The sequence below is a fragment of the Macaca fascicularis genome, chromosome 10 (assembly GCF_037993035.2).
Source record: "Macaca fascicularis isolate 582-1 chromosome 10, T2T-MFA8v1.1".
Classification (NCBI taxonomy): Eukaryota; Metazoa; Chordata; class Mammalia; order Primates; family Cercopithecidae; genus Macaca; species Macaca fascicularis.
The window spans coordinates 114,207,411-114,451,203 of NC_088384.1; the positions used below are offsets into that span (position 1 = coordinate 114,207,411).

At 44.4% G+C, this 243,793-nt stretch overlaps 4 protein-coding genes across 30 annotated transcripts; 2 read left to right on the forward strand and 2 right to left on the reverse strand.

The window, feature by feature from the left end:
• Nucleotides 1-2,526: 2,526 nt before the first annotated feature.
• CIMIP1 (ciliary microtubule inner protein 1) lies at nt 2,527-12,661 on the forward strand. The gene is made up of 4 exons (XM_005569433.5): nt 2,527-2,657; nt 5,198-5,279; nt 7,058-7,159; nt 12,191-12,661. The coding sequence occupies exons 1-4, from the start codon at nt 2,590-2,592 to the stop codon at nt 12,350-12,352; spliced, it is 414 nt and encodes a 137-aa protein (XP_005569490.2). The 5' UTR covers nt 2,527-2,589; the 3' UTR covers nt 12,353-12,661.
• Nucleotides 12,662-71,532: 58,871 nt separating this feature from the next.
• On the reverse strand, nt 71,533-81,166 carry ANKRD60 (ankyrin repeat domain 60). The gene is made up of 4 exons (XM_005569684.4): nt 80,737-81,166; nt 76,036-76,166; nt 74,322-74,487; nt 71,533-71,843 (listed from the first exon to the last, which is right to left on the reverse strand). The coding sequence occupies exons 1-4, from the start codon at nt 81,164-81,166 to the stop codon at nt 71,533-71,535; spliced, it is 1,038 nt and encodes a 345-aa protein (XP_005569741.2).
• A 270-nt stretch (nt 81,167-81,436) lies between these two features.
• Nucleotides 81,437-167,975, reverse strand: LOC102139221 (serine/threonine-protein phosphatase 4 regulatory subunit 1-like). 25 transcript variants are annotated; one of them, XR_012419575.1, is made up of 21 exons: nt 167,003-167,034; nt 166,810-166,854; nt 136,906-137,038; nt 122,601-122,707; nt 121,198-121,340; nt 115,475-115,621; nt 104,170-104,277; nt 103,295-103,360; nt 100,600-100,758; nt 99,746-99,930; nt 98,209-98,678; nt 96,632-96,721; nt 95,947-96,140; nt 92,935-93,130; nt 92,074-92,259; nt 91,654-91,815; nt 90,622-90,722; nt 88,553-88,673; nt 87,641-87,775; nt 85,194-85,335; nt 81,437-84,391 (listed from the first exon to the last, which is right to left on the reverse strand). XR_012419575.1 is itself a non-coding variant. In XM_045363183.2 (21 exons), exons 3-21 carry the CDS (start codon nt 137,001-137,003, stop codon nt 84,234-84,236), a joined length of 2,868 nt encoding a protein of 955 aa, XP_045219118.2. In that variant the 5' UTR covers nt 137,004-137,038; nt 166,810-166,854; nt 167,787-167,975; the 3' UTR covers nt 81,437-84,233. The 25 variants fall into 25 exon arrangements, 18 of the variants coding, with proteins under 18 accessions (XP_045219118.2, XP_045219117.2, XP_045219121.2 ...); XM_045363183.2 differs by lacking the exon at nt 167,003-167,034 and adding an exon at nt 167,787-167,975 and having other exon boundaries at nt 92,935-93,030; XM_045363182.2 differs by having other exon boundaries at nt 92,935-93,030.
• On the forward strand, nt 167,161-227,632 carry RAB22A (RAB22A, member RAS oncogene family). Of its 3 annotated transcripts, XM_005569434.4 has the most exons (7): nt 167,161-167,458; nt 168,500-168,579; nt 202,342-202,423; nt 213,393-213,464; nt 213,554-213,660; nt 214,279-214,388; nt 219,726-227,632. In XM_005569434.4, exons 1-7 carry the CDS (start codon nt 167,423-167,425, stop codon nt 219,821-219,823), a joined length of 585 nt encoding a protein of 194 aa, XP_005569491.2. In that variant the 5' UTR covers nt 167,161-167,422; the 3' UTR covers nt 219,824-227,632. The 3 variants fall into 3 exon arrangements, with proteins under 3 accessions (XP_005569491.2, XP_045219123.2, XP_073861706.1); XM_045363188.3 differs by lacking the exon at nt 213,393-213,464 and having other exon boundaries at nt 219,726-226,741; XM_074005605.1 differs by lacking the exon at nt 202,342-202,423 and having other exon boundaries at nt 219,726-226,741.
• The last annotated feature ends 16,161 nt before the right edge of the window (nt 227,633-243,793 follow it).

A 243,793-nucleotide genomic window follows, 5' to 3' on the forward strand; every position in this document is an offset into this window, starting at 1 on the left:
TACTGTCAGGCTCCTGCAGAGCTCTCTGCCTTTGCTCCTCTCAGCCTCCGCAGATCCCTACAAGTGGGAGGTGTAGTCAGGATCCCCTTTTCCAGATGAGGAAATGGGGGTTCAGAGTTGTTAAGCAATGTGTACAAGGTCATTGAGATGGCACACGGCAAACCCGAGACCTGAGCTATGTTGGATCCCAAAACCTGGCCATTTATCCAGTACTCTACCCATTTCTAGTCCTGGACTCAGGCTACCCTGTGCAGATATTGCCAAGGAGAATGGAGAAGACCAGCAAACTCTTACTCATCCTTGAAAACCCAACTCATTCATCACCTCCTCTGTCCTCTTCTGTCTCATCTGGGGCTGGCTCTGAATCACATATACCCTACTACATTTCATATATAAGGCTGCGTTATCATTTAGTTGCATTCACATCTGCTTACCTGCTAGATCACACTCCTGGATCGCAGAGTGCTTGCTTCTCCATTTCTGCACCCATTTCATTTCTGTGGAACCCTCCAGCTGCACTGGCCTCGTTTGCATTCTTCAAACACCCCATGCTGGTTCTGCCTGGAGAACTATGCCCTGCACCACCCGCTCTGTGGGAAATTCTTCTGATCTTCCACACCAGATGTGTACCCACATGTCTCCTCCTCAGAGAAACCTTCCCTGACCGCCTGTTTAACACAGCCCCGCAGCCCCTGGCCTGTCCCTGCCCCCACTGGCCTCATGCCCTGGTGCGACTCTCTTCCTAGCGCATCATGCCTCTCTCCCTGGCACCAGGTCACACGTGCATTTGTTTCCTGGCTTCATTATCTGTCTTCCCACTCGATGTGCCAGCTCCAGGGAAGCAGAGACCTTGCAGGTCTGACTCCCTCCTGGCACCAGACACATCAAAAGCTCTCAACACACATCCATAGGATGAAGGAACCCTCAGTGTCTGGCGCTGTTAATGAATTTAGTCTTAATTAATCATCTTAACAGAAATGTCTCAAAACCTCCCAAGGAGGAAAGCAGAATTTGTTCTTACTACATAATGGATCATTCTTCCTAGCCATCCACTTATTTCCTCCCAGAATATCTTCCCCTCTGTTGTAAGAATGGTGACCTTGGAGAATAGTCCAGGAAGAAAACCCCAGCTTCCTGCCTAGAGATCTGTCCACCCTCTTGCTAGCCCACTAGCTTGCAGTTGGCTCAGCCGTGGGTCTGGGATGTTATATATTCATTAATTAATCAATTCAGCTCCAATGCCAGCCTCTGCTTGCCCACTCACTAATCCAGCTGAGGGACAGTTGGGACCACCCCAATACTGGGCGTAGGCCAGGCATTTCCAACAACCAAGAAAAGCAACATGTGCTATGAGGGAAAACACACCAGCTGAGCCCCCCTCTAAACACCGCACAAAAGTACAAATCTGTTGATAAGGGAAGAGGCCATGGAGATGAACCAGGGAGAGTCTCAGATACCTAAGTGGTGGATACACACACTGGCGTCCTCCCAGACCAGTGCCCTGGTAATTATCTAGGAGGTAACATGTAGCTCAACTGAATCATGCTTCCTCCTCTCTCAGTTCCCCAAGGCAGGCTCTGGATATCTGCTCATCTCATGGCTGCTAAGCCAGAAAAATGTCCCCCTACCTCGTGTAGATGATTCCCCTTGCTGTTGTCTCAGAGCCATTTTCCAGCTCTAGGTCCACAACAATGGGGTATGGCGGAAACCTAGGGGGTCAATGAGTCAATCAACAAACACTGGCTGAGCACCCCAACGATAGAGTGATTACTGCTTATAGGCAGAGAAAAAGAGTGTGGGGTGGTGGAGTCCGGAGGTAACATTATCCGTGAATCTCATTTAGGGATTGTTACAAAGAGTGGACGCCAACTAAAATGCATATTTTCTCCAAACACATGTGCTGTAATATTTATAGCAGCACTTTTGTGGTGGCCAAAAACTCAATGCAACGTCCATTAGCAAATACTGTTCAGGAGCAGAAATGAACGCTAGGGCCACTCACAGCAATGGGGATGCTCTGTCAATCATGACATTGGGCAAAGGCAGCCAGGCACAAAGGAGAACATCTGGATGTTTCCACGCACACAAAGTTCAAATCATGGTAAAGCTAATCTTTGCAGAGGGAAATCAATGAGAGCCAGGGAGGACGATGACTCTGGGGGCCGCTGGGTGAGGCTGGCAATGATTTGTTTTCTAATCTCCAGGTGGTGTTTACAGGCGAGCCTTCTCTTTGACATACTTAATTAAGCTCTGTACACTTGAAAGTTTGTCCACTTCTAGGTGTGCATACTTCCACTGCAGATTTAAATTTTCAAAGAAGGTTAGGGTGTTAGGTCTGAAGGTTTCCCCGAGGTTTTCCGCAGAGGAGCAAACGGGCTGAGAGGTGGACGAAGGGCCCAAACGTGAGCAAAGGATGGCAGCAAGCCCGCACCCAAGCGAGGCAGCGAAAGCACAGCGACCCCACCCTCGCCAGGTGCTGCGCCATCTCCGCCTCCGAGTCCTGCGTTGCCTGGCAACCGGTCTTCCAGGAGACGCGAGACGCTGAGCCCAGGGCCAGAGCTAGCGGGGCTCACGGAGCCCCCAGGCCTCATGGCGCAGAAACCGCTCAGCACAGCGGCGGCTGAACGCATGAACCTTGTGGCTCAGGATGAGATCTGGTAACGCCTGGGATCCGGTAACGCGGTGGGCTCTTGTTCCCACCTGAAGTGTCCACACCTGGGGTCTCAGTTTCCCCACCAAGTCCAGGAGGTGGTCAACCACTAAACTCGAGGGGTGCGCGCTGAGGATGGTCAGGGGCCTTGAGGAAAGGGGTCAGTGTTAGGGACATGAGAGCGACAGGAGTACCTTTCTCCCTTTCCTTCTCCCTCTCCTGCTGGGCCCACCAGGAAGACGTGAGAGATTGGCTTTCAACAATCAGCACAGATTTGCTTGTTGAAATCCAACTAAAGTGTTCATGTTTTTTGTTTTCTTTTTTTTTTTTTTCTTCAAACCTCAGCATCCAACCAGAATGTGTTCATGTTTTTAGAACTGATTTTTTTTTTTTTTTTGAGATGGAGTCTTGCTCTGCGGCCCAGGCTGGAGTGCAGTGGCACCATCTCGTCTCGCTGCAAACTCTGCCTTCTGGGTTGAAGCAGTTCTCTGCCTTTGCTTCCGGAGTAGCTGGGATTATAGGCGCCCGCCACCACGCCCTGATAATTTTTTTGTATTTTTATTAGAGACGGGCTTTCACCATCTTGGCCAGGCATGTCTTGAACTCCTGATGTCGTGATCCACCCGCGTTAGCCTCCCAAAGTGCTGGGATTATAGACGGGAGTCACCGTGCCTGGCCAAATTTAAAAAAAAAAAAAAAGAAAAAAAGAAAGCAAAAATCCTAATATTTGTTCAATTTGAATGAAATACATGAAAATTCCCTGATTTTCCTGGGTTTTTAAGTAATATATTTTAACTTTAAAGTACATCCATTTTCTAAAAGATGTATGTCTAGCAGACATTTGTCATGGATATTTTAATTGGCATGTTTTCTGCTACGTATCATTGCATCTCTTTGAAGATTTAACTCATATGGGAAGTTACTGATTTAGATGCAAGTAAGTTGTAGTAACAACAATATATACGTGTTTACCTTCTAAACTTCAGTTATCCTATTTACCCTCTCTATAATTTTTACCATTTCCTTGTAAAACCTATATTAGTCACTTCATATGTGTCTTTCAATTGCTTTCACTTCATAAATTTATTTTATGGAAAACTTTATATCATTCTCATAAATAGAAAAACTTTATCATTTGGCATAAAATGCACACCTATTTTTTACAAAATCTTTATCCAAGCGTCCCAATAGAAGATGCTACCACAGCGAATCTGTTTCCTCTGTCTGAAATGCCCCTTCCTCTCTTCTTCACCAGACAAACTTCCACTCATCCTCCAAGACCCAAATCTAAATGGCCCTTCCCCTTTCAACAGGGCCCGTGGTTATTGAACACTTAAATTGTAACTGGTCCAAATGGGATTAAACTGTAAGTGTAAAATGCACAACAAATTACAAAGATTTATTTTTAAGAAAAAGATTATTTGAATGACTGTCAGTCGGGTGCCGTGGCTCACACCTATAATCCCAGCACTTTGGGAGGCCAAGGCAGGGGGATCACCTGAGGTCAGGAGTTGAAGACCAGCCTGGCCAACATGGCAAAAGCCCATCTCTACTAAAAATACAAAATTATGCAGGCATGGTGGTACACGCCTGTAATCCCAGCTACTCAGGAGGCTGAGGCAGGAGAATTGCTTGAACCTGGGAGGCGGAGGGTGCAGTGAGCTGATCATGCCATTGCACTCCAGCCTGGGCAAAAAAAGGCGAAACTCCATCAAAAAAAACAAAGACTGTCACCTGTTTATTCTTATGTTCTTTTTAATGTAGTTAATAGAACATTTAAAATTGTTTATGCAGCTCATATTTGTGGCTTATGTTACATCTTGATTGAAATAGACTCTGCCTTAGATGCTCATGCCCAGGGCAAAGAGTTGACCAGGGCCTCCAAAACTGGGGGGTGGGGATATGCTGATATTGAATAGAAGAATATCGAATATTCTATTTCTTCCAGAATAGAAGAAACTAGAAAACTCAAAATGACTCAGTGTTTAATTCAATGTTCACAAAATGTGGCACGTAAGCTCGTCAACTGCAATGCCACTCAGCTCGTGGGTAGTTAGATATAAACGACATTAGCATGGAGCAAAAGCAAGGCCAGATCAGGATGGGAAAGTGAGGCACTTGGGCTGCAATATTTAGGGAATGCTCCACGTCAAGGTTATGCAGATGCTGTCTCTGCACTTGCAGGAAGCAGGGAGTGAGCGCCTCCTTTACTTTTGCACCTCCTTAAATTTCAGGTCATAAGGGCCTCCAAGATAAGAGGTCTGGTACCTAGAAACCTCCTCAGGCAGAATCGGCCCCAGACCGGCCCTTACCCGGCATACCCTCCCAGCCGTAACAGCCAACCAGCATCTCTCTCTCGTCAGCCGCGTGTCTCCCTTGCTGGCGGGAGGTGCTCAGTGTCAGAGGTTCTCACACTCTCTGGTTCCTCACTCCATTCCTGGTGCAGAACCACTGTCCAGTCAATGTCCGTAGAGAGTGGAAATGTCCCCCACAGAACCCTTGAACCTTTTTCCATGTTGCCCAGCACTCAGAAACTTTCTTTTTCAGGAAATACCGTCTGAAGGCTGAATCGGAAGCACGGCAGAACTGGCCCCAGAAATGGGGGTTTTTAACAACCCCTTTTGAGGAGGTAAACATTTTATGAGCCCCGAGGTTATAGAATCAATCATTTAAAAGAATGAATGATTACAAAGTCTATAATTTGCAAGAATAAAATTAAAGAGCATGTTGTAGGCAAAGATCACTAACTCCGAAACCAGAAGGTTCCTGCCTTTCACAGATTCCTGGGCACTGACCACAGGCCAGGCATGTTCTAGGTGCTTCGGCAGAACCAGCTGATCAAATCTGGACAAGAACCTCGGTGCAGAGACAGGTGCTGTCTTATGCCCATTTACAAATTAGGAAATTGAGCTCCAAGACCTGCAAAGTCACACAACCGATAAGGACCACACTCAGGTGAGAAGCGGCTGGGTCTGACGCCACGGCCACCTGACCTCAGACTTCCCATCTGTAAAGTGGGATGAGAGTCCTCACCTGCCTAACTGAGCGACTGCGAGGTGCAGATACAAGAAGGCCATGGACACCTTGCCCGGCCTCGAAGCCAAGTGACATACGAAGGATTCTTGGGAAAATGCTGTCAGTATTCCCTAAAAATCACAAGTCCAGAAGTCTACAGGGACCAGCTAGGTGACAGAAACAGGAGACAAGGCCAAGCATAATTAATCAGAAGGGGGGGAGACTCAGGCAAAGAGGCCACTGGTCCTGTCCAAAGAGGCAGCCAGCATGAGCCCAGACAAGTGCAACCATATGGGAAGGTCAACTGCATATTCCCATCACTCAAGAGAGTCCAGAAAGCCAGATGTTTACATGAAATCTTCTGAGTCTAGAAATGAAATGCTGCTGTGGGTTCTGGTGGGGTGGTGGCCACCAATCTGCAACCTCTCAAACTTCAGGACAGAACATAAGAGATGCAGAATTAATTAAAATACCGCATCATTCAAAGCATCCATGATTCACAGCAGTGTTAACCCCATTTGTAATTCATCCCACCCGACTAGCTTTGCAATTATGCTGTTCTTAATGAGGTTGTTTTTAATCTTGGAAGGTACCACAATTTGAAATTTTATGCATAGAGTGAGTTCTTATTAATATAATATGCATAAAGAGTCTATATTAATATTCTTTATATGTAATTAAATTGGGTTTTCAAAAACTTGACCTTGCTTTAAAAATTAAAAGGGGGAGTGGAGGCTGTCCTCTAATATGTTAAAATTTGGTCCTGAAAACTTTTTGGCATTTTTTGTTTGTTTGTTGTTGTTTGAGACAGTCTGGATCTGTCACCCAGGCTGGAGTGCAGTGGTGTGATCTCAGCTCACTGCAGCATCCACCTCCAGGCTCAAGCCAATCTGCCACCTTGGTCTCCCAAATAGCTGGGACCACAGGCACATGCCACCATGCCCAGCTAATTTTTGTATTTTTTGTAGAGATGGGGTCTTGCTAAGTTGATCAGGCTGGTCTTGAACTCCTGACCTCAAGCAATCCTCCCACCTCTGCCTCCCAAAGTGTTGGGATTACAGGCATTAGCCACTACACTCAACCCTTTTCGGCATTTAAAAATTTGAGTCCATAAATGGTAACATTTTCTCAAATTCCCCCACAGGGGATGTAAATCAGGAGGCTGCAGTGAGCAGCAGGAGGGGACGGAGATGGGTCTCGGCTTTGGGTGCAGCAGGCCTGCATTGAGGTTCCCACCCTACTTTCCTAACGGTGTAACTAAGACAAGCCTCTGCCTCCTGTTTCCATGCCTCCCTTCTGTGTCTGTAACATGTGCTTTCTAGGGGAAGCAATGGGGAGGACACTTCCCCCAGCTTCATCTGAGGCTTCCTGTCTCTGGGGATTCTGTTTCAGTTGATCAAGTGTGAAGAAGATCTCCCCACCCCAAAGCCCAAAATCGAGCTTCCTGAGCGTTTCCGCATCCGGCCGGTGACCCCAGTGGAGAAGTACATCAAGGTTCGAAACGTTGTTTTTAAATACTCATTTTCCTAAGTAAGAAATAAGCCCCAAGGGAAACCGATGGCTCCAGATGTGCAAAGCCAGTGCTGAAGGTAAGAGCACAGCGGTGCCAGGTGCAGAGTCCAGGTCCACGCCCTTCCCAAACCCAGCCATGGGAAATATTCCAGGCTAAAGTCTACACGTGCGAGTGCCATGACCTCCTGCTCTGCAGAAGCAGAGAGAGGGCAGGAAAACACGGGGTCTTCATGCATCATTTCAGCAAACATTTCCGGGGGGTGGGCAGGAAGGCAGGGCAGGTCCAGGTGGGGGCTCTGGAATCAGACCACCCGATCCCTGTGCTGTTAGGCTGCTCACCTCCTGTGTGGTCTTGGGCAAGTGACTTGACCTCTCTGTGTCTCCCTTGCCTCTCTTATACAATGGAGGTTAATGAAGTACCTACTTCAGGGAGTGCCGCCAGAGTTCAGCGGGGTGCCCAGCATGTTTAGAGAGTGCCGATGACAGTCAGCTATTACTAAGGTGCAATAGCTTGGCTGAGAAAACAGTAATGAACAAGAAGAGAAGACCCCAGCCCACAGGTCTGGTCTAGAGAACCAACATTAACCAAGAAAATCAACACCATTTGGACATGCTGTGCTAGCACCATGGAGGAAACAGGTCGGTGGTACGTCACAGGATAAGAGAGGGCGAGGTTGTCAGGGAAGGTACCCTTTGAGCTGAGGACTGACGGATGACCAGGCACCCGCCCTAGGAAAAGTATTCTAGGCACAGGGAACAGCATGTATGAAAGCCCTGAGGCAGAACACAGGCTGCTATGTTTCAGAAACAGCAAGGCAAGGTGATGTGGTGGGAGCTTGGGTGGAGGGTGGGGGCAGGAGGAGAAGGTGCGGGCAGAGAAAGGATATGAAGGGATAGGAAGAAATATGAAGGGAGAAGTGGGCAGGCTAGAAGAAGGATTGCAATTGGAGTCCAATTTAGAGCAGAAGCCACTGGAGGGTTGTAAGCAGGACCGTGGAAGGGTGAGACCTGCCTATTGGAAAGATGGCTCCGGTTGCTAAGTGGAGAAAAGATTGTGGGGAGAGGGACAGGAGTGACGGGGCAAACCCAGAGAAGAGAGGTCTTAGACGATGCTCTCACCTGAAGCCTGCACCGTGGCGGACATGGCTCAGATCCCTCTAGAACTGTTGAGCTCCATATGTCTCATGGGTCTGTCATTTTGGTCGGGGGTTCTACCCTCTGCCTAGCTACGGAGAAGGTGGTTCTGCGTGCTGACGGGGAGAGCAAATGAAAACCCAAGATGAAGGCCGCAAGGCAAGGGGAGCTCAGCTGCAGCCCTTTGCCTGGCGTGCTCGTGGTCTGATGGGGTAGCTGGCAAGCAGTGAGCATTTGGTGGGCACGCATCTGTGAGCGCCAACGAATGAATGAATGAATGAATGAACGAATGAATGAATGAACGAATGAATGTGCTCCACTGAGTCATGCTGACAGTTTTTCCCCCAAATATAAAGCAATATAGAGCCACTGCTAAAAACTATTTAGAAATACAGCAAAATATAAGATAATTAAAACTCCCATATAGATTCTTACCCATGATTAACGTTTTGGGGGTGTTCCTTCCAGAGGTTTTCCTACACGTCCCTCGACCTGTAAGAGTAACCACCTCACCAGCTCAAACTCTTGTTATTATCTCTTAGCCGCTCACCGTGCTGACCGCTTCACATGGGCTGTCTCATCTTATTTCCGCTGCAGCTCCTGATACTATCATCCTCAAACCCATTGTGCAGATGGGAAAACTGAAGCTAAAAAAAAGCTGAATTCCTTTCCCCGGCCACACAGCAAGTGTGTCTGATTCCAGAGCCCTGCTTTTAAATGTTACCCTCAAATATTCCTCAAATGTATGTCCATGTATATGTATGTACACACACTTGTGCACACACACACATATACAAATCAAACTACACAGGCTGCTTTGTAATCTCATTTTTCCACTTAACAACATACCCTGGGCATCTTTCCATGCAGTTAAAAAAAGCACTCTAAATCACTATTATATTAATGGCTGTGTTTTTCTCCACTGTGTGGATCTGTCATCATTGATTTAACCATCCCCCTGTCCCTGGCCATCGAGGTTGTATCCGGCGTGAGATTTAGGAGAATAATCCTGCAAGGAACACCCTTGTAGACACAGCAATTTGCTCTGGGTCTGTCATTTGCTTGGAATTAGTGCCTACAAAGGTGACTGTTCAGATGAAATGCACCCATTTAGGGAGCTCGCTCTCCTGTGGCCTAGAGCACTGGGCTGGCCAGAGAACAGAGGAAGACAGACTGGGATGTAGGTCGGACATTTTTCCAGAGCTAGGCTTTAATTCTGCCAACTCCCTGCCTCCACCTCCATCCCAAGAATACGGTGGGATCTGCTTAGTGTCTATAGTGTCCCTCAGCCACACGCTGTCCCCACAGATCCCTTGCCTGCCCATGAGGCTGGACTTTCCCTGGGCCTGCTCTGCACAACCACAGTTATTCTCTTTCCAAAGAAAGTGCCCCCACCTAGATACCAGAGAGGTGCCCCTCCTGGAGAATGGGAAGCAGGGAGGAACCATTCAGGCACCAAAACAAACCGAAACATGGTTTTTTCCTGTGAGAGACTCCTGTCTAGGAGCAAGGGCCAGCTGTTAAAGCCACACTCACCAGACAGAGCCTGTGGGGTGGCAGGGGTAAGGAAAAGAACTTTGATTCAGGTGAGAAAGGTCCCCAGACTCTGCTTCCCTCCAAACTTCCTTTCTTGCCCAAGAAATGGTAATGGTGGCCGGACGCAGTGGCTCACGCCTGTAATCCCAGCACTTTGGGAGGCCGAGGCGGGTGGATCACGAGGTCAGGAGATCGAGACCATCCTGGCTAACACGGTGAAACTCCGTCTCTACTAAAAATACAAAAAATTAGCCGGGCGTGGTGGTGGGTGCCTGTTGTCCCAGCTACTTGGGAGGCTGAGGCAGGAGAATGGCATGAACCCAGGAGGCGGAGCTTGCAGTGAGCTGAGATCACGCCACTGCACTCCAGCCTGGGCGACAGAGCAAGACTCCATCTCAAAAAAAAAAAAAAAAGGTAACTGGTTTCTTTCTTCCACCTTCCCATCCTCTCATTGGTGACCAGAGTCTTTAAAAACATATTTATTTTTAATAGGTAACCTTGATACCTAAAAGGCCATTCGATGAGATGCCTCCTTCCCTCTGGACCCCTGGAGCCACTGTCACCCATTTGGCATGCACTCTTGCATAGACAAGGACATCCATGGGCCTCTGGCCTCATTTTCTTATTATATAGCTTGTCCCATACTTTGAATAGTTTCGTGCACCTCTTTTCTCTTAGAAGTTTATCTCATCCTTCTAAACCATTGCATGACACACCACGGTGTGGATGGGCCATAGTGAATGAGCCTCCATGGGTGGATATGCAGCTTATGTCCAATCGTTTGCTATTACAAACAGCTCCACAAGGCATCCCTTGCGCCACCATGGGTGTGTACGTGTGTAGCCATCAGGATATTTTAGAATGAATGCCTCAGGATAGATTTTGGGTCAAAGGGTGTTTGCATCTGCACTTTCAAAAGATAATTGCCAGGCTGGGCGTGGTGGCTCACACCTATAATCCCAACACTTTGGGAGGCCGATGCAGGTGGATCACCTGAGGTCAGGAGCTCGAGACCAACCTGGCCAACATGGTGAAACCCCGTCTCTACTAAAAATATAAAAATTACCTGGGCACGATGACACATGCCTGTAATCACAGCTACTCAGGAGGCTGAGGCAGGAGAATCACTTGAACCCAGGAGGCAGAGGTTGCAGTGAACTGAGATCGTGCCATTGCACTCTAGCCTGGGTGACAGAGCCAGACTCCGGCCTCAAAAAAGGAAAAAAAAGATAATTGCCGTATCGCCCTTACTCCTATAATGCCCTTGTTAACAGTGGCGTTTTCATCTTTTTGCCCCTCTGCTGGGTGAAACATGATGTCTCACAGTGAATTTCAACTGCATTTCTTTTACAAGTTAGATAAAGACTTGGAAGTTAGTCTGTGTGCTCCCAAAGGCCTGGCTGGACAAACAGAATTGAGAGCTGCTTCCCTTCTGAACAATTCTGCTCGTAGCTGGTTCAAAGAAGCTTCTGGCATTCATTGATGACCCACCCTACATGTAGCCTTGCAGGAGACTAATTTTAGGAGTTCATCAAGAGCATATGTTAAGGGTCTTCATCCACAGCAGCAGCCAGCCCACTTGGGACCATCCCTTCCTGCCACCGCCTCACCGGCAGGTTCCATTAGTAAAAGTGAACTCATAACCCCAAGCATAGTAAACCTCTTTATCTCAGTTCTTCTCCTAGAACAAATGTCCCGTACGGTTGCCTTTGTTCAAATCCCCTTATAAGAGCAGAACAGATTATTTCAAAAGAAGGGGAAAACCTGCCTAAACATTTACCTTCATTTTCCAAAAATGTCAAATCTGTCCAAGGAATTGATAAATGAAGTTGTGTGTTTTCATTCCAGATAGAAGCCCATTTTACTTTTGGTTTTTAAAATTAAATTCAATTGCTTTTCATTCCTGTGATCTCTACGGTTTGGAGTGTGTGTGTTTATACAGACGCATATCGTAGAGCCTTCTCATCGAAACAGAGTGATGTACGCCTGCCACAATGCCATCTGACAATAGTGCCATATATTTTATAAAAGGCAGTGAGAACTGTTGTACTTGATATTTCTGCATTTTTTTTTTGCTTTCTTACCAAATAAAAATTATTTTGCTGGAGGTCATGAATTAAATATGTTAGACATTACATGATAAAGAAACGTGTTTGATGTTCATCACTTCCAGGAAAGATGGGAGCCTCTGAGTCCAGCCGATTGGAATGTGCTTGTTTTCAGTACACATCAGGGAGGCTGGCTTTTCTTTTTGTCTTTTCCACCCCTGCCTCACATGCCGATGCTGGATGCCTCGTGTCTCTGTGGCCCAAAGTCACTAAATCCCCTGCATTTCCATTCCAGGTCCTTCCATCCCCGCCAGTCCCACAGACCACCCAGGGCTTCATCGGCTGGAGATCTGCAGTGCCAGGCCTGAACAAGTGCCTAGAGCTGGACGATGAAATCAGAAGCTGCAAAGGTGCTTTTGCGCGAGAGCTGTGCTGGCCCAAGCAGGGCGTGCACTGAATCCAGGCGGAGCTTCTGCCCAGGGGTGGTGCATGTCGGTCGCCAGGCACCCAGGGCCATGCCAGGCAAAGGAAGAGCTCCCCTGAATCCCGAGGACACAGTCCCCTGCGTACTTGCCCATGGGATGTTGCAAAGAACACAAAGTGTGCCTTAGACATTCTTAACTCATCAGCGTCTCCCTTCCAGAATGTTCACGTCCACACCCATTCTTGGCTGATATAAGAATAAGGCTTCTCTCATTTGTTTTTGATACCTTGGGAATTTCTGCGCAGGGCTTTTAAAAAAAAAAAAGTGATTCAACTTTAAAAATATTTGTTTAGGTCCTTCAATGTAGCTTTCCATTGCACCTATCACCATCCTTATTTGTGACAAACTTGTTGATCAGGTGTTTCTCTATCCAGATATCCCTGGGCTTGTTTTTCAGGAAGAATAAAACACTTAGAGAATCTCTTGGCTCTCCTTGCTCAAGAGATCTGCAGTTATTTAACAGCTTTAAAGGCAGGAATGAGCCCAAGGTTTGCCACTGGGCCTAGATTCACAGGAGAAAATGGGCTTCCCAATCCCTCTAAGAAAACCGCTCCTGCTGACCTGTCCCGGCCGCCCCGAGTCCAGCACAGAAAGCTCTGGGCTGCCCAATTGGGCCATTTTCCTGCCCCAAGTACATCAACCCCACAGTTACCATTTTCTTTCTAAACACTGCCTAGCTGTCTCTCTTCTCCTCCTCCTACAAATGGGGGCTGGGGACATGGAGCGTCCACCTGGCCAGAAGGAAAAGCCAGCATGTCCTCAGACCTCATGAACTGGGCCCCAAAAAGTAGGAGAGCAGAGTTTGCAGCAGCCTGTGGGAGCTGGTTTGTGTTTCATTTCCAAGGAGTAGGGGGTTGGCGCACTCTTCAGACCCGGCGCAGACAGGGCGGGAGGGTCTGTGTTCAGTTACCCACCCTCCATGGAGGCACAGGCCTTCCTCCCCTTTGTTGGTCAGGCCTCGCTGTTCCTGGGATGGATTTCTCCATTTATGTGGCTGATGGGGCCTGAGGGGACTTCCATTGGGTGGGACCCATTTACAAGGCCCATCCACCCAAACATGTCCTGTTCACCTTCCTGTCCAGCCACGGGTGGGTGTGCTGGAGCCAACCCAGGAATCCCTCCGCTAATCCCTGTGAGAACCTAAGTCCTCTAAGCTCTGAACACTGGCTGCCACCCCTCTGGCATGTTCCTAAAGGGACTTCATGATTTGAGGGTCACTAAATACCAGGGGACAGAATTCCTATGAAATCTGGGCCCTCCCCTGCAAGCTCTGGGCTCAGAGCCCCCAAATCTCAGAAGCCCCAGCAGAAGAGCTTCTCTTATTCAGGGACTCTGTTCTCTATAAAAGCTACCTGCCTTCCTCTTTCCAAGGTCTGGTTGCAGACACCAACTACTCAGTGCTGAGAACACAGCCGCATAGCAGAAGCCTTCTCCCAGTCACCTAGATGGTGCTGTGTCTCCCCACACCCCTCCTCCAACCCCAAAGTGGGAAACTCCTAGGTTGGTATGGGCTGCCCAGCCCAGAAGAGCTGATACCCAAGAGAACAGCCCTTCAAGGAATCTTGTCGTTACCTCTGAGTATGGTGCCCACACACATCGCTGGGCATAGGGGCCACGGCCATCAAGAAACATCATGGCTCTTTAGGTTCTGAGAAAAGGGGAAGCAAGGTATTTGGATGAATTGTGTCCCCCAGAAAGATATGAAGTCCTAGCATCCAGTACCTGTGGAGGTGAACTTACCTGGAAATAAGGTCATTGCAGATGTGATTAGTTAGATGAAGATGAGGTCTTATAGGAGAGGGGTGGACTCTTCATTCAGTGTGATCGGTGTCCTCATGAGAAGAGGAGAGAGTGACACTCAGGGGGGACACAGCCTGTGGAGACACAGACATGCAGGAGAGGGCACCATGCCACGCCAGAGGCAGAAAGGGGAGGGATGTGTCTACCAGCCACAGAATGCCAACATTTGCAGGCAAACCACAAGAAACCACGAAGAGGCGAGGAAGGATTCTATCCCATAGGTTTCAGAGGGAGCATGGCCCTGCCGATGCCTTGACTTCAAACTTCTGGACTCTCAAATGGTGAGAGAACACATTTCCGTTGCTTTATGCCACCCCATTTGGGGTACTGGGTACAGCAGCCCCAGGAAATGAATATAGCCTTGAGCAGATGTTACCTCCTCCTCTCCTCCCCTACTCAGAAAACATCCTTCTCTGACCATGTGTCTTTCATTGGTCTTGACCCGGGCTGAGTCTATAACAGACAGATCACGTGGCCCCGCAAACCCCAAAGATGTTTCTAATCACCCAGAGGTTTAGCCTGATGTAGACTAAACAATTGAATGCTTGGCCAAGCCTGTCCCTATTAAATCCTAATGTTTTGGCATCCAAGTCATTGCTGCAGGCAAAGCATCTGCCCTTGGAGGAACATTTGTCCCTTCTTGTGATCAGACACCTCCACCACAGTCAAGCAGTGGCCGGAAAGCAGGGTTGCTTTGTACTGATCTCTGTCTCAGCACTGCCCCATTGCCAGAGCAGAGACAGCACCCGCCTGAGTGGGGAATGAACCTCCAATGGCAGGTTGTTGTTTGTTCTAATTCTTGATCACAAAACAAATCTAGGATTCATCATTCATGTCATCTGCATGCCCACAACAGGTGGCAGCAAAAATCTAGCCCAAAAGGTGGCTCCCTTGACCTGTCCTGACCCCTAGCCTGGACAGGAAATCAACATGTCCATTTTTACCCTTCTGAAACTTAGGGGTGAATTAACTTTCACCCTGGTTTTCACTAACCGGTGTGTGTTGACCAACAGCCCTGACTTTTAGGGAGACTGGTCAGCAGATCTTGCCGGTGGAAATGATTAGAGTGGAGCTGAGCCAGCCATGCCACTGTGTGGACAGCTGAACCTGCAGAAAGCCAGAAATCCCAATGAGGAAGGCCTCTGAGGCTGGCCCTCGCCTCCTGGCCACAGCGTACCAGTGGAGGAAATGGATGTGGGTGTACCCATGTTGGATCCATTTAACTTCAGTTCCTTGAGGACAAAAATTCAAGAGACTCAGATCAAAGTCTGAAGATACACATGTTCTCTGGACAATCAGCAATTGAATAGCTTTCAATATCTCAGAAATTATTTGATGCTTTTTTGCTACCCTTCAATTTAAATGAAGCTCACTCCAAGTTTATGTACATGTGTTTAATGCCCTTTAAAACTATTCCTACTTAAAACATTACAGTGAAGTTTTTTTTAGCCTTTTGTTCTTGTCAATACATAGATGGTTACATATTTTAAACTAACTGACATCTAGGAAGTCTTAGTTGGTGGGGTTTTTTTTTCTTCTATCCCAGTAACGTATTCACCAACTAACCACATAAGTGCTTGCATTTAAAGAAATAAAAATGAGGCAACATTTCTGCAGGTATCAAACTCCAATGCCATCGTCCTCCCTACTGACACCCTCCCCCTGGACTCACAGAATGACCTTTTGGCATTAAGCAATTTGGGCTGCACCTGTGAGTTTGTAACAGAGCACAAATGTCCAGTCAACGGCCCCAGCTGAGAATCGAAGTGGACAACATTCAAGGATTCAATTACCCTGGATGGCTTCAAACTTGACATTTAATCTATGGAAATCAACCTCTTTGTGGGTGTCCAAATGGGCCCATAAATGTCACCACACACTGTAAAATACCACAACATTTCCAAGGTCGAGACGAGGCTGGTGAACCTGCGTCCATGATGCCGAAATACATCACAGCAATGAACCACCAGACGGGCCTCAGTCAAAATGAACCATCTCTGAAATGATGCAAAACATAATTAGGTTGGAGACTCGGAATAGATGCTGTCACAAGCACATTTCAGCCCAAGACAAATTAGAAACTCTTTAAGTTTGAGTTAGAAGAAAATGACATGATCAACTAAACAACAAAATTACTGGAAAACACAGCTCGTCCCTTACACGTTGACCCACACCTCAGTATTACTGTCATGATGGACTCTGGGTTTTCCGTACCCAAAACCTGGGACCAGATTGTTGGGGAATTTACAATTTTGTGCATTTTAGAAACTGCATATGCTATATATTATATATAACCCCTCTGGCAAGGTCTGAGGCAGCCCCTTGAAATGAAATCCACTAATATTTTGTAGCAAAACTTAGGAATATTCACACTTTGAAATAAAGACTCAAAGGAGCCACATATGAGTTTGGTTCAGGTTTTGCCAACAAATGTGTCTTGGTGTCAAACTAATGAGAATATTTCTAGGTTTTAGAGCATTTTAGAAATTGAAACTGATAAGAGATTTTGGACATAAAATGTTTCCATCAACAGAAAATACTGTAAGGTTGGTTCTTTTGGATCTGCCTTTAGTTATGAACTTGGATCAGGACTCTCTTGGTTGTAAGAGGAAGAAACTGAACCCCTAGTCTAAGTATAAAAGGAACGTTTTGACTTAGGTAACTGGAAAACTCAAACGTAGGTCTGGTTTCAGGCACAGCTTGATCAGGGATTCAAACAATATCACCAAGACCCAGGGTTTTCCTGCTCTCTAATTTCCTTCAGGTTGGTCTATCCGACTGCTTTCAGCTGCAAGTAACATGGCTCAGCATTGTTGCAATGATAAGGCAATTTCTTAGATCACAAAGAGGGAGCCCCGAGGTAGGCAGAGCACCAGGGCTAGTCTAGTAACTTAAAGTCCCAAGGATCTGCATGCTTTTAACCACCTCGCTCAGCCATGCCACTCCCAGCACCAGCCTCGTCAAAGGCTGGCTTTCTTCCTGGCTGGGACACTGTCAGCGGCCCAGGTCACACATGCTTTCTTGTTCACCTCTGGCAATAGAAAGAGGGAAGGGCTTCCCACTCATCCCTGCAACTCCTCTGGGGTATCTCACTGGCCAGAAATGAATCGCGTCCTCATTCCTGAGTAAATCATGGCTTTATCTCCCTTGGGCCGAACAAGCCAATCCCTTCCCACGCTGCATCATGACTCTGCAGTAGGAGGCAGTGCAACATCCACCGGAACTTCACATGCCTCGTGGTCACAAAGGTGCAGCAGCTCCCCACTTCTCTTGCTTTCAGCATCAAGTAGAACAGGAAGAACACCCAGAGGCTGTTTCCCAGGATTCCCAACAAAAGTGTCATTGACTCCAACTGGGTAACATGTCCCTTCCTGAACCCATCAATGTGGCCCAATACATGAAGTGCACTGATTGGCTTAGTCCTTGGCTCCACCCCTGAGATGGAGTAGGCCACCGCACACAGGGCACATAAGTCAAACCGGAGGAAGACGTCTCCCCAGATGGAAATCTGGAGGTGGTTCCCAAAAGTAGGGGGAATGGAAGCTGCATGGTAAAGAGAGTTAACAAAACAAGCCCGCTACAGAACCTGAAAATGAAGTTTTCACGACCTCATGGATGGTTGTAATTATCAGAGAGCTTCAATTCACTTTGGCCAATGTGGCAGGCAGCCTCTGAGATGGTCCCAGGATCCTCACCTCCTGATATTCACACCCGTGGGTAGTCCTTGCCCCTTGAGGGTGGGTAGGAGGATGTAGTGATTCTTTTCTATGAATAGAATATGTCAAAAGTGATAGGCTGTCACTTCCCAGATTAGGTTACAAAAGACTGACTTCCATCTTGCCAGCTTGCTCCTCTCTCTCTCTCTCTCTTTCTCTCTCTCCTTTTCCTTCTCTCTCTCTCTGTCTCTCACCATCTCCCTTTCTCTGATTAAGCCACCTGCAGTAGCATGAGAAGCTCAATGGAGATGTTCCCAGGACAAGGGACTGAGAAGACCATGATCCACCAATATATGAGGACCCGATTTTTACTCATAGGTATCAGTAAAAATTATTTAAGTTTCAAAAAATTACAGAAGCTGGATCAGCCTTCCAGGTGACATTTGTCATTTTTAGTTTGGGGACAGAGCCAGAAAAATAATCCACAACCCCTAGCCCCAAGTTGTCACCTAAAAACTATTTGTAGAGGCCCACCAAGGGCTGGAAATGCCTTCTCTTGAATCAGCGGAAAAGGAGGGGCAGCAGAGCAGGTGGGAGGAGGAGACTCAGGAGTAGGGCTGGTCTGCGTTCAAATCCCGACACTCCCCACTCCAGGGGTGTGGCCTTGGGCAGGTGGTTGGACTTCTCAGACTTCTGCCTTCCCCAGCTGTGACACGGGGACCCACGGGGGTGACGGAAGGATGCGTGGGGAAAGGGCTTGGCAGAGAGCAGATGTGCAGACACAATGTTAGTTTCATCTCTTGCAGCAAAGCAAGAGATTCTTCAGAAACAGAGTAAAGATCAAAAGAGACGCTGGTGGTAAAGTACCTGCTGAAACATCTAGTGTGGCCAAGAGGTTCAACAAAGGCTGGCTGGTGCTACTTTTATTGCTGCTGCTCTTGTTGTTGTTGTTGTTAATGAATGTGATTCTGCCGCCCATAGAGTTAGGCCGTCAGCAGGCTTTTCAATTAAGTGAACTACATTTATTTCAGCACCTATCCGTGTTTAAATCTGGCCGTTGCCAGGGCTCAATAGAATGCTGAGTGCTCCTTCAAAATAACACAAAATAAATTAAACTTCTCTGATATCCACAGAAAAAATACTGTTTAATATCTTTCTGGGACCATTTGTTTAAACTTTAAAAATGGGTCTCAAAATAATTCTGGATTTTATGCTTGCTGAGCTTAATTGCATGACTATGAGGTAACCTGACAGAGCTTTAGTTTTAGACGATGATCGTGTGGTTAATAAGCTGTGTTCTTCATGGGTGGGTAATGATTCTGATTAGATGAAATTCAAATGAGGGCTCTTGGGTAAGCCACAGACCTGGAATCCCAGGCACCCAGAGAGAGCTGCTTGCTCCCCCTGAGAAATTAAACACAAGTGTAAGCAACTGTTGTCTGAGTGTTTGTGCATGGCCATGATTGATTGATTTACTGTTCAGAAAGCTCCCTTTTAATTAGGAAATAAATCTTGCTTCTCGATGTGTGACTATAACTGTCCTTTGAGAATACACAGGCAGTGTTGACCCAGGAGGGAAGGAGTAACCACTCGTGCTGTGGGAAGCATGGCGCTATGGGGCAGGGCCGGCCCCACCAGAGGCCCTGGACGTAGGGTGCCCAGCAGGAGGGGTGCACGGCCAGGGCTGAACCTGGGCTGCTGCTGGACGGCCACTGGGGAGGAGGATACAAAAACAATGGCTCACATTTATTGGGTCCTACCAAATGTCAGTGTATTAAAGAGTCTGACCCACTTTTTCATGTCTGCCTGTTGACTCCTTTGAAATCTGTCCCTCTGCCCCACATTTGGGGAAGCTGGTAAGAAAGCCCAGGTGCTCTTCCCTTTGGCATGATGGAGCCGTTCAAGCCATCCTCCAGGCCCACCCCAGCCCCCGTTAACACCCCAACCAGCCTCTTTTCCCTGTACTCTCCAACCGCTTTCAAACCTGCTGGGAAGTCTGCTCTGCTCTCCCCAGGAAGCCTCATGATGCAAGTAATCAACTTTTCCTACCTCCCGGTGTGCGTCCTGTCCCTCTGCATCGGACAAGGTTTTGGGGGGAGGGTGGTCCGTCCTGCATCTGCAGACCAGCAGGCTGCTCCCAGCAGCCAAATACTGTGCTAAACTCATTCCACCTTCACGGCAACCCTGCATCCTCCATCCTGTATAAGTGCCCATTTGAGGGGGAGAAACAGAAGCAATATGAGGTGAAGTGACTTGTTCAAGGTCACACAGCAGTGGAGCCAGATCTCAAATCCTCTGCATGACTCCAGAGCCACCACAGAACCACCTGAGCATCACACAAGTTCACAGGGAACCATGCACAGACGAGGCACAGGCTGCTCCCTCTGCCCAGAGCTCACCTTTGTCCTCCAGGGATCTCTCACACACCTACACCTCTTGCCAGGCATGGGAGGTAGAGTTCTAAAAGTGCCCTCACTGCACACCCAACATTCCACATCATCATCCCCAGAAACTGTGACTATGGGGAGATGTCATTGCCATGGTTATGTTAGGGTCTGTGGCATCTTTGACTTTAAGACACGGAGATGAGCCTGGATTATCCAAGTGTAATCACCCAGTGTCATCCTATGAGCTCTTAAGAGTGGAGCATTTTCTCTGGCTGGTGGCAGAAAGGGAAGTCAGAGACATTGAAGCATGAGAGGGGTGTGACCTGTCATTGATACTTTGAGGCTGGAGCAGAGCTCCTGAGGAGGCAGCCACAGCCTCAGGAAGCTGGAAACACCCCTGGCCAACAACCAGCAAGGAAACAGGGCCTCAATCCTGCAGCCACCAGAGCTGTGTTCTGGCAAACACCTGAATGGGAGAGAAGTGGGTTCTCCCCAGAAACTCCAGCTAAGAAGTCAAGCCAGCTGACACCTTGATTGTGGCCTTGTAAGACCCTGAGCAGAGAACAGCAAGGTCCCTCTGGATTTCTGATCCACAGAGCTGTGAGATGATGAATGGGTGCTGTGTTAAGCCCCTGAATTTGTGGTAATTTATTACAGCAGCAATAAAAAAGTGAAAACAAATGCACCACGGGTGCCAAGGATGCGAGTCCCTGACTGCTCTTCACCTGGGGCCCTTTTTCAGGGCTGTGTTTGCAGCCAGCATCCTTTAGGAACAAGGCAATGTTTCTCTCCACACAAAGGGCAGGCCTTCTTCCTGCTTGCTATGAAATGGTTGGTTCCCAAGCTCCGCGTTCCTCAACTGTAATACAAACCCACCACGTCGTCCATGGGACTTGAGGGCAAGGGAATACACATGCTGAAGCGCAGGCTACTTATTGTGCTGTGAGTCATGAAGTCCTTTGTCTCTGATCCAGGAGTCTCGTGTCTTCTGCCAGCATCCATGAATCAGTAGCACTCTAACTTACGAGCTTATATGTAAAGCAAAATAAAATCCCAAACCCCACAACAGTTCCTTCTCCTTTTCACCACCACCCTCCCACTCATCTCCAGCTGGTAGCTGGTAGCTGGTAGCCCTTCCTGAGAGCGGCTTTCTCTGCCCTGCCACACCTTCCACACCACTGGAGCAACAAATACCACTCCTTCATAACAGTTTGTCACCCAGAACTTTTGTGTTTTTTGTGTGATATTTTTACAAATATCTGACTCCCTTAGTAATTTGGTATTCCAGGTATCAAGTTTGACTTTTCTCACCATTACATACACAGTGTCTAAGAAAACGCCCAGACCATAATAGGTGTTCAACATTTATTAAAAGAAGGAAGAAACTGCTGGTGATGGAGTCAGGTCATTAGCCCTTGAGACAGTCAAGTCCCATCGAATCTCCACAATATCGTATTCTAATAAAATTACAGGCCAGGCGCAATGGCTCATGCCTGTAACCCCAACACTTTGAGAGGCTGAGGCAGGAGGATGATTTGAAGTCAGGAATTTGAGACCAGCCTAGGAAACAGTGCGAGACCCTGTCTGGGCAATAAATAAATAAATAGATTAGATAGGTAAGTAGGTAGGTAGGTAGGTAGGTAGGTAGGTAGGTAGATAGATAGATAGATAGATAGATAGATAGATAGATAGATAGATAGATAGATAGATGATAGATAGATAGATAAAATTACAATCACCTCCAATGTTCAAATATAATGCTCTGCTAAAAACATGTACAAAGGTTAAGTGTTGAAAATCCTAGCAATCCTCATATATGTCACTAGGGAGCTTCTCTTCTCATAAAGAGAAAACATTTTGACAAAGTTCCTCATTCCCCTTGCCTTAGATGTAATAGTGAGTGCCACGTTTCAGCTCAACACCGTTCTCTAGAGGTGTTGAATCTGAAGACTAAACAAGAAGCCATTGGATTTGCCTCCCTTGAGCATCCACATAGGCCACGGATATGCCATGTTGTGCAATGACATTCATCATGGGAACAATGACAGTGGTGTGAGACACCTTTACTTATCATCTCTGGTTTTAGCAATTTCTTGTTTTCCCTACTCATTTTTATAAAATAATTATTCAAAAATACAAAGCACATTCCAATACTTGCACCAACGAAAGCCAAAGGAACCACTAAGATGGTGCCAGGCCCATCCCGATCTCGGGGGTGCAGAGACCAGGTGGCAGCTGCACTCCCAGGCGTCAGTTCAAATTCATCTGCTGGCTGCTACAGCAGAGGTTATCCTCCAACACACAGCAAGTGCAAGAAAAAAGTATATGCTGTTCTCCTTTCTTTAAAACATGCCTCTCTTGCACTGTTTTTTTCCAACTTTCAGTAGAGACATGAGTATGGAGAAAGAGTCAGGATTTCTCTCTACTACAAGGAAAGTTGAATCCTGAACAAAACAATAAATGGTAACAGACATGCAAATTCAAGGATCCTGCAGGGTGTGGCAGAAACAATGGCAATTGTAGAACCCATGTCCTGTTGAGAGGGCAGCCGCCCCTCAGCTCCGCAGGTCACTGCCTGGGGAAGTAGGAGCCAGCACAGCCAGATCTTTCCAGCTTCCAAAGGAAGCCAAACAATTTGGACTTTATAAATGTAAAATCTCCCAATTTTAAAATGTTTTTAAAATGTTTAATGTTTAAATATTATTATTAAAGCCAAACAATTTGGACTTTATAAATGTAAAACCTCCCAATTTTAAAATGTTTTTAAAATGTTTAATGTTTAAATTATTACTAAGCCAGGTGCCGTGGCTCACGCCTGTAATCCTAACACTTTGGGAGGCTGAGGCAGGAGGATCAGTTGAACCTAGGAGTTTGAGACCAGCCTGGGCAACATAGTGAAACCCCTCTCCACAAAAAAACACCAAAAAAATAGCAGGGTGTGGTGGTGCATACCTGTAATCCCAGCTGCTTGGGAGGCTGAAGTGGGAGGATCGCCTGAGCCCAGGGAGGTCGAGGCTACAGTGAGCTATGATCGTGCCATTGCACTTTAGCCTGGGCAACAGAGCAAGGCCTTGTCTCAATAAATAAATAAATAAATAGTATTCAGTAAATAAATAAATATTATCCAAGTTAAACCAAATAAGCCAGCAGCCCCCAATTGATAATTTCTGAAATAAACTCATATTTCCAACTGCTTTTGTGACTTCTCCACCTGGATCTCTAAAAGGCATCTCAGACTTGACATGTCAGACTTGACATGTCGAAAATGAAACTCTCAATTCCAGCAGGTGTCTCCCCACCCCACCCCCACTCTCCCCACCCCCACTCCAACACACCTCTGCTTCTCGTCACATTCACAGGCAAGTCAGTGACCACAGCATTCATTCACAGCCCAGCCCATGCACAAGTCTCGGCTTCCTCTGCCCCACCCACCTCCCCAACCATCCTTCAGCATAACTCTGCTTCACCCTCCACCAGCACCATCATCTCCGTGAAAGAACAGGCACTGTGACACTGCGATGCACACCTCTGGTAGAGACAGCCGTGATGGCACACAGTGTGGGCCATGGTGGATGCTGTTGTTTGCAGTGCACAACAGCCTGGAAATGCTTCAGCCTGGAGGTGACATGTGTTGCTTCTACTCACATCTCATAGCCCAGAGCAAGTCACCTGACCTTGCCTAACATCAAGGGGACAAGAAATCTTCATCAGCACTTGGAATGTCTACCACAGGGACTAGTAACTTCTACCATTGCTAAATTTTGGGTTTTGCTAGTGAAGAACACTTAAAAATATATAGCCACCACTACCATCTATTAGATCAACAGCAGACGAACGATGGCCCAGAGGCCACAGTCGGCCCAAAACCTCTTTGTAAATTCGGGTTTACCAGCACACAGCTCCTCACTTGTTGCATATGGTCTGTGGCTACTACTGCCCTACAACAGCAGCGCTTAGTTGCAACAGACACTTCAGGTCCTGCAAAATGGAAAGTATTTACTTTGGGCCTTTACAGAAAAAGCACCCCTAGACTCACTCATTCACTGTCACAATTATCTCATAAAAGAACATTTGTACCGCGCAAGGTGGGCTCATGCCTGTAATCCCAACACTTTGTGGGGCCAAGGGGGGCGGATCGTTTGAGCTCTCCTGAACAACATGACGAAACCCCGTCTCTACTAAAAACACAAAAACTAGCTGGGCGTGGTGGTGAGCACCTGTAATTTCAGCTACTCAGGAGGCTGAGGCTGGAGAATTGCTTGAACCCAGGAGGCGGAAGCTTCAGTGTGCCTGGCTCACGCCAGTGCACTCTAGCCTGGGCAACAGAGCAAGACTCCGTCTCAAAAAATAAAATAAAATAAGGAAAAAAAAAAAAAAAAGAAGAAGAAGAAGAAGAAGAAGACCATTTTTAACTGAGAAGGTAGAGAAATGGTATCTCCGAATAGAAGCTCACCCTTAAATCAGATCTTGATGGAAAAGACGTTGTGTCTTTATTTTCTCCATATATCTGCAAAAAGAGGAAACGTCAGCAGAGGTTGCTGTGGGGCACACGGGGGACCCCTGGACTGTGAAATTCTCTAGGGGTTAAAACTCAGAGGCTGGGAAGGAAGCAGCAGACAAGTGAATTGGGCCACGTGGGGCCGTGGGGCCAGGATCATGGGCAGAGCTCAAGCCCACCTGAGAGGCAGGGCCAGGAAGCTGCAGCCAATGGTTGCCGTGGGGCGGGGCCCCAGTACAACCTGACCTTCTGATTGGCCAAAAGAAAAACAGATTCTCATCCTGTCACATAATTCCCGATTTAAGAAACAAAAACACTCTGAAGGACAAATTTCATGACCGTCGTTTCCCGAAGAGATGACGTTGGGGAACAGAAGTGACCCTATAGAAGAGCAGACTCATCGAGTTTACCAATAATGTTGCATTTATTTTTCTAAAAAAAAAAAAAATGACATGAAGCAAAAATGACGGGAAGCCACTAAAAGGAATGAAGTCGTGATACACGCTAAAAAGTGGCCACGCTCGGAAAAGAGGGCCACCTGTTGCATGGTGCAGTTGATATAAATCCAGAAGGAATCAACCCTTAGGAACAGAAAGCAGATTCACGGTTGTCAGGGGCTGGGAAGCGACCAGGAGCTAGACGGAGAGAGAGAGGCGAAGGCTGTACAACATTGTGAATGTGCTGAAGAACCCTGAATCAGGCACTTTAAAATGGCTCATTTTATGTCATGTTAATTTCACCTCAAAAAACATGACTGGAGGTTTACTAAGTTGTCAACTCTGGGTTAAGTGCGTGAAATTATTCTCTTACATATTTTTCCCAATTTCTGATACACATATTGGCATATATTTTACCCACTGTACGGGTGAAATTCAACACAGTGCGGGGCCAGGACAGGCCCTTGAGGCACCAGTTTGCCGCGGTAGATCTCGATCATCCACGGTGCCCATCGGGTCGCCTGGTCGCCACTCCGCCGGCGGTCCCCACCCGGGAGACCTGCTTATCTTTCCAAGCCTCCGGAAAACTGCTCTGGTGGGATCAGAGATAAAAATAAATCTGCAGAATGTTGGGCCAGACACGAAAGAGAACAGGCTGTATGATTCCATTTATATAAAGTGCAGAAACAGACAAATCTGATCAATGCTACAGAAGCCAGGATGGTGGGGTCGCTGTGGGGTGGTGGTTGGGAGGGGCATGAAGGGGGTTGTGCTGGTCACATCCTGTTTCTGAATCTGGATGCCGCTGGCACAGATGTGTTCAGTTTGTGAACGCTCCTGGGGCTGCACATTCACGCATGCACTTTCCTGTATTACTTCAGCTTTAGAGAAGTTTTTAAAGAAATAATAAATGCCTAAATCCATCAGATACATTGAATTTCCTGCCAAGCCTTTGAAATGGAGGCCCAGGCCTTGGCTTCAGGTTGCAAGACACCCGAGAGGTGAGTTTGTGGGATGTTGTACAGACGTGGGTCTCAAAGGCTTATTAAAACTTTTTTTGTGCAAACAGAAATTACCCCAGCACATCTGGAGACCAAGCTCCTAAAGCGGGTGTGAGTGCAGGTTGTCACTGTACCTTCACAGCACGGGGAGAGGAGAGTTTGAAACCACGAAGCTCCTTCCTTGTGGATTCTGAGATCAGGAGAAAAAAAATGGAGGATGGGAATGTCATCAGCCCAGACCAAAGCTGCTCTCAGGCTTAGAATCAGGGAAGAAGAAACATAATTGCAGAGGGCGCACACTCCTCTAATTTTTTGGAAAGAATCTGAATGCACTGGTGTGTTATTGAGTCCCTGGGGAAGCTGCTGCCCCTCCCCATAACCTCACTCCCTCCACAAGTTCACAGACACCTCGGAGGGAGCCCAGGAAAGGCTGTGAAAGGACCGCACCCAGAGTGGCCTTCCAGAGCCCCTGCTCCCCTCCCAGGACCCAGCCAGGCCGGCATACCCAGCCCTTTGAAGGGATCCCACAGCAGCAGCCACATTTTCATGGAGTTTGTCCACATCCACAGCAAACAGCAGGCAGGCCGGGGATTATATAAGCTAATTACCCCATTCCTTCCCCTCAGTGCAGAAAAGGTCAGGTCCCCATAGCGGGCAGACTCAGAGCACGAGTACAGCCCCCACCTCCATCCCCCGCCCCAGGGTGTGGGAGGAGAGAGAAATGAAGGAAAAGAGGGAGGGAGGAAGGGACAGAGACAGAGAGGAGAAGGGAAAGAAAAACAGACAAGTAGAGGCAGAAAAGAGGAGAGAGAGACAGAGAGAAAGACAGGCAGGCAGAAAAAGAAAAGAAAGGGGGAAGACATTGAAAGAACAGGAAGAGAGAGAGAGAAAGCAGGACCAGAAGGGGATGGGAGGGAAGAAAATTTTCCGTTTTCCTTTCTTTTCTTTCTCTGAACTTCAGCTCAGGGAGAATCTGCATTCCCAGGACAGGAGCACCTCTCCCAGCAGCCCTAGTGTGCGCTGGGCAACTGGGCAGAACCGGACTGCATGGGTTCAAGTCCCCACTGGCCACCTGTAGCCACTCCATCCCATTATCCCAGGTGAACGGTTTCCTCCTGAGTGATCAGGGCCTCGTCTGTGTCCTCCCTGTAGTGTGGAGAGGACATGGATGGACTCCACGTTTATGCCCCGGCAGGCACGCCCAATAGGAGCTGTGCCTTGTCCCTGTTCCTCCAACAGCAGTCATCACTTGAGAAGGGGCCACAGCCCCATCTACCCAGGAGAGGCCCAGATGACGCCCATATTCCAGGTTAGCATCTGTCCGAGAGAGAAGCATCCTGGTGTGGTCACTTGTTCTGTTCCTAGGTGATGGGATGGGCAAGGCAGGTGGTGGTGGTAGTTCCTATGTGAGTCGCCAGCTGGGACCTGGCTTGGGTTTAGGTCTCACTTCCATCACTTACTTAGGCTGGGCTGGGGCACCAGGTCCTGCCTTGGCTTGCGCCCTAAGTAGAGCTAGTCCTGACAGTGGAGACCCAGTGCCCGAGTGCCCCCTGGGAAGTCAGTGTCCCCATAAGGGCAGTTGAGTTCAATGTGCAGAGGCCCTGAAGGTGGTGATCCTACTTCTAACTCTGGTCCCCTACTCTCCAGCCATGAGTGTTGGGCAGCCCCTGAGGGGGCCCTGACCTATAAAATGGAGGTCTCATAGCTGACTTCAAAAGACCCTGGGGAGACCCACTCAGATGACTCACAGGGTGGGTTCTCCCAGTGGATGCCAGCTGTCCCCACCTTTACCCTTGGAGACCACAAGCCCAATCTGAGGAGCCTCCTACGAGAGGGGGTCATGAGTCTGGGGCTTACTGGGGCTGTCGAGATACTCACTCCCCACTTTCTTCAAACCCCCTAGAAGTGCCTCCAGCCCCCACGCCGCTAGACGGATGAGAAATTCAGTCCCAGTCAAATGGAGGCTGCTATACACCCACACTTTCTCAAAGCCCCAGAGGCCTAGCATGGAGCCAAACCCTCGGGAAAGCCCCGAACCCTCAGTTCACAATGGTCAGTCATGACTTAAAAGAACAGCAAGGGCAAGTACTTATTGAGCACTTACTCTATGCCAGGCATTGCTCTAAGTGCTTTACGTGTTTAAACAATCCTGACTGCAGACTACAGACAGGCACCATTCCTATCCCAAATTTGCAGATGAGGCTCGCCTAAGGCCACCAGCAAAGTGATTGAGCCTACTTCAAACCTTGAGGTGTGGCTCTGGTCCCTAGGAACTTGATATACACAGACCCTAAGGGTCTCTTGAGGACAGAGGCCAAGAGGTGGGGACAGAGGGGCTTTGCAGAAGCAGGGGCCCGGGCATCCAGGGTCTAACCTGGCAGGAATTCCTGGCGGCCCTACAAGTGCAGACTCTGCCATCTGCCCAGGAGGCTTCGAGACTGGGCTGCAGTCCCCCCAGACCTAGGACCCCCTCCCAGCTTGGTGGCTCTTTTTCTCACTATCTCAGCCATGCCCCCGACAAGGCATCCTCCTTTTGAAAATAAAAACCAGGAGTGGGCAATTTCGGTCTTCCACTCCATACCACAAAACCCTGATGAAGGAGTTCCACTGCCTTCTGGGAAGAGGAGAAAGGAGAAAACACACACACACACACACACACACACACACACACACGAGCAAGTCACAAATTCACCTCGCAGCACATCAGGTAGGCACACCCACGTTTCTGCAGACACGCCTGGGCTCAGGAGCCTGCGAAGCCCCAACCAGCCTGTGTCCTGCCGGGATGTATGTCCCACTTCCAGTGACAGTAGGGCCCTGACATTTAATGCTGAAGAGGTGACCCCTCCGACATCTCTGAACTTGGCCTTGACAAATAGCAGTCACTTCTGAATCCATTCCCCCAAAAGGTCACCAGCCAGACGCCGACAAAACCCAGCCATCACCGTCACCTGCCGTCAGTCTTCCCCCACCTCCACCTTCTCCCCCATCTGTCTGGCTTGTGGAATCCTGTTCTGGCAGGAAGGCACTAGCCAAGACCCCCACCTGCCAGGGCCTGTCACCCTCCTGACTCCCAGAATTCCCTCCTTCCCCCTCACCAAGTAGGGGACTCTCATGCCTTTGTCCCCACCCCAGGGAGGACTACCAGGCTAGTGGGCTCGAACCCTCCCCTGCTGCCTGGGATCAGACACAACCGGCTTGAAGCAGAGGGGCCAAGGGTCCTTCCCTACACCTGGAGAAACCAAAGCCCCATGACCAAGTGTTGGCCCCATACCCTGGGAAAGAAAACCCTCCGTGAAAGTATAGCAATCCCAGCTCCCTCCCTAGTGCTGGGCCCTAATCCACCCCAGATACTTGCTCAGTTTGCAACAAAAATCGCTAAGCAGCTCTCACAGGTCTCATCTCCTTCCCCAAGGCAATCCGCGGAGCCTCAGCCATCACTGCCTTGTGGCTCCCTGCACAGGGTGCAGGGTGGGAGGTGTGGTTTCTCCACGGATCTGCTCCAATCAGCCTCTCAAGTCATCGGCTGCATCTTCATTCCAGAAACCACCCTTGACCAAGCATCCTGCCAGGAGCTCCCTTTAGCGACATTTTCCCATCTAACGTGTCCCACTGTGCTTTTATCTGGGAGTCTTACTTTTTATGGTTTTCTTTTCAAATTATGGAAAGTAATGCACACTTAACTATGGTAGAAAATGAGTGAGATATAAAGCACACAAAGAGGAAAGTAGGGTTCCCCTGACAGACTTGGCCGGGACTGGGAAAGGGACCTGCCCTCTGTGGGGGTGACTCTTGAAAGCCTTGGGATGTGCTCCTGGCTTCCCCAAACATGCCCACATTCCATGATGTCTAGTATCCATCTTAAGCCACTGTCCTGGGAGGAATCCAGGCCCCCATCACTTATTCACTCCCTCATTTCAGACCTGAGTTCGAATCCTAGCAGCCCTGTGACTACCTTGCCAGCTTCCTCATCACAATACGGGGCTGTTGCAAGGATTTGATGAAGTTCACCCCACAAAGCCCTTTCCACAATGTCTGCATACCGTAAGTGCTCAACAAACAGCACCAATGAATGTTAACATCACCACCATCACAGTGGTATCAAGGGTCTCTGCTTAACAGAGGCATGGCCTGAAGTGAGGATTTGAGGGCAGGTAGTTTATTGGGGAGATGGTCCCAGGAAGTCCAAAGAGTAGGCAGGTGAGACTGAGGAGGCTAATCAAGGTGTCATCAAGGCCAGCTGCCACATGGGCCCCAGAGGAGAGGTGCTGGACACCCTCAGGGTTATCTCACCTGTGGGGCAAGGGAGCTGGGGTATTTATCCTCCACTCCCACCATCATTGGCTGGGGGCTGCTTTGGGGGGAACTTAGCTTCCTGGAATGTGGGTCTGTACTGGAATGGGGAGTACAGTGAACTGGGCAGAATCAGTGCAGGTGCTGTTCAGTGCTAGATCTGTGCTTGGAGGTGGGGACATAGACAATTCATGTTCTAGGCTCTCCAGGGACTCCCCCTGGAGACTGGAAGGTGGACCTGGGAATAGAGACTCATATTGCTGCAGCCGTTCACAGAATGCTTCCTCTTATCTCCATCTTTCTCCCTCACTCTTCATTGCCAAAAACAGGACAGGGGCCCCAGGGGCAGGGTCATACACTCCAACCTGGCTCCTGGTCACGCTCCCACCTCGGCAACCCCCCAGGAGTTCAGTGGAGACCCTGCATCCTGGGTCCACACCAGCCTTGTTCACAAGACAAGGTGACAGAGGCCATGCGTTCAGATGTGGCGCAGGGACACTTCAGCATGACTCACCCTTTTACCTGATGGTCCCAGGACCTCGGGAGGAGACCTACTCTGCTGAGCCTCTGCGTCTACTTCTGCAAAGTGAGACTTACAGGCGTGACCGCCTCTTCAGGCTGCGTGAAGAGTCTGGGGATACAGGGAACATTCAAACACGCTGAGTGCCTGTGTCTGCTCATGGTTTCCCAATTCAGATCCAAGAAAAGCACGCTGCTGCCCCCGCAAGACCAGAACACAGAGCCCCTCCCTCCCCAGGAGCCGGGCCTGAGCAGCAGGGGCTTAAAGAGCAATACCCAGGTCTGTCCCTGGGTCAGGGTTGTTTGCAGGAAGGCAAAGCCGCCAAAGAGGGAAGGAAATGCCCCGGGCCCCAGGCGGGGCCTCGAGCGTGCCCACGCCGCCCCCTGCTGGCCACGCGTGGAGTTGCAGGAACCGGGCGCCGGGCGGGACCTCAGCAGCGGCTCCTTGCTGCTCCCGCGCCGGAGGAGTGAAGTGCCCTCCCCGGTCACGCACTGGGGTCTCACAGGGGCCAGGCCGAAGAGCAATGCACGCCTTAAAGACGGGAGGCCGGGCTGGTGCAGGCTGAGGAACACTGATGGACAACCTCCTGCAAAGGAGTGTCCCCAAACAGAGGACAGGGCTCGGGGAAGCGGGACGGCGCCGCGTCTACACCCCCGCGCGCCGTTGGCCCCCGGAACTGTCCACACCCCTGGCTCCCGGGTCAGCTGGTCACTGCCAGATGCCCCACCCCCACCGTCACAGCCAGGATCGGGGATGACATGGGGTAGGAAATTCAAGGGGGAGCCCAAAAAATCGTTCTTCAAGATAAATCATATTTTGAAAATTCAAAATCAATGCAAGCATATCCAAGAACAAAACATCAAAATTGTAAATGAAGTCAGGATCAGTACTACCGATTTGTCCTTTTGCCTAGGGCTGCGATACGGCTGGGCCCAGCACTGTTACTTATCGGTCGTTATTTAAAGCTTTGATATTAGGCCAGGCGACGTGGCCCATACCTGTAGTCCCAGCACTTTGGGAGGCTGAGGGGGGAGGATCACTTGAGTCCAGGAGTTGGAGACGAGCCTCGGCAACATGCTGAGACCCCATCTCTACAAAAAATACAAAAATTAGCCAGGTGTGGTGGCCCATGGTTGTGGTCCCAGCTACTCAGAAGGCTGAGGGAGGAGGATCACCTGAGTCCAGAGAGGTCAAGACTACAGTGAGCCATGATCATGCCGCCACTGCGCTCCAGTCTGAGCAACACAGTGAGACTCTGTCTCAAAACAAAAACAAAAACAAAAACTTTAATATTTTTTGTATCATGAATTTTTGGCATTGATTTTGATTCTTTCAAAGTCACACTAAAATATCATCTATCTTGATTACAGGGTTTGGGGAGTTGTGCTTTTTTAGCATTTCCTTAAATTTTGCACCCAAGGCAATGGCATCACCTGCCTCACCCTAGCCGCGGCCCCTCCCTCCTGCTTCTTTCTGTGGTCTCTCCCCCGGGGGCTCTGGATCTCTTAACTCCTCAGGCCTCCCCACCAGGCAAGGTTCGCCACCCCTCCTTCCAGCAGCCTCTAGAAGGTGGAACAGGCAAGGAAACGGATTCTGCCCTAGAGTCTCCCGAGGAGAACACAGCTGGCTGGCACCTGGATTTTAGCCCAGGAGACTGTGACGGATGCTGACCTCCAGAGCTGTAGGGTAGCACAATTGCGTTGCCTTAAGCTCCTAAATTTGTAATAATTCGTGACAGCAGCCACAGTGCCTTCCAGCATGCTTTTTTTTTTTTTTTTTTTTTTTTTTTTTTTTTTCTGAAATGGAGTCTAGCTCTGTTGCCCAGGCTGGAGTGCAGTGGTGTGATCTCAGCTCACTGCAACCTCCGCCTCCGGGGTTCAAGTGATTCTCCCACCTCAGCCTCCCAAGTAGCTGGGATTACGGGCACCCACTACCATGCCTGGCTAATTTTTGTATTTTTAGTAGAGATGGGTTTTTACCTTGTTGGCCAGGCTGGTCTCAAACTCCTGAGCTCAGGTGGTCCACCAGCCTCAGCCTCCCAAAGTGCTGGGATTACAGGTGTGAGCCACTGTATCTGGCACCAGCGTGCTTTAAGGAATCCTGGGATGACACAGGAGAGACAGCGGGGCAGGGGAGCAGGTGGGCCTCACTCACACACCACGGACCCTGGATCAGTCTCCTGGGGCTGCCATAACAAATGACCAGAGACTGGGGGGCTTAAAACAGCACAGATTGACTGTCATAGTCTGGAGGCAGAAGTCGGAAATCAAGGTGTCAGCAGGGCCGTGCTCCTTCCAAAGGTTCCAGGATAGGATCCTTTCTGCCTCTTCCAGTTTCTGGTGGCTCCAGGCTTTCCTGCAGTGTCTTGTGGCTACATCGCTCCCAAATCTGCCTCTGCAGTCACATCAAACTCTCCACCTCTGACTCCAATCTCCCTCTGCCTCCCTGTTCTGACACTTGAGATGGCATGACTGCTTACTCTACCTTAACTGGACCTCATTTTCAAGGGACTACAGAAAAGAACAGGATCCCTGGGTCTTACCAGCTGAGACTGCTGGAGCTGAGAGGCAGTGCTCTCTCAAAGAAGCTGGGGAGCTGCTGAGGGCAGAACCCTGGTGCTCATGACTACCCCCAGCTCCTCTCACCTGTCCTTCCTCTGCCAATGGAAAACAAAAGGAATTGACTGAGCTTGCCAAAGAACTTTGACCATAGGGGATCTTTGGAAGGGTGTAGAATCTTGCTCTCTCTTGATACTCCCTTCTCCTTGTGAGATCTTTTCCTCTTCAGCTGGAATGAGGAATGCAGCGTTCCACTGCCCATCTAAACTGCTTGCTAAGGTCAAAATATAGAAAATGAAAAGGGGAGGTTATCCGCCATCACCCAGATGATGCTGGATAAATTCCCCATCCCAAGAACCTTGATTTAATCATTAATGAAAAGACATTTTTTCCCAAATAAGATCACATTTACAGGTTCCAGGGATTGGGACCTCATATCTTTGGGGCCCATTTCTCAGCTTCCCAGGGGCCCTGTGACATGCCAGCTGCTCTCTGGGACAGGCGATGGACAGGCATTTATCCACATGGTTAAGAGCTCAGCTGCCAGACAGACCTGAATGCCCCCACCAGCTCCACCCTCACTTACTGGGACCCTTGAGACACGTGACATCGACTCTTTGAGCCTCAATTTCCTCCCTTCTATAGTGGAGAGCTGGTCAAGTCTCATGAAGAGTCCTTGGCACCAGGAAGACACTATATCAATGCTAGTGCTGATGACATGATCTCTATCTAGGGAATCCTGACTGGTGTTGGTTGAGAGCATAGGGTCAGACTGCCCTGCCCACTCTTTGTGCTGCCCATAATGAGCTCTGTGGCCTTGAACAAATGGCCTTACATCTCTGAGCCTCAGTTGCCTGGTCTGTGAAATGGGGGAATGGCCGTGCCCATCTGACATGTTCATTGGAAGGATTAGATGAGATGGTGCATGTAGACAGCTTGGTTCCTTGGAGTGGCTGTCTCCACCTGCCTGTGCCCACTGCCTGCAGGAGGAAGCGAGGGGACGTGGCGGGAGTGCTGGTACCCAGGCCTCCTGTCCTTCTTGGAGGGCTTGGCTGCCCCAGCTCCCTGCAACCTCAGGTGCCGCTGTATCATTTAAACATGAGGTGTGTCACATTTTTACATGGTCAGCTGTCATTTCATGTCATTTCTGGTGACAGGAGCTAACCTCCAGGACACCCCACTCATGCTCAGTGGTTTATGATCCCCACAGATGGAATTACAGCTTTATTATGGATAAATGGCCACATATAATCCCATATTTTATTTTTATTTATCATTATTGCTAATTATATGGGCAAACCCTTGTGACTTAGAGGAACACATAAATTCTCTCTAAATCATTCGTGCAGAGTTGATTTCTAAAGAAAAGAGAGTCAACAGGCCCATCCGGGCTGGAGGGCGATGATACATATATATGTTTTACATATAAATATATATTTACTTAGATACACTCCATACATATCCATATATGTCATATATATATCATATTTATTTTTTTCCTGCCACCTTCACTCTCCTAGGATTTGGGGGGCATATGTTCAAAGGAAGACTGTGAAGGACAATTTGAAGGCAATTTGAATTGCTAACCTGCTGAAGCCTCAGTCCTCTTATTCACCTGAATACTCATCTAGGTATTGCTGTGATGGCATTTGGTGGATGTGATTAAAGTCCATGACGTCAGGTAAAGGAGAAATATCTAGGATGTCCCAGGTGGACCTGATCCAATCCATCAGTGGAAAGGGCTTAGAACTGGGCTGGGGCTCCCTGCAGAAGAAGAAATTCCTCCTGTGACAGCGGCCTGAGAGGTGCCTGAGAGACCCAGCCTGTCCTCACCATCTCTCCATGGATTCCAGACTTACCTGGCCAGGCCCTACGGTCACCTAAGCCAACTCCTCCCAATAAATCCCTCAATATCTGCCTCCCATTTGTTTATTCTCTGGTTGAATCCTGACTGATACAAGGACCCCAGAGAATTACTCCTCACGAAACCTGGCCAAGATGCTAATGCTCTAAGAACTGGCACAAAACACCTTAAATGGAATTGTTGGAGTCCTCGGGACCCACACACCCTGGGAGTCCAGGGCAGCCACAGAGAGACTCCAGAGGCCGGCAGCATACTGAAATGTCCTCAGGAGCCTTTAGTCCACCTCTCTGGGGGAAACAAGGCTCAGAAAGGGTGCGTTACCACCTTGAGACTACCCAGGGACACCCAGGTTGCCTGTAGCAGCTCCTGTTCCCCACTGACTGCTCCAAAGCAGGCAGCCTATTCCTTGCTCTCAAAGCACCCTCCCTGCAGCTGGTGATTATACTGTTAGTGGCTTGAAATAAGAGCCTCACGCTTTGTGTGTCAGAAACCTGGGCAGGGCTCAGCTGGGATGGTTCATCTCTGCTCCAGACAGTGTCAGCTGGGGTGACTCAGCTAGGGCTAGAGGATCCGAGATGGCTTCACTCCCATGCTTGCTGTCATGGCTGGTGGGGCTGGAAAACTGGGGGCTGGCTGGGCACCCCTCTCTCTCTCCCTACCCTTCAGTGACCTCCCAACTATTCCTCTTTCCATCAGAGTTGTCAGATCTCTTTACATGCCACCTCTAAGAATCCAAAATAGTAAAGGCAGAAGCTACCAGGCCTCTCACTGCCTAGCCCAAGACTGGAATAGTGTCAGACAAATCCCAGGCCAGCCCAGATTTAAGAGGAGAGGAAATAGACTCCACTTCCAATGGGAAGAGTGGCATGTGCACACAGGACAGGAGGAATTGTTGGTAGCTGTGGGAGGCTACATAATGCCCCCAAAACTGTCTAGGTCCAAATCCCTGTTCCCTGTGAATATGTCACCTTATGTAACAAAAGGGACTTCACAGATGTGCTTAAGAACCTTGAGATGGAGAGATGATCTGGGTTATCTGGGTGGGCCCTAAATGTTCAAGGGTCTTAACAAGAGGTAGCCAGAGGGAGATCTCACAACAGAAAGAAGAAGGCAATGTGATAATGGAAGCAGAGAGAGGCTGGAGGATGCTGTGCTGCTGGCCTGGAAGATGGAATAAGGTGCCACGAGCCAAGGAGTGCAGGCAGCCTTTGGAAGCTGGAAAAGACAGAGAATCGATTCACCCCCAGAGCCTCCAGAAGGGACACAGCCCTGTGGCCACCTTCATTTCATTCAGTGAAACCATTTAGGCCTTCTGGCCTCTGGAACAGGAAGAAAATAAAATGTGTGCTGCTTTAAGCCACTGAACTGTGGCCATTTGTTACAGAAGCTGCAGGAGGTGAATGCAGCTGCCATCTCTGCAGACAATCACTATGAAGACTTTCTACCTCCTTGACCACAATGCCCTCAATGCCTGGCACAGGGTGCTCAATACTTATGTGGGTTGGGGAGAGCCAGCTTCACACCCCCCAGGGCTCTCTCTCCTCCCTATCAGGCTCAAACACAGGAGGCCAGCTGCCTGGAGCTCTCTGCCACCCAAACTCTCCCCTCAGAAGAGACACATCCACCTATCCGTCTCTTGGACCAGTCCTCTTCCACCTCCTCCTCCCCACCTCCCTGGACCCAGGCCTTTCCATTCACCCCTGGGGCAAGCAAAGCCCCAGGCCTCCTCACCTCCAAGTCTTGCCTCTCCCTTCCCATCTGATTCCTCCTCATTCTAAGGAACCCATGTTTCTCCAACCAACAAAAAGCAGAATCTTTGGAGTAGCACAGGCCTGGGATGGAATCCTGCCTCTGAGATGTGCTTGTTGTGTGAGCATGAATGAGAAGCTGGATTTCTTGAGCCTCAGTTTGCCATCCCGAAGGTGACCACCCCCCTTGTACTTCCCATGTGTCTGCATGTGCATCCACGTATGTGTGCATACCTGTATGTGTGTGCACGTATGCCTGTGTGTGTGTTTGCACCTGTGTGTATGTGTGTGTGTATGTATTTGGGGTGGGGAGTATTAAACTAGATGATGCGTGGTCAGCAGCTGGTGTGTGGCCATGCAGTGGGCATCTCAGGTGTGGCACATCAATGGCAGCTCCTCTGACCTCCGTCTCTAAAGCCAGCTCTTCCCTCACTCTTCCCAATCTCAGCACATAGAAGTTTGCTGAGGCTGGGAAACTAGAAGTTATCTCACACCCCACACCCTTGTGGCAAGCAAATCCCCATCAGTTCTGTCTCAAATCTCTCCAGAATCCACAAGTTTCTCACCTGCTCCCCTTGCCGGGGTCTGGGTCACCATGCACCTGCAGTAGCCCATCTCCATCCTGCAGCCAAAGTGAACTTTCCTCTGTGTGTGTAAAAATATGCAAAACATACACTTTCCCATGTTAACCATTTCAAATGTGCAGTTCAGTGATACTGAGTAGATTCATGACCTTGTATAAATATCACCACCATCCAGCCACAGAGCTTTATGATTTTCCCAAACTGAAACCTCATACCCATCAAACACTAACTCCCCATCGCCCCTCCCCACACCCCTGGTGACCACCCTTCTACTTTCTGTCTTTATCAGTTTGACTACTCTAGGGACCTCCTGTAAGTGGAGTCATGCAGTGTTTGTCCTTCTGTTACTGGCTTATTTTACTTAGCATGACATCCTCAAGGTTCATCCCTGCTATAGCGTGTGTCAGAATTTCCTTCCTTTTTCGGCCGGACATAGTGGCTCACACCTGTCATCCCAGCACTTTGGGAAGCCAAGGCAGGCGGATCACTTGAGCTCAGGAGTTCGAGGCCAGCCTGGGTAACATGGAGAAACCCTGTCTCTACAAAAAATAAAAAACTAGCCCGGTGTGGTGGCGCGCACCTGTTAAAAAAAAAAAAGAAAGAAAAGAAAAATAACAAGTTATGTTGAGGGTGTGGAGAAACGGAACATTGGTGCATCGATGGTGGGATGTAAAGTGGTGTGATTGCTGTGGAAACGAGGCTGCCAGTTCCATGAAGAGTGGAACGTAGAATCATCACATGGACCATAACTCCACTCTGGGTAGACACGCCAAACAATTGGAAGCAGGGACTCAAACAGGTATATGTACATGCATGTTTATGGCAGCATTGATCACAATAGCCAGAAAGAGGAAACAGTCTCAGAGTCCATTGACAGATGAATGGATAAACAAAATGTGGTACATCTATACAGTGGAATAGTATCAGCTACAAGAAAAAAGGGGAATTTTTTTCTTTTTTTTTTTTTTTTTTTTTTTTGAGATAGAGTCTCGCTCTGTCGCCCAGGCTGGAGTGCAGTGGCCGGATCTCAGCTCACTGCAAGCTCCGCCTCCCGGGTTTACGCCATTCTCCTGCCTCAGCCTCCCAAGTAGCTGGGACTACAGGCGCCCGCCACCTCGCCCGGCTAGTTTTTTTTTTTTTGTATTTTTAGTAGAGACAGGGTTTCACCATGTTAGCCAGGATGGTCTCGATCTCCTGACCTTGTGATCCGCCCGTCTCGGCCTCCCAAAGTGCTGGGATTACAGGCTTGAGCCACCGCGCCCGGCCTTTTTTCTTTTTTTTGAGACAGGGTCTGGCTCTGTCACCCAGGCTGGAGTACAGTGGCATGATAGCTCACTGCAACCTCTGCCTCCTGGGCTCAAGCGATCCTCCCACTTCAGCCTCCTAAGTACGTAGAATTACAGGCACGTACCACCGTACCTGGCTTCAGAGTGAGATTTTAAAGAAGAAAATCCAATCATGTTCTTCTTCTCCTGCTCACACCCTCCAATGGCTCCCTTTCCTACTTTAATTACACCTGAAGTCTTCTCAGCCAATAAGACTCTACCTCGCCTGGCACCCGGTATTCTCTCTGATCTCCAAGACAGAGTAGGAGCATTGCCATCTTAGACAAGCACCATCATTTTAATGTTCCCCTTGATCACAAACTGCCTAAATCCAAAGGGCATCAGCCTAATGGCTAAGGTCAGCATGACCATAAACCACAAATGACATCTCCAAACAGAAATATTCCAACCAAAAGATAAAGCCCTCCCCAACCAGAGACGTGCCAGCCCCCAGAAAACTTCCCCTCCAACCAGAGAGATGTCAGCTCCAAGATAACCTCCCCTCTGACCAGAGACATTCTAACCCCGCAATAAATTTCTCCCCCACGGAGAAACATTCCAAGCCTGTGATAAGCCCTATCTCCCTGAACCCTTAAATACTCTTACATAGTCTGTAAGAGAGAAGGCTCCTGACCAAAACCAGCCAGAAGCCTCTCTCAGGTTTATTCCCCAAAATAAGCCTGTCTTTGACTGTTGAGTCACTTTTTGTGTTTCTTTCCTCTTTCTTTAATTCTTACACTGCTCTGCACCTGCTCTTCCCCACACACTGTTCCAGCCTCGCTGACCTCCTGCTGGAGTTCCTTCAGGCCACTATAACAGAATACCCTCAGCTGGGCAGCTTATAAGCAACAAAAATGTATCATTCATAGTCCTGGCAGCTGGGAAGTCCAAGATCAAGGTGCCACCAGGTTCAGGTGGGGCCCGGTGAGGACCTGCTTCCTGCTGTATAGATGGCCCTTGCTAGCTGTGTCCTCACATGGTGGAAAGGGGGAAGGCTTCTCTCTTGGGTCCCTCTTATCAGGCACTAATCCCATTCATGAAGGCCTCACTCATGTCATCACCTCCCAGTGGCCCTGCCTCCTAACACCATCACACCAGGGCTTGGGATTTCAACAAGTGAGTTTATGGGGACACGTTCAGTTCGTAGCCCCTCCTCACTGTTCCTGAGAAATGCCCCATTTCCACCTAGGGCCTTTGCACCAGCTGGCCCTTCCAGTCCAGTCCTTCCGCTGGTGCCCTGCCTGGAGACTGCTCCCCGTCCCACGTTGGAGCCAGGTGTCATTGGTGAGGGGAAGGCCGGAGCAGCCCCCTCGTCATCTTGGTGGTGGTGGTCAGCCCCACAGCTTTTCAGTGATTCAGAGACATGGGAAGCAGCTACCTGGGGCAAAGCCCTTGACAGTCGTGACACCCAGGCTCCCCTAGACCCTCTGGGCCCACAGGTGCGCCCCCTCTTCTTGGGAGACAAGGCCCCCCTCTTGCTTCAGCAGCACTTGGGGAAGTATCTGGGAATGGGAGAAGGGGGAGGAGAAAGCTGGGGGTATCAGGGGTCACTCCCCCATGGCACAGGATTTGATCCCTGGCAAGGACCTCAGAAGAAGGTCCTGGGATTCCTGGTCCAGGATCCCAATGTGAACCAGTTCTTAGACCCAGAACTCACTAAGTGAGGAAGAACGTGGGCCCCACGGCGTAGGACCCCATAGCACGGCCAGTGCACCGTCACGGTTCCCTCCGTCCTTCCCCAGGGGGACCTGCGACCATGTAGTCAAGTCTCTGTGCACTTTGCTCAAAGTGAGTTGTTGCTGATCCCACCATGGCCCCCTTGATGGGCATCTGGGAGTGAGTGATCAACAGAGTCTTGGCCCACATCCATCTCACGGCGGGTCTTTGGACTCAATCCGCTAGTCCCTGAATGTGTGGTTGAGTGGATGTACCTTCTGTAATCAGCAGAGCCTCACACAGGTTCCTTGGCCTGCAGAGAAAGAGCAACCGTAGTGGGAGAGGTCAAGGACCCTCCAACTGCCACTCTCCACCACCAAGATAATAAGTCAAGGACAAAATGCTTCCATCTGGCCCTGTCAAACAGCTGAATTGTGGGGGAAGGCAGAGGAGTGCCAAAAAGTAGCTACCCTGGCCCATCAGATGGAGGATGTCACATTGACTAGCCCTGAAGAGCAAGACGTGGCACAGATGTGGGTGCCTTGGGCAGCAGCCCACACCTGTAGGCCAAGAGGACAGCAGGTAAGCGAAACAAGGACTCAGTGCCTGCCACACCGGTGAAGGTGTTGAGGCCCCATGATCCGGGCCATACCAGGTCATGTGCTGAAAAGTGGAAGGCAGATTATCATACAGGACAAGTGGCTGCACCTCGCACCTTCTACCTTTAAGAAAGAAGCACGAGCTAGGAAGGCCTCTCTGAGTTTTGGAGGCAACACATTCTGCACCTGCGAATGCTGGTACTACTCACTTAGGTGACATGGGGGGCCCAGACCCAGAAAGGGATGGAGTTCAGGCAGCTCTGCTGCTCAGCCATGGAACCCAGGAGGTTCCATGGTGACCACAAGCAGAGAAAATGCTGTGTGACGTCTGTGGCAGGCACCAGCAGGAGAGTGGCAAGGCAGACCTCCAGCTTCCAGAGCAAGGTCTTGGCCTCCGCAGCACGGAGAGCCTTGGGAGAGCCACCCCTGGTGAGCTGGTGCCTCTGGGGGGACCTGAACACTTGACTAGGGGACATGAGGAAACCATGCAGCCACAGATGCCTATTGCCAGCTGGTAACCCAGACTTGCCAAGTTGTAGAGGCAGGTGGGCAAGCAGCATCCCACTGTAGTGTGGGAGAGATACCCCCAGAATTGGGCACATGCCAGGTCGGAGGGCACACACAGTGTGCATGAGCGGGTGAGCGAGTGTCCCAGACCCAGGTCACCCATCACCACTGCGCTAGTACACAGAAGGTGGGAATGCTGGTCCCCAGGGGGTGGCAGGGAGAAATGTGTCTGGTACCCAGGGTGTCTACCGAGGCAGCCTTCAGTGCCCCCATCCCCAGTTGTCACTATAAATGACAAGGACAGCAGCCAGGGCTTGCTAAAGATGTGGTATCAGGAGCTCAGAGCCCCAAGAGGAGGGTCTGGGCCACCCCACCAGGCAAGCTGCCCGGACCAGCAGAAGTGGGGGCCAGAGGCAAGGCGTCTAGAGGGGCCATGGAGGAGGGAGAAGGTCAGTGTCAAGAGCAGCCTCAGAGGCAACAGCTCCCCTCACCACCCATCTCCCAAGAAAGCCCTAAAAATGAGGCTCCCCATCCAGGCAGGGTGGGATCCAAGAGGTGGTGAAGGGAGAACTAAGAGGATGGCTGAGGGCCAGACACAGTGGCTCATGTCTGGAATCCCAGCACTTTGGGAGGCCAAGATGAGAGGATCATTTGAAGCCAGGAATTCAAGACCAGCCTGGGCAACATAGCAAGACCCCATCTCTACAAAAATAAAAATAAAAGAGGGTGGCTGGACAGCAGATGGCAACTGGTTCAGAAAGTTATGGAACTTCTTCATGAAACCAAAGATCTATCGAGTCACTGACGTGTTGGATAGCGTGGAGGTCTCTGGGTAACTGATGAAAAGTTGAAGTTGAATGAATCACAAGGACACTTAAAAAAGAAAAAGAAACTAAGCAAGCAAGTAATGTTGTAGTTATTAACCCCAAGGAAAATAAAGTCGGGTGGAAAAGCAAGAATTTCACAGTTTATTACATGGCCCAGTACATTTACAAAGTAATAACACTGGAAACATGGAATATTGATCTGGCAACTTTATGTCACATGGCTCAGAAAGAAGGGCAGACCCGGGTGGCGAGCACGTGTGTAAGGAAAGAGAGGGAAGCCCTTGTTTCTGAGGTAGGAAGTCCACGGGCCACGCCTGCAGTTGCTCCATCCAGAAGGAGCAGGCCGAGCATGTGGTTTAGGTGCAAAGAAAAAACGGCTGAGATAATCAGGTCAAAGTATGGGATCTCCCTGGTCAGGCAGGTGCAATGGATACCACCTTTTTTTTCCCTAACAACCTTTATGGAAATATTTGGCCTAAGCACAGTAATTACTTTGATTAAAACATAAATTTGAAAATAAGAGTCCCATTTGGTTCTAAACGGTGTTTCATTTAAACTGTGCCAGCACATGGTAAGCACAGAATAAATTAATGACTATTCCGTCCGAAGCCCTCCTCCCAAGCAAAGGCCAGCTTGGCCTCTGGGAGAGTGGAAGGGGCAGGGCCATGCTTGGGCCAGCCCCTCTCATCCACACTCTCTCATCCTTCCCACGCTGGAGCCAGGTGTCATTGGTGAGGGGAAGGCCGGAGCAGCCCATCCTCATGTTGGTGGTCGTGGTCAGTCCCACAGCTTTTCAGTCATTCCGGCTAGTGGCATCTTGCCACACCCCCCAACACACACGCTTCTGTGCGCACTGCAGGGATTCCAAGTAGGGTGAAATCCCTGATCCCATTGACCTTTTGTGACACAGCTCTGGGGCATGCAAGATGAGTGAGCTGCATTGCCTGTTCTTCTCAGGACCATGAGCATTGAGGGGTGGTGATACTGGTCACACCAGGACACTTCTCCCCAGCACCCTCGCCTCCACAAGGGAACAGAGCTAAATAAACGTCCAACTGGGGAAAGAGGAGTCAACCTCCCATTTTTTTCAGACATCCCCAACCTTCCTGGGCTTCTCCTGAGTTGGTCTTTTTTCTGTAGGAGGAGGAGAACCTACTGAAATTGAATCCCCCAGGGGAAAAAATGGTATTGAAGCCCTTTACAAAATTTCTCATGAAATCAGATGTCCTCAAAAATATTTTGACAACGTGGCTGGGCGTGGTGGCTTGTGCCTGTAATCCCAACACTTTGGGAGGCCAAGGCAGGCAGATCACATGAGATCAGGAGCTTGAGACCAGCCTGGCCAATATGGTGAAACCCGTCTCTACTGAAAATACAATAATTAGCTGGGCATGGTGGCTCACACCTCAAATCCCAGCTACTCAGGAGGCTGAGGCAGGAGAATTGCTTGAACCCAGGAGGCAGAAGTTGTAGTGAGCTGAGATTGCACCCCTGTGCTCCAGCCTGGGTGATAAAGCAAGATTCTATCCCCCGCCAAAAAATAACATATTTTAACAACAAAGTTGTGTTTGAGGAAGGCATCTTATCTTAAAAAGAAGGGTATTTCAATACATGCTACTTTGGGAAGCTTGCCTTGATGTCATCAACAAGACAGAAAAGGCCCATCGACTTGTCATTATCTGGAGAGTATCTTCACAGAGCAATTATTGCTTCTCATTGTAAACGGGCGTGTTAAGCAGAAGGCTGAGGTGAGCCCATGATTCCTGCCTTTGATGTCCGTACCTTTGCTTGGCCCTTTCCCTGGAATGTGAGCGGAATCTGTGACTTGCTTCTAACTGATGGACCGAGGCCAAGGTGACGGCTATCACGCCCGTGATTGTGTTCAATTATATGGCAGAGTTGAAGGAATTTTGCAGATATCATTAAGGTCCCTAATCGGTTGACTTAAAGTTACTCAAAAGGGAGATTATCCCTCGTGGGCCTGACCCAATCTGGTGAGTTCTCTAAAAGAAAGTGAGAAATGAGAGCCTCTCTCTTGCCCCCTCTCTGTTTCTGTCCTCCTGGCCTCGTAGAAGAAGCAAGCTGCCCTGCAGTGAATTCTACAGCCATGGGGAAATGGATTCTGTCAACAGCTTGAGGGAGCTTGGGAGCAAAGTCTTCCCTCCAGATGAGAACACAGCTTTACTGACACTTCATGAGACCGTGGAAGAGACCCCAGATAAGCTGTACCCAGACTTCTGATCTGAGAACTGGGAAAGGATAAACAACTATTGTGTTAAGCTACTAATTTTGTGCTAATTTGTTACACAGCAATAGAAAACTAATGCAATGAGCCTATTAAAACCTCTTTAAAATGCAATAAAGCAAATGATTACACTGTGAGATCACTGGCTTACACCTACAGGACAAATGGGGAGAGCCATCCGTGCCTTATGATGAAATAGGGAGTGACAGACTTACGGAGGGAACTTGGAAAGTGCTGTGTGTCCCACAACTTGGGTGGGAGTGAAGATGCTGAGCTGTGGAAAGCGTCACTCAGACATCGAGGGGCTGGTGATGGCCAGGAGGCTGGAGGAGGCCCAGCTGAAGAGCTGACATGAAACTTACTCATGAGATGCGCCAGAGGGAACTGGCCATATTTCTTGATTCACACCTCATGTCGTGTAGTATGCGATTTTTTATTTTCTTCTTTGAGACGGAGTCTTGCTCTGTTGCCAGGCTGGAGTGCAGTGGCACGGTCTCGGCTCACTGCAACCTCCGCCTCCCGGGTTCAAGCCATTCTCCTGCCTCAGCCTCCTCAGTAGCTGGGACTACAGGCCTGCGCCACCACACCCAGCTAATTTTTGTATTTTTAGTAGAGATGGGGTTTCACCATGTTGGCCAGGATGGTCTCGATCCCTTGACCTCGTAATCCACCCGCCTCGGCTTCCCAAAGTGCTGGATTACAGGCGTAAGCCACCGTGCCCAGCCTAGTATGTGATTTTTAAAAATCTGAGATAGGTCTCAGTTAATTTAGAAGTTTGTTTTGCCGAGGTTGAGGACGCACACCATGACCCAGCCTCAGGAGGTCCTGACGACATGTTCCCAAGGTGGTTGGGGCACAGCTTGGTTCTATACATGTTAGGGAGACAGGAGACTTCAATAAATATGTGTGAGATGTACATCGGTTCAGTCTGGAAAAGGGACAACACCAGACGAAGGCGGGACAACTCAAAGCGGGAGGAAGCTTCCAGGTCCTAGGTAGAGAAGAGACACATGGCTGCATTGTTTTGCATTTCTGATGAGCCTCTCCAAAGAAGGCGATGAGATATGTATTTATCTCGGTGAGCAGAGGTGCCTTGGATAGAATGGGAGGCAGGTTTGCCCTCAGCAGCTCCCAGCTCAACTTTTCCCTTCAGCTGAGTGATTTGGGGGCCCCAAGATTTATTTTCCTTTCACAAAATGTATGTAGATAACTAGTTAAGTAAACATGATAAGTAGGCATTTGGCATCTACATCTCTCTTTGTTTTTAGATCTTTTTAGAAAATCAGGGAGAGTCTGTTTCAGGTCCCCTCATACATTCAAATGCTATTTGCCGTAAGTGGATTCAGGGGCACCTGTTTCCCAGATAGGGGGTAGAGTCACAGAGCTTGCAAGCAGGGGAGCCAGGACACAGAGCAATCACCTCCAACTCAGAGACATCCTTTCAAGACTACATTAGGCAAACACGGAGAGAAGAAAGTTTCCAGGCCTGGAGAACCAGCAGATGACAGGGAAGTCGAGGTAGCCCTGGGGCGTTGTGGAGCCCTCGGAGTTAGCCAAGACCCCTCCACTGGAATCACAGGTGTCCACGGGTAGCAAGCCCCCGTGCCCCTAGACTCCTAGCAAACTTCCCACCTTAGGTGCTAAAACTCACACCTCTTCTCCAACACCTACTTGAAACTCCTCACCTCCCAGAGATAATAACTTGGCTTTCAGGACAATTTCAGTTGTGTTAATGGAAAAAAAAAAAATCCTTGGACTCAGGCTTTTAATAACCAGCCATACCTTTCTCATTCCCCAGCCCACTGGGAAAAGGATCTTGTCCATTTACTCTCCTGCAAAATGATATCTGGGGTAATGTGTTCCAGGAACCTAACTCTCAGGTCTTAATGGCAGAGAAAGCCCATTTGGGGGCCACACTTTGAGTTAATGATACATACTCATTTAGTGCATGGACAGCTAAAAGCTAAAATGCAGTGGCTACAAAATTACTGTCAAACTCTACCTTTTTGTTTTATTTTGTTTTGTTTTAAGTTCCATTTACTACCAAAAGTTCTCAAAGTTAGATAAAAGCTACACATTAAGTTTGGTTTCCAAACTAGGTCTAGGAAAAGAAAAAGATGTTACCTTTTTAATTATAAAATAATGTAATGAGAAGAAATACACATGCTTTCTGCTCAGTACTTTCCTTCGGAAAACCACCTTTCCAACTCCAGTCAGCCTCATTCCTGCAATCATGTGTCAGTCATAGTACTCCACCCCCAACACACGCACATGCCGAGAACCAGGTTGGTCAGTTAGAATCCTCCACCCTACAGAGCCACAGGGATTGGTTCCAAGATGTGCATGTGACCCAAACTGGCTAATCAGGGACTTCGCTGAGATTTGATGCCAGGAGAGAGAGTTTCTCCTTCTCTCTGAAGTCTTGAGCTATGAAAACCACATACGCTAGAGCTCCTGCCTCCATTGTTCCCTGACACATGGAGGGACCTGTCTGCAGGAAAAGAGAAAGACACAGATAAATGCAGAGACAGTGGAGATAAGAGAGAAAGAGAGAGCAACCTGATTCTATCATCTGACTCCCTGGAGCCCCTAAACCCCGGGGACCCGTGAACTTTTCAGTGTCTTGAGCCAGCAGTGCCCTCTTTGCACTTAAGCCAGTTTGAGCTGATTTTCTGTCAGTTACACCCAGAAATGTCCTGAGTGATACAGAGAATTTCTGTCAGTCATTCACTTACTCAGACAAGAAAGACATAGTCCCTGATCCATGGCCAGCAGAACTGAGCAGAGGTCACAGCCATTAGACAAATAATTGCACAGAGTGTCAGTCAGAGACAGGAGTTATGGGTGCCACAAAAGAGAAACCGGGGTCTTCAGGGGAGTGTGCAAAGGGGATCCCAACCCCAACTGCAGAACTCAGAGGACCTTCACCCAGAAAGTGACCATGAGATCCAACAACAGCTCCTTCATTCCTCAGTTTTGTTTTGTAGGATTTTCCTTTTTGAGTTCAAGTCTTCACTGATACCACTCTGTGGGTGAAAGACGACATGCACGTGCACACGCAGACATATGCACACGCAGACACATGCACACATAAACACGCACACACACCCACAAGCACAGCCCGGCACACACAGACATGGATGTACCCAGACTCACACGCATGCACGCATTAACACACGGACATATGCACAGAGACACATGCAGAAACACACCCTGGTAGACACATGCACACGTAAACATGCACACATGCCCAGAAGCACCTCCCGGCACACACACACAGACATGCATGTACCCAGACTCACACGCATGCATGCATTAATGCACGGAGATATGCACAGAGACACGTGCAGAAACACACCCCAGCACCCAACCACGATTCAGCCATATTCGGATGCACTGGACAAGTCAGATTCAAATTCTGGCTCCCCTGAGCTCCCATGAGCCTCAGGGTCTCTTCCTGTAAAGCGTGGAGATGGCGGTCCCCCTCACAGGTGTGTGAGCACTCAAGGAAGACGGATGTGAAGGTTTTAGCCCCCAGCTGGGCATGGCACTAGAAGTCGCCCTCATCATTAATAATGACGAAAAAGCCATGTCAGAATTCAAGACAGCAGGTCACGTGGGAAATGGCATCCTTCCTAAGCACTCCATAAGAGTCAGCAGTCAGCCCTGCTGGAGACCCTGACAGCATCCCCGGGAAGGTAGGATCTTGCTCACCCCTCACCCGCAACCCATGGATGCGGGACGCTGCAGCAGTGCCCAGGGACACCAGCAGAGGGCAGTGGTGGCCAATAGACAGACCCATTTATGAGCACTTGTGTGACAAACAGGAACCTCCCTAGAAATGCCTGGGATGGAGAGGACATGGGGGCTTTACTGGGACCCTGGGAAAGTAAGTGACCAGGACAAGACTGAGTGACATCTGGACTATCAATGTGGCCCTATTTGTACCCACAGGTTGGTACAAAAAGTGCAAAGCACAGGTCCTACCAGTGACATTCATAATTCCTCCGTGCAGAGGGGAACAAACTGGGCCTAGAAAGGAATGAGGTTGGGAGTGGGGATTCAAAGAAACCCCATGAGTGTGCCCCACGCAGGAACAGCATTCCATGCCCGAGGGGGCAGAAGGCGCTCAACAGCCGAAGGAGAGCCACACATGCCACCAAACACATGAAAAGACCTTGGCCCTGCTGCTTCTCACCCGTCCAGTCCTGACCCCGCCAGGCCAGGAGCACAGGTGGAGAAGGTAGCAGAGCAAGGAGGGTGGAAGACAGGCCATCATCCCAATGGCGGGACCCCGGCGTCCAGTTGGCCTGGTCTGGGGACCCTCTCCCAGAAGCTGTGAGCTGGACATGAGCTTTATGTTTTGAGTTCCAGTCACATAGATGTCTTCACAACTGAGTGTGACTGGAGACCTCGAAGTCTGCCAAGGTGTCCCCAGAGGAAGGGGGTATGGCAAGGAAAAGCAAGGCAGGTCCTAGCCCAGTCACTGTCTGCGGACACACCCTGCTCCTGCAAGACGTGGGACGGGGTTCTCAGCCAGGCTCCAAATTTCAGAGACTGGGCCTCCCACCACCAGGCCACCGGCCTCTGCTCGGCTAGTCAGACACAAAGCCAGGAATTAGATTCCTTTGCTGGCCTGGGGACCCTCAAGTACCCTACCTGAGTCTGTGAGGACCCTGTCCTCTGAGCAGAGAGAAACAGAGGCGCAGTCCCTCCTCGGGGACAAGTCCGGAGGGGGAAGACCTTAGTCCTGGCGCAGTGTGCAGAGCCAGCCCCCTCCACGCTCCAGGCATGCTACACACATACCTGGAGCCCCTCCCTTCCCTCCTCTGCCTGACTGGATTCTTCCTATCCAGTAATGGCCCCTTCCTCCAAGGAACCCTCTTGGACTCCTTCTTTGTGTGCTGCTGAACTGCTTCCTAAGTTAGGCTTGGAAATGTCCAATTCTCAGTTGCTTTTGCTTAAAATCCTTGAGTTCTCTGGACTCCATTGCAGGCCCTCTTCTCTCCTTGCTGTGCTCCCTTCCTTGGATCATTGTATCAGTCAGCTACTGCCATCTCATGCTGCATAACAAACTGCAGGGTGTCGGTGGCAGACAACTGCAAGCACATTTGTAGTGTGTGCACTTGTGGGTCACTGAGGGCCAGCTGCTCACAGGGAGGTCTGGCTAGGGCAGTCAGCTCCGGGTACCTCTCAACCCCTTCCTGGGACTAGCAGAAGAGCTGGGGCGGGTTCTTCTCATGGCAATGGCAAAACCACAAGAGGAGGAGTGGAAATGTGGGCTACTCCTTAAGGCCTACACTTGAAACAGGAGATTATCCTTCCTGCCTTGTTCTAGAGGCCAAAGCATGTCATATGCCAAAACCCAAGTCACATGACTCCTTAAGGCCTAGGTTTGGAATAGACACATTATCTTTCTGCCTTGGTCTAGGGGCCAAAGCAAGTCACATGGCAAAACCCAAAGTCAAGAAGCTGAAAAATATACACCACTCCATCCAGGGAAGGAAACGGCAGAGTTACCGAAGGGTGTGGACACAGGGAGAAGACCAATTGCTGGAGCCAGCCATCTCCTCCAGATCCGTGATGGCGACTCCCCAGCTGTGCCTCTAGCCCCGGCCTCTCTCCAGAGCCTCACGTTCATCTGGCTGATTCCCTACAGGACACAGCAGTGTAACACTCTGTTCATCCCAATAACAAAACATTTGGAAATGGCCAAATATTTAGTAAGCAGCTGGCTAAATAAATTATAGTTTGTGTGCACAATAAAATTGTTGAAAGCAATTGTTTTTTTAAAGAATAAAATTCATGTAAAAAGATGTGCACCATAAAAATTGTAGCACAGAATGTATAGTATAATCTCATTTTGATGGATAGATAGATAGATAGATAGACAGACAGACAGACAGACAGACAGAAAACAGCCTGGAAAGGCATAGACTGTATCAGTTAGGAAGCTCTTGGCTAGAAATAACAAAGAATCCGCTAATGTGACTTTAAAAATTAAGAGTTTGTCTTCTCACATCAGAAAAAGGTGAGTGGCAGCTGCTAACCCTGGCTCAGCAGCTCCACGGATAACAGCTGCAGTCTCTGCGATTTTCTTGGTCTTAATGATGACAAAATGGCTGCCTCATCTCCAGTCATCACAGCTGAATTCAAGGCCAGGAGGAAGAAACAAAAGGCATCTCTAGCCATGCTGTGCTTTTATTAAGTAAGCAAAAGCTTTCTCAGCAACCCTGGCAGACTTCTCATTGGCCAGAACTTGTCACGTGGCCACCACCAGCTGCAAGAGAGGCTGGGGAAATAGGGTTATTTCCACCTGTACAGTGAAATCAGGCGATGCAGGAGGAAGCTGGGAGCTGGGTGGAGGCCAGCCGATCTGCCAAGTCTGCCCCAAACGCAGACTCTTCGTGTGATTATCTTCAGTGGGACAAATGAAGCAAAATCTCTACTTTTTATGTTGTCCTTGTCTGTACCACTTGAAGTTCATTAAGAATTAATATTATTATTATTTCTACAGTCCTCTTCCCAGCCAAACTCCTGAGATTTAAAAAAAAAAAAAAAAAAATGAGTCTTGGGCCAGGAACAGTGGCTCACGCCTGTAATCCGAGCCCTTTGGGAGGCTGAGGTGGGAGGATCACTTAAGGTCAGGAGCTTGAGACCAGCCTGGCCAACATGGTGAAACCCCACCTCTATTAAAAATACAAAAATCAGCCAGGTGTGGTGGCAGATGCCTGTAATCCCAGCTACTCGTGAGGCTGAGACAGGAGAATCGCTTAAATCTGAGGTGGAGCTTGCAGTGAGCAAAGATCAAGCCACTCCACTCCAGCCTGGGTGACAGAGTGAGACTCCATCTCTAAATAAATAAATAAATAAATGAGTTCCCACTTCCTGCCTCAGCTTCTCTGTGCCCACCCACCCACCCATTTCTCTATCCCCTCTGCCTCCACCTCCACCTCCTCTCAACTCCTCTGAATCCCCCTGGGGAGACCTGCTGTGGCTGCCCTGTAGCCCAGCCCAACCCACCTTCCAATCCTCTTCATCCTACGTCACCCATCCTGGTTAGCACCTCTGTTTTGAAATCCTTGCTCTTCTCTCCCTCTGGGATTTGGCATGCCATGCTACTGTGTAAGCCACACAAAGGAAGGGATGTTGTCTATTTTGTTCACTGCTGCTGTGTCTGCCCAGAATAGCACCTGGCACGTAGTAGGTGCTCAAGGACATTTGATGAGTGGTCGAATGAACAAGTGGACAGCAGAAATCCTGCGCCCCCTCTGCTTAGACTGCCACTTCTCAGTCTTGGGCATCATGGCGGCAGCCATGGAAATGTCCCTGAAGATCTCTCACTGCCTGCAGAGGGTGGAACCGGCCTCGGGTGGCCCCAGCTGCCTCCCTATGAAAACATCCTGGCCTTCACGCCTAAGGCACGCTTTGCCCATCACGGGCATGTCCAGGATGCTAATACGGATCCCTTCTGCAGTGCATTCGAAAATACATCCATCCCCTTCCTTCGCTGTCTCCTTACAAGGTTCTCCCAGCGTCCCTGCCTCCTCCCCATTTCCCCATCTCTTGCATGGATGTCTGCTTCTCTGAGGACCCAGACACCCAGTACCTCTCCCCCTCCTGGCTCTCCAGTGTATCCCGTGGGGTTCTCTCCTTGACCCTCCTCTTCTCATGCCACCAGCTTTCCATGTGGCTTCTCATCCACACCCACGCCTGATGCACACACACACACACACACACACACCCCCACACACACCTTTTTTTCCAAACCTAGGTTTCTAATCCTGATCCTTTGTGCTACCTCTGGAGTGTCCCACTGGCTTGAAGCTTAGCACAGCCACGCTGAGCTGATCACCTTCACCTCTAGCCCCACAGGCCCATTCATCTTACCACTACCCCATCACCCAGGCCACCTCCTCTGGCCCTCGGCCTCTCCCTCTCTTCTTTTCTCCTTGCTGGGTCAGCAGATCTAGGACGGAGCCAGGCTCGCACTTCTGTGGCGCTGATGCTGTCCCACCAGCCACTGTCGTAAGCATTCACGATCCATGAGGCTGCTTTTCCACAAAGGAGAATCCCCCTTTCTCTTGAACTCTACAACCTTTCATCTGTTCAATATCTGTGGGTGCCTTTTTAAAAATCACCATTCCCATTACCATTAAGATCACCCATTTAAAATGAAAAACTCATTGGGTGTAAAATTCAATGTAAAAATTCACTGGGTTTGGTCGGGCGTGGTGGCTCACATCTATAATCCCAGCACTTTGGGAGGCCAAGGCGGATGGATCACTTGAGCTCAGGAGTTCAAGACCAGCCTGGGCAACAATGGATAAACTCCATCTGTACCAAAACTACAAAAATCAGCCCAGGCATAGTGGCATGTGCCTGTAGTCCCAGCTACTCAGGAGGCTGAGATGAGAGAATCACTTGAGCCCAGAAGGCAGTCAGCCGAGATGGCACCACTGTATTCCAGCCTGAGTGATGAAGCCAGATCCTATCTCAAAAAGAAAAGAAAAGAAAAGAAAAGAAAGAAAGATGAGTTTTAGTATTTTTACAGGATTATGCAACCATCACCATTATCTCATTTTAGACTATTTTCATGATCCCAAGAAGACACTCCCCATTCCCCCTAGCCCTAAGCAACCACAAACAGAGATTTTCTGTCTGCACAGATTTGCCTTTGCTGACATTTTGTGTAAATGGAGTCATGCAAGATGTGTTCCTTCGTGATGGCTTCTTCTAGCTCTGATGCTGTGCTTGAGGGGTCTGCCTGTTAGATCCCACTCGTGAAAGGGAAAACAGCACAAGAGCTGACCCTGCTCTCACCCAGCCGGGGAACAACTCAGATACCACACAAGTCATTGCAGAGTCCACTGGAGACGTCTGGGGGCTCTGAGGAATGGGTCAGGGCGAATGATGGGAACGGGCTGGGAAGGCAACAGGGCTTCAGGATGGGAGGGGGGTGTTGGAGACAGCAGGAAGAGGCAGGAAGAGCACTGGGTTGGGGAACAGCATGAGCAAAAGGTCTAATAAGGGAAGGAAATGAAAGGAAGCCACATGCCAAAGACTCAGAGAAAGGAGCGTGGCCTGGAACAAGATCCGCAAAGAAGCCAGAGGGACAGTAGGATCCTTGACCCTTCCATCAGGGGTTTTGACGTTATCTGAATAGCAATGAGAGCCATGGAAAGTCTGAAACAGAGGGGTGATGTGATCATAAATGTTTTTGGAAAGATCACCCAAAATCTTTTTTTGGGGTGGAGAAGGGAAGGTAGCTGTGTGTCCATCTTGGGCTATAGGGATGAGAGAGAGAGAGAGGAAGGAGTGGGTGGCACCATTCTGAGATGGGGTGGGACAGAGCCACAGCAGCCCAGGGGCCGGCAGGGGGTGAACACCCTTTGATCAGTATTCTGCACAGTTTGGAGCAAGAGCAGCTGGTGACTTTCAGGCCCCAACCTCATTACTCAAGGCAGCTCCACAACGAGTTTTCACAGGCCCCTCATCAGCCCCACCCGCATTGCCCAGATCACTTAGAATGCATCTGGCTGCTCCCGCGAGCGTCTGCCACCTTTTTGCTATTTTATGTCATCAGCAAACTGGCGCCGTCGTGAAATTATGCTCCGCTCCCAGTCAATGCATTAAACTTAAATGTTTTCTATAACCAGTGCGCCCGGTGCCTGCCTTAATTCCCAACTGATTTATCTACCCAATTTATTACCAGGGCTCAATTCGATCAATACTGGCTGGGATTCCACCCGCAGAGGCATCTGATTTATGCATGCAGACACTCCTGGGGTGATTTGAGAGTCCTCTCCTCCACCACGGAGCCTCCCAGGCCCCTGAAATTGATATGCCTGCCTTGCTCCAGGGAGAACCTGCATCACCATCCAAATGACCCAGTCACAGGCCCTTCTGGAGGCCTCAGGCTCCCCCTCCCTGCCCCAGGGGGCCTGCAGTCCTTGCTCTGAGTGCCCTGGGCCGGCCCTGACCTCAGGGCTCCCTGGGAAAGGAAAGTTCCAGGAACCACGAATGCTCAGGGTTAATCTGGGCTTTAGGCTCTGGGGAGAGGGAAGGCATGCATGCCCTGTATGAACTGTGTCTTATTGCACCAAGGGCAGGGTCTAAATCAGATCCTTATCTTTCATTCTGGACACATTAAAAACAGGATGTTGGGGTTTCTTATCCCCAAGGATTTAGCAAACTTTTACTGAGAAAAACCATATATATATATATATATATATATATATATACACACACACACACACACACACACATATATAGCACAAAAGATTCCAGACAAGATTTTTTTTCCTTCCCAAAGGAGGATCATGGGGTCTGAAACCGAATATAAGAGGTCAAAGTCTTCCCTCTTGAACTTGTTCTGGCAAAAGTTCAATAGAACGACATCCTCTGGTTCTAATTCTAAACCTCCCTGGGGGACACAGCAGGGGGCCCACTCCATCGTTCTCAAAATAAATCACCAGCAGCTCATGGCAACAGGAGTTATTAAAATACGAAATTCTTTGGTGTCTCCATGTTCTTGACTTCCCCGTCTCTTTGCAGTCAGGAGGCAAAGCCTAAACACTGATGTATTGGCCAATGCCTCGGGGGCCAGGCAAGTTCTGTAAAAGGGTGCAGGGCTGAGCAGAAGTGGCCAGAAAGGAGGACAGGGGCCTGGGGCGAACTCAGGATGGGGGCAGCTGCTCTTCCGCCCGCAGCCATCATTGCCAGGGAAGGGGAACTCCAGATACCAGGGTTCTTGGCCTTGCCAAAGACGTGTGACCCCAGAACGGGTACCTAGATCCAGTGCTACCAGGCCACATACCAAGTGTGCTGGAACCACCGATAGCTGATCCACAGCGACAATCCCACCCTTCCCGAGACTGACCAAAGCTCAGTCTCCCGCCAGCCCAGAGACACGAGGCTCTGAGTCAACATCTGCATTTGCATCAAAGTCATACTTCCCCATCTTCTTTTTCCCTTCTGACCCCTCTCCTCGTGTGGGAGTCAAGCCATAGTACCACTGCTCTGAGAAGGAGGGGGCTCCAGGAAGCAGAGGAAAACCAAAGTTGGTTCTTGAATTTTAGGTTTCAGAAGCCTCCTTCTTAGAGAAGAGGTGAGAACTCAGGAAGCACAGAGCTGGGGAAGAACTGATGGTGGGTGGAGCTTCCTAGAAAACTTGCCCTCCCACTGGGAGGCACATTCTCTCTCTCTTTTTTTTTTTTTTTTTTTGGAAACAGAGTCTCACTCTGTCGCCCAGGTTGGACTGCAATGGCACAGTCTTGGCTCACTGCAGCCTCCACCTCCTGGGTCCAAGCCATTCTCCTGCCTCAGCCTGCTGAGTAGCTGGTATAAGGTGCCTGCCACCATGCCCCACTAATTTTTGTTTCGGCAGAGATGGAGTTTCACCATGTTGGCCAGGCTGGTCGCAAAACTCCTGACCTCAAGTGATCCTCCCGACTCAGCCTCCCAAAGTTCTGGGAGGTGCATTCTAACAGGCTCCCGGGTAAAGCAGGTCTGGGGACTCACTTTGAGAACTGAGGTGCTGGATGCTGTGAAAGAAGGACCCTGAAGGAGGATCCGGAATGCATCAGCAGAATCCCAGCAGATCGCCCAGCTGGGGTGAATGCAGGCCAGAGAGTAAACACCAGCCCAGTGGGGGCTTCTGGTTCATTCTCTACCTTGAGAGTAAAGTTAACTTAAAAAAAACGCAAAATCACCATTTTAAAACGTGAGTCCTGTATTCTCAAGTGGGATTGCGATGATGATTGCACAAGTCTGTAAGTTTATGTACATTTAAAATATGTAACATCCCATTGGCCAAATTTGGAATTACCCAAGCATCAAAAATAATAACAATAACAATGACGGTAATGGTGGAAACACACGGAATGCATAAGTACCCGAGCACCTGTAATGATCAAGAACTAAGCATTTTCCTGCCCCTTCAGTTGGAACTGCCTTTCAGGGAAACCGAACAGCTCCAGAGGATGAAGTAAAGCTCTTTTTTTACAAAGAATGCCAGCTAACGAAATGCAGAAGGGACAGAATTATAAAATCGCCACATTGCAACATCCATGAACTAATTGGCTCGGTCAGAAGTATCAATTTGATCAAGGGTAGCTGGAGACAGACCACAATGAGACACCAATTCCCACTCACTGGGGTGCTCAAACCGAAGACAGACAATGACATGGACTGATAAGGATGTGGAGGAATCCGAACCCTCGTGCACTGCGGGTGGGAATGAAAAAGGTGCGGCTGCTTTGGAAAACAGTCTAGCAGTCCTCAAAAGCCTGCACAGAGCTTTCATGTGACCCAGTAGTTCCACTCCTAGGTGTGACCCAAGGGAATTGAAAACACATGTTCTCACAAGAACCTGTACATACATGTTCACAGCAGCATTGTTTATGTAGCCAAAAAGTAGGGGCGGAAGACAAATGACCATCAACTGATGAACAGATGGAGTGGTCCATTCATACAAGGGGTTATTAATAAGCCATAAAAAGACACGAAGTGCTGATCTCTGCTACAGCCTGGACAACTTCGAAGCCATGATGTTGAGTGAAAGAAGGTCAGACACAAAGAGTGAGTGACTCTCTCTATAGTCCCATTTATATGAAATGTCCAGAATAGGTCACTCCATGGTGACAGGAAGTGAATCAGTGGCTGCCAGGAAGTGGAGGGAGGCAGAGGAGGGGAGTTCTCTGGGAATGATGCAAGCCTATTGGAAATACAGAGAGAAGTGATGGCTGTACCACAACCCGGAAACTACTGAACTGAATACTTTTAATGGGCGAATTGTGTAGTATGTGAATTACATCTCAATAGAGTGTTTGTGTGTGTGTGTGTGTGTGTGTGTGTTTGTTTGTTTGTTTTTGAGATGGAGTTTAGCTCTTTTCGCTCAGGATGGAGTGCAGTGGTGTGATCTCAGCTCACTGCAACCTCCGCCTACCAGGTTCAAGTGATTCAGCCTCCCAAGTAGCTGGGGTTATAGGCACATACAAACATGCCCAGTTGATTTTTTTTTTTTTTTTTTTTTTTTGGATTTTTGGTAGAGACGCGGTTTCACCATATTGGCCAGGCTGGTCTCGAACTACCGCAGGTGATCCACCAGCCTCGGCCTCCCAAAGTGCTGGGATGACAGGCATGAGCCACTGCACCCAACCACATGAATGTACTTAATTCCATGGAACTGCTCTGTTAAAACAGTTAAAATAGTAAATGTTATATGTTTACCATCATAGTAAAAAAGGCAGATGAGAAACAGAATACTCACAGGGTGAGAAAGAATCATCCAGAATTACCTGCTACACCCAAAGGAGGGTCTTCCCCATGGAGGGGCAGCTCTCAGAGCCTCAGGCTCGGCAGGCTGGCAGTGGAACCCCTGGTGTCTGCACCCTGTGGGGAAACCCTGTGGCGTGCATGTCGTCACCCACAGAGTGGTCTGGTGAAGGATGGTCCACCTGAATCAGATTCCACCTGGAGATCCCACTTCCACTTCCCAGGAAATCAGGGGAGAGGGGGACAAGTAAAGGGCCCCACGTGAATCAGATGCAATCAGGACACAGGGTCTGCCACCAGCCACCCGGGCTGGCCTTCTCAACAGGCCATGTCATGAGGCGAATCACTGCTCTGGGTCGAAAGAGGCTCAAGAGTCAAACAACCAAATGCAACAGCTAAATGAGAGGAAGCCGGTTTGAAGCAGCTGACTTCACAGGCATTTGAAGAGACCTGGGGAGAGTTGACTCCAGACCAGTTAGCGGATACTGTGGAAGGCTGAAAATGGCCCCTCAAAAAAGCCTGCGTCCCAACCCCCAGAACCTGCGAACACGCCACCTTGTGCCGCATAGGGGACTTTGCAGGAGTGATGAAGGACCTGGAGCTGGGGAGATGATCCTTGCCCAATCTAATCAAGGGAAATTCGTGGAGGTAAGAAGCGGTGATACCAGCAACTAAGTTAGATTGGTGTGAGGCTGCTGACTTTGACAGTAGAAGAAAGGGCCAGATCGGAGCCCAGAAACGGGGCTGCTTCCAGACACTGCCAGCAATGGCCAGGAAATAGGTTCCCCCTAGAGCCTCCCAGGAACCAGCCCTGCAGGGTTTAGCCCAGGAAGATCCGTTTTGAGTTTCTGACCCTCAGAACTGTCAGATGACACATTCATGCTGTTTTAAGCCACTAAATCTCTGGTGATTTGGGACAGCAGCCATAAGACACCAATACGGGTGCACTATGGGAGTTCCTATTAACTCAATAGAGTGCGTTTAGTGGGAGAAGGCTCTGATCTTAGAAGACATAGGTGATATGGTTTTGCTGTGTCCCCACCCAAATCTCACCTTGAATTGTAGCTCCCATAATTCCCACGTGTTGTGGGAGGGACCCGGTGGGAGGCAATTGAACCATGGGGGTGGATCTTCCCCATGCTGCTCTTGTGGTAGTGAATAAGCCTCACGAGATCTAATGGTTTTATAAAGGGAGTTCCCCTGCACATGCTCTCTTGCCTGCTGCCATGTAAAATGTGACTTTGCTCCTCATTATCCTTCAGACATGACTGGGAAGCCTCCCCAGCCACACGGAACTCTGAGTCCATTCAACCTCTGCTGACACCTGGATATCAGACTTCTAACCTCCAGAACCGTTTTTAAGTCATTGAGTTTGCAGTAATTTGTGACAGCAGCCACAAGAAGCTCATACAGTGACTCACACAGAGCCCTTAAACTCCACCATAGGTCTTCCCCATCCCCAGGGACTCCTCCTCGGTAAACGAACCACCATTCTCTCTGTCGCTCCATCCACAGAGCAGGCTGCCTGCTGGGATCCCCACTTTGCTCCAACCCCACACCCGTTTTTCTGGGGTCTGCCCCCTCGGATCCATCTCCCCTGGCAGTCCCTCTGGCCTGGCTGCCAGCCACTCTCACCTGGACAGCAGCATTAGCCCCTGACTGGCCTAATGACCCCAACTCTTGCCTGCTGCCAACCACTCCCTTAAAAACATGGAGAAAATCACATTGTTCCCCTCCTAAGCCCGCCAGTCACTCTCCCCTGCTCCTGAAACAAAATCCAAGTTCGTTTCTAGGGCCTCTGTGGGATTAAGACATCGGTTCCAATTCTTCACCCTCTCTGCCTCTGCCCCTTGCCATGGCCTCATCGGAGGAAGGCATCGCTCCCTGCCCCTTGACTTTGATCTTGGTCACTAGATGTGCTTGGTTTCCCACCTACAGCCAGGAGTGACGGCATAACAGGTCTGCACCTGAAGACGCCTCCCACGTCCCCGCTCCCCACATCTGCGCCCGCACCTCAAGACACCTTCCTCGTCCCCGTTCCCAACGTCCCCACATCTGCGCCCACACTTGAAGATGCCTCCTACATCTCCGCTTACCACGTCAGCGCCCACACCTCAAGACGCTTCCCACGTCCCTGCTTGTGGAGCCTGTGCCCCGGCCGACCTGCTGGTGCCAGGACCGTCAGAGAGGCCTGCAGCAGAGCTGCCCAGCTGCACCCAACCTGGACCCCTCAGGCCTCCACAGACCTGCTGGCCTGTGAGTGGAAACACTCAGTTTTGTTTACGCAGCACGACTGGGGCACTAGCTGGCCACGCAGCCCCTGAGGCACTGCCTGACTGGCCTCTGCCCACCTTTCTAACCCCGTCTTTTACCCCTGTGACCCTCTTTGATAACCATACTCTCATGCCAACAGCTTCTGGAAGGTTCTAAACCTGCCAGATGTTCCCTGTTCCTCAAGTCTCGGTGTCATCTTACCTCCTCTGGGCAGGCACTCCAGCACTGCACCCACCTAATCCCCCTCAGCCACTTCACTCTGTGGATTCCTTCTGGGTACAGCCTAGCCGCGGTCTTCTCTCCGGCTGTCCTATCACTCCAGCGGCTTTGTGAGGGCAGGAGCCGTCTCTTCAGATGTGAAGCGGAACATCACCTGTTTTCTGGCCTTTCAGCTGAAAGCCCACAGCTGAGAACTATCTGTGACTCCAAAGAGAAGCACTTTACTGGGACAACCCCACTTGCCCAGAGAGACCGGAGGCCACTCTGAGATCCACACCCCTCCCCTCCCCCAGCCAGCCACTACTTGCTGGAAGGTTAGAAAGTCAGTGCAGAGAGTGAGGGTTTCTTGGGAGAGGGTTGGCATCCTGCAGGAATCTCTGCACATTTTCTTACCCTCTCCATCACCACCACCAAAAGCCAAGCAAAGGCCATCAGAGACCCCCTCACAGGGACTGTGGTTATCCCACGAAAGCCCACCATTTCACCCTCGCCCAGGGGGTTTGCCGAGTGGGTTCCAGAGCAGGTTCTAGGGAGCAGGCCATGCTTCAGAAATTCCGTAGGACAAGAACAAGGACTGTTTTGTCATGGACCAAATGGACACACGGAAGCCAGGCTAGGTGGCAGTCACCAGTGTGAGCATCCCGAATGGGGGTCTCCAAATACCCGCCAAGTGCCCGAGATCCCCCTGACATAAGGCACTGGATGGTCAGGGGAGAGCCACCATTCAGCACCTGCTCAGCTAATGCCCTTCAGCTTCCCACCTTCTTCCTGCATCCCAGGCCCACCCTGAGGAGGTGGGCAAGTGGAGAGGGACAGGGAAAGCCAGCAGAGCTATCCCAGCCCCTCTGCCATCCACAGCCTGGCCCTGAGCTAAGGGAAAAGGGCCACTTTGGAAAAGCAAATACAGCTTTTATTTGGAGCAGGTTGGATGTTTTAAGACCTGCAAAGGATGACTGTTGACGGGCAGCTGTAAACAGTCCTACCCAGATTGCCTTGTGCTCCCAAAGGCAGGTGTGGGGGAACGTCAGCACAGGTGTGCACGGCAGTGGTGGGAACAATTAGACCATTTTCTGATGGCCCCAGGGGAGCTTTCCAGTGCCCAGAGGAGCCGACTAGTCCGCAAGCGCGCAGACAGTTCACTTGCTGAATGAGTGCGTGGGAGTGAGACTCTACCGCGTTCTAGGGCACTTATTTGTCTCTTCCTGTGAAGTCCAGCTCCACACCGCAGGGCAGGGATCCATTTCTCCTCAAAACCAGGAGTTTTGGTTCTGTCTCTGTCTCCACCTGTGGGGTGGGAAAAGTAATACCTTGCTGGGTCATTACAAGATTGAAATGTGATACTTTATAGCACTGGCAAAACCAGACTGATGAATTTTCTTCTTTATTTAAAAGTAGTTCTTAAATCATATGTGAGATGAGCCAGGTATAAAATACACTGCAGGCCGGGGACGGTGGCTCATGCCTGTAATCCCAACACTTTGAGAGGTCGAGGCGAGTGGACCACCTGAGGTCAGGAGTTTGAGACCAGCCTGGCCAACATGGTGAAACCTCGTCTCTACTAAAAGTACAAAAATTAGCTGGGCGTGGTGGCAGGTGCCTGTAATCTCAGCTACTAGATAGACCGAGGCAGGAGAATTGCTTAAACCTGGGAGGTGGAGGTTGCAGTGAGCTGAGATTGCGCCACTGCACTCCAGCCTGGGCGACAGAGCGAGACTCTATCTCAAAAAAATAAAAATGCACTGCAGTTTGGTGAAAGTTAGAAGTAAATCATGAACTTCTTTGATGATATAATTTGTTTAAAAATAGTAGTTCTGACATGTGCTCACTCATTTTAAATCTCAGCCCTTCCCTGCATGCCACAGATTATACCCTTAGAACGACCTTTCAGTCCACAAGAGACCACATATATGACAGTGGTCCTATAAGATTATAATGGAGCTAAAGCCATTAAATGGAGTTAAAGCCTGTTGCCATAGCCATCATACAGTTGTAGTGCAATTACTTTTTAAACAAATGTAGTGTAACCTAAGTGTGCAGTGTTGATAAAGTCTACAGTAGTGTACGGTGATATCCTCAGCCTTCACATTCACTCACCACCCTCTCACTGACTTACCCAGAACAACGTCCGGTCCTGCAAACTCCATTCATGCATGTGTCCTACACACGTGCACCATTCTGTATCTTTCACACTGTGGTTTTACTGTACCTTTTCTATGTTTAGATATACAAAGACTTACCACTGTGTTACAACCACCTACAGCAGTGGTCCCCAACATTTTTGACACCAGGGACCCATCTTGTGGAAGTCAATTTTTCCATGGACCAGAGGGGAGTGATGGTTTTGGGATGATTCAAGTGCATTACATTTATTGTGTACTTTATTTCTATTATTATTACATTGTTATATATAATGAAATAATTACACAGTTCACCATCATGTAGAATCAGTGGGAGCCCTGAACTTGTTTTCCTGCAACTACACAGTCCCATCTGGGGGTGCTGGGAGACAGTGACAGATCGTTGGACATTAGATTCTCATCAGGAGCACACAACCTAGATCCCTCACATGAGCAGTTCACAATAGGGTTCACGCTCCTATGAGAATCTAATGCTGCCGCTGATCTGACAGGAGGTGGAGCTCACGATGGGGAGTGCCTGTAAATACAGATGAAGCTTCCCTTGCTAGCTTGCTGTTCACCTGCTGCTGTGTGGCCTGGTTCCTAACAGAACAATACCGCTCTGTGGCCAGGGGTTGGAGACCCCTGGCCTACCACACTCAATACAGCAGCATGCTGCACAGGTTAAGTAACATGGCGTAGGAGCAACTGGCTATATATCCTGGGTGTGTGTGGGCTCTGCCAACTAGTTTGTGTAAGTACTCCCTATGATGTTTGCACAACGGCAAAATTACCCGAGGACACAGTTCTCGGAAAGCACCCCTTTTAAGCGACACATGACTGGTATCTTGCTTGGGGAGAATGATGTTGAGGATCTTGGGCTTGGAAATACCTAGGTCAGCCTAATTCCTTCTTGCTTTTCTTGTTACAGCCCCTCCTGGGCGAATATTAATTAACATGTTCACTAGGATTGAAAGGAAGGTCCTAGATTTTTCTTCCCTTTAGGAGGACAAGTTTTAAAAAATGGAATTTATCTGTAAAGCTGGCTAGCTCTTATCCCTGACTCTAAAAAAATAGTTCGTTAGCCCCCCGCCCCCGCCCCCGCCCCCCGCCCCCGCCCCCGCCCCCCGCCCTCACCGGGGAAGACTCTGTGGACTGGAGGACCGTGTTTCTCTCTAAATTCTTACACTATGAATGGCATGTGAAAATACTATCCACGTAGTTACCTATGTTTCAAAATAGTCTCTACTATCCAAAGATCAACACAGCACAAAAGTACCAAGAGTGGAAAATCTTTGGTGTGTAACGGCCTAATGGGAAAGAAGAAAACTGGGGAATGCAACAGGATCTGCAATTCGGATGGCGGCTGGTGGGGCGGATGGGGGCGGATGCACCGTCCGCCGGGATCCGCGCGACGCTGCGCTCGGGGAGTTGATCAGCGGTCTCACAGTGACACCTACAGGCCGCCGTGGCCGCGCACCTGCGGCAACCGCGTTCGACAGCGCCACCTGGCGGGAGCCGACCCCGGCCGGCCCGGGGAGGATTTTCTTTGTGTGAATCCAAGACAGAGGAGAGGAAAGTGCTCAGGACCTCTGGGGTGTGTCCTGTGGGCCGCTGGGGCTGGGGCGCAGCCCAGGAGGAAGTGTCCGTGGGGTGTGCGTACCTGCCCGTCCATCCTGTCCTCTGCACTGCCTGACCGTGCTCAGCCCAATGTGCCTTTCCCAGCTGGACTCTGGCTGGGCAGGGCCGTCGATGCTTTGAGAATGAATGCTGGCATTTTCTGCCTTTTACAAGTAGGGAAAGAGGGGAGTTGGAGGAGTAACCAAGGTCGTAGCCTCCACGAAGGCCTCCCGGACAAGCTGACTCCAGAACCAAAATACTGCCCTGCCTGCCTCCCAAAGGTGGTGGAACCTTTACCTTTGCCGCTCAGAACAGTCACATTCGGCTTCATCCCGACAGGGACTAGAAACTACGGCAGAGGGGCAGGCATCCTCACTCTGCCACCTAGGTGCTGTGTGTTGCTGGGCAAGTTGCTAACCTTCTCTGAGCCTCCATTTCCTCCGTGACAAATGGGCATGAAAGAGAACGTGCTCAGTGCTGCTCAGCACCACCTTCCCAGGGAGTTTGTCAGAAATGCAGTCTCAGGCCCTGTCCCAAACACTGAGTCTCGCATCCTTGGGAGGTGGGGCCCAGCAATCTGTGTTTTAACAAAGCCCCCATGCGATTGTGATACTGACTGAGAACGTCCGCCTTCCGGGGTCACTGAAAAGACCAAATGAGATCACGCATGTAGGGTGCCTGGAAAATACTCAACACATGATTGTCGTAATTCTCCACTCTAGACAGCCTGGCATGGCGGGGGAGGGGGGGCGGCGGTTTCTCTTTTCCTTCCTTTTTTATATTGGTTATTATTTTTTTAACACAGTATCTCACTGTCACCTAGGCTGGAGGGAAGTGCTGTGATCACAGCTCACTACAGCCTTGACCTCCCCGGCTCAAGCCATCCTCTTGCCTCAGCTTCCTGAGTAGTTGGAACTATAGGTGCATGCCACCAGCTAATTTTTTATATTTTTTTGTAGAGATGGGGGTCTCACTATATTGCACAGGCTGGTCTCGAACTCCTGAGCTCAAGCACTCTTCCCACCTCGGCTTCCCAAAGTGTTGGGATTACAGGCATGAGCCTCCACAGCCTGATTTTTTTTTAATTACAAAAGTAAGATACGCTGTTAAACACAGAATTACCATGTGACCCAGCAATTCCCCTCCTAATGTGCACCCAAAAGTTGAATGTAGGAACTCAAACAAATCCTTATACACCAATGCTCATAGCAGAACTACTCACAACAGCCACAAGGTGGAAGCAATCCCAATAGCTACCAGCTAATAAATGGATAAACAAAACGTGATATATTCGTACAATGGAATGTCATTCAGCCATAAAAAGAATGAAGTCCTAAGACATACCACAACATGGGTGAACCTCAAAAATGGTATACTAAAAACCAGGTCCAAAAGGCTACATGTGCCTGGGCACAGTGGCTCACATCTGTAGTCCCAGGACTTTGGAAGGCCGAAGTGGGTGGATCACCTGAGGTCAGGAATTCAAGACCAGCCTAGCCAAGATGATGAAACCTGGTCTCTATTAAAAATACAAAAATTAGCCAGACGCAGTGGTACGCGCCTGTAATCCCAGCTACTCAGGAGGCTGAGGCTGGAGAATCGCTTGAACTCGGGAGGCAGAGGTTGCAGTGAGCTGAGATCATGCCTCTGTACTCCAGCCTGGATGACAGAGTGGGACTCTGTCTCAAAAAAAAGGGGGGGGGGACAGATATGGTATGATCTGATTTATATGAAATATTCAGAATATGCAAATGTATAGACAGAAAGTCGATTGGTGGTCATCTAGGACTGGAGGGAGAAGGTATCTGGGATGAACACAAGTGGGTATGGGGTTTGTTTTTGAAATGATGAAAATGTTCTGGAAATAGTGTGATGGTTGCACAACATTGTGAATGTACTAAATGTCACTAAGGATAAATGCTGTGTGTCTTTTGCCACGATAAAAAATAAAAGAAAGGCCAGGCACGATGGCTTATTCCTATAATCCCAGCACTTTGGGAGGCTGAGGCGGACAGATCGCTTGAGCCCAGGAATTTGGCAACATGGTGAAACCCTGTCTCTGTTAAAATATGTATATACAAAAAATTAGCCAGGCATGGTGAGGCGCTCCTGTAGTCCCAGCTACTCAAGAGGCTGAGATGGGAGGATCACTTGAGCCGAGGAGGTCGAGGCTGCAATGAGCTGTGATTGCACCACTGCACTCCAGCCTAGATGATGGAGTGGGACCCTGTCTCAAAAATGGAGACTTGCCGGTTGTAACAACTCAGGGCTGTGTAAAACAGTTCTCTTGCCCTGAAGCAAGCAATGCTAACAGTTTGGAGGTATACCTTTGACATCATTATTTGTGCTCAAATAAACATATATAGACACTGGATTTGCCTCTTTTTAAAATCGTGCTCATAACATTTCTTGGGCAACTTGCTGTTTTCCACTTAATGACACATCCCAGATATCCCTCATGTCTGTCCCCTGGCCTGTACATACAGATCAAGTCACGTTGTCGTAGCTGCAAAATGAGCCACCATCCCTCCCCCTTGTGGGCATGTAGAGTGTTTCCAGGCACCTGCCACCATAAACAGCAGTCACGAATATTTGCAAACAGGTCTCATTTTGTACAGGGGTTTCTGCCACCATTAACAGCAGTCACGAACATTTGTGAACAGGTCTCATTTTGTACAGGGGCTTCCTCTCTGTAGGATGGATTTACAGAAGTGAGGCCGCTGTGCTAAGTCATGGGCATTCTGAATATGTATTGTCAGATAGCAATCAATCCTGCAGGAAGATGGGAGTCGACAGGCTCCCCTCTGCAGTGCGGACATGTTTCCCAGGTGCACACACGTGCACACACACACACATACACACACACACACACCACAGCCCCAGATGTTAGGAGTATTTATCATTTTTCCAATTGCAAATTGGTAATGCAAGCCAATCAAATGGGTAAAGCGTGACATTGTACTATGTCGGTTTCGGTTTGATTACTTTGACAATTGCTATGGTTGAATTCCTTGTTATTTGAGCAGGTTTTGGTACCTTGGGGAATGGGTGGTCCACGGACCCTTTCAGGATATAATGGGAGCTATGAAGGTTCTCCCCAGAAAATGTATACAGACATGCACATTTTGCAGACAATTCCAGGGGTTCAGGCACAAAAGCCCATATGTGAGGCCCATTTTCAAAGTGGCGCAGACTGCGGCGTTTCTGACATTTCCAATGAACACAAACACGATTGTTTGTCTAAATGTTAATGGGCTTCTGTGCCCTCTGCTGGAAGCATCTGCAATCAGTGCGGCACTGCGGAGGCAGAGCCCAGTGACTGGAATTTTCCTCTTGCCTTAGAGCTGTTTTCCTCTCCTGCAGAACTGGCCCTGGAGTTTCAAGTTCAGAACGCACTTTTTTCAAGTAGCTAAGAAAGCCCTCTACTTCACACCCAAATCAGCAAACTTAACAGAATTTATTTATCTCCCACTTTGGGGATTATTACTTCTGGACAGAGACTATTACTGTATAAGGTTTGCTGAAAATGTATGAGGTTATCTGGAGACGGGGGCTGGTGGGGGGGCGGTGTATTGATTCCCAGTAAGTAAATATTTTAAACAAATTAAGTGGTTGTAGCAATAATAATAATAATAATAATAATGGCTACCATTTTTCAAGCGTCTGCTCCGTGCCAGACATTTAATCCCTCCAATGACAGAGGCCAGGTTTTATTACCTGAGTATTACAGAGGAGAAAACTGATGCTCTGAGAGGTGCCATTGCTTGGCCCGATGCCACACAACTTGTGGTGGAGGAAAATTCTAAACCGGATCTGCCAGACTGCAAGCCCAGGCCCCTCCCACTGCATCTCGGGGTCTCGCTAACAGGGCCTTGGGTCTTGAGGGCACAATCCACATTGGCAGTCTCCTTTCACCAATGCAAACCAGGTTGGGATGCTGGTGACGAGGCCCACGTGACGGATAAAGACCCTGAGGCTCTTGGGAGGTGACCATTTGGTCCAAGGTCACACAACTAGTAAGGAGGAGAGAAAGGGATAGAACCCTGGCCTGCAGTGCACTGAAAACAAGACAGTGCCGTTAAATCCCAGCAAAAGATGGCTACCTAACAAAACACTGCGCTCTGCTGATGTGTTTTTAAGAGGGAGATTGGTGAGGGTCAGGGTGGTGTCGAAGCCATACTAGCACAAAAAGGAAACTTTCTCCTTGTGGATACAGAAAGGACCGACAGCAATGTCAAAAGGGATTGCCTTTCCCACCCAGTGTTTCAGTGTCACTTAATACAGTGTCAGGGACCACCTGAAGTCCCCTGAGGCGCCACCAGTGAGATGCCCTCCCTGCTCTCTGGGAACCCCTGGGTTAGTGAATACGCTTCAGGCAAGGCAGTGCCCCAGGTCTGAGACTGAGTGAGGAGATGGTGGCAAGAGTCCAGCAGGCAGCTGAAGGCCCCGCAGAGTCATCTTTGGAGGGAAACCAGTAAGATGCAAGCCGAGATCTGTGCTGACCCCAAAGCCTCTGTCCCCACCTCTGCACAGGCAGCTCTTCCCCTCTCGTGACTGCAAGCCCAGCCCTACCTGGGGATGCCAGATGAGGCAAAGGAACTGGATGTCATGGCCTGACAGAGCAGAGATGTGCCTGACCACCATGCCAGACCACCTCCAGGGTCCAACAAAAATGTCTGAGATTGACCCCCTACACACTCAAACAAAACTTTGTTGTCTCCCAAAATGTGAAAAAAAAAAAAAAAAAAACTCTTCAAAATAAATGTGTAATGAAATATCTACAAAACGTAACGTTTCACCCAATGGCAACTCAATCCTCCTATGGCTCTGGACATATTTTATTTCATAAGTGATACAGGATGGAGCACTCCCCAGGACCTATGAGTGTTCAGATGACCCTACCACAGACTGAGCAAAATGTCACCACGAAGAGTTTGGGACCTGCCCAATGTCCGGCCAAGTGTTTAATTGAATTGGAGGTAGATGAAGATAGAGTGCCTGCCCCCAGAATTTTACATATAGAAGTCGGGCAGTTGGTTCTCCAAACAATGAAGGCGGCTGGGCAGAGCTCCTGGCAAATGCACGACTCTGAGTGATGCCACTTGTTAAATTAAAAGAGTGCCCGCGTCACCCCCCTAACACCTCATTAGCTAAATGGATTGCCCCATTGGGTTGGGGTTGCTTAATATCTGCCTGTTGACTTTGCAGAACGTCTGCCAAGAACAAGATCTCAGTTTTGACATAGCTGATGCGAGGTATTTTTTCCTCGGCTATTATTTGTCAAACAGAGTGCTGAGCTGGGTACAGCCACGTACACTGAGTGTAAAACCACATCATTAACACAGATCTTACTTGCTATGACAGCAGGAAATGCAGCCAGTTAATTTAAAAGCTGACTCCAGTTCTTGGGATGGAAGTGGGAAAGGGGGGCCAGGATACAGTGCCATTTCCCATTCCCAGGAAAACTGCAATGGTCACAAGACCATTGCCACACATTTTGATTCCAAAAGTTGCTTAGAAGGTAGGGCTTTAGAGAAACATGAATGGTCTGTGGAAGGTGGGAGAGTGGACCCCATACGCCACCCAGCAAGACCCGTGGCTACTCCCTCACTGTGGCGTCAGAGTTTTGGATTGTTCCAGAGAGACTTAGATTGATTCTACCACGTTTCTCCATGAAATGGAGTTTGACAATGAGAGGCAGTCACATGGGTGTGCCCCGCATCTTCTCACTCCTTTTGTAGCAGACCACATTCTTCAAAAATTCAAGCCAAATTTTAAAAATCAAGAGAGATCTGGCCAGGTGCGGTGGCTCATGCCTGTAAATCCAGCACTTTGGGAGGCTGAGGTGGGCAGATCATGAGGTCAGGAGTTCGAGACCAACCTGGCCAACATGGCGAAACCCCGTCTCTACTAAAAATACAAAAATCAGCCAGGCGTGGTGGCGGGTGCCTGCAATCTCAGCTACTCAGGAGGCTGAGGCAGGAGAATCGCTTGAACCTGGGAGGCGGAGGTTGCAGTGAGCCGAGATGGTACCACTGCACTCCAGCCTGGGCAATAGAGCAAGACTCTGTCTCCAAAAAAAAAAAAAAAAAAAAGTCAAGAGAGATCCTTTCAAAAAGCCAGATTTCCAGGTCTGGAGCTCTAGAAAGATCTAGCAGCCTCTGCCTTTCATCTCTGCAGGAATGGAGTCTCAGTGCCCTCTTCAGACAGCTGGCCCCATCCTTATCTTTCCTTCTTGTTTCCCACGCCCAGCTCACTCGTGCACTTGGCAGGCTGGGACCCTGTGGGAACACCAAGCACATCCTGCAGTGTGGTATAAGGTTTTGTAATGCAGAGACCTGAGAGTTGAGATAGACACTCCAAGGTGGTTTGCTCAAAGGAAAGAAGGAAGAGCTATCCCAGTGCTGGCAGGAAAAGGAGAACACTAGCAAGAGGAGATTGCATGGACCCCTGGGGATGAGACAAAGGAGAAGATGTGGCCAGCCTGATTCTCATCTTCTTTTACACTGTTTCCTCCCCATCTAGTGCCAATGTGTTACCTTTCAACAAAAGTAATAAGGCATCCCTTCTGGAGAATGTGTTTGGAGAGCCAAGCTCACCCAGCTTCCCTTCTGCCCCTGACTCAAGAAGCAGACCCCTCAACGATGGCTCAGGAAACCTGGAACATTAACTGTGGGAGCATTTAGTTCCACAGCTTTACAGACTGAAATTCACAGCCCACACCACACACGACCTCCTGACATTTGCTGGCACTTGTTTTGTACAATAACAATAGTGCTATTATCATTATTGTTATTACTCCTATTATGCCAGTGCATTAGACAGTCCCCAGAAGGGAGAGAAGGTAATTGGCTCCCATCACCCTAAGCAGCGCTATTGGGTACAATGTACAAATAGCTTAAAATTAAAGGCTGGCATCAGAGCCTGTTCAGTCTGTAATGGATTACCAAATGAGCACAGACTTACCTCCTGCCATCAACACCCTCCCGAAATCATTTGCAAACAGGACAGATAATTTCATATCTGATTCAGGTTAATTGCCCTGTTTTCCTGCCTCCCTGCTCACCAAGGACCCCCATGGGATTGAACTCTGCAAAGTTGCCCAAACCAGCTTCAACAGGCAAGCGTTCCCACTGGGAGCTAATGAGGGGTCATCATCGTCACCTTAGACCTAAACCCAGACTTGATCCTCTGCAAAGCATTCTTCATGACCAAGTCGTTAAGATCCCGTATCCCTGACTTCGCTATCTGGTGGAGGAGGAACATCTGCCGCTCACTCTGTGTGTGGTTCAGGCGGTGTGCAATGGAGATGGGGGTCTCCCCCTTGGCATCTTTGTCGTGGATGGAGGCCCCGTGCTGGAGCAGAAGGCTTATACAGTCTGACCGACCCATTGCTGCAGCCACATGCAGGGGTGTCCTGCCCAGGGGGGATCTGCTGAGGCAGCTGGCTCCTGTAAAATAAGAACATTGGCCAGAAGGAAGACATGCGGAAGGGGAACACAGGAGGGGTCCAGGGCTGTGAAGGGAGTGCTCCCCAGGGAGGTCCTGCTGCCTGGCCCAGCTCCAGCACTGCCCTGCCTCCAGTATGTTCCCCTGGCAGTAACCAGTGATTTTTCCAGAATGCCCATATCAAACTCCTGCTCAGATCCATCACTGCCATCCCGCCACCTGTGGGTTGATGTTCTAGGTCTTTCCCGCTCACTCTCACCATACTTTCCCATTACTATTCCAGCATTCCCTCCTGCCATACTCTCCTCCCCAACCCCACCACCAAGGCACCAATTATACCTACCTTCCACCTTCATCCCTTAAATACACCCTGCTCTGCCTCCTGCCCCAGGCCCGTTCACAACATTCTCATTTTATTCTGAGCTAACTCTGACCTTCCTTTAGGTTTCATTTCTTTCCTTGGGAAAATCTTCCTTAGTTCTCCCACCCCGTGAAATCTCCTGTATAAGCTCAATAGACACTCTACATCTTCACAACACTGTGTACACCATTGACTATGGAATTATTTGTAATAATCTACTGATTTCCCCTCATAAACTCCAGGAGGGCAGAAAACACACACATCTGGCTCGTTGCTGTTCTCATCCCGAGCACGTAGCTCAGTGCCTGCAGGAGACAGGCACTCGGGAAATGACGCGATGGGCAGCCTGACTCATGGACAGATTTCACTTCGATTAAATTCCTCACTGCCTCCTGCAGATGGATGGGCTAACGACAGGTGTCCAATATGGAATTGTTGAATTGAATCAAATTCTGGATAACAAATATCATGACACAGAAAACAAGGCAATTCAATTAAATTCAGCTGACATTTCGGTAGCCAGTTTTTATGAGCTCCGGCTGGTTGGTGAGGTAAAGTTTTAAATAGGCTCTTAGAACACCAGTGTCGACCATGACACCTCCCCCCAGCAGCTGTCTGCAGAGGACAGAAGACTTCGCAAAGCTGGCTGTAATTTTTTAACTGGTGCCTTCAAATACATCACAGTTCCATCAGAGTGAAAATGACTTTTTATGAGCTTAAGGGACTGCTGGGCTGTGCAAAGCTCATATTTCATTTTACAACAAGCAAAGAGCAGACAGGCAGTGAAGGAAGGAAGGAGAATATTGTTTAGGTAACCTTTACCCATCACAGAGGTTTATACCCCCGATGCATGGCCCAATCATCCGGCCCAGGAAATCCAAGATGTTTTCCACCTTGCTCGGTGTAAGTGGGAAAAATAGCAATGACTGAGCTGAGAGGCTGGAGCCAAGGCTGTGGGTAGGAAAGAAGCTGTTGTCTAATTTGGAGGCAAGCTGATACGGGAGACCCTTGGGAAAGGCCCCTCCTGAGCCCAAACCATTGACCAAACACCACATAACATGTTCTCCCTTTTTCCAAGGAAGCTGGTGGTCTGAGCTGTTACAGCTGTTCTCCATTGTTCTTGAGTGGTCTGCATCTCCATCAGTGGGCATCTTTTCCCAAAAATATCCCACATCCAGGGAGGATAGAGTGTACACCTATGGAATGTTGTGTAAAGCTCTTTAATTTGAAGACAATGTTGTCTTAGGCTTCTGTTTCTATCTATCAAGAGAGCCGGAGAGAGAGAGAGAGAGAGAGAGAGAGAGAGAGAGAGAGAGGAAGGAGGCCCTTAAGTGGAGGTGGGGTGAAAAGAGAGTTCAGCATTAATGTCTTGTGAGAAAATAATAACGAGGCTTGGAGAAGGAAGAGTGGTGATCCTGCCATCCACCACAGAGCTGTGCTGGCTGGAGGGTAGACTATTTTGGGGTTTTTTTCTAGTTTTTTTTTTTTTTTTTTTTTTTGGTGTGTGTGTTTTTGTTGTATTCTCCTGTCTCAGCCTCCCCAGTAGCTGGGACTACAGGTACATGCCACCACACCCATCTAATTTTTGTATTTTTAGCAGAGATGGGTTTCGCCATGTTGGCCAGGCTGGTTGTGAACTCCTGACCTCATGTGATCTGCCTACCTTGGCCTTCCAAAATGCTGAGATTACAGGTGTGAGCCACCGTGCCTGGCCAGAGGTTAGACCATTTTGGACCGTTGCAGCATCCTAATTTCATGCGAGGCTGGAAATCACGCAGACAGCATGGGAATATTCCCAGCAATATGTCTGGTTGGAAACGAACCAGGAATCCTTTGTAGCTGCCCCCTGTGTCTTGGGTCCTGAAATTTCTGCCTCACTGAACCAGAAAGAATCTTCTTGAGACCTGGTGAAGAGAAGGAGGGCAGCCTCTGACTGGCGTACCCTAAGACACTTGCCTAGACAGGGAGTGAGTGGTCCCATGGGGACCCTGATTGGTGGCTGACAAGACACAGGTCCAGGAAACCACTGCTGGAAGGACCTGGAACACAAGACACTCTGTCCTTTCTACCTGCAAAAAATCCCAACTCATGAATATAGGAAGCTTTCTACCAGAATTACCGTGTTCTAGAAGGTACTGCACAGCATCAGAGTGACCTCTGTGTGAGGCCACATACAACGCCACAAATGCCCTCTGAGACGTCCACTGCTTCCACTTCTCACCCTCAAAATGTTCTGAATTGGCAGTTCGGTAGAAGGAATCTTCAGTAAGCCCGAGACAAGATAGCTGGGCAAGATAAGAGGAGTCTGAGTTATTCTCAAAAGCGTGGCTACATTCTGTTGGATGGCTGATGGGGCATGCTCAGGGGAAGGCCTGCTTGAATGCCAAACTCAGGCTCCTCATGGGAAAAGAGAGGTGGAAAACCTCCAAGAAAAGCTGAGAAACACCCAGGATAGGATGGGGAGGCCATAATTTAATGCCTTATATATGTTCAGGAAATACGAATTCGCCATCAGTCAGGCTCGGAACGCAGGAAGGTCTTCCTGTCGATGTTTTGAAGAGAGAAAATAGCTTTTCCGGGTGTCCACAGGAAGGTGGTTGAAGCCACTGAGGAAGAAAACAGCCAATACAAATGGCCTCCCAGAGGGTGACAGGCATCTCTTGGAGACCAGCTCTGGCCTTCCCATCTATTTGTGTGCCCATTGTCTCCGTTAGGTTTCAGAGCAAGCTGAACACGCACAGGTGAACAGTCCAGTCATGTAACCGGCTCGTGGTGAATTAAGTCTTTGAGCCTGGGAGGAAGGCTACGGGTTCCCCCAGCAAGGATACTCTGCCCTGATGTGGGAGTCAGGACTGGGGCGGTGGGAGGAGCAGAATCGAGATGAGGATGATGGCAATTCTGACAACCTCAGACGGCAGGGAGGTGACCCCTGCAGCCAGAGCAAGAGTCAGAAAACCAAGCATGGACCACACTGCTGGTGACAAAGGGGAGGGAGACAGAAGGGGCAGAGGAGCGTGCAGAGGAGAAGCGGGAGGGATTGGGAGGAGGTGTGTCAGGCCTGGGTGCCCCTTCCTGCCCACCCTCCCTGCCAAGGCTGCCTCCTGCTGCACCTGCCCCGAGCCCACCCACTCTTCCGAGAATGCCAATCCTAGCCCCTGCTACACCCAGCCTTCCCTGACCCCTTTCTCGGCAAAGAAACTCTGTCTCCTCTTCTCCAGGAGCATATAGCTTTCCATCCGAATTTCTTTTCTAGAAAGAATAGAGCATTGCCCCTCGTGTCGCAGCAATTCATATTCCCTGTTGGGTATACATCTGGTTTCTGTCCTCCTGCCCCCCACTGCCCACCCCTAGAGCCCAGCTGAGAGGCCAGCAGGAGCCCTGGAGGACAGAGCGCCCACTGCTCGCCCCAGGAACAAGGGACCTCCCGCCGCCCCGGAACCAGGCAGCACCTGACGGAGGCCTGTACCACAGCCCCGAGCTCTGAGCTGTGCATTTCCCAGTTATCTGGAGTTCTCCTCTCAGTGTTAAATTAGATTTCCGACCTTATCACTCATACACATGAATAGAAACGTGCTGCCTCGACTCCTTTGTGGGGCGGGGCAGGGCAGTAAGTGGGTTATAAATCACAAATTGATAAACCCAGCAAAATGGTAAACCCAAGGAGTGAAGGCAAACCCTCGGTGCAGTATTTCGTAATTATGACACGGCTCATCGTTCTCTCTTCCCTGCTCTGAAACTGTTACTCAGATATCCATATTAAAGACCAATTTTTCCCCCACAATTTACGGTTGCTTCGTAACGTATAATATCCATTTAAAGAAGCATGAAAACACCTTGCTGGGATCCCCTTCCGCAGCCGCCAAAACAAGTTCTGTCCATCCGTCATGACGCCAGATACATAATGAAATAATCCCTCCAGGAACAACATCATGGAACTTCAGGGTAGTGTCATCCATCAAAACTCCTGCAGGGAATCATTTTTTTTCTTTTAAAAAATTGCGTATTAAAGATAAACTACTACATTGGTTAAGTTAAGAGATTATCTGACCTTGAGTGCCACAAAGATAATTTTAGAAATATCGAATACGAATCTCATTTGATGGTGCCGCGTGGGTCTGTCTGTTGTTGGTAATGCTTTTTAGAAAATTAATTTGGTTCAGCTCAGATGGAAGCCGAACAAAATCACAATGCCAACAATTTATAAAATTCTGTAATTATAACTTGTCCTATTGTGAAAAGGCACATGAGTCAGTAAAATCATTTTATGAGGCAAACTCTACAAATAGAACGACTTAAACTTGAAGTAACCAGTCATTAGACACACGGCACAATGTGGTTAAACAAGTCATATAGGGTAAACCAAAATACTCTCTTGGATAATGTCATTACTTGGCTAAAGAGGTGACAATGCAAAAAATTGTTGGACCTTTCAAATTGAAGCCTGGGAGGGATTTTTCCGCCTTGGCACTGCTGACAGTTTAGACTGGGTAACTCCTTGTGGTAGGGGCCCCTCCTCATTGTCAGGTGTTCACAGCTTCCCGGCCTCTACTCACTAGATGCTAGCAGCATGTTCGCCAAATCAAGGCAATCAAAAATGTCTCCAGGCTCGGTACAGTGGCTCGCACCTGTCATCTCAGTACTTTGGGATGCCGAGGTGGGCAGATCGCCTGAGCCCAGGAGTTCGAGACCAGCCTGGGCAACATGGCAAAAACCCATCTCTACAAAAAATACAAACATTTTCTGGGCCTGATGGCTCGTACCTGTGGTCTCAGCTACTCAGGAGGCTGAGGTGGGAGGATCACCTGAGCAGAGTTGCAGTGAGCCAAGATTGCACCACTGCATTCCAGCCTGGGCAATAGAGTGAAACCCTGTCTCAAAAAAAAAAAAAAAAAAAAAAAAGTCTCCAGATATTGCCAAATGGACTCTGGGGGACAAAACCTCCCCAGCTGAGAGCTGATGTGATGTAAGGAGCTAATGCTGACATCCACCCCAGTTTGGACTTGGAGTACCAGAGCCCCTTTGGCCTCATGCTTTCTTTATAAGCAATGCCATCAACATCGAGTCCCAGCTCTGCCCAGGTGAGACGGTCTACATTCCAAGTCAGTGGGATTCATGAGTTTTCTGGTTTTATGATTGACTGCTTTGTGCTTGTATACTAGGTACTTAGTGATTACTTGGTGCCCAGACTGAGTACCTATATTCTTTCATCCTTAGGACAGCTCTCCAAGGTAGGTTTGTTATGTCCATCTGCTGATGAGCAAACGGAGGCTCACACAGCCTTTAAGTAAACAGCCACCCCAGTGCTGACTCCCTCCGGGGCCACTGGCTTCCCACTTTTGGCTCTATGAGCACCAATTTGCTACCAGAAACTCAGGATGGTAGATGTCAACAGGCAATAGTGATCAGCAAATCTGTACATTAGTGTCCTATTTGTGGTTCAGACACAGAGGATAACCGGTAATTAGTCTAAGTAAGACAACTTGACTCCCTACAACTTTGAAAATATTGAGTAAAGCTGTGTTTTGCTGAGACGTGCAAGAGTACAACTCCCACATGCTGAACAACCCCTATAGAGATCGGAGTACATCCTCTTTTTATAAACAGGCAGCCACTGCCTTGGACTTAGACAAATACTAATTATCACCAGCTAAATAAATTATCAAAGTTGACGACAGACGTGTAAGGGCAACCCTGGCCCATGGATGTGCTCACCCCTTTTAGATTTGTGTATCTCAAGGTTTTCACACATGATCTCATTTGATCTCCCCCCGCCCCAAATTTTGAGGTGGGTAGGAGAGGCCTCAGAGGATTATTTATAGGCAGTAGCCCAAATTTCTTCTAATAATGAGTAGCACTTTCTGTCTTTCTTGTTTACCACCCACGGCAAGTACTGCAACGGCAGAGAGAGGTCGAGCTTCTAACAGTTGCTAAGTGCCTGTTGAGTGATAGCACTGTGACATCAGTGTTAAGTCACCCCCTCTCTCTCGCTCCCTCTTAGCTTTCTTGAATTAATAGCTCAGCACAGCTCATCAGCGAAAATAAATGAACAGAAGGGGTGCCAGGCATTTGTAGTTGAGGATACATAATTTTCAAATTACTTGTTTGGGAACTCTTACTAAGTCCTTCAACAACTCTCCTCACTTTTAATATGTTAAATACAGACTAGGCTGGAAACACATTTCTTTCCAAATAAGACCTCAAAAATGCCCAAGAGCATCTTCCAAATACTCCTATAGGAAAATAATATGTCATGAAAAATGCTTAACCTATTTTAAAGAGAGCAAAGGAAGGTATTTTGGCCTTCACTGTGCATTTTGAGTTTCCTGAGTCATTTCTGTCCATAGGGGGAAACAGCTCTTGAGAATTCTAGAGCTGGTGGCTCTGTGTTATAGATTAGGAAACTGAGCCCAGAAGGGCAGTGTCTGGCAGCACCAAGCCCGTGGAGGCAGGCTGCTTTCAGATCTGTCTGTCTCCATCGTTCCCCAGCCCCTGCAGTACAGCTGCAGTCTCTCTGCAATATCAGCTGTTCACATTCTCTGTGCAGCAGCTCAGAGATTTTTTCTATATCTTCATTTTCTTGAAGTGTGTTGTGTTGATTTCAACCAGGTGGGGAGATGATGGAGCCAGGGACTTTGATCCTGTTCTCATATCCTAAATATTGTAGGGAATCGGGATAGGGAAAGCCACGCCTTCAGGTCAGGGAAGGAGACTGATGGAAAGAGAGATGGGCTCTAGGGTGCCTGGCCTCCGCTGGGTATCTACCACATGAAACTTGTCTGGAGCGGGGCCCTTGGGGTCCTAATTCAGTCACAGGGAACTTTCGGCTCTGGGTTCTGATTCCGGCTGGGCTAGCTTTGAGCTCCCAACGTGAACAAGGACACGGCATGGAATTTGGGGTTCTGATATGTACTAGGTTAGTTCCAGTATTCAGGTTCAAACGTGGATAGCAGCATTTGCTTTGAGACTCACGTTCCTGTGAGGGCAGTTGACTCTGGATTTGGGCTCTGATTAAAGTAAGGTTTGCTGTCTGTTTGGGGGTCCTGATGTGAAAAAGTCTGTTCTGGGATTCGGAGTCCTCATATGGGCAGGACTTGTTTTGGGATGTGGGGATCTGATGTAGCCCCGAGTAGTGTAGCATTTGGAGGGTAGGAATAGAGCACATCTGCCCTGAGATTTGGGGGTCTTCATGGTGATAAAATCTGCTCCAAAATTTGGGCTCCTGCTATATGAAGTGTTTGGTCTGGAATTTGGGGTTCTGGTATAAATAAGGTTGGCTGAAGGATTTGGGTTACACATACAAGAAACGTTTGCTTTGAGTTTTGGGGTACTCATGGAGGCAAGGTTTGGTTTGAACCTTGACTTCCTGATATGGACATGGCTGGCTTCAACCTTGGAGTGCTGATGTAGACATGGCTTCATGTCTGGGGGTGAATTCAGATGTGGGTGGGTTTGACTTGAGCTTTGGGATCCTGTTGTGGACAGAGTTTGTTTTATTCTTTGGAACCCTCATGAAGACACTTTGAGGGGATTTGGGTTCTGGTATGGTCATGGTGAGCTCAGCTTTGACCTCTTTGCCTGGACACGGTTGTTGGAGGATCTGGAGTTCTGAGTTATGGTTAGCCTGGAGATTAGGGGTTCAGTCTTGGGCTGGTTTGTTGATTTTGGGGTCCTGAGATGGACAGGGTTTGTTTTGATTTGGCGTCCTTGCAAGACAAAAGTGGCTGGAAAATCTGGGGTTCTGAGGTAGCCATGGGTAGCCTGGAGATTTGGGGTTCAGTTGGGCATGGTTGCTTTGGATTTTGGGGTCCTGAAGTGGTTAAGGTTTGTTCAAGCCCTGGCATCCTGGGGTGGATGTGGTAGCTGGAGGATCTGGGGTTCTGAGGTAGTCACGGTTAGCCTGGAGATTTGGGGTCTGGTGTTAGGCAATTTCGTTCTGGGTTTGTGGGTCCTGAGGTCAGCAGGGTTTGTTTCAGGTTTGGCATGCTTGCGTGGACATGGTTGGCTAGAGGATTTGGGGTTCTGATGTTCTCAAGACCGGCATGGCGGAGGACTTGAGGTTTGCTTTGAGTGTGGGGTACTGACATGGGCAGGCTTGCCCTGGGTTTGGGGGTCCTGCTGAGGACAGGTTTTGTTTCAGACAAGTCTAATTGGCTTTGGGACCTGTGTTCCTTATGAAGACATAGGGAGCCTGAGGGTCTGGATTCTGGGGGGTCCTGGCTTGGACACGATTTGCTCAGGGTTGGCAGATGCAGCCCAATCCAGGCAGGACCTGCTTGTGGATTCGGGTCATGTGGACAAGGTTTGCCTTGATTGGGAGTCCAATTTGAATCCCGTGTGTTTGAGATTGGGAAGTCCCTCTGCGGCCAGGACCCCAAGTGGCCCTTCCATCTGGGTTTCAGGGTGGCTGGGTTTCAGGGGTTTCCTTTGCCATCTGGGGTTTCTCACGTAAGCAAGCTTCCCTTTGGGAATCCAGCTTCAGAAGTGGCCAGGGTGCCCTTACATGTGGCCAGGGAAGGGGTCAGGGCAGGAGCCACCTTCGTCGAGGTATTGGAGCCGCTGGAGGTTGAAGGGGATGCCGACCATCAGGTCCAGTTCCTCTTTGAGCTCCCGCACGGTCATGTCGCCGCGGCAATTTGCCACGCGGAATATCTCCCCCGTCTCCTCCAGCCGCACCCGCAGGAAGAAGACGTCAGGGGCCAAGTCGGGCAACGCGCTCGCGGCCTTCGGGTCACCGACGAGCTGCTGGCTCCGGCCGCGGGAACAGGCCCGGGACTGCGCTGGGAGGGGCCGCGAGCCCGCCGGGCCTGCCCTGGACCCGCCGCGCCCCTGCGGTCCGGCCCGCATACCGCCCCTGCGTCCCGCATTGGGGTGCAAGCGAGGGGCACCCCCCAGCGGCCCCGCCGCCCGCGCTCCGCCCGCCCCCGCCGCCGCCCGCCGCATGGTCCAGTCGCGGCCGCGCGTCATCCGCGGCTCAAGTGAGGCGGCCGCGCGTCATCACCGCCCCCGCCGGGCCCGTGCGCCCCCCGCCCCACTGTGACGCCCAGGCCCTGCCGTGCCCGCCCCCTCCAGACGCACGGCGAGGCCTCTCCCTGCCCGCCGCCCGAGCCCCCAGGGAGACCGACGGGCGGGCGGCGCCCAAGGGTCCCGGAGTCCTTTCCCGCTCCGCGATGAACAGACGCGGTTTCACGTGGCCGCGGGAGACGATTCTTAAATAATGGAACAGGACGTAGGCCCTTCCCGAAACAACAGGGAGATTTATTGATAAATACAGAGACATCGCCGGGCGGCCACGCTCTGACGACCCAGTCCCGAGCTCAGGCCCGGTCCCCACCTCCTCGAAGCCTCCAGGCTGCTGTTAACGACTGTTCTTTTCACCAGGCGAATGAAAGGGGGCATTCTTACTGCTGTTAGGAAACGGTTACCACTTCTCCGTGTCTGTTTAAAATAGGATCTTTGCAGAAATTGGGATAAATCACCTGGAGGAATTACCCATGAACAAGGCTCCAAATCACCATTGCATGCATGGCCTGCAGAGTTTTAAAGTGCAGACTTCCGTTATAAAAACACTTCTAGTATGAATGAATAAAAAAACAAAAAACAAACATTTCATAAACCCTGCAGCAGATCTGGTCCCGACTTGGGGGGGTGAATCCCAGAAATGGGAGACAGCCTTCCATGGAAACTTGCAAAACTGCATCAAAATCTATCAATTCTGAAAATGCTCTTGAATTACTGGCGGGAGAAAGATGCTGATAAACACACTTAAGTGGAGAAACGTCCCCTTGACAAAGGCTGGGCTGGCTCTATGAAGACACCTTTGGAGTGAGCTCTGCCTGGGAGAAACCCATCTGTGCTTTTCCATTTATTCACCGGAGATGAGGCTGAGTGTTCAAGTAAACAGGAAGCCTACCTGTGGTGGTCAAATTACAAACACTCAACATCACACCCATGAATAATTAGAAAATACAAGCGCTGAAGTGATGGGGGCGGGAGCTAGGAGGGCAAGGTGAAACAGAACAATCTTGGAAAAATCTCGGTTGTTGCAAAAAAAGAATAAAATGTAAGCTTAAAAATTATTTTTACAGAGAAATTACAGCCATAAAAAATATCTCTGCATTGGAAAGGCAAATTATAGAAAAATGTTAACACATAAACTGAAATTGTAAAGGTTAGATTATTTACCAGAGTCTCTACAATCTATCCAAGCATGTTGTGATTCAGCATGCAAATTATACACATCACAACACAAACTGAAGCTCATTTTTTTCCTTAATGGAAAATTAAGCTCTGAATAGAATACAAGATTCCAGTTGAATAATTCTACTTGCTGCTAGATCAACAGATTTTAAAAAAACAATCTCAATTTGTAGGCAATAAAAAATAAAATAAAAATTGCCAGTTACCAAAGCAAAACAATATCTCCATTTACTTTAGGCAAGTATTAAACACACGACGGATTGACCGATTTTTGTTTTAAATATGTAGCTTCCGATTTATTAACTCACTTTTTGCTGATGCTGCCTAAATGCTACCCTGGGGTATAATTTGCAGCTTTCACATATGTACTTTATTATTATTTTGGCGTGGTATATATACTCCTATCTTTCTTTTAAAAGAATCAGTTAAATGGAATTTGGAGGTGGGAGTAACATCCTATATACCAGAAAATTCAATAACATAGCTTCAAAATTTCATTAAAAAATAAAGACAAGACAAACAAGAAAAAGATCAAAGGGCAGAATAGAAAGCTTACAAGCCCTTAGCAGAGCTAGCTCTTGAACCCCAAATGAGCTGTTTCCTCCTTCCTTCTTTATCCTACCTTTGAGAACATAAAAATAGAAACAAGAAAAATGACATGTGCATACATGTATGTAAAATTTGTTCAAATGGTTAGAAAACCTTAATTTAAAAAACCTGGTTAAATTCTAGAGCAGATTTCTCAGTCTAAATTTGAAACGCATGAAATCTAAGTGATGTGTACTTATGTCAATTTAAAGAGTATATAATTTGACCCCCAAAGTCACAGGTGCGTAGAACTTGTGGGCAGGTTCTGATCAGAACTGGGTTTTCCTTTTTTTTGGTTAAGATTCTAAAGCATTAGATATAAAGTCAATATTCCATGCATCTCAGTTATCAATTTACCTCCCAAGTTTTTAAACATTTAACATATCCATATAAAAATGGAAAAACCTCAGTTGTCCACTTCCCTCTCAAGTTCTTAAACATATGAGAGCATATCCATATAAAAATGAAAAATCTTTCAGCTTTATGCCTCTATCAAAGGCCAACACATATCTTCATGGAAACAGTTCCTGTCAGGCGGGGAGGAGTGAGTGCCTGAAGAATGTTCCAAGTAGTTTATGACCAAGGCACAATATTAGAAAGACTGCCATCAATCATTCTTTAGATTTCTTTATCACATTTTTCAAAAGTAAACAAACTGAACTATATTTGTAGCAACTCAAAGTGGAGCATAGATTTAAATGATGTATTTGTTCAGCTCACTGATAGGGGGCAAATTCTACATTTATATATTTTCTTCCTGTCAAGAGTTATTTACATATGTACAGTATTTCAGTTAAAAATAAAACATACCAGCAGAAACTATATTTTATAGGAAATCATAAGGGAAGGAAATATGCAGGTCTATTAAAGACTTAAGAGCTTCTAATAAACTACTTGGCAAGGGTTGGGGGGACTTCAGATCATACAGTCTGCCATGGAGAAAATAACTTGCTGGCAGGCAGCCTGGTGGTTCAGAGGCTCCAGTGCCCAGTTAGCTACATGGTCTGCAATCTTTCCACAGACTTCCTGATCAGGCTTGATCAGGATGGCCCAGCCATCCAGAAAAAGCCCCCATCAGGTTCAGTGCCTTCGGGGTACAGATGGAAAAGGTGCCAGTCAGAGTACACAGTATGAAAGGCTCCAGAATCTCCCCCAGCTGGTATAATACAATCAGCTCCCCTTCAAGTTACTTTAAGCCACATGTGCCAAGCATGAAACAATCAGATTGCAACTCATCACGGAGTAGTTAATTCTGTTTTTCTAGTACAGCAGTGTCTATGATATTCCGCCGCTTTGGTTCTAGGGCTGCAAAGAAGGAAACATCTTGGTCCCGGTCTGACTGCAATGCTAAGATGGTCTCTTCAATGACTTCAAGATGAGGGTTACCGGCATTTCTAAAATACGCTAAAGAGAGAAACCATGAGTCTGAATTAGGTATGCCATGAACAGTGTTCAAAACACACGTGGTTTTGTTTTTTGTTAGCCACATGTCGGGACAATAAATCATTTTTCACAGAACAAACACAGATATAAGTCCTTTCAAATGATAAAATGCCTTAATCAAAGAGTATTTCTAAAATGTTAAAGATGGACTCCTAACAGTTATGTATATTTTAAAAATTATAGTAACTATCTTTTTTTCCTGCAACACAAAGCAAATGGCAATGTGTGGAACAGGAGCAGGTTGCAGGTAGGGTGGGGCAGGGGGTGAAGTGGCAAGACATGTACATGTAGGGCAGAGTTCAAGATATTTTCTTATATGTGTGGTGTAGAAATAAACTATCCAAGAAACACAAAGCTTTTATTAAGTCCTGTCCAGGTGTAAATAACCCACTAGTTGGATTATAAATGTTTTCTAACTGACCACAAAACAATACCATTAAAATGTAATAGCAGTTAAGGCTTCATAATCTTTCATGTCATAACTCAAAATTTATCAGTTTCCCTCATTTCTGGAAAGCTATGTAATATTTTGCATTTTAGTATATGTTTATTAAGTGTGAAGACCAAATTACATTCATTTCCTTAGTCATTTTATAAATAACATAAAATGATGCATAAAAGTCAATATATTCATTTACATAATAAATCTTAAGCATGCTGTCACACAACCTGCCTCAGTTTCCTAGAGGAAATCTAGCTGGGGCCTTTAACAACTGCTGGAGTTTACCTGAAATGTGTGAGTTCCGAAAAGTGCTCCACCTACCCTTTGCCAACAGCATCTGCCTTAGGGCCTTGGCTAGCAGAACCCTCACATTGGGCACAGGATCTGACGCGAGGCTCAGGAGGCTGGGAAGCAGGTGCTCCACGAACTGGTCCACGGGGACACACTCCTTGCTCACCACTGCCTGCCCCAATAAAGTCACAGCCAAAGAAGTGATGTTTTCCAGCAGTCTTCCAGAAACATACACTTCTTTAATCTCAAAGAAGTCATTTCAGAATCTGTATGTTTGAGGCGTGTGTGTGAATTTTTAAATCTCAAGCACTGCATTTGGTTAGAAACACAGTTAATACTTTGTTATAATTCACCACCAAGCAGTGGGTTCCAAGTAGGTTAAGATCTGGTGGGCTCTGGAGTCAGAAAAGTCTAGATTCAAAACCTAACTTGGTTTTAGTAGCTATGTGACTTCGGGTTAAGCGGCTTAGCCTTTCTGAGCCTCAGTTTCCTCATCTGTAGGATGACAAGTCTGTTATGCAAAACATCTAGGACAATGTCATTCACAGCAGCCGTGGCTGTCAAGTGACAGTCAAATCCCAAACCATAACCCAAAGCCCAGACCTCTGTAAACGATCAGTAAACGCCAGTCCTGTAGTCATCCCCAGCATGTGCATAGAACTTCTCCACTTACAAGACTTTACATGTATTCTCTCAATCCTCAGGACTAGCCCTGGAATTCAAAATCAGCCTAGTTTTACAGGTGAAAAAAACTTCATTTCCAATGTGGTGGTGACACCCAGAAGTCTTATAACCACTAAGTGGCAGCAGGGTGGGGACTGCAAGCTGAAGTGTGGGTTCTAACTCCTGTGGCTCTTCTACTCCAGGGTAATTTGTGTTGTGGTGGATGGGCATTGCAGTGGCTGCTGCTGTTCCCTAGGTGCCAGGCGCCATGCTGGGTAGCTTAGCTCTATCAGCCCACGGAAGCCCATGACAACACTAGAAGGCAGGCACATATTCCTGAGCCCCTTTAAGCAGTGTACATGGCACCCAATGTGTAGTCTTTTACCCCTCACCCCCTCCCACCCTTCCCCCCAGTCCCAAGAGTCCTTTTGCTTATTTCAGATTTTCTAAATCTCAGATAAAGAATTTAAAAATAAAAGCAAAAAATATCTCCATTAAGCTTTCTCCGCAAATTGACTTGGAACACTGACTCTTCCTTCACAAAAGTCTGTGCCGTGAAGCCTGTGGTTTGTGAGTTTGTTAGTCACTCCGCCATCCACTGCCCTTTCTCAGAGTGGGAGGCCAAAGCACCCCTGTAATGTCCCACTGGTTCAACAGGGGGTGCTGGTGAGTCCTCTGGTGCCCGTGGTCATCAGGGAGAAAAAGGGGGGCTTTGTGGTCTGGGGTCAGGTACGGTCCCAACCATGGCTTTACTGTACTATCAACAAAGCTGGGTGGCGAGTTCACAGAGGTTCATTACACCAATCCCTCTACCTTTGTATATGCTTGAAAACATGAGTAATGAAAAGTTAAAATGTTAAAAACAATACTTTAGCAGAAAAAAAAAAATCATGGGCTTATACTTCCTGTGTGATCTTGAACAAGTGACCTAACCTCTCTGGGCTTCAAATGTTTCACCTAAAAGAGCTGGTCTAAAGGTAAATGGGTATGCCATGCTCAATATACATTATCTCTTTTTTTTTTTTTTTTCCCTGAGATGGAGTCCCACTCTTTTGCCCAGGCTGGAGTGCAATGCTGCAATCTCAGCTCACTGCAACCTCCTCCTCCTGAGTTCAAGCGATTCTCCTGCCTCAGCCTCCCAAGTAGCTGGGATTAAAGGTGCCCGCCACGACACATTACCTTTTATTAGAGAATTAAATGTGTGATGTGATGCCTGACACACAAGAGGTATTCAAGAAATGGCAGCCATTATCACTGCCATTGCCCCTAGGCAAACATAAATCACACCCTCATTTCCAAGAGGCTGAGTAGAGAGGGCGATCTGAGGAGCTGGACAGGATGATACGAACTCTACACATTTACTCTAAAGAGGTTAAAGTCTGTGTCCTAACCCACTGCCCAATTCTTCATCCCACCTTCCTTCCAAAGCCACTGGCTAAGGTGAGGCGTAGTGGTGGACACAGACCTGGATAGGGCAGGAGTGGACTGTGGGCCTGGCCCTTACCTTACTGGATGGAAGTGTAGGAGAGCAGAAGCTTGTCCACTCTGTCTTTAGCATCTAGAATCTGTCTGGACCATGGCAGGTACTCAATCAATAGCTATGTGGCAAATGAGTAGGCCAGTGGGGTAACCCTGGGCAAGTCCCTTCACCACACTGGGTTGGTCCCCATGTCCTGTGAGATAAGAGGGCTAGGTGAACTAATTCCTCAGTTCCTGGCTAGTGTTCCAGGGCTGAGATTCTCTGTCTGGTGAACTTGCTTTCATCACATGGCAGATGTATACCCAGGGTGGATCCCTCCCCAGGTCTTGCTAACCTGACAAATGAAAGCGAAAGCTTGCCTTCCAACCCACTTAGAACAGTGCCGGAACCTTATGATGAGTTCATTGATGAAATGTAACCCCAACGCACTTTCACTGTTGGAATAGAACTTCTGCAGAATTGCCACAACCTGTGAAAAATATCAGAAGAGCACATTTAAAATGCTGCCATCTATTTGAATTATGAATACTACTCTACATGGAAACTAGACATTTTTATGCACCCTTCCACTTTTAAAATGAATTTATAAGCACAGGAGAAAGTAATTTTTGTCACGGTCATCATTAGAACACAGAGAAAAAAGATGTTTAAATATATGGCAATACACACACACACACATAAAACCCTTCATAAAAATGAAATTTAAAAGGAGACTGACATTAGAAAAATATATTACTAATCTTAAGGTTCCAAATTTTAGAGCATGTCCCCTTGCTTAATAACTAAATCATTACCTTTCAGAACATGCCATTTTTATAAAATTTTAATACCATCCGAGTATCTTAAAATCAATATTGTCCAATGTGATTTTTTCATCAGCATGCAGCTGGTATAAAGCCCACATAAAAAACAGGATCAGCTTTTCTATAGCAGAGCCTTTGCTCACTAAATATTTTTCTACAAAACCAAGCTGTAAATCAACCTGTATTTTAAAAACACTAACCTACTGCTTAAAGGGTTTCATATATAAAAGGATTACTCCACAATTTCCGTCACTGAAACATAACAACAAAAAATCTATCTTACAAATTGATAAAACTATAATAAAGTTCCTAATTTCAAATTTTAAAAGCTAGTTTCATAGGTAAGATGACAAATTAAGCCCAGAAAAATTAAGAGTTAAAATGGAAGATACATCAACATTCCTATTGGTAAACATCACAGAGCATATGCCCTTATTCCTTACTAGTTTGAAGGAGATCCACCGAACTTCAGAAACTTGATCTGCACACAACTTTAAGGCAATGTGCATTAGGTAATCATAAACATCACTGGGACTATAGAGTTCTAGAATCAGTATCAGCTGTCTGAAATTAAAAGGAAAAAAACAAAAACAAACAAACAAAAAACATTATTTTGGGGCAAAAACAACAACAACAACAAACTTACTGATTTATTTTTACTGTCATTTCATCTTATAGATAAAAATACCCAGGCTGGGAAATGAACAGCAAAAGACCCAGCAAGATTTCGGTCTTCAGTAAAATGCCAACAGCAGCAAGCTGAGCAAAATGACCATGCAAAAAAATGTGAACAAAAGTTTAATTCTTCATCTCACACACATACAAATCAAACAAAAGGAAACAAACTCCGTAAAACAGAGGCTGAGAAATTTATGAATACAGATTTAATATTTCGATTTTAGGTTATCAGTTGAAAAGCACATAAAACTTTAAAAATCAGATAACATAAAAATAGCCAGAATGTTGAAGTTCACAAAGGTCAACAGATCAAGCGAACACTCTGAGATTGCACGACCGCCCCAGCGTTTCTCCAACTGCAAACCGAACCGGATGCTCCTGCTCGCAGCTCTTGGCAGCACGAGGCGGTTTCACTGCAGCGAGGTCCGCTTGGAGAGAACTGGGAGCGCGTGCTCCTTACTCCAAAAGACAAAAGCATGCAGGAGGCGGCTGGCTGCGAAAACCCACTACCAAAGCTTTCACTACTTTCTAAATGGGGATGGGGAGAAGGACATGAAAATAAATGGCATTGTTTTCACCCAGGCAACGAAAGGAAATGAAAAAGAGATGGGGAGGAAGTTAGAACCAGAAGCCAGGAGTGCTGGTGAATACTTTCATATCAAAAAACACTGTTTTCAAAAAAATGATACCAATATCATGGGCACGGGAGCACAGAATTCATATCAGTCGCTGTGCCTTCAATAAGCCGGGAGATGGGAGATGGGAGATACGGCGCGCAGCGGGGGAAGATAACGTGGTCGGGCACTGGGGCCGCGCTACCTCCCGGGGCAGCCCTTCTGGGCACCGAGCACGCCCACTTCCCGTGCGCCACCGCTAGAGGTCGCACTGCTTTCATGGAAAACGTGGGCCTGTTTTTCTCGACTCAGAACAGGATGCTGGGAACATGGTACAATGACTGAAACCTCAATCTCTCAAATTAAGCAGAATGATTAAAGACCACAGCAAAGAGAAAGGCTTTCGGTTTGCCCCTGGCATCAGCCAAATCATATCCTGAATAGCTGCAAAAGCCTGATGAATTTATTCGGGGAAGACAATTATTTGAGAGATTTCTAGTTGTGGATGAGAAAAATGAAAATTAAAGACCCTGAAATGAAAACAAGGTAAAAACTAAAACCCAAACAACAACTGCCACAAACAAATTCCCCCACACCATGAAAGGCACATTAGATACCTTAGGAAGGGGAGTTATTTAAACTGATGCTTCTACCCTTTCATCATCACTAAAGCCTGGAACATTCCTTTTGCCAGCTCAAGACAGAATTAAATAACTCCTTCAGGCACAAAATGATGTGCAGATAGGAGCCACCTTGGGAGACCTTTTTATTTCGTAATCATCTCATCTGGGTTAGACCCCTTCCTGTCTCCCACAGCAGCTAAAGGGCATTAGGCATGCTGTACCCTGCGGAGAGGACCACACTCAGAATGTTCAAGAAAGCTCTGGCAAAAACTGCTCCGATTAATAGGAAAATATTGAAGAGTGGGTGATTCATCTTTTATTTGGTTCAAATAAATTGCCTTCTAGAACAGCAGAACACTCTAATTCGAAAGTGACTCAAGCCCTGTCTTCATCTGAAAATGAATATCTCCCCGGAGATTGTGGTATTTGTAACTTCGGGTTTTTGGAATTCTGTTTATACCTTAATAAAAACATAATCTCTTTATCTAAAAGAACACTATTACTGCTGCTGCTTTAGAAATCAATTATATGGTAAGAAAATGAAGATTTATTCCACCTAGTTTGCCTTCTCATATCCCCAAATATATTTTTACTTACTCTGCTAGTTCATATCGAAACCTCCAATTCCTGCTGTTATCAGTCACTACAAATTCTTGAAGCTGATAAAGATAGTCTCTCCTCTTGTCTTCATGAAGCAACTATTTTTTAAAAATGTATATATAAACAAACATGTATAATCCTTCAAAATGACCCCAAAGGCCCCCTTTTATTCCACTTCCGATTAGATATTTGTCACTGGTAAGAACTTTTGCATTTCCCCTACACCTCGTAGTCTATCACCCAGCATGGCTGTGAATGAACGCTGCTGTATACTGACATCAAATGCATCCCTGAATGCCTCCAACCTTTTCCCCTGGCCAGGACATGTGCTTATTATGTATTTCTGAATGCCCCTGAGGTCTTCCTGCTTTAGTAATTTCCTACCTAAAAACAAACAAACAAAAGCCCAGTCTGTGCGTGTTTGGAAGACAGCACGCCAGTGCCGCTTCCCAGGGAGCGAGGCTGCTGCTCTGCACCAGGAGAGGAGAGACTCGGCTGGAGCAGCACACACCAGAGTCCATGAAGGGCAGCTCTTGGTCATGTGGATGAGAGTAATTAGTTTCTCTAGGTCATTTTTAAACTCTTATTTTTATATTCATCATTCCTTTAGGGGGTGGAAAAAAGCCAGAAGGGAAGCAGAAACGCCTTGCAGAAAAAGTGCTTCATGCAGAACAGAGGTTGGACTTCAGCCCAGGCTCTTGCCCTGGGTGACTTCTGGGCAAGTCAGGTCACTACCCGGGGGCCTTGGTTTCTTCTTTTGCAAAAAGTGTGCTAGGCTTTGTGTCTACCATCTTCCACAGAATTAAAACTCTAACGGACAGGAAAATTAGGAGAAAAAAGTTTAAAATATTTACCCATCACTGAAAGAACTCCCACTTAAAGATTATGGATGGTACATTTCAGCTAAAGAAAGCTAAACAACTGCATTGTTTTTTTTTTTTTTTTTCACTGACACCATATCCATCCAGGGTTTCACAAATTTGATTCGGAGAGGGAGGCTTGTTTTTTGCTTTTAACTCTTCTTCCTACCTTTAGAAAATCATACAGGTGTTTAAGAACTCCTATTCGCACTTCATCCAGATCCTTTAAAAATCCATTGAAGATAGGCACCAGGTCAGCTGCTGTTAACTGATCCCCAAGAATCACAGCCAGCTCGTGAATGGAGAAGGCTAGGGTTCGCCGTACCTTCCACTAGGGGTGCATAGCAGACACACGAATCACGACAAGCAAGTGCAATTCAACCTCTTTCATATCTTACGTGGCATTTTTGGAGCAAAATGAATACTGCCAGGTGTTGGACACTTAAAGCTTTATTTCAAACAGAGACCAGTAAATATGCCAATTTGCATCCACATAAAATTCAGGTCAATAAGCCTTGCTGCAGCTTCCCTTTTCTCCTTAATGAATGACCCACCCTCTTTCTGCACATGCCTCTGAAAAGGCTTTTACCTGTACGTCAGAAGCCAGTGTTTCGTATGTATCTTTCAGGCAGTGCCAATTTTGCCTGCCCAGGGTCAGCGCCACCCCTGGGAGGCTGTAGGCACAGTGTTTGGCTATGTCAGTATCAACAGTCTGGGCTCGAGCTGGGTCAGTCATGGACACATACTGATCTAGCAGCGGCTGAGGTATTATATCCTGGGAAATGAGAGAGAAAGGAGGCCATCATGCATGCAGGAAAATACTCATGGAAAACACGGAGTTTGGAGTTTAGAGGTGAAAACAATAAAGGAGAAATGTGGGAGGAACAGGAGGCCTTCCTGAAGTCAAAGGGCTTCAGATTGCCAACTCTGTTTTCTCCAGAGAGTGGGTTTTCAATTTTGATTGAAGTGAAAGCAACACCCAGAACTCATCTTTTTAAGATTGGCACAATATTTGATATCACAGAGGACAGTCTAGACAGCAATGTCTGCTTAGGCTGGTACATACAGCTCTTGCAAATGGAGACTGGCTTCTCTTTCCTTGCAACTGCCCCAAGAACATAGCACCTGAGACCTTATACTCTGATAATCAAGCCTATGTTTGACTGTGTTTGATTGAGATAGAACTCAATCAAATCAGTGTTAGATGTCCTTTTTTTCTCATATTAGTTTGCTTTATCAAAAACACTATTATAGATTGTTCAGAAGCTTAAACACTACCTTACAATTAATTTTTTACAGTTATATTAGCAACACAAAATACAAATTAAAATATGTAATCAATATTGATGGAAGAAAAAAATATTTGGTTCCAAGTCTTAAAGTTAACTTTAAGAAAATATACAGTTTTGAGTTTTTTTGTTGTTGTTGTTGCTGTTTTCAAGAAACAAACCTGTAATTTAGATTTATTCTCTTCAAGTAGGGTGGGATCCCGCCTCTGGTCAGCCTCCAGATGGTCACGGGTTCCATTTCTGGGTTCACCAGGATCCTACAGAGTTGATTGGACATGTTACCAATTTGCTCCAAAGGAAGCAGCTGTCCTGTCACTTCCCCTTCAAAGAGTCCTTTTTCAATGCCAGAAATTACTTCTGTAAGCCAAGGCAAAAGCTTTCCTTGAAGTCAATGGTATCTTTCCAGATGTTAAAAATTACATTTGCACAGTTACATATGATACTGTATAAACCAGTTCTTTTAAGTGCTAAGGAAAATTGATTTCATACATTTTAATACAAGACTGCTGGAGGTCCTTACAGAAATACAAAGGCTAAAGTGAAAGCAGTGAGGAGCAACCCTGTGAGTTTGCATCCACTATTCCTTATGCCCTAGGGACTCCTGGTATGGCTAACCAAGACCTTTAAGTAACATTCACATGTTTGAGGCACAGACTACTCCAGAAGGGTGAGGTTTGCAAGAAATGGTAGAGCCAGCACCTCCAACATTTCTCGGTAATTAGGGATTGCAGCAATGGTGGGTCCCCAAAAGAGGATGGGGACTGGGAAACCCAATGGATCTGAGAGAAAAGATGTGGCTGATATAGGAGTATTTACTCAGAAAATTGTCCTAGATATTCACATGTACAAACACTCCTAATGTTTGCTGATAAACCTTTACATTAGGTTAACAATTAAAATGAACAAGGACATTCAATGGTGACATATTGGTCTCTGATCATTGATTAACATTAACTGAGATGGACCTGACCTTCTCCTTCAACCATAACATGGATTTCCAACTTGCATTTGAAATGTCATACTGTCTACCAGCTGAACGGAGTCTGACAAATCAGCTCAATATAGGATCCAGGAAAGTTGATTAACACACCGATAGATGCTTCGTTTGCTCTGAGGCGCACTACCAGAACCTTCAATTCCCAAGGTTTCCACTGATAGGTACTGTTTATTTTAACAGAGGACATGATAAAACAGAAATATTTTGGTATAAAAACCTAAGACCTCAATTTCTCCAAGTTAATAAATTCACATATAGTAACAAGATGTGTCATTAGAATCACTATTATCCCTTTAGAAATTAATTTTATTCCAAAGTCTTCAGTGCAAGCATATGTGCAGCACTTACTCCAGGAGCCAAATCAAGGCTTAAGCAAATCACCACAAGTCATGGCACCCCCAGAAGGTATTGTGAGTTCATTCCCCAAACCCCAGTGGGACACCATGCTGGCTGGCTATCTGTGCACCCACCACTCAGCACCCAGCAGCCTTCTTTCTAGCAGGATGCCGACTCCGTTCGGGGGCTCCCATGTTTCTGTCCGGTTCACCATGTTCAACCCATGAATGCATGCTGTGACTGTGGCCAGCAAGAGAGAGGCAGGAGGAGAGGACAGGAAGGTGGTTCCCCGCCTGGGGTGTCCTTGTTCTTCAAAAGAGACAAGTGGGAAGACACAGGCCCCGCCTTCCACCAGGCATTTCATGCTGACAAGAGCCACCATGGCCGAGGGGAACGGTGGGCAGATCAGCACCAAAGGGATGGAGTCCACCTGCCCAGACGCCACCCAACCACAGCGCTTCTTCCTGTTGTCTTGTGCAAGAGAACATATTCCTCACGGTTCTTGGAGATTTTTGTCTCCTTTCCCTTCTTTTGTGACAGGAAGCATCCTAACTAATCCCACTAGGACCCTGGAGTCAAGCCGCAAATTCAAGGGCTCTGCCCTCCCACATCATAAAACAAAGGCCCCAACTTGAACCCTTTTAAAGCAGCAACTGAAAAGCCCCAGCCTGGAGGAATCTGTTCTTTTTTTTTTTTCCCCCCACCTCTGTGTATGATAAAGAAGTCCAAATACTATCACATCCCCACCAAGGTAAATGTGGTCACATCCTTCTACTTAACACCTGCAACTTCTGCACTCTAGGTAACAAGGTTGACAATAATGAGTTTTCTTGCTATTTTTTTAGCAACAAACCAGCAGAAGAGGATATCACCTCATTTCTTACTAATCACAGATAACCAACCCCTACACATTTTATGTTTGAGTTTTAAAATGTTTTATTTTGCTTTATTAGAGCAGGCCTAAGGGGTAAGGGAAGTGATAAGTTAATCACTGAAATCCAATTATAAACTGTATGAACAGAGAAACAATTGGTATTTAGGCCCTGAAGACCGTGAGATTGAGGAGATTATCCATCACAGCACATGATAACCACACAGTGCTATCCCAATGACTGTTATGACCACAGACCCCTCCCTCATTTTAACCCTCCATTCTGCCCCCTACCTGTGGAAGAGCCCAACTTAAAGCGGTCTGAGTGGAAGCTCAGTAGAAACTAGGACAGCTCAGGAACCTCCAGCTACAAGAGGCTGACCAAAGCTTCTGGAGAAACCTGAAGAAATAAACCATGGGTCCCCCCTCACTCCAGCTTTGGGGTCGTCGTCTCACAAGGGGCTGGTTCCACCCACAGGAGGAAAGGGGTCACTGGTGCTTTTTCAAAAGCTCTCCTCTGAGAAACAGGGTGCCAGGACCAGCACTGGAGCACCCATGTGTGCCAGAGCGCCTACCAAACGGGGGGCTTGTGTGATGGCTGCTCTCAGAGGCCTCGTCCACTTGAAATTCCAGGAACTGCCTGAATTCACCCTCCACTATTATTAAAAGATGTCAATGTCTGTTAGCAGTGACACAGAGCATTTACATGGTTGATCTCCCCAAAGAACAAGTTCTTGTCATCTCTGGAGAAGAGGGAAGGTACTTTCTGGTACCCACCCATCTTCATGGGAGCACGTCGGCACTATCAATCACCTGATTGATTGGTTGACTAGTTATCCAAAGCATGACCTTAAGAATAAAATGAAATTTGCCATTTATCATCTCTGCTGGGATATATTAATAAGAGAAAATGCTGCTTTGTGATTTCTGTCACATCCTCGGTGGCTGAGGGATAGGGCAAATACTTACTGTGCTTTGTAATATCCTGGCCACAAAGAGCTCATTCTGAGATGATGAGGCCGACAGAGTGATCTGATTGTCAGAGGCAGAGCTGGGATCTGAAATGGACACTTCATTTAGACCTGCTGTTGGCTTGCTCTCGGGTTCATTCACGGAGTCAAGCTGTGCAGCTCTCAGTGCAGCTGATAATACCTGAACTTGAGCTGTAGGAAGAGAAGTTTCAAGAAATTTAACAACTTTATTTGGTTTGTGGGGTTTTATTTCAGAGAAGTCTTCAAAACAACACAGTCTGCACTAAGCTACATGGTGTGGGTGTACTACACTGACACGTATCTGTTCTGAAGTGACAATGCTCTGCAGTCTCAAGACAAGCTCTCAGCAAGGTGGTGATATTTCCGGCCATTAATAATAACTACTCCAACTAAATGCCAGCCACGCACAGAACATCAAACCTGAACTTGAAAAGTCTCAATTCGGAAAAACCCGAGTGACTCCACCACATTTTAGAGAAAGACAGCATGGTATCACTGAACAAGGATGACTGGGAGGTCGCTCAACTCAGTGAAGGGTATCCTGCTCCCCCATTTATAAAGCAGGATGGCTACTCTCTCACATACACATACACACATGTGGACACACACACCCATGCATGAATACATCCATTTACACACAGATGAGTAATGCTCTCACTCACCAAGCCCCAAAGGCTGCCGATTCTTTCTGTCCAGAGTATGACAGTTTGAGATTCTCTGAACAGTAAAGATAACATATTTCACATACCTTTCTGTAAAAACAAACTGGATGTTTTAATGTCCCCAGCCTCCCAAAAGACACACACACACACACACATTACTTCCTGCATCCTGCTTCTATTAGTTAAATTTGGTGGACTCCAAGATTCATCAAAACACTGAGAGCTTGTAGCTGGCTCTGTGCTGTGCCCAGGACAGGTTCCACCACTCCAGTGCTACACACCAGGCCCTTCCCAATAGGTCTAGTGACATCTCCTGCCTGCCATGGCCAGTTCACAAATAAAATGCATCACTTATTTCTGGATCTTCTGGGATCATAGATCCCTTTGAGCTCTGAAGAAAAGCTCTATGGGCCTTTTCTTACAAAGAAATTAAGTATGCACAAACATGCAAGATTTTACAAGTAATGATTTTAGGGAACTGAAAGAACCCTCTGAAACTCATCCCCTGACTTCTCTGAATGGTGGGTTCTCAGTCAATCTCTAAAGACCAGGCCAACTGTCACCTGCTATGTGAGGTCTCTCCCAGACATTTCCTCTACACATCACATCCCCTCTGCTCCCAGCCCTCGCCATGCCCCACAGGGTGGCTGCCCGCACAATCCCCTTAACCACGCCACAGGGGCCTCGGGGGCCGATCATCACTGCCCAGCCCCCAGACCAGGTCTCACACCGGGGATTAAGGCAGCTCAGTCGTGTGTTTTCCAAAAACAGGCTTTTGTCTATAGCTATCAGAAGTGATATGTTACATGTGCCCATTCCTTCAGCAAACATTGATTTAGTTTCCTTCATAAATTTAAGGATAAAGAATAATCACACGGCTAACTGAATTTTCACAGTTCCCTTCCTGAAAGCTTCACAAATCTCTGCCCAGCAACAGCAGCAAGTGCTGTTTCTTCCAATTTCTCCAACTCAAGGAAGAATACAAATATAGCACTGTGCAGAGAAGGAAGATCACGATAATGGGATATGGATTGTGAGGTCCGGATCCCTGATCAGATGCTCAGTGGGAGCACGAGTCATAAAATGAAAAATACACCACAGAAGTAGTTGTGCCTTTCCTTCCTGTACAAAGACAAGAACCTTTAAGTTTAGCTAAGGGCTGCGTTAATAGGCTCCAAAAGGAGGCCATCCTTGGCTATTCATAACTAGAAAGGGCATTCTATGTGGGAGATGATGTAACAGCGTGTCTAAGGAGCTAACAAAATTTCCCCTGCTACAGATATGCCCACAAACTACCCACTTTCCTATTAGAACTGACTTCAGACTCTGTGCAGGTCCATCTGCAAAATTAGAAAGCACAATCATTGCACAGGTACCTGCACAGAGGTATTTCTGACTTTTCAAGCGGTACTGAGACTGAACAAGTCTCTCCTCTCAATGTGTGCGCCGTGTAAATAAATACAGGTCCACACACACGCGCGTCAGTACACAGGCCTGGGGAAGAAGGAAGTGGCGAAATGCAACACACGACACAGAAACATCCCATCTTCTCTTTAATGACAATGAACAACATTTACCTTGAACATCCGGATCATTCATCAGATGCTCCTGCAAACTATCAAGGACTTTCTGAATCTCACTCCGGGCCACACAGTTGTTGTGCACAACGCCAGGTCTGCTGCAGTAATCCTCCTGAGGCCCAGCCTCGCTCAGAAGTAGCTCTAAGTCCTTGCTTATGTCAGGGAGAGGAGTTCGCCAATAAAGAAAATGACTGAACACATCCTCAGAGTTCCCTGGGCAGGCCCAGGAATCTGATCCAGGGTAGCTGCTGATGGGGAAGTCGCTATTGTCAGAAAGCTTTGAGAAGGCGCTGGTCTCTGGGGAAAGCCCGGTCAGCTCAGCTCCAGCCGACACACAGCTTTCCACAGGGTTTTCCGCTGGGCCGTCAGGGGAGCTACCCATGTGCGGGAAATTGCTGGTTTTCGCTGAGGTCCCTTCCACGGGTAGCTCTGGCTCCCTCTGCACAGGCTTTGCTGAACTAGTTAAACTGAGGGAAGCAAACTTTTAATACTGTGTAATAGACTGAAAGTCACAGGGAAAAACATGAGAACCACATCCTCACCCAGTCCTCCACTTCCTAGCTGACCACTTGCCCCTCTTTGTGTCTCCTGGTGTCAGCAGACTAAAATCTCACGAAAGGATGAGAGGTTTAGTCAACCCCCACTGCCCCGCCGGGAGTATGATGGGCACTGAAAACACCACCTGAAGGTTCAGCCAGTCTTGCCACTACATTCCAGGGCTAAGCCAGCCTAGACTTCTGCTGCAGCACCTTTGGTACATTTCATCCATTTCCTGCTCATGAGTACTTCCACCAGGGGGCAGGCATTAGAAAATAAAAGGCGCTGAAACTGGTAAGAGCTGGCAATTTGTTAACCACCTTGAGGTCTTGAGGAAGACACTGCCCATGGGCCTGCCATACAGCAGGAGCTCAAGGAACTCTGATAGAGGAGGGATAAAGGGAGGATGGGCCAACCTCAGAAGGATTTGTATTCTGTGAGGCATCAGTTACCCACTCTCACACACCTGCATGCTAACAATGGAGAGACGTTTACAAACAACCTCAAAGAGGATGGTTAGTGTATACACATCAGCCTCAGAGGAAAGACATGACAAAGTCAAGATCCAGCGCCATACTAGCAAACACTGCAGGGTCTACCACTGTTGGTCAGGAGTGCCGCCTTTATGTACACGCAACCTAACCTCCAAAAAAGTACATTTGGAAGACTTCACATTTTTCCCTAGGTAAATTACCCAGACAACTTAATTAATCAAAAAGTAAGAGAAAATTTTCTTTATAGGTTTTTTAATCACTAATCTCAATGCGTATTTTATCTAAATTTAGGAGACACAATAGCTTCATTATTTATAACCCAGTAGTCATGTTTCAAAATCATTATTGCAATTACTTTTTGCTTCTTTACATAATTAAAGCTCTAATATTCCATCTTGCCCAGAAGGTCACTACTAAAACTCGAGACAAGATAATTGATGAAATTTTAGGTGGGTGCTTAAGGTACATCGAGGGTCCTGGTGGTGACCCTAGCCAAAGCTTACCTGGCAGGGGAAGTGTTAACACCACTGCTGGGAGCGGGTGAGCCAGAGGCAAAACCAGAGTCGAAATCCTGGGTGAGAGGCCGGATGCTCAGGGTGCCATCCTCTCGAAGATAAAGGCCAGCCCTGGAGGGGTTTGCAAAGGTGGAAATGAAGGGGCCGAGGGACTGGAAGGCAGCCTGGCGCACCTGGAACCAGAGAGAACACTGCAGTGAATGAATGCAGCATCGGCCAGCGGTGGTGGCCAGGCCTGAGTCCAGGCTGAAACACGTGGTTGGACATCACACAAGCTACTCTCCAGCACATTACATCTATGGACATTTACTGCTTTCACATTACATCTATGAAGATTTACTGCTTTCACATTACATCTCTGGAGATTTACTGCTTTCCAAATCATTTCCTAAATTCCAAATACTATTATTCAACAGAAAGTAAGGAAAAATTTAGCCCCATTATACTGTATTCATTCTTCCAGAATATTAATTTTATATAAATAATACATTTTGTATCAAGTATTTGAACAGGCCTTATTAATCATTACAGACACGTTTATGATAGCAACAGAAAAAGTAACAGTTTAGTTACATAGTTTTTTCTTTCTCAATTATGATTTTCATGATATTCATTCACTGTAAATGGTATGGTATACCTCACCTTCTTAATTCACCCCAAGTTTTTGAGATTTTAGTTTCCCTGAGACCTCACACAGTGTAAATGTGAATATGGCAATCAGTAACTGAAGGGACAAAATACAAAGTTACGAGTCCAGAAGTGAATCCCAGCCTGGAAGCCAGACGTAGCTGGACAGTTGGTCAACACAGGCCAGTTGTCTGGACAGGGCTGCTGGCACTCACCCATCGGCAGGGGTCGCTGACAAGTCTGATGAAGAGCGGGGAGAGCTGGGTTCTGCGGACCCCAGGGGAGGAGCTGTGTGACACAGCCGTGAAGCACTCCGCACAGGCTTTCCGCATGCCCCAAACAGCATCAGAGCAGAGCTCAAAGAACTTTGGGATCTGCCAAAACAAACAAAAAGAGTGCTACTCCAATTGGAGGCCCTGAGGAAGAGCAGAACCTGTTTGGGTTGTTTGTTTGTTTGTTTTTGTGAAACAGAGTCTCGCTCTGTCGCCCAGGCTGGAGTGCAGTGGTGTGATCTCGGCTCACTGCAACCTCTGCCTCCCAGGTTCAAGCGATTCTTCTGCCTCAGCCTCCAGAGAAGCTGGGATTACAGGCATGTGCCACCACATCCGGCTAATTTTTTTTATGTTTAGTAGAGATGGGGTTTCTCCACGTTGGCCAGGCTGGTCTCGAACTCCTGGCCTCACGTGACCTGCCCGCCTCGGCCTCCCAAAGTGCTGGAACCTATTTTAATGAAGTAGTGAAGGCATATGCAGAAATTAATGACAAGGAAAAGGAAAATACATACTGGTCTAAAAGGAATCATTTGAAACAAACAGATATTATAAGAAGTGGAAATTAACATTTCTTTTACCTCCTAATTTTAGTAAATGACTTGGTTACCTTTAACAGATAATAGAGAAAACCCCAAAAAGGGCAGAATGACTGATACTTGTTATGTAAATTGTAGAGAAGATTGTGAAAGACTCTGAAACAGTAGATGTCCCAACTAACTCACCCATCCAGGTATCACTGTCTTTGACTCACTATTTTACAACTCTGAAGTGATAGAAGGTAAGTTGCTAAAACCTGATAGTAATGCAAATAATTCCCGCCAACAGAAATGCAAATTGTTGTCCAGTGAAATGCAATCAATTATCACCCTGGATATTGACCAGTTTTGAATTCATTTGTAAGTTCACTTCAGTATTCCTTGCTCTGACTATAAATGAGTACTTTGAGTTCTCCATTAAACTGGCTGTAATATCTTACTGGTTTTCCTCACTAATAAATGAGTTAAATAAAATCTCTGAAACACGTTCATTTCATATCTCTGTAAAGGTCATGATTATATCTCCTTTTAAAATGTATCCTTTAAAAAGGCTGTGTTTTTAATATCCTAATGTAAAATAGCCTAAAATGCTTCACAAATGGGAATATGATATAATCATGGCAGTATCTGCCTACAAATGATTAGCATGTTACCCACTGCCATTCTTCCATTCTTCATTCAGATATATTAAGTAGAAGATAATGTTCACTGTAGACGGGCGTGGTGGCTCACGCCTGTAATCCCAGCACTTTGGGAAGCCAAGGTGGGTGGATCACCAGGTCAGCAGTTCGAGACCAGCCTGGCCAACATGGTGAAACCCTGTCTCTACTAAAAATACAAAAATTAGCCGGGCGCGGTGGTGCGTGCCTGTAATCCCAGCTACTCAGGAGACGAAGGCAGGATCCAGCCTTAGCTTGAACCCGGGAGGCAGAGGTTGCAGTGAGCCGAGATCATACCACTGCATTCTGGCCTACGCGACAGAGCAAGACAGTGTCTCAAAATTTAAAAAGAAAAAAAAAATCACTATATATTCAAAGCAACAGCCCATTAAAAATTATTCTTGGGTTAGAACTGTGTTGACGTGGCTTATACTTTAAATAAAATAAAATGAGCTTCTGAACTTAAATTTAAAAATCAATTTAAAGATTAAACTTTTTGAGGTCAAAGTCTCACCCATACAAGGAGTATATTCTGTCAAATAAAAGTGACAAATGCTTACGGAGCAAGGTTCTCTAGGGGCCGGGGATTGACGGGGTAGGCACTAGGGAAACAAGGATGAACACAATGCAGTCCCTGCCCTCAAGAAGCTCCTCAGCTCCTCTGAACAAATGTCACCAGGACGCTGAGAAGGGAGAAGCTGATTCTCTCTGGCACCACAGGTAGGTCAGCCTGGGTTGGAAGTGTGAGGAGGGTCCCACCAGGCAGGGAAGATGCTCTTAGTGAGCACAGGCCCAGAGCTGTGAAAGAGCAAAAAGCCTCAAGGATGCTGAAGTCACCTGGCTGCTTAGGGAAATGGATCTCTACCCTGCTATGCATCAGATCATAGGGGACTTTATCAAAAATGCAGCTGCCTGGGCCCTCCCCAGGCTTCATATATACGGCTAGAGGTGAGATCCACCAAGGCCAGGGTAGTGTTCGGAACTGAGAAAGGGGACTGGAGGTGAGGCAGAAAAGTCATCTACGAAGGGACCTGGAAGGCCCCAGAAGGCTCTAGATTTTAACCTATAAACCAAGAAAAAAATCACCATGGTTTTGAGGCCCAGGAGTGAGGTGGCAGAGTGGTGTTCTAGAAAGAGCTGCAGAGAGAGAGAAGAGAGAGAGCAGCTTGGACAGTGAGAATAAAGCAGGGAAAAGTGACCTATAAGGAGGAGACAGCCAAGCCCACAGGAAAGAAGATGGGAGTTGCTTCCAGCCCATTCCACAGACCAGCTACCTAATGCTTAGGAAAATGTTAGCTTCATAAGTCATGAAATTCGAAATTAACAAATGCAAAATTGAGCTGCCATTCCACAGTAACAGACTCATAAATACAAAACTTAAGTGATTTTGAAAGTGCATTAAGAAGCAAATCAACAATTATAATTGGCCAAAATGTCACATACCAAAAATTTCTCAGTGGCTTCTTGTCCAACAGCATGACAAATATCACCAAAATTTGCAGCACAAACCTTAAAAAGGCAAAAGACATATCCATTATTCTTATCTTTCTTTTTGTCTTAACAAAAAACAAAGTAAAAACAAAGTAAAAACTAACAAGCAGGAACCTTGAGAGCAATTACCACTCTAGTCAGGCAGCTATCAAGCCTTTCCCAAGCCCATCGCCCACAGAGCATTATGCCAGGTGCCTCCACTGCATCAAAAACAGAAGATTTGCAATAAGGTGCCAAATTCTAGGATTTTCTGGCTCCTAATTGATCTTGATACAGAAGGCATGTTAGCAATAAGGCAAAAGAGGCCCCTTAACATTCCCTGCATGGCAAAGGAGACCTGCTGTCCTGCCTGTGTATCATGAACAGAGACCAGAGGGGTGATGGCCAGACAGCAAGGTGCAGGATGAGGCTGTTTAGGGAGGGATAGTAACAGACTTCAAAAGGAAGAATTTGACAACCAAATGACAAGTGACTAAATGGGAATTTGGGGTTGGAAGGTATAGCAAAGATAAGAAGGTTCTGGATCAAATCACCACAGATGATCAAAGACCTTGCAAGCCTGAGCATCTAACCATAAACGAGCAAGGTCCCCTGACTCTCACCTGTGTCTGAGAGGAACAGGTCTACCCACACATACTCTTATCTCCAGGTCTCTGCATTTCCTAACTGCAGTAAACACTGGCAACACTGTTCAGACATTTTCCTTACAGAGTTCACACAGGACACATTTTTCCCCCAGACTATGTCTACTGAAGAAGTCCAAAAACTTTACAGAAACCCATTTTGAACTTTCAACTTTAAGAGTTTTGGAATTCTTACATTCCTACCTTCCGAACTTGAAAAAGCTTCCCATCACCACACAGTTCACAGAATCGGGGGAGTAGCAGGCGTTCAACTGTACTCTTACTCAGCATGGAAGCCATTTTGCAGATTATCTATTAATTAAAAAAAAAAAAAAATCAAATCATTTAAAATGCCAAAGCATTTAAGTCACATATAGCATTAAAGATATATTCCAAAAGCCAATATTCAAAATATTCCCAACATACCTAAGAAGGAAAAATAAAAAACACCTTCTTTTGAGTTTTGTCAACTTATAAGATCAACAGAAGGCCCAACATTTCCCCAGTTTGACTCAGATAACTGTTTGACTCAGATAACTGTTTGTCTGAAGCTCAAGAGTTACCATCTGCCAGGTCCCCACCTTGTACCCAACACACAAACAAACAATATGTATGTGCTTTGGCCTATTTTACCTTCCCAAGAATCCTATGACATGGGTATTCTTTACCCTCATGTTTCCAGACGGGGAAATGCTGCGAGAGGTTAAATAGCATGACTAAACAGAAACAGTGGAGAGGTGAGACATCCAGTGACAGCAGGACATGGTAAGCACTGGAAAATGATCATATTCCAGAGAAACTAAAAAGCAGACCCTTACAAGAAAAAAAAAATGATTAAATTTTGCATTTGTGCTGCTTTTGGCCTGAGGGTACTTCCCGTTCTACATGGCTATGCAGGGTAGCTAGACCTCAAGCAAAAGCAACAGGTAGAAGTCCTAGCCAGAGCAATGAGACAAGAGAAAGAAAAGAAGGCACCTCAACCAGAAAAAAGAAACTACCTCTGCTTGCTGATGATATGATCTCATACCTAGAAAACCCTAGACTCCTCCAAAAGACTCCTAGATTTGATAAATGAATTTAGTAAAGTCTTGGGTTACAAAACCAATGTATACAAATTAGTAGCACTGCTTTATACCAACCATGAGCAAGATGAGAATCAATTCAAGAACTTGATAACTACAAAAAATAAAAATAAAATGCTTATACTTAACCAAGGAGGTAAAAGATCTCTACAAAGAGAACTACAAAACCCTGTCCAAAGAAATCACAGATGACACAAACAAATGTAAATACATTCCATGTTCATGGATTAGAAGAATCAATATCATAAAAATGACCACATTGTCCAAAGTAATCTACAGATTTAATGCAATTCTTAGCAAAATATCAATTCATTATTCACAGAATTAGGAAAAAAAATCCTAAAATTCATACAGAATTAAGACTCAGAATAGCCACAGCAACACTAAGCTAAAAGAACAAATCTGGAGGCATCACATTACCCAACTTTGAATTACAGTACAAGGCTACAGTAACCAAAACAGCATGGTAATAGTATAAAAGCAAACCAATGCAACAGAATAGAGAACCCAGAAATAAAGCCAAATACTTACAACCAACTGATCTTTGACAATGCATACAAAACATACACTGGGGAAACGATACTCTATTCAATAAATGGTGCTGGGAAAACTGGCTAGCTACATGGAAAAGAATGAAACTGGATCCTTATCTCTCCCTTTATACAAAAATCTACTCAAGATTTTAAATCTAAGACCTGAAACCATAAAAATTATAGAAGAAAATCTAGGAAAAACTCTTCTGGACACTGGTGTAGGCAAAGAATTTATGACTAAGACCCCAAAAGCAAATTTAATTAAAACAAATATAAATAAATGGGACCTAATTAAACTAAAAAGCTTCTGCACAGCAAAGAAATAATCATCAAAGAGACAACCCACAGAATGGGAGAAAATATTTGCAAACTATGCATCCAACAAAGGACTGATATCAGAATCTACAAGGAACTCAAATAAGAAGAAAAAATAAATAATCCCACGAAAAAGTGGGCCAATTATATGAACAGACATTTCTCAAAAGAAGATATACAAATGGTCAACAAGCATATAAAAAAATATTCAACATCACTAATTATCAGACAAATGCAAGCTAAAACCACAATGATATACCATGTTACCCTAGTCAAAATGGTCATTATTAAAAAGTCAAAAAACATAGATGTTGACATGAATGGTGAAAAGGGAACACTTATATACTGCTGGTGGGAATGTAAATTAGTACAACTTCTATGGCAAACATTATGGAGAATTCTCAAAGAACTAAAAAGTAGGTCTACCATTCGATCCAGCAATCCCACTACTGGGTATAAACCCAAAGGAAAGGAAATTATTATATCAAAAAGACATCTGTATGCATATGTTTATTGTAAGACAATTCACAATTGCAAAGATATGGAATCAATCTAAGTGCCCATCAACTGATGAGAAAACGAAGAAAATGTTGTAGTCTGGGCAACGCAGTGAGACAAGTCTCTAAAAAAGTAAACAAAATTAGCTGGGTGTAGTGGTACATGCCTGTAGTCCCCGCTACCTGGGAGACTGAGATGGGAGGATCACTTGAGCCGAGGAGGTTGAGGATGCAGTAACCCAAGATTGTACCACTGCACTACAGCCTGGGCAACAGAGCAAGATGCTATCTCAAAAAAAGGAAAAAAAAAAAAAATATATATATATATACACACACACACACACACACACACACACACACACACATATATATATTTTTAATATGGTGTATATATATACTATGGAATATTACTCAGCCATAAAAAAGAACAAAAGAATGTCTTTTGCAGTAACTTGGATGGAACTGCAGGCCATTATTGTAAGTGAAGTAACTCAGGAATGGAAAACCAAATGCCCCATGTTCTCACTTATAAGTGGAAGCTAAGCTATGGGTATGCAAAGGCAAACACAGTCATATAATGGAAACTGGAGACTCAGAAGGGGAGAGGGTCAGAAAGGGGTGATGGATGAAAAACCACCTATTGGTGTTCAATGTACACTACTCAAGTGATGTGTACACTAATATCCTAGACTTCACCACTATACAATTCATCCATGTTGCCAAAAACCACCTGTAACCCTAAAGCTAGTGAAATAAATACATACAGACATATATAAATTTTTTAAAGCTACAGTTTTACTGTGAAGGAAAGAAGGAGCCAAAGAAAGGAAAGCTCCAAAATCCATGGTTAAATCCTACCCTAATCCTTGACTGATCGCTGAACTATGCATGCACAGGGGAGATGATGAGGTTCATAGAGAAACAGTAACTTAAGGATGAAAGAAGTGAGCTGTTTCAGCTGCTGCCTACTACAGTAAAAACAGAATCTGAACTGCTTTCTAGAACAAAGTCAATACTCTCTAGAGGTAAGTAACAAAATCCAGTTTCTACAAAATAGAAAATGAAAAATCTATAGACATGAGAAGCAATAAGAAAATGTGACTCATAGTCAAGAAAAGTATCAGTCAGCAGAAAAAGACACCCACAGAAAATCCAGATATTAGAATTAGAAGACTTTAAAAGGAATTTAAAGCAGTTATTACAAATACGCTCAAGTACAAAGAGGAAAATAGGGTCACAATGAATGAACAGATCAGGAATCTTATCAAAGAAATGGAAACTATAAAAAAGAACCAAGACTTCTGGTTAGCACAGTCTAACTTAGACTAACCCTCCTATAGCTAAAAAGCACAAAATCTTGACAAAACATAAAAATAACACCCTTTGAAAGCAGTAGAAAGCAACCAAAAGGCAGGAACTGGAGAACAGGCTACTCTTAAAAGATATACTGCAACAGGAGAGATTTGCAAGTAAGGTCCAAAATCTGTGCATAAAATGTACTTAAATCTTTGGCTGACCGCTAAACTACATATATGTGGGGGAGATCCCAGAGGACCCAGAAAAAAAGCAGCAGTCAGAAATTAAACACACTGTGCACAGATTTCAGCTTCTGGTCACAAGGCAGAAAATTTGGAGTTGGAGATTAATCAAGGTAACTGCCTCCTAGGACAGAAATCATTTTAGAAAAATATAACAGAATCCAGGGACTCTGCAATGTACCATTTATAATGTCCATTGTCCAGTCAAAAATCACTACTCATGCATTAATAAGAAAAAAGTGATCCATAATATTAGTCAACGAAAACCAACATCAAGATGATCCAAATGTTGCAAGGGCCAGACAAGGACTTTAAAGGAGCTGTTATAAATATACTCAAGAATTACAAGGAAAAAAACACATAAAGAATAGACAGGGACTTTCTATACAATAGAGATATAGAAACTGTAAAGGTCTATAAAAGATCAAAAGGGAAATTCTGGAGCAAAATATACAATAACTGAAATTAAAAATTTGCTGGTTAGGCCTAACAGCAGATTGGAGAGATGTAAAAAAAGAATCAATAAACTTAAAGATAAATAAATAAAAATTATCAAATCTAAACATCAGAGATAAGAAAATGATTAAAGAAAACTGAACAATGCCTCAAAGACCTGTGGGACAATATTAAGGGTCCCAACTTTGTGTTATCTAAGTCACAAACTGAAAGGAGAAAAAGAATACAGAAAAAGGTATTTAAAACAACAATAGCCCAAACTTCCCAAATTAGTTGAAAGGCTTAACACACAAATCCAAGAAGTTCGATGGAGAAAAAACAGTATACTAACTCTGCTAAAATCCAAAGGTAAAGAGAAAAATCTCATGAGCAGAGAAAAAAGGATATTTTATATATACGAGTACAATATAAATGGCAGATGACTTCTTATGAGAAACAAAGAAGGCCAGAAGACAACAGAATGGTATCTTCAAAATGCTAAAAGAAAAGAAACAAAAAACCTTTTTAACTCACAATTCTACATCCAGCAAAACTATCATTCAAAAATAAATGCAAAATAAAGACATTTTCAGATAAACAAAAATTAATAAATTTCATCATCAGCCAACCTGAACTACAAAAGGTACTAAAGGAAGTTCTTCTGGCTTTTAGGGAAAGGATACCAGATGGTAACTCATATCTAGGAAAGGAAAGAATGACAATCACCAAAAATGGTAAAAATGGGCATATAAAAGGCTGCATTTTTTTTTTTTACTACTCTCTTCAAAAGATAAAACTCTTTAAATCAAAAATTAAAATACTGTACCATATGGTTTAAATATACGCCCCCACCAAATCTCAAATTGAACTGTAATCCCCAATATTAGAGATGGGGCCTGGTGGGAGGTATTTGGGTCATGGGGGTGGATCTCTCATTGCTTGGTATTATCTTCATAATAGTGAGTTCTTGCATATCTGGTTATTTAAAGTGTGGCACCTCCCTCCCCACCACTTCCTCTCTTGCTCCTGTTTTCATCATGTGACATGCCTGCTCCCACTTTGCCTTCTGCCATGAGTAAAAGGTTCCTGAGACCTCCTCAGAAGCAGATGCTGTCACTACGCTTCCTGTATAGTCTGCAGAACCATGATTCAATTAAACCTCTTTTCTTATAAATTACCCAGTCTCAGGTATTTCTGCATAGCAATCCAAGAATGGCCTAACACAGTGTATTTGCAGGCTCATAATGTAACATACATGAAAACAACAGCACAAAGGATGAAGGCAAGTGAATGCAACCACGCTGTTGCAAAAGGTGATACATTTTTTTAAAATACTCAATAGAGGAATTAAAATGCAATGCTAAAAAACATTCATTAGCCCAAAAGAAAACAGAAAAGAATTAACAACAAAACAGATGAGACAAATGAAAACAGAGAAATGGCAAAAATAAAACCAAACATATCAATAATTACATTAAATATAAATGAACTAAACACACTAATTAAAGAGCAGAAACTATTAGACTGGATATAAAAGCAGGACCCAAACAGATGCTAACAAAAGCAGAAACACTTGAAATGTAAAGACATATAAATTGAGAGTAAAAAAATATAAACAAATAAAATAAGCAATAAGTATAAAATGCTAGAGTGCTTATATTACTATCATAATTGATTATAAAATATGGATTACTCTCAGACATTTCTCAATGATGAAAGGGTTAATATATCACATAGACATTAACATTAAATGTGTAGCTTTAAATGCTTAAAATGGAAAAGAAGGTAGGCTTAAAAACAGTTTCCTCTTTAAAAAGCTAAAAAAAGGACAAGCAAACAACTCAAGAAAGGAGAAGGGTGGAAATCATAAACAGTAGAAATCAATGAAAAAGAAATAAGTGATAAAACCAATGAAGCTGAAAATTGGCTTGAAAACACAAATTTGATAAGCCCCTAGCAAGACTGATCAAGAGAGAAAAAAAGCACAAATTACCAAGATCATAACTGAAAGGGGATAACACTACAGATCTTACAGACATTAGAAAGATAATAAAAGAATATCGTGAACAAGTCAATAAATCTGACAACTTACATGAAATTAATAAATTCCCTGAAATGTACAACTTACCCAGTTACACAGATGAAGAAATCTGAACAGCACCATATCCGAATTAAATCTGTTATGAAAAACCATCTCGCAAAGAAAACTCTAGGACCAGAGGTTCTACTGGAGAATTCTAACAAATGTTTAAGGAAAAAAATAACTCCAATCTTAAACAAAACCTTTCAGAAAACAGAAAAGGAGGGAATACTTCCCAACTCATTTTTTGAAGCCAGAATAATTCTGATTCTAAAATCCAACAAAGACATAATAGGAAAAGACAATTGTTCTCTTGAATATAGATATGAAAATCCTCAAGAAAATGGTGACAAATTATGGAGAAGGGAGCATAGCAGAATGCCAACCAGAATCATCAATAGACAGCAACGCTAGTGGGTAAAGGTCTGACGGAGAAAAGCATACTTAAATCATCTCAAGGTAACTCTCCTCATTACTTCCCGAGAGAAAAAAGAACACACTGGAGAAACCTGGCAGATACCACGTCTATCTATTAGGTCATCAAAGTTAACATCACCAATATTAGGACAAGCTGAAGTCTTGTGCCTCCTGCCAAGACACACTGGGAATACATCACTCCTGTGATACTCCTGCCAGAAAGACAGAGTCTGAATCCAATCACAAGGAAACATCAGGCAAAGCCAAACAGGGAGACACTCTGCAAAAAAAATGTGGCCAGTACTCTTCCAATATTTAAGTGTTACAAAATTCAAAGACAGACGTGGGAATTGTTCCAGATTAATGGAAACCAAAGAGACAGGACAGCTCAGTGCAGCAAGGGACCCTGGACTGGGTCCTGAACAAAGATGATGTTTGCATAGGAACTGTGGCTATAAAATTAGCACTGTATCGGTGTGAAATTTCCTATTTTGATCATTGTACTATGGTTATATAAGAGAATTTCCTTCCTTTTAGGATATATACATTGAAGTATTTAGATGAATGCTGCTGTTTGTCCTTAATAAAAAATTAAATTAAAAAATGAAGTATTTAGATGTAAAGAGGGACAATGCCTCCAACTGAGTCTCAAATGACTCAGAAAATAATAAATACAGTAAATATGCATCTGTCTGTATGTGTGGAGAGAGAGGGAGAGATGGAGGGGAAGAGAAAAAAAAGATAAAACAAATGAAACTAAATATAAATTACTAAAGAAGCCAGAGAGAGGTATAGGGGAATTCAGAATACTATTCTTGCAACTTTCTTGCAAGTCTGAAATTGAAACAAGATGAAAAGTTGCCAAAAACAAAATTGTGAAATAATTCTTCCATTCCCCCAACAAAGTAAAAAGAAAGGGAGGAAAGAACAAAATGAGGAAGGAAGAGGGTAAGGCAGGGGAGTGAAGGACCGAAGTGGGCAGACAAGAAAGGGATGGAGAAAGGCAGGGACGGGGGGAAGAAGGACTTCCTGTCTCTAAAGTCTGTTATTCTCATTATATACACAGCACTGCCTATTTACAGTAGAAAATGGTCTGGGTTAGTAATCTACCCATCATTCTATTTGGAATTTGCATACAGGAAGAGGGGAAAGAAAACCAATGGGGGTGGGGCAAAGGGGAAACTAGCCCATAACACAAATAAGGAAAAGGTTTGTGTCCTCAGAACACAGAGGACACATATTTCTGATGTGATGCTTAGCAGAGTTGTACAAAGTGACAGCTACAATAAATGAGGATATGAGGCTTCCGTATCCAGTGTGATGGGCAACTAAAGCACTCCCAGTATCTCCATCCACCCCTCTCCATCTGCCACACCCGCATGACCTTATTACTATACAGCATAAAACAAATCCAGAGTCATTAGAAGTCAGCACACCAAGTGACAAGAAATTATATTCCCGTGGCCCTGGGAACCACTTGTATGGAATGACGATCTTCACTTAGTTGCTTGGAGCTAACTATTCCTTGTAGCACATAACCACAACATTCTTCTTAAATACATGCACAAATAAAAATGAGCTTAAAAATAGAAATGACAAAAAATGAGGAAGCCTTAATGTGAAAACGTGTTGAGAGAGAAAAATAGGCTTCTGACAATGAGTTATAATCTCGGAATGCTAATGGCGTCCCTGTAAGCAAGAGGAATTATAATTGGTCTCCAGTGGCCTGTTTATCCTGTCTAGATATAATTACAAGATACAGTTCTTGCCGTTTTTACCGATTCATTCATCCAACAAACATTTATTTAGTACTGACTCTGAGCCTGGCACTGTGCTGGGTGCTGATAGTGCAAAGATACCACAGTCCAGTGTTTAAGAAGCTCACCATCTTGAGGGAGAAATAAACAGAATTTCACAACTCAACTGCTAAGTGACAGAAGACAGAGCCAACTCTTCTGACTGCATCAAGGACAGAGTCACTAACATTGCGTAGGGTTTCTAGAAGGGTTTCACAAAGGAAAATGCACGTACATTTCCCTTCCCAGGATTCCATATACCCATGTCCCAACATGGAAGCAGCTGTCCTGCATAACTCAATCTAAAACACCCAGGACACATGCAGTTGGTTCTCTCTGATTTTCCCAATCATATATGCACTAGAGTTGTTAGCATCAGAATCAACTACTTGTAAGTTCTAATGAGAGTGAAAAGTCAAATGAACAGATGTATTTTGTCCATGAAGACGTGCAGTCTCCTTGGGAGTTGAGGTACCTCCTTCAAAATGGCACTGCTCTGAGTAAGCGTGTGTTTATGTACAGTACAGATGTAGCAATATTCACACCATCTGGATGCAAAGAAAGCCCCCAAACACAGAGGGCATCTGACCAGCCCAATTTGCTTCTTTCCTCATCACCCTTTTAGCTGACAGCTCCCTGAATCATCTCCTAATGGATACACACTGGCACCTGCAATGTTTGGGATATCAGCCACAGACCAGCTAAATCAGAACCCTGCCTTCCTAGGGGAGCTCTACAAAGCACACATGTGGCCTTCTCTTCCTTGGATAATGACTACCTACACTGTCATTTACTCTACCCACATCGTCACTTCCTAGCTAAAAAGAAGAGATTCTGTCTATGTTCCACAGCTCTCTCATACTCAAGGGGCAAGTCCCCGCCGCACCCCGCCAAGGCCCCTTGGCCTCCAGGGTCTGGGGAAATAACTGGAGCAAAGCACACACGGGCCAGACCAGACATCCCACATTCCACTCCCAACAGATCTCCACGGGAGGAAAAGCAGAGGTCCTGCAGGAACACCTGGAAGAAACAGACAAGCGCAGCCTGGGCCATGGTGGGTAGGAGGTTCAACATCACTTCTGTTCTTGCAGCTACAGTTCAAATCCTATCCATTCAAGTAATGAGACCAGCATCTCGCTTGGAATGAAAAATACAATTTATGTGAACTAATTTGTTCTGCAAGTGATTTGTGCAGATAGCTTTTTGAAGGCTTGTAATATTTTCCAAGTATTTCTACCAAAAACAATGAAGAAGAAGAATATTGCTGACAAGAATGGAGTATTTGGAAAGAAAACAAAATAAAAATCATGCAAAAATGCCTTTAGCATTATTTTTCATGGTATTATCAGTCTTTAGGGATAAGATATTCGGTTGTCAGTCGTAACCTTGGAAACTTGCCTAGCCAACTTCCAAATGAAAAAGATCTAGTTGGCAAAGTTCACTGCTCAACTGCCAAATACCCCAACTAAATGACATTATCCAGGTTCATTTTGCAAAACAAATTTAATTTCTTATAGAGAAACTTGAAATTTATAAAAGAACCCTGGAGAATTTGAATTTTAATAATCAATTATTCTTCAGCCTGATTCATCTTATAAACATATGGAGTATGCAAAAAATTAAATTAGTTTAAAAGCCAGACCTTTAACACATAGTTGAAGAAAACGTTTACATAAATGAAGAATAATTGCCAAATGTTCTGATGTTATAACACAATTTTTTAGCTCCATGGCATATAATGTTTCTGCACTTTAAAAAAAGAAAATAATTCCTTTCTCTAACGTCATTGTTTCCCAAACAGGAAAACTACTATCTTCTGTATATTTTATTATACTCAGAATTAATGCTTATGATTTTTTACATCCTTTAGGGACAAATTTTTCCTAAAATGCTGGAATAATCCTGGAGCTATGTGCTTCTATAAGGTAAACAGAAAGGGTCATGCCATACAGCATTATTTGCATGGGTCAGTGGAGGAGCAGCAGCTAAAGAAGACAAGATGGCCCACTGCGACCTCCCCTTGAGCCACAAAGGAAAAGGCGAAAGGACAAATGGAGACATCTTGATCTGAGGGCAGGAAAAGCCAGCACTGGATCATCAGCTGCTGGTTTGTGAACAAGGACTCCAGAAGCGAGTAGAAAATCCCGACTGTATAATCATTTAAAAATGGACACAGAATCTTGCAAACCCAAGGATACCAGACTATTAACTAGAAGACACTGAGTATTTATACTATTCCTTTCACTGCACATCTCTGACTGACAGAAGCACAAATACTCTAACACAGCATCTCCCAAATGCCTGTAAATGTTTGGCCACATCTGCATTCTTCACAGTGATTCTTCTTATTTGCTTACATATCTATCTTAGTCTTCTCCTAATCTACAGACACACAAGTCTACTAAATTTTCTTCTTAATTGTCTAAGTACCACCTAAAATTATCTCACATACCATACTAGGGTTCTTACTTTGAGAAGGAAGGCCCATGGTCCAAGTAGGCTCAAGGATTTACCTATAAATCTCAGCATCTTGTCCAACAGAAATCTAAGCCAGCTACTGCTGCTAAGCCCAAATCGTTCTGATTTCTCAAGCCTCTTCTTCTTAAAACAATTGGTGCTATAAGGATGCTTACTTCCAAAACATGCTCAGAGCTGAACTGTGAGCTTTCTCCAACCTAGGTTGAATAACTGGCTACCTTGTTCATGAGAACAGTGCTGACCAAAATCAAACACGTGTGATACTTCAAGTCAGGTATCAGTCAACTTATGGGACAGTGCCCACAGGTGCTGGGCAGTCATTCTCTGGACAGACTTACGCTCACAGCTTCTGCTTTATATTCGTCATCACTGTCTGGGGCAGAGAGCTGCAGCAGAATGGGACACACTTTGTTTTCAATATCATGCTGGAAAATTAGATCTTGTTCCAGAAGAATCAAGAGCACTTCCTGACTTGATTTTCTCACCTACAAGGGAAAAAAAAAGGCAAACGGTGAAGCACAAGTGAGCAGAAGTGCCCTCAGGATATAGACCAACCCCACTGAGCAGGTGTGGCTGAGCCAGCCCCTACCAACCCCCACCCCCATCCCCTAAACATCCTGAAGACCACTAGGTCTTCCTGCCTTCTGCTGCCCCTCCTGCCTGAGGTCTTTGAATAGGCCACTCCCTCTACCTGACCGGCTACCATTCCTCTGCTCCAGCCCAAAGCCCCTCTGCTCCTGGTCCCTGTTGGAACAGGTCCCCAGACAACACTTGACTAGTGCCCTGGAATTTTTCCTCCACAGCTCTTGTTCCAGATTTCTGCATTTACATACATACAAACATATAGAGGATTTTTTTCTGTACGATTTCATAATTGCCACCTGTCTCTCCTGCTGCAGAGAGTGAATTCAGAAGGCAGGTACCACATCTGATTTATCCTTTGTCTTCCAGTGCACCCTCAGGACCTGGCAGCCTGTGGCACAAAATTTTGCTTTCTGTAAGGATCTGCTGAATCAATGGATGACTTCGCACCTTTTCTCCTTTGCAGGCAAAGAGACTGGAAAACTCTGCAGCATCCTCCTGAGACTCTGTAAACCCTGGCATGCCACACCTGAGATGGGAATTATGTCTGGTACAACAGAACGCACAGGGAAGGGGCCCAAGAAAGAGCCACTGACAAAGCTATGTGAAGTTGGCAGCAGAGATTCCAGTGATGTGGCCACAAGCTCAAGAAGCTGGCAACCGCCAGAGACTGGAAGCAGAAGGAAAGATTCTCCCCTAGAGCACCCAGAAGGAACCCATTCTGACAACCCCCTGATGCTGCACTTCCCATCTGTGGAACTGGGAGGAAAGAAACATCTACTGTTTTAAGCTGCACAGTTTGTGGTGCGTTGTTACAGCAGCTCCAGGAAATGAATCCACTGAGCAAGGGTAGGAGGGGAGAAGGCCTTACAGGGCCGGAGAACAAACAGCACGTTCTGAGGTGCAAGGTGATGAACTCTGGGGCAAAATACTCTGAAGAAGTAGGACAAGTTCCAGATGGCAGAATGGGAGGATGAAGGGCAAGCTGAGATCAGGCCAGGAAAAGTGTGCCAGATCCCACTAGGACCTCTGGTGACCACTCCAGGTGCAATGGGAGCCCCCAAGAGTTTAACAGCAGAGAAGCAACACAATCACACTTGGCTTCAGTGAGGGTGACATTCTGGAAACCTAAAGTGGTTCTGACGAGAGAACAGGTGAGGGGCTCCTGGGCCACCACAGGCTTTCATGAGGCATGATGTCAGGGCAGGGGACAGAAAGAAGAGGGCAGGTGTGAGAGACAGTGCTAAAGAGAGCTAAGAATGACTACCCAGGATAATCACAGAAGCCAGAGCAAGATAGAGGATAGAGAGACTAGGGCTGGACGCTAGAGTCTCTAAACTCTATGGGATTCACTGGACATCTAGACAGAGCCATCCAGTGGACTGTGGCAATGGAGGGCAGTGATTCACAGACTCCAGAGACCTGGGTGAGAGACAGCAATCTAGTGTTCAGTTGTGTGTAGAGTCTCCCTAGGGCCACAGTAGCAGACGAGACCATGGCGGGAACCCTGATACCATAAGGAAAGGGAGATCAAAGACAATATCCTAGAGAAGAAACAGCAACTCTTAGGGGCAGGAGAGGATCGGGCTAATGATGGAGACTGGGGAAGACACAGACAAGAAGTGCAGGCAGAGGCAGGGAAGAGGCCTGGAGCTCAAGAGCTAACACGGCAGTGGGTACAGGCTACAGCTGTGGGGTCTGAATGCTGAGCCCCCATCTGGATCCTCCAAGTGACTAGATGAGTCATCTTGGCCAAGCGACTTGGCCTCTCCCAGCCTCAGTTTCCTATCCATAAAACTGGATAATCATAGTACCTATCTCATAAGCTTGTTGTGGGGATGAAAGGAGTGACAGGCTTCTGATGGTGTCTAGGACATGGCATGTACTGAATGAATACTGGCTGGTACTGTTAGTACAACCATGATTATTGGAAGCCAAAGGAGAGAAATATTTACAGGATCCAAAACTGCATCCTTTCTGACGCTCACTGCATCTACAGCACACACACACACACACACACACACACACACACACACACACACGAAACCTGAACGAAATTTAAGTATTCAACAAAATTAAAAATATGACGATTATGAGGAAAGAGTGTTTTACCGCGTCTGTGACGGCGGGCTTTCTGAGGGCAGAAAATCTGTCCTGCTCAGCTCCCCATCCCCAGGCATGAAGCACTGTGCTTGGCTCATAATGGGCACTAAGAAACTGTCCGAATAAATGAATGAATGGGGAAACTATATCACATTATGATTAGACCTATGTGGAAAAGAATGTTAGCACCTAGAGAGGAAAATGCAAAAATCATCAAAATACCAAATGTTAGGACAGCAGAAACAAGAGGACTTTTTTCCTTATCTGAAAACTCCACTTGATGCTGTCACACTGCTTACCAGTTCAAAATGAGGATTTGCTCTTTTTAAAATGCTTGGATCAAGGCAGAAATACAACCCAAAATTTTAGAATCTCTTGAAAATAATGATAATGAAAACATGGTATATCATTAAAAATCAAATAAATTTACCCTTAGTGGAAAACCATCCCCAAATACACTAGCACAAATAGAAATGATGCAAGTCTATTCACTGCAGCAATTTCAAAGTGGCAAAAGACTGGAAATAGCCCAAATGTCCATCAATAAGTTCTGCTCTGTTCCCCTAGTGGGGTACTACACTGCAAAGAAAGGAGTGAAGATGCCACAGATGCTGGGGCCTGCTCTCGGGGTGCTCACAGAGCACACAGCATGGGGCAGCAGGAAGAGGGAGCCCCCCACACCCGAGAAAGGGGCACAGGTCTGCAGAACACAAGAACATCATCTCAGTTGTTCACATGTATGTGCATGCGCGTGTGCGTGTGTGTGTGTGTGTTTTCAGAATCAAAACCAACCAAAAAGTAAAAGAAATAGTTACCTACAGGGGAGGGGAGAAGAAGTGGGGGCCAGGGACAGAAGTCAGACTTCTCTGAACGTGCTTTGTTTTACAGTTTTGACTTTGGAATCAAGTAAACATTTTAAATAATTATAAATCAAAATGTACAAGCTAAAACAATTCCTAAAAATAAAAAAACAAATGAGAATAACTATATATCAAGTTGGTTGCTTAACCACAAAGAGAAGGATTAATGCAAGTGACTTTAAAACACAGTAACATGAACATGACTGGGTACCTCTAGCAGGACGAGGCCTAAAAACAAAAGGAATTACAAAGAAACGTTAAGCTATATTCAGTAATCCCATCATATTGTTAGTAATACTGGGACTTTTATTTTGGATACACAGACATACACATGTATGCTAACGTCATCAAGAAGTAGGATTTATATCACGCAAGTGAAAAAAGACACAAATAAAATCGAAGTAAAAGCGCTATAATGCTAAGTTTGAGTTGGAAATATCAAGATAAACTCGAAGAATTTTTATCTTTAAAAAAATCGTTCTGTCACTAGAAGCAACAAGTGCCCCCAGTACCCACATTCCATTTTCTTATTATTTGCCTCCTAAAGGAACCTGGGCTCTTGGAGAAATGGTTGATCCCAGGTCAAGGTGCACTACCACCGTCTACTGGGTCATGCTGATAAAGATTCTGGAGCCAACTTGAAGGGCTGCAACTCAAAGATGGAACAACTTGATCATCCAAAAGAATAAGTACTGGATAGCATTAGGAGAAATACCTAGTGTAAATGACGAGTTGATGGGTGCAGCAAACCAACATGGCACATGTATACATATGTAACAAACCTGCACATTGTGCATATGTACCCTGCAACTTAAAGTATAATAATAAAAAAAAAAGAATAAGTACTATAACAGTTTGAAAATAACTACTATGTTAAAATGCAAGAGTTCCTAACAATACTTCAGACAAGATGGGGCACGTTCAGGGTGGTATGGCCGTAGACATCCTAACAATACTTCAAAAAAAATTTTTAAACCTAACCGGTAACCTTTGTAGATTATCAAAACGCCAACGATGATTCTGGAAACTGGTAAATACACAGATAAAATAAAGCATTTATTCTGTCTTTCCTATTCAAACAGGTTTTCAGGTCTATCAAATAGTTGACAGAGGAAGTCTTTACAGAAGAACTCTAGCTATTAAACTAAAAAGAAGTGTTGGAATTAGTGTGTCAGAATTTACAACCTCTAATGAGATACTGGATCAGGGCAACCATCACCAATGGTTTGCCCATATGATGATGGGGAACTTTGTAGAAGTTTGGCCACCTTTATAGAAAAGGTGGCCAAATTCAGCATTAGGAAAAGATAACCATCCAGAGCTTTTCTGCCCTTGATTTGATACAGCAGGAAAACATAAACCATCTACAAAGTATTCTCACTAAAATAAAAAATCTGAGTCTGGCTGAGCTTCCAACTTAGCTACTAGTTTAAAAGAAATGCCGGGAGTGGAGCAACATCTCAACACTACAGAGATGCAATAAACCATATCCCAAATGTGGGAAATTCTATAAAACTAATGACCTGGCTTCCTCAACAAATAAATAGCAAGGGAAAAAAGTGGGGAGGGGCAACATCATAAATTTGAAAAGATCTAAGAGACCTATATCACTTAGATTCAACGTGTGGACTTTGTTTGTATTCTGGTTTGAACAGCCTCTGCGCAAAAACACACACTTATGAGAAAACTGGGAAATTTGACCAATGACTAGGTATTAGATGACGTTAGATAACTACTGATAATTTTTATATTTGCATTAATGATATTATCATTATGTTTTTTTAAAAAGAGTCTATTTCTTAGAGACTAATACTAAAAAGTATTTACAGCTGAAATGAGATGGTGTCTGTGAATTCTTTTGTCTGGATTGGATTTTATCTGGGTAAGATAAAGGAAAAAAGATTAATCAAAATTTTTTTGTTTTTATTTTTTTTGAGACGGAGTCTCACTGTGTCGCCCAGGCTGGAGTGCAGTGGCACGATCTCAGCTCACTGCAATTTCCGCCTCCCAGGTTCAAGCAATTCTGCTGCCTCAGCCTCCCAAGTAGCTGGGACCAAGTAGCATGCACCACCTTGCCTGGCTAATTTTTGTATTTCCAGTAGAGATGGGGTTTCACCAAGTTGGCCAAGCTGCTCTAAAACTCCTGACCTCAGGTAATCCACCTGCTTCAGCCTCCCAAAGTGCTGGGATTACAGGTGCGAGCCACCACGCCCGGTCAGGTCAAATGTTAACAACAGTTGATGCTAGGTGTAGGGCATGTGGGCGTTCATTTTCATTTTCTCTCTACTGTTACATGTGTTCGAAAATTTCCATAGGTTAAAGAAAAAAAAGAAATATTTCACGATAAGAATGAGTGCTGTCTATCTTCCCACATGACTAGAGGAACTGGACACCAATAGACCTTTTGTTCTCAAATCACTTAACTCTAAGAAGTTGTTTTTTGAAGTATGAATATCACCTAAAACAAGACTAAAGAGAATTTGCTAAAGAGACCTTAAGGTTATAATTTTTCAAACCTGATTGTTTGGATCTGTGAGGTACCTCACTACAATAGGTATGAGATATTCAGAGAGCACCACTGGAAAATCTGATCTGTTTTCTTGTAAAAAAATGGCAATAGGAGGAATCTGTTCCATCAGCTCAGTCCGCACTGTGGGCTCTGCAGCAATAAAAAATTTAAAAAAAATTATATTAAGAATAAGCCAGGCATCTTATATAGTATATACTGATAGTTTCTAGCTTTTCTTACTAAAATACTTCATCAAGGAAATTAGACAAATGCAGTTTAAAAATCATTTCCCGTTTAGAGTATTTATGCTACAGACAGGCTTAAAAAGCTAATGAGCTATATAGCAATATAAAAACATAAAAACAAGAGAGAATGACAACTCTATTATAACAAGCCATATATAAATTGAGGAAGGAGCAAGAAGTCTGCATGCTGGGCCAGCATCCAAAAGCCATTACAACTAATGGCTTATATGCCAGACCTATGGGTTGTGCTTATTTAAATTCTAGCCAGAATGTATACATTATAAATAATTCTTTCATAAATGCACTAAGCCACAATCCACGCATCCCAATTATTTCTAAGGCAAAGCATTAAACAAAAGAGAGGCTCTAGCTCCAATATACCACATTAAATTTAACACAAATGTATAATTGCTACAGCACTGTAAATGGTGACTCATTTACAAAGAGAATCCATTTAAAGACTCAAAACATCCACTTGGGCCTTTTTAAAGGCATTGTGTTATATTCATATGAATATTTTAAACTAATATGGGAGCTATACGGAAGGCTTATTTTTCTATTTTCAGTTAAAATGATTAAATTCTAAAGCCTGAGAGTCCTGAAACTTTCTGAAACTTCTCATCATTCATTCTGAATGCAGGAAGGAGGGGGCTGTGGCACAGCTGTCAGTACCGGCCAGCCCCACCACTCACTCATCTAACTCATCCTTACTGGGCGGCGGGGAAGACACCATCGTCGTGGCAGTCATACAGCAGCGTGCTTTTCTTCCACAATACCAACCATGGAGAGGTAGAATGACAAAGAAAAATCAAGATTCGCCTTGAGGGAATAATGACTGGGATTTTTGAACCCAAGAGGCTTCTTTTGATTTGGCATTTCTTAGCAACCAGTAGTCTGGCAAAACTCAAGAAACACCAAAGGCCTGACTGCCAAGGCAAATAGCATTCATAGCCATTAATCATTTTAATTTTCTAAATATAAGAAAATTTCAGTCAAAATTCAAATAAGATATATATTCTTCAAGAAAAAATCCATTCATGGTTACAAATTGCTTAAAGGTTATTGACTAACAAACAGGTTTTTTAAAAATTAGCTATTATTGGTTACACATAATTTCTTAGAAATTTATAAGGAAAAAATTAAATTACACAATACTTATACAAACCTGCATCTTCTGACAATCTGACTACAATCTCCATTACCGTTAGGAAGTCTTCTTCATTGTTACTGAAGTCCCGGAAGATATCAAGCAGCCCCCTGGCAATAATCTGCCTATGGAGACAAAAACAATGCATATGGTCATTTGGGCCACACTGACTGAAGGACCACAAGGTTCCAGGCAATGTGCTAAGAGCAGGTAAATGCACCTTGGCACAAGACAAAGTGAGCAACCTGTGTTCAGAAGGAGGACGGAGGCTACCCGGGAATGCCCAGCGATGGCCATTCCAATGTGGTCCACAGTCCTACAGGAAAGGAGGCCTGCATCTTCTAGTCAGGTAGTCATCAGAGTTTGAAAATGTCCACTTAAGAATAAGGGAAAACCTTTTTCTTGTGTTCTGACTGGCTCCTCAGGCTTGGAATAAAAGCTCAAGACAGTTGAAGGGAACTAAGGGACCAATAAATATAGAAAAGAAAGGCCCAAAGAGGCATCTGATGGCCTCTTAATGACTGAATGAGGAAGTGCCGACTAGAAATTCTGCAGAAATTCTCTTGGAAAGCCTTGAGATAATTTTTTAAATTCAGATATTTCTCCACATTTATTATTTTTACTCTCCTATCTCCCTGTGCTGATTAACCATAAAATCTGTAAAATGAGAAAGATCTACAGATGTTTATTTTGAGGGGAGTAAGGAAAGGAGGAGGTGGGGAGACTGCATCCCTCTATAGGCAGAACTGGTCAAGAGAACCAAGATAGAGTCAGAAGTGGCAGCTACCAAAAGGAAAGAGAAATCACTGCAGTCCACTGGCCTGAGCAATGTACAGGAGAACAGTTAAATCAGCCCGAGACTGAGGAACAGGCCAAGACTCAACTCAGAAAAGTCCCACCACAAGATGGCAAGCAACAGACAAATGACGTGCACTATGGCATTCTACACAGAGGAAGCTCTAGCCATGGGGGGAGATAATGTGATTGTCATTGCAGGACCAAGTGACGATGTCCCATCATAAGAATGATCTGAGCTAGAGCTACAGAAGGCCTACTGAGGAGAAACGTCAAGATCTCTGCAACAGCTAATTCCATCAGTATACTGATCAGTGGAGCAGGCCAGGGGCGGGGGTACCCTAAGGTGCGGGGCCTTCCCCAAAGAGTGGACCCACAAGCCCAGGAGGCCATTGTGAACTGTGGACCATCCAAAGACAGGAAATTAAAAATGAATAAAGACTCTCTTAGACATTCAAAAAATCTATCACCAGCAGATCTGAACTATAAGAAATGATAAAGAAAATCCGATGGAAATGTGAATCTGCAGAAAGGAATAAAGAACACCAGAAGTGATAACTACATGTATAGATATATAAATTTTTGTTATTATTTAAATCTCTTTAAGAAATAATTGACTAAGTTAAAAATAACACTTTATTATTATTGTGGATTTATAACATGTATATAATAAAATGCATGACGAAAACAACATAAAGACCAAGAAGCCGGGCGCGGTGGCTCACGCCTGTAATCCCAGCACTTTGGGAGGCCGAGGCGGGCGGATCACAAGGTCAGGAGATCGAGACCATCCTGGCTAACACGGTGAAACCCCGTCTCTACTAAAAATACAAAAAAATTAGCCGGGCGCGATGGCGGGCGCCTGTAGTCCCAGCTACTCAGGAGGCTGAGGCAGGAGAATGGCGGGATCCCGGGAGGCGGAGCTTGCAGTGAGCGGAGATCGCGCCATTGCACTCCAGCCTGGGGGACAGAGCGAGACTCCGTCTCAAAAAAAAAAAAAAAAAAAGACCAAGAAAGGGGAAACGAAGGCATACTATGATAAGGTTCCTTACACTATACATGAAGTGGTAAAATACCACCGGAAGGGCCGGCGCGGTGGCTCATGCCTGTAATCCCAGCACTTTGGGAGGCTGAGGCGGGTGGATCACGAGGTCAGGAGATCGAGACCATCCTAGCTAACATGGTGAAACCCCGTCTCTAAGTAAAAATGCAAAAAAATTAGCCGGGCGTGGTGGCGGGCGCTTGTAGTCCCAGCTACTCAGGAAGCTGAGGCAGGAGAATGGCATGCACCTGGGAGGCGGAGCTTGCAGTGAGCCGAGATTGCACCACTGCACTTCAGCCTGGGCAACAGAGCGAGACTCCATCTCAAAAAAAAAAAAAAAGAAAAAACCACTGGAAAGTAGGCCATGATAATGATAAGTTAAATATACATACTATAAATGCTAAGGCAACCACTAAAATAAAAAAAGTGAATTATAACTAATGAACTATTTAAAAAACAAACTAAAATCATAAAGAAGTTCAATTAACTCAAGAGAAAGCAGATAAAGAACAAAAAGGGAACAAAATAGATGTGGCAAATAGAAAACAGCAAGATGATAAACTTAACTGCATCAGTAATTACATTAAATGTAAATGGTCTAAACATTCCAATTAGAACAAGATTAAAAGAATGGATTAAAAAAAAAAACAAGACCCAACTACATATTACTTATAAGAAACACATGTTAAATATACAGATGCAAATAAATAATTAAAAAAGAATATATTATGCTAACAATAGACCAAAGAAAGCTAGAGTAGCTATATTAATATCAGACAAAACAGATTTTGGAGCAAAGAATATCACCAAGGAAAAACAGGTCATTTCATAATGATAAAGGGGCAAACTCATGAAGAAGACATAATTATCTCAAATGTTTATATGCCTAATAACAGAGTTTCAAAATACATGCAGCAAAAAGCAATACAACTGCAAGGAGAAATAGAAAAAAGTCAATGTCAAAGTCCAGAAACAAACCCACACATATATCTAGTGATTTTTTTTAAAAAAAAGGTGAACAGGAAAAGTCAACAAAAAGTGGTGCTAGGATAAATAGTCATATAGGGGGAAAAAAGAACATTGACTCTTATTTCACAGCATAAACCAAAATTAATTCAAAATGGACCCACAGATCTAATGTAAGAACTAAAACATAAAATTTCTTGAAGAGAAAAGAAAATCTTTGTGATCTTAGGTTAGACAAAGATTTCTGAGGAGCAAAGTATACAAACCATAAAAGAAAAAAATTGATAAATTTGACTTCATCAGAATTTAAAACTTTGCTCCCTAAACCACACCATTGGGAAAATAAAAATGATGAGCCACAGACTGGGGAAAATAACTGACCAAAACTGGAATCCAGAATATATAAATAATCCTTGTACTCTTTTTACGAGATGGAGTCTCACTCCGTCACCCAGGCTGGAAGGGCAGTGGCGTGATCTTGGCTCACTGCAAGCTCCGCCTCCCAAGTTCACACCATTCTCCTGCCTCAGCCTCCCGAGTAGCTGGGACTACAGGCACCCACCACCACATCGGGCTAACTTTTTGTATTTTTAGTAGAGATGGGGTTTCACCGTGTCAGCCAGGATGGTCTCGATCTCCTGACCTCGTGATCTGCCCGCCCCGGCCTCCCAAAGTGCTGGGATTACAAGCCTGAGCCACCATGCCCGGCAATCCTTGTACTCTTATAACTCAGTAATAAGCAGACAAACAGCCCAATTAAAAGAACATGTGTTCATAAATGAGCTCAGCACATTAATACTAATAACCAAAAGATGGAAACAACCTAAGTATCTGTCAACTGATGAGTGAATAATCAAAATACTATGTATCCATTCAATGGAACATTATTAAAGGAACGAGGATACTGATGTGGCTTTTTTTTTTTTTTTTTTTTGAAACCCAGGGTCTCACTCTTGTCACCCAGGCTAGAATGCAGTGGCATGATCATAGCTCGCTGTAGCCTTGAACTCCTGGGCTCAAGTGAAACATGGATGAATACTGAAAACAGCATGCTAAGTGAACCAAGTCAGTAACAAAAGACGACACACTGTATGATTACATTTCTATAAAATGCCTGGAATAGGCAAATCAATAAAGACACAAAGTAGATGAGTGGTTGCCTAGGGCTGGGAGATTGGAGAGGAATGGGTAGTGGTTGCTAATGGGAACCACGTTTCTTACTGAGGTGACAAAAATGTTTTAAAATTCATTGTGGCAATGTTGCACAACTCTGTGAATATACTACAAATCATCAACTTGTACGCTTTAAAGTGGTGAAACGGATGACACATAAACTAAATCTCAATAAAGTTGTTTTATTCTTTTAAAAAGCAAAAGATTTTAACAACTTCACAAAACAAAATGTACAGACAGCCAAGAAATACAAGAAAAAATTCTCAACATCACAAGTCTTCAGAAAACTACAAGTCAGCCAGGCACAGAGGCTAACACCTGTGATCCCAGCACTTTGGGAGGCCAAGGCAGGCAGATTGCTTGAATCCATGAGTTCGAGACCAGCCTAGGCAACATGGTGAAATCCCATCTCTACAAAAAATACAAACCTTAGCCAGGCATAGTAGCACGCACCTGTAGTCCCAGATACTCAGGAGGGTGAGGTGGGAGGATCACTTGAACCCAGAAGACAGAAGTTGCAGGGAGCTGAGATCGCACCACTGCATTCCAGCCTGGGTGACAGAGCGAGACCCTGTCACAAAAACAAAACAAAACAAAACAGGCCAGGCGTGGTGGCTCACGCCTATAATCCCAGCACTTTGGGAGGTCGAGGCAGGCAGATCACGAGGTCAGGAGATGGAGAGTGTACTGGCTAACATGGTGAAACTCCGTCTCTACTAAAAATACAAAAAATTAGCCGGGCGTGGTGGCGGGCGCTTGTAGTCCCAGCTACTTGGGAGGCTGAGGCAGGAGAATGGCGGGAATCCAGGAGGCAGAGCTTGCAGTGAGCCAAGATTCCGCCACTGCACTCCAGCCTGGGCGACAGAGTGAGACTCCATCTCAAAAACAAAACAAAACAAAAAACAAAACAAAACGAAAAGGCCGGGCGCGGTGGCTCAAGCCTGTAATCCCAGCACTTTGGGAGGCCGAGACGGGCGGATCACGAGGTCAGGAGATCGAGACCATCCTGGCTAACATGGTGAAACGCCGTCTCTACTAAAACATACAAAAAACTAGCCGGGCGAGGTGGCGGGCGCCTGTAGTCCCAGCTACGCGGGAGGCTGAGCCAGGAGAATGGCGTGACCTGGGAGGCGGAGCTTGCAGTAAGCTGAGATCCGACCACTGCACTCTAGCCTGGGTGACAAAGCAAGACTCCGTCTCAAAAAAAAAAAAAAAAAAACGAAAAACCTGTCAAGATCCTGAAAGACAAGGATAGAACAAGAAACCGTCACAGATGGAGGAGCCTCAGGAGATATGGCAACTATATGCCAATGTTACTTTCTTAGTTTTGATCAATGTAACATGCTTATTTAAGCCGTAAACATGAGAGCAGTTTCCTGACCTCAGCATTACTGATACTTTGGAATAGGTCAGTCTTTGTTGGTGGGGGGAGGGGCTGTCTGGTGCACTGCAGGATGTTTAGTAGCATCCCTGGCTTCTACCCACCAGTAGCACCCTCTGTGCCCCAAGATGTGACAACCAAAAATATATCTAGACATTGTATAAGATCCTTTGGGGGCAGAATTACCCATAATTGAAAACCACTGCATTAGAAGTTGGGCAAAGTGTATAAGGGAACCCTCAGTACTGTCTCTGCAACACTCCTATAAACCTAAAATTATTTCAAAATCAAAAGCTTAAAGACAAAACAAAACACAAGGCCAAAAATGCAGAAGCTACAATGAGGTAACACTACAACTACTAGAAGAACTAAAATTATAATGACAATACCAAGTGCTGGCAAAACATGAAATAGGAATCCACAGACGTTGGTAGAAATGCAAAATTGTACAGGTAATTTGGAAAACAGTGTGGCAATTCCTCCAAAAGCTAAACATACCAGTCAACCCAACAATTTCACTCTTAGGCATGTACCCATATGAAATGAAAACCTATGTCCACACAAAGTTGAATGCAAATATTCATATAAGCATTATTTATAACAGTCACGAAATGGAAAACTCCAGTGTTCCCAGAACTGGTGAATGCGATACAAAACAGAGTATCTGTACATACTCAGCAGCAATAAAAAGGAATGAACTATTGATAACAACAGGGATGAATTTCTAATGCATTTTGCTAAGGAAGAGAAGCCAGACATGTAAGAGTGCATCCCATATGACTGAATTTATATGAAATTCTAGAAAAGGCAAAATATTTTGAAAACATCAGAAACAGGGTCAGTGGTTGCCTGGGCCTATGGTGGTCAGGGAGGGAGGGACTGCCAGACAGCCAAGGGGCAAATAAGGGTACTTGTCAGGTGACAAACTTTTGAACTCCATTGTGACAATGGCTGGATTACTGTATACATTTACCACATTCATCCAAGTGAACTATTAAAGTGGGTGAAGTTTATTGCATGTAAAATATGCCTCAATAAAAGCTCTTTAAACAAAGACACTGATGAGGGAAAAAGTGAGGGCCCTCAGCAGTGGCCTGGGGTGATCTGGAGGCCTCCCGTACAAGTAGAGGAACTGCAGCTCCTGAATCTTTCTCTGATCCAGTAGAAAGGGGCCCCTGAGTGCTTCTGTCCACTCCTCTGAGCAACAGACCACCCAGGAACAATGAAAGTCATTTCTGGCCAAGCATGCATCAGAAGAATTCACTGAAGCTGAAAACCCACCCTGACTTGCAGGGAAAAAAGGATAGAAATACGGAATTCAAAGGGGCAGTCCTTTGGCCCCGTATACTATAGGAAGAAATCCATCAACTCAAGCCTGTACCCAGGGAGATTTATACCACCCTTGGGATGAAAGATCAAGATCTGGCAGTCAAGAGGTTTGGGAAAGTCAAAATAGGCACTGCAGAGAAAGTCACTAATTACATTTCACTAGACCACATTCATTCAGCTTCCCTTGGGAAATCAAGCAACTAAGATCCCCAATCTGCTTCTAGGGTCACAGAACAGAGAGGCAAATCTACATCCAACCTTAAGTGGTCACAAGGGATCTGCCCTCTTAAAGAAAGCGACGAAATGGGTAAGAGAGGACCCCTGAAGCAGAGACAACTCCACAACCAAACAGGAGAGAGGTAAAGACTCAAACAAATTGGGGCTTTGGAACCACCATTTTGGAAAACCTGGCCGCTCTGCAACGACCTGGAGAGCCCACAGTGGATGAGCAGAGTCCTGAAGCCTCGGCCTCAATACTTCTCACTTGTTTGTTAGCTTTGTTAATAAGATGAAAGAAGAAAGTGGCCCTCTGGAGAGAGAAACTCTGCCTGACTCAGAAGAGTGCAGGGGGACTCAGCGACATGACATGTAGCAAGCACAAAGCTGGGTAGTGGCACACCATAAGCCCTCTACAGTGCCAGTCACTAGATTACAAGACAAGGAGCTGCCAACAACAAATGAATAGAGAGAAATTAAATAAATTATGATCTATCTATACCCTGGCATGCCATGCAACTATTTGTATGGTCTTAGTACCTCTAGATATGTAGTAAGTTAGAAAGATATCCATGATACATTAAATGGAAAAAGGTGAAAATTTTTGCATATGGTAGGAGCCCATTTCTTTTTTTTCTTTTTTTTTTTTTTTTTTGAGACGGAGTCTCCCTCTGTCCCCAGGCTGGAGTGCAGTGGTGCGATCTCCGCTTACTACAACCTCTGCCTCTTGGGTTCCTGCCTCAGCCTCCTGAGTAGTTGGGACTACAGGCACATGCCACTACGCTCAACTAATTTTTGTATTTTTAGTAGAGACTGGGTTTCACTATGTTGGCCAGGATGGTCTCGATCTCTGAACCTCGTGATCTGCCTGCCTCGGCCTCCCAAAGTGCTGGGAGTACAAGCATGAGCCACCATGCCCAGTCAAGCCCATTTCTTAATACAAGTTACGTTTAGGTATACATGTGCAATACATGTACACATAAACACATTCATATGTACATACACTTATTGAGGAAACAATCTAGAAGGGTACTCACCAAACTTCACAGCTCTTCCCAAGGTTGTAGTCGGGGAGGGAGGGAAACTCTATTTAAATTCCTGAAGTTGTTAAATATTTCAATGGGCATATATTATGTTTGTGAAATTTTTTTTAAATATAAAGAGGATGGCTGGGGAGGCCAAGGCAGGCAGATCACTTGAGGTCTAGAGTTCAAGACCAGCCTGACCAACAAGGCGAAACCCCATCTCTACTAAAAATACAAAAATCAGCCATGGTGACGTGTGCCTGTAATCCCAGCTACTCAGGAGGCTGAGGCAAGAGAATCACTTGAACCCGGGAAGCAGAGGTTGCAGTGAGCTGAGATTGTAACACTGCACTCCAGCCTGGGTGACAGAGCAAGACTCTACCGCAAAAACAAAAAAAAAGAGGATGGCTTAATTTTACGTGGCAGTTGTAACCAATGTTCCCTGGAAATCCAACCACGGAAGTAGCCCTCTGTGTCTTTGTTCATTCTTTCCCTCACTCCATCACTCAGTTATAATCATGTGTTAAGCCCAACCAACTTTAGACTCAATGCAAGAAGCCTGTGATACCAGAATAAGCAAGGTCCAGGCCCTGCTCTTAGGAGCTTTACAGTCTAGGCCTGGAAGTAAACAAGAAAATTATGAAGACCAGTAGGGACAGGACCCACAGAGAGTGCCCACAGGATACGACAAAAACACAGAAGAATACAGAGGGACTAGCCAGAGAGATGAGGAGTGTGAGGCTGAGAAGTTAGGCAGAGACCTGGGATGTCGGAAGGATGAGGCGAGGACTTTAAGATAAGCATGAACAGCATGGAAGATCTAGAGGAAACTCGGGACACACTGGGCAGCTATGGAATGCGGGAACTTCCTGTATTTCCCATTCGACTTTTCTATAAATCTAAAATGCCGCCAAAAATAAAACCTATTAAAGAAAGAATGGAAATGAAACGCTTTTTCAGACAAACAAAAGCTGAGATAATTCACTGACAACAGTCTTGTACAAAACAAAAATCGTTAATGGAAGTTCTTGAGGCAAAAGGATACCTGATGGCAATGAGCATTTTACAAAAAGAAACAAAAAACATCAAAAATGGTAAAAAAAAAAAAAAAAAAAGATGGTAAATATTTAAAAATATTTTTCTTATTTGTAATTGCTTTAAGATAGTTGCTATATAAAGCAAAGATATTAAAAAGTTATTCTGAAATTTATGAATTGTGTAGAAGTGTAGGAAAATAACAGCACAAAAGACAGAGGGGCAGAGGTGGAAGAACACCGTTGTGAGGCTTTTATGCAACATCTCCAAACTCTACAGCATGCAAAGTGGTATCATTTTGAACATATGTCATGATGAATAAAAGAAGTATACTGTAATCCCTACAAAAATCCATAAAGCCGGGCACTGTGGCTCACGCCTGTAATCCCAGCACTTTGGGTGGCCGAGGCGGGTGGATCACGAGGTCAGGAGATCAAGACCATCCTGGCCAAAATGGTGAAATCCTGTCTCTACTAAAAATACAAAAAACTAGCCGGGCGAGGTGGCAGGCGCCTGTAGTCCCAGCTACTCGGGAGGCTGAGGCAGGAGAATGGTGTGAACCCAGGAGGCGGAGCTTGCAGTGAGCTGAGATCGCACCACTGCACTCCAGCCTGGGCAACAGAGCAAGACTCTGTCTCAGAAAAAAAAAAGAGAAAAAATACAAAGTATGTTCTCTGACCACAAAATAATTAAACTAGGAATCAATAACAGAAAGATATCTGCAAAATCCTCAAATATCTGGAAATAAAACAACACACTTCTGAATAACTAAATGATCAAAGGAGAAATCATTAACATTAAAAATACTTGTGCTGAGAAATAACAAAAATGTTATATATCAAAACTTGAGGTAACATAGTACTTAAGAGGAAAGTGTACAATATAAAATGCAGATGTTACAAAAGAAAAGCCAAAAAAAAAAAAAAAACTGAACTAAATATTCTTGAAGAAAAGAACAGCAATTAAATCCAAAAGTGAAAAAAAAAAAAGCCAAGGAAAAAATAATACAAATTAGAGCAGATATTACTGAACTATTATAGAAAACAAACATACAACAGAAACAAAGCCAAAACCTGAGTCTTTGAAATAACTAATGAAATTCATAACCTTCTGGTAAGAATTATCTAGGGGGAAAAAAGAAAGAGAGAAGGCACAAATAACAAATAACAGGATGGAAATGGGGACACAACAGATGTCGCAGACAATAAAAAAAAAATTGTCATTTTCCAACACAGAATGAAATAACAGATTTAAGCAATGATTATTTGTGAACCCTGAAATCATCAGAAGAAAGACTGGTGAGGAATTTTATAATGAAAGAATAAAACACCTGAGCCCACTGCTCAATATGAAATCTCTAAAAGTGTGACAACTAGACATTGTTTCCTGGTGTTTTGTAATAAGAACTTCACAAAACAACATATGAAGTATTGCTTTAAAAAAAATTGAAGCAGAATATAATAAATTCTCCAAATGTAATTTTCCGTTTACAGAAAAGACAGGGAAAATGATACCATGAAAATAATGACCACCAAATACAAAATGTGGAAAATTCTCTAAGCTAATGGCCACTTCAACAAATAAATGATACGGAGAAAGATGAGAGAGAACCATTCGAGATTAAAAAGCGTTTAAGACCAAAAGGAAAAAAACCTGTAAACAAAAAGAGACTTAACAGACACATCTACCTGATGAAATGTGACTTTATTTGGATCATGATTCAAACAAATCAACCATAAAAAGGTATTTTTTAAGATAGGAAAACTGGACATAGAGTGGTAAACTAGAAAGCACTGTTGTTAATTTTGTTAAGTGTGATAATGATATTAGTTAGATTTGTTCTAAGTCCTTAATTGGATAAAATATGATGCCTCAAATTTCCTTTAAAATATACAACCAAAAAAAGCACAAAACCTCTGCAGAGAAAATGATCAGACTCTACTGAGAAACTAAAGAAAACCTAAATAAATGAAAAGATGTACCATGTTTATGGATTGGAAGTCTATACATTGTAAAACGGGCAATACTCTCCAAACTGACCTACAGATTCAAAGCAAACCCAATCAAAATCCTAATAGATGTTCTGCTTTGTTTCATTTTGTTAGAATCTGGTGAGCTGGATTTTAAATTTACATGAGAATACAAAGGAACAAGAATAACAAGTCATGCCAAAGAAGAAAAACAAGATGAGAAGACTTGCTCTATCAAATATCAAGACTCACTATAAATCTATAGTGGTGGTATTGGCTGAGGGGACCACTGGAAGAGAGGGGAGAGTCCAGACAAAGACTGTAAACAGAGGCTGGACTGTAACAGAGGTGGCACTCCAGCGCGGTGGGAAAAGAACATACTTTTGATAAATGACATTGTGACAGTTAGGAAAATGAAGCTGGAGCCATTTTTCATATGATAAAGAAAAATTAAGTTCAGGCAGATTGCAGAACTATAGTATATCTATTTCACAGAAAAAAATAAAGGCTTTAAAGCAATATAAAGAAATAGAGGAAAAAAAGCTTCCAAATGCACTATTAAGGATAATGCCAATAAATTTAACCACATTAAAGTCAATAGCTTGTGTGCCTGGTGCAGCGCTCACACCATCAAGGCCAGGACTTTGAAACCAGCCTAGGCAACATAGTGAGACCCTGTCTCTATGCAAAATAAAGTAGCTGGGCATGCTCCTGTCATGGAAGCTACTCAGGAGGCTGAAGCAGGAGGATCTCTTGAGTCCAGGAGTTTGAGACTCCAGCTATGATTACACCACTGCACTTTAGCTGGGTAACAGAACAAGACTTGTGACCTTGTTACCCAAAGTCTCAATCAATCGATCAATCAATCAATAAAAAGAAAAATGAATAGCTTCTGGTCACCAAAAGAACACCATAAAGAGAGTTTAAACACAAGCCACCAGTTGAAGATGTTTATCATACATAATTAATAAAGGTTTGAAATCTAGAATATACACAGAACTCCTACAAATCAATAATAAAAAGACAAACAATCCATCCTCTCCCTACCAATTCAACCAAAGATTTGAACAGGCACTTCACAAAAAAGAAATACAGATGTTCAAGGAACATGAAAAAGTGTTTAAACACATAGTAAGGAAAATAAAAATTTAAATCACAAAGTGATATCGTTATATACACTTCCAAACTACCAGATTGGCTAACATACAAAAATCTGACAATACCAGTTGGCAGATAAAATGAAGGGCAAAGGTAAGGCCGAGCATAGTGGCTCACACCTGTAATCCCAGCACTTTAGGAAGCCGAGGCAGGTGGATCACCTGAAGTCAGGAGTTTGAGACCAGCCTGGCCAATATGGTGAAACCCTGTCTCTACTAAAAATACAAAACTTAGCCAGGCATGGTAGTATACACCTGAAGTCCCAGCTACTTGAGAGGCCAAGGCGGGAGAATTGCTTGAACCCAGGAGGCAGAGGTTGCAGAGCCAAGATCACACCACTGCACTCCAGCCTGAGCAATGGAGCAAGACTCCGTCTCAAAAAAAAAAAAAAAAAAAAAAGTAGGGCAAAAGTAGGAGTATAAACTGATACAACCACTTTGGAAAACTGGCGTTATCTATTCAAGCAGAAGATAAGCATACACCATCACGTAGTATTTCTTTTCTGGGTACGTATCCTACAGAAATGCATACTTGTGTGTCCCCAGATACATCTACAAGACTGTAATAGTCAAAATGCTTTCAGTTCTTTAACAATAGTAGATGCAAAACTGTAATAGTCAAAATGCTTTCAGTTCTTTAACAATAGTAGATGGATAAATGTCAGTATATTCAAGAACCCTATTATGAAAAGAACAAATTCAAAATATTAATATATGCGAAATCCATAAAAGTAACGTATCCTGTATGATTTCACATAAAGTCCAGAAACAATAAAATTAAATTACATTATTTGGTGATAGCTAGGTGCCAAAACTTGAAAGACAAAAAAAAGAAAAAAGACATCATTCAGGGTATCACCACTCCCTAGCATCAAAGGAGAATAACGACGGACTCATCCTGCAATATTAAATGGATCCATCCAGCAACATCCTTGTGAGCTTTCTATGAGCATCCTTGTGAGCTTTCTCACAACATCCTTGTGAGCTTTCAAATATAGGCTTAGCTTATACTTGGCATAGAATGTAATTTTTATTTTTTCGTTTTCTTTTTTTTATAGAATTTTTTTTTTTTTTTTTTTTTTGAGACCCAGTCTTGCTCTGTCACCAAAGCTGGAGTGCAGTGGCACGATCTCGGCTCACTGCAAGCTCCGCCTCCCAGGTTCACGTCATTCTCCTGCCTCAGCCTCCCGAGTAGCTGGGACTACAGGCGCCTGCTACCGCACCTGGCTAATTTTTTGTACTTTTAGTAGAGACAGGGTTTCACCGTGTTAGCCAGGATGGTCTCGATCTCCTGACCTCGTGATCCGTCCGCTCCTGCCTCCCAAAGTGCTGGGGTTACAGGATTGAGCCACCTCACCCGGCCAGAATGTAATTTTTAAAAGTAAGAGCCAGTGAAGGTAAGGAAAGAGGCTAGGTGAGTACCATCAATTCTTGGCAAGTGGTGTAGTTAGGGACTACCTGGGGAAGAAACCTCAGAGGATAGTTTAGAACAAGACAAGCCAGGGTTGCAAGTGGGGTGAAAAGGCACCTGTAACAGACCAGGAGACACAGACGACAGAAGGCAAACCTGAGGGGGGTGAGGGATCAGGGACGGAGGGCCCGTCAAAGGGCAGAACAGGAGGAGAGAGACTTTCTGCTGAGAAAGGAGGGGAGAATGCTTTCAGATTCACAGAAGTTTGGGTAGCACATAAATGGAAAGGGAAGCCTTAGTTTCTGCTTTCTTCAAGATATTAAGAATCAAGGTCATCTGCTGAGCCAATGTGGGCCTGGAGTCGAACCCTGCCAACACCGCACACAGTGACAACAGAGCGTGGCATGACACATTGCCACCGAAGTCCCTGATGTACAGTGCAGTCAAAAAACAAAGCGGGCAGACAATGCTTCCAACTGATGCTTCTTGGTGCTTCTCAATTAAGGAATGCATGACTTTTCTGAGTACTGCGTATGTGAAAGAAACCCAGTGAGCAATCCTAATCCCTTAAACACCATGAAATTCATCACCATCTCCTTCCTGGCTTACCAGGTGTTCAGCAAAACAATAGCAACAATAATGCAAAAGCCTAGTAAGATGGTACCATTCAGATAGAAGCCCAGCATCCTGGTGACAATCTGTATCCAACCTACCTCATCATTCATGAAGTCTCCTCGAAGCTGTCACAGAGAAGTGGCCCCAAGTGTCAGCTTAAAGCACACAACAGAGAGTTGTCAACATACACAGGCCTGGTTGGGCTTACCGATTGAAGGTGTTCTCACTGAAAGCATACTTCTCCAGGCGAGTGAGTGGAGGCAGGTTATCCTGGCCTGGAATGTCCAAGAAGGCTGTTACTCTCATGTTGTCACAATCTGGACCATAGTCTTCAAATCCATCTAAAAAGGAAGAGTGGAGTGGGGGGAACCCACACTCAAAAGTGTGTATCAACTGTGACAAGTCACACTTGGGCAAAGACATGGCCTTGTGGCATGCGTTCTGCCTTCACAGCTGAAGTCTCTAAGAATTGCAACGTTGAGAATTCAGCCAAAATGAAATGGTCAGTTGAAGAACCCCATAAGAAAAGTAATAGGTACCAGAGTAACAAAGAACAGCCGAACGCCTTTCTTTTAGTGCAGTCTGTCTAATGCATGAGTGAAGGGAACCACTCCCCTACTGAAGAACTCAGCAAGGGAGCAGATGCTCACCTCTAAGCAAGCCCTGCTGTTTAAGAAGCCCTGCTCACCACGCAGGGCTGTGCAAACAGGTTAAAGCAGTTGAAGGAAAAACAAATCTGTTTGGCCTTGTTAGCAAGACTCTGACAGAAAGTCCACTCCACATCTGTTCTGTTCTAAACGTACTCATGTAGCCTCATAGACGCCATGACATACATTCCCATCCATCCATATCTGTGGCCCCACAACACCCAACCACACCTCTCCACACAGGTATCCAACAAGTTCCTCCAACTCCTTCTGGCCAAAAATGAGCCAATCATCATCCTTCCTCTTCTTCTTTTTTTTTTTTTTTTTCTCTGAGACGGAGTCTCACTTTGCTGCACAGGCTGGAGTGCAGTGGCCCAATCTCAGCTCACTGCAACCTCTGCCTCCCGGGTTCAACTAATTCTCCTGCCTCAGGCTCCCCGAGTAGCTGGGATTACAGGCATGTGCCATCACACCCAGCTAATTTTTTGTATTTTTAGTACAGACAGGGTTTCATCATGTTGGCCAGGCTGGTCTTGAACTCCAGACCTCAGGTAATCCACCTGCCTTGGCCTCCCAAAGTGCTGGGATTACAGCCATGAGTCACCATGCCCAGCCCCTCTTCCTCTCCTGCTCTTTTCCCTCTTGTGCAGTGGGTAGTTGAATTCATGGGCTCTGGAGTCAAACACACCTGGAACGGGATGAATCCCACAACTACTACTCACTGCTGTGTGGCCAGAGTTCGTCACGTCACCTGTCCACACTTCTGTGTTCTCATCTTGAGGGTGGGATGAGACCCCTCCCTTGTGCCATCAGGATGCTGGAGTAAGTGGGACCACGCATGGGAAGACCTGCAGGATCTGGCCGACCTTGACATTGTTTACCTCCCTTCACTTACTCCCATGTTTCACATCCCCCACAGCATTCTGAAGATCTGTTCCCTATCTACTCTCTCCCATTTAGACCTAAGGTCTCAGCTAGGGTGCAGCCTCTTCAGAATGGCTTGCCTTCTCACTCTCCTCACACCTCAAGTGCCCTGGTGATGGCAACCTGTGCCAGCCTCCTGCAACATGAAGTTCACTGTTTATCTGCAAGAAGTCCTTACACAATAAACGCTCCTGAGGGCAAAACTGTGTCCAGTTACTGTTGGATTCTCCAAGCCTAGCACATAGGCTTGGTAAAATGCAGTCTTAAAGTAAATTTATTCATTATATGTTTAATGAGCACCTACTATGTGCCCTGGCACATTACTAAACGCATAATGAGTAAATTCACTTTAAGACTATGCATTTTACCAAGAATGGTCTCCAACACCACCAACCACTGAATTAACTTAATCTTTCCATCCACTCCATAAAACACACTGACTAACCCCAGGGCATAATGAACACTCAGAGCGAAGAGGCTACTCTCTAGGAATAACAGTGGTAAGGGGAGTTGTTGGGATGATATTGATAATAAAAATAATAGCTACATTTTTTGAGTTCTTATAACAGGCCAGGGACAGGGAAGTAGCTTTCACATGTGATTCAGTTCCCACACCAACTCAACCAAGTAAGATTCTTATCCTCATTTTACCGATAAGCAAACCAATACCTAAAGAAGTCAGGCAACTTTTCCTCAGTCACTCTCCCATTTTGCCCTATCCAGAAGGAGGCTCATGCACAGCTATTCCCAACAGGAGTTACCTGCTTACTAAAAGTCAGGTCCTGTGCTATTATTTCTGAATGTTAGTTTGAATTCTTCAGAAAGATTCAATAAAAATGAGTTAATAAAATACAGCTGTCAAATTAGGAGTAGATAAAACAAGCAGAAAATACTGTAAACACACTGTAAAAAATGACAAGGGCTTACATTTGCATTGCCTGACATATAAGTCTTCTCACTCCATGTAAGACAGTGAACCTGGAAATGTAGATGAGGCCTTATGAGTGTGATCTATTGATGAAGGCAGAGGGTCCACGTGCCAAGCAAGGCAAAGCCTTGGCTCAGATCACCAGGTCAGCCTATGAATATTCATTATTTGATTAAAATTAGAAGTTTTAGAAATGTAGCCATCTTGGCCAGGTGCGGTGGTTCACGCCTGCAATCCCAGCACTTTGGGAGGCTGAGGCGGGTGGATCACTTAAGGCCAGGAATTCAAGACCAGCCTGGCCAACATGATGAATCTCCATCTCAACTAAAATACAAAAATTATCCAGGTGTGGTGGCACATGCCTGTAATCCCAGCTACCTGGGAGGCTGAGGCAGAGAATAGCTTGAACCTGGGAGGTAGAGGTTGCAGTGAGGCGAGATCACGCCACTATACCTAGCCTGGGTGATGGAGCAAAACTTCATCTCAAAAAAAAAAAAAAAAAAAAAAAGAAATATAACCATCTTTTTTTAAGAATCCCTGATATGGCCAACTTTTTCTATTAAGCAGTCATCTTCTCCTCCCATTCCTGCTAGAAAAGAGGCCATCACTGAAAGGACAAGGCAGGAGGGGAACTGCCTGGAGTTGAGAGCTAATTATCAAGAGGACTCTTGCTATTTCAAAGACAGCCTGGCAGAGTTTGTGCCCAGGTAAGAGAAACACACCTGGCAGAGCCCTCCCTTCTCCCACTCCCCCACCTAATCTTTCCATTGCTAACCTAGGAAAATAAACATAAAGAAACAGGCTGCTGAGGACTTCCCTGAGGCTAATTTTGGCAAAATAACAGCCTTAATAGTTAGTTCTAGAAAGGTTAATCGGCACCTGCTCTAGAGGTGGAAATGCATCCCTCCTACCCCTCGCCCTGAAAACTGGTATGAAAAAGTAGAGGAGTGCTACTAGGCAGGTAGAAAAACCAAAGTCAAAGGCAGTAATGGAAAACGGTTCAATCTAGAGATGACAAGTTTGTGCCTAGTACTTACTTTTCTTTGAACATGAACCACATTTTCCCCCAACTAATTCTTTTAGGCTAACAATATGAGCTTATTAAAAATTTACATTGTATAACAGCTACTCAGAGAATGTTAATAAAGAATTATACAGTTACAGAAAAAATATGTATGACATAATCAAATATGCCATTTCTGTGCACAATAGCTGCCTTGGATGAACAGGTCCACACTGGGTCATAGCCAAGCCCAATGACCAGAGTCACTGCATATGAGCTATTTTCAAGCACCTCAGAGTCCTGAAGGAATAGGCAGCCTCGATCCCACAGATAGTTATACAGCATCTGCAGGCCCAGGCTGGAATGGACTTGAAAACATTAAGTTTAAAGCAGTAGTTCCCAAGCTTTGGGGTAACAGATAGTTTTGGAACCTGAAAATATCTATAGTCTAATACATTCAATACTTTTCATACAGGATCATGGGTTTCAAAAGATCTTCTGAGGACCACTGTGTATTTTATGGGTTGAGAACATGGTGTTTTAAAGTAACAGAAAATAGCCAGACACTCTTCAAAAAACTGTCTTTAGTCAGACAACTAACAAACTTAGCAATTAGTTCTACCAAAGAATAGATGTTACTGGAGAATATTAATGATCCTACCACATTAACTATATAAAACTACACTATCAACAAGGAAATAAAAGCTATGTATAAGCCATAAAATAATGAATAATAATTTACCCTTCTTGGTTACTTCTATAAAGAAACTGTGCTAAGAGCTTTCTGTGTAGTAGCAGTAGTTTGTTAAATCTTGATAAAAACCATATTAATCCCATTAAAAAAAAATAAAAAACAGACCAGGTAAGGTGGCTCATGCCTGTAATCCCAGCACTCTGGGAGGCTGAGATGGGAAGATCGCTTGGGCCCAGAAGTTGGGGATCAGCGTGGGGAAGAAAGCGAGATTTTGCCTCTAAGAAAAATATAAAAACTTAGTGGTTGTGATGGTGTGTGCCCGTGGTCCCAGCTACTCAGGAGGCTGAGGAGGGAGGATCATCTGAGCCCAGGAGGTCAAGGCTGTAGTGAACTATGATCACAGCACGGCATTCCAGCCTGGGTGAAAGAGTGAGACTCTGTCTCAAAAAAAAAATTAGAAAAAAAAAAGCTCAGAGAAGTTAGGAAAATTGCTACCCGGAGAGTGGCAGAGTCAGAATTTGAACTTGGTCAGAATCCAGACACTGCATTGATCTATACTGCTAGAGAGGAAACCTACACTTTAATTTCAATTTTCAAAGAAACCCCTCCTAACTGCTGCTCCGAGCCTCAGGTGCAGGGTCCTTCCCTTAGTCCTGCAAATGCACCAAGAACCTTCATCTCGATGACTCTGTACCTGCTGTCCACTGCCTGGGACTCCCACTTCTCACACCCTCCCTCCCACCTGAGCTTGGGTGTCAGTGTCCAAAGCGCCCTCCCCACCCCCCAGGAGGCCGGGCTCCGGACAGCCTCTCCTTCCTTCCAGACCATGTCAGGCCACCTCCCAGCTGCCCTGGGGCTGCGAGAGGCCCTGTGGCCCCAGGGCCCTGTGCTGTCTCAGACCTGCAGCAGGTGCTCCACAGCAAATAGTTAACTAAAGGAATGACCCCACCAAAAGAAACTTCCGTGAATAAAAACAAATATTTTTTAAAAAGAATGTTATAAAACAGAATCACAAAGAAGAAGAAACCTCAGAACATGCCTTGATAAACTCTCATTTTATAGACAGGTAAAGAGACATTACCCCAAAAGACAACAGCATAGCTGGGATTCTTAGAACCTGAAGGTTCTGCATGCCAGGCCAGTGTTCTTTCAACAGACAGGCAGAAAAACCAACTCGGATGAAGGCTACAAGAACAACAAAGCCAAAGGGAAGAGTTATGGTCTCTGAGGTAATTGACGGGAAAAGAGAAAGACTTCAGTTTCCAGCCAAGATGGCTAAAGAAGGATCTGACATATGTGTAAGTGGAGTCTCAAAAGAAGAAAAAGAGAGAAAGAGAGAGAGAAAACACAAAAGAGATGAGAAGAAGAATCGCTATAATTTTTTAAAATTTGGTAAAACCTATAATCCTACAGATTCAGGAAACTTAACAAATTCAAGCAAAATATACATAATGAACTATCACACAGGGCACATCATAATCAATTGCTAAAAACCAATGATAAAGAAAAATATTTTTAATTGTTTTATTTTTAATTGACAAGTAATAATCATATATGTAAGAAAAAACCCCTTAAAACTGGTCCAAGAAAAAAGACACATTACATAAAAATGCAGAAACAAAGAAAGAATAACAACTTTTCTCATCAAAAACCATGCAATGAAGAAGAAAATGGAAAGATATTGTGACGGTTAATACTGAGTGTCGACCTGATTGAAGGATGCAAAGTGTTGATCCTGGGTGTGTCTGTGAGGATGTTGTCAAAGGAGATTAACATTTGAGTCAGTGGGCTGGGGAAGGCAGACCCACCCTTAATCTGGTGGGCACCATCTAATCAGCTCTCACCGAATATAAAGCAGGCAGAAAAACATGAAAAGGCAAGACTGGCCTAGCCTCCCAGCCTACATCTTTCTCCTGTGCTGGACGCTTCCTGCTGTCAAACATCAGACTCCACGTTCTTCAGTTTTGAGACTCAGACACTCAGACTGGCTCTCCTTGCTCCTCAAGCTTGCAGACAGCCTATTGTGGGACCTTGCGATCATGTAGGTTAATACATATACATATGTATGTGTGTGTGTATATATCTCTCTCTATATCCTATTAGTTTGGTCCCTCTAGGGAACCTTGACTAATACAGATATGTTTAAAATACTAAAAGAAAAAAACCATTAACCAAGAATTTTTTTTTTTTTTTTTTGAGGCAGAGTCTCACTCTGTCCCCCAGGCTGGAGTGCAGTGGCGCTATCTCGGCTCGCTACAAGCTCCACCTCCCGGGTTCATGCCATTCTCCTGCCTCAGCCTCCCGAGTAGCTGGGACTACAGGTGCCCACCACCACACCCAGCTAATTTTTTGTATTTTTTTTAGTGGAGATGGGATTTCACCATTTTGGCCAGGATGGTCTCGATCTCCTGACCAAGTGATCCACCCGCCTTGGCCTCCCGAAGTGCTGGGATTACACGGGTGAGCCACCACTCCTGGCCTGATTTCTTAACACTGTACAATGTCCCTTTTTTTCCCTAGCAATATTCTCCTTTTCCAAAGCTTACCGTGTCTGATGTTAATATATACACTCTAGCTTTTGAAAAGCTGAAAAAAACGCATTGCCAGCAGACATGTACTACAAGTAATGCTAAAGCTAGTTCTTCAGAAAGAACAAATATGATCTGAAGCCACACAAATATAAGAGGAAGACCAGGAATGGCAAATATGTAAATAAATATAAGCAATGCTAGTTTATTTTCTTTTTTTTCATTTAAAAACATCTCTTTAAAAGGTAATTGACTACTAAAATGAAAACAATGGCAATGCAGTGGGGCTAATAGCATATGTAGAAGTAAAATAGCAATAAGGCAAGAAAACAAAATAAAAGGCATTCCGATTAGAAAGGAAAAAGTAAAACTACCTTTATTCACAAACAACATGACTGTCCATATAGAAGATCCCAATTAACTTACAAAATAACTAGAATAAGTGAGCTTTGTAAGATTATAGGATACAAGTAAATACACAAAAAACAGTTGTATACTACCCAAAGCAATCTACAGATTCAATGTAATCCCTATGAAAATAACAATGACATTCTTCCCAGAACCAAAAAAAAAAAAAAAATCCTAAAATGTATATGGAATCAGAAAGACCCAGAATACCCAAAGCAATACTGAGCAAAAAGAAGAAAGCTGGAGGCATCACGTTACCTGACTCAAAATGTACTGCAATGCTACTAACCAAAACAGCATGGTACTGTCATAAAAACAGACATATAGACCAATGGAGCAGAACAGAAAACCCAGAAGTAAACCCACACATTTATAGTCAACTAATTTTCAACAAAGGCCCCAAGTACATACACTGGGGAAAGGACAGTCTCTTCAGTAATGGTGCTAGAAAAACTGGAAATCCATATGCAAAAGCATGAAACTAGACCCCTACCTCACCAAACACAAAAATCGAATCAAAAAGGATTAAAGACTTAAATCTAAGACCTAAAACAATGAAACTACTAGAAGAAAACACTGGGGAAATGCTCCAGGACACTATTGGTCTGGGCAAAGATTTCTTGAGTAAGACCTCAAAAGCCAGGCAACCACAGCAAAAATGGCCAAAAGGGGTAACATCAAGCTGAAAAGCTTCTAGATGAAAAGGAAACAACAAAGTGAAGAAGACAGCCCACAGAATGGGAGAAAACATTTGCATACTACTCATCTGAAGGGGTTAATAACCAGAATACATAAGGAATTCAAATTCAATGGGAAAATAAACAAATAATCCAATTTTAAAATGGGCAAAAATAGGAACAGACATTTCTCAAAAGAAAACATGAAATTTTAAGGATACCATTTATGATAGCATCAAAAATACGAAATTCTTAGGGATAAATTTAACAAAATCCTATGAGAAAAATCTTAAAAGAATGTTGAAAACAGTCATCCCACTTTCAGAAACCAGAAGACTCAATATTGTTATGTGTATTATCCTCAATTTACATATAAATCCAATGTTACCCCAATCAAAAGCCTAGCACTTAAGTTTGTAGAAATCAAAAAGCTGATTCTAAATTCATATGGAAATTCAAAGGACCTAGAATGCCAAAACAATTTTGAAAAAGAAAAATAAAGCAGAAACATTCACAGTTCTTGACTTCAAGACTTACTATCACGACACTATGATACCAGCTTAAGGATAAACACACGCATTAATGGAACATAAGAGAAAATCCATTAAGAGATCTAAAATCTAAGTTTAATTCATTTTTTACAAAGGTGCCATGGTTATTCAATGGGGAAGGGACAATCTTCCAAAGAGTATTAGAATAACAGAATAAACGTGGGGAAAATGAACCTTGGTCCTTATGTCACATAAAATAATTAACTCAAAATCTGTCATAGACATGAATTCAAAACATAAAACATTAGAACTCACAGAAGAAAACACAGGAAAATATTTATGCTCTTGAGCAAGGCAAAGATTTCCTAGAGTACACAAAACATAACAGAAGATACTAATGAATCACATTTCATCAAAACGGAAAACTTCTGTTCTTCGAAAGAAGAAAATGGAACACTGAGCCACTGAGAAGAATACGTTTGTAAAACATGTATCTGATAAAGAATTTGCATCCAGAAAACACCAAAAAAATTCTTAGAGTCTGATTTCAATAATAGGTACAAGACTTGAGTCTCACCAAAAAAGATATACAAGTGTGTCGTTAAGCACAGGAAAAGATGTACAACATCATTAGTAATTAGGCAAATGTCAAAACCACAATGAGATAACACTACACACCCACTAGGAAGGCTGAATTTTTTTTTTTAACTATCAAATATCTCAGCAAGAATATGGAAAAACTGGATGTCTCATACATTGCTGGGGGAAATGCAAAATGGTATAGCCACTAAAGAGTTTGGCAGTTTCTTTAAAAAATAAATATATTTATATGTGACCCAGTAAATCCCACACTCCATAGGTATTTACCCAAGAGAAATTAAAACATGTTTACACAAGGATTTGTACTTGTATGTTCATAGCAGCTTTATTCACAATAGCCAAAAACTGGAAATAAACAAACCCATCAACTGTTAAGTGGATAAACAAATTGTTATACATCCATATAATGCAATGCTTCTCAGCAATAAAAAGGAATGAATTGCTAACATCTACCAACACAGGTGTATCTCAAAAGCATCATGCCAAATGGAAGAAACTCAACATAAAAGATTTCATACTGCATAATTCTACTAATATTCTACTGTATTCTAGAAAAGACAAAAATACAGTCTGTTTAGCAGATCAGTGGTTTCCTGGGCTCAGGGTGAGGAACATGTGCTGGCAAAGGGGCACAAGGAATTTTTGGAGGGGCTGGGAAAGTATTTTATCCTGATTATGGTTGCATGGTTGTGGTCACACAATCCTATTTGTTAAGACTCAGCTTAACAAATTAAACTGGTGAATTTCATTGTATGTAAATTATACACCAATAAAAGTGACTCTAAAAAAAACAAAGATGAGCAGAAGTTGTAACAGCTGTCCATTCTTCTACACATTCTGAGCTAGGTTTTGTGGAGGCTGGAGTGAATCTACTTGGCAAGTTGCTGGCATTGCTGTGATAAAATCAACCCTTAAGAATATCAAACTCCCTTTGTTCTGATTGAACATTTAGGAAGTAACCTTGTGATCTTAATTTCCTTGAAAACCCCAATTAAGATCCAGAGAATGCTAGATAACTCATAACTCTTAACAGCAGTGATGAGACTACAGGGAGCTGCATGGCCTTTAGGGACACCTTCCTTTCACTGTAAAGATGTCCAAGAATATACCTTAAAACTGCCAGAAGATTGATATTTGTCACTGAGGTCCTATTTGCTCCTCAACAGTGCTGGGAAAGCACTGTCAACTTCCTACTCTAGACTTTGTCCAGTGGGATGCTACTGACCTATGAACCTGAACATCAGCCTTCCAGGCAAATATTTATCCCAACCATAACAAATAATAAACTGACATTCTGATTTCTATTCTAACATCAGTCCCCAGTTTCCCTCCCCACGGTCACTGCCCTAACCCAGTGTAGTATCCAGGAGGAGCATGGACTTTGGACAACTAGGTTCAAGTCCCAGGGGCTGAGATCTCCAAGAACATGACAGTGGAGTTGAAGAGAATGGAACTCTCTCTCTGTCTCTCAGACACACACACACACACACACACACACACACACAGAGGAATTGCAACAAATTTTTTTAAAACATAGAAAAGCAGGAAGGCAAGAGGAAGGAAGGACATTCCCAGGGCTAGAAAGGAAGACAGAAATCAAAGTGATATCCGTCGGCAAAGGTTGACACTCTATTGCCAACACTGAAGACCTACATACAGGTCCCTATGACTGGATTTCTGATGCCCACATGGGGAGAAAAGCTACAGAGAGTGATTTGAAATCAAGGCCCCGGTATAAGACAGCTGTGGAAAGGGAACTACAGTGAGGGTGGGAGTAGGAGGGGAGTGGGAATAGGAGAAGGGTGGTCACTTGTGAGAAATCAGAACCACAGGCCTGCACAGCCTGAGTGTAGAGTCCAAATTTACACTACACACAAAGTGCAGGAGCCCCAAGCCAAGGTACTAAGAGGATACCGTCAAGACTCATTAAAATTCCAGGTATCCTAGCAGAAGCAAACAAGAAACTGTTCTAAAGAAACACTTTCACAACCCAAGGCCCATGGAACATCATAAAACAATCCCTGAAGACAGACAGACAATAAAAAATTTCAAACTACACAAGGCTGCAAACCAGCATCTGAAGAGTTTAGTAGATAAGACAAGAGAATCGCACCCCAAGATTAGAAATATTAGAAAAATCTAAAAACATTATCAAATAATTATGCCTCAAATGAGTATGATTTCTAAAATAGACATCATAATAAAAGGAGGAAAGTGTGGGGGTGGGTTAAGCATGTTTGAAAAAAGAAGTGGAAATGAAAAACAGAGATAATGTAATTAGGATTCCACTAACCAGCTTAAGTAGCAGTTTAGACACAGCTAAGAGAGAGTTAGTGAGCTGGAAGACTGATCTGACAAATTGTCCAGAGGGCTGCACAGAGAAATAAAGAGATGAAAAACATAGGACAGCAATTAGGACACATGAAAAATAGAATACTAAGTCTAAGTTAAATCCAACAGGAATTCCAGAAGGGAAGATTTCTGAAAATAGGAGGGGAGAATATTTAAAGAAATATATCTAATAATTTTCCAGAACTGAAAAAAAGATGAATATTCAATTTGAAGAAGTACAAAATAATTAATAAGAAATCCATATGTGGATGTACTGCAAAATACCAAAGGCAAAGAAAACCGGAAAATTAAGGATTAAGTACCAGATTTCCCACTGAAAAGATATTAGAGGCATAATTGTAAAATCAATAGGTGTGTGGGACCTTGAGTCAGAACACCTCATTCTGAAATGTACCACTGCCTCTTATCAGAAAAATAACCTTACCTCTTTGACTGTCTTACCTCTTTGACTCTCAATTTCCTCAGCTTAAAGTGGGTATAACAATGCCTACCACAGACGACTGTGATAGTGTAAACTAAACAATGTACGATAGACAGGCCAGGCGCAGTGGCTCACATCTGTAATCCCAGCACTTTGGGAGGCCAAGGCAGGAGGCTCACTTTAGCCCAGGAGTTCGAGAGCAGCCTGGGCAACATAGTGAGACCTCGTCTTGTCTCTACAAAAAATTTTTTAAAAGCCAGCCATGGTGGTGCATGCCTGTGATCCCAGGTAACCGAGAGGCTGAGATAAGAGGATTGCTTGAGCCTGGGAGGTTGAGGCTGCAGTGAGCCATGATCACACCACTACATTTCAGCCTGGATGAGAAAAAAAAGATAGACAGATACATAGACAGATAGATGTAAAAGCATCTGACACAGATAAGCACTTTGCAAAGACCAGCTGTTGTTATTGTTGTTATTATTATTACTATGATTAAATCATTAGCCGATTCTATTACTAATATTGCTTACATTTATATCTCCAGAGTACAGGGCAACCAGAGACACTACAGAGTGTGGGGAAGGGCAAAGAGGAGGAATCCCAGAAAGGAAAGAGTCCAACAGGGGAAGCCACTGTATTAAACTCTGCCCAAACCCTGGCTTGAGCCCTAAACCAAGCATTTGTGTGACAGATTCCAATCAGTACAGCTAAGACTTAAAGAACTGAACCAAGATTTGGACTATTATCCACTATAGGGATGATGGGTTAATAGTCTGACCCCAGTCAATGTCAGCGTCTAGTAAAATAAAACAAAAGAAACAAAAAGAATCAATACTCTTTGGAGGCATTTAGCAGAATCTAGAGGTTCCACAACATGTAACATTCACAATATCCAGGTTATACTCCAAAATTACTCAACATATGAAGAAAACAAGAAAACCTGAACCAGTTGAAAGAAAAAAAAAATCATAACAAAGTGACTCTGAGAGGACTCAAATGCTGAAATTACAGACAAGGACTTTAAAGCAACTATTACAATAATGCTTACGGATGGAAAGGAAAACATGCCATGAATGAGAAGGAGCCTCAGCAAAGAAACATTAATATAAAAATGCATCAGATAAAAATTTCAGAACTAAAACAATATGTGAAAAGTAAAAATTCACTAAGTGGACTTAATAGAAGAACGAAGATGACAAAATAATGACCAAAAATTCCGCAAATTTGGTGAAAGACATAAATTTCCAGAATCAAGGATCTTAGTGAATCCCAAGAGTTATTAAATAACACAGAAAATTGCATCTGGATGCCTTAGAGGCAAACTGCTAGTAACTAAACATGATCATCGGGACAGCAGCAGAGAAAACAAGTATTATATACATGGAGTCATGGCCTGAATGACCATTGACTCTTGACCAGAAACAGTAGGGGCAGAAGATAGTGAAACCACATCTTTAAAGGACTAAGAGACAAAACTAGCATCTAGAACTTGATATCCAGTGAAAATATCCTCCAGAAATCTGACATTGTCCGATTAAAAAAAAAATGCTAAAAATTTGTTTCTAACACACCCTTTTTAACACAGCCAGCCAACGCAGACTACAAGAAATATTAAAAGATGTTCTGTAGGCTGAAGTGGAGTGATACCATTTGGAAGCTTGTATCTTCAAAGGGAATCAAGAGCATTAGAAATGGTAAATATTTTAAAACTATTATTCTTCTTAACTTAAAAATGCATATGATAGTTTAAATCAAAAATTAAAACCTTGTGCTATGGAATTTATAACATATATAGAGGTTCTATATATTTTAAACTATAACATAAAGCAGGAGCAGTAAATGGAACTATGCAGTTGTCAGGCTTCAACATTTTACATAAAGTGGTACAATATTAAATCCAAGTAGACTGTTTCTTTCTTTCTGTTTTTGGTTTATTTTTGTAGAGACAGGGTCTTGCTATGTTACCCAGGCTACATTCGAACTCCTGAGATCCTCCTGCTACAGCCTCCCAAGTAGCTAGAACTACAGGCACACACCAACAGACCTGGTTTCCCTTTTTTTTTTTTTTTTTTTTTGAGACGGAGTTTTGCTCTTGTTGCTCAGGCTGGAGTGCAATGGCGTGATCTCGGCTCACTACAACCTCCAAATCCTGGGTTCAAGCAATTCTCCTGCTTCAGCCTCCCAAGTAGCTAGGACTACAGGCACACACCACCAGACCTGGTTTCTCTCTCTCTCTCTTTTTTTTTTTTTTTTTTGAGACGGAGTTTTGCTCTTGTTGCTCAGGCTGGAGTGCAGTGGCGCGATCTTGGCTCACGGCAACCTCTGCCTCCCGAGTTCAAGCAATTCTCCTGCCTCAGCCTCCTGAGTAGCTGAGATTACAGGTATGCACCACCATGCCCAGCTAATTTTGTATGTTTAGCAGAGACGGGGTTTCTCCACGTTGATCAGGCTGGTCTCGAACTCCCAACCTCAGGTGATCCACCCACTTTGGCCTCCCAAAGTGCTGGCATTACAGGCACGAACCACTGCGCCCAGCCCAGATCAGGCTTCTAAGTAGACTGTTTCTATCTCTAGAGCTAGACCCGGAGGTCCTTTAAACACTGGAACTATGTCATATAATGCCTGGCACATATCATATAATGCCTGGCACATCACACAGACACCTAATAAACACTGGATTCTACAGAAATCACTCTCCCAAGACTTTGACTACCAGGATTCAATTCATGAAAGCCTATCAGCCCCTGAGAAAGCTGAGAAAATCCAGCTTTCACAATACCAAACCTGAGATGCAGCACCTAGCCTCAAACCACCTGTAGGTGTACCCACAATGTGAGTTGGAAAGCAGCCAAAGACATTAACTAATTTGCTTCTGCTTACAAAATGAGATCTCAGTCTCAAAAAAAAAAAGGTCAAAAACGTAACTGTTAAAGTAAAATTAATGAATTTGCACAGTCAATATAACATACATGAATTAGTCAAAAGTATTCAATCATCTTATTAATGAATTTAGTAGAACAAATTTTGGTAATTCATGTTAAGTATATAAGGAAGGGCGGAGAGAGGAAAGATGTTTAAAATTTATCAGAAATGAGAAGTCTAAATAACAGGCATTTCTGTTTTAAGCAATGGAATTACAATTTTAGTCCTATAAAGAACAAAGAACCAGGCTGTCCAGCTGCTACCACCCTGGGAGAGTTCTGCATTAATAGGCCATTGGTGGCCAATCACAGTCAACGAATCCCACCTCCATTCTCTCACTGGTTGGTTCTATACTATCAGGCACAGCTTTGAGCCCAGCCAGCCATGCTGCAAGTGCACAGCCTGGTCACCTGGCCACAGAGTGCGGACAGCTTGAGACGGCATATCCTCAAGTGTGACACACTGAATGTCATTAAATCACACAGTGGGAAAGTTATTCCCTTCTTCATTTTCCAATTAAATCAAGGAAAGTTTCCTTTTGTTCAGGCATGTCTTGAACACCTCCCTAAGACTGGTAATCTTCCTTTTAATACAAAGCAGGTCTCAGCTCAGAATCTTTTGCAGGCACTGTGCCTATATATCTAGAATTTAATGTTATTTTATTTCTGTTTTATATTTTGGTTAAATTTCATTTAGAGCAACTGATGAAAGTTTTCTAAAATGTGTTTAAATAAAAGAAGTTATTTGATATGAAGAAAAATAAAAATAGAAAAAAGTGGCACACCAATGACTGATGTCTAAAAAATACTGAATTAGCAAAATTCAAGGAAAATATTGCTACTGATACCATTATATTCATATGTAAAGAATAGTACCTTTCATTCCAAGTACTGACAATCATTTATTTCCCCACATATGCAAACATTTTCCCTGGTGTGGATCAACAGTCTGAACTTCCTCAAAATTAGGAAATCCTACTTGAGTCCAAATTAATAAGATTATCAGTAAGATTATTACTATTTACCTGTGAATGCTGTATTTTTTTTTTTTAACTAATCCTTCAATGCACCAGGGCTTACTAAAATATACATGGAAGCAAGATTTGGCTCTCCCTTCCTCAAAGTCAATGAAAATAGCCAACATTCGCTTCAATATCAACTGTGAAGGCATTCTAACCAGGTAACGTGATGAATAACCTCTTCCCAAGACGTTTTTATGGTTTTCTTCTTTATTAAATCTTAAAAGACAAACTAAATCAATCAACAATTGATGAACTATATAAAGATAACAGAGCAGGATTCCTCAACCTCAGCACTATTGACATTCCGGGCCAGATTATACTTTGTTCTGTGGGCTGTGTACTATGGAAAGTTTAGCAACATGCCTGGCCTCTACCCACCACATGCCAGAAGCACCCCCTCCCGACGTTGTGACGATCAAAACCATCTCCAGCCATTGTCAGACGTCCCCTGGGGGTGGGGGGAAGTAAGGCAAAACCACCCCAGTTAAGAAACACTGTAAAAGAGAAAGACAGGCCGGGCAGTGTTACCTGCGGGTTATCCGGCCAGTGGAAAAGACCTGGCCCACCATTACTTCTCTCCTCTGCCTCCACCCACAGGCCTTGTGACTATTTCCCAGACGCTCAGTCGCTTCCCCAGCAGAGGGCCTTTTCACTGGCTGATCCCTCTACAAAGAATTCCCTCTCCTCTTAAAAATCTTTGCTCATTCATCATCCTCTCAGTGCGGTCTTCCCTGACCACCTTATTTTAAAATTCCAAGTCCCTCATCTATAGCCCCCTTATCCTGATCTACTTTCCTGTTTTTCCAGAGAACCCCCTGCCTCCGAACACACAAAACATTTACTTCCTGGGTTTACTGCTTGTCAGTTGTGTCCACTCCTCCCACTCCCACCCTTAAGGTAAGAATCTCTGATTTGACTCACTGATATGTCTAGGCCCCTTAAAGGGTTCGATAAAAGTTGCTGAATGAATGAATGGCATGCATGGTAAAGATCCACCAGGCTAGTTTGCTGTGTCCCTTAACAATGGGAGTAGCACATAAAATGATCCTTTCTCTCAAAAAGAATGTTCTACAGGCCAGTGTGATGGCTCATGCCTATAATCCCAGCACTTTAGAAGGCGAAGGTAGAAGGATGCTTGAGACCGGCCTGGAGGATGTAAGAAGACCTCATCTCAACAAAAAGTAGAAAAAATTAGCAGGGTATGTTGGTGTGCACTTTAAGTCTCAGCTACAGGGGAGGCTGAGATCCGAGGATCACTTGAGCCTGGAAGGTCAAGGCTGCAGTGATCCATGACTATGCTATTGCACTCCAGCTTGGACTGGGTGAGACCCTGTCTCAAAAAAATAATAATTTTCTAGAATTTACATTTCTAAGGACAGGTGTGGTGGCTCACGCCTGTAATCCCAGCACTTTGGGAGGCCGAGGCAGGTGGATTACTTGAGGTCAGGAGTTTGAGACCAGCCTGGCCAACATGGTAAAACCTTGTCTCTACTAAAAATACAAAAATTAGCCAGGTGTGGTGGTGCACACTTGCAACGCCAGCTACTCGGGAGGCTGAGTCAGGAGAACTGCTTGAACCAAGATCATGCCACTGCACTCCAGCCTGGGCAACAGAAAAAGACTCTCTCAAAAAAAGGAAAAAAAAAAGAATTTACATTTCTAGCCATTGCTAAGTTGGCATGTTGTCTGGCAACTGCTGACAGAAACAACGGGCTAAAGTCTACGAGGCAATATTACAAACAATTACTCTGGGACCCAGCAAGTCCAGACCACACATAAACATCGGGAATCTTAAGCATTCACGTTAGAAATGAAATATGAAGTAGCACATCAATAATTCCTAGTTCAAATCTTTTTCATTTTTTTTTTACATTTGAAAAACAAAAAAGCTACTAACTCCATTTATGAAAGCATCATATGATGCAGAAGAACAAAGCTTTCTGAACAAAATAGTTTCTAATAACAACTTCAAGTTGTTTTGGCCCAGTGTAAAATATGAAATAAAACAGTGTTGATCATGTTTTGACTTCATTTGTCATCTACACTATAATAAGCTTTTAAGCAACAGCTGCTTTCTATGTTTCTGCCGCTTTGTATATTTCTAGGTTTACTGACAAATCGACACGGGACACTACTGACTCTTTAACAAAAACAATTAATATTTAAAGCTAGCTATGCACAGTAGGAAAAGGGCTTGGAGAAGGGCCAGGGTGATTCACAGGGGTCAGTGGCCTCTCCTACCATCCCGTATGCTCAGCCCCCATCCCCTGGCTCTGCACACACGAGCCAGCTTGAATTGTGTGCCCAACGCCCCTGCAGCTCTGTTACACCCACAGGCAGCAGCTGCGGCTGCCCCTGGTCCTCCAGGGAGATGTAGAGTTTTAAAATCCGCTTTAATAGCTAAGACATGGACAGCTCACCTCTACCATCTAAACCACTTCAGAAGTTAGGACATAGACAGCTTACCTCTACCATCCACTTCAATAGCTAAGACACAGGTAGCTCACCTCTACAGATAGCCTTAGCTCTCAGGGAGGTTGAGGTGGAAGGATCACTTCAGCCTGGGAGGTCGAGGCTGCAGTGAGCCGTGATTGTGCCACTGCTCTCCAGCCTGGGAGACAGAGTGAGACCGTGTCTCAAAAATAATAAAAACAATTGTCTAGAATTTACATTTCTAGCCACTGCTAAGTTGGCCAGGGTGGTTCTGAGCTCGCACAACCTAAAACAAGATCAGTTCCTCTTCAGGAAGGTCCTGACCACTTTGCAAAGAATAACAGGGTTTATTATCCTTTGCCCCTGATGTTAGGTGACTACATTTAAGAAAAAAAAAAAAGGAATTCTTCTCTGACTAAAAGGCCCACCAGAGAAAAATATTTCTGGAAACTACAACATTGAGAAAAAAGGATTTACCCTCCTCTATGTTAACTGGTTACTCAAGGGTTATCCAACCCTGTCAGTATCTCTCTCACTTGTTGGGGCATAAAGGAAATCAGATGAGGATGCTGTAGTGAAACACCCCATGGACCCCTGAGTCCTCACCTGTGTGTCAATGCTTTTCACCAGACACCAATCTGTCCTAAAGCAGGCCAAGTACGAATTAATATGTTAAGAATAATGTTAGGTGAATGTTCATTGAAGGTTCAACTACAGCAGATATGATCTAATAAACAGAAAAGAAACTTTACGGGTCATTTTACAGCAAAAAAAAAAAAAAAAGGATTAGAAGATCAATACAGAAACAGAAAGCATGCCGAGAGCAGACTCACCTTGAACATGCCCTCCTCCCTCATGGTTCATAGTAGGCAACAACAGTAAATCTAATTCAACAGAGTAGTGGTCCCTGGACACCATAAGCCCCCACGGGAAAAAAGATCATCATGTACATCACCACCCACAATGCCACGGTGGCAAGCACCATGGGACATAAGCACAGACAAACAGGAGGGACACAGCTCCACTTGGAAGAGAGTAAAGAGACGCCAGACAGCTTCCCTAGAACACAGGTGGTATGTGATTTGCGCCTTGAAGATTGAACAGAAACCTGCCACGTGGGAAGAGAGAGAGAATCTGGGAAAGGGAAAAAGAATATTCCAGATGAAGGGAAAAGCAGAGCAAGGTACACTGTCTGCCACCTTCAAGTGGTTCAGGGACACTGAGCCATTTCACACAAAGCCACCAAGCCCCGACTGAGTAGCCACACCATAATCAGCTTTAAGTGGAAAAGGGGAAAAAAATAAACACAATAAAACATACCCAAGGAAATCCGTTTATTGGCCTAGACATAAGCAAAGCTGGAGCTGGAGGCAGAATGTTATGGCATGTTTACCCCAGCAAGCATTTTCATTCAGAGTCTGCTCTCCAGCCATTCCCAATATTTATGATTCTCCATTCAATATGTCACCCTATCATTATAACTCTACATGATATATGCCACTCTAAGCCAGACCAATTATCCATACAATCCAATATTCTGTTTCTGACATACCACTAGGGGACTCTGAACAGGGAACATGACAGACATGGTACACTATGTCCACGTTTGACTCGAAATATTAGAAGATTGGTTGATGGTGGCCAAGAAGGAGTTTAAGCTTTATTTGCAAAAGTTGTACTTAGAATGAATGTAGAATGTATTCATGCAGAACTTATATAAATAAAAATTAATTCTTTAGGGGGTCACGTTAGCCACTCTTCGACTAACAACTAAATCTTTGCAAGGCGTTAGGTGATTTGGGGGCAACTAGAATACACCACTCCCATAATGTGTTATTTGAAGTAGTTTTGCTCTTCTCACTAACAGGCTTGTAAGTACTAATGCAGATTTCTGAATTGGGACTATTTCTAATAGCAAGACTAGACAAGCTTGATCCATTTAACAAAGAACATTTTTGATTCTTCACTGGCTTTTGGTGGGAAGTGACCCCCACACACTTCAGGTCCTTGTTAACTAAATTCAAACGGCAAATTGTGTAAGCAAACTTTCTCTATATAAATGTCATTCTCTAACAAGACCCACACTGATTTACTAGCTCTCATATGAGCAGATCCATCCAATGCATAATGTTTTATATTGCAAATCTTTGAGGGCTACTGATGGTTATTACTAGCACTATGCAATGGGCTGGCTGGAAAGACCAGCCTAAATCATGAGCAGCCATCCTTTCTATGCCATGCCGACATGGAAATTCCTCCTTGATCTGTGGCTTTAATCACGGCTTCCAAAACCCGTCATTATTTATGACTCTTTTATTTACTTTTATTTTGAGATGGAGTTTTGCTCTTGTTGCCCAGGCTGGAGTGCAATGGCGTGATTTCAGCACGCTGCAACCTCCGCCTCCCAGGTTCAAGCGATTCTCCTGCCTCAGCCTCCTGAGTAGCTGGGATTACAGGCGTGTGCCAGCATGCCCGGCTAATTTTTCTCTTTTTTTTTTTTTTTTGTAATTTTAGTAGAGACAGGGTTTAACCATGTTGGCCAGGCTGGTCACGAACTCCTGGCCTCAGGGGATCCACCTGCCTCAGCCTCCCAAAGTGCTGAGATAACAGGCGTGAGCCACCATACCCAGGCAACTCTGACTTATAAGTTGATGATCAATGGGAAACATTTACTCAGGTTACCTGATAGGAAAGAACTCTGCAGCTCAAAGCAGTTTGTATGCTCCATTTTAAAGTTACCCATCTCCATTCTCCTGCCAATTTGCCCACTTGAGGGATGGAGTTGGAGAAGATGAGGGTGGTAAAGTCTACATGGCATTAATGAACGAATGGAACAATATTACTTACAAATGCAATGAGTTCTCCAGTCAGACTTGAGGTAGATGCAAAAGAAAAAAATGGTTACAGAAGACAGTCAAAATCTTTGGGATGAGTGTTGGGGTATAGGGTCCTCTATTTTCATACTGTTCGAAACAGTTAAAACAATCAAGCAATGCACTCAGACCAAGCAAGATAACTTTACCAGCATCTCCGAAACCACCTCTTGCTATCTTCCACTTACCACCTCCCGCAACGGGTAGCAACTCTCCTGCCTTCTAACAGCCGAGATTCCCTTTGCATGGTTTTATAGTTCATACAAATAGAACCATGTAGTGTGGACCCTTTTGTGTCTGGCTTTTCAGATGTTTGTGAAATTATCCGTATTACTGATTGAGTTATAGATCATCCATTCTTACAGCTGCATGGTTTTCCATTGTGTGAACATGCCAGAATTTATAATCCTTTGTAGTCATGATGAATAAATTTGAGTAGATTGCAGTTTCTGACTCTTAAGAATCATGTGACTGGCCAGGCATGGTGGCTCACGCCTGTAATCCCAGCACTTTGGGAGGCTGAGGCAGGCAGATCATGAGGTCAAGAGATCTCGAGACCATCCTGGCCAACATGGTGAAACCCCAACTGCACTAAAAATACAAAAATTAGCTGGGCCTGGTGGTGCATGCCTATAGTCCCAGCTACTCGGGGGGCTGAGGCAGGAGAATCGCTTAAACCCGGGAGGCGGAGGTTGCAGTGAGCCAAGATTGCGCCACTGCACTGCAGCCTGGCAATACAGCGAGACTCCATCTCAAAAAAAAAAAAAAAAAAAAAAAAAAAAGAATCATGCGACTATGAACATGTTTTTTGAGAATATATGTCTATGTTTTGTTGGGCATATAACCAGAGAATTGGTGGGTTATTCAAACTCTTAAGGTTCTCAGAGTACACATAAATCATGCAAATGTGTGCTGGAATCTTCCATCCCTGATGAAAAGCCCCTTGAACCCCTCCAGCTGCTGCTTCTTGAAAGGCTGTGCTTTCTCCTGCTGGGCTGTGAGCCCCAAATGCAGTGACCATTCCTCAAAGTGCCCTGTGCCTAGCCACAGCGTGCTGTATTCCTCGCCTTGGCTACCAGGCACTGGACACTTTGACCACTGAGCTACTGGACTCCAGACCACACCGCCTCAACTTCCAAAACTTTCCCAATTAACTCCAATCTGGCTTCCACTTATTGGCTGTGCTGAACTACTTCTCACTGAGGTGAATGAAGACCCCCTAACTGCCAAACTCTGTGGCCTGTCTTCAATCCTCATCTTACCTGACCCTTCTGGGGCAAGCAACATAAATAAATGATTATCCAATCAAAACCCTGGCTCCAAGGCTCTCCTGGTTTCCTACCTCCATGGCTAATTTCTAGAAGCCTCTGCTGCCCAGGGAGTACCCCTTCACCTTCTTCTCCAACAGTCCCTCTCATCCTGCTCCCATGGCTCCAGCTACCACTCACCACGAATGACGTTCACGTCTCCTCTCCAGTCCTAACTGTGCTCCAGAACCCTACAAGGCGGCTTTCTGGTGTCCTCGACAATGACACCAGGATTTGTGGCATTGCTTCTCATGTGCTGTCCAGTTCCGTTCACTATGTTAGACCACAGGCACCCAAAGAAGCATAAGACCCATTCTAATGGTCAATGCTATCAATAAATTAGCAAATGTTGCCACAGGAAAATACAGGGCTCAGCAAACACAAAGAAGGGGCGCCCAGCCCAGTCTGGGTGGAAGGGAATGGAGGTGTCAGAAAAGTTCTCCATGAGACCCTGTCTCTGAGTTGACCCTTCCTTCACCACCAGAACTATCTGTCAACCCTATTCCCCACTCCCAGGCTCATCTCCTTGATTGAGACCCCACTCCCCCCGCCTGAACTGCAGGAATACACTGGGCATCCCACCCCAGCTTTTCCTCCACCAGTCTTTCCTTTCTTCAAAGCACAGAGCAGCTCTAGTCACTCCCTGGTTCAGATTCTCCAGTGGCTCCCATGACTCCATGGATAAAACGTCAACACTTTACCTTACAATGGACTTAAGGGCCATGCATGGCCTGGCCCCCATCTCCTCCACTCACCTCCTGTGTCTGTTATTCACTGTTCCAGACACACAAGCCCAGACACACAGGCCTTCCTGCGAGTCCTTGACAAGGAAGAGGTGTACGCAGGAGGCTTTCTCTGGTTCTTCATGCGAGTATCTCCAGCTTGTTACTCAAATCTCAACTCAGAAGCACCTCTCAGGGCTCTGGAGATACCTTCTCTGGCCACTGGACGTTAGCAGCACCAGTATGCATACAACCACACTGTGCTGGCACCTTCCATCACACTCGCCTGCTATACGTACTTCTGCTTACCTCTTTAGTGTCTTGTTTCTGCTGCTGGACTGAAAGCTTCATATGAGCAAAAACTGGGTTCCTTTTATTCTCTTCTGTGTCCACAATGCCTAACATCATGAATAAATACTAGTTGAATGAATGAATATACCAGTGAATGATGAGTCCTCCAAAGGACAGTGGTTAAGATAAATTCTGCAGCCAGACTTCCTGGTTTAAATTCCACCTCTGTCACTTACTAGCTTTGTTACTTTGCGCAAGTTGCTTAGCCTTTCTGTGCCCGCTGTGAGCCTTGCAATAATAAAACGGGATGAAAAACACCCGGCCCGTGGGCTTTTGTACTTCAGTCACAACAATAACGTGTCACAGCAGAGCTTGACATACTCTTAGTCCTAAGTAAAGGGCAGTGTTTGTACCACTGCCTGGGTTGCATTCCTAAGACAGAAACTCCACAATGCTTAGGGACGCCCTACTGCCTCCCAGGTTAAGCCTAAACCCTGGGCTGGTAAAGCAGATTCTTCATTGACAGCCCCCAGTGCTATCTCCCAGTCTCTCCCACTCCCTCCCTCACACACAGCCCTTGTTCCCAAGTCTCCACCCTTCTCTCTCACCGAGTCCCGAGCAGACCAGGATCATGCAACCCTCTGCCTTTGTACCCACCACCCAAATGCCCATCGCCTTCCTCCGCCTGCCCAAACTCAAACGCCACCTCCCCTTAGAAGCCTTCCCCTCCTACCCTCGTCCTGTCTTCTTTTTTCCCTCTCTTTTGTTTCTTTTCTTTTGAGACGGAGTCTCGCTCTGTTGCCCAGGCTGGAGTGCAGTGGCACAATCTTGGCTCACTGTGGCCTCCATCTCCCAGGTTCAAGCAATCTTCCCACCTCAGACTCCCTAGGAGCTGGGATTACAGGTGCACGCCACCACACTCGGCTAATTTTTGTATTCTTAGTGGAGACAGGGTTTCACCACGTTGGCCAGGCTAGTCTCAAACTCTTGACCCTTAGTGATCTGCCCACCTTGGCTTCCCAAAGTGTTGGGATTACAGGCTTGAGCCACCACACCCAGCCCGGCCCTGTCTTCTTACTGGCCCAGATCTGTGTTCCCTCTTCTGCCTGGACCCTTGAGACACCGCAGGCACCTCCCTGCCAGGCTGTGGATGTGTCAGGAGTTGAGCCCCAGGCTTCCCCACAACTGTATCCCCAACACTTTTGGGAAGGCTGATACCTTGGAAGACGTGGAGAAACATGTTATGTGCATGAATGACTTTCCAAGCATGGAAACTAATATCTGTCCTCACCTCTTATATTTTTCCCATCAGGGTTAAACTAATTGGTATTTTGAAGGTCAAAGCTACTTTCCCTTTTGTTAACTAGGTTTTGTTGCAAAATTTGTTTACAAGAGCTTATTTTGTGATGAAGAAAGCCATTTAAAACTCTTCTTTTTAAACAGAGGCAATTTGTGGGAATTGCTGATGTTCATCTGTTTGCCTCACAGGAAACAGAAAATACAGAGCAACAAAAGTAAAACGCATTACGACGACGGGAAGGGAAGCAAGGTGGATCCGCTCCCACCACTCTGACTCTTTTGTTCCTTGCCATTCTCATACACAAATGGGAAAAATGAGACATGAAGTTTGAGCAACTTGTCAAGGGTTATTCAACAGAGGCTTTTCAACAAAGCTCAGCTCTTCCAACTAAACCTAGTGGGAAAGATACTGATCTGGCTGGCTCAGCTGACCAACAGACCTAGGGGCTTTAATGGAAAAAAATCAACTCTGAGCTAGAGGAGTCAGCAAACCACCTTCCCTAGGCCAAATTCAGCCCACCACTTGTATTTGTAAATAAAGTTTTATTAGGACACACCCATGCCTACTCATTTACGTGCTATTTATGGCTGCTTTCAGGCTACAACAGCAGAGCAGGGACCTCCCAGCCAGCAAGCCCTAAAATATCTAATCCTTTCCAGAAAAAATTGCCAATCTGATTTAGAGAATAATTTGATCTCTGGGTTTTCTTCTATTTTCCAAGTATTAGATATTGCCGTTCAAATTATTTCAGTTGACAGGGAGATTTTTATTTTACAAAACTGAACATCTTTGACTCAAGCATATATCATAGTTCAGACAAAAAGTTCAATGGTTTGGTTTAGGACTCAGATTAATATAGTTTCTCTGCTTTGGGGGCTTGGTTCTTGTCCTTGAGAAGGTTTTTACAAACATAGAACAAAGTGGGCAGGTAACACAGAATGCCTTTTGCTCTGGAAAATGTCTTTTACTCAAGGTTGAACATACACTGCTCCTCCTAGCATTAAGATTCCATGATTCTCTCTATATTCCATTGGCTTAGCTAATCCTGTTTTCACCAAAGGTCCAGCTATCATTTGTTGGCACCTGGCTTTCCCCATAAATAGAAGTATATCCTCTTCCAAGTTCTTTAATAGATACCTCTTCAAAGCTAAACATTTGAAAAGAAATACACTGACCCCCAAACGCTAACGTATTTTATGAGTCAGTCTTTTGAAGCTAAATGTATCTTACAAGAACTCTGCAGTGACTTCAGAATTGGAATCCAACCTTCCAACTCTTCCCACAGATGTTTGATCATATGTGATACTTTCATCTCCCTTCTTTAAACCTTTTACTATGGAAATTATCAAACATATAAAAAAATAGAGAGACTAGGCCCCAGCAACCAACTTCAACAAGTATCAACATTCTGCCATTTATTTTTCCATCTATCCCTCTCCTGACTTTGTATTTACTGTTTGTTGCAGTATTTGATAGCAGACTTCACACATCAAATGATTTCACCCACGAATGCTTGTTTCTGTTAGATGAGGCCCTTTTCCTTTGAACAAAACCATGACACTATTATCATATCCAACAAAACAATTCTTAATATTATCTAATACCCAGTCCAAACTCAATTTTCCCTGTCTCAGTTATGTATTTTTATAGTTGGTTTGTTCAACTAAAGATCCAAATATGACCATATATTGTATTTTGTTGATAGGTCTCTTAGGTGTCTCCTTATATTTGCAATAGGCTCCCCTCATTTTTTATTCACCCATCACTGACACACCATTTAAATTCTAATTGGCCAAGCAAACCTTACCAACAATAACACCTCTTCAGCCTCCATATGCTATAAGCAAAACCAGACATTCATAGGCTTGTAGATGCTTAGGCACAGACATACAGCTCCACCTTCCACGTGCAATTCAACATGAAAACCAATACACCAGGCCATCCCACATACTTTCTGCCTTCAAGAGAAGAAATTTAGATTGCTGCAGCAAGCCAATTCTCTGAAATCAAATCTCTTCTGTGCTCAATGGCCTGAAGACTCTGAATGATTTAAAAAACAAGACATCCATTCATTATGGCTCCCTTCTGAAATTAGCCAAACATAATAAAGAATCACAAAGTAAATCAGACAAAAGCCTCGTAATTCATTATCGTTAACATTAACAACATTAACTGAGCACCTAGATCACCCAAGACATCGGATTATAGAAAGGATGACCTGTGTCCCTACCCCAAGGGACCTACAGTCTAAACAGAGAGGCGTCGCATCATTTAGACACAAATGCCCAAGGAGGACCACAGTCACAGTACCACCCAAACTGACATCCATTTCCTATCCCCTAGGTTAAGAATATTTATGAGGTTGATCCATGCAGTGGAATAAAAAGAAAAGAGCAGAAGGAACTGCATTTGACTGAATTCCACCACTGATGAGCTGTGCCACAATGGATAAGTTACTCAACCTGATCCTCAGTTTTCTCATCTGTAAGAGGAATAATCCCACCTACCTCACAGAGTAGCAGCTGGTAACACTGAATCATAAGCTCTTACGTAAAAATCCAGCAAAGATGATGATGATGATAAAAATCACTGAATACAAAGCATTAGACTAGAATGTTTTCTGTCTATCCATCTAACCCTCACACCAGTCCTATGAGACAGCTCCCATTCTCATGCCATTTTCCAAAGAACTGAACAGAATGGGTGAGTGTTTCACCCAACGTAACACGGCTACAGGTGTCAGAGCGCCAGGAGGTAGAGGATAAAACTGCAGGGTTCTTTCTGCCAATAATGGTATGATAATACCTCCCAATACTACCATGGGGAGGTGTAGGGGTAGAAGCAGGGCGGCACGAATGAGCGTGCCCTCGCGTACAGATCAATTATGTTATAAACTCCCAAGGTACAGCATTCCACAGCTCCTACCCTTGCCCAAACAGGAAGCCCCCAGGAGGCTCCTAGAGTTGTCCTACCCAAGGTGTGATTATGTTCAGAGACGTAACGGTGGTTTCCTTCCTTATTGGGGCAAGTCTTCAGCTGTCTGCTAAAGAGTTATTAAGCCTTTTTAATCACAAGTCTCAAACACTAACATTTGTTCAAAGATTTGTCCAAAGATCATAATTTTTTCCTATATAATCCCTTACTTCCTTTTTTGTACATACATAGGCAAAAAAGGACTGAAGGCAGGCAGTCATCAGAAAAGAGGTGCAACTACCCTGTGGCCACTATACTGTAAGAAGGCTTACCTAGCCTAGGTTCAAGTGGAAAGGGCACCTGACGGAGAACTGAGGTCCTGGCCAATAGTCCTGGCAGATCTCCTAGCCAACAGCCAGGACCTATGCCACCCACGTAAGTGACATCATTCGGACTTCCTCAGATGAAACCACATTAAGCAGAATCACCACCCAGCCTACCCACAGATTTGTGGGAAATCGAATGCTGTTGGTTTAAGCCATTGAGTTTTGGGGTGGTTAGATAACTGAAACAGCTAGAAAATAGCTTTCCAGTCAGACCAAATACCAAATCTATGAATGAGAAGCACCACATGGCAGCTAAACATTGTTTATCAATGGAAATGATACAACTCCTTCAATCTGAGCATGCCTACCAGTTGAAACATGCAGCTCGGTAAACCTGGATCTATACTGTACCGGGCTCAACAGTGTTAAATAACCACTAATAATGACCACATTAATCACAGTAACAGCAGCCAATATTTACCAAGTATTTATTACATAGTAGGCATTGTGCTAAATCCTTTAATCATTTAATTCCTTACAAAAGCCTTTTGAGGTGGGCTGCTATAATGCCCATTTTACTGATGAGGTCGCTGAGGCATAGAGTGGTACATTGACTTGCCTAGGATCACACTGCTAGTAAACAGTGATACGGGATTTCACTCTTGGCCATTGGATTCCACAGACACCGAGCTCTTAACCGTCAGCTTTTGACCTTTCAAAAGTGTGATGCCACTTTAACAAAACCGCCCCTTGTTTTGTTTTTTTGGGACGGAGTCTTGCTCTGTTGCCCAGGCTGGAGTGCAGTGGCGCTCACTGCAACCTCTGCTTCCCAGGTTCAAGCGATTCTCCTGCCTCAGTCTCCCAAGCAGCTGGAATTAGAGACGTGTGCCACCATGCCCGGCTAATTTTTGTATTGTTAGTAGAGACAGGGTTTTATCATGTTGACCAGGCTGGTCTCAAACTCCTGACCTTAAGTGATCTGCCCGTCTCTGCCTCCCAAAGTGCTGGCATTACAGGCCTGAGCCACTGCACCCAGCCGAGACTGCGCCCTCTGAGTTAATGTGTGTCAAGAGTTCAACACTGGGCCGGGCGCGGTGGCTCACGTCTGTAACCCCAGCACTTTGGGAGGCCGAGGTGGGCAGATCACGAGGTCAGGAGATCGAGATCATTCTGGCTAACATGGTGAAACCCCGTCTCTACTAAAAATACAAAATATTAGCCAGGCATGGTGGCGGGCGCCTGTAGTCCCAGCTACTTGGGAGGCTGAGGCAGAAGAATGGCGTTAACCCAGGAGGTGGAGCTTGCAGTGAGCCGACATCCTGCCACTGTGCTCCAGCCTGGGATACAGAGCAAGACTACGCCTCAAAACAAAAGAAAGAGTTTAACGCTGTCTGGTCCATGGTAAGTTTTCAGTACATACCAACTTTTACTATTAGGAAACCTACAGGTACGGAAGGAAAGATGAGAGGAAGTACTGTATATGACTGGCGTACAGTACACCCCCAATTAATGTTAGTTATTTGGATGATTTATATAGGGCTTCTTCACCAGCAGCACTCGGGTGCTTGTTATCTTTCTGTTTCCCACATTCTGTGAGCTCCCTGCGTGTAGAGCTGTTTCCAACACATCCTTGCAGGTCCGGAGCCCAGAGCAAGTAGCTGCTCAATAAATGTTTCTTGACGGGAGAGGAAATGCTTCCTTCCTTCACCACAAATGCGAACTTGGATTTCCAAGATGACACCTCCCCCAGCTACCAGCCCTTAACATGATTTCAAAGAAGAGGGCAAGAAGGGACAAGGGACCCACCCAAGAAATGCGGGGGCCAATGGACTCCATGGGATAAGAGATGGAGCTGGGCTTGTGGCCAGGACACTTGAGAAGTCCGTGAATTCCGTAGCTGGCCACACCAAGAGCGGGACCTCCCCAACCCCCCAGCACTCCTAAAAGTCCCTAGGAAAAGGGCGAGGCCCTGAGAGGGAAGTCACCCAACTCCCAGGTGGCGGGCCCCCCGCCCTGAGTCGACTAGGACTTGGAACTACCCCCTCCGCCCATCCCGGGGCAGCTGCAGGCGTAGGAAGAAAAGAAGTGACAGGAAGTCAAAAGTTTCCCCAACAACAAAAATCCTTCCCTCGAGGGAAGGGCTCCCACCCTCAGCCCGCCCCGCCCAGTGGGGAGGGACCGCCCCCAGTGGATCTAGGCAGTTGGGGGTCCCGCTGTTCTGGTCCTGACGAGGAGGGCCTGGCTTGAGAGTTCCCTGCCCCGCGCTTCGTGCACCCTGAATTCTTTGAGAGCGTCCCAGGGAGGGATAGGGGTGCCCCAACTCTTACTTACAGTCGTCTAAGTCATCCTGCAAGTCCACAAAGTACAGGGGGATCTCTGAAAACCAAGAAACACACAAGGAGTTACCAGGGGGCTGCGGCGAGAGAGGACGGGGTCGGGCAGGGGCCCCTCGGCCTCGCGGGGTGGTCACGGGGCGAGAGGGAGGGAAGCACCCCCGGCGTCCCCCGAACCCAACCCCACTCACCCGCCATCTTGGGATGGGCCTGGAGGCGGGACGGACAGGGGTGGGGGAGCCTGTAGACAGGGGCGGGGCCGTAGGTTTCAGGCCCCGCCCCCGGCCCGCGCCGGCCGGTCGGCCCCGCCCTCTCAGTGAAGGTGGCTGCCGAGGTGGGCGGGGAGGTCAGGTGACCCGGCCGGCGTCCCAAGATGGCGGCGGCGGCGGCGCCCGGAAGGCCGCGGCGGTGTCCAGGCTGCTAAGGCGGGCCCCACGCGGCTGGCAGCGGACAGGCAGAACCTAGGGCCAGAGGACGGGCGGCAGCCGCCTCTGCGCGGACCGGGGCTGGGCTGTCTGGCGGCAGCGGCGCCAGGGGATGCTCCTGCTGGGCCCGGCCTCTCCTTTCTCAACTTAGGGCGGCGGCGGGCCCGCGCCCGTGGCTCCCGGGCCATGGCGCTGAGGGAGCTCAAAGTGTGTCTGCTCGGGGTGAGTGGCGGTGGGTCTGGCCGGGAGGGCCACGGGAGGCTGGGCTGGCGGGGACCCCGGATCCCCCATGTCCCCTCATTCTTTCCCCCATCCCCCGTCCAAGACGCTGTCTCCAGCCCCGTGGACCCTCCCTCCAGGTCAGGAGCTGTCCCGCCCACCTCTTGCACCCTCCAGAAGGTCCTGGAGGCCGGAGGGACCCTTCCCCTTCCCCTTCCCCTCCCTGGAGCCCGTGGACTCTTCCCGCCCCTTAAAGAGCAAACAGCCCCGCCTTGCCTCTCCATTGCATCTGGGTTAGGAGAGGCTTTTAAATAGTTTTCTCCCAACTTACCAAGGTATTAGTTGGGAGGGAGTTGGCCGAGTCTTCTCAAGCAAAACCCATAACAGGTCTTTAGGTTTTACAAGCAGCATTAGCCTACTTTGTCTCTTGAGGGTGTTTTTGAACTTGTGGGATACCCCTGCCACTTCTCCAAAGAGTTACTTTGCCAAGTAACTCTTCCCGTGGAGAAAGGGGGTGTTCAAATCAGGAAGCCCCAAAGACTAGTTTGAAGCTTCAGCTTCCTGTCTTGTCAGGAAGGACAAGGTTGGCCATTTCAAAGCCTTCTTTCTGAAATTGATGCTGTCATTCCAGTTTCTGCCTTAAAAGATAGACAGGAACTCCATTAACTAATCTTTATTCCCCCAAAATAGGGTGGGGCTAGGATTCTTCAGGGATTACTCAGAGGTAACCCAGGAGTTCAAAGTTTACTAACATATGTTAGAAAGCAAGTGGACTTGTTACTTTTTACACGAAGCAGAAACTTTGGGTCTTTCAAAAGGTCCTAATCTGTCTTAAAAACTGCAAAAACCTCACTCTTTTAGCACATTTGGAATTTCCTAATTACTCCACTGAATTTTTATGACAATCGCTTTTGTGTTCCTCAGTTTATAAAATTTACACATCTAGGGTGATTTTTCTAAAATCCTGAACTTACGCCACAAAGTAGTTTTTGGTGTCTGCCAAAAGGTAAACTTTTCTCAGTCACACGTCTCATTCTCTTTCAGGATACAGGTGTAGGTAAATCGAGTATTGTGTGGCGGTTTGTGGAAGACAGTTTTGATCCAAACATCAACCCAACAATAGGGTAAGAGATTTTTATTTGATACACATCTAAAGGTGCATTGAAAATCCTTCCAAATACGTAGTGTGTTACAGGTGTAGGCCCTGCACTTTATATTCATTGAATTCTGAGTCGCTGGTTCACATCATCTCTGGAAGACTTGAAGGAGTACAGTGAGGATCTGTGTATTTTAGGAAAATTATCTTCAGACTTGTTGGGAGTGAAAACTTAAAAATGCAAATATGAATTGGAGTTCTGCTAATTATTAGAATAGACACAGAAACTTCAATCTATAAATATCAACAACAATTACACCTTGAAATAAGGCAGATGAAAATAGATCGTGGTGCTATTCTTTCAGGGATATCAAGTAAAACACATTTAGATGCTTTTTGTCCTTCCTGAAAGTAGTAGGCTGAGATCTGAACGCTTACACATGCCTGTACTGGTAGTAATAAGAAATTAATAAATTCGTATTGAAATGGAAGGTTTTTTCAGTTCTCTGGTTCTAGGGACAAGTAAAGGTGATTGTTCATATGTTTTTGACTCTATAAGAAAACTTTTCATTTTGCAATACTAATCCTTTGACTACATAAGAAGTTGTGTTTTATAGGCTTTAATACTATGTTAGCTTTATAAAACTAAATAGGTGCTATGCTGTAGTTTTATCATCAAACCCTCAAATGCCTTCCAGCATTTAAAGAAAAAATCAATGTTATCCATCGCTAGGATAATATTGGCCTTTGTGCTCTATGCAGATCATTCTTTGACTAATAGAGATATATTTTACAGCCCAGGAGAGAAACTGCCATAAGATTGTACCCTGAGAAATTATGAGCTCCTGTTATCAGAGGTTATTTATTATTTATTTATTTATTTATTTATTTATTATTTATTTATTTTTTGAGACAGAGTTTCACTCTTTTTGCCCAGGCTGCGGTGCAGTGGCGCAATCTCGGCTCACTGCAACCTCCGCCTCCCGGGTTCAAGCAATTCTCCTGCCTCAGCCTGAGTAGCTGGAATTATGGGTGTCCACCACTGTGCCCAGCTAATTTTGTATTTCTAGTAGAGACAAGGTCTCACCATGTTGGCCATGCTGGTCTCAAACTCCTGACCTCAGGTGATCCGCCAACCTCAACCTCCCAAAGTTCTGGGGTTACAGGCATGAGCTGCCACGCCTGGCCTATGTGTTCAATATTTTTTTATCTACTTTTTTTTTTTCACCCAGGCTGGAGTGCAGTGGCACAGTCATGGCTCATGGCAGCCTCAACCTCCTGGGCTCAAGCCATCCTCCAACCTCAGGTAGCTGAGATCACAGATGCACACTACCACACCTGGCTAATTTTTTGTACTTTTAGTAGAAAAGGAGTTGCACCATGTTACCCAGGCTGGTCTTGAACTCCTGGGCTCAAGTGATCCACCAACCTCAGTCTCCCAAAGTGCTGGAATTACAAGTATGAGCCACTGCACCCAGCCTATCTGCTTTTTTTTTTTTTTTTTTTTTTTTTGAGACGGAGTCACCCAGGCTGGAGTGCAGTGGCGGATCTTGGCTCACTGCAAGCTCCGCCTCCCAGGTTCACGCCATTGTCCTGCCTCAGCCTCCCAAGTAACGGGGACTACAGGCGCCCGCCACTACGCCCAGCTAATTTTTTTGTATTTTTAGTAGAGACAGGGTTTCATGTGTTAGCCGGGATGGTCTTGATCTCCTGACCTCGTGATCCGCCCGCTTCTGCCTCCCAAAGTGCTGGTGTTACTGGCGTGAGCCACCGCGCCCTGCTACCTCTCTGCTTTTTTAAACCCTGTGGGGTTTACACATTTGAAGGCATGGGGATGAAATTCACCAATAAGTTTCTGCAATTAAAATGCTTTTCCATATCCTTTAAGAAAGAGCTGGGTATGACACATGTAAAACGTGACCCCATCCATCTCAGGGCTTTCCTGTCCCTACCTGCATGGGAGAGTGAAGTGTTGCGAAGTGACAGCAAGTACTGCGGGTGATTCAGCGAGTGACACACTTCACACTGAGTCAGAGCTGAAAACTCAAAACCCACAAGACACCCAGACACCACCTTGGCTAGAAGTGCTCTCTCAAATAAGAAGAGAGAAAAGTGAAGGGTGTAGCTTCATGCCTCTTGGTGAGGCCTGTGGCCCCTTCCTAAGTGTCCACTGTTCCCTTGTTTTGCCAGTGGCTCCCAATCTGCCAGATGCCTGTGGCTGCTGAGCTGCCTCTAGTCCACTCTCCACACCAGGAGATTTGGCTCACATTTTTACAGGGAAAACAACATGCAAGGCTTTCTCCTCATTTTCTTTTTTCTGCCTTTCTTTATTTCTTTTTTCTCAGCTTTAGAAGGTGGCTTCCTCCTTTGTGACCAACCCCAAACATACCCCTGAGCTCTGGATCCCCACCTCTTCATAAGTTACCCTGTTTCTTCCTCAGCCCTATCATCTTGTCATAGCCTGCACACAGGTTCCGAGTCCACCCCACTCCACCACAAGAGCACCCCTCAGACGGTGGAACTCCCGAAAGAAGTTACCACTTCCTCAGCTGCTGCTCACTCCTCAGCCCTCCATAATCTCAGCGCCACCCACCATGCCACTAAAACCGTCTTCCCCTGGTGCCAGTTTCCATCTAATAGCCAAAGTCAAATGGCCTTTTCTTGGTAGTTTTCTTTATTCATAGAGTGCCTGCTGTATGCCAGGTGCTAGACTGGGTGCTGGTGCCTAGACCTGGGGTGGGCAAACTGGGGTCTTTTCGCCCGCCTCCTGTTTTTGTAAATAGTTACTGAAACAGTCACACCCAATTATTTAATTATTGTCTTGCTGCTTTTGGGCTACAATGACCAACTTGATTAATTGCAACTAAGACTTGATGGCCCACAAACCCAAAAATATTTGCTGTCTGGTACTTTTCAGAGCAAGTTTGCTGACCCCTGATTTAGACAAAGTGGACTTCTGTCCTCGAAGACCTTACCTACAAGGAGGAGCTACATTATGACTAGTGTACAGGAAATGATTTATTCTTTTTCTTTTTTTTCTTTGAGACTGAGTCTCTCTCTATCGCCCAGGCTAGATTGTAGTGACACGATCTCGGCTCACTGCAACCTCTGCCTCCCATGTTCAAACAATTCTCCTGCCTCAGCCTCCCATGTAGTTGGGATTATAGGTGCGCATTTGGGAATCCGCCCGCCACAATGCCGAGCTAATTTTTGTATTTTTAGTAGAGACAGGGTTTTGCCATGTTGACCAGACTGGTCTCAAACACCTGACCTCAGGTAATCTGCCTGCCTTAGCCTCCCAAAATCCCACCTGTAAGCTGGGATTACAGGTGTGAGCCACTGCGCCCGGCCAGAAATGATTTATTCAGCCTTTTTCTGTGTTACAAAGGAGAAACGTGCAGTACTATGAAAATGTGATGGGGACCTGACCTGGGCCTGTGGGGATAACTGTTTCCTACAGTGATGAGTGGAGGTGTGAAGCACCTAGCAGCACTGGCATTTAAATACTGAAAGATGAATGGATTAGACTTTCAATTCTAAGTTTAAGAATAAAAGTTGGCTGGGTGCAGTGGCTCACACCTGTAATCCCAGCACTTTGGGAGGCCAAGACAGGTGGATCACATGAGGTCAGGAGGTCAGGAGTTCGAGACCAGCCTGGCCAACATAGTGAAACCCCGTCTCTGCTGAAAATGCAAAAATTAGCCAGACGTGATGGTGCATGCCTGTGATCCCAGCTACTTGGGAGGCTGAGACAGGAGAATTACTTGAACCCAGGAGACGGAGTTTGCAGTGAGCCAAGATCGCGCCACTGCACTCCAGCCTGGGTGACAGAGCAAGACTCCATCTCAAAAAAAAAAAAAAAAAAAAAAAGGGAAAAAAAAGTTTTTGAAGAGTGGAAGTGAACTAGGTGGTGGTGGTGAGGGATGGTGGGTAGAAAAGAGCTGGAATGGGCATGAGGAACAGCAGGGACTGTGAGGCAGGAGGGCAAGGGAGGTTGGAAGAGGGGTCAAGAGGCTGGGGTGGCTGGAGGACCCACAGCAAGAACCAGGAGAGACAGCAGGGAGGTTGGTGAGCCAGCAGGGACCAGTCCACAGGGTCCTGGAGACCAGGGGAGGAGCCGACATCACTTACTGCAGGACACATCCCCACTTCTCAGATTGAAGTTCCTCTGTCTTTTCTAGTTCCCTTCCTGCTTCGTAATCGTGCTTCCTCACTGCAGTCTCCTGGTCTCTCGTACTGATTTGATAAATGCTGGTCTTCCCCAAGCTGTGTCCTGACTTCCCATGTTTCTCACCTCCCTCCGTCACCTCACCTTCACCTGTGTCATGTGACCTCCAACCCATGCCTCCAACTCATGATTTGGACCTAGTTTCCTACAGAACTCGGTCTTTGTTCCTCCTTCAGTCCTGCATACCTCACGTGGTATCTGTGTTCTTCCCTAAGAGCTCACCTGTGTCGTATCATGTAGGAGAGCATGGGCCTTGAAGAACCATGCTCCCTAGACTTAGGGCCTTGACTGTGTGCTAGCAGGGAGAATATCCGCACAAGTGACAGAGCCACTCTTTCGGAGGTAGGGGGGTCATAGTCCTGCCTACCTTATGGGGGTTTTAGGAGAATTCCGTGACTCCATACACGGAGTGGGCTTAGGAAGTGTGCAGTAAATGGTGGTGGTGTGTAGGGGTACTGTCAACATATCTCTCTTCACCCCACCCCCAGCCCAATCCCCAAACCCCATTTGTATCCGTTTAAGAAAGGGCCCTCTGGGACCCCCTCCTGAAGGAGAGCTTGGGCCCTCCTTCCCATCCTCACATCTAAGCCCTCATCCTATCTTGCCAGGGCTATTCAGCTGATTTCAGAACCAGTTGCTCTGTGGCCTGGCTCTGCCACTTGGAGTCAGTTCTCCTCATTGTTGCTGTGTGAGCTTCATTGAAGACAAGGTTGATCCCCTCAGTCAAAACCATGGCAGAGGAACCCTTTCCTAGCCTGGGCCGAGCCTCATCTCTCCTGTGCTTTGTCCATGTTTTTGTTGCTCACTTCCTCCCCAGCACACACCAAGCAGCACCCGTCCCACGCCTGTGTTTTTGGCACATGCTGTTCTCTCTCAGGGCCCTTTCTTTTCCTTGTCTCCTTGGCAAATTCCTGATTGTCTGTGCAAACTCAGGTACATGTTAGTGGCCCTAAAAGTTGCAGACTCCAGGGTCAGCAAAGGCCAGGCAAGAATGTAAACAGGGGATGGACCAGGTAGAAAGGCTGGAAGGAGGCTCTCAGGCATGAACTGTCCAGACTCCCTGCCCTCCCTGCACCACATCCCCTCGTTCATCTTCTTACCTCCAGGGACACTTTGCTTTGGTCTCCTTCAGCCTTGTATGTCTAGATCCCACGGTTCTGAGGTAGACTCCTGCCCATTTGCATTTTGTCTCTTCTTGCTTGATGTCATGTAACTCAGGTTGTAACCGTAGCAGAGATTTTCAAAGCTGAGGCTTTTTTTCAGACATATGCATGTCTCTGGTCCCTTTTCCAGGATTCTAGGAACCCCCTTCCTCCACACTACACATGCACTGCAAGAAGAAGAGGCCCCCATTAAAATCACCACCGTAGTGAGCCATTGGGTAGTGAGCCTATTGTGTTCCTCAAGTGTGCTGGAGTAGAAGAGTGGCTACCTGCACGTGGGTGAGTCCTACTGCAGCAGCACCAAATTCCCTCTCAAGCTCTAGAACTACAGATTCTGCTCACCATAGAGCCTGTGCCCACAGGTGGCCCATAGACACCTAGGGACTGTCCATGTATGTCCCTGAGCTCGTGAGCTCTCTCTCAGAGGCTTGAATCTCTGCTCCTCTTTCCATGGACCTTGGGGTAGAGGAAAGGACCAACTGTCCTCAGGTACTCAAGCCAGCAACCTCAGCATCCTTCTCAAATCCCTCCTAACTCACCATCTTCTCCCTCCAGCCAGTGGTAAGTTCCTCGCTCCTGTCCAAGCCACCTCCCAAATATCCCTCCCTCTCTATTGCTGTTATGTGACCTCTAGGGCTTCATCTTCCTTCGTGGAGGTGAGACATGGACTGTAGACTCTGATTAGATCGCAGCTCTGCTGCTTGCTGCCTAGTTAACCCTGGGCAGCTTATTTTATTTATTTATTTTTTGAGATGGAGTTTTGCTCTTGTTGCTCAGTCTGGAGGCAGCGGCGCAATCTTGGCTCACTGCAATCTCCGCCTACCAGGTTCAAGCAATTCTCCTGTCTCAGCCTCCGGAGTAGCAGAGATTATAGGCACCCACCACCACGCCCAGCTAATTTTTGTATTTTTAGTAGAGATGGGGTTTCACCATGTTAGCCAGGCTAGTCTCAAACTCCTTACCTTAGGTGATCCACCAGCCTTGGCCTCCCAAAGTGCTGGGATTGCAGGCATGAGCCACCGTGCCTGGCCAACCCTGGGCAGTTTAATCTCTGATCTGTTTCTTCATGAGCAAGTAAGGATAATGATAGGACCAGCTCCGTATTGTTAGGAGAATTCCAAGAGAGGTGCATTTAAAATGCTTAGGAAAGTACCATGGATACTGGAACTCGATAAATGATAGTTATTATTCTTTTTTAATTTTTTATTTCTGTTTTTTAAAGACAGGGTCTTGTTCTGTCACCCAGGCTGAGGGACACTTTGAGCTCACTGCAGCCTCAAACTCCTAAGCTCAAGTAATCTTCCTGGCTTAGCCTCCTGAGTAGCTAGGACAACAATAGCACGAGCGGTACGCACCACCATGCCTTGCTAATTCTTTTTATTTTTTGTAGAGATGGGGTCTCACTGCGTTGCCCAGGCTGGTCTTGAACTCTTCGCCTCAAGCAATCCTCCTGCCTTGGCCTCCCAAAGTGCTAGGATTAGGCATGAGCCACACCTTTTTGCCTATTCTTTTGTAAATGTTTAAATCTTTTGAAGATTTTAAAATTATTTGTATCAAAGCAACGTGTATATGGTTTTTAAAACCTGAAATAGTGTTACGAGGCTAAGTATTGTATAACGGTGCTCTACTCTGAGCCATTCCGTGGAGGCTTACTGTTGCCTTCACATTTAGCTATTCTTTCTGATTTTTTGTCCAAATTCTTTCATAACATGCATGCACAGGTTGAGTATCCCATATACAAAATGCTCCAAAATCTAAAACTTTTTGAGCAACAATATGACACTCACAGGAAATGCCCATTGGAGTAATTTGGATTTTTGGATTTGAAATGGTGAACTGGTATAATGCAAATATTTCAGATTCTGAAAAATTCCCAAATCAGAAACACTTTTTTTTTTTTTTTTTTTCCTCCCCAAAATCGGAAACGCTTCTGGTCAGCGTTTCAGATAAGGGATACTCAGCATATACTGGTAGTTTTTGATCCCTCTCTCCTCCCCGCCTCCTGTTTAAGGCAGTATCTACTGATTATTTTTCTTTGGAAGAAGGGAAATTTGCCATCCTCCTCCTCCCACCTCTTTCTGCACATTTGCCCTCCCTCCATCTTTCCATTAAAGTTCTCTCACTGGGAGTCAATGTGCCGTGGTGTTTAGCGCCAGCCTGTCTGCCTTCACCTCCCAGCTCTAGCACTTAGTTGCTCTGTGGCATTGGACAAGTTATTTAACTTCTTTGTGCATATGTTTGCACATTTGGGAATCCTCCTTGGCATCTAATTTGTGGGGTTGTTGTGAAATTGAATTCAAACACATAAAAATTGCTTAGAATGGTGTATGCCATATGGAAAGCATTTGTTATTTCTTAGCAAATGACAAAATTAAATTTTAAAAGGTTATTTTTTAATAATCTCCCACTATGATTTTGAACTTTATATAAATGGAATTAGTATACACACACACATACATGTAGTGTGCTTCTAGGATGATTAGACTGACGTATGGCAAAAAAATGATTCTTGTCCCTTACCTCACAAAGTAAACAAGAATAAGTAGAAACAGATCACAGACCAAAATTTAAGGCTATAAAAGTTCTAGAACAACATTGGACATATAGGACACACAAAAAAACAAAGCCTAAAAAGAAGCTGGAGCTGATCAAAATTAAACACTTTTGTTGAATTCAGCATTTGTTGAATTAAATCACCTTGGCACCTATGAATTTATATATGTGTATGGGTGTATTTCTGGATTCCCTTTTCTGTCCCATTGGTCTATTTGTCTGTCCTTCTGCCAGTACAATATTGTGTTCATTGCTGTAGATGTATAGAAAGTCTTGGATTCAGATAGTATATGTCATCTAGTTCTATTCTTGTTTTTCATATCTGGATCCTCTGGGTCTTTTGCATTTCTGTATAAATTTTAGAACCACAGTGCCCAGTTCCTCAAAAGAGCCAGTTGAAATCTTGATTGGGAACACATTGAATCTCTTGACTAATTTGGGAAGAATTGACATCGGATCAATATTCCATTTTTGATCCAGGAACATGATATATTCACTGTTAATGTAGGTCTTTTACCATTCTTTCAATCTTTTGCCATTCAATTTGATGGCTGTTTATAGGTTTTTTATAAATGCCCATTATCAGGTTGAGGATGTTCCCTTCTATTCCTGAATTAATGAGATTTTTTTGTCATGAATTGTGTTGAATTTTATTAGATGGTATTTTACATGTTTTGAGCTGTTCATATTTTTTTTCTCTGTTAAAATGGTGCATTACAACCATTGAGAATTTAATACTGAAATGTTAAACCAATCTTGCACTCCTAAGATAAATTTCTCTTGGTCAATATACATTATTATTTTTTATATATTGCTGGATTTGATTTACTAAAATTTTGTTAAGGATTTTTATCTCCATGTAGTTTTCTCTTTCTCTAGTTTTGGTGTCAGGACCTCATCAAATGAGTTGAGGAATGTTCTTCTCTTCTGCTTTTTTGGAAGCATTTGTGCAGAATTCAAATCATGTCTTCCTTAAAGGTTTAGTAGAATTCACAAATGAAACCATCTGAGCAGGGACTTCTTTGTCTGAAAATATTTAACTACAGATTCAGTTCCTTCGGTAAATACTGTAAAGGCCTATTCAGGCAACTATTTCTTCCTAAGTTTTGGTAGTTTGTGTCCTTCAAGGAATTTGTTCATTGTATCCCTGTTTTTTTAATTTATTGGCATAAAGTTGTTTATAATATCCACTTCTTATCCTTTTAATACTTTGGGATCTGTAGCAATACCCCCCTTCCATTTTTGATAGTACTAATTTGAGCCTTTTCCTGAACTGTCCAGCTATAAGTTTATCAATTTTATTCATCTTCTCGAAGAACCAGTTTTTGTTATCTGAGCCTTTAGAACTGTAAATTTCCCTTTAAGTGCTGATTTAGGTGAATTTCACAGATTTTGATATGCTGTGTTTTCATTTTCATTTAGTTGCATCTATCATTTCTCTTGTGACTCCTTTGAGCATTGGTGGCTTAGAAATATATTTTCTAATTTCCAATTATTTGAGTATTTTCCAGAAATTTTTAAATTATCGATTTCTAGTTTAAGTCTATTGCGAGTACAGGCATGGTGGTTCACGCCTGTAATCCTAGCATTTTGGGAGGCCAAAGCGGGTGGATCGCTTGAGGTCAGGAGTTCAAGACCAGCCTGGCTGACGTGGTGAAATCCCGTCTCTTGCTAAAAAATACAAGAATTGGCCGGGCACAGTGGCTCACACCTGTAATCCCAGCACTTTGGGAGGCCGAGGCAGGCAGATCACGAGGTCAAGAGATCAAGACCGTCCTGGCCAACATGGTAAAACCCCGTCTCTACTAAAAATACAAAAATTAGCTGGGTATGGTGGCACACACATGTAATCCTAGCTATTCAGGAGGCTGAGGCAAGAGAATCGCTTGAACCTTGCAGGTGGAGGTTGCAGTGAGCTGAGACCATGCCAGTGCACTCCAGCCTGGTGACAGAGCAAGACTCCATCTCAAAAAATACAAAAATACAAAAATTAGCTGGGCGTGGTAGTAGGCACCTGTAATCCCAGCTACTCAGGAGGCTGAGGCAGGAGAATTGCTTGAACCCAGGAGGTGGAGGTTGCAGTGAGCTGAGATGGCACCACTGCACTCCAGCCTGGATGACAGAGTGAGAACTCCGTGTCAAAAAAAAAAAAAAAAAAAAAAAAAAATCTATTGTGGTCAGAGAACATACTCAGTATTATTTGAAAACCTTTTACATCTGACATTTGTTTCCTAGCCTAAGATGTGGTCTGTCTTTGTGAATGTTCCATGTGCACTAGTGAAGAATGTGCATTCTGCTTCTGATGTGTGGAGTATTCTGTAAATGCTAGTTATTCATTTAATAGCACTGCTCCTATCTCCTGTGTTTTTACTAACTTTTTTCTCTTATTTGTAGTAAAAGAGTATTTGAAGCATCCCTAATTAAAGATTTGTCTATTTCTGTTTTTAATCAGGTTTTGCTTCATGTTTCGAAGCTTTTGTTATTGAGTGTATATGCATGTAGCATTGTTTTATGTATATTTTTATATAGCATCATATATGTTTTTATATATTATATGTGTATTATATATCATATATATGAATTATATATTTCTTAAATGTATATATGTCATATATATATATAAACAGAGACAAGGTCTTGCTCCACCTGCCAGGCTAGTGTGCAGTGGTGCAATCACAGCTCACTGCAGCCTCAACTTCCCAGACTCCTCCTACCTCAGCCTCCTGAGTAATAGGACCATAGGTGTACCTCACCACATCTGGCTGATTTTTTCATTTTTTTATAGAACCAGGGTCACTTTGCTTCCCAGGCTGGTCTCAAACTCCTGGGCTCAAGCCATCCTCCTGCTGTGGCTTCCCAAGGGACTGGGATTACAGGCGTGAGCCACCTCACCTGGCATCATTGTTAGATTTTCTTGATGACCCTTTTACCATCATGAAATGTCTCTCTTTTGTCCCTGGTAAGAGTGCCATTCTGAATTCTACTTTGTCTGATATTAATTTAAGCTCTTCAGCATTCTATTCTAATGTCTCTTCCCATGCATTTACATTTAACCTGTTTATAGTTGTATATTTCAAGTGGCTTTCTTGTAGACAGAATTGTAGGTTCTGCTTTTATATCTAATCTGACAACCTCTGCCTTTTAATTATTTAGACCTCCACTGTCTAGTACAGTTGCTGCTAGCCACATGTTAGAATTAAAAATTCAAATCTTCAGTCATGTTAGCTACATTTCAATCCTCATAACAAATTTCTGTTGTATAACACTGATTTAAATCATTTATTATGACTGTCAATATCATTTGGTTTAAATCTACCATCTTGCTTTATTTTTCTCTTTGCCCCATGTTAATGATTCCATTTTATTTCCACTATTATCTTGTTTACCTGTTTGTTTTTATTATTTTAATGATTTGCTAGAGTTTATGATATCCTTCTTTGATATATCAGTTTGTGTTCAAATAATAACAGTTTCACATGTAAGAACCTCACAAGAGTGTCCTTTTGTTTCCCTTCTCCCAGCCTTTGTGCTGCTGTTGTCATGTTTTACTTCTACATGTTATGAAATCCACAACACACTTATTTTTTTACATTAGTGACCTTTCAAAGATACCATTAGTCTTTTTTTTGTATTCTTGTGCCAATATCACGATTTCTAATTTCTGTATCATACTAAGTCTTACTGTCCAGTGGTATAAATTTTCTGTGTTGGTCTTCAGTAATGTCTTGGCTGTTCTTGACCTATTTCAATATAAACATTAAAATTATCTTGTCGTTTTTCACACACACCAACACGCTAATCCCTACTCGGGTTTTGATTGGCATTGCATTGAATTTATAAATTGATCTGGAAAGAAATGACATTTTTGTAATGCTGAATCTTCTAATATATGAACATAGATTAGCCTTTCATGTATATTAGGATTCTTTAGTTTCTCTCAGTGTTTTTTCCTACTTCTCTATGTTATGGACTTGGACATCTTTCCAAGGGGTTTGATATGTTTAGTTCTGCTTTATGCTCTTAATATGGTAGATGGCATTGTTTTGAAATTTTCATTTTCTTTTTATTTGTTGATTATATACAGAAATACGACTTTTAAAAATTGAGGTTTTAGCCAGTAACCTTGCTGAATTTATTCATTAATTTATAGAGCTTATATCTATAGATTCTTTCATGTGTTCTCTGTATACTTTTATATCGCCTGGGAAAGAGTTTTTTTCATCTTTATTCTAATTCTTAAACTTTTTACTTCCTTATTCTATAAGATCAGGTAGGATCTCTAGTACAATGTTGAATAGAAATGGTAATACTAGGTATTATCCTAATCTTAGGGGGTAGCTTCTACCATCATACCATTATGTTTGCTATAAGTTTTTTGTACATACTCCTATCACATTACAAAAGTACGCTTTTCTTTTCTTTTCTTTTTTAGGAGACACAGTGTCACTATGTTGTTTGGTGTAGACTTAAGCACCTGGGCTCAAGTGATCCTCCTGCCTCAGCCTCCAGAGTAGCTGGGAGGACTGTAGGTGCACACCACCCTGCCCAGCAGAAGCACCGTTATTTTGTTTTGCTGGGATCTTTGATTTTTTTTTTTTTACATAGATAATGTTGACTTTATCAAAATATTTTTCTACATGTATTTGGCTGATCACATAATTATACTCTTTTATGTTAATGTGGTAAATTATATCATTTCATTTTCATGGGATAAATACACTTAGGTCAGGACATGTTATTTTTATTAAATACATATCACTGACTTTGGTTATTATTTTTTAGGATTTTTATGTATGTTTATAAATGGAGACTATCATATAAATACTTTTTTTTATAATGTGCATGTCAAATTTGGCATCAAGGCAATGCTTGCCTGATAAAACTGGTTGAGAAACTTCTGTGGAAGAGACTGTATAAAATTGCTCTTATTCCTGCCTTAAGTGATGAGTAAAATTCATCAGTGTTGCCATCTGGGCTTCAGGTTCTTCTTGTATGATAGAGTTTGATTAACGAGATTCTTTCATAGTTGTAAGGTTGTTGATACTCAGATTTTCTTTTTGTTCTTGTACTGGTTTTAATACACTGGGTTTTTGTTTTTGTTTTTGTTTTAAGGATTTTGACTCTGTCATATACTTTTTCCAATTTATTGACATAAAGATCTTAAGATTCTGTACTGAGATCCCATTTTCATTTCTGGTATTAGTTTTGCCTTTGATCAGCTCTACGATATGTCTCTTCCCTGTTTCACTAATTTCTACTCCCATCTTTATTATTTTTGTCCTTATTCAACATGCTGTTCCTTTTCTAACTTCTTGAGATAGACATTTGTCACTGATTTTCAGTCCTCCTTGGTTGTATTCTTTATACCTTAAAACTTTAGGCCAGGCACGGTGGCTCATGCCTGTAATCCCAGTACTTTGGGAGGCCGAAGCAGGTAGATCAGGAGGTCAAGAGATCAAGACCATCCTGGCCAACATTGTGAAACCCTGTCTCTACTACAAATACAAAAATTAGCTGGGCTTCATGGCACACGCCTATAGTCCCAGCTACTCGGGAGGCTGAGGCAGGAGAATCACTGGAACCCAGGAGTCAGAGGTTGCAGTGAGCCAAGATTGTGCCACTGCACTTCAGCCTGGTGACAGAGCGAGACTCCATCTCAAAAAAAAAAAAAAAACTTTAGGCCAGGCGCAGTGGCTCACACCTGTAATCCAGCACTTTGGGATGCCAAGGCGGGCGGACCACAAGGTTAGGAGATCAAGACCATCCTGGCCAACATGGTGAAACCCCGTCTCTACTAAAAATACAAAAATTAGCTGAGTATGGCCGCACATCCCTGTAATCCCAGCTACTAGGGAGACTGAGGCAGGAGAATCACTTGAACCCAGGAGGCGGAGGTTGCAGTGAGCCGAGATCGCGCCACTGACTCCAGCCTGGTGACAGAGTAAGACTCTGTTTAAAAAAAAAAAGGACTTCAACTGGCTTTTGCTGGATCCAACAGGTTTTTTTAGTTCATTTTATCATCATTCAGTTCAGAATATTTTCCAGTTTCTATTTTGATTTTATCTTTGATCTAAATACCTTTTCTATGTGTGTCTCTCAGTTTCCAAACAGGGATATCTTCTAGTTAACTTTTTGTTAATGATTATTCGCCTAATTGTTTTGAGGTGAGAGAACATATTTTGTATGATATAAATCCTTGGAAATCTGGTACTGTTTGCTATGTGGATCAGCACATAGTCAATTTTGGTAAATGTTCCATGTTTATTTGAAAAAGTTGTATTCTCTACGACTGTTAGTGCTATGTTCTCTGAATGGAATTGGGTCAAGTCATGTTCATTTTTTCTGTTATCTTTGCTGGGTTTCTGGCCTACCTGCCTTTGTGAGTTACTAAGAGGAATGAGTTAAAATCTGTCACTGTGGTTGTAAATTTCTGCTTTTCATTCTATCACTTTTGCTTTATTTTGTGGCTACATTCCATACATACAGATTTAGAATTTTATATCTTACTGATAAAGTAAACCTTGTAACATTGTGAAATATATTCTTTAGTTCTAGGAATGTGTTTTGCCTTGTCAGCATTTGCATGTTGGATCTTTTTCCCTTTTTTTTTTAAACTTTCTGTATGTTTATATTTAAGGTAGGTCTCTTGTAAGCAGCTTATGATTTGATTTTGATAAGGTAGATTCCGTATAAGCACCACCACCCTAATCAAAATGCAGAAATTTCTATTGCCTCAGAAAGTTCCCTCTGTGAATCATACTCTCCATAAGCAACTCCCCATAACCACTGTTGCTTATGGGGAGTTGATTTTAATCAATATAGATAAATTTCCCTATTCTTGAATTTCACGTAAATGCAATAATACAGTATATAATCTTTGGTATCTTGATTTCTTTTTCATGAAATAATGTTTTGCGAATTTAACTTTGTTGCATGTCCCAGAGTTTTGTTTTGGTTTTGGTTTTGGTTTTTATTAAACTGGGGAGTGATATTCTCTTATATGGATAGGCCATAGTTTGTCTATTCCTCCTCCTGGTTGGGGACATCCAAGTTGTTCCAGTTTTTGGCTATTATGAATATACATGCTATGAACATTCTTTTACAGCTTTTTTTGTGGACATAGGTTTTCATTTCCTTTGGGAACTAGGAGTAGAATTGATAGTTGGTAGTGTAGATGCTTATATAACTTAATATGAAATTACCAGTTATTCAAGATGACTGTGTCATGTACCCTTCCACTGGCAATGTCTAGAGTTCCAGATGCTCTAGTCCCCACCCATGTTTGGTACTGTCTTTTCAGTTATTCTACTGGGTATAAAATGGTATCTTATTGTGATTTTAATTTGCATTTCTCAGATAACTAATTTTAAGTATCCTTACAAGTGCCTGTTTGTCCTTCATATGTCTTTTATGAAGTCACCATTCAAGTCTTTTGCTCATTTTTATTTGTTTTTTGTCATATCTCTTACTGAATAGAAATTTTTAATATATTGTTTATATACTCTTGTTAAATATTTATTGTGAATATTTTCTTCCATTTTATGGTTTACCTTTTCATTTTCTTAGTGATGTCTTCTGATGAAGTTTTAATGTTAAGCCCATGTTATTTTGTCTTTGATTTATACCTTTTTTGTTCTCCCTAAGTAATTTCCGTCTGCCCTAAGGCCTCAAAGATATTCTCCTGCATTTTCTTCTATAATCTTCATAATTTTAACTTTATATGCAGTTCTTTAATCCATCTCAAATTAATTTTTCTGTATTGTGGGAGGTAGAGGTAAGGTTCATTATATTCCCATGTGTTTATCCAGTTATCTTAGCATTATTTGTTTAAAAAAAAAAACTTTTCCTATTGAGTAGCCTGGCACTTTAAACAAAAATTATAATATTGAGGCCAGGCATGGTGGCTCACATCTGTAATCTCAGAACTTTGGGAGGCCAAGATGGGAGGATCGCTTGAGCCCACGAGTTCAAGAGCAAACTGGGCAACATAACAAAACCCTGTCTCAAAAATTGAAAATGTGTATATATATCTTTAATATTGAGACTTTGATCCATGATCATAGTATATCTCTCTTCATTTACTTAGAACTTCTTTAATTTCACTCGGCATTGTTGTGCAGTTTTTAATGTAGAAGTCTTAAGAGTATATTTGTTAAATTTTTTCTAAATATTTCATGTTTTCTTAGCTAGTATAAATGGAATTGTGTTTTCATTTTTATTTATAATTGTTACCCACATATAGAAATACCACTGATTTTTCTTTATTAAACTTGTATACTTTAATCCTATTAAATTCAACTTTAGTTCTAGTAGCTTATCTTGTAGACTTCTTAGTATTATTTACATACACAATCATGTTGTATGAAAATAAAGATGGATTTACTTCTTCCTTTCCTTCTAGCTTTTTCCATGCCTTGTTGCACAGGCTAGGACCACTGATACCATACTGAATAAGTGGTGAGAGCCAACATCCTTGCCTTTTACCAATGTGAGGGGGAAAACATTCAGTATTGTACTAGTAAGTTCGATATTAGTTATAGGCTGCCCATTTTTAGGATGAGGACGTTTTCTTCTGTTTCTGGTTTGCCGAGAGTTTTTATCAAGAATGGGTCTTGTGGCCGGGCACAGTGGCTTATACCTGTAATCCTAACACTCTGGAAGGCCAGTGTGGGAGGAATGTTTGAGATCAGTGTGGGCAATATAGTGAGACCCTGTCTCCAAAAAAAAAATTGAATGGGTCTTGAATTTTGTCTTGATATTTTTTGCATCCGTTTAGATTATTTTGTTTTTCTGTTATGTTAATATGGTGGCTTACTGTTTTAAATATTGCTGAGTAACAAATCGTCCCAGTATTTACCTGCCTGAAACAACAAACATTTATTATCTCACATTTTTTTGTGTATCAGGAATCCAAGGGGCCTAGCTCATATGGTTCTGGCCCACTCTGATGATGTGGCAATCAAGATGTCAGGCCAGGGTGCAGTTATCTGGAGGATCCACTTCCATCAGGGCTCACTCACATGGCTGTTGGCTGGAGGCCTCAGTTCCACAGTTCTTTGCCCTGTGAGCCTCTCCATAGGGCTGCTTGAGTGTCCTCACAACAAAGGAGCTAACTTTCCCCAGAGCAAATGATTCAAGAGAAAGAGCAAGGAAGAATCTGCAGTGCCTTTTATGACCTACTTTTGGGAGTCATCTACCATGGTTTCTGTTCAGAAGGGAGTTACTAAACCAATCCCAAACTCAAGGGAGTAGGGAATAAGCTCCATGCTTGAAAGTAAGACTATCCAAAAAAAAAAAGAGTGAATTTCATTGATTGAATTTCAAAACTTTAACTTACAGTATTATCTCTATCTAAGCATGAGTAAACATCAGACAAACTCACATTGATAAACTTTTGACAAAACAACTGGCTTACAATCTTCAAAAGTCTCAATGTCTAAAAAGTCAAAGAGAGACTGAGAAACTGATCCACATAGAAGGAAACTATAAAGAGTCGTAACAATTAAACTCAACATGTGCTTTTGAACTGGATGTTTTGCCAAAGGGATATTATCAGGACAATTGGCAGAACTCAAATGGGTTCGAGGAATAGATGGTAGTAATATGTCAATATTAAGTTCACAGTTTTGATGATCTTACTCTGCTTACATAAGAAAATAATCTTGCTTGTAATTAATGTACGCTAACATTCAAAGGCAATGAGGCAACTCACTATCAAATGGATAAATCCTATACCTGCAACTTTTCTCAACTATTTGAGAAAAAAATGTTATATGTATTTTTTGAGACAAGGTCTCACTTTGTTGCCCAGGTTGGAGTGCAGTGGTGTGATCACAGCTCACTGCAGCCACGACCTCCTGGGCTCAAGCAATCCTCCCACCTCAGCCTCTCAAGTAGCTAAGACCACAGGTGCGCACCAACACACCTGGCTAATTTTTTTCATTTTTTGTAGAGACAGAGTCTGGCTCTGTTGCCCAGGCTGGTCTCGAACTCCTGGACTCAAGCAATCCTCCTGCCTTGGCCTCTCAGATTGGATTACAGGTGTGAACCACTGTGTCCAGCTACATTCTTTATATTGTACTTGCAACTTTTCTGAAGTTGGAGATTATTTCAGATTTTTTAAATGATGGCTATTTTACTGTATTCCTCCCCCAACCCCCAACGTCATTAAAAGACAACTGGCTATTTGAGGTTTAAAAAAATATTGTAACATTGTGTTGTGGATGCTCACTTCACAGGATCTAGGGTTTTCCCCACCAGCCCCAGCTCACTTTTTCTCCCTATATAGGTAGTCTTTACTTTAGTCAGGCTTTGATACACCACTCTGGGCACCATGGCTCCCTTCCACCCTCCATCCTCAAGAATACCTACCTGCTTGGCCTATGTACTAGCAACTTTTGTACTAAATAATTGTTCAGACCAGGAAGAAAGGAGGAAGAGCAAAAGTAGTTTTATTTTACACACATATTAGCATTACCTTTGCTCTTCATTCCTTCCTGTAGAATTGAGTTTTCATCTGAATGACGTTTACCGACAGTCTACAGAATTTCTTTGAGCATTTCATGTATTCAGGGCTGGTGACAAGATTGCCTCGGTATTTGTTTATCTAGAGTAACGTCTGCATTGCATACTCACTTTGGTTTTTGTTGCTGTTATTGTTGTTGTTTTGTTTTGTTTTGAGGCAGAGTCTTGCTCTGTCGCCCAGGCTGGAGTGCAGTGGTACCATCTTGGCTCACTGCAAGCTCCGCTTCCCAGATTCATGCCATTCTCCTGCCTCAGCCTCCTGAGTAGCTGGGACTACAGGTGCCCGCCACCACGCCCAGCTAATTTTTTGTATTTTTAGTAGAAACGGAGTTTCACCGTGTTAGCCAGGATGGTCTCAATCTCCTGACCTTATGAGCCACCCACCTCGGCCTCCCAAAGTGCTGGGATTACAGGCGTGAGCCACCGTGCCCAACTGCATAGTCACTTTTGAGGTATGTTTTTGCTAGATGTAGATTTCAGATATTTTTTCTTTCAGCACTTTCCTGTGTCATTCTGCTCTATCCTAGCCTTCATTGTTTCTGTTGAGTGGCCTGTCATCTTCCTTCACGTTGTTACCCTATATGTAATAATGTCTTTTCATTCTCTGGCTGCTCTTAAGACCTGTTCTTTATCTTTTGTTTTCAGTAATTTACTTTAATATGCTAAATGTGTAATATACTCTGGGTTCACTGAATTTCTTAGATCTGAAATTTGATTATTTTCACAAAATTTGGGACACTTGCAACCATATTGTTTTAAGTATCTGTTCTGCACCATTCTCTTGGTCCTCTTATGGGATTCCAATTGTATGTATGTTAAACTGCTAGATATTATACCACAGGCCATGGAGGCTCTGAGTTTGTGTTCTTTTCCCTACCCCCATCTTTTTTTCTCTATTCTTACGATCACATAATTTCTCTTGATCTGTCTTTATCTTCAGTTGATTTCCTCTACAGTGTCTCCAAAGCTGTTGGCCCTCTTTAGTCATGAGTTTCACATCCATGGGTTCCACCAACCACAGATTGAAAGTACCTGGGGGGGAAAAGGATGGTTACGTCTGTACTAAACATATACAGACTTTTTTTTTCTTGTCATTATTCCCTAAATGATACAGTAAAGCCACTATTTACATAGCACTTACAGTGTATTAGGTATTGTAAGTAATCTAGAAATTGCTTAAAGTATATGAGAGGATACATGCAGGTTATATGCAAATGCTATATCATTTTATGTAACAGTTGTGAGTATTTGCAATTTTTTTTCGGATGACTATTCTTTTCGGTATGTCTAATATTTTTTCCCCCAGTATTTAGATACTGTCCTGAATTCTAGAATTTTCATTTGGTTCTTTAATATATTTTACATGCATAGTTCCCACATCTGCTCACTCAATATGAATTTCTTTAAGTCTAGATTATATTTACAGTAGCTGTTTTTAACATCCATATCTGCTCATTCCAGCATCTGGATCATCTCAGGATCTGTTTCATCTACTGTTTTGTTGTTTTTTTTCTCTTGACCTTGGGTCACATTTTCTTTGGTTATCTAGTAGTTTTTTATTTTGTACTGGACACTGCAGAAGATATGCTGCAAAGATTTTAGATTTTCTTATCTTCCATTGAAGAGTGCTATTTTGTTTTAACGGTACGTTACATTATGGGCTAATCATCTTGAACTTGTGCAAGCTTCATCTTACACTTTGTTCAGACGGTTGTGTTGGGATGTTGCCTTATGGCAAATCCTTATTCTTGGGACACTGTCTCTGCTTCTGAGATATGGCCTACCTCATTATCATTCAAGGTGTCCAGTGGGCCTCTGGATTAGCAGGATTTAAACTCCCAACTTTTCTCCCCTGCAGTTGCAAACAGCTAAAATCTCTGCTCAGCTCTTTTTTTGGTCTTCCAGCTGTTGCTGTCCATTAAACTCGTTGGCGTCTCCCCAGTTGCATGTGCAATTATAGGAGTCAGCTGTGGCTCTGCGAGGAGTCTGTGTATGGATTTGCAGCTCCTTCTTTTCTAGAACATCCCCTCTCTATTTCCAGCCACACTGGCAGCCCGGAACCTCATCCTCTGTCACTTCCAGCCAGCGCTGGTGGTTTGTCCTCACCTTGATTTGTTATCACTGTCTTCCTCTTACTACATTTCAGCCACGTGGCCCTTCTTTTCAAACATTTGGTAGTCTCTCCCGACTCAAGGTGTCTGTGTATACTGTTTCCTCTTTTTGAAATGTTCTCCACCCGCTAAATATTGGAATGGTTGGATCTTCTTACCTTTTACGGTTCATCCAAGTTTTTGCTATCATCCTATCTCAAATTGCCACTCCAGTCACTATCACCACACAGTGTTTTTTTATCTTCATAGTAAATATTGAAATCTATAATCATCTATTTATTTATTGTCAGTTCCTGCCACTTGAATATAAGCTGTATGAGAAGAGGAACCTTGTCTGAAATGATCACAGACAGCTGTATCCTCAGCCCACAATAGACAGCTCAATGAAAAATTATTATTGAAGATTTTCATGATTGTATACATTTATTGTCTCTATTTAACCAATCTCTTATTGACCATTGACTGTTCTCTTATCAGCTTTTACCCCCATTATTCCATTGAAACACCATTGTTGTAGAGTTTGACTAAATATAAACCACAAATATAAGTCGCTTTTTATTGTATTTGTCCTCTAGAAGTATTTGACATTATCTTGACTTTTTTTTTTTAATCCTTTTGTTTCCTGGGATATGATTCTGATTCTCCTTTCTACGTCTTGGGGCTTCCTCCTTCTTGTGTTTCTTGGCTTCAGTGTCCACCCCTAAAATGTCAAAACAGTGAGAATTTCTTGCATAGTCTGTATGTCTTCCTAGGTGATTTTATTCACACTCACAGCTTTGATGGCCACCTTTCTCCAATGACACCAAGTGACTGGTATTTAAACAGAAACATCTGAGACTCCACATACCTACTATTGAACTCCTCTTTCTACCCGGTCATCCCCAAGTACCTGGTTCTGCCTTGCCATAAGGGAACATTTAACAAGTCCTTCGTGCAACCACTATAAAGAACAACTTGGCAAAAATTTTCAAATATAAGTAGTAATGATAATGATGGGCATATTATATCCTTTAAATGTAGTAACTCAGTCCTTTAAGCAATCCACTGTGCTTTCCAACTCGTAAAAAGTCACAAGAGACCATCATCCTCACCCAAACAGCCAAAACAAGCAAGATAAGTTTTTAAAAGCCCATTAGGCAGCTGAGCACACAAAGAAACCTAAATAAACTGAACTTCAGAAAGTGATAGACCATTCAGAAGAGAGCCATAGCTGCTGTCATCCTCTATTGAAACAGGGACAGGGAAACTGCCACAGATGGAAACAGTTGGGCTCTCAACTGTGGAGACTTGAAGTGGGGCAGGTGAGCTCAGAGCAAACTCTCTGCAGGAATTTCTGCTTTTGCTGGCATAGGGTGACAGCAGCCAAGGTGCAGAAATCCATCGGTGGGGCTGCAAAGCAAAGGAATGTCTTTAAAATCTTGATCCAATTCACTGACCCTCTTCCTCTGCTGTGTCCGGTCATCTTATAAAATGTCAGTTTGAAGTCAGATAAGTAGAAAGTATCCAAACTGAAATGCAAAGAGAAGAGAAAGATTTTTTAAGACATCCAAAATCTGTAAGGTGCTGTCAGTTTCACAATTGGCTTCCCTGAAAGAAAAAAGAAGGGGAAAGGAAAAAAATTCAAGAGATAAAAGTTAGAAACTTTCCACAGTTGATGGAAGTGATCAATGTATAAATCTGAGAATTTCTGCAAACTCTTGTCGGGATAAATACAAAACAAACCACAACTCCACAACCTGGGTATATCATAGTCAAACTGCTGACAACCAGAAATAAAGAGCAGATCTTAAAAGCAATCAGAAGAGGGATGAAAACATGTTATATACAGGAGGACAGTGATAATAATTATCTCTGACTTTTCAGCACAAACAGTGGAGGCCAGAGTATAATGATACAGCGTCTTTAACATAGTTAAAAAAGAAATAGGCGGGATGTGGTGGCTCACACCTGTAATCCCAGCACTTTTGGAGGCCAAGGTGAGTGGATCACCTGAGGTCAGGAGTTCAAGACCCAGCCTGGCCAATATGGTGAAACCCTGTCTCTACTTAAAATACAAAAATTATCAGGGCGTGGTGGTGGATACCTGTAATGCCAGCTACTCGGGAGGCTGACGCAGGAGAACCGCTTGAACCCAGGGGGCGGAGGTTGCAGTGAGCCAAGATCATGCCATTGCACTCCAGCCTGGATGACGGAGTGAGACTCTGTCATAAATAAATAAATAAATAAATAAAACCTGTCAGCTAATTCTGTATCCAGCAATAATTAATTAATTAAACCTGCGTGAAAACTTTCTTCAAAATTAAGGTGAAGACATTTTCAGACAAAAACTGAATTTGTCTACAGTAGGCCCATATCAAGAAATATTAACAGGAGCCTGGTTCATCCAGCTAAAAACACGATTGGCTTTAAATATATATGTAACAATTATATCATTTGTTTTACTAACATATGAAGAAGTTAAGTATCAGGCAACGGGAGCACAGTGGATGGGAGGGGAATATATGAAGATGAGGAATTCAGCTGGCAGAGTCTTAACATTGTTCATGAAATAGTATAGTATCCTTTGGAAGTAGATTGAAATTTAAAGATGCATAATGTAATCTCTAGAGAAACTATTGAAAAAATAGACACACACAGAGAGGTATAGCTAAAAATCCAATACAAGAAATAAAATCGAGGGTCCAGCGCCATGACTCACACCTGTAAATCCCAGTGTTTTGGGAGGCCAAGTTAAGGGATGATATTTGAGGCCAGGCGTTCAAAACCAGCTTGGGCAGTGTAGCAAGACCCTGTCTCTACAAGAAAATGAAAAAATTAGCTGGATTTTATGAGTGGCACCTGTAGTCCTAGCTACTTGGGAGACTGAGGCGGGAGGATCGCTTGAGCCCAGGAGTTCAAGGCTACTGTGAACCAGTATTGTGCCACTATACTTCTTTAAAAAAAAATTTTTTTTTTGGCCAGGCGCAGTGGCTCACACTTGTAATCCCAGCACTTTGGGAGGCCGAGGCAGGTGGATCACCTGAGGTCAGGAGTTTGAGACCACCCTGGGCAACGTGGTGAAACCATGTCTCTACTAAAAACACAAAAAACGTTAGCTGGGTGTGGTGGCGGGTGCCTGTAATCCCAACTACTTGGGAGTCTGCGGCACGAGAATCGCTTGAACCTGGGAGATAGAGATTGCAGTAAGCAGAGCTGGCACCACTGTACTGCAGCCTGGGCAACAAGAGTGAAACTCCATCTCAAAAAAAAAAAAATTCTTTTTTTTAAGAAGCAGAATACTGCCCTCAATATTTGATCTATCCAAAGAAGACAGAAAAAGAAGAGCAGAGAAATACCAAAATGGGAAACATTAAACCTGCCGTATAAATTATTATATTGACTGTAAGTTTTTTTATTTTGAGCTTTTTTTCCTTTGTTTTAAATTATAGACTTCATGTTTTGCCTGGGATAGGGACAGGAGTTAACCAGAAATGGGCATGAGGAAACCTTCTGGTCATTGGAGATGTCATGCATCTTATTTTGAGCAGTAGTTACACAAGATTTTTTATGGACTCCATGATATAAAAAATATGATGTCTGTGAATATAATGTCTGACAATTTTACTGTGTTTACCAACTTTGTACTTTTTTTTTTTTTTTTTGGCCTTATTGTATTGGCTAAACCCTGTAGTCCAATGTTAAATCGAAGTGTGTGAGTAAACATCCGTGCCCTGTTCTTAGGGAATAGCTAAAATTTAAAGAGTAACAACCAAATGTTGGCAAAAATATGGAATCACTAGAACTCCATAAATTTCTAATACAAGTATAAATGGTTTAACTACTTTGAAGGACTCTTTTTATGTTTACAAAAACACTTGTACAAAAATGTTTATAGTAGCCTTGTTCATTATAGCCAAAAACTTGAAACAACTTAAATCCCTCAACATAAGAATGGGCAAAGTGCAAAATATTCACACAGTTGAATAGCATCCAGCAATAAAAAAGAATGAACTACCAAACACTGTAGATGAATTTCAAAACCATTGTTAAGTAAAAGAAGCTAGACACAATAGAGTACATATTTTATGACTCCATTTATTTGAAATCCAAGGACAGTTAAGCCTCACCGCTGAAGTGCAAGTCAGAAACGGCTTGTGTGGGGTGGGGACACTCTTAGTACGCTGTTATGCTGTCGCTTCATTCCCTTTGCCTCAGCAAGCAGTTCTGCTTCTAGGTCTTTGTCCTACAGATAAACTCACATCACTTCTAAACCGATTAAAAATTCTCCAAGGTTAACACTTGCAGCATTGTTGATGAGTGGGGGTCTGATTATATCCATTATGGTGCAGGTACTCAATATAATAAAGGAAAAAAGCCATCTTCAGGAAACTTGATATACTTAGGTTGGATGATCTCCTAGGTATAGGATAGAGAAAAAAATCAAAGGTATGTGGTGTGTATTGCCATCCGTGTTTAAAAATAAAAGACACAGGGGAAACTGTATCTGCATGTGCTTTATCTAACCCTAACGTATTTCTGAAAGGAGGTCTAAGAAACTGCTAAGATTGAGTCTCCAGGGAGAGGAATTCAGTGGCTGGAAAGGAACATGGGAGATGTTTGGGTCTATCCTTGTTTTGTACATTTTGAATATTGAAACATATGAATGTATTACCTATTTAAAAAATTAAAGAATACAGTTACAGTTTGGAAATAACTGAAATAGTTCATCACACACAGAGTTGCCTGAACTGACAGAAGCCTGCTACATAGACTTGCTGAGAACTCTCCCTTTCCCTCACCCCAGTGATACCTTGTGGATTTTGTGTGTTAGTCTTAAGTTGTCCCTTTTGTCCCTTACTGCCCATCCCATCTTTGTCCAGAATCATTTCCGTGGGCCACTCAGCTTGCTTCCCCTCCTTGCTGTTTGTTTTCTTTGTTTGTTTCTTTGTTTTTGAGACAGAGTCCCGCTCTGTCGCCCAGGCTGGAGCGCAGTGGTGCGATCTCAGCTCACTGCAACCTCCATCTCCCGGGTTCAAGCGATTCTCCTGCCTTAGCCTCCTGAGTAGCTGGAATTACAGGTGCCCACCACCATGCCCAGCTAATTTTTTTGTTTTTTTAGTAGAGATAGGGTTTCACCATGTTGGCCAGGCTGATCTCGAACTCCCAACCTCAAGTGATCCACCCGCCTTGGCCTTCCAAAATGCTGGGATTACAGGCATGAGCTACCACACCTGGCCACTGGCTTTTTTTTTAATCATCCAGCCCAAAATGTCAGCCTTGCTGTTCTTTTTGACCCACTTGCCTTAGTCTTGTCTGTGCCCTCACGAGGCTTGCTATTCCCCAATTTTTGCCTACATCATCTGTCTCTACTTCTGTCCTGGAGGATCCTTAAAAGTAGAGACTTTAAGGATACTGCCTGGAATCTGGGGGGATAAAAAGTATTTTATTGTCTCTTAGGAAAAATAAAACTAGTTCATGAAACTAGTAGGTTTTTAATTTTACCAATATTGTTGCTCAGGTAAGGCTCGGTTTAAAAAGAGCGAGTGATTTTTTGAAATATTCAGTAGTAATTGAAACAAAGCAACATAATGCAAATGGTACATAGAAATGTACCATTTTTTGAATATTTTTAGAATATTTCTGAAATATTCACTAGTAATACAAATGGAGCAGCATAAATGGGGTGGCGGAGCTCTGGCCTCCAGGAGATGCTGTCTTATAAGGAACAGGGCCTCACACCAAGGAGGTGCTTGTTACCAACCTTCACCTGCCTGGAGCCTTCTATGTGGTCACCTAACTGCACTCTGCCCACCGCACCCTCCAAGTCTAACCCTGCAGAGCAGCCAGGCTGCTTCTTGACATTCATGATTCTCTACTTTGATTCCTGCCATTGCTCTTCATTGAATGGGACCCCCCTGGGGGTCCTCGCCCATCTTCTCCCTCAACTTTCTGGCTCAGCCCCATACTTCACCTTTTCTCTGAAGGCTTCCCTGATGTATTTGTTTCCTCTTGCTGCTTTAACACATCACAGCAAACTGAGCAGCTTTTAAAAACACACACTTACTCTTTTATAGTTCTGAAGGTGAGAAGTCCAAAGTCAGTTTCACAGGATTAAAGTCAGAGTATTGACAGAGCTGGTCCTTCTGGAAGTTCTGAGGGAAGAATTCATTTCCATACCTTTTTCAGCTTCCAGCAACTGCCTTGGCTTGTAGCCCCTTCTTTCATCTTCAAGGCCCATCATTCTGTTCTCCATTTCCATCTTCACATCACCTTCTTTTCTGGCTTCACTCCACCTGGTCCCACCTGGGTCCTCTCCCCATCACAAGATCCTTGATTTAATCACATTGGGCAGGTCTCATTTGCCATGTAAGGGAATCTGTTCATAGGTTCTGAGGTTAGGGTGCAGATCCTAGGATGTCATCACCATTCTCCTGCTCACACTCTGTCCATTCTTCACTTACCTCATAGGATAATTAGCTGGTAATTATTCACCTGACTTGAGGGCTGTGATGGGCTCTTTCTATCTTGCCTGCCTGGTGCTCCTGCCATGCTGCCATGTGGTAGAATCCTGGTGTTTGAAGGAGTGAATAGATTGCCCGGTACAAATAGCACTGGAGTTCAGAGCACAGACTGCCTGGCTGTGGATCCTAACTGCACCTCTCACCAGCCCTGTCTACTCTGTGTCCCATCTGCAAAATGGTGATGAAGAATGAAAACCAGCCTGGAGCCCACAGTAGAGGGGTTCAACTGGGTCACATGTGAAATCATTAGAAGAGTGCCTAACAATAAAGTCAAGACAGTTTTGCCATTGTTGTTACTGATTTTGTTTTTCATGTGAAATGGTATATGTTATGTAAATTTTTTTTTTTTTTTTTTTTTTTTTTGACACGGAGTCTTGCTCTGTCGCCCAGGCTGGAGTGCAGTGGCCGGATCTCAGCTCACTGCAAGCTCCGCCTCCCGGGTTCACGCCATTCTCCTGCCTCAGCCTCCCGAGTAGCTGGGACTACAGGCGCCCGCCACCTCGCCCGGCTAGTTTTTTTTGTATTTTTTAGTAGAGACGGGGTTTCACCGTGTTAGCCAGGATGGTCTCGATCTCCTGACCTCGTGATCCGCCCGTCTCGGCCTCCCAAAGTGCTGGGATTACAGGCTTGAGCCACCGCGCCCGGCCTGTTATGTAAATTATTATGACAAGTTTAGGAAAGGATAGGCTTTTTGCTATTTAGTTATGTTTGTTTATTTATTTTTATTTTATTTTTATTTTATTTTTTTGAGATGGAGTCTCGCTCTGTCGCACAGACTGGAGTGCACTGGCACTATCTCGGCTCACTGCATCCTCCACGTCCCGGGTTTGAGTGATTCTCCTGCCTCAGCCTCCTGAGTAGCTGGGACTACAGGCGCCCACCACCACACCCGGCTAATTTTTGTATTTTTAGTAGAGACAAGGTTTCACCACGTTGGTCAGACTGGTCTTGAACTCCTGACCTCAAGTGATCATCCTGCCTCAGCCTCTCAAAGTGCTGGGATTACAAGCGTGAGCCACCACACCCAACCTGTTTAAAGAAATCTTTTCCTTGATTTTAAATATTTTCCAAAAAGTTTTTAGACTGTATGATAAGTAAAGGTGATAAAGGATTTGCTTAGGATGACCGTGAACCTGTGGAACAGTCCATTGTGCGCCACTCTTCTTTAAGTGGGTGTCGACTGCTCAGGAGAGATTACTATGCAGAGTTAATCCTTAGATCTCATTAGCCTAAGAGATGGTGGAGATTCCAGGAAAGGTTAAAGGTGTGTGTGACTATGGAATGCACATAATATTTCACTGAATTTATGGATACACTTGAGACTTCCAGCTTTTTGAAGCCACTCTACTGTAAGCCAAATGTGCCCTTAAATTCAGCTAACCCTCACTGAGGACCCATCAAGTTCTTTGCACCATTCTAACAGAGATAACTTTGTGAAGGTCCCTTGATACCTCTGTTAGGAACTTCTAGGTGTCATGTGCCTTTGGTCTTTTTATGTCTCAATCTTGGTATTCAGTGGTGTTTCCATCAGTATACATAATCCAGAAATCCAAGGGTTGTTTGCATGAGATTTCTAGTTTGGGAAGTGAGAGTCCTTTGTTAATTGTAAAATGTGCTGGATTGGTCAGGTGCGGTGGCTCACGCCTGTATTCCCAGCACTTTGGGAGGCCAAGGCAGGTGGATCGCGAGGTCAGGAGATCGAGGCTAACACGGTGAAACCCTGTCTCTACTAAAACTACAAAAAATTAGCCGGGTGTGGTGGCGGGCACCTGCATTCCCAGCTACTGGAGAGGCTGAGGCAGGAGAATGGTGTGAACCTGGGAGGCGGAGCTTGCAGTGAGCTGAGAATGCGCCATTGCACTCCAGTCTGGGCGACAGAGCGAGACTCCGTCTCAAAAAACAAAAAACAAACAAAAAAAAATGTGCGGGATTGTTCATCCTCGGGAGGCACTATATGCCGTTATGGGGGTGACAGCATCCCATATGCCATGCAAAGAAAAAGCCATATCCCAGTAAAGAGAGGTGCTGGAATGTGATGTCAGAGCACACCTGTGTTGCAGGAGAGCTAAACAAGTCTACTGCAGTTAAAGAAATGTTTAAAATACCTTGCAGCAAGTTTTTCATTGAGAGCACGTACTCTGACCAAAGATCGTGACTACTTGGTGTGCGTGAAAGTCATATTTTTAGAATGCCATGAAAAATGGAGAAGTATATGAAAGGCATTCTAGCTTTAGGAAATAATGGTAGTAGGGATTTTAGATTAAAGACATAATAAGATCTGCCTAGGCAGAGTGAAGAGAGACAGTTTAGTAGTGAAAAATAAGGTTATCAGACAAGTAAATGGCAGGCTGGAAAATAAAAATGTATCATTTGAATGGCAGGGAACCATTGCCAGTTTTTCAAAAAGCAAGATATTGAAATACCCTCTTCATCATTTAACTTGATCGTTAAAGGAGTGATCCAAGTGATCCTAGAGTTCTAGTGACAATGGAAGGAAAAATTGTAGTAGTCCCACTTGAAGATTAGGGTCCAATTTATGAATTTATTTCAGGGATTGAGGTTCGAGTGTAGTTTAAATATAAAATGAAGAACCAGACAGCTCTACTTCAAAATTGGATGCAAGTAACAAAGGACAAAGAATAGTTGCAGACTCGATTCTGTTCTGTGGAAGGCAGACATAATGTTCTGTGATTGAGATCTTGGAATTTGGGGTGATCGTGGGGGTAGAGTGGAAATAAAGCCCTTTTTTCACCATGTTAGGTAGGAAGGGTGATGAAGTATCTAAATTGTGTAGTTAAACTAAATCAAGCAGATTTGGAAAGGTGCTGTTCTCAACGGATAAAGACCTGACCATAGGAAGGAATCCATTGTTGAGCCCTGCAGGAGGCCTTCTACCTGGGGCTAGCGTAGAGCTCTGGAGGAGCCATAGGCAACCACCTCCTCCCATCTCTCACTCTGAATCCAGGTGTTACCACTACGGAAAAGAATCCAATCCTAATGCTGAGGAGGAAGTGGTTCTTACAGATATGATAGGCCAAGATTTCCACCTCTCAGAAATCAACAGAGTTGCATTGTGGAGTTGAGGGGAGAAAGGTTGGCCACTTGAGCTGTGACCTGGGGGTAGGAAAGAGCTCCTGATTCAAATGTGAGCTAGCAGGAAAGAGACACCCCCTCCCTCCAAAAAGTGATACGACTTCTTTCTTAGCAGAATTCCAGAGCTCTGAGTGAGAGAGGGACATAGTGACTCTTTGCTCTAACTCCTGGATTTTGCTGGTCACCTGTGGGCTAGAAGGAGTTGGAGCTGGTGGCTTGGCAGGAGAAGGCAGGAAGGACATTGCTTGGGCATACTCAGCCCTGTGCTAGTTGAACCACTTCCCGCATACCCTAAAGGCCACATGCCTTGCTATGGTTGCAGAGCCCAAGTCTGCTCTAATCTCAGTGTTTTACCTGCATTTCAATAGTACTTCTCACTTCATGCTTCAGGAAGTGCTTGGCCAAGACACCCTATATCTGTTGGTATAATAGACAGCCACCTAGCATGTAGGCTACATGATAATTGTTTTGTTGGAGTTCTAGGATAGCAAGGAGATGGAGAGATGAGGAAGATACCCATATTACAGAGGAAGAGTTACAGCGAGGCCCCTACGCTCAAAGAACTTAAAATTCTCATGGGTGCGTCAGACACTGAACAGGCAAACTTTTAAAAGAAGAAAACATAAATGGACTACTCAGATGTTGTGAAAGGTGCTCTAAAGACAAAGTGCAGTGGTGAGTTGGGTGGGAGGCTGCCTGGTCAGGTAGATGGCACAGGTGTCTATGGTCATTAACATTTAAGCTGAGACCCAAAGGGTGGGGAGCATCTGGCCAGGGGAGAGCCAGTGGGAAAGCATCCAAGGAAGAAGAGCAGTCAGTGGTCAGTGGGAAGGTGGACGCAGTGACAACTGAAAAGATTTGAGACTTGAGAAGACCAGTTTGATGACTGCAGTGGCCCATGCAGGATGTGCTGGGTCATGCACCAGGGCAGCATTGACACATGACGCAAAGAAAAGACATCTCTGACTCAGCGAAAGTCAGGAAAGTGAAACTCACAGCAAGTATGAGTGGAAATTCTTCTGTTCTCTAGTTGGAAGTGTTGACTGGGGGAGCTTGTTGAGAGTCTTGCTTGGGGCTTATAACCTGTTTTCTCTGAGAAGGCTAAAACAAGCTGTTGTCCTGAAGAGACAGGTAGCTGGAAGTGGTAGGGAGCTAGAAAGGTGGAGAGAGAATGTGGGATAATTGCTGTGTGGAATGGAAAAAGGCCTAAGAAGCATGCCCAGCAGACAAAGCATAGAATCTGCATGCCCGTCCACATAGTGTTGTAATTTTTCCTCCAGCGAGGCCACCACCCAATCTTTGGGTAGAGGAAGCAGGTGGAGAGGCTGTTGGAGCTTTTCTGGGTGGTTGAGACAAGACAGGCAAGGAGGCTAGAGAACTGGTGGTGTGGGCAAGTGATGCTGATGATCAAAGCACAGGAAGCCAACAGACAGAGATTTAGACCCAAGAAGGGAGCTTGAGGTACAAGAAAACCTCAGAGTAGACAGGAAGGAGGCGTGGTGAAAGTGATGAGAGGGAAGAGTAGAAGGGTGGTCCAGGGTCAGACAGGGAGTTAGATTTAATCCTTCAGGGCACTTTCATTACATCATAGCTGCCATTTTGTCTTTTATCTGACTCAGTAATAAGTAATGTTTTCATTAAAGGGAAGTGCTTGGCAGGTAGGTTAAACTTCGTTGAGTTCTGATCCTGTCATAATTATTGTGTATACCTTTCTCAGCTTTTTGTCTACTTGAGACATATTTCTTCTTTTGTCCTTTGAGCAGCCAAAATGGAAGTGTTGGATGTGTTGGCTCTGTTGGTAGGCTCCTGTTGGATGCCTGTTGTCACTCATAAATGTAACACCACAGCCATAATTGATGGAGAGTTGAGTTGCAAGCTTTTAGGACTAATTGCAAAGTCTAAACTAAACCATTTCCTGGCGCTGCCTTTAAATAATAATAATAATACCTTGTATAGATATAGTGCTTTACAATTTACAAAGCACTTCCACATCCATCATCTCATTTAATCTTCACAATAAACAATGCTTTTTGAATGCTTAGATCTTTCCTAAGTGAGAAATCATGTTGCACATCCTGCTTTAATCATAGTGAGTCGCCAAAAGTTCTTGATACAATAACCATTTATGGATTACCTTCTATGTACAAAGCACTTTACTAAGGATACCAAGGGGTAAATTTTCAGTAAATAAATATCCAGTAAGTAGTACCTATCAGTAAATATGATCTTGCCTCCTAATTTACGTTCCCTTCCTAGTCACAATCACTATTTTGGAGGCTACTTGCTATGCCATAAATTTATATAAATATTGCCAGGAATTCATTGTATCAGAGTTGAAGTTTTAAAACTAAGGATTCTGATACTTGTCTAAGCTTATGATTCGTCAGAAAGCCATCTTGTCTATTTCAACTTGCACTTTTCTTGAAGATTATTACTTGAATCTCAAGAAAAATATTTCAAGGCCTCAGCATATCTGAAAATGCCAGTCATTGAGTTCAGTGTCCTCATTGGAGTGATTTGGGTACAACTTGGCCAAAAAAAAAAAAAAAAGAGTACAATTTGGCAAAAAAAAAAAAGGTATAACTTGGTACTTGGTTCCAGAAGGCTTATTATTCATTAAAATAGAAGACATGCCCATCTCTGGGCTCTACTGGCCAGACTGGGATGCTTTGAGGAGACAGAGGACTTCCTGGGAGGCTGCCCTCTGGGTGAGGGGGAATGGAAGGTCATATTGGAGCTGGGCCCAATCCCAGGGCAAGAATCCTGAACCTGTGTCCTGGAGTCCCCCAAAGGTCCAGGCGTGTCTTCTGGGCCACCATGGCTCTTCAGAGGATACACAGACTTTGATGTCTTATTCAAGATCCTCCAAATGTAGAACCCCCAAAATAATAGGAACCCTGCCATCAAAGTCCCGTGGTCAGAGTAGCTCCGTGAAAGTGAGCGGTGTGACCTGCAAACCATGATTCCTTCTCCCGTCCGGGGCTGGAGGAGGCCCCAAGGTCTGATGTTGAATTTCAGCTGAGAAACCTCTTTTGTTGATGAAACGCAGGTGGTCGTCAGGGGTGCTGATGATGAGTCGGGTCCCCTTGGTGCAGCCGTTACCTCCCCAGCCATCTTCCTGCTCCTTGTTTGACACCTTCATATTATTAATTCGCATGTTAACACTAGCTCTCACTCACCTATTTACATGAGCATGTGGTTTGGGAATTGGGGGAGGACAAAGCCAGATCCTAAATTTTTTTTTTTAACTAGTGTATACATTCTTGGACATAGATTTTTAGGAATATTTTCCCATGATAACATCTTTTTAAATAACAGGTTCTGTGTTTTACGAGGGAGGCTAATGTCTGTATTGCCGAACTCTCTCTTGATTCTTTTGATGCGGAGCTTAGAACTCGTCCTTCTTGGTGTCGGGCAGATGTGCCTAATGCTTTGTTTTGACAGAGGATGTGCGCTCAGCATCTGAGCATCCCATAAATACTCCAGAGAGGAACATAATTAGGATACAGTGTGGTGCTGGGAGATTGAGCATTGGTTGAGTCTAAGTGATGTTTCCGACTGGGGCTGGAAACGTGCTTTATGTAATTGTATTCTGATCATTGAGGTCTCTCTTTATAGGGCATCTTTTATGACCAAGACTGTCCAGTACCAAAATGAGCTACATAAATTCCTAATCTGGGATACAGCTGGACAAGAACGAGTAAGTCACTCTTTAATTTACTCTGTTTCTCTGAGGCCCAGATGAAAGTTCCAACTAAACTGTCAGCATCCCTGTCATCTCACGTTACTCACTTCTCTTCTGTGCACCGGAAACACATTTATTTCCATTTGCGTAGGCCAGCCTTTGCCTTTGCCTTTTCAATTAGAGCCACAGAGTCCCCCGATGGAGAAAGTGATAATGGGCACTGAAGGCATTTTTATGCCTTATAGTGTCTTAAAGTAAATGCTGACCAACAGACCTGATAAAATCCCACTCAGAGCACTGTGTATAATTTGGGGCTCCCTCCTCTAGTAAGGATATATAAAGCAATTGGTGATAGGGTAAGTTAAGCACAACTCATTTATCGCTGCCTTTTAAAAGCTAAAGAGGGAACTTTACAGCATATAAAGTGTGAGATTTAAGTGAAAAGGATAAGCTAACACAGTGCCTTGCAGTAGATACTTAATAAATGCCTGATGACAAAATTGGCCACAATGGTTATCTACTTAAGGAAAAGCCTGAACCAGAAGTGGGGCCTGGACATAGCAGCACGGGGTCTAATGGAATTTGGGGAAGCCCACCCAAATCAGAAATGGCCGGGAAGGCAAGGCTGGGGCAGACACTTCCGCCTACTCCCCTTTACTCTGGATTCTAAGACACATCCGCTGCCTCCCCTTTCCTCTGGGTACTAAGACACATCTGCCGCCTCCTCCCCTTTCCTCTGGGTACTAAGACACATCTGCCGCCTCCTCCCCTTTCCTCTGGGTACTAAGACACATCTGCCGCCTCCTCCCCTTTCCTCTGGGTACTAAGACACATCTGCCGCCTCCTCCCCTTTCCTCTGGGTACTAAGACACATCTGCCGCCTCCTCCCCTTTCCTCTGGGTACTAAGACACATCTGCCTCCTCCCCTTTCCTCTGGGTACTAAGACACATCTGCCGCCTCCTCCCCTTTCCTCTGGGTCCAGACACATCTGCCTCCTCCCCTTTCCTCTGGGTACTAAGACACATCTGCCGCCTCCTCCCCTTTCCTCTGGGTCCAGACACTTCCGCCTCCTCCCCTTTCCTCTGGGTCCAGACACTTCCGCCTCCTCCCCTTTCCTCTGGGTCCAGACACTTCCGCCTCCTCCCCTTTCCTCTGGGTCCAGACACTTCCACCTCCTCCCCTTTCCTCTGGGTACTAAGACACATCTGCCGCCTCCCCTTTCCTCTGGGTACTAAGACACATCTGCCGCCTCCTCCCCTTTCCTCTGGGTCCAGACACTTCCGCCTCCTCCCCTTTCCTCTGGGTCCAGACACTTCCGCCTCCTCCCCTTTCCTCTGGGTCCAGACACTTCCGCCTCCTCCCCTTTCCTCTGGGTCCAGACACTTCCGCCTCCTCCCCTTTCCTCTGGGTACTAAGACACATCTGCCGCCTCCCCTTTCCTCTGGGTACTAAGACACATCTGCCGCCTCCCCTTTCCTCTGGGTACTAAGACACATCTGCCGCCTCCCCTTTCCTCTGGGTACTAAGACACATCTGCCGCCTCCCCTTTCCTCTGGGTACTAAGACACATCTGCCGCCTCCTCCCCTTTCCTCTGGGTACTAAGACACATCTGCCGCCTCCTCCCCTTTCCTCTGGGTACTAAGTCCAATTTCCCTTCCAAGGTGTCTCTGGCAGCCACCCCATTATTCAGCAGCCGTTTAATTTAGTTTTCAAACAATACGATCCAAACAGCACATCTGATAGATGCACGGTGCTATCTTAAGCTCTTAAAAGTGTACCAGAAGTAATCAGGAAAAATAGTCTGTCATCACAGCCTTATCTAAGACGCCATAGATAGTGTGTGTAGTATGAAATCTGACAAGAATCATCACAGACAAATGGAGGAAAACAAAACAAGCCATTACTGTTGTCCTAGACATAGACTCCATGCATTTGTACACACTTAACGTCTTAAGTTTGCTCTGTTTGGTTTCTTCTGTTTTTAACACTGGATGTTGTTCCTCTGTCCCATTACTCATCTGAGATACTTCTGCTTCCCATCTTCCACTCCCCATTCCTTCTCCTTTGCTCCATCTAGAATGGAGCATTTAGAACAGCCGGACCTTTGCTAACCATCCCTCTTCTGTCCTTCAGAAGTGTGTTGCTTACCAGAATCCTCCTGAATATATCTGTAGACACAGCCCTGGGTTCTTTCCCTCTTAGCCACAAATCCATGTGGCCCTTCCTACTAGTAATATATGTACCCTCCACTAAATCCCAAGTTTCAATTACCCCTCACATATATTTGATGATACAGCAAAGCCCTCATCATAAAGAATCATGCTGTAATACAGATTCCATTATGCTTTGAATCAGAGCCTGTCCTGGTATACGCAGTGATGTATAACATCTCTTTTTTTCTGAAACACACAAAAAAATAACACAAGGGTGTTTGCCTCTTTCCCTTTCTGCCAGCATGGTAGCAGAAATCTGTGAAGTTTTATATTTAGCTGGTTTTCCTGCCTCTTGCTTGTCCACTTCTAATTGGTTCTGCAACAGGAGTAGTTGCTCTGAGATGCAAACCTGCCTCCAGCCTGCCTGACGCACTATCACGCAGCCCAGAGCTGCACAGGAGATGCTCATGGGGCCAGGCCACAGGCCAGGGGTGCTGACCAGGAGGCCCTGCATGAAGAAGGCAGGAGAGGAGCACCACCTGATGAGCACTCACTCCAGCCAGTTGTTGCTGGGCATGAGCACATGTCCAGGCTGGCCAAAGTGCAGTGCTAAGGAAAGCCACACACCTGACAGCTACCCACAAATTGTTTGAAATGCTGGGAGGATCACACAAGACACATCTTGTAAGCCTGCCTGGGTCAGGGACTGCCTGTTTATCCTGGCAGTGCAGTGAAGGTCCAGAATGTGCCATCCACAGCCAGGATCTATTTTCACCTCCTCCCACCAATCTGTCCTCTAGCACAAACTGCGTGCAGTTCTCCAACATGCCATAGTTTCACGCCCTCATGCCCTTCCACAACTCTATTCAGCCTTCAGAACCCACCTCTGATGTCACCTAAAGGGGGCTTTCCTGCCATCCCTGCTCTCGGACAAGAAACCACATCGCCACACTGCTGTGTTGCTCAGACCCACATCTGGAGGTATCCCTGGGTTCCTCCCTCGCCCTCAGCGCTGGACACCTGCTCCATCCGGATGTTCTGACAGCTTCATTCTCTAAATGTATCACACTTGGATTCACTTCTCCGTCTCCACTCCCAGCGCCCTGCTCTCAGCCACCTTGGCCATTCACTGAGTACTTTAGCCTTTTCATGGGTCCCCTGCTTTCCCTCTGTCCATTACATGTCCTCATAGGACCCAGAGGAATGATCTGGAAACAAAAATCAGCCCGTGTTATCAGCCTGCTTAATATCCTTCAGCGACTTCCCGCTGCACATCTCATAACAACCACACTCTGAACAGAGACCTCTCAAGCCCCACGTGACTTGCCCAGACCTCCCTCTGGGCTCCTCTCTTCTCAGGGCCTCCAGCACTCCTTGGCCTCATGCCTCTGGATACACTGTTCCTTCTCACCAAAACTCTCTGTTCCCTCCACTGGAGCCCAGCTGGCTCCTTTCCCGTCTTTTAGTCTCAGGTTAAATGTGACACACTCAGAGTTTTCTCTAAACCCCCTGCATCTAAGCAGGGCCCCAACTTTGTTCTTCATTACTGCCCTTACTTGTTTTCCTCAGAACATGCATTAGAAATTGTCCTTAGATACCTGTCTACCTACCTTCATTGACAGAATCTCCCATCAGACTGTAACTCCAAGAGCTGGGACCACAGTGTCTTGTTCACTGCTGTACCCCAGGGCCAGCATGGTGCCTGACCTAGAGCTGATGTTCAGATATTGGTTGGTTGGTTGAATCAGCACATAAACTCTTTGGAGTATTCCTTTGTATCCTGAAGTCTTTGATTGCACTCATCCATGGGATTGTCACCTATTTCCTTACCTGTCTGCCTTTCGTTAGACTGTAAGCTCCTTGAGGGCAAGGACTGCCTTCATGTCTCTGCTCTCAGCCCCTGGCACATGGTATTGATGCCCGTAGGTTTATGTCTACTGATTGCCAGCCCTACTTAGACACAGATAAGGACAGCTCCTCTACCTACTTTTACCATGTGAGTAGTACATGACTCAAATTATAAATTTCTGGCGTTGTATGTTTATTATTCTTTGTAGTTAGGAGATTTATTGTAGAACCAGAATTGTCATAAAATGAAAACCCTTTTGATGAACTGACTATTCAAACACCCTCCCCAACCTCCCCATTTGACATCTCGTACTGCACATACTTTTGGCAGATGGGTTGTCTTTCTGATGGTCCAGCTACATTTGATTGCAAAGTGATTTCATTAAGTCAATGAAAGTGATTTTGGAGAATTTCTCAAATGTCCTGTGAAGCCCTTGACGGTAGGGATCTTGTTAACTGAAATGAAGAAGAAGAATACTGCTCAGGATGATGATATGAGTGCTTCAGAAGATAATGGTTTGTGTATCAAAGGGTTAAGAGGGGCCTAGGGAAAATTGATGAAGCCCTCAAATATTTTTGTAAAAATTTGTCATTTTTATGATAAGACTATGAAAGTCAAACATGAAATGAAGGATATCGTATTGTGCTAGCATGTAGTTTTATCAGAAAACTCCTAGCCAAGTTATCAATCAAGTTCGACTCGGTGTTCATCCAGAAAATTAACTCCTGGCTGCAACAATAAACCTAAGGTTTTTCAAATACCAGATAAAATTAAACTTGATTTTACGATTTTGAATTTATCTTCTCAAGATAGAGCCTTTGTGAGACCATTTTGTCCCTATTATTTGCTATCTTGAATGAATGCATTTGAAGTCACCCTTTCTCCACCAATGATCCTTCAGTAACAAAGACTCCTGCAGTAGTATTGAGACAGACACAACACATACATTCAGAAGCATCATAAAGACACCATACATGTAGTAAGAACATACCAAATGCTTGCCGTCTGTATGTGATTGTATAAAAGAAAGTTTCTTGGCCAGGTATAGTGGCTCACGCCTATAATCCCAGCATGTTGGGAGGCCAAGGCAGGTGGATCACTTGAGGTCAGGAGTTCAAGACCAGCCTGGCCAACATGGTGAAACCCCATCTCTACTAAAAATATAAAAATTAGCCAGGCATGGTGGCGCACACCTGTGGTCCCAGCTACTCGGAAGGCTGAGGCAGGAGAATCACTTGATCCCGGGAGGCAGAGGTTACAGTGAGCCGAGATCGCACCACTGCACTCCAGCCTGGGCCACAGAGTGAGATTCCATCTCAAAAAAAAAAGCTTCTTCACCGGAGTCTAATAGACATTACATCCAGTCTTGAAAGATTTACATTCCTACATCTTAATGTGGTTTCTCCCAATGACTGTTTTTACGGAGATAAGAACACTAGGAAGACTCGGACTTATTTATTGTCACAGTAGTCATGTGAGGAATTGTTCTCCTGTTTAAAATCAGGAACAAGTGTAGTGGCTTAGTATCATCTAGAATTGGGGCAGACAGTCCCAGAGACCAGAGTCTGCAGTGCATCATCCCCACTGGCCAGTGCTCAGTTACCATCGACTTGAAGAGCAGCAAGACCTGACTCTGTGAGTAGAAGCAAACCCAAAAGTGATCCCATTATTAGAATTTGCAGACAGAATTTACACATATATTTTTGGGCCAAATCCAACCTGCTGCCAGTTTTTGTAAATAAAACTTTCATGGAACGTAGCCAGGCTTGTTTGTTTATTATCTATGGTGGGGATGTCCAGTCTTTTGGCTTCCCTGGGCTACATTGGAAGAAGAATTGTCTCAGGCCGCATATAAAATACACTAATGATAGCTGATGAGCTTTAAAAAAAGAAAATCACAAAAACAGCTCAATGTTTTAAGGAAGTTTATGGATTTGTGTTGGGCCACATTCAAAGCTGTCCTGGGCCACGTAACAGGCCGCAGGTTAGACAAGCTTGGTCTACGGCTACCTTCACTCTACAATAGTAGAGTTGAGTAGTTGCAGCAGAGATTATGTGACACATAAAGCCAGGATATTTACTACCTGGTCTTTACCGGAAAGCGTTTGCCATCACCTGATTGAAAGCCAGGTTTGGAGCAGAAATGTGCTGACGTCCTTTGAGTCTCTTATATGCCTCCACCTTCCTTCTTTGCATCAAAAGGACATGAAAGTTTCCATGTCAGTAATAGCAGAGTGGCTTGCCCTCCCACAGATAACAATTATGTATAAACTCTGGACAAAACACTTAAAAAACAACTGTTTGAAGGCACTGCAGAGCAACCAAATGCAGTCAGGGACTGCAAAGGGGAGTTTTCTTGTGTAAGATCCACATTTTTACAGCTTTTCCCCAGTGGGCACTTCCCAGTTCGTGTGGCACAGGGTAGCTAGGACTTAAGCAGAAAGCTTGTGATGAGTGCAGATTTTAGGACTGCTAGAGCAGCCAGAAAAGTAGGAGGCAAATCGCAGAAAAGAGGGATTCAACAAGGAGGGACCCCGTAAAGTCTGTTTATAAATTTCCCTGAAGTTTTTTTGACCCCCAAATTGTGAATTCACAAGAGAGACGGTATAAAATGCAACAGAAACCAGTAGGTGGAATGGGTGACAAGACAGCAGAGATGTCAGCTGCTCTTCATTACGGCAGGGCTAGACTTCAGAGTTTGAATCCAGTCCTACTGTGGTACAGGGGATCACTGAACACCTTGGGCATTCCAGTGAAACTTCAGAAGGGCCATGCCTTGGGAGTAGAAACGGTGTCCTAGGACTAAGGGCAAATCCAAAAACCCAAATAGACCCACCCTTACAACGTGTAAAACCAATCTCAGGATGAGTCACCAGTAGCTTAATACTCTGCAGAGAAGATTTTAAAAAACCAAGCATCTATAGTGCATCATCCGCACTGTCCAGTGTACAGTCAGTGCTACTACACATATGAAGAAACAGGAAGGTGTGACCCAGTGAGCAGAAGCAAACCCTAAAGTGACCCTTTTCTTGGAATTTGCAGACACAGAATTTAAAGCACATATTTTACATATGTTCAGAGATTTAAAGAAAAATAGGCCAGGCACAGTGGCTCACGCCTGTAATCCCAGCACTTTGGGAGGCCACGACAGGCATATTGTTTGAGTCAAGGAGTTCCAAACCAGCCTGGACAACATGGTGAAAGCCCATCTCTTAAGGGGAGAAAAAAAAAAAGGAAGTGTTAATGACTTAACTGCAAATGGGCAGTCTCACACAGAATGGTAATAAAGAATCACATGAAAATGCTGAAACTGAAAGCTGCAGTATCTAAGATGAAACATCCACTGGAGGGTGATAGAACAAATTCATCAGAAGAATAGGAAAAAAGTAGAAAAATGTGGACAGAGTCTCAGTATTATAGGGACAAATTCAAACAGCCTAACATATGTGTAATTGGAGAACCAGGAGGAGCAAAGAGAGAGATAGGAACAGAAAAAAAAGATTTCAAGAAATAATGGCTGAAAATTTCCCGAATTTGGTGAAATATATCAACTCACAAATTCAAGAAGTTCAACAAATCTCTAAGTACAAAGAAAACCATATCTAAGTAAGTCATAGTCAAACTGCTGAAAAGCAAAGGTAAAGAGAAAATCTTGAATGCAGCCAGAAGTAAAAGACACGTAAACAGGAGGAGAACAATATGACTGACTTTACACATGAACACTGGAGACCAGAAGCCAGAGGAACAGGATTGTTAAACTGCAGAAAGCAAAAACCTATCAATTTGCCAGACTTCGTTTTCAAATCTAAAGTCAAAGTAAGAACATTTTTAGAAAAACAAAAACAGAAATCAACAGCAGCGGTCCCAGAAAGCTTTTCACACTAAAGGAAAATGACAGTGCGTGGTAATTCAGATCCATAGGAAGAAATAGTAACCACTAGAAATGGCAAATAGAAACATCTGTTTTTTTCTTCTTAAATTATTCAAAAGTTAACTGACTAATTCAAAAATTATAACACTGGATTGTATAGTTTATAGCGTATGTAGATTTAGATTATTTGACAGTGGTAGTACAAAGAATGATAAGATAACAGAAATTAGACTTTTGCAAGTCTCTGATATTTTACATAAAGTGCTACATTTTAAACTCTAAGTAGACTGTAGAAAAACGTGCAGTAGTCCAGACACAGTGACTCACACCTGTAATCCCAGCACTTTGAAAGGCCAAGACAGGTAGATTTGAGACCAGGAGTTCAAGACCAGCCTGTCCAACATGGCAAAACCCCGTATCTACTAAAAATACAAAAGTTAGCCAGGCATGGTGGCACTTACCTGTAGTCCCAGCTACTTGGGAGACTGAGGCACAAGAATTGCCTGAACCCGGAAGACAGAGGTTGCAGTGAGCCAAGATCACACCACTGCACTCCAGCCGAGGTGACAGAGCAAGACTGTCTCAAAAAAAAATAAAAATGTGCAGTATATATTATAGTTACAAAAACAACAACTTAAAAAATAATACAAGCAAGTACAGTTCAAAAGTCAGTAGAGAAGTTAATATACTAAAATTGAACACTAAGAAAAATTCAAGCAACACAAAACAGGAAAAGAAAGGAGGAGCAGGAATTTTTTAAAAAATGGAACAGATACAGGCCAGGCACGGTGGCTCACGCCTGTAATCCCAGCACTTTGGGAGGCCGAGGCGGGTGGATCACCTGAGGTCAGGAGTTCAAGACAAGCCTGACCAACAAGGAGAAACCACGCCTCTACTTTAAAAAAAAAAAACACACACACACACACACAAAATTAGCTGGACAGAGTGGCGCATGCCTGTAATCCCAGCTACTTGGGAGGCTGAGGCAGGAGAATCGCTTGAACCCAGGAGGCAGAGGCTGCAGTGAGCTGAGATCACGCCATTGCACTCCAGCCTGGGCAACAAGAGTGAAACTCCGTCTCAAAAAAAAAAAGAAAAGAAAAGAAAAGAAAGAGAAATGGAACAGATGTAAAACAAAATGATAGACCTAAATCCAAATATATTAGTGAATACATTAAATGTAAAGGAGCTGAACTGTTGAACCTTCCACTTAAAAGGCAAAGGTTGTCAAAAATCAGAACCCAACCATGTGCTGCTTATAAGAGGACTACTATAAATATAAAAACAAAGTTAGAAAATTATAGAATGTAAAAGGATATAGTATGCAAATAAAAAACAAAAGAAACCCATGTGGTTATATAATATCAATAAAATGGACATGAAAACAAAGTGGAAGAAGGACATGGTGAGAAGAATTATTGAGGAACTTTCTGTGTTGATAGAACTGTTTGACATCTTAGTGGATGGTACTCACACAGATGTATGCATTTGTCAGTTTATCAGATTGTACTGTGAAGATCTTTGCTTTTCTCTGTATGAGTTTTACCTTACGAATTTGAAGGAAGAAGGAAAACACGACCCTGTAAAGAACATTGCCAATATAAGTACATCAAAAATGAAAGCTAACACCATAACCTTTATTCCGTCTGTGCACTTCTGTCTCATTTTCTCTTGTGCTGTTGAAGTCAACCCAACACTTTATCTCTTTTTTACTCAGTAGTATAGTTTTCTTTTCTGTGGTGCTTTCTTGCTTATAACCTTTATTTTTGTTTTCTTCTCTCTAAAACTTAATGTCTCCTTTATTGGAAGTTAGTAGGCTTTCACCTCAGAGGCAGGGGTTTCTCACAAAGACTGGTAACAGTTTCTGTGTATGGACAGCGAGGTCTGACACTTAGTTTGACAGCTCCCCACGCTCATGCAGTTCTTACTCATTTGTTCACCAATTTTTGATAACCTATAGCATGTCAGATGCTAGGCCCTGAGATAAAATGGCGTGCCCAGCAGACATGCTGACATCCCTCATGGAGCTTACAGTCACAACTTCACTTTCTTTGGTAAAACTCAAATTAATACAAAACTTTAAAAGCCAAAAGGTCAAACTCATTGGATAGGGAGTTCCAGAATCCATAGTTGTGTATGTGGTTTATGTATGTGCACCAAATGCTCGTCTGTGATCATTCCTGCCTGTGTTCAGGGGTAAACCACCATTAACAACAGGATGCAGATACAGTGTCATCAGGTCATAAGTAGGGGTCAGGCTTCAGAGTCAGGGTGTAAGACAAAAATTACGTATAGGCAGAATTCTTGTCATTAAACATTGGCATCATATTCAGTGGGTGAGATGCTCACACAGGACGTGTGCCCAAGAACCGAGGTTGACTGGGGAAAGAACTTCGCAGCCTCCGTTTCACACTCATCGAAACAGCTCACCGAATCACGCTTGTTGTTCGGATGGTTATTCCTCTCCCTTCTCTTTCCTCCCTGTTGTGTGTCACGGGCGTGGAGGCCAGGGTGATGAGTGGGAAGAAGCTGTGTATACAGGGTTAGATTCATGTAAATGAAATGAGATCTGTACCCAGCATTTGGGAATTGCCACATGCATGGAGATATCAAAAAAGCAAGTCTCAAACTCATCCAAGTAGTGAATGTAAATGTGTACTCATTTCTGAAGGACAATCAGTGTTCACATTCCAGGGTTTTCTTTATGACACCCAAATGCAGCCACTTCTCTGGAGAACTATGTATAGCATTATTTTTATCTCCGTGATAGTTAGGGAAGCCAAAGTTTAAAGGACTATTGAACAAATGAATTTGGGAATTATAACACTGAGTTCAATTAAAAAGCCTTTTGAGCTGAAACAATTGTTTATAGCACCATATTTAAGTCCTATAAAACTGTATTCTAAACTATCTTCTGAGAGACATTTCAGTGTTACGTTGAAAGTTTTTGCCTTTGGTAATTACTGGTTCATTTGCTTTAAAGCAGCATGTCATTTTCTTTGGCTTAAGAGAAAGATTACTTTTTGTGCAGGGATAATGGGCTTGTAAGTCTAGTGTAAAACGTATTTAACCGATTCTCCCAATTTTCTTTATTTTCCCTCCTCTGCAGTTTCGTGCCTTAGCACCAATGTACTATCGAGGGTCGGCTGCAGCTATAATTGTTTATGATATCACAAAAGAAGTAAGACTATATAGCTTTCTTTAGATTGTTTTGAAAACTCTCTTTTGGTTGGTTAGATCTCCAATTGCTCTCCTTTTTTTGTGTTACAGGAGACATTTTCAACATTAAAGAATTGGGTGAAAGAGCTTCGACAGCATGGCCCACCTAATATTGTAGTTGCCATTGCAGGAAATAAGTGTGATCTTATCGATGTAAGGTAAGTGATTAGAGCAAGAGATTACAATACCTATTATGTGTTCCTTTTCTTAATGAGCAATATCCAGAATAAGAGTCTTGCTTTTATTTTGTCTCTGACATTGAAAAATTCCTTTTGCTTATGTGGTTGGAGTCCTAAAGTTTCAAACTAAAATTAAGATTTCAGGCATTTGGAGCTAATTATATTTTATATATATAGACAGGTGTGCAATTTACGGAAATACTGGTTGCTTTGCACCCGACATTATCTGAGATCAGAGCAGCCCCCAGGCTCCCATGACTTAGAATACTTGAACGCAGAAAGCACATTTATTGGCAGTTTCTCTGGGCCACTTCCATCATTCCCAGAGCAAGGGCTTTTTGAGAATTGTGGCTGGAGAAAAAACCCTGCCAACCCTAATCATTCCATTAGCTACATTACTAGTGGTACCGAGTTTTGTTTCATTTTGTTTGTTTACCCATGGATGTGAGGTAGTCAGGAAGACCGTGTCTCAGGGCCCAGCCAGCAGCCATTTAGGTCATCCTTTGTCCTCATAAATCTGGTTAACTACTGGGTAGGTGGGGGTACAACTAAGATCTTTGTGGGTAGAATTTCTGATACGTAGTTGTTGCCTTTCAGAGAAGTCATGGAGAGAGATGCAAAGGACTACGCCGACTCTATTCATGCAATTTTTGTAGAGACCAGCGCAAAAAACGCGATAAACATAAATGAACTCTTTATAGAAATTAGTGAGTATCTCTGTGCCTTATCCATTTCCTCTGTAAAAGCAACTTAACACAGAATGATCTTCCTAGTTAGAATTCCCATCTTACTTAGAGCAGTCTAGTCTCTGATACTGCGATCAGTGAAACGAGATTGGAGAAGGTAAGAGTAATGGCCGGTTTTCATATCATGTTACAGTTGCTGAAGAGCTGTTGCCCTTCTGGAAAGAATGTTGCTACTGAATAAATAATGCACAGGGTATTGAGGTCATGAAAGCAGTCCCATTTCTTTCTCTATTTAAATTTTTTTAAATTTTTTCCATTAGTCGTCCAAGGTCATTGAAAATGAACAAAATGAATAAAGGAAAATGAAATGCAGGTATACTTGCACTGTAAGAAAACCCTCAAAAATAATACTAGACAAGTGAAAGGCAAGACCTGTTTTCCCTCTTTCCCTTCCCTTTCCAGAAGTGTTAATATGATGATACTAGACAGGAGAGGGGCTGCTGCATGCCTTTGGGATCCTCTGAAGATTGTATCTATGTTTATTCATTTCATTCAAATTCATCAAAATATTTATTGGGAGCTGTTCCAGGCTCAGGGGAAATAGCCATGAAGAAGATAGACGCAGCCCCTGCTCTCCTGGAGTGCACATTCTACAGAGGGAAACAGACAGTGAACACCAAATAAATAGGATCATTTCAGATCATAATAACTGATACGAAGAAAATAATTTAGGATGAAGCGAAGGAATGTCTGCAAGCAATCAGGGAAGGCCTCTCTAAGGAGATGCTATCAGAGCTGAGGTCCAAGGGAGCAGGCCCTGCAGAGGTATGGGGAGTCACATGAACTGAACTTGTCAGACTTCCAGGTGGAGAAAAGCAGAACGCCGTGAGAGCAGGGTGGATGTAGCGTTAAGATCCACCATGTGGTTGAGAGCCAAGGGGACTGAAGCAGAGTGGGTCCTTTGCCATTGGGTCAAGGAGGGGCATGCACTCCAGAGCCCACCAAGGCCAGGCAAGGATGACCCATGAGCAGAGCAGGCCCAGGTGAAGCCCTGGGAACCCCACTAAGGCCAGGCCCAGCTCTATCAGCTGGGACCACACTGGAATGTGGGCCCCTGGTTGGTAAGGTTCTTTTCACATTTTTTTTTACGTGTCCCATTGTTTAGATCTGGCCAATCATTTAAGTATTTTCAGAGTCCTTTGCAGGCCTAAGGAGCCCATCTGCTGCCAGATATGGCCAGTGAACTACTTACTGCACCCTCTAGGCCAGCGCCTTCATTTCAGTGTTAAAAAGTCATGATGTCCCTGGGCATGGTGGTTGTCACTTATAATCCCAGCTACTCCAGAGGCTGAGGCAGGAGGATCACTTGAGGTCAGGAGTTTAAGACCACCCTGGGCAACAGTATAACCCTATGTCTTAAAAAATAATAAAATAAAAATACTAGGGCATTGTAGCATGCACCTGTAGTCCCAGCCACTTGGGAAGCCGAGGTGGGAGGATGGCTTGAGCCCAGGAATTTGAGGCTGCAATAAGCCATTGATTGCACCACTGCACTCCAGCTTAGGTGACAGAGCAAAACCCTCTCTCTTAAAAAAACAAAAATCATGTTTATTGTTGTCCTAGATGTAAATAGCAGGTACCCAGATGAATTTTTGAAAGGCAACATAAAACCAGTTGGGAATTTTTCACAGCTCAAGCTAAAATACCTAAGTGTGTGGTGTCATGAGTATGTTAAAATTACCGCTATCTTTTTGTGTTCTTTACTTTAGTGGTATTAAAAACAGGAAGGTAGGCCAGACATGGTGGCTCACACCTGTAATCCCAGCACTTCGGGAAGCCAACGTGGGTGGATTACCTGAGGTCAGGAGTTCGAGACCAGCCTGGCCAACATGGTGAAAACCCATCTCTACTAAAAATACAAAATTAGCTAGGTGTGGTGGTGCATGCCTGTAATCCCAGCTACTTGGGAGGCTGCGGCAGGAGAATCGCTTGAACCTAGGGGGTGGAGATTGCAGTGAGCCAAGATCACGCCATTACACTCCAGCCTGGGCAACAAAAGCAAGACTCCATCTCCAAAAAAAAAAAAAAACGAAGGTAGTAGTAAACCAACAATGAAATTCTTATATAAAAACTAGTATGTACATATTCATTTTAACTGTGAAAAATAAAACCTATATGTTCACAAAGATTAGAAAAATTGAGAGACATGTACATAGACTTTATTGTCCACTGGTTTAGTAAAACTGCATGAGCACAGTGCCTGGCACACTGACTTTGTATTGAAGTGTAGTAGACATACAGAAATGTGCACATATCAGAAGTACAAAGCTCAGTGAATTTTCACAAACTGAATATACTCCAGTGCTTGGCACTCTGGTTGGGACATGGCCATTCCTACACCCAAGGGTAACCGTCCTGATACTAATTCTCAGATTGGTTTATCTGGTTTTGTTTTACATATATTTTGTACTTTATATTTTTAAAAACATACTCGGTTTCCTCTGTGTATCTGGCTTCTTTCATTCTGCATTACATTTTTAGACCATCCATGTCATTGCATCTAGCTGTGAATGATCCATTCTCATGACTGGTTTGTGCGTGTCAGTGTCAGGGTCCAAGTTGTGGGGATAAGGGGGCAGTGAAGAATACCCACAGTATAATTATCCATTCTGCTGTTGCTAGACATTTGGGTAGCTGTTTCCAATTTAGAGTTATTACAAACAGTACTGCTCTAAACATTCTGATCATATTCTTTGGTGAACATCTGTACACATTTTTGTTAGGTGTATTTATACCCACAAGAAAAATTGCTGGTCGTTGAGTATGCATGCATTCAGTACAGCTTTACCGCCAACCAGTTTTCAAAGTGGTAGTTGTACTAGTTGACACCCACACCAGTAGTGTATGAGAAGTCCGGTCACTTTCTGTCTCTGGTGGGTAGGCAGTGATCTCCATTTTCATGACAGTTAATGAAGTTGAGCACATTTCCGAATATTGATTTACATTTGTCATATCTACATATCCTCCTTTGTGAAGGGCCTGTTAAGTCTTTTGCCTGTTTTCCTGTTGGGTTACCTGCCTTCTTCTTAATGTTTTATAGTTCTTTATTTTGGAGATGAGTCCCTTATTGACTATGTATATTGGAAATATCTTCTAATGTATGGCTTGCCTTTGTTTTCTTAGTCAACTCCTTCAATGGATTGAAGTTTTTAATCTTCATATAATCTAATTGATCCTTGTTTTCCTTTGTGTTTAGCTGCTTTCGGTTTTTTGGTTGCTGTTTTAGAAATCATTACCTAATCCCAGCTCATGAAAATAGTCTCCTCTTCTTTCTTTTAAAAATATTATTTGTTTAACAATTTTTTGATGTCATACTTCACAGATGTCTCTTAGATACCAGCTATATTTCAATATCCATTTATTGAGAATAATGACAAGAAGCTTGGGTAAAACTTTTAAACGAATTTGTAGTATATTCACAGCGGTGTCTAGTCATTTGAAAAGTAGTTACAAGACACTGGGAGATACTTTCTTAATATGGAAACCATGCTGTGTACTCCCCACACAGATCTGCAGACAGCTCAAAGTGGTGGAGGCTCAAGGCTTGACAGAACCTGAAAGTCAGTGGAGAGGCCATCTTAGCCTTGTTAATGCCAAAAAATGTGCATGTCCATTTATTCCATGTTTATAAAATACTTCTGTGTCAGGTATTGTGCTGATAAGGTACTGGAAACATAAAGATGGGCAAATAGGATCTCTTGCCTAGAAGAGCTTAGGATCTAATGCGAGGGAGATAGTCATGTAAACAGATATGAGATATGTGTTGTAACCTATTTCTGGTGTCCTGATTGATTGTAGTGTCTGAGATGTTAGAGAGTAAGGAAGTGGGAGAATGTCAGGAAAGCCTTTGTACAAGAAGCAACCCTTGAGTTATAAGCCAGGTAGGTAGGTAGGTGATTTAAGGATTCTCTCGAAATTGGCATTATGCTTCACGGAGCAGTGAAGTGAAACCTGTTCATTGTCATGCATTGTTGGTAGGAGAATGTAGTGGCACAGCCTCTTCAGAGAGTAATTTGGCAGCATCTGTCAAAATGTAAATTGCACATTCTTCCTGCGTTTACGCTGGATAGACACTGGAATACAACGTATGTGTCAGACAAACGCCCAGGAGTAGAATGCCGTGACCTGGCTCTTCTGCTCCTGGCATTAATCCTGCACATACACTCGTAAGCTGACAGAGATGCTTCTTGCATCTTTGTTAATAACATCAAAATGTTGGAAACAAACTAAACATCCATCAGTAGAGAAGTGGTTAAATGAATGGTGGTCCATCTGCAAATGCAGTATTGTAGAGCTGTTAAAAAGAAGGCAGCAGGCCAGGCACAGTGGCTCACACCAGTAATCCCAGCACTTTGGGAGGCTAAGGCAGGCAGATTGCTTGAAGTCAGGAGTTCGAGACCAGCCTGGCCAACATGGCGAAACCCCGTCTCTACTAAAAATATAAAAATTAGCCGGGCATGGTGGTACATGCCTGTAGTCCCAGCTACTTGGGAGGCTGAGGTGGGAGAATCGCTTGAACCTAGGAAGCTTAGGCTGCAGTGAGCCAGATTATGCCACTACACTCCAGCCTAGGTGACAGAGCAGGTAAGCCTGTCTCAAAAAAAAAAAAGTAGGCAGCTCTTTCTCCATGTACTATGATGCCACAATCCCCAGGATGTGTTGAGTCAAAGTATCATGGTGGAGAATGGTGCCTACGGTTTGCTTTATTTCTTGCCCCATTTGGCCTTGGAAAGGGGAGATGGGTAGGGATGTAGGTGTGCCTGAGTGTTTGTGCATATATGTCTCTGGAAGCCTGTACGAGAAATGGGCCACAGTGGTGGCCTTGTTATGAGACAGAGGGACAGCCATGTTCTGATTGAACTTTTTAAAAATAAATCGTATGTATTACCTACTCAAAACAAAATGTTTTTAATGTGTGGCTTTTTTTAATCAAAAAGCTTTTATTAAGTGCTGTGTGATATCCTTGTTTGGATCCTGGGGCAGAAACACGACATGCGGAAAAACTGATGCTATCTGAAAAAAGTCTGGAGTTAATAGTGATGTGGCAATGTTGAACTCTTCATTTTGACAAATGTCCCATGGTAATATGTCAGCACTGGGGGAAACTGGGTGGGAGGTACCCAGGAGCTCTATCATCTTTGCGACTTTTCTATAAATCTAAAATTATTTTAGTATAAAAAGTTTATTAAACTTTTTTTTTTTTTTTTTAACTTCAGTGAAACCTGTCAAATTGCATCAGCAAAATTGTGTCTGAGAAAGTTAAAGCTCACTCCCTTCCCTCTTCTCATCTTGGTTTAGGTCGAAGAATTCCATCCACTGACGCCAACCCGCCATCTGGCGGTAAGGGCTTCAAACTCCGAAGACAGCCTTCAGAGCCAAAGCGGAGCTGCTGCTGACCGAACCTCAGCCCCTCAGACTTGATGATGAAGTAGGTGGTCCTGAAAGTTAACGGGAGGACTGGGGTCCCTACCACCAGTTTTCACCTAGCCAGTCTTGAGTCTTCTCCGTACAAAAAGGATTCACAGAAATTGACCAGTTCTGTTCTCCAGAGACTGCAGCAATGATATTTTAGTCTGTGAACTTCTATTATGTAAAGAATCTCTAATGTACAAAGGGACTACATCATTGGCTTTTGACCTTGCTGAAAAGGAACATATAACTTTATGGATGGTAGGATTAAGTTGTTGAGTAGTTTTGTAATCAAGATTTTATGTAACATTTGTAAAGGGAAAATTAGCACTTTCGTGGTTCTTAAGGGAAAAAAAAGACCTTGTGGAGATTATAATTTCCTTCGTTTCTGTTACCACTGTTAGAGGGAGTTGTATCATTTAAAATATAGTGGGATAGTTTAAGTGGAGGGAGGACAATTATTATCTGAAGCTAAAATGGGTTATTTATAGGACTGATGGAAATGATTTCATTTCTGCCATCTCTAAAGCACTTTTCATTGAACATGTTAGCCTAGGATACGTACAGTAAATTAACAATGATAGCAGCAGATGCCTAGCTCACCCTGGGTTTCCTTCTGACCTTGTCATGGTGTGTGCCACCAAACACGTTATTGGCACCTTTTTAAATAAGCTCTCATGATCAAGATGGTGATGGTAGAGAAGCTGCCCAGAATAAATTGAATTTCATATGTTCTGAACTGACTAGCAATGGTTTAAAAAGAAAGAAAAGAGGAAGTGAAGAAGGTGGTGTAAATGCTGTCAATTATTTTTTAACCCAAGTATTTTGGTGGGGAAAAGCAAGTATCTGTTGCTTAGCATAGGTAAAGTTGTAGTCTATATTTATGAGGCCATTGCTTAAAGATTATAAATTATGTAAATACATTAATAAACTCTAAGTTTCATTTGACATTCCATTGAATCTTGCACCCAGTCTTGCATATGCCTGCCCAGTTTTCAGCCTGTTAACGGGAGACTCAGGCACATTGGTATTGTATAAAGGTATACAGTCTTTAAAGGTTACAGTCTGCCTTCCCTTCTACCCACCCGCCTTCCACCAGATCCCATCTGGAAATGGTAATAAGGACATATGCCACTTTGACAAATCTGACTAGTCCTTACTAGCCTGAGGGTCAAAGATGAAGCTCCAACCCCAAGTCATTTACCTGGTCTTGGTAATAAGTTTCTTTTAGCTTGTACAGCATCCTCAGACCAACTGAGGAGCTTTCCTTGTTAACAATTTAGCTTATCTTTTTGTTTCCTTTATTTTTGCCTGCCTCTGTTAGTGGTTAACACTCTTTCCCCTCAGGGAGCCTAATGAGGTTTTTAATATAATCTAAAAATAAAGCATTGAAGTGAAGTTGGTGAAAATTTGTTCCTGGTCTAATTTGGCACCCTTCCAACCTGAGTATTGTAGGGGAAGGAAATTTACAAGATTTAATAGGAAATGAAACAGCTTGAATTTCAAACTAAATTGTATTTTCAGAGCTATCCTTAAACTGAACAGCTGAAACTTTAAAAAATAATTGTTATTATTTTGTGCCCCCCACTTAATATGGATAGATTTTAATGGGAAGATTATAATTCAGATTAAGTAAAAAACAATTCCCTTTTCCCTGTTGTATATCTTAAGAATTTGGAATTTTTTTTTATCTTCTGAAATCATATAGAAAGAATGTCGTTAGTAAAAATTCTAACTTCGTTTTGTTTAAAAGACACGTGGATGCTCCATCCCCCTAGGATTTTGCTTCCTCCCCAGTGCTAAATTAGCAAGCTCCTAGAGAAGCCATGTGATTCCCAGGGCCAGGCGCTTTACAACTGAAAGTAGTTTGACTTTCTTCTGTATACATCCAGATGGATCCCAGGCATCTGGGCACCGCCCTAGTATGTCCCTAGAATTCCCACTGCTGGGCCTCTATCTCCATGACAACAAAATAAAAACAGGTTGCTTGACTCATTACCGAAGAGGCAAAGCATGTGCGACCCTTTCTGTCTTATTTTACCAAAAGATGGTGCAAATCTATGACCTTCACATTTTTTCCACCAAACCCAGCAGTGGCTGTTGGTGATTGTGTGGTATCTCGGTGCATGGGGAAAGGCAAGGTCTGCTGAGCTCATCTTAACTGCTGAGGCATCTGGATGTCTCTGATGTTACTGTGATGTTTTACTGTACCAAGCCCAATGTGGGTCCATCTCATCAGCCCTTTGCTGATTTCATGATTTCTCACACTCCCTCCCATATGTAGGGTGTGATTCTGTTTTATTGTAGCCACATTTTATTAACAGAATGAGTGATACGAAGCTTGTACTTAATGTATTTTTCGGGCCTCTTCTCTCATTTTCATCAGTCTGTCTAAGAAGTTGACTCAGCACTGTTTCTCATGTAATATCCTTTTAATGCTTAGCAACAACAATAAGAAAAAATTGCTGTCTCAGATCCGTAATCCATACTCCGTGAAAGCAGGAAAAAAATGTTTTTACTTATTTCATTTGCTTCTAAAATGCAAAGATGAATATTAAAGTCAGAAGCAGTATTTTATTTTGAGCACATTTTGGATTATTAACCTGACTAAGCAATGATCTAGTACACATTTCATATTTTCTTTATAATAATTTATTATGGAGAAGAGGCTAGATTTCAAAGGAATTGAGACATATGCCCATCTATAAACATTTTTTGGTTTTCTTACGATACAGGGCCATTTTTTAAAACTCTCAGGACTGAACAGAAGAGAAAAATTATTAATTAGCTGCTACTTTATGTTGATTCTTTTCAGAGAAATTGAAATAAGCTCTTTGCAGGTGTCCAATCCTAGAAACCAATGGTCTCCAGAACTCTCCTTTCACACAAGTGTTTTTCTGATTCTATGATAACTAATTAACTATCATCTGGTGATTAAAAGAACATAAAGTAAGATTATGATTAAGCGTCCGTCACCTGCTTGTCAGCCTCAGTCAGGATACGTTTTACACGAAGCAGCTGAAAGATTTAGTTCTTTTCAAAGTAATTTATTTTCTTGTGACCGTTTATGATGTTGTTTGAAGTGCCTGTTTCCCGTTGTGCACACACTTTCTGGATGTCTGAAAGGATCAGGACTTTTGTGTTAGAGGCTTGCCTCCTCTCTGTGGGCTGGTGTCCTTCTTGAAGTTATCAATTCCTCTTATTCTTGAATATCTAAAGGGAAAGGAAACCACCTTTAATTTCAAAACTTCTCTTTAAGTCTTGTATGTATTTCTTTTCTGTTCTCAAGGAGGAAAATTGGTCTAGGAGGCCTTCCAAATTAAACTCTGGGAAATATAGTAATGAAAATATCCTTTAGCTAACTTTCCTGTAACTGTCAAAACAAAATGTCAGTATTTGTAGGGCACTGTGTTAAAATAAGGGGTTTAGATTCCAATGACACTGCACTAATTGGCATGTCAGCCTCCAGCTCAGAATGGCATTTGCTCATGGTTACAGGCATCTTTTAGATTCTAAGAGTGAGTTACAGAATTCGTTTTGGTACTTTCACTTATTCTTTCAGAATACATCAAGGACGTGATTCATGGGCCCTTAAGAGTATAAGATATAGTTGCACAGTATGTTGCTTAAGTAGCAGATGAGCCCCCCCTAAACATCCACATGTCTCTGCAGGAACCTGTGTAAGTATTGCGAAAACCCTTTTCTTCCAGGGAAAAATTACTGGAAATTCCTTAACTGAGGTATACTCGGTACTCGCTCTAGAACATTTGGGAAATGACAGCGCACAAACTCAGGCTGGCTCTCCCCTCTAACCTCACTGGGCTATAAATGTTCCTTCTAACTCTGTAATGAAAGTTAAATGACAATGACAAACTAGATAGCGAACCTGTAAAAGTCATTATTTACATTTGTTTTAAAGGGACAGTTTTACCGTTTGACTTCAAGAGATTTTCTACCTCTTAACAGTTAATATTTTTTAAAGGAAGAAATGGAATGTACCTTCAGGGGTCAAGCTGTTAACTATATACCTGCCTCCAGTTAGCTTGGTTTATCAAAAGGATTTTTAAATGATTCAAGATGATGTTTAGGATATTTGTTTTAACTCCTGCTGTGCTATGATTTTAAAAAAATAGTCTAAGAAACAAATTTATCCATGAGATAAACATTATATTTTATAGTTTTAGAAAAAAGAGCTGGGGGTGGAATTTAGCCTAGAACTTAAAGAAACAACCTCTGCCAATTTCTCTTGACAGTGGAGTTGCTTGTCTTGACTTCTAATAATAGAAATCCAGGCAATTTGATTATCCGGTTTGCAAGAAACTTTAATGGAATTCTGGGGCATTTGTCCTGTTTTATGTGCAAATGAAAGTCTAAAAAATATTAGGATATTACATTTTTCAGGAGCCTCCATTTTTTCAGTCTAAGAGAACGATAAGTGAGAGACCGATTGTGATGAAGTTTCATTAGACATAATGTGGAAAGTGAATAAATAGAACCAAGAATCTTCATATTTCTGTCTTTCAGGATTCTCTTAGCATATAGGAAAATGATTTACTTTCCAAATCTAGGACTTCCAGTAGCATAGATCAAGTTTAATTTGATGGTCTGTACCGTCACAAATAACTAATATCTGTTTTCTTTCCTTTTAGAGTATAATCAATTATTGACAGGCCAGAAAATTTTTGGCTTCAAAACAAAAGGATTCATAAGCTTAAAAAAAATAAAAATTCCCAAACCTTCCGTCTATTCCTTTTATTACGTTGAACATTTTACATAGTAAGAGTAAGATGTATCATTAGTAGATGGTGAAATTAAAATCATGGTGTCTAACAGATTTAACAAAAAATGTTTAATTTACTACAAGTTCATTTTCAGATCTGTATGGTGCCCAGTGCTCCACAAAATGCATGATAATTGCAACAACAAAATTATTTTCATGAACAAGAATTCAAGTGCCAAAGTCCTATCAGCCAATTAAAAGCCATAAGAGAGGAACAATTTTTTTTTTTTCTTTTTTTAGATGGAGGCTCACTCTGTCGCCCAGGCTGGTGTGCAGTGGCGCAATCTCAGCTGACTGCAACCTATGTCTCCTGGGTTCAAGCAATTCTCCTGCCTCAGCCTCCTGAGTAGCTGGGATTACAGGCGTGCACCACCACACCCAGCTAATTTTTGTATTTTTAGTAGAGACAGGGTTTCACCATGTTGGCCAGGCTGGTCTCAAACTCCTGACCTCAGGTGATCCACTCGCCTCGGCTTCCCAATGTTCTGGGATTACAGACATGAGCCACCACGCCCAACTAGTAATGATTTTTTTAAAGGGCTTTTCTTAATTGACAGCTTTAAGTTGTAGACATTAATAATCTAACAAACAAAACATGCCAGTTTTACTGATTCCAGTTTTTGCTGGATTGAGGAACTTTTCATTATTTAGGGAAACTTTTGAATGTAGTACTGTGGAGGAAATCATCCTTAAAATAGCATTTCACACATAGGGCCAATAATTTTTACTTAGAACTGAAATTGTCAAGGAAACCCCTGCAGCATGTAACGTCGTATTGTAGAAGAGCTGGGCATACCTCTTCCTCTAGGCCAGTTCAGAGGCCACTGGCGGCCCAAGTAGAGTGGGGCCCACTGGCGTGAGCAGTCCCTGTGCCCATGCCCATGGTGGTGCTTGACTTTGCTTTGGGGCTTAATCCTAGTATCATTTGGCCATTAATTTTTAATTAAGTTTATACTTGAATAATCAGTTTTACTCCTGAAAAATTTTGAAGCCAGCACTTGAATTTGTTTATATTCACTTACTTTGTATATGAACTTATGACATTAGAGTTTGTAAAACTACCTTAACGTGGCTCATGCATCTGATGTTAGAGGGACTGGTCAGTTCATTACAGGGCGAATTATTGGCAGCTGGCTAGTCAGAGCAACTGATGGGTGGCTTTTTGTGTGTGTGCGTGAGACGGAGTCTCACTCTGTCACCCAGGCTGGAGTTCAGTGGCGCGATCTCGGCTCACTACAACCTCCGCCTCCCGGGTTCAAGCAATTCTTCTGCCTCAGCCTCCTGAACAGCTAGGATTACAGGCGCCTGCCACCACGCCTGGCTAATATTTTTTGTATTTTTAGTAGAGACAGGGTTCCACCATGTTGGTCAGACTAGTCTGGAACTCCTGACCTCATGATCCGCCTGTATCGGCCTCCCAAAGTGCTGGGATTACAGGCATGAGTGGTGGCTCCATTTTTAAACCATTTGTTATCCTATGTAGACAGAGCTTTATTGCCCTGGAAAAGATTTTTTTTTTTTTTTAACTCTCATGCAGTTCAGTCTTTTCATCATTTCACTTTGTGAGTCACTCACATAATTGTCAATCATCCCTCTGACCTTTTTAAGAATTTACATCTTACCATCTCTGATTGAAGCAGCCTTCTCGCTTTATTTCCTTTATGTTCATTTTCCTGTGGGCTCTCCCTTAGAGACACACGGCCGCAGCCACCTCCTCCACATATGTAATACGCCTTCCCCTGCGGCCTTCCGTGGCCACAGCAACAGGGGCTGCTCAACCGCTCCAGCTGGGCTTTTTTAACAAGCACTGTCAGAAATGCACAGGCCCGGGGTGGGGGATGAACAGAAGTTGATTAGTGGGCACAGAAATACAGTTAGATAGAAGGAATAGTTGGAGCATTCGATATTACAGTAGGGAGACTGCATCTAACAATAATTGATTGTGTATTTGAAAATAGCTAGAAGAATCAGAATATTCCCAGAACAAAGAAAAGATAAGCGAGGTGAAGGAAATCCCAGTTACCCTCATTCAGTCCATTACACATTCCATACAGGTCTCAAAATATCACAGGGACCTCAAAGACATGTACAGTTCTTAGTTTAACATTTTTGAAAGAAAAGAAAACCGGCCAGAACATTAAAACAAATAAAATAAGAAACACAAAGACCAGTGTTAGGTGAAGGACTCCAGTGCTTCAGAAAGAGAATAGCAGCACTCCCTTACCCTGGGAACACGGCCAGTTGACAAAATGGGTTTTGGTTTTTTTGTTTTGTTTTGTTTTACCATTGGTAATAAGATAGTTAACATAAGTGGTCAGAACTTCGCTGAATTTGTAATAAAGCATTTGTTAAGCGTGTAGAAGTCTAAATCAAAAGTCTTGAAGAAAAACAGCTATAGCAATGAGCCTGGACATTTTTCAAAAAAAAAGAAAAAAGAAAGCTAAGCCGTCCTACCAGCAGTCTCTTGCTCCTAAGAATGTCATGCCTTTTCAAGACCTGATGCAAGGAATAAGATATTTGTGCCTTTTTATAATAGCATCTATTATGAAAGTAAAATTCAGTTGCTTACAGTTTGGCCGCTTTGTAGCACTATTATAAACAGCCCAAATGTATGGTCTTGGCCGTACTGCATGACACATGGCCTGGTCACCTGTAATGGAATATGCTGCAGTGGTGGTTTGCCAAGCTTCTGTGGATGTCTGAAGACTTTATTTTTGCAGTCTTAACCTTGGGCTGGACCTAAGTGTATATAAACCATGTGATGTCTGTATTGTTTATAGATGCTGACAAAAGAAAACTAGACCTTTTGTTTTTTGTTGTAAGATTTTTGTTTTCATACCTATGCTCATAGGAGATAGTTTGCAAATGAAAGTTGATTTGCCATACTTTTAAATAATATTGTTTTAGCTTGAATATTCTATAATACACTTTTATAGAGTATAACATGCTAAATCACTGTTTTGTTGTAAGAAAGGTGTAAACATTTTGTTAATAAAATGCTATGTTTACAAATATATATATATTTGCCTCCCAAATGGTTTCTCTTTGTGATATTACTCATGATATGTTCTTCTTAACCAAATATTCTGAAGTCGTTTTTAAATGATCTTTGGATACTGAAATACCAGAATTTTGACAGCTGTAGTGTCTGGTGAGCAGCAAGTTATTTGTACCAAGGTATCTGAAGCTTCCCAGCTTCCCATATCCTTATCTTATACAACTCCTCCCTCTCCTTGCTCTTCAGTAGTTAAGATGGGGGTTCTAGAAGCAGGTCAGCAAGGCCACCAGTGAGCATTTAGAGGGAAGTTTGCTGCCCCTGGAAGAAAGGAACAGTGTGGTGCCCTAGATCATAGAAGAAAAGGTCTTCCCTTGTCTTCCATTATTTTGGGGATTTCATCAAAGATGCTAGTCTTTCCATCCAGTGCTGACTTGAACCCTGCACCCCCAGTACCGTTCATTGCCAGCAGAAGCACTGGCTCACACACATCCGTGTTCTCTTTGCTGTTCCTCTTAGGTAGAAGCACATTTGCCTGTACAGTGTAGTTGTGCCAAAGAGTACCTTACCTACAAGTTCAAGTGAGGGAACCAGAGAGGGTTGGAGACAAACAGGCTTGGATTTGAGTCTCATCAGAGCATCTTTTCAGGCTTTGTGGCCCTAGACAAGGCCCTTAACTTCTCTGACCTGTGTTTCCTTTATCTTCACAAAGGGAAGATAATAAGAGCTTATCACATGTGGCTGTTTTGGTGGGATACCTATAGCTGTCAAATATTTAACACAGCATTAGCAAAGCATAAACATCTCACATAATTTTTTTTTGTAAGCTGTCTCCCTGATAATCATTTTCTGATTCAGTTAAAATAACTTTGCTATAAGTCTGGTGGTTTGCTGTTTTGTTTTTTCCATGTTTTTAAGTATAAAACCTACAAAAAATGCCATGAATCTTGGGTATAGCTCAATTAAATTTCACAGAGGTTACCCACATAACCAGCCCTCAGATCACACAGTGGGACATCTGCCACACTTCAGATGCCCCACCTTGTGCTCCTTCTCTAACATCACTGATGAGTTTTATCTGGTTTCAACTTTATATACATACCATATGGTTCCATGGATCTGGCTTCTTTCACCCAACATGGTATGTTGTATATTCTCATTCATTCTTACTGCTATGTAGGATTCCACTGTGTGAATAAACCACCATTTATTTATCTAGTCTATATTGATAGGCATTGGATTATTTCCAGATTTTTGCCATTAAGAATGTACCACAATGAACCCTACATACATCTTTGGTATAAAGGCTTGTACAGGTTTCTCTTGGTCATGTGCCTGGGAGTGGAATTACTGGGTCATGAGAAATACACGCATACACACACATTCTCAATATGTATTTGTTTTTGCTTTTGTAGATAGTTTTCTAAAATGGTGTATCTGGCTGGGTGTGGTGGCTCATGCCTGTAATCCCAACATTTTGGGAGGCCGAGGTGGATAGATCACTTGAGGTCAGGAGTTTGAGACCAGCGTGACCAACGTGGCAAAACCCCAACTCCACTAAAAATATAAAAATTAGCCAAGCATGGTGGCAGGCTCCTGTAATCCCAGGTATTTGGGAGGCTGAGGCAGGAGAATCACTCGAACCCAGGAGGCGGAGGTTGCAGTGAGCCGAGATCACACCATTGCACTCCAGCCTGGGCAACAAGAGTGAAACTCTATCTCAAAAAATAAAAATAAAGTGGTGTATCAATATAACTCCCCCCAGCACTGTGCAAGAATTGTAGTTGTACAGCATCCTTGCTAACACTTGGTATTATTCTTTTCTGCTCTTAAAAAGTCTGGAAATCTGTGGTGCAAGCTGTTAACAGAACTTACCTCTGAGAAGAGAGGCTTGGCCCACAGAACTGTCGCCTGGTTTTCACTTTCTCCTGTATACATACTTCTGTACTTTTAAAATTTTTTACCATGAGTGTGTGTGGATTTTATCTTTTTTTTGAGATGGAATCTCACTCTGTCACCCAGGCTGGAGTGCAGTGGCATGATCTCGGCTCACTGCAAGCTCCGCCTCCCGGGTTCACACCATTCTCCTGCCTCAGCCTCCCGAGTAGCTGGGACGACAGGCGCCCGCCACCATGCCCAGCTAATTTTTTGTATTTTTAGTAGAGACGGGGTTTCACCGTGTTAGCCAGGATGATCTCGATCTCCTGACCTCGTGATCCACCCACCTCAGCCTCCCAAAGTGCTGGGATTACAGGCGTGAGCCACTGCACCCAGCCGAATTTTTTCATATTTAAAAAAAAAAAAAAAAAATCAGGAACTCTTGCACTCTAATCCTGTCTTCAAATCCTAATGAACATTGGCTCAATAGATACACTGAAGTTGCATTTGTCTTATTTTTCTCTTTTAAACACACACACACACACACACACACACACACACACACACACACACCCTATTCAGCTTGGTAAGTAAAAACCTTAGAGCCAGATTTGGGGCAAGTGTAAAACTTGATAGCACACATTCATTTCATTCTGAAATTTAATATGTATCTTTTCAAGCTGCCCTAAATCCTCTTGGACAACGGGGGATGGAGGGAGCATAAATAATACCTGTTAAGAAGGAGAATATCCAGGTGCCTCCCACTTGGGAAAAAAGAGGAGAATATTAATCTACACCCGGTCAAGATAGTACTATGGCAGAAGCCAGTCCCATTTGTTATTGCCAAGAAAAAGGGAATCACGACACCAAAAAGGAAGACACAAATTAGCATACACCCAAAACAAACAGGGATGTTGTAAATGCATACACAAAACAGCCTTGCTTTATTTTTCTTTTTTTTTTTTTTTTTTTTTTTTGAGACGGAGTCTCGCTGTGTCTCCCAGGCTGGAGTGCAGTGGCGTGATCTTGGCTCACTGCAAGCTCCGCCTCCCGGGTTCACGCCATTCTCCCGCCTCAGCCTCCCAGGTAGCTGAGACTACAGGCGCCCGCCACCACGCCCGGCTAGTTTTTTGTATTTTTAGTAGAGACGGGGTTTCACCATGTTAGCCAGGATAGTCTCGATCTCCTGACCTCGTGATCCACCCGCCTCGGCCTCCCAAAGTGCTGGGATTACAGGCTTGAGCCACCGCGCCCGGCCCTTGCTTTATTTTTCTACAAGCATCTAGCTGCTTGCCTTGGAGCATATAAGAACTAAATTATGGACCTAGATTTCTAAGTAACTTCAAAGTTTACTGCAGATTTTTTTTTCCATTAGAATTTAAGAGGCAGATTTCCATTGAGATGGTAAACTATAAAACACAGAGCCTTTTAAATCTGTCAGTTGTTTGGCTTGTAATAATACTGGCCAAAAACATGTTCTCCACTAAATGTCAGTGTTGGTTGGGAAGCCAAGCCTCATCAGCCTTTTAGAATTTACCCACCGGGAGTGTTACTGCTTTTCATTATAACACCAGTGGAGCTTGCAAGAGAGAAGAAGGGAAAAAAAGAAAGCTTTCGGCTAGCACCTGGTCAAAATGAATCACTTTGTTAATTATGATCTTAATCAGGCCTCTTTTTGCCTTTTTTTTTTTTTTAATTTTAAACACAACTTTTCAGCATCTTCCAGTAAACAGTCTAAAAATCCAGAGACCACATTTTGAGAAATGTGCTTGAAGATAATAGAACCTCGGATACTGCTGTTAGAGGGGTGGGAACAGAACAAGGGGGTCAGATTTCTCTTTATTAATATTCAGCCCAGAATGAACCTTCAGGCCTCTGTTAAATAAAATATATGGAAAATATAACGGGAAAGCTGCAAGGTTCCACTCCGTTTGAAAAGGGCATTTTTAAGAAGAAAGTTGTGGGATTGTGAATGTAAATTAGAGGCGAATGTACAGCGTTGGGGCATGGAATATGCTCCAGTGGTATACTATCATCAGCATTAAAATTGCCATCAGCCGCTCAAGTGATAAGGTCAAGTCATATCTTGTTTGCATATAAATGAGAACACACAACAGTTAAAACACACACACAAATAAACATGACAACAGACTGGGCTGGGTGACGACGTGAAAGCTCTCTACCAGCTGGGCGGTTTGCTATCTGAGTCAGTCCTTAATATCCAGGCCCTTGAATCATGAACTATCCCAAGAGTGTTTTGCCTGCTTAGATTTATTTTTATATTTCCTATTTCCAAGATGATAAACCTCTTATTAGAGAATTGAGATCCCTGTGGGTTTCTTTCCCTGTTCTTAAATTACTTCTTCTGAAGGTAATAGGAGAAGGCAGTGTTGGTGGCCAAGTGGCAGGTGTTTGTTGGTTGGTTTGTTTGTTTTGAGATAGAATCTCACTCTGTCGCCCAGGCTCGAATGCAGTGGCATGATCTCAGCTCACTGCAAGCTCCGCCTCCTGGGTTCATGCCATTCTCCTGCCTGTAGCTGGGACTACAGGCGCCCACCACCATGCCCGGCTAATTTTTTTGTATTTTTAGTAGAGTCGGGGTTTCCCTGTGTTAACCAGGATGGTCTTGATCTCCTGACCTCGTGATCCACCCGCCTCGGCCTCCAAAGTGCTGGGATTACAGGCGTGAGCCACCGCGCCCGGCCTCAAGTGGCGGTTTTTATAAGCGACCTGTGAACGACCTTGTGGGTGCTGAAAGGACAGCAAGTTTTGAAGCCTCTTACAGTACATGTATGAAGATGATTATTGTGTATATCAAAGTCTCCCCCCCCCAAAAAAAAACAGCCACCTGATCGAAGGAAGAACCCAGCCAATATGGAAAGGAAAAAAAAGAAAACTTTACAAGCTCTTCAGCATTCGATGTAGTGGAGGGATGTGCCAGTTTAAGTTTAAATCCAGAAATTGTGAAGAGAACATTTCAAGAAGTGGAATAAAATTGGACTTACTGGGGATGGTTTCTGGAATGAATGACGGGTGGCGTTATTTATCAAAAGGGGCTTCAAGGCCAGATGGAAGACATTCCTCAGTCTTTTGCTGAGTCAGTGAATGTACTTAAACTTTGCCTACCTCTTCTGTGAGTTGGTGTGTGATTTTACATTGCGAAAGGATAATGTTGCAAACTTTATGAGGTTACTGTGAATAGCTAATGAGGGCAAGCAGTCGGGTTATATAAATCAATATTATTAATTGCACCAATAATAAACATACAAATTCCATTATTAGCCTTAGCATACAACTGCTTGTACAAAACCATTTACATTTTAGTGCCTGCTTTTTTTTTGCCATGGGTCCATTAGGGACTTCTTTATTGTTTTTCTATTAAAGCCTAAAAAATATAAAAGGTTGTCTTTATTTTTCATAATGCCATCATTTCAAAATAGTACACCCACACATGCATGCATGTACACATATAAACACGAAATGAAGAAAAGAAAAATGGCTTAAGTTGCAAAGTAAAATGAGAAAAAGACAAAAGATTCCTTGTAGCCCCAGCTGCAGGAGAATAATAGGTTCAAAGGGGTTTCACCGAGAGAAATGATGCTCAGAGCAGGGAGCAGAGAGGCTGGGAAGGAACACAAGGACAGCCGAGATGGCGGGGCGCCCTGGAGACTTTGCAGAGAGCACAGCAGCCGCTGAGGCCAGGCAAAGGTTGTATTCCTGCCCTCGCAGGTACCTGCTTTCAAAGGCTGAACCCTCCTCATTTATTATTTGTTTTGTCAAACATTAAAACATTCCTGCCACTGCGAAGTCCTACATCTCAGACTCCCAGGAATAAATAAATGAAAATCCAGGACACGGTTTCAGGACTCCTACCATGTGCCATGCACTATCACAAGACAAATAAATTAGGACCCCAGTAGGGAATTAATTAATATTTCGAGAAATGAAGAAATGGGGAGATGGTTCTTTGGGTGATACCTTTCCCGTAGGAGGAAATAACAGAAAGTATTTATGACATTTTTCTTTTCCTAGTTGCTGCAAATTAAGAATCATAGGCTTTTACTTAAAAACATGTAAATATTGGAGGAGAGGGAATGTCTTCACAGAGTTCAAAATGATCACGAAGAACCTGTTTTCGGCCGGGCATGGTGGCTCACGTATCGTGGTGACTGGTATCGTGGTAATACCAGCATTTTGGGAGGCCGAGGTGGGCTGATCACTTGAGGTCAGGAGTTTAAGAGCAGCCTGGCCAACATGGTGAAACACCATCTCTACTAAAACTACAAAAATTAGCCGGGCATGGTGGTGCACACTTGTAATTCCACCTACTCAGGAGGCTGAGGTGGCAGGATCGCTTGAACCCAGGAGGCAGAGGTTGCAGTGAGCTGAGATTGTGCCACTGCACTCCAGCCTGAGTGACAGTGAGACTCCATCTCAAAAAAATAAAATAAAAAATAAAGAACCAGTTTTCGGTGCCCCAATTCCTGGATGTACTTGGGGTATTGGTACAAGAGGGGTTTACCAACCCCAACTTCATGATGAACTTACTTCCTTCACCAAGTACCCCAAGACAGACACAGCCAGCTGCAACAACAGTCTCAGAGAACACAAGAGCTCTCGGGCTCACACACCACACAACCCCCAGATTCTGACATAAGAGATCGATTTAGGGACCTCATTGACGTTCCTGGTGATGTGAGACCCCATGAGTGTGCCATCCTCGTGATAAGAGCTAACATCACTGCAGCAAGAACTTTACTTGCTGAGTCCTCCCCAGATCAAAGAGGCAGGAACTTCCATTATCCCCACCATACAGATGAGGAAGTGGCCAAGGCTCAGACGGTGAAGAATAGATAATCAGCCAGAAGCTGGCCTGGCCCTGGCAGCTGGCCTTGGTATCCTGTCTCCTGTCGAAGAGACGCTGCCATCAACACAAGGCCACAATTTCACAAGACAACTTCAGCAATGTCACAGGACACTGACATCACACAAGGCCACTCTGACCATGGCGGGCCAAAACATAAACAAGACTTCTCCGTCACTCTAGTCCTTGTGGATGCAATCACAGTATGACCCCAAGTCTTGGTCCCGACAGCACCTAACGCAGAGTAAAGCTCACTTCCTGGACCCCTGCCCTGAAATCACCAACGTTATTCCCAATCCCCGAGTCTTTTCTGACCCCTCTTAGGGAACCCCCTCTGCTTCACACTCCCAATAGTCCCCAGGTGGTGAATTTATTCCCCCATAGATGTGTCCTGGGGGTCTTTGTCTGGAAGGCATTGCCAGCAGCCTAAGGCCACACATTTGCTGAGTCACAGCGCTGTGAAGGGCAGCTTGGGACCCAGGCCATCGGTCTACAGAGCCCATAATTTCCCTACTGCCTGATCGGCACAGGGAGGGCTCATAGCAAAGACACATTCCTTTCTCAGCACAAAATGGCAGGGCCTGCTGCGATCATTTGGATTTCAGGAGAGCGCTGTGTGTACTTTACCTATTGCAATCACCCTTGTTTGGGGTTTTCCCGCAGATACAAAAGCAAAGTTGTGACAGTCACTTGATAATCTGCGGCTCTAAGCATTCCTGGGAGTGGGGAGCAGAAAAGTGAAAATGGAGAAACCGAAACTTACAACGCCATGCCATGGTCTTCCCTGCACCCCCACATTACATCCCTCTGTCTCTCTTCCTCCCTCCCTCTCTCTCCGTCTCTCTCTCCCTCCCTCTCTCTTTCCCTCTCTCTCTTCTCCCTCTCTCTTCCCCCGTCTCTGCTCCTCCATCTCTCTCTCCTTCCATCGCTCTCTCTCTCCCCACTTATCCCTCCCTCTTCCTCCCTCTCTCTTTCTGTCTCTTCCTCTTCCCTCTCTCTCTTCCTCCGTCTTTCGTCCTCTCTCCTCCCTCCCCATATATATAATATACATCTCCCTCTCTCCCAACTCTCCCTCCCTGTCTCTCTCCCCCTCCCTCTCTCTCCTTCTTTTTCTCCCCCTTCCTCTCTTTCTCTCCCTCCCTCTCTGTCTCTCTTTCCTTCTGTCTCTCCCATCTCCTTCTCCATCTCTTTCTCTCCCTCCTCCTCCCCTTCCCCCATGCTTCTCTCTCCCCTCCCTAGCTCTGGCATTCAGGGATTCGTATTTGCTTTCTGATGCTGACAACCAGAGGCTGCTGCACAGTTTCTCTTCTCAGACACCCTGGGGTGGCTGAATAGTCGGAAGGACAGTGGAAGAGGGGATTTGAAGCTGCATTTGCAGAGTAAGCACAGTTTCTAATCAGATCAATGAAAATAACAAAGTTTTCCAATGATGCTGTCACTCACTGGTTGCATAATACTTTTTTAATGTTTATGTATTATTGTCATTTCTTTGGGGTGACCTGGGGATAGGCAGACAGAAACAACAGGGAGAGGTCTGAGGCCCTCGTCCCCAGCCACTCCTTGGCAGGGTCACTCAAGGTTCTGTCTTGCTCTGCTTTGTCTCCTAGATAGACAGTGGGAGACAGGGGTCTGCGTGTCTTTTGTCTCTGGGTCCTCGGTGTTCTGCCCCTGTGCCCCTCCACAAATGTCTGCTCAATGAATGAAGGCCGTGAGGTGGAAAATCACTAGGGCTCGGAGAAAAGAGAGATTTGCAAATTTGACATACACACTAACAAAACGCATCCCCTGCCCCCTCCCAACTGCCTCAACACACTGGAAATGATCTGTGGGGACCCTGTAAAATTTCCTCACAGTTAAGACCATGCTCGCTCACTGCCTCATCAAACATTTATCATACAGTTCTTCTGCCTCACACTGCCATGGGGGAACAATGAGGTAAATACGCCGTTCTTACCCCTGAGAAGCGTGGAATCTAATTATCTTCTAGAGATGCTTTGGGGATCTGCTTACTAAATCAATACAAATGATTTGTAATTAGAATATCAATTATTTGTATGCAAATGTGGTCTTCTGGGTGATTGGGGACAAGTTCTAAGGAGCAGAAAAAACTCCTCCCACCGTGCCCCCTCAAATTCTTACATTATTTCGTTCATTCATCAAACACTGATTGAGCACCTTTTATATGCCAGGCACAGAGATTGGGACCAAGAATCCATCCCCTGGTTGCTCACAGTCCGGAATGAAGAATCAAGGTGTTTGGGACCTTGGGAGAGAGCTTGCTTCTTGGGGGCAAGGAGAGAAAGCATGAACCTTCTTCCATCCATCCTGACTGACAGCCACCTAGTTTACTGAGACCCTCAGCTGAGGAGCCAGCCCTGCCAGACTCCTCCTGCCCAAGTCTGGAGGAGCCTTCCTCAACGTGGGCAAGGGTTAGCAATATGATCGCACCCCTTTTTGCAAAGATATGGGAGTGCCTGGTTCTATGACTACCCCATCCCCCATCCAGGCTGGTTCTGAGCTACTGGGTCTGAGTGGGGATTTTTGTTTGTTTGTTTGTTTTTGTTTTTGAGACAGGGTCTCGCTCTGTTGCCCAGGCTGGAGTGGAGTGGCACGATCACAGCTCACTGCAGCCTTGGCCTCCCGGGCTCAAGCAATCCTCCCACCTCAGCGTCCTGAGTAGCTGGGACCAAAGGTGCGGACCACCATACCCAGCTAATTTTCATATTTTTTGTAGAGATAGGATCTCTCTATGTTCCCCAGGCTGGTCTTGAACCCCTGGACTCAAGCAGTCCTCCCACCTCAGCCTCCCAAAATGTTGGGATTACAGGCATGAGCCACCTGGTCTCTGAGTGGGTTTTTAACAAATCCCATGTGTCAGCTTGTCCTGAAACTTCAACCCTTGGTGATTCTGAATCTTCATTCATTTCTTCATTCATTCATTCATTCATTTATTCATTTGTTCACGCATTCTTCCATTTATTGAGACTTTGTTATGCTCCAAGTCCTTGCCAGGTGCTAGAGGGTAGAGTGTTCGGAGATGGATCACTCATGGGGCTGGCTCTCTAGTTGGGAGACAGTAAAAAAAATTAACAAGTAAGCCCATGCCCCCGACTCTCTCACCATGGCCCCCACTTCTGAACAACGTCCCTTCATCTGCCCCATGGTCTATTTCATCCAGGTCCTCCATCTCTGGCTTCTCACTGCTCTGGGGCAAGTTACTAAACCTCTTGGTGCCTCAGTGTCCTCATTTGTACACCAAAGAATATCATAATATTACTACCTCTTTGTTGTGAGACTGTATGAGGAACACACACGCAGCTCTGAGAACAGTGCCTGTCGTGGAGCACTTGACCAGTGGTAGCTGCAATTGTTGTTATTATTAGTGCATTCTCTACGATAAAAAATAAAAATAAAAGCTGGGTGTGATGACATATACCCGTAGTCTCTTGGGAGGCTCAGGTGGGAGGATTGCTTGAGCCTGGGAACAACCAACACTGCAGTGAGCTGTGATGGGGCCACTGCATTCCAGCCTGGACGACAGAACAAGATTCTGTCTCGAAAAAAAGAAAAGAAAACAAAAAACAAAAAAACAAAACAAAACAAAAACACCTACCAAAGATGCTACACTGCTGGATTTGAAGATGGAGGAAGTGGCCATGAGCCAAGGACTGTGCGTAACCTCTAGAAGCTGGAAAAGGCAAGGAATGGGTTTTTCCTAGAGCCTCCAGACAGAACACAGCCCTACCATTACCTTAATTTTAGCCTTATGGGACCCAGTTTTGGATATCTGACCTCCAGAACTGTAAGATCATACACACGTGTTGTTTTCAGCCACTTCATTTGTGGTCATTTGTTACAGCAACCATAGGAAACGAAAACACATGCTAATGAGGTGCTGGACCCAGAACAGGAGAACAGGAGCTCAGTCCATGTGAGTGGCTGTTAATCCCCTTGCATTTCCCCATGCAAGCCCCTGCAACCCACGGACGCCACGACCTCTGCAGCTGTTGTTCCTCGGCTGGGAGAACCCTTCCTTTTTTTTCTGTCTGGCAAGATCTTTCTTAAGATTTTTTCCCCCAGAACTGTTCTGCAATATCCTCTGAGGTTCTAAGTTTTCTCTCAGTCCCTAGAGCAAAGTCAATTGTCTCTTCATAGCTTTCTTCTCATCTATTTTCATGTTTATCACGGATTGTGAGTATTTTGTTTTTCTTCAACATCCCCCGCTAGACAGTGAGGCTAAATGCATCCGATGCTGGAGGCTCACACAGTAGATGCTGAGGAAATGCAAATAATAAATAACAATTTAAATACATAAATACTATAAGTAAATAAATAAATTCCATTCAAATCTGATTGCAAATTTTATTAAAAACCTGGATGAATGAATGCATGAAAGAGAAAAAGAGAGTGATGAGTAAGTGACTGAGGCCATGAAGGATGGGGGCACTTGGACAACCAGAGGTGGCAGTGTTTCCAAAGGAGGAAAAGGGATGAAGAGGATGACAACAAAGTCACTCATTTCCTTAACACGGTTCAGCATTGTGTGTTCTGGTTGACCAAAGTGTCTGAGTGCCTGAGAGCAACCATCGGAGTTTGGCCTACAGAGAACACCACCAACATAGGAGGTTGGAAATTCTATTTAAAAAATGTTAAACAAGTTTAATTCTAGAATAGCACTTTTTTTCTTTATTTAGAGTACTTTTGGAGTTACAGAAAAGTTGCAAAGATAATAAAGAGAGTTTCCATGTACGCAACACCCAATTTCCCCATTCTTAACATACATTAGTGTGGTACATTTGTCACGACTAATGAACCATTGTTAATATGATGAATACATTATTGTTAACTCCATATTTTATGCAGATTTCCTGTTTTTCCTCTAATGTCCTTTCTTTGCTTCTGGATACCACCTTACATTTACTTGTCATGCCTCCTTGGGCTCCTCTGAGCTGTGACACCTATGACACTTCCCTTGTTTTTTATGACCTTGCCCTTGAGAAGTACTAGCCAGGTGTTTTATAGAATGTCCTTCAGTTTAAGATTTTCTGATGTTTCTCTTATGTTTCGACTGGGGTGGTGGGCTTTAGGGGTGAAGACCGCAAAGGTGAAATGCACGTCTCATCACATCATATCAAGAGTACCTCCTATTGCTGGGTGTGGTGGCTCACACCTATAATCCCAGCACTTTGGGAGGCTGAGGCAGGCAGATCATGAGGTCAGGAGATCAAGACCATCTGGCTAACACAATAAAACCCCATCTTACTAAAAATACAAAAAATTAGCTGGGCGTAGTGGCGGGCGCCTGTAGCCCCAGCTACTCAGGAGGCTGAGGCAGGAGAAAGGTGTGAACCTGGGAGGCGGAGCTTGCAGTCAGCTGAGATCAGGCCACTGCACTCCAGCCTGGGTGACAGAGCAAGACTCTGTCTCAAAAAAAAAAGAAAAGAGTACTTCCTATCAGCAGGACTTATCAGTAACCATGTTGACCTTGATCACCTGGCTTACCAATGACTTCCCAGAGTCTCCCCTATTAAAGTTGCTTTTCCCCCGACTTTCCATCCTGTAGTCTTTGGAAGAAAGCCGCTAAGTATAGCCCTTGGTTGAGGGGTGGAAGTTATGTTCCGTGTCCTGGAGGGAGGAGTATCTCTAACATCAATTATTGACAATTTTTCTGTCTGGGAGATGTGTCATTTCTACTCTATTTATTATTCAATCATTTATTTATGTCATTATAGACTCAAGGATATTTATTTTCTTTTTCTTTTTTTTTTTTTTTTTTTTTTTTGAGACGGAGTCTCACTCTGTTGCCCAGGCTGGAGTGCAGTGGCGCGATCTCGGCTCACTGCCAGCTCCGCCTCCCGGGTTTGCACCATTCTCCTGCCTCCACCTCCCGAGTAGCTGGGACTACAGGCACCCGTAACCTCGCCCAGCTACTTTTTTGTATTTTTTAGTAGAGATGGGGTTTCACCGTGTCAGGCAGGATGGTGTCCATCTCCTGACCTCGTGATCCACCCGTCTCGGCCTTCCAGAGTGCTGGGATTACAGGCGTGAGCCACCGCGCCCGGCCTAGGATATTTATTTTCTACTTTGATTTGTTTATTTATTTTTGTAGAGATTTGTTTATATATTTATTTTTGTAGAGACAAAGTCTTGTTATGTTGCCCAGGCTGGTTTTGAACTTCTGGGCTCAAGCGATCCTCCCGCCTTGACCTCTCAAAATGTTGGGATTGCAGGTGTGAGCCACTGTACCCGGCCTATTTTCTACTTTGGGTTATAATCCAATACTATGTTATTTATTTTGTTATTCAAATTGTGACAGCTTCGGCCATCGGGAGCTCTTCCAGTTGGTGTCCCTTTGACATGTTACCATTGTTTTATCTTTTGAGCACTTCCTTAAATTCTACCCATACAAGATGTTGCAAGTTTACTTCAGATATTCCCTACCCCAGGCCAGGAATCATCCATGCTTCCAAAAAGTCCTGGTTTCCATTTCTGGGGAAATGGTATGAGAAACTAACATAGGAGGCATGCGTGCAACGAAGTGTTTTTAACATGAAAACTTTACTCTGGTGACTTCTGTTTCTGGCAATATGGAGGATTAGACATGCTGAGTAACCCTTCCCACCAAAACAGCTCACATGCTGGATAAAACATTTTAAATGCATTGATGAGCCAGCACAAGGAGTGTTCTGAAACCAAACAGTGAAGGGAAGATTAAGCCCTTAGGGATAAGCTGAGTCCCGAGGCTGGTTTTTTATTTTTATTTTTATTTTTTTTTGTCCTGGGGAACGGTGGAAGCCTGTGAACAAGTGATTTAATTTTCTCAGTACTTTAGGTTTTATAGGACAAAAGACAAAGCTCAGGGCCCATTCAAGTTGGGAAGTCTAGCAGGATCCTTCAGTGTACAATGAGCCCAAAACACTGCCCCCAGCCCCAAAGGAAAAGTGTCAGATGTAGGCACTCAGGGAGGGGAAAAGGCCAATTCTTCTAAGAGTCAGGAGTACAGGGTAGGCTTCCCAAAGGTTTGCAGCCCAAATTCACACTACCTGGGTGGTCTGAAAATCTTTAACCGAGACCTGAAATCTACTGGTCAGTGCCCACCCTCCACTTCTACCTGGAATAAGACAAGGCAAAGGCAAATTCTTTCTGGAGAAGCCACCTTCAGCCCAGGTGTGGCTGATTGTACATTCTGCAGACAGCTGAAACAATATTTCCTACAGGATGTGCTCTCCTAGAAACTTGCCATATCCCACCAGGAGGTAGCGTTTCCATCCCCACCCTTGCAAACTGGACGGGCCTCTTGACTGCCTCAAAGGATAAAAAGCAGTGAGCAAGTGACCCCGCATGACTTCTGAGGCTAGGTTAGAAAAGGTGATACAGCCTCCATCTGGGACTCTCTCTCTTTCTCTTTCTCTGTCTCTCCCTCCCTCTCTCTGACACTAGCTTGCAAGCCCTGAGCTGCTGTGTAAAATGTCCTGCTACCTGAAGCCTTGATCTGGAGAGACAGCTCAAGGACAAAACATAAAAGTCATAGAGAAATGACCACAGAGTCCCAGGTGTTCCCATTGGCTGAACTCTTCCAGCCAGGGGCCAGACCTGTGAGCATGCAAGCCTTCCAATGATTCCAGCCTGGATAATGAAGACTTTGGCCTCACCCAGACAGATCTGGCTTTTGTCCTGGTGCTTGGGAAGTAATCTCTGGGTCCTTAGAATGTTTTGACTGATAGGAGTGTTCACCTGGTAGCCTTGTGTTATACTGAATAGTCATAACAAGGTGAGTTGGGGTGGAGGCTGGCCAGATAGCAAGGGGTTGGCTCCCAAAGACCAATAGTGTAGCTTAGAGTGGAGACTTGGGATCATGTGATATCAGTTGACCTGGAGACTGAAATCAGTCATGTGGGCAATCAATCAATCATACCTACATAACAGAGCTTCAGTAAAACCTCTGGACACTGAAGCTTAGGCAAGCTTCTATGATAATACTCCATGTACTTTGTTACACACTGACACTAAGAGTCACACATCCTGTATTAGTCTGTTCTCACCCTGCTAATAAAGACATACCCGAGACGGGGTAATTGTAAAGGAAAGAGGTTTAGTGGACACACAGTTCTACATGGCTGGGGAGGCCTCACAGTCCCATGTGACTGGGGAGGTCTCACAGTCATGGCAGAAGATGAAGGAAGAACAAAGGGATGTCTTACATGGCAGCAGGCAAGAGAATTTGTGCAGGGGAACTTCCCTCTATAAAACCACCAGATCTCGTGAGACTTACTATCATCAGAACAGCACAGGAGAAACCTGCCCCCGTGATTCAATTACCTCCTACCGGGTCCCTCCCACGACACTTGGGGATTATCACAATTCAAGGTGAGATTTGGGTGGGGGCACAGAGCCAAATCATATCACATCCTGACTCCACGGGGGAGGGCGACCGAAGCTGCACATTTGGAGCCCTCTGCCCTATGCTCGTCTTCCCTTGGCTGATTCGATCTGTATATATTCCCTACAATAAACCATGACCATGAGTACATCTGCTTTCAGTGAGTTCTGAGGGTTTTTCCAGTGAATTATCAAACTGGAGGGTTGTTTGAAGATACCAACAAACTTGCAGTTGGTGTCAGAGGGAGGGTGATTTAGGAACTATGCCCTTTAACTTTGTAGTTGGCCCTAAACTCCCTGCACAGGCCCAGCTACAGTTTTACGAAAGCCACATGAGAGGCTCTGAGTGCGAAACACCCAGCAGAGCCCAGTCAACCCCACAAGTGTGAGTGAGAATAATTAAATGGTGGTTGATGTTTGGGCCGCTAAGTTTTGGAGGTAACTGAAATGCTCAGCCTCCAAGGATTCTCACAGATAGGGTCAAAGACAGTAAAACACACAAGGAAACAGGCCACACTGAGCCAAAGCCCCCAGAAACAAGAAAATTAGAACTGCACACACGTCAGGCACTGAACATACCACAAAAATAAGTATGTCTATCATGTTTAAATAAACAAAAGAGGAACTGTTAGTTATGAAGCTGTTGTCTCTCAGCTCCAAATTAACCCTCTACACCCTGCTCTGTCGTACTGGGCCTGAGTCTCTGGCCATGTCATTTCTCCTCAGTCAGCGGGTTTTCTCTCAGGCTCCAATGGGAGAGGCACTCAAGGAAGACCTGAAATCGGAAGAGGGGAGAAGAGACCAGTCTTTCCTGCCCTGTTTCTGTTCTTGACAGCGTTGCTTCAGCAGTGACCTTTCATCCAAAAGCAGTAGTTGTTCAGTCTCCACGTTGTTTTGGCACTCCCAGAAGCAGCCTCATTGTATCCCCTCAGAGGCCCCAGCCCTGGCCAGCCAGTGTTCCCTCCTCAGGAGTCCGTGGCCACCTCTATGAAGCCCTCTCACTGAGCTCCTGGGGTCCCATAACCCCAGCATCTTCCCTTATGTCCCCTTAACTCTAGGAA

Coding starts and splice junctions, on each gene's coding strand:
- ANKRD60 (XM_005569684.4), bottom strand. CDS start 81,166: ATGACGCGCGGCCGCGACTGGACCATGCGGCGGGCGGCGGCGGGGGCG. Junction 76,167..80,736: donor GCTCCAATACCTCGACGAAG/GTGGCTCCTGCC, acceptor GATTCCCTGCAG/GAGTTTTGATGGATGACACT. Junction 71,844..74,321: donor GCAGTACCTTCTAGAACACG/GTAATTCTGGTA, acceptor CTTATTTTACAG/GAGCCAGCTGCCTCAGCAGA.
- CIMIP1 (XM_005569433.5), top strand. CDS start 2,590: ATGGCGCAGAAACCGCTCAGCACAGCGGCGGCTGAACGCATGAACCTT. Junction 2,658..5,197: donor GTGGCTCAGGATGAGATCTG/GTAACGCCTGGG, acceptor TTTCTTTTTCAG/GAAATACCGTCTGAAGGCTG. Junction 7,160..12,190: donor CAGTGGAGAAGTACATCAAG/GTTCGAAACGTT, acceptor TTTCCATTCCAG/GTCCTTCCATCCCCGCCAGT.
- LOC102139221 (XM_045363182.2), bottom strand. Junction 137,039..166,809: donor GCAGGATGACTTAGACGACT/GTAAGTAAGAGT, acceptor CTTCCTTTTTAG/ATGGATTTGAAGACTATGGT. Junction 93,031..95,946: donor CCAGGATATTACAAAGCACA/GTAAGTATTTGC, acceptor TCAACTCTGTAG/GATCCTGGTGAACCCAGAAA.
- RAB22A (XM_005569434.4), top strand. CDS start 167,423: ATGGCGCTGAGGGAGCTCAAAGTGTGTCTGCTCGGG. Junction 202,424..213,392: donor ATACAGCTGGACAAGAACGA/GTAAGTCACTCT, acceptor CCTCCTCTGCAG/TTTCGTGCCTTAGCACCAAT. Junction 213,465..213,553: donor TTTATGATATCACAAAAGAA/GTAAGACTATAT, acceptor TTTGTGTTACAG/GAGACATTTTCAACATTAAA.